At 40.2% G+C, this 243,793-nt stretch overlaps 1 protein-coding gene and 1 long non-coding RNA gene across 7 annotated transcripts; both read right to left on the bottom strand.

Annotated features, from left to right (window-relative positions):
• Positions 1–458: 458 nt before the first annotated feature.
• XPO1 (exportin 1) lies at positions 459–46,505 on the bottom strand. 4 transcript variants are annotated; one of them, XM_035001472.1, is made up of 26 exons: positions 45,760–46,504; positions 42,365–42,496; positions 36,838–36,939; positions 35,671–35,734; positions 33,324–33,396; positions 18,326–18,387; positions 18,096–18,140; positions 16,669–16,850; positions 15,355–15,403; positions 15,153–15,272; positions 13,909–14,037; positions 12,872–13,030; positions 11,503–11,700; positions 10,550–10,688; positions 10,174–10,355; positions 9,932–10,088; positions 9,671–9,834; positions 8,594–8,728; positions 8,124–8,307; positions 7,697–7,803; positions 5,827–6,021; positions 4,384–4,552; positions 3,598–3,732; positions 3,356–3,515; positions 3,180–3,276; positions 459–1,757 (listed from the first exon to the last, which is right to left on the bottom strand). In XM_035001472.1, the coding sequence occupies exons 7-26, from the start codon at positions 18,108–18,110 to the stop codon at positions 1,611–1,613; spliced, it is 2,823 nt and encodes a 940-aa protein (XP_034857363.1). In that variant the 5' UTR covers positions 18,111–18,140; positions 18,326–18,387; positions 33,324–33,396; positions 35,671–35,734; positions 36,838–36,939; positions 42,365–42,496; positions 45,760–46,504; the 3' UTR covers positions 459–1,610. The 4 variants fall into 4 exon arrangements, with proteins under 4 accessions (XP_034857363.1, XP_034857362.1, XP_034857360.1 ...); XM_035001469.1 differs by lacking the exon at positions 35,671–35,734 and having other exon boundaries at positions 1,611–1,757; positions 45,760–46,505; XM_035001470.1 differs by lacking the exons at positions 35,671–35,734; positions 45,760–46,504 and adding an exon at positions 44,932–45,433 and having other exon boundaries at positions 1,611–1,757.
• Positions 46,506–54,874: 8,369 nt separating this feature from the next.
• LOC118008080 lies at positions 54,875–226,363 on the bottom strand. 3 transcript variants are annotated; one of them, XR_004678564.1, is made up of 5 exons: positions 225,830–226,363; positions 186,810–186,881; positions 59,577–59,699; positions 56,506–56,533; positions 54,875–55,029 (listed from the first exon to the last, which is right to left on the bottom strand). It is a non-coding gene; the product is annotated as an uncharacterized LOC118008080 (long non-coding RNA). The 3 variants fall into 3 exon arrangements; XR_004678565.1 differs by lacking the exons at positions 54,875–55,029; positions 56,506–56,533; positions 59,577–59,699 and adding exons at positions 103,966–104,814; positions 135,244–135,425; XR_004678563.1 differs by lacking the exons at positions 54,875–55,029; positions 56,506–56,533; positions 59,577–59,699 and adding an exon at positions 103,966–104,814.
• Positions 226,364–243,793: the final 17,430 nt, after the last annotated feature.

Below are 243,793 nucleotides of genomic sequence, written 5' to 3'. Positions count from 1 at the left end.
TTTGAACTCTTACCATTTACTGTCCTAGAAAAAAGTTTCACACAGGATTATATTCTACTGAAATAATAGTTTTGTCAAAGCCTACGAAGTTAGAAGAGTACAGCAATTATACAAAACTGCTGACTCTGCACGAACATGAGGCACTTCAAATGCTTAGGTTTTAGTCTAGGTTTATAGGTTAGACTCAATCCTCTAGAGACAGGCTCACCCAAGCTAGTTTCCTTTTTCTATTCCCTTATTTCTACCCCCTTTCATGTTTTATAGGACATCTACACATTTTCCCCCTTCCTCCTACTTCTCCTAAAGGGATAAAGCAACTTTCTAAGGGTTATATTTGACAAAAATACAATTAATCAAGAATATCTGCAGTAGCTTCTTACACCTGGGTTCTCAGTCTCTTTCATCTGTTATACCGAACTCCTATCCAGGAACCAAGAGAAGATGCTTTTTAATTGCAAATAAAGATAAAAGCACATCAAGCTGTCACAAAAGGGATCTGTTTCATGGGAACAGAAGGTAACATCTGGAGCATGTTCGATTAATCCAACTGTGCCTTTACTCCCAATAACCCCAGAGGTTGTATTTGTAAATCAACAGTGTCCAACTTCACTTAAAAAATGTTACCTAATACTTAAAAGACATATATAATCACTTTCATTAATGTAGGAATAATTTTGAGCCAATAAAGGAAAATAAATGTAAACCAAGTTTATTTTGCTTTTTAAGTAGTGTTCTTAAAGCACTACAGCTTGGTAAACAATGTAAATTAGTATAAGTCATCTCAAAAGCCAGAGTTTTGTTTTGTTTGTTTTTTAATGAGTTGTTAAAAAGATGCAGCCTATTCTAACAGGATAAATATTTTTAACCATTTCACTTCGAGTTAATGAAGGCTCACAAATGAGCAACACTCCTCATTGAGGAAAACAAAAAGCTGTTGTCGACAAGCGACAGCACACACACACAAACAAAAAGAACTGTGTAAAAATAACTAACTGTGTTCCCATATTTTTTGAAGTCGCTTTACAATGGGATGATATGCACATGATCTTGCTGCAAACTTGCCATACAGACTCGTAATACATGTAGTCTAGACAAACGATTCAGTCCAAGAGGTGCTAACTTTAGACAATGCAGCACTAGAATCCTCTTAACGCAATTTGTTTTACTCATTACCTTTTCTTCTAGACTGAAATACAGGCTAGAAAGAAAATGCTCCCTAATTAAAAATTGGTATTGTTTACAGGAAAATTGTGTAATTTTGCATTAGAATTTACAAGTATATGTTCAAATTGAATTTGCCTCCTCCCCCCATCCCAGCCACAAAATGGGCATGAAGTAAAATTTTTAAAAATGCCTTAATTTTAAACTTCATGCAAACTAAATAAAGATGACCAAAACAAAAGCTTAAACAATGGAAGGATATTTCACAGAAAATTTCTTATACAAAAAACACATAAGAAAAAGGGCCACTAGGTGACATTTTAATTTACAAATTGGCATCATTTTGGTCGACAAATATCCAGATGCTGTTTTCTTCTGCTAACAAGAGTTGCGGGGGGTGGGGGGGAACCCAACAACAATAACAAAAAAACCCAGCATGACTTCCGATTTTAATCACACATTTCTTCTGGAATTTCATGTGGATTAAGGATGCCAGGGACAGACATTTGAAGTTTATGTTTCTCTTCCTGAGCCTGTCGAAGGGCTGTTTCTCTCTCTTCCAAAAACAGATCAGATGTATCTTCACCTGCAAACTCCTGTCAACACAAGATGGTTGAAGTGTTAACATAATGAATTCCAATTTTGGAAAATGACCTGTTTGGGGTGGGGGGAGACAACAAAAAACAACAAACAAAAAAACCCCATGTAAAAAAGGATAGACAAGCACCTCCATGTTTTGTTTACACGATAAAAATCTAGCTTTCAATTGGTTGGTTTTAAATTATATTGTGTGTGCGTGCACGCACACGCGCGTGTATGTATTTAAAGATTATAGGTATTAGAGAGAGCAAGTACGTGCTGGCACGCACACGGGAGGAGCAGAGGGAGAGGAACAAGCGGACTCTGTGCTGAGCGCAGAGCCTGACACCACATGGGGCTTGATCCCAGGACCTGGAGATCATGACCTGATCAAGGGGTCAGATAACTGACTGAGCCACCCAGGTATCCCTAACTTATAGTATAATACAATTCTGTATAGCTGAATTAAAACCAAAGGTCTTAGTTGAGGATAAAAAAGGTTATTAAAAGAGGCACAGTCTGATGTCATATATATATATGTTAATACGCTTCACAAGCCAGGAGATTTAAAAAGCTGTTTCTCCTATGATTAATGACAAAGTTTAGCTACATTGTGACTGACTTTATAGCTGTTTCAGGTAATTTTCATTCTCCACCTTACAACTTAGCTAATATATTTACAATTGAAAAAAACCTTATTTTTATCTTGGAGAAAAAATTTGATTATTGCATGTGACCAGTTCTTATTTAAGTCAGGTTAAGACAATCCATCAACCACTTATAGATGTTATGTTACTTTTCTTTTAAAACATTTTATTTGTCAGAGAAAGAGAGCGAGCGAACACAAGCAGGGGGAGGAGCAGGTTCCCTGCCGAGCAAGGAGCCAGATTCGGGACTTGATCCCAGGACTCTGGGATCATGACCTAAGCGGAAGGCAGATGCTTAACCAACTGAGCCACCCAGCCGTCCCTACTTTTAAATTTCTTTAAAAGAAAATAATACAAGATGAATCCCTCTTCCCATAAATTTAAATGAAGCATTGTGTAACAGTAGTAATGGGTTGATTATCTGCGAATTTGTCTTAATTCCCTAAAATGGATTCCTTACTAACAAAATGGGTATGAAACCCCCAAAGGGTCTACCAGTGTTTCCTTCCCCATATTTCACAATTTTTAAAAAAATCAGCTGTAGGATGTAATCACAATATTCCAAGACATTTATATCATCTAAAATGAATTGTATTAATAACAAGTTTCCAAAAACATTTCAAATCCAACCTGTTCTCAACTACAATTTAGTTTTTCACTCTGAATCAGTCTAGGACTAGTAAGCCTGAATATCATTCATTTTGCTTTACCAAAAAAGTGGTTAATTCTACAATGCAACAACTAAATCATATCTAGTTTTACTATTTCTCCAAATACAAACAAAACACATACCTTTATTTGTACTAGGAAATCCCTAAGATGCTCCTTGAAAGCAGGAATATCCTGATTTAAGCTGAAGAGCCCTGTCACAAAGAGCTTTACTTGAGCACTGTAAATCAAAACACAACAATTAAATAATCACTATTTTTTTAACTGAAAAATGTATGCGTATTAAAAAGCATATTTACTCTTGAAGATGAGGGAATGCAGATTTAAGGAGATTTGCCACATATTCCTGAATGAACATCTGGTTGTTAACTGGATTTCCAGGATTTAACGGTGTACTTATTTTTCCTTCTTCAACCAAATTAAACATATATGCAAGTATTGACGCATGCATTGTCAAACCTGTTGATGAAAAGAACATTATTACCTCCAACAGGTAATAACAACTGGAACACTTAACATTCTCATGGCTATAAGTTCTTACCAGCAGTATGTGAGGTGTCTGTCACAACAGAAAAGATATGCTGAAGAATATCACAAAAATAAGTTTGATAGAAACTCTGAGCTGCAGCTTCTTCTTGTGCAACATTTTGTAAGAGTGTAAAAAGTATCTGTAAGCCTAAAATGTACAGAACACCAACAAAGTTATTACAGACTGGTAACATTCATATAGAATTTCCACTATTCAACTATTCTGATTCAAAGGCCATTCTTACCCCCCTTTCCGCTAATGACTAACAATTATTTGACTAAGTTATCTTGAGTAATGGGAGTTCAAATACCATCAATGCCTGCTTAGTTACAGACTACAAGTAATAATTATTACCAACTTTCCACTATTTCTGAAGGTTCTGTCGATTCTCTCCAAATCAACTCTAAAAACAGCATTACAAGTACATACCTGCTACACAAACCGAATTCTATGTAAAAACAAACTAAATAAAAATCTGTCTTGCTAAAAATGTTGTGTTTTATCCTTATTTTGACCCTCACTGGCACTGAGGAAAAGCAGACGGGGAAAAGGACACAGTGGTGAGGATGTGGAGAAGTGATGTTTTATGCCCATCTCCAACTCAATCCTGCCCGTGGACTCAACTATGGAACAGAAGACTCAACTGCTTTTAGAATTTACTTAGGCCTACATATGCAAGTGATGTACTCCAATAAAACCCTGATAACAAGTATTATCTACCTGACTATACCTACAGATCTATCTCTAAGAGCCTGTGGACTGGTAGGGCAAATGAATAAAAGGACATGTGTATTTTACCTGTATCTGCAACGTTCCTCATAGTATGTTTGAAAGCCCAAATAATGGAATCCAAAACAAGTTTAAATTGTGCAGGTGGTATAGCCAGGAATGCTGGGAAACAATGAGAATTGACAGCCTGAAGTAGTAAGAAAAAGTTCGTTCTGTGTTCAGGATATTCTTCAAAGTCCTAAAAACAAATGGTGAGAACAAAGTAATATTTCAATGCCTTAATTATGTTAAATAAGAGAGAAAAAGTAAACCCTAATTTAGTATAAAGATTTGGAGTTGTTAGTGGGCCCCATAAGGTGTACGGCCTCATGACTGGAAACCTGAAGACAACATAATCTGCCTCCCATGGAAAATGAAATTACCATTTATTACACAAATGAATTACTAAAATGAAAGAACAGAAGATCACATTATAAAAAGAATTCATCAAAGCCCACATAAAGAACATCACATTTTGTAGTTACTCAGACTATTACTACCATGTTATGACGGTGACTTCAAGATCATTAATACAGACCTGAAAATTTTTTAGCTACTGAATAACTTGTACATGTTTATCTACGTTCCCATTTCTTTTAAGCACATTGTATATATATACTTTTTAAGATTTTAAGTTATTTCTACACCCTATGTGGGGCTCAAGCTTACAACCCTGAGATCAAGAGTCACATGCTCCACTGAGCCAGCCAGATGCCCTGTATAATACTTTTCTAACTTAAAACGCACCATTTAAAGAAATTAGTATCACAAAATTCTTTCTTTTTTTTTTTTTTTTAAGATTTTGTTTATCTATTTGGTAGGGGGAGAGAGCACAAGCAGTGGAGTGGCCACCCAGGGAATCCAGTATCACTAAATTCTTAATGTTTAAAATGCAGCAACTTTTCACTAAATGTTAGCTGCTATTTGAATGTTACAATCTATCAAATTTACTGTTTTGTTGTAGAGATCTTTTTATCTTTTTGAAAGATTTATTTGCTTGAGGAGGGGACAGTGCATGCGAGGGCGGGGCAGAAGGAGAGAATCTTTAAGCAGACTCCCCACTGAGCTCAAAGCCTGGACTTGGGGCTTTATCTCACAACCTGGAGATCAAAACTACCAAGAGTCAGAAGCTCAATTGACTGAGCTACCCAGGTGCCCCAAGATTTTATACATTTTTAAAAAAATAGGTTTAGTGTCTGGCTCAGTTTAGGTTCCTGGGATCGAGTCCAAGTTGGGCTCTCTGCTCAGCCAGGAGTCTGCTTCTCCCTCGCCCTCTGCTCCTCCCCCCCCTCGAGCTTGTGCACTCTCTCTAAAATAAAATCTTAAAAAAAAGGTAAGTATTTCTCTGATCTAGAAGTTCAAATATTTAAACTCCAGAGCTTAAAACTTCTGTTAATCTCATAGGTATATTTACGCTTTACTTAAAGCATATATACTGCAGAATTTTCCATAATTGAAATGTAAACCACATACCTTATTTATCATATTCAATGTGCATTCAAAAACAGCATCAAATATTTGAGGTATTTCAGCTGTTATATGTCCTCCTAACTTGTTGACAATAATAGCCATAGTACTAAGCACTTCTGGTTCTCTAGCAGCTGGGACATTTCTCTGATAATCAATGAGAACTGCATCCAATAGAGGAGGAACAAAATTTTCAGCTACCTATTTTAAAAAAAAAAGAACGCTTTTAAGTTTTATTCTATACACTTGCTAACCATTATCAACAGCTAGATCAGTGTTGTATTGAGATTTAGGTTGCATATCTATTAAAACTTTTTACCAACGGAAACCAAGAAATCGTAATAGGCTGGGAAGAGCCACAGAGATATTCAGAATTCAAATCTGTAATTACTAAGGTAACTGAAGCCCAAAATCAAGTGACCAGCTCCAAGTTACTACGGTAGGACCAGGATTCTAGGGTTACTGTATGTGGGATCACTTACCTAAAGGAATGAAAAGTCCTAACCAATACTGTATCAATTGTGTCAATGAATAGTATCTATAATAAAAACCAAGCAGCTCATATCTAATACAAAGTAGACACTCATTCAATTATTATTTTTTTAAATGCAGTGAATGCTACCTGGTAAGTACTTTTAACAAAAATAAAATGGAATTGGAATTGTACCAGAAAGACTGAGTTTCCATGAGTCTCAATAAACAGGGTCATATTAAGGTGTAACTTACATGCTTTTAATAGGTTCGTTATTAAGACATGGACAATAATTACAAATAATGTTTCTTATAACTGAAGTTAACAGTGTTAGTAGTGTCCTACTATACAAAATAGGCCTAGTAAAATTTTAAGGATAAGCACAACATTATTTTTCAGATAACTCACTTGTTCTGTTAGACCAGAACTGTTTCCCATTTTACTCTTAACAGTGCAGTAATTGTTTCCCCACAAACTGGATCCTAAGTGTATTTTTGAGGTATTTTTTAATTCACTGCCCCAACCCTTCATACAAATCTTGGTTGTAAAATGATACCCTCTCCTTGTTATTATTGTCACCGATACTCCTAAAATTTGCCCAAGCTCTTGTAAATTATGAACTTCACAATTCCTTTAATTCATCTTATCTTCTCCTTTTGAATTTTAAATATAGTTCTGATCTCATAATACATGTGTTCAAAACCTTTCAATATTTGGTATGTTGAAAATCCCACAATTGTTTTCTGAACAATTTCCCTGAAAAGTATCTCATCTGTAGGAACAATACTGAAATTTCAAAATTATCAAACAGCACACTTGTCAACCACTATTTGCATACAGCAAAGATTAACATGACAGGATTCTCTGTAATATTCCAAGGATCAAGAGAATGAAATGGTAGAATAAATTAAAAATACAAACTTTAAGAAAATACTAACACAAGTTTCCCAAGTTGAGGCACATATGGAGCCTGGTTTAGTTTCTGAAAATCATTTTCCTTTCTGGAAATGATTTCAAACTAAAAGAAGAGTAAAAGAGACTTTTAAAACTTCCACTGGGAAAGCCCTTACCTTCACTGCAGAGGCAAACTAATGACATCTTCGTAAATTACTCTGAAGACTCATGAAGAAACACAAAAAATTTCACTGAAATATATCTATTATCCATAGGGGGAAAAAAATGACTCAAGCTGCCTTGTTACATATCACTACTGTCCCCCACTAACAGTAATTTCTAAGGAAGATGGTGTATATGATAATATTTTAAAGTATTCAAGGACTCTAAAAAAAGGACACTGCAAAACAATGCCAAACATATCCATCCACTGAAATTACCTTTAAATGAGCTATATGCATATTATCAGAGAATACAGCATCAACTTAAAAAGTGTAACATTTCACATACCATCTGTGGATCATTGGACCGGCTCACCCAACCAGATATTAACTTTAAGGTTTCCCTTTTTACTGTTCGCATACTTCTAATCAATGGTTGCTTTGTAACCATCTCACCTAAAAAATACAATCCAGTGAAATCCAACTTGACAACTAAAATTCTACATTGGTAGTTACATATACTTCAGATCTAACAGTTCTCATTTACCACTCAAAAACAAAGACAAGGACACACAGATGAATGTACTGGGAAAATAAACTAAGACTAATTTTACAAGGGAAAAGTGTATGCAACTCATTAAAAATAATTGTCTAGGGTCATTTGGCACATAGGGAGGGTTAACTTAAATCTGTGAGAAATGAATGCTTTACACTAAGACTGTGAATGCAGAACTGACTTGCTATTCATCATTCCACAAAACTTCAGAATCGCTTACCATTAGCTTGGATAGCTGCTGAAATATTTTCACTGAGGCACTTGTATACATTAAGCATATCTAAATAAATTCTCCCAAGCTGAATTACAAAGGGATGTCCGACAGCTTTGCAGGCTCTAACATTTGTTTTCAATATACTACCGAGCTGCTTAACTGTTTCAGGATCTTTAAGTATATCCACATTCTGTGAAGGACAAATAACAAATTTCATTTATCACATGAAAATTACCTTTGTAATTACTAAAGCAAAAAACACTACCCACACCTTACTCCAAACCACCATCACATTTATAATCCAAAATAGAAAAAAAAGAAATCTTTATTACCTACAGGTACAACTAAGAGTAGAGTAACAGTCCCAATATACCAGCAAAACAGAATAAAATTACAGTATAATTTCTGCTACTTTTGTAAACAACATTGTTGTCTTGAATTCCATTAGAACTTTGAGAAAAAGTAGTAAAACTTACTTTGGTTGCCTGCTGGATTATGCTATCCCAAACCTGATTAGGGAGTAGCATATATTTTTCTATCAAATGTTCTTGAACTGTTTGGTCTGTTTGTGCACCAATCATGTACCCCACAGCTTCGTAAAATGTATGTACCTATGTAAAAAGGCAGACATTTTACTTTTATGCATTATAAGGAAAACTACACATAAGCAATTCACATATGTATTAGAACTTATTTTGTGAGTCTGAGGAGGAACTTACATTGGGTAAGAAAATAGCCTGACAAACTTCTGCGTAAATTTTTGCCCCACTATGAGAATTCAACCACTCCAGCAGAGGTGGGTGGGTGGGTGGGGTAAAATAGGTGATGGGGATTAAGAAGTGCACTGGGTGATGTATGGAACTATTGAATCACTGTATTATAAACCCAAAACTAATTTAACACTGTATGTTAACTATACTGGAATTAAAAAAAAAAAAAAAATTAGCCACAGAGACACATGTACTGAGTCCAATGGTGGCACTCTTTCTATTGCCATTCATGAATTCTGGGTAAAATAGTAGTCACGGGGCGCCTGGGTGGCTCAGTTAAGCATATGATTCTTGGTTTCGGCTTGGGTCCTGGTCTCACGGTGTTGAGATCGAGCCCTCCCACGCCCCATGTGCATTCTCTCAAATAAATAAACCTTAAAAAAAAAAGTAATCACGTTTTTTTTGGCAGGGGGGAAATCTTTTTTTTTTTTTTTAAAGATTTTATTTATTTATTTGACAGAGACACAGTGAGAGGGGGAACACAGCAGGGGGAGTGTGAGAAGGAGAAGCAGGCTTCCCGCGGAGTAGGGAGCCTGATTCGGGACTCATCCCAGCACCTGGGATCATGACCTGAGCCGAAGGCAGACGCTTAACGACTGAGCCACCCAGGTGCCCCGGGGGGGATCTTAAGCAGGCTCCACACCCAGTGTAGAGCTCAATTTCATGACCCAGAGAGCATGACCTGGGAAAAAATCAAAGAGTTGGACACTCAACTGACTGAGCCACTCAGGAGCCCCAGTACTATTTACTTTCTTAAACAAATATGCTCGGTGCTCTACATACCTGTTGAGGCTGAAGATCACAAATTATAGTGTTGATATTGTTCAAAATTTCATCAATAAATGGCATTACCTCTCCAACCTGAACCTGAACAAAATGCCTGCGGCATTTCTGAGCTATTTTAATGAAAGTATCACAAGCCATGTCTTGGACTCCATCATGGGTCTCTAACAAAACAAAAAGAATTTTCAAAAAAATTTTAAGAAAAATTTTGGTTTTTGTTCAATAAATATAAATAGCTAATATATATTAAAGAGGATTTACCATGCATGAATTCAAACAACTTGTTAACTACAGTCTTCAAAAACTTCCAGTGAGCTCTTAAAAACCTTGGATATTGACCTACTATGTACATGATATTTGATGCAATAATAGCTTTATTATCTTTGCCTCTTTTCTGTTCACATAATCCTAATAGATCCTGTAAAATGAGAGCAATTTCAGTCATTTATAACAATACAATATAGTTACCTAACAGTTCCAGTTCATATGTATCACTTGCATACCTTTATAACAGTAACAAGAAAGCGTTTTTCATCCTCTTCATGCATTGCTCCACTAATGGAGCCTATTGCCCAACACAATGTATTCAAATTTTTCCATGACCACTCTGTACCATTCACTTGATTGTGAAGCTTCTCAGTCATTATTCTTTCTGTATCTACATAATCCAGATGAGTAAGATAAACTACAAAGGAAGGGAAAAGGTTCCAAAAGTTCAAATACAAAACTCTACAATCGAAAATCTTTAGTAAGAAGTAACAGCACATTAATAAAGGTGGTTATTAACAAATTCAGAAAAGTATAATGTATTTCTTTAAAAAGTATTTCCATCCCAGAAGAGAATTACAAAGATAAAATTGACAGTATTTATTGACTCACCTAATGTTTCTCTCATATTCTTATACAAATTAATGGAATCTGTATCCTTCATGAATTCTCTTACGACTTCTCCCTGATCATTTTCTACAACCAATACTTCTTCTGGTTTAGCCATACGACTAACCATCAATAAACGGACCTACTCAACAATAAACAAGAAAAATCTATTACATTTTTGAAATCAGCCAGATCAAATGTAGGAAAAAAAATTAAGATCAAGCACTTCACACTTAAGACCAACATACCTCCATAATTCTTCCCACAATATAAAAGAATATAAACATTTTAAAAATGTAATTCAAGGGGTGCCTGGGTGGCTCAGTCTGTTAAGCATCTGCCTTCAGCTCAGGTCTTAATCCTAGGGTCCAGGGATCAGTGAGCCTGCATCAGGCTCCCTGATCAGCAGGGAGTCTCTCCCCCTCTTCCTCTGCCCCTCCCCACCACTTGTGCTCACTTTCTGTAGTAAATAAATAAGATCTTAAAAAAAAAAAGTAATCCTACAACAATTGTTTTCAAATGTTCTTTATCATGAATAAATGTAACTTTTCTGCGTCTCATGCAGAGACTGATTCAGTAGATTGGTAGGTGATCTCTTAATCTGCATTTCTTTTTTTTTAAGATTTTTTTTTTTTTTTTTAAATTTACTTATTTGACAGAGAGAGAGAGGCAGTGAGAGAGGGAACACAAGCAGGGCGAGTGGGAGAGGGAGAAGCAGGCTCCCCGCCGAGCAGGGAGTCCGATGCGGGGCTTGATCCCAGGACCCTGAGATCATGACCTGAGCCGAAGGCAGTCGCTTAACCAACTGAGCCACCCAGGCGCCCATATATTGATTTTTTAAACTAGTCATCTGTTTATTCTCTTATATACACGTCGTGTATATAACTACTTGCATTTAGTCTTCAAAATCACAGCAAGGAACAGACAGAGCACTCAACCACCCACTTTATTATTACCTTGGATAACACGGGCAAATACAGCTGTCTCCTGGGAGGAACATCAAAATGTTGACTTCCAGAGAGCAATGGAGAAGCAGATGTAGAGAATGGGCTCTCTCTATAGAGTTCGGCTGCCAAATGATTCCAGTACTCAAGACAAATCTTGAAGATTTCCGTTTCCTCCACTTCTGATACCAACAACATATAATGAAGGGCCTACAAAGAAGATCAACAGTATTAAAATAATCCTTAGACATTAGCACCCTACCACAAATTCCCTTCCACTTGTTACGTTAATAGCATAAAAATTCATATTTCATTTTACACAACTCTGAGGTTTGATTATTCATCTAATAGCCTAAAAATTCTCAAGGAGCAAATTGTGCTTTCTTCAGACATCTCCTAGAACATTTAAAAACTTTATGTAGTTGTTGGCCAGGATGTATGTTAGTTAAGTTCCCTAAAAAGGAATGGACATTAAAGGACATTTCATACCAATACTCAAAAGGTGTGAACAATCCAAATGTCCATCAACTCATGATTGGGCATACAAAATATGTAACCATACAATGGACCATTATTTAGCTGTAAGAAGAGATGAAATAATGGTACATGCTACAACATGAAAGAACCTTGAAAACATGCTAAGTGAAAGATGCTAATTACAAAAGACCATATACTAGGAGTCCATTTATATGAAAGGTTCAGAATAGATAAAATCCAGAGAGCAAATTAGTGGTTGGCTAGAGCCTGGGGGAGAGCAGAATGAGGGACTATTTTAATGGGTACGTTATTCTTTGTAGGTGAATAAAAATATTTTAGAATAGATGACAGTTGACAATACTGTGCATGTCACTGAAATTGTACACTTTAAAGATAGTTTTATGTTATATGCATTATACCTTAGTTTTAAAATAACATCTTTAGATTTTTCATCTCAGAAATGTCTGAATACCCTTGAATTTAATTCTGATTATTAATTATTGATCTGGCATTATGCAGAACACAGTCAAATTCAGCTTATAATTCAGAATGAACATATTTTTATGCACTGACAATAGGTAAGATGTCGTCAAAGGTACATTTTATTTTTTAAAAAAAGATTTTATTTATCTCAGAGACAGAGTGCGCATGTGCGTGAGCACAAGCATGAATGGAGGGGAGGAGCAGAGGGAGAAGCAGGTTCCCCGCTGAGTGGGGAACCCGATGGACACTAAGATCATGACATGAGCCTGCCAAAAAGGCAGACGCTTAACGGATTGAGCCAGCCAGGCGCCCCAAAGGTACAGACGTTTAAATAAAAGACATTTTGGAACAAAGGCATTTTTTAAAAAAAGCTTTCATTATATAAAAGAATTTCAGAAGCCAAAGGGTCCACAAAGCCTACCTCCATAAGTGTTTCCCTGAGATTTAACCTTTTCTCTATAAGTTGACCATGTTCCTTTAGAAAGGTGCAGAGAAACAAACTGAGGTTTTGAATAAAGTTCTGTTCATCATCTTTTCCATTTGAGTATGCAAGTCGAATATTGGTATTTAAAGGAAGCATCTACAAATTTAAATATGGACCATTAGTCTGCATTCTAAAACCAACAAAAGGTATTACCTTTATTTATTTTTTAAAAAGATTTTATTTATTTGCCAGAGAAGAGACACTGCGAGAGAGGGAACACAAGCAGGGAGAGTGGGAAAGGGAGAAGCATGCTTCCCGCTGAGCAGGGAGCCCGATGCAGGGCTCGATCCCAGGACCCCAGGATCATGACCCGAGCAGAAGGCAGACGCTTGACGATTGAGCCACCCAGGTGCCCCAAGGTATTACCTTTAAATACTAAGATTTCATCACTTTGTTACTATTATTATAAACCACAGACTTAAATATATTATTCTTCACTAGAAATCCTTCGTCTATTATAGTGTAGTATTTTTGTATTCTAGCTTTTGATTTTTTAAAATGTTACAAATAATAAGATTTCTACAAATTTTCTCAATTTTTCCCTGTATCAGACTTTTCCTTTCTTAGTATTAAAAACAAAAATACTCAAGTAATTCATTGGAACACAAACACATACTGTAATGCAGTATTATGGTTAACATTCTCAATAATTTCCTATGTACCTAAATCAAGATTATAAATGGATAATCTACATTTCAGAGGCAAAGTCAGAAGCAGAGCTAGTATCAAAACCCCAGGTTTCCAAGCTTCTAAATTCTATGTAAATAAATTACTACGATGTTCCCAGAAACTTTATTTCAAACAATTTTCAAAATGTTCACTAAAATTTCTACCTGATCTGATTTTATGTAATAAATATACAATCACATTTTAGCTGATCTAATTAGTTGTAACAAAACAGTTCAACTCTAACCCAACTTTTTTTTTCTAAGACACTAAAATTGTTTAGTCAGTTGTTAAGAGTGCTGTATTACCTGTTTTAGCTGCATCATTGTCAGTGTAAATAGCGTTACAAATTGTTCCTCATATTGGCTTACACTCACACCAGCAATCTCAGTGAGGCACTTCAGAGAGACATTTCGAAACATTGGAACATTCAGGAACTATTACAAAATTTTTTAAAAAAGGAAGCATAAAATTAAATGGCATGTAATACTTTACTTAACAATTAAGAAAAATAAAGGTTTTAACAATAGGGAACATAAGAGGGAAAACACCAGATAAATGGATGATATTTTGTTCTGCACATAGATTTTGAAGAAATTTCATCCTCCACCCAATAGACAGTAAATGCTTTAGGAGCAAACTGTGCTTCTTCTGATGTGTCTTCAGACATCTAAACAAAGTCGCTTGGTAACTTTCCCAGGAACCATTATATGACTTTTAAGAACATCATGTTTTATGTGTAGTCTAATAAAGACCCAAGATTTATAACTGCTTAAGATTTTAGGAGGTGGGCAATACGTTAACAAATGTATGGTAAAACTGGCTCTTTCAATTTTCTATTGTTGAGAAGGTATAAAAATGGCATACCATTTGTGGATGGCAATTTGGTTAAGCATCAAAAACCTTAAAAAAATGGTTATGCCCACTGGCCCGATACTTATTCTACGTATATAAAAGTTGTATTATTTAATAATGTTTCCTTTGCAGTACCACTGACAATAGCAAACAGTTTTATAAACTACCAATAAAGTATCTCCAATATTGTAAATTCACATATTAGAATAGAGTATTTATTACCTCATCAAGCCCTGAATTACAAAATCTCAAATGTTGTTATAATAAGGTCTCAATTAAGCATACAAATTTATTCCTTCCATTTACCAAGAAAGCATCGGGAAAGATAATACAACTAATTGGTACTGGTGAACTCTGGATGAACAATTATTAAGACTTTATATAAGTATTTTATGCTACTGCTTTAGGAAAAAAAAGGGGGGGGCGCAGGAAAAGAACTGAGACCTTCCACTTTACAAAACATTCCTAAAATCAAACCCCTTAACAGTTGTTCACATGGAATTCCTGAGATTTTTGACACCATTTCAAAGAATTATTAGCTGAAACTAAAGGAAAGTTCTTCTGAGTAGTTAATCGTCTTAGAAACAACACTGGTCATACCTACAAATGCATAATGCTTTTTCTATAGCTAAGAGCATTACAAATTAATAATATATGCAACTATCCAGTGATAAAAACTGAGATGTATTCACTATACCTTATAAATTAATGTGCTGATTAACTTGGTCTCAAAAATATATCCCAGTGGAATCCAATTAAGAAATCTGAGCAATGTTTCCAAAGTTGCATGTACAAGTGGAGCATTTTGGGAATTTTCCTGTTAACAAAAACACATCTGTAAATAATTCTCTTCCTATAATTGTTACTTAAAAAAAAAAAATGAAATCAAAAGCACTTACCATCACAAACTGACACAGCTGAAAAATTTGGGAGAATTCATTGCACATGCTAAAAAAAAAAAGTGATCAGTTTAGAACATACACAGAAATACTGTAATTATTTACATACTAACAAAATTACAAAAAATGTCACCAATTTTAGTCATTAAAAACTTGAGTCACTTCTATTCAAACACAAATATCCGTAACTTCATCAAAAGCTACAAAGTTGCTAAAGCTATCTGTAATATCACTCTTTCAAAGCTTACCCATAAAAAATGTTATAAAAAGCATATAATTTCACTTTCAGGTTTCTGTCATCCTTACTAATTTGAAATAATTTAATCCATCTTTTTAAAAAAGATGTTATTTTTTTTAAGTAATCTCCACCCACAAAGTGGGGCTTGAACTCATGACTCCAAGATTAAGAGTCACATGCTCTATCGACTGAGCCAACCAGGTGGCTTCCATCAATTTGATGGAATCAAATTCCATCAATCTTGATATAAAAGATAGTTGAAATAAAACTCTTCAAACTAAAGAGAGTAAGAGAAGCAGCATTTTATATATATGTCCCAAATCCTACAATGTGCTTATACCCGGAAACGGAGGCAAAACTGTAAATTCTGAAGTTAGTCTGAATATATAAAGGTGAAATACTGCTGTGCCCCAATGATTAGAACAAATTTTATTACTAAGGGAAAGAAAATAAAGTGGTATGTATGTTCCCAAGACACAGGCCTGGTAACAATTCAGTTGACATTTGGACCCAAGTCACTTCCTTCACTTATATTTAAGTAGTCACCATATAAAAACAGATCCCAGGGGCACCTGGGTGGCTCAGTTGGTTAAGCGACTGCCTTCGGCTCAGGTCATGATCCTGGAGTCCCGGGATCGAGTCCCACATCGGGCTCTCTGCTCGGCAGGGAGCCTGCTTCTCCCTCTGACCCTCCCCCCTCTCATGTGCTCTCTCTCTCTCATTCTCGCTGTCTCAAATAAATAAATAAAATCTTTAAAAAAAATAAATAAATAAAAACAGATCCCAAAGGTTTCTGGGAACTCCTGACCTATATTCCTTTTGCATGAGATGTATAAAGTTATTTTGCTGTGACAATGAATTATGACATCCTATCTTTATCACCACACATATTTTTCAAGCCTCCAGATTTAGAATATTAGGTCCACTCTAGGACTATTTAAATTTCTACTGAAAAACAAAAGTAATTTAACGTATTAGTGATCACAGTTTCACAATAAATTATAATCAACCTCCAAATTTCTTTAAATCTTCTCAGAAATAACTTAAAAATTCTAAAGCAAAATATAATTACTTGCCTGTCTTTTAAATGCTTAGCTTTCACTTGAGTTATCTGTCCACTAGAGAAATCAAATACTTCTTCACTCAAGAGTTTAAGAATCACCATATTATTCTGACAGAGACTTTCACTGGTCCTACTTGCTCCAACAATGTCACTGATAAAAGTTGGCCAGTGTTTTGGCCATTCTTGTTTTAGTATCTAAAATAAGATAAGAAATGTTAATTTCACTTCTCAATGGCAAAACAAACTTCAAAGAAGTTGTGTGACACTAAAAGCAGAAGCAAATATACCCACTTTTCATTTTCTCCCCCTTGATTAAGAGAGTAAATGTGCCATCCTCTATAGAATAAATTAGGCGAAGTATAACACAGATGAAGTATTTGGCCTCAAATGCCCAGGACTCCTCTCAGTTATCCCAGCTGATAGATCTAGTCTGGTTCTTTCTTCTGTTTTTTTATTAGAGATTTTAAGTAATCTCCACACCTAATGTGGGTCTTGAGCTCTCACCCTGGAGATCAAGTTGCATGATCCACCAACTGAGCCTTGGTCTAGGCTGTTCTAATGTGCATGCGTATCAACAATAGCCAGATACAGATGTTTAAATTATCCTAAGTAAACTCAAAGATAAAACTCTAAGCAATAAAAAGGTGATAGGCAGGGAGAGGCATTTTCTTTGGGTGGAATCTGAGCCCTGAAATATAGTAGCATTTGTTCATATAAATTTGGAAGAGACACAGCATTACAGTTGGGGATGGAATCATCTTTCAAGTCTGTACTATAATATTTGTATACATTTATATGTATTATATATTTGTAATATATATTTTGTATACTAGGTTTTCCTAATCAGATTATTCCCTAATTGTACCTGTTAATAAGAGGTAACTAATTTCTTTGTATTCCTCCCTCATCCCAAAGATAGGCTAACAACAAATGTCTTCAGTATAAAAGCCAGTGTAACTTAGTGAAAACCCAAATGTTCTCATAACTTATTAAATAGAAAAATCTATTTTTCTCACATACTAATTAATGTTCCCAAGACAATTTTTGTCATTAAAAATATGTAAATATAAAAATTTTGAAGCTGAGACTAAATTATTTAGCAAGTTTGAAAAACAGACTAAGTATAGAGATAAATGTAAGGAATGCTGAATTCAAAGGAATGATTTATGAATTAAAATGTAGATGACATGGAAAGGAAATATGCAGTCAACAGGCAACTGAGAAAATTGTAACATGTCTGATCCATATTGGAGCCATAGAAAATTTACAATTTCAAATGTTAAATAGTAGCTTAACTATTATAGTTATTGTAAAAATTATTACTGTAAGATGTTAGTCTAGTTATTTGATAAAGTAGGTCTGAATATTTTATTCTAGTAATCAGCCTAATTGAAGCATTTGATTCTTTTAAGGAAAAGAACTAATCAAGTAAAAGCTTACCTGAACAAGAATCATATTTAATTTCCCAATATACACCTTTTCCTTCTAAGAAAAGAAAAAAGTTTAGATTAAAACAAAGTCTAAAACAGGTTTAAGAATATAAGCAAAGAAATCCATCTGAGAATTATTACAGATCTACTATAAATGATTATGTCTGTGATGTAAGTAGATTTAAGTTGAAGATTCAGTATTTAAATGATTTTACATTCTCACACTTTAAATGGTCTTACCTCAACACAAGTTGGGTCAGATGACGTCTTGATAATGAGGCCAACAACGTATTTTTTAATTCCTATTAAAAAAAATTATTCAACACTTTCAGAGCATGCCAATAAATCTTCAGTAAGAAAAAAAACGGGGGAGGTGAAGGTGAAAGTAAAGTCTGGTAATAAACCCCAATCCCATCGGCGGCAACACTGGCATTTTTTGAACGATGCCAATCATTTTTGTGTACTACTCCTTTAAACTTTAATTTTTGTTAACTTTACAAAATACAGACTTAACAATTACAAATTATCTTCTAAGATATTTTCTAATGCTATACTAATTAAGTACACCAACATCTAATTTTTTAAATAAAAAATACAAGGGACTATGTTGTTCATTTAACTAAATACACATATAAACTTATTTTTATGGGTTAAAACTACAAAACCCCTGAAGATGGAATTTTGTAATAAGCATTATAAATAAGAAGTTTATGTAAAATATCTCTAAATCAAGATCAGATATTATCCTTTTCCAATTTAATTATAACATTAAATTAATCCTGGAAACAGGATTTTAACTTGCCCCCCACTACAATATAGAATAACAGTTAAGGAGAAAGTTTGGTTTCTTTTCTTTTCTTTTTTTTTTTAAGATTTATTTATTTGACAGAGAGAGACACAGCCAGAGAAGGAACACAAGCAGGGGGAGTGGGAGAGGGAGAAGCAGGCTTCCCGCTGAGCAGGGAGCCCGATGTGGGGCTCGATCCCAGGACCCTGGGATCATGACCTGAGCCGAAGGCAGACGCTTAACGACTGAGCCACCCAGGCACCCCGAAAGTTTGGTTTCTAATGTTATTTACTTAAAGGTATCTTAATAGTACAACCTATTCTTAACTTATTTAATGTGGGGATTGGGGGGCCTCAGGCACGCACCATAAGGAGAGGAAAAGAGACAATCTTTTTTTTTTTTTTTTTTTTTTAAAGATTTTATTTGGGGCACCTGGGTGGCTCAGTCGGTTAAGCGTCTGCCTTTGGCTCAGACCATGATCCCGGGTCCTGCCTCTCCCCCTGCTTGTACTCTCTCTGTCAAATAAATAAAATCTTAAAAAAAAAAGATTTTATTTGTTTGTCAGAGGGAGACTGAGCACAAGCAGAGGGAGTGGCAGGCAGAGGGAGAAGCAGGCTCCCCACAGAGCAAGGAGCAATGTGGGGACCCTGGGATCATGACCTGAGCCGAAGGCAGACGCTTAACCAACTGATCTGCCCAGGCATCCTGAAGAAAAGAGAATCTTAAGCAAGCTCCATGCCCCGAGTCAGGCTCCAGGCTCAGAGCAGAAGTCTGCTTAAGATTCTCTATCCCTCTCCCTGTCCCCCTCCACTCATGTGTGAGTGCACGGGTGCTCTTTCTCGCTCTCATAACTGAGTGAATCTTTTACAGTAAGAACTGGATGCTTAACCAACAGAGCCACCCAGGCACCCTGGTCCCCTTAAGTTTTAAAGTTATATGGTACACCTACATTAACATACCCAATGGGTTTGAGAAGTAGGATCCCTAAATAAACAAATTATTATTCCCTTCTATATAAAGACTACTCTCATATTTCTTTAATTTAGCTTTGCTACCAAATGATCTACGAAGATCTTCTTTCAGACCTCTGGAAATATAGTTAAGACTTCCTGGAACTATGTCCTCCAAGCCTTATCTAACCAATCTGGAACTCTGGACTCAAGCTTTCATGGGGAAGGGATTTACCCATAATAATAAGCAGAAAATATAGCCAACATGAAGGCAATAAAATACAGATTTGACTGTAAAACTACCTTAATAATCTTCATGAGCTGAAGTATTAAATTTATTCCCATTCATTTGCATGCCCATTTCCTTTCATATTCCAAATAACTAAACACTTAAAAACACTAATTATTAAAATTATTTCCTTAGTGTGGAAAAACTTTATTAGCACAATAAAGTCACATAATGAGGGTTATTCAACTGAAAATGTAATGTCAAGTGGTAACAATATTCACACTTAAAGCGACACTAAAAACTGCTAGGTGCCAAAAATTTAACTGACTGTTTGTTACATACCACCTAATGTAAACTAGGTCATTTACATTTTGAAAAGTTAGTTCTACTAGGCAAAGTCCACAATACTAAATATTGCAGACAAGATCCACCAATGAACACTAAAAACAATGGGAAAACTTTCAGAAGAAATTAGACACCAGTGTAGTCTCAAATTACCTTCCCAAGACATCTGAGGGAAAAAAAATCTATGTTAATAAAAAATACTTAAATGTACTGACATTATGTGCCCTATGTCTTGGTGGACTGAAGACACCACATCACTGTGGTATCTTGCCAAAACCCATCGAACCTCAACCTTATCATGAGAAAGCAGACAAACCTAAACTGAAATACACTCTACAAAATAACTGACCAGAACTCATCAAAAGTATCAAAGACCTATTAAGCAGGGATTAAGAACTGTCATAGATTAGGAGACTAAAAAGACACAACTAACTAAACTGTAAAACAGAAAAGGATATTAGAAAACTTTTGAAATCTGAATTAATAATGCCCATAGTTAACAGTACTAACCAATGTTCATTTTATGGTTTTGATAATTTTATTATGGTTGTTTAAGTTGTTAATATTAGAGAATAAGGTAAAAGATGTTAGGTACATTCTATATCTTTCAGGGAACATTTTTACAGTCTATAAAATTATTTCAAAATAATAAAAGAGCCTCTGGACACAAAATCAGGTCTAGTTTAAGGCAGTAAAAAAGGGGAAACAATTAGGAGAATCAAATTTATTTTTAAGAGTGCTTCTGTACACCTAAAATTAATGACAACTATGCATCAATTTTTAAAAACAAGCTAAATTATACCAATTATTTAGGGCAACCCACAAAATAATCCCTCATGTCCTCAATATCCAGAAGATTTAACCAAAACATAATTCTATGGCTAGCCCTTCCATTCTTTACACATAAATTACTATCACTAAGGCCTCTTTAAAAAACTGAGGAAACAGCAGTTCGAGAAACAAATACAAAGAGTAACAGGCATCCCTCTGAAACCTCTTAACACAGGAAACACAGAGCCTAAAAACAGAAACAAAAAATACTGCCTTCTCAGATTAAATGAATGACAATACCATACAATGAGAGATTTAATAGTTTTCTTCTTAATTTGTAATTAAGGAATGAGGACAATGTCTAAAACTACTATTGCTGCTTCTAGTTGGAATATATATATCTGGAGGCTTTTTTCAGCCTCAGAGAATAGGAAAATAGGATCAAACAGATCCTTCAACTCTTCTGTTACCAATTAAATCAATTAAGTATCTTCTCCCTCTTTTTCAGAGGCTTCTGAAGTTCACCTGTAGATGGAGCAAAGGGTAAAAGATGAAAACAAGAAAAAAACTGAAATAATAATTAAAAAAAAAAGGAAGTTTTCCACAGACAATACAATCTTAATTTAATGTCACTCTACAATGATCATACTTCAATCCCTTCAGAACACTGGAACAACACCTTTTCTTTATTTGACAGAAAGTACAAACAGGGCGAGTGGCAGGGAAAGGGAGAAGCAGGCTCCCTGCTCAGCAGGGAGGTCTGATGCGGGGCTGATCCCAGGATTCTGGGATCATGACCTGAACTGAAGGCAGATGCCTAACCAACTGAGCTGCCCATGCACCCCAAGGAACAACACTTTTCTGATCAAGTACTGCTGCACATAAAAGTGTCTGTCTAGAATCTCCTACTGCTAGGTACAAAGGTTATTTCATTAAGTACTGTTAACTTCTTTCCCAAATCCATTCCAAGTGAGCCACTCAGGCACCCCAATTATCTTTTATCTATAGCCCCTCATCCTATTCTTCTCAATTTGAACAAAAACTCATCGCAAAAGTTTAAATTAAACTTCAAATTACTGAAAGGTGCTATTTAAAAAAGAGACCAGCATGGGGCACATGGGTGGCTCAGTCGGTTGAGTGTCTCTTGATTTCAGCTCAGGTCATGAGGCCATGGGATGGAGCCCTGACTAGGGCTCCCCGCTCAGCAGGGAGTAGGCTTGTCCCTCCTCTCCATCTGCCCCAGCTCGTGTGCACGCGCCCGGGCACGCTCTCAAATAAATAAATAAAATAAATAAATAACAAAACAAAAAACAAAAAAATCCCAATAAAACCCCCAGCCACATACAATTTCATTAAAACAAGATATACTAGTATTAAAAAAAAAAAAGTCTAGTCAGGGGAAGGCAGATTATGACACGTAAATTTTCCAAATCACAGAGTTTATGCATTTACCTTTTATAGTCCAACTATTTTCTCAAGCTCAAGAAAAGTATCTTTGACCTTTGACAGTCCCACTTAAAAAGAACAATGTCAAATAGTCCCACCATACACTTAAGAAGTGGATAGTATCAACTACAGCTAGCTGAAAAGGTGAGTTTAAAATAAGCCCCCAAATAAATAAATAAAACCCTATCCTGTCTTAGAAGTTACACATCATCGGGGCGCCTGGGTGGCTCAGTTGGTTAAGCGATTGCCTTCGGCTCAGGTCATGATCCTGGAGTCCCGGGATCGAGTCCCGCATCGGGCTCCCTGCTCAGCGGGGAGTCTGCTTCTCCCTCTGACCCTCCCCTCTCTCATGCTCTATCTCATTCTCTTCTCTCAAATAAATAAATAAAATCTTAAAAAAAAAAAAAAAGGAAGTTACACATCATCTTGCAAGTTACAGATGGCAATATTAATAATCTTATCCCCTAGGAACATTTTTAAAAAAGTGGTCCTTGGGGCACCTGGGTGGCTCAGTCGTTAAGCGTCTGCTTTCGGCTCAGGTCATGATCCCAGGGCCCTGGGATCAAGCCCCACACTGGGCTCCCTGCTCGGCGGGAAGCCTGCTTCTCCCTCTCTCACTACCCCCTGCTTGTGTTCCCTTTGTCACTATCTCTCTCTCTGTCAAATAAATAAAATAAAATCTTTAAAAAAAAAGGTGGTTCTTAATGACAAGGGTAAAAGAAATGCATTACCAAACCTGACTTTCATAGAGGATTCACTGAAACCCTTTACAAATGGTACTCCCCCCTCCCTTTTTAAGTAGGCTCTATGCCGAGCATGGAACCCAATGCGGGGCTTGAACTCACCACTTTGAGATCAAGACTTTTTTTTTTTTTTTTTTTTAAAGATTTATTTATTTATTTGAGAGAGCGAGAGTACATGAGAGGGGGGAGGGTTAGAGGGAGAAGCAGGCTCCTCGCCGAGTAGGGAGCCTGATGCGGGACTCGATCCAGGGACTCCAGGATCATGACCTGAGCCGAAGGCAGTCGCTTAACCAACTGAGCCACCCAGGCGCCCTGAGATCAAGACTCTTAACCAACTGAGCCACCAGGCAACCCTCACTAAAACACATTAAAATATGACAACTTATACTGACTACAACTTACTGATGGTGCCATATTCCCATGAAAGCAAAAGCCCTACATTTTTTAAAAAACATTTTATTAGGGGCACCTGGATGGCTCAGTCGGTTAAGCGTCTGCCTTCAGCTCAGGTCATGATCCCAGGGTCCTGGGATTGAGCCCCACATCAGGCTCCCTGCTCCGTGGGGAGCCTGCTTCTCACTCACTCTCTGCCTGCCGGTCCCTCTGCTTGTGCTCTCCCCCTCTTTCTCTGGCAAATAAATAAAATCTTAAAAAATAAATTAATCAAAAAAATTTTAAATAGTAAGACTGAATTAAATAAAATTTTATTAATTTATTTGAGAGAGAGAACGGGAGGAAGAGCAGAGGGACAGGGACAAACAGACTCCATGCTGAGCACGGAGCCCAACACCGCACATGGGGCTCAATCCCATGACCCTGAGATCATCACTGGAGCTGAAATCAAGAGTTGGACACTTAACCACCTGAGTCACCCAGGTGCCCCAAAAGCCCTACTTTTCAAAATTTAAATCATAAAGTTGTACCTTACCATCCTATATAGTCCGTGATAGATTGCCATGAAGTAACTTCAATACGTGATTCTACCTACTAAAAAATAACTGCATTCCTAAAGAAATTACAAAATACGTTGAATTAAAGTTACACATCCTGATTTCCTTTCACAGTGGCTGATTTTCATGTATTAGAGAAAATGAATAGTCTTAACACACTATTATGAAAGTAAAACTACAAAGTTCACCCCAGTTCCCAGTATTGTGCAATACTTACAAGTATCCAATTCAACTTTTTTTGAAAGTTTATTTATTTTTTAGTAATCTCTACACCCAATATGGGGCTCCAACCCACAAACCGAGATCAAGAGTCACTTGCTCTTCCAACTGAGCCAGCCAGGTGTCCCTATTTGTTATTTTTTTATAGTAAACTCTACCCACAACATGGGCCTCAAACTCACAACCCTCAGATCAAGTGTCATATGCTCTACTGACTGAGCCATCCAGGGGTCCCTCCAATTCAACTTTAAATACTTGTTTACTCTCTAACATCTCATAATGCGAATCTGATACATTCCTCCATCAAAGCCATTTTAAGTAAGGTTCTGTTCCCCTGCCAAATGTTTATTACAAGTATCCGTCCATTTAAACCACCAACACAACACTGATCAAACAGAAAGACAGACACTAAAATATACCTATCTATCCTCTTTACACCTTCTGGTCCATATGACTCTAGAGTATGGTTCCTACTTACTCAATGAAATACTTGAGAGAGAACAGCAAAATGAGAGACAAACAGCTTAATTTAATTCAAAAGCACGAATTCTTAACCTAGGGCTCACAACAAAATAAGCTAGAACTGCACTGTAATTTATTATCTACGTGTTTAGTAATTTTAAGAGAAATGAGCTGTAAGATCATTCATTTTTTAAAGATTTTATTTAAGAGAGAGAGAAAGAGAGCACGCGTGCACAAGCAGGGAGGAGGGACATAGGGAAAAGCAGACTCCCCGCTGAGCAGGGAGCCTGACACAGAGCTTGATCCTAGGACCCTGGGATCATGACCTGAGAAGGCAGATGCTTAACTGACTGAGCCACCCAGTCGCCCCCATCGATTACTCTTGAAAGGGTTATGGCCTCAGATACAACACAAGTATAAAAAATATACACATAAGGTATAAAAGTATAAAAAATACATAGGAATTATTAAGTTTATAGCATCATTATCCACCTACAGATAAATCAGTCAACAAAATGTGGTATACAATGGAATATCCAGCCATTTACAAAAACGAAATTCAGATACTGTTGAAGAATGCAATATGGATGAACCTTGGAAACATAAGCTAAGTGTTATTAACCAGACAAAAAACAAATACTGCTAAGAATGCACCTGCATGGGGTGCCTGGGTGGCTCAGTGGGAGTCTGCTTCTCCCCACTCATGCTCTCTCAAATAAACAAAATCTTAAAAAAAAAAAAAGATTGCACCTACATGAGTTACTTAGAATAGGCAAATTCACAGAGACAGAAAGTGTGTAACAGTGGTTAACAGAGACTGGGGACTCAGTATAATGGGAGAGTTAATGTTTAATAGGTACAATTTCAATTTGGGATGATGAAAAAATCTTGGAGATAGTGATAATGGTTGTACAATATTGTGAATGGACTTATTTGACACTCAACCATATACTTAAAATGGTAAGTATCATTACGTATATTTCATCACAAAACAACCTTTACTTTATTAAAGATTCAATAATTACAGCTGATCCTTGAACAACACAGGTCCGCTTATTTGTGGGTTTTGGTCTTTTTTTTATAAACATAGTACTACAGTACTATAAATGTTATTTCCTTATGATTTTCTGAACATTTTCTCTTGTCTAGCTTACTTTAGTGTAAAAATAAGAATATAGTATAAAACACATATAACATACAAAAATATATGTTCATTGACTATTATTGGTGAAGCTTCCAGTCATCAGTAGGCTATTAATGATTAAATTTAGGGGGAGGCGAAAGTTTTACATGGATTTGTGATTGCCAGGGGGTCAGTTCAACCCCTCACACATTTTTCACAGGTCAACTGTACTGCTAGTGAGAAGGTGAAACGACACAACCATTTTACAAAGTAGTCTGGCAGTTAAACATACGCCTACCATATGATCCAGCCAAGACTGGGGAGGAGGAAGGGTAATAAAGAAGGCAATCACAAAGGTGAAGTTCTCGATTATAGTTTCATGGGTATATGCTTACTTATCCAAATTGTACACTTAAACAGCTTCTAGGCTCTGGCAACCATCTCTTTCCTTTTGTTCCCCCAGCCCCAAAGTTAGTAGCTGCCTCCTGTGTTTACTAACATCTAGGTTAAACCTGAATGGCCCTCTCTTGGCCTTACCAAACCTGTCAATTTCCTTGCATTAAATCACCTTGTCTGAAAAAAAGAAAAAATACCATGCGAAATCGTTTGTGGTAAATATAAGAGACACATAAAAGTAGGTATTAGGAACCCCAGTTAGGAAGCTACTGCAGATATTTCAAGGTGATCTGAGACTAATACACGGTTATTTGGTGAAATGAAGGTATTTTTGTGGAAAAAGACTGGCAACACGCATGTTGGGTTTATTCATACTTAGCACTTAGTAGTGCACAAGGCTTTATACACATTACCTCTTTCATATCCCAATAAGGTTGGAAGGCAGTCAAGATTCAGAGAGGTAAAGTATCTTATGCAAGATCATACCATGCACTGAGTAAAACCTTATGGGCAATTGATTGGTTTACCAACTTTCTGAATTAAAACAGAGACATGCGTAACTCAAACTTTAACTGCCCAAGTACCTTTAAGCAACCAAACTTCCAAAATGTCCAATTATGACTTTATCACTGTGGACTAATCATAAATTCACCATTCTTCTTTTCAGTATCAGCAAGTTCTCATTTATCTCATGAAATGCAATGACCTATAAGCCATATACCTTAACACATTAAATCATCTGGTTTAAAAAACAAAACAAAATGCTACCTTCATACAGATAAATTTTTTTCCAGGGACGGTCAAAGGGGGCTTCCCCCTTCTTTATCATAATCCAAATACAGAAATTTTCAAAAAGGGAGGGGGATTACCTGGATAATGAAGACGGATGTGCTGCCAAGACAGAATCAACATCACTGACAGTCCTGGTATACCTTTAATCACTTCAGTAACTAGCAACCAGTCCTTATTTGGAAATTATTCTATTCCACGTATTAAAATTTCCCCTTCTACACAGATCAATGGAACAAAACAGAGCCCGGAAATAAACCCATGCGTATTTGGTCAATTTATCTATGACAAGAAAGGCAAGAATATACAATGGGGAAACACACAATCTCTTCAATAAATGGTGCTGGGAAAACTGGACAGCTACATGCAGAAGAATGAAGTTGGACCACTTTCTTATACCACACAAAAATAAACTCAAAATAGACTGAAAACCTAAGTATGAGACTTGAATCTGTAAACTCCTAGAAGAAAACTCAGACCTTGGCATTAGCAATATTTTCCAGATATATCTCCTCAGGCAAAAGAAACAAAAGCAAAAATAAACTATTGGGACTACACCAAAACAAAAGGCTTTTGCATAGCAAAGGAAAACATCAACAAAACAAGGCAACCTACTGAATGGGAAAAGATTATTTGCAAATGATATATCCAATAAGGGATTAATATAAAAAATGTGCAAAAAACTTATACAACTCAACAAGTCCCCTCCCAAATCTGGTTAAAAATGGGCAGGACTTTAGAATAGACATTTTCTAAAGAAGACATACAGATGGCAGAGACACATGAAAAGATACCCAACATCATGAATCATCAGGGAAATGCAGACCAAAACCACAATGAGAGATCATCTTACATCTGTCAGAATGGCTAGAATAAAAAAGACAAGAAATAATGAGTGTTGGTGAGGATATGGAGAAAAAGGAACCCTAGTGCACTGCTGGTGAGAATGCAAACTGGTGCAGCCACTGTGGAAAACAGTATGGAGGTTCCTCAAAAAATTACAAATACAACTACGATATGATCCAGTTATTTCACCACTGGCTTTTATCCAAATAAAATGAAAACACGAATTCACAAAGGTATATGCACCCCTATACATTTATTGCAGCATTACTTACAATAGCCAAGATATGGAAGCAACCTAAGTGTCCATCGATGGATGAATGGATAAAGAAGATGTGGGACACACACACCGAATAGTACCCAACCACAAAAAAGAAAAGTGGTGTTGAAGGTATAATGCTAAGTGAATAAAGTCAGACAGAAAAAGACTACCATATCATTTTACTTGTATGTGGAATCTAAGAAACAAAAACAAAACAAAGCAGAAACAGACCCATAAATACAGAGAAAACTAGTGGTTACTAAAGGGGAGATGTTTAGGGGGATGGGCAAAAGGGGTGAAGGGGACTGGAATGTACAGGCTTCTAGTACAGAATGAATAAATCACAGGGATAAAAGGTACAGCCCAGAAAGTACAGCTAATGATATTATAATAGTATTGTATGGTGACAAATGGTAGCTACACTTGTGGTGACCAAGCATTATGTTGTATATCTGAAACTAATAAAACACTGTGTGTCAACTATACTTAAAAAAAAAAAAAAATTTTTTTTAGTTAAAATAAAAATTTTTTCCTCAGTGAAAAATTAAGTCTCTGACCTATAATAATTCACCATGCAAATATTCACTTCAAACTTCAAAGATTATATGTAAATAATTTACATATTATGTATAAGCAAAAATATTGGGGAACTCATTAGGCCCTTAAAGTAGAGGAATGAAGTAAACTTGGGAAACACTAACAACAGTAATTCCCTAATTGAGTAATTATATACCAAGAATAAGAATGCAGCAATCAACAAAACAATGAATTGTGGATCACTGCATCAAAAACTAATGATGTACTGTATGGTGGCTAACATATCATCATCATCATCATCACCATCATCAAAAAAAATGCAATCAACAGGGGTGTGTCTGCCTTTGGTTCAGGTCATGATCCCAGGTCCTGGGACTGAGCACAGCACTGGGCTCCCTGCTCAGCGGGAGCCTGTTTCTCCCTTTCCCTCTGCCCTTCCCACCTTCCCACCTTCCCCCATCATACTTATGTTTGGTCTCTTTCTCAAATAAACGAAGAAATGAATAAAATCTTAAAAAAAAAAAAAAGAATGCAATTAACATTCTTGGATCCTAACATCATTAAGCTTATATTTGGGGGATTGGGGGTGGGGGGAGAAAGACACCAAATGAAAATTTTTTTCTGGACTAAAGCAAAATGATAAAAACCAGAGGAATTTAGTAAATTTTGTATTACTTGTCTAAATCTGTTAAAATGTTCTATTATGAAACCATACCTCCCTTTTTAAAAATTAAAATCTTCTAATTTAATGTTTTTGAAACACTTTTACTTGGCTAATTATTATCTGTTGTGTATTTTCTTTTTGAAATTTTATTCATTTGTGAGCCACTGGAACAAGATACACTAAGGGACATCTAACCTAAGTCTAGTATTGTCAGGAATTTTCCTGGCAAAGTGCTTTAGACAAAAGGGCTAAACTGAAAATGCCTATTACCCTTAAAAAAGGGAAGAAAATTAACATATACTTATGGAGAAAAACCTGAAAGCAGATTAAAAAATTTATTTTGGCTTGCTGTCTGTGTGGTCAAACCTATTCTTCATTTAAAATACACCCAGCACTGCCATTTGTGTGAAGGAGCTTGTTTAATTAAAGGGCCCAACCTGACCATCATTCCCCTCTTTTAGCAAGAGAAGCACTCATTATATTTTCCTAATTTTTTTCTCTACATCCATGTGTATCTTCCCACCTGTAACACTGTGATATAGGAATATATTTGCATAGCCTTAATACCTACTACTGCTTTGTACAAAGTAGATACACATTATATGTACCAGATAAATATATATGTTAAGTTGGACAAGAAATACCCAACAAGTGGAGACAGTTTTAAAAGAAAAAGAGTTATAGACAAAAATATATACTATTATGTGGGTTATACAACTTTATTCCCAATACTTAAGTTACTTAAAGATGAGGAGCCTGGGTGGCTCAGTTGGTTAAGCGACTGCCTTCGGCTCAGGTCATGGTCCTGGAGTCCCTGGATCGACTCCCACATCGGGCTCCCTGCTCGGCAGGGAGTCTGCTTCTCCCTCTGACCCTAACCCCTCTCATGTGCTCTCTCTCATTCTCTCTCTCTCAATAAATAAAATCTTAAAAAAAAAAAAAAAACTTAAAAAGTTACTTAAAGATGAAGGAAAAGTAACATTCAGAAATGTTAGCGTTTTTTGTGAGATACAAAAATCTTAAGATTGGAGAAGCCTTCTCAGGACTGATAACATTTAAAATAATTATAAATTAATATAGTACTGAATTTATTTTCTAATGTTTTACCTTAAAAACAAATCACTAAATGCAGCTTGTCTATCTAAATCTAGAGTTCACAAACATTCTCTGGGATATATTTTATATGTTCTTTTTAAGAAAGATTTTATTTGAGAGAGAAGGGGAAAGCAAGGCATTCATGCAGTTGGTGGGGAGAAGAGGGAGAGGGACAAGCAGACTCCACACTCAGTGTGGAGCCCAATGCTGCTCTATCCCATGACCCCAACATCATGACCTGAGCTAAAATCAAGTCAGACACTTAACCGACTGAGCCACCCAGGAGCCCCTTACATGCTCTTCTATCAGGCGTGTGAAAGATTCTAGAAGTTGTATCACACTTTTTCCTACAAATAATGACCTCACTAAAAATGGCAACTATTATGTGAGCAGTAGAGTAACTTCAGGTACTTAATCTTATTACTAGCCTTGAGAAAAACCCAGAGAAAGGTGATTCTGATACATCTTTTTTATAAATAACAACTGATCCTTGACAACATGGGCTTGAACTGGACGGGTCCACTCATATGTGCATTAAAAATATATATACAGTACAGTACTGTAAATGTATATTCTCTTACATTTTCTTAATAATATTCTTTTCCCTAGAAATGTTACAGTACATAAGAATACAGCATGTAATAAATATTATATACAAAATAGGTGTTCATCAACTTTGTTACTGGTGAGGCTTCCAGTCAACAGTAGGCTATTAGCTATGTTTTGGAGTCAAAACTTATACATGGATTTTCAACTGCATGGGGGTGGTGGTGGTGGTGTTACCCCTAACCCCTATGCTGTTCAGGGGCCAACTGCACTGTTTGCAGAGAAACAAAGAAGTATCTCACCAACACAGAATAGAATACATAAAACAGAACTCTCTTTTAAGTCAGGCGGAACGGTCACCTCTCCAGTTTTTTCAAACATAATAGATTTTTAGAAGTGAACAGTCTTATGCACCCTGGAGTATGTGTACATTTGATATTTATACATAAATATGAGGGCTACTGTGACTTTAGGATAAAAACCAAAACATACTACTTCCATTCATGTAGAAAGCTAAAAATGCCAAATCCTCAGGGAGACAATTAATTCTAATTTTTTCAGTAACAAATAGAACCATGACTTTGATAAACCAGGATCATTTAAATCGTTTAATTTTAAAGCTGGAAAAAATGTTGAAGGATCATCCAGCACAATTCTTATGTGGTAAGAGGCAGAGGTCTAGGTATTTAGAAACAGAAGAGGGGCTTAACCAATCAATAGCAGCCAAGCAACAAGAAGCGCATCTGAGATCCCTAAAAAAGCAGTGACCAAGTATGGAGATCTATTTGGGCCACACAGCCAAACTGTACTGATTAACTTCCAAGGTCACACATTATCTAAAATGGTTTCAACCCCAAATAAAACATTTAAATAGGAACCTTTTTTGGAGGCACCATTTCCCCCTATACAGTCATTCTTACCCTATGGTTTATGGTACAGTAAGGATACTGCCATTAAAAACTGGCTTAGTCACCTCTGAACATGCTAAAAAGATACCAGCTTTCTAGAGAAAGACTAGCTCTGTAAATCCAGGTCACTCTCCCACCACAAAGATGACATGAGAAAGCAAGTGATAAGACATATTAAAGATCAACAGTCACAATGAATCATGGAACACTACATAAAAAAAATAAAAATAAAAAAAAAGATCAACAAAGAAAGAAGATAGATTTTAATAGGAAAAAAAAAATGCCACCAGTAGTAGCATACTCCCCATTGTAAAGTCCAGGCTTATATTTATGTATTTTTCAGAGATTAAACAAACAAGTGATACAGAGTAGGTGATAGAGGCAGTATGCGAAAACTGGAAGTAACTTGATCAATATACTCCAAGAGACTAAGCTTGCTCCAAGTGTCTTAAAGCAGGACTACCTTTACTGAGATTGTAGAAGAGCAAAAGCTAAGTATCAATAGCAGGCATCATCACATCTTCATTCTTTTCTTTCCCTACTGTAGAAGCTGATCTCTTCTAAAGCAGGCACAGAATTTCCAAAGGTAAAGCTCTGTGATTTTTTTTTAAATTTTAAGTAGGCTCCATGCCCTGCGCCAACATGAAGCTCAAACTCACAACCCGAAGATCAAGACCTGAGCGGAGATTAAGAGTTGGACACCTAACTGACTGAGCCACCCAGGCACCCCAATCTTTGATTTTTAAAACTTCATTTTTCCCTTGCTCTGTTAAGTTTACGTACTATTTAATGTGCTACAATACTTATTACTCATGAGTTACCGTTAGGCAAACTTTTTATAACCATGTATAAGAACACATATTCAAATTTCATTCACTTCAGTCATGGTCCTGATTAACTACAAGCTGATACATATTTTTATACCACAGCATTTACTGTGAAGAGTTTGACCACTTTGGTCTCCTCTTTCCCCCAAAAAGTGACCTTTTCCCTCCCCTGCCCCCAAATATAAATAGAACGTGCCTTCCCACTTGATGAAAGCAGTAATCTCCATCAGAGCTATTAAACTATTGAAGATTAACACCACCGCCCCCCTGCCCAATATTCAACTATAATAAAAATGCCAAAACTAATACAATTCTGAATTTACAATTCTTTAAAACATTTTCCTACCTTCACACTGGTTCCTTGGAAGAATCTTCCACCTTGTTTTTATCACATTTTCCAAAATTTGTAGTCCATAATACTGAAAATTGGAGAATAGAAACATGTGAATATATTGCTATAATACTGGCAACTTTCAGGATTCACAAATGGACAGACATTCACACATTTACATCTAAAGTTTCAAAAACATTATGCTACCAAGTTTAATTACATAGATTAAACAAGGATCTATTCACCCATATACTGAGTTTTCATGCATTTTCCTCATTTTATTGTTTACTACACTCTATTTAACGTCCTGCTGTTTATACATGCTCACACCAGGAGGAAGAACCAAATAAAAAGCCCTTTAGCAGCCAAATGGGCTTATCTGTAGAAGGAAAAGTAGCAGCCAGATATGAATTCACAGCATAAATGACTGCTCATCGGCTCACGTACTTTAACACGACCAGGCTCCTAAGAATTTAGCAGCTTGGATGCTCTCAAGCTTCCTACCATCCTCTAGGAGTTGTAAGCTCTTGGCCAAGTATTAAAGTATTGTCACAGATACTTTCTATAGAAAGTGTTTATAAACATCTCTGGTGTGTTACTTAAGGAGCAGCAAGACAGCCCACGGGTTTAATTTTAAATTTTAATCCCACCCTTACATTTGCTATTTCTACTAATTTAAAGATAAACTTTTGTGCACAGTCAAAAATAATACACAAACGCATGTTGCAATCTGTTTTTACCTTTCAGGTATTCCTTCCTAAATATAAAAGTCTTAACTAAAAATGTAAGAAAGTTAATACAGATACCACTTTCAAGCCATTTTGTCCCTCCTGCTGATTACTCACTCTAAATAGTCAACAACATTCACAACAATTTATAATGCTATAGGAGTTACTACCCAAAATTATTACCATGACCAATTAGTGTGGATAGACAGGAGGAAGAAAAGGGACAAAATTGTTGTGGTATGTTTCAATTGTCTTAAGTAGGGAAGAATGAGCTATAATACCTGAAAGGTAAACTCATTCATATATAGACATAGAACTTCAGATTGCAAGTTTTGGCTGAGAATAAGAGTTCATCTTTAAAATGGTTAGTCATCACACAATAAAATAGGAGCATTAGTATTTCAACCAAAGGGATCATGTGAATGCTCATTTTATCCAAAGCACAATATAGACTGTCCCAAACTACATTGTGCTCAAATAGTAAATGTTTTTGCTGTTCTCTTCCATTTTAACATTTCATACTTTAAGAAAATTTTGTCATTTCAACTAAAATCCTACATTTGCAGAACATTCCTTAAAAAGACTTCCAAAATAAAAACAAGGCCAAAGCAAAATTCTGAAATTACAAATTTGACACCATTAAAGGGTTTCATAACCAGCAGTAAATACTGAAACTTTCTAACCTGTTCATTTACAATCCCTTTATAGGTCTACGTCTCAGAAAAATATAAATAGGCAAAAAAGGTTTCTGATTGACTGAAATTTTCAATTAACTTTTGAGAACATACTACCCTAAAAACTTTGAATTTTATAGACATGACACTATCTAAGTTTTACTAAGTCAAAACAATGCACTTCTTACTACTTGAAATATATCCTCTTGCTAATTCTCAACCAATTAAAACGATCTTTAAAAAACTAAAAATCCACCATACATATACCAGTAAGAAGCAACAATCTCAATGATAACTTCACCCTATTTAGCCAGCGTTTTTCAGCTTATGCTATTACCCTGCTTCCTTTTTGATACTTTGTTACTTAAATTACCTATTTACTAACCTCTATTCCTTTCCCCACCTGTAAAATGATAGCCTTAGCTTGCTGAAGATACAATTCATATTTTTCTTTCTGCCAACCCTGCTGAGGCAGTAAGCCCAATAAAAGCTTTTCAAAAGTTAAGTCAAAGGAATACAGAGATCACCGCCATAATATCCTAAAACCCAATCTCACCTAAACATTAAGACTCCACATATGAAGAGAATTTACATTTTTTGAATTAGAGTATTTTGATTAAAAAAATCTTAACTGCTAGCCAAATCTAAGGGCCAATCATAAATGACTACTTTGGAAATATCCATAAATAATCCAAATATCACTCTAAAGAATTAATTACATTTCTGCTTTACATCTCAGGACTTGAGAAATCCACTGCTGAGTTATGAAGATGAGGGACAGATAACAGCAAAGACTAAATGAAAAAATAAATGCATGAAATGATCCCTATGGTAGAAATTTCTACTGAGCCCTTAGAAATACTTATTTTATGCATTGAATTCCCCTTTCCCCTCCCACCGCCCATGAAACAAAAACAATTGATGAACAGAATTCAGTTAAAGGGAATCAAAAGGGTAGACCTTGTGGAGGCCTGCCGTCAAAGCCTAGCTGTGTCAGTTGCACAGGAAGACACCCCTTTTCTTCCTATTACAAGCAATCAACATAATGGAACATTATGATTAATATCAGGTAGTGTTAACATCTTTAAAGAAAAAAAAAATGATTGCATAAAAGCCAAATGTCATAGTGCATAAATTTAGCACCAAATCATTTGTAATTTATGTAAATTGAAGAATTCTTTACCTGTTGCTTTCTTTCTGTTCCTCTAATCATCTCATTTTTCACAAGACAAATTTGAGTTTTTAAAAATACTGTTGATAAATCAACTTAAACATTAGTAATGTCTGTCAGTATAAAAAGCAAAATTTACCAGGCAAGCAAACAGGCAAACACTATTATGTTACTTAAGGTTAGCACTTTGAGGAAGTTCTGGACTGTATTTTTGCCCTAAAATTTACAAGATGTCAAAACTAATTAATATTTTAAAACTGTTAATTAATACAGTCTGATTTCAGAAACAGATGTGAAAATGGCTATTTTCTGTTTTAACACAATGTATACCAAGTGGAAATCTTGTGTGTATTAAACAGAATGCCATGCATGGTATTTTATTACTTTAAGGCAGTTTAAAGAGAAGTGTGAATCATCAAGCCTAAAACAGTCAAAACACATTTTGATCAACCCTTCTGTTCAAACTAGGAAAAAATGACCCAAATTATAACATTTTTCAATTGCAAATAAAAACTGAGTGCTGTCCCATTTAAAGCATTGGTACCATGGAGCAGGGTTTTATGCTGCCCACACAACTTGGTGTTGGAGGTGCCTAGCCTGTATTATTATATTGATTACTTGCCCAAAATAATTCCTCTGATGTTTCATCTCTGAATAACATTCAGAATTTATGCTACTTAGATCTGTATACATATTCTAAAAACAAAAACAAAAACAAAAACAAAAAAGCAACCAAAAAAGCCACCTTGCATACTAGTCCTAATTACAAAACTTCATTCATAATTCTTAGGACTATTTGCAAGAATTCATTCTATGTTTAAGACTCAATTTTGAAGTTAACAATATCAAATAATTTGAGATAACAAATGCTAATACTAAAAATGAGATACCTTCCTCAAAGTTTATGACTGGAAGAAAAGAAGAAATAATGGATTTTAAAACCACCACTTGCTTACTTTCGTGTTCATATTCTGTGAAAATTCCAAAATTGTGTCGACTCTTGTCCATGCATCAGGATGCTCCTTTAAATGTGTCAGTACTTCTTGAGCCATTCTTTGCTAAAATATTACATGAAAATAATTTTAAGCTCACTTGTTCTTTTTAATCATTCATTAAAATGGTATTGAGCAAAGCACAAATCCTAATAGGACAGTGATTCTATTCTATTAACTTCCTGAAACACTCAAGAAATAATTAGTCCATACAGAAATAAAAATGTATCCTCTATCACTCTTAAACTTCAATTTATTTATTTATTTATTTACAAGATTTTATTTATTTACGTGACAGAGAGAGACAGCGAGAGAGGGAACACAAACAGGGGGAGTGGGAGAGGGAGAAGCAGGCTTCTTGCCGAGCAGGGAGCCCAGTGTGGGGCTCGATCCCAGGACCCTGGGACCATGACCTGAGCTGAAGGCAGACGCCCAACGACTGAGCCATCCAGGTGCCCCTTAAACTTCAATTTAAAATGGGAATATACATCCCTTTGAAACAGTAGTTTTTTTTGGCAATCTACTACTTTATTTGGTATTCTCAAAATGGAACTTAAATTCAACCAATGCTAATAAAGATTTCTCTAGCGTAAAGGGAGTTCTCAGCACTTAACTGAAAGCAACATATAAAAATTCACATATACTTAAATTACGTAATGGTACTCCCTGTCTTACAAGTTACCAAGATATCTCCAACAAAGTTTACCTATAAAAATATATTTCATGGGGAAAAAAATTACACGTTTTTTTCCTTGGGAAAACTGATAAAAACTAGGTCTAAGTAAGGCTACAAACCTCAAATACCTGTAGATACATAAAAAACACAAAGACCCTGAATCCCTTTTTAAAAAAATCTCTTAAATTTATTTTAAATACACATTTTTTCTGTTCTCTGAAAATCTTCTAAATTTCATATCAAATCCTAGCTTATTTTGAAAACTCTGTTTTCATATCTTTAAGATCTTATTTGATAGAGGGCACAGAGTGAGAGTGAGGGGGAGATGAGCAGAGGGAGAGAATCTCAAGCAGACTCTGCACTGAGCACGGGAGTGAGTTCAATCCCAGGACCCTGAGATCATGACCTGAGCTGAAACCAGGAGTCAGACATTTAACCTACTGAGCCACCCAGGCACCCGTTTTCATCTTTAAAATGCAAACCCAGAAATAAGAAAAACCTATATATCCATCATCCACAATTAACAAATGTTAACACTGTTTTACTTGTATTTGTTTTTCTTTTAAACATAAAAGTTCTGGGGCGGCTGGGTGGCTCAGTCGTTAAGCATCTGCCTTCAGCTTGGGTCGTGATTCCAGGATCCTGGGATCAAGCCCCGCATCGCATCGGGCTCCCTGCTCAGCAGGGAGTCTGCTTCTCCCTCTCCCAACCCCCCCTGCTTGTGTTCCCTCTCTCACTGTATCTCTGTCAAATAAATCTTAAAAAAAAATTTTTTTTTAATTTAAAATAAAAAAATAAACGTAAAAGTTCTAAAACTTATGGAAATCACCTTTATACCTTTTCTCCAGTGCCATTTCCTTCCTTTTGTTCCTTCTTTAGAGATAATGAGTTTCATGAATTTGGTGTCTTTTCCTGTCCATATTTTCTCAGCATGTGCATAAATTTCATGAGTGATACAGTTGTGTGGTCACTAAATTTTATATAAATAGTATACTATAAAAAACACTACAATCTGCTCTTTTCATTTGACACTTTCCCTCAGCTTTATTATAAGGTATAACAGACAATGGAGTTTTAGAGACCTAGCCATACTGACACTATGTATCTAGTCTCTTCATTTCAACCATTATAGTTTCTTAATGATACGAACACATTTTACCCAAGGCTATTAATTCTATTGATTTTTTTTCAAGAAGTAATAGCTTAATCTTTTCACCTTTAAAGGCAGTTTTGTAGCTCAACTGGATCCTCCCTAATTACCTTTTACTTAGTTCTATCACATGTACGTAAGAAGTTTGGTAATTTTCAAGTTTGTCAATTATCTTTCTGTTAGACTGATTCAACTTGATCAAGGGTTTAATTTATGGGTTATAAAGCAAGCATCAAAGAGGGGGAAAGAAGCATTCCAATTTGAACCATCTCTGACAGACACCTCAAAATCTTCAACTTAGGTTTTATTCCAACTTACAAAAAAAAAAAAATCATGTTCCTTATTTTGGCTTTGATGTTAAGATTATTTTCCTTAGGTAGCAGATATAGTGGTTTCCCCCATCAACCAACTAGCAATACACACTGCTTATTGTTTAAAAGAAAACTTTAAAAATATACACCCACTAAGTAGTGGTTTTGTACCTTGACAACACCACCAGAACCACCATGGAACTTGGGAGAAAAACCAGTTGCCTGGGTTCCAACCTACAAGTACAGGGTTCAAGCTAGAATATAAGCTCTTAAAATATACATATTTTGATTAGATTTCGTTAAGGGACTAATAGCTTTAAGGAGTTCTAATTATGCTATATAATGACAAAAAGCAGAAAGAATAGTGATCTGAGTTATCTAGGGCCAAAGCACACTTTAGCAATGTTTTGACTGTCTCCCAGAGAGTATCTAACTAGATCTATTCATTTCTCACTAGTAATATTCTTGCACATAAAATAGTAACAAATAACAAGAGCATGAGGTATATCAAAGATCCACGCCTAGTAAAAGTTATTTGGTCAAGATACTCTATCAGAACTTTTGAAATGATGACCATTGTGCACATAAGTGAATACTCACCACACTATTATCATTAACACTGCATAAATCATGTCCTTTCCTTTTAGTCGTCCATAAAAGTCACTTCTAGTATTTGTGTCTTAGCGTCTTTACTTTGTCCTAACCCCACTATCCTTACATAATATTCTTTTATAAACTAAAACTCCAGAAGGGGTTAAAAAAGACACGGAAGGAAACTAAGGGAGAGAATTTGGTATCTCCCTGTGTTACTTACTGAATGGTGAAAGTATTTTAGTTGCTAAGCAATAGATTAAGAGTTCAAGTCACTTAACACAGTATTGGAGAAAACACCCAACTCTTCCATGTATTTTTCCCGCTGGCTGCCTAACTTGGCTAAAAATAGAAAAATCCTTAGAAGATAGCCCTAATGTTACAGTGTTAAACACCCTTCTATATTGCCCATTTGGACATAAGCTCTGGGTATAGATTAAAAGGCACCATTCTAACAATTTCTTCACCTCCAAAATTATGTAATCCTTAAAAAAAAAATTAGCTTCCTCTGAGTTTTAATGTTTAATTAGCATAATTTTTATAGCTGCCATTTTTAGCACATATGAGACTGGAAAAAAATTAAGAAACCATACAATATTTTAAAACAATGAGTTTGTGTAAATATGCTAAACCTTTATACTTCCAAAAGTACCCTTTAAACAGAATGCCTTCTAAGTATGAGGCACCATAACAGGTGCTTTTACAAACCCTACTATCTTCCAGTCTCCTGTGAGGTAGGTAACTTTGTAGGTGAAACTCTAGAGCAATGACTAGAAAACTTACTGGACTAAAACAAGACACCCCTCACTAAAAACATGTTTTCCAAGAAAGCTTTCTTCTTTTTATTCACAATAAGACCCCCAAAGAGGCAGCATATGAAAAATCCACTGAACTACAAGTGTAAAGATACACTTCGAGATAAAAGGTTTTTAGCTGATTTTAAGAACTCTAAGCCTCCATTTCCTTATCTATAACAATGACAAATAGCAGTTTGCAACTATATGTAACAGATTTGTCTTATGATATAACTAAACATAAAGTTCTTACTTTTGGGAAAGTTTATTTTACCTTGATAAATAGAAAACACTTTCCTAAGTCTACATTTTATTAAAAAATCAAATTTAAAACAAATCATTAAATCTTAATGTGAAACATTATTAAAAGCAGCAGCAGCACCAACATACATATAGTTAAAGTCTTTTTTTTTGTTTTAGTGATCTCTATACCCAACATGGGGCTTCAACTCACATCTGTGAGATCAAGAGTCACATGCTCTTCCAACTGAGCCAGCCAGGCACCCCACCACCAATATAGTCTTCATGATAAAAATTACTATTACTTCTTAGTTATAAGCCTAGAAGAATATTGGTCTCTTTGTTTATCCATCATACTTTTAGATGTTGTGAGCCATGTTAGAAAAGAACAAAGATTTAAACAGCAGTAGCAGCTAAGTGAGGTGACAAAATTAAATTGCCATTTTCCTAACGGCTTACAAGACTTGCGCTTCTAATATATTCAAAGTTGAGCCCAACCTTACTTCTCTACTTTCTTCCTAAAGTAGCTGCTTTCCATACATGCATGTTAGAATGAAATGAAGCTTAAAGCTCCATGTTGACCGTATAGCACAAAGAAACAACTACATGGTATGTGTAACACATATGGATGGAATAACTTTTCAGGAAGGCTTCTGGAGACAAGAACGTGGACCAAAAGCCCCCTAGGAGTTATAAAACCGGACCAACCTTACAAAATCTGCAGAGTAATTTTTACCACTCATACAACTTTCATGGCCCCCTTTCAAGTTTTCTCTTTGTTATATATATACTAAAATCAATAATGTATTTCAGAGGGAATGGAATATTTATGCACGTGCTAGTATTTATACATTATGCTTTTTGGATCATCTAGAAAGATACAATTTCTACCTTTCAGGTTTTTAAAAAGTGTGATAGCACTCGGGGTTAAACTATGCAAATATAAACTAGTATCTTCAAGACATGTACTAACTAGACATCATCTACTAGGAATATAATATTTTGGCAACAAAATTTTACTGGTTTTTGTCACATCATCTTAAAAGACTTTTAAATCCAACAACAGAAAATTTTACAATTTAAAACTCCTCATGTGATTAACTCCACAGAGTGAAGATTCAAGATTACCCAGTTTATAAGAAAAACCTAAAAAAATTATGAACATTCCTGTCTTGTCTATCATTCAATTGGGTGTTTTAAAAAAATAAAAACCCAAAAACTTTAAACTCATCAAAACATGGATTATGTGTGTAAGATAACTGCCTACATTAATAGACCACTTTTACAAGTCTTAAATTCAAATAATTTAAGATGCTTGGTATTGCTGGACTTTTAAAGCAAGTTTTATCAGTGAAGTACTTCTGTAATTCCAATATTTCAAAAATACAAGAATCTTTTAACTCCAAATATATTACATACATAAAAGATATACAACCTTTAGTATCTGTAAAACATTTGATACATTAGGCTCTATCTTTCATTAAATTGGCTAAAGGTTTCTTAAAGACAGAACAAGTAAGAATATTCCAAAACATCTCATTCTAACCAGGTCAAAATATAATGCACATAATGCAATTCTGCAGACCGCTTCTCACTGGTTAATATATAATTCCAATTTAATACAAACTATGGAACACTTTTTAAAAAGGCGGTAATTTAAAATCTTGTTCTAACCAAGTAACTTCATTGCACTCTAATAATGTTATAAAGTTTTGCTCAGCTTCTTTACCTGGGCTCCTTCTCCATGGTATAAGCAATTCACCACATTGTCTAGAAGGTTGATATCCAGTTTTTGGCTGAAATCGAGCAGCTGACGAGCTGCATGGTCTGCTAACATTGTCATAATTGCTGGCATAGATTACTGTAAATAAAGAAAAAAATTTAAGGTGCCTATGAAATTTTGGTATTATCAGTCAGAAACTTTCTACTCAAGTTATTTTACTTCAACCATGTTCTTACAAATATTATAATGAGTATTTTAGAGACTACCTAAATAAATAACAGTAAAAGCAACTAAATGCTGAAGATACTTAGCTACTCCGTAACTGCTTTAGTTAAGGTCCATTCAACTTTTCTAATGTCTATTTTAAATTCCCAGAAAAATCTTACTGTTCTACTAATATTTAAATAAAATTACTCCTAACCTCTTTTAATGAAACCTTTACTAGGAATTTATGGCTCTAAAAATTGATACAGTTCAGTCTTAATCTCAAATTTTTAGGTACAGATAAAGTTTAAGTGGATTTCCCCCCTTCCTAAATAGGGCCTTCTGTTTCAGTAAAAGCTCCCTTCCCTGTATGTTACCTTAATTTTTAAGATATGCTGAAAAAAAAACAGGAAGATGCTGAAAGTTAAATGTGGTATCCAAGTTTTCTTATTGTATATATCAATGACTAGCAGAACTTAAAATTTTTATATTCAAACCATCTATTTCTTTCAACCCTCAATAAATTTGGAGATTAAAATTCCTTGAACATATGTCTAGAAAAACACTTTACGGCAGCATGTCAAACTTTTTTTTACAATTTCCAGGTATTCATTGGCAAGGTAAAAAACTGTAAAAGCTTTCCAAATAAAAACAAATTCTGTAATAACAGAAAAACAAACTTCTTCATCTCACATAATGCACTGGCTAAAACCTACCAGTTTATAAGCAATGTTACCCTTTTAAGAGGATTCTAATCCAAGATGCTGGCACACATTCACATTTTTGTTGCCCAGCATTATAAAAATCTTTGCTTTTTCTTCAAAGCCAGTGCCACTCTAGTCTGACTGGCTAAGTCAGTACTCTTAACCTTTTTGGGTCAAGATGCCTTACAATCAGAAGAACATGATAGCACCCGTCAAATTTTAAAAACTCACAATTTTGTACACAATTACAGAAAATCCAGGACACCTTGAAAGCCATGCATGAAACCTCAGGTTAAGAACCCCTGGTTGACCGTAGTTAGACCCAATAAAGTCAGCTGGTTACCTCCACTTCTCCCCCTCTTAAAAAACCTTTCAGGATCAGGAAATGGGTGGGATTTGATTACATTATGTTTGATAGGATAGGGAAAAGACTGTTTCTTGGATTCTTGGGAGCAGTTTAAAAATGTTAACAATGGCAGCAATTTCAATTTTAACACAAATGCTTTATTTAATGATAATGCCAATTACAAAAAATGTTAAGTGTAAATGATGAGTCAATAAGTTAGAGATAATGTAAAAATTGAGAAATTAAGAGTTCAAGGATTTTTATTCCTCTGAAATCGTTCAGCCCATTACTGACAGCAAAAACTGATGAGATCTCAAAAATTCATAGCAGTTATTAATGTTTTTTAATACCAAAAGAATATCTGACATGCATTAACAAAAATCTAATTTACATACGAATATAAAATGGAAATACATATATATATTCCACCAAATGTGTAAATTTTCTCGCATCAAATACCATAAAATTTTAAAGATCAGAACAGTCTTAAAAATTGAGATTGAAAAACAATGCCACAAAGCACCAAGATATACATATCAAAGGTTTTCAATTTTTGGTTAAAAATTGAACGAACTTTTCTCCTATGTAGTCCTATCATAATTTAATAACCCAAACAAAAAGAACAATTTGACTATAAAAAGTTTCATTTTCAAGTACATTGTCCTTACAGAGTTCTTCGAGCTAAACTCTTGTGAAAAAATCAGGTTTAGAATAAAAGCTCGTGTTAAATACAATAGTTTGCCATCCTTAGAACTAGCGGCTATCTTCGAAATGACCTACCTATTCTTGAACTGTACAGAAATGGCGGCTTTCTGGTCAAAGCCAAGCACATTTAGTCCCCCAAATCAAACAGCTTCCAAAACATTCTTTCCACTAACAGCAGTGTCCCACACGCTTAAGATACACAATCAGGCAGATAGCAAACAGCCATCGCGGGAGAGCGTGAAACCACAATCGCTTTCTTTTCTCCTTGGGACACTCAATCCTAAAATCCACTCACTGGATAGCATATACAAGGGATTATCCAGCAATGTGACTCTACAAGTGACTACCAAAATACCTTCACTGCCACTTCTAACTGAATAAGCAGGCAGCTGCACACTGCCAACTCCCATCCAAGCCATAACCGTTGCTTTATGATTACTAAGTAGTAGGTCAAAAAACAAGTCGCTACAAGGAGAGACTGCTACTTAGATGTGTGGGCAATTGCCTGCTTCATTCAGTAGAAACACACCTCACTAAGGCCCGCCCTCCCCTCGCTTCCCACCCGAACCGATTCGCAGCAGTTCTAACTATAGCATACCGGAGCACGCACTCACCCCGCCCATACTCGGAGGAGGCATTTAGACCAGGCGCCTGAAGTTCACCGCCCCATTCTCAATGCAGCATGGCCTCTGCGTGATCAGAGGAGGTCCGGGCTGGGCAGATCCCTAAAGCTTCCTCTACTACACCACTTCCCACCCATCCCAAACTCGGAGACATCGGAATGAAGGAGAATCAGGGCATCATCCACTGTACAATGCCAGCAGTAAACGATTCGGTCACTTAACACACTCAACCCCTTCCCCCCCAACAAACTACAGAACGGAATCCCATTTACAGAACCCTGAACAATCAACTAACCCTTCCTACTTCTAATCCTACTCTGCAAAAAACCAGAAAGATTTCGAGTTTCCTTGCAGGAGGAGGAGGGACTCGGCAGCCCCTCCCTCCCCCGATCCCAAGCTCTCCACCGAGGGGCCACGTGATGCAGGCGGACGTTTCAATGCTGCTGCACTAAATATTTCTGGAAACTTCCACTCCTAATAATTTACAGAGATGTTCCTGAAATCACCCCAACTTCTCCCCAGCCCAGAGGGCTGGGGAAGCCCTTCCACACCCACACCGGCCTCGCTTCACTATCACGCTCCTCGCCTTCCTCCACCGCCACCCGCACACGCGAATAACCCAGCAAGCGCTACCCTCTCGCGGCCGCCTCCCCGCCTCCATCCCCCAGCGGCAGAAGCGGCTCCATTCAATCGCAGGCTCTGCTGTGGGCCGCCGCCGCCTCCCGGGCTCGCCTCCCGCGGCCGCCGCCGCGCCCCACGCCGGCCTCCTCCCGCCCGGCCGCCGCCCGACCCTCGGCCCCGAAGACACAGTCGACTTACCCAGAGACTGAACCAACTGCTGCTTCTTTCCTTGTCGGGGGATTAGGGCGAGGGAAGGTGGGGAGGGGGGAGAGGGGAGGAAATCAAGGTGGGTTTCACAGTTTTCCCACCTTAAAAAAGGAAATTAAAAAAACGAAGATAAGGGCAAAAAAAGCTCAGCAATATTTACTATTTCAGGGACACCCCCACGACACACACCCCCCCCCCCCCCCCCCAAAAAAGGAAGGGGAATTAATCCGTGGAATAAATGCTCCCGCCTGGCTGGGGAGTGAGGGAAGGGGGAGGGGAAAGGGGTCAAGTCCCAAAGATTCAGCCCCAGGGGGACCCTTCAGCCACAGGCGGCAGCAGAAGCGGCAGGAGTAGGGGATATAGAGTCCACAAGGTCGGGGGACGCTCTGCTGCCAGTTGCAGTCCGACTCCCCCCTACCAAAATACGGCTCCCTCTCTCACGCGGCTCCGGCGCTGGGCCCCCCCACCCAGGCTCGCCTAAACTTTCCCCCCTTCTCCTGCTCCTCAGCGACTGGTGGTTCCCCCCTCCCCCTCTGGGTGGTTGCACGGACTGCAGCAGCAAAGACTGGAACAGGCACCGCCGCCGGGGCTGTAGCTACTGTTGCTCTTGCTGATGCTGTAGCTCCCGCTGCTCCTGCCGCGGCCGCTGCAGCCGCTTCTCCCCCTCCTCCTAGTGCCTCAAACTCGGAACCGGTTGAAACCGGTTCAGACTGGGAGATTCCATCTCGGTTGAGTTTTCAGCCCATGGCGCCGCGGAGCGTTTGGAACCTGGGCCTCCGCCCCCAGCCCGCCTGCCCATTGGCCGGTTCCAGCCACAGCCGCGCCATCAGCCTACCTCTTATTGGCCAGATCGCCCGTCAATCCCACCTCAAGTCTCCACACGAGCCCGCCGCTTCGGCCCCCGCCTCTTTCCAGCAGCGATTTGCCTGCAGAGTGGGGGAGGGGAAGTGGGGCGGGTCGAAAAGGAGCAAGGAGGGGGGTGGAGGAGGAGGAGGTGGGACGAAGAGCTGAGCCCAGCTGAGAAGAGAGCGAAGACAAGCCGCGCGGAGGATTGGTGCGAGCGACCTGTCAATCAAGTTCAGCCCGCCCTCGACTTCCCGTCCCCCTCCCGCTGCTCCCCCTCCCAATGCTTAGCCCGCAGGCCCGGCCTTTCCGGCCCGCTCATTGGCTGGGCGCCTTTGGTGACGGAGAGGGTGGGGCGCAGCTCGTGAGCTGCTGGCGGCGCGAGTTTGAGCGCGGCGCGCGGTAGCGTTCGCTGGGTTCTTTCCGAATCCGCGCCGGCCCGCCCCCGCCTGCTCCCGCCAACCTGCGGGGTTTGAGCCCGCGGTGATCAGGACCCGCCCCCTCGGAAGGGAGCCCCGCTTTGAGGAGGGAGGGCACACCCAGTTGTTTTTTTTAATCCGGGAGGGGTGGAAAAAAGGAGCGAAAAGAACGCACCGGAGGCCAGTTGTAGGCCTCGGACCATCCATTTTAAAGGCCGGGCTTTGGGGACTGGAAGTTGAGGGTGAGAATAACGGTGAAAGAGGGTAGGGTGAGGTGTGGGGGCATGCACTCTTGGAGCCTTGTGATCTCGGAGTCGTGGAAAAGGTACCTGACTGGATCCTTAGAAAGGCTGCTTCAGATTTTAACTCGGTGTCTCCCCGGGCTGGGATTTGGCTGCTCCAACAACCAACCCTTCCTAGAAACGAAGACACTATAATCCCTGTAATTAGTGTATCTTGGGTATTTTTGCTGGATTACGGTGCATGCCAACAGCCTCCCACCAGATGCCCTTGATCTGCCCCTACCTTTGACTTCTCAGCGTAGCTGCCCTTCACATTCTTCATCATCCCAAATAGCATTTTCTATGAAAGTCACATGCACGTGGACTTCCACGTGGTTGCCTCGCTTGTTTTGCTCCAAGAGCCCTCCAAATCAGGTTTGCTGATTTTTCTCTGCTTAAACAGCAAGTAGCCCACCAAAATTTTCTAGGCCCGTTGTGCCACCAAGAGGTTAATCAATGATTTATTAAATTGCAATTTCAACAGCAGATCTTTTCTCAGAATGAACAATGGCTAACACCAAAACTACTTAAGAGTAACTCCCTCACAGAGCGCTCGGGTGGCTCAGCTGGTTTAGCTTTTGGCTCAGGTCATGATATTAGGGTTGTGAGATCCGACTCCCAGCAGCCCCTCCCGCTGCTTGCTTGTTTTCTCTCTATCGCTTTCTCTCTCTAAAAGATAAAAAAAAAAATAACTCCCTCACCCTCCAATAAAGAAAAACTCTATAACTCAACTCTTGGATTTATCAAAATAGTATTTATTGGATGACTTTCAGGCCTAAGATTTTTATTCATTGCCTAACTGAATAATATCAAACCATAATATATAAAATACCTGGTATACACTGGTCATTTGGAATACTTATAGTCTATTACCAGGAAAACTGGAGATTTCTTGTTTTTAAAAAAACTTTTTCCGGGGCACCTGGGTGGCTCAGTCGTTAAGCGTCTGTCATTGGCTCAGGTCATGATCCCAGGGTCCTGGGATCAGCCCGCGATTCTGCAAGGAGTCTGCTTCTCCCTCCCCCACTCCCTCTGCTTGTGTTCCCTCTCTCTCTGTCTCTCTCAATGTCAAATAAGTAAAATCTTTAAAAAAAAAAAAACCTTTTCCCTCCACATTTTCAGCTCTTGGACCAGGCCACCGATTTTTTTTTTTTTTAAATGGCAGAATACTAGGAGTAAAAACTGACTGGGAGTAAGACCTGGCTTTGTTCAGAGTGTGCCCTTGGGCAAGTCACTTCACCTCTTTGGGCCTCAGTTTCCTTCTCACCCATCTCACCCATTTAATGAGGCTGACATCATTAATGCCTGTCTCATCCATGAAGGATCAAATGGCTATGAAGGAGCAGTGTGACCCATAAAGCACTGTGTGGACTGTAAAGTTCAAATAGTCTCAGTTTGCTGTCCCTTTGTCTCTTTTCATCTGATCTTTAAATCATAACCCCCTAGGAAGTCATCTCTGTCTGACTATCGTGAATCAGATGTAAATATTTAGCCCATCATTTTTGCCCAGAATTAGCCAAAATGGAGTGTTCAATATCAGCTTGTTATTAACAAGTATAAAAAGAAGTGATAGGAGCAGATGTTTGATCACTGTATTTTCAAGATCAAATTCAGAACACAGGTCTGACGCATCTAATTTTTTTTTCATTACCTTCATTTACTGGAATCAAACAGATTTCAAACCTTGGAGTGGGATATGGATAAAGAAATGTAAGTACACTGCACTGTGTGCCTGCCAATTGTCTAGCAGGCTGAGACTTCTTTGTACAATATTTCACTGGACTCTCATAGTAACCCTGTCAGATAGTTAGTATTTTGCAATCTCATTCTCGATTCCCCCTCTTCAAACACACATACATATACACATAGGTACACACCACAGTAGTTGAGTCAACATTAGAACTTACGTGTTCTTTCTACTAGTTCACATTGTCTTACAAAACAATAACATTCATCGGAAATAAGAGAAACAAACTCATAAATTCCTTTTTAGCACTTACTACTTATTTCTATTTAAAAAAATATTTTTTTAAGATTCTATTTTTAAGTAATGTCTACACCCAACGTGGGGCTCAAACTCACAACCCCAAGATCAAGACTCACATGCTCCACCGAAAGAGTCAGCCAGGCACCACTATTTTTTTAAATTATTTTTAATTTAGAAATTAATACATGATCATGGCTAACAATTCAAACAATAGAGAAAGATTACCTACAGTAAAAAGTAAAATTCCCCTCTGTGTATCCCCCCGTTATTTTTCCTGCCCAGAAATAAACATCATTAGGGGTATGGTATGTATGCTTTGAGGTATTTTCTATGCATTTACAAATATTTTTGCTTTGTTTTTATTCAATATATATGACATCATACCATACATATTGTTCAGTGATTTGCTTTTTACTTAAAAGATTAGTATATATAAATCCACCTCATCCTTGTTAACAGTCCCATAGCCTTCCACATCTTCTTCCACAATAGGCTATTTCTGGTTTTCCTTCTTAGAAATAATGCTGCACTGGGGCCCCTGGGTGGCTCAGTCATTGGGCGTCTGCCTTCGGCTCGGGTCGTGATTCCAGGGTCCTGAGATCGAGCCCCACATCGGCTCCCTGCTCGGTGGGAAGCCTGCTTCTCCCTCTCCCACTCCCCCTGCTTGTGTTCCCTCTCTCGCTGTGTCTCTCTCTGTCAAATAAATAAATAAATAAAATCTTAAAAGAAAAAAAAAAAAGAGGGGCGCTTGGGAGGCTCATTCGGTTAAGTGTCTGCCTTCAGCTCAGGTAATGATCCTGGAGTCCCGGGATCGAGTACCACATCAGGCTCCCTGCTTCTCCCTCTGACCCTTCCCCCTCTCATGTACTCTCTCTCTCTCTCATTCTCGCTCTCTCAAATAAATAAATAAATAATATCTTTAAAAAAAAAAAAGAAAGAATGCTGCAGTGAATATCCCTGTACATTAATCTTTGGGCACAAATGTGAATTTATCTCTAGGTTAACATCCTAACAGTGGAACAACGGTGTGAAAGACATTATATTTGTTATTATAATATGTACTACCAAGGTAACCCCTAAAAAGGTTGTATCAGTTTACATACCCATCACAATAGGTGAATACTACCTGTTTATTCCCTATCAAAGCCATAAATATTTGCTACTACAATCACACCAGAGTCAAATACGCATTTTAATTTAATCTTTTGGCTCTGAAGACAATCTCCTCTGTGAGCTCTTCAAGGAATGCATAAATAATAAGATTAAATGTCCATATAATATAGCAAAAAAAAGTTAAAGTAAGCATATGCAGTGAATCTATTAATAATGGAATTGGTCATTTCACTTTTTTTGAGAAACTTAATACCACTTTGTACTCAGAGATACAGCAGTGACCTTCCAACATGTACTTCTTCCTACCAGTTGTAAAAATGGGCATTAGACTGAACATGAGTGTGACTCACTGGGAGTTTTCATGTATTGAGCACAAATTCACAATTCCATGGGCTTTTTCTTCCAATGAATCTCTTACGGCATGATTGTAACTTTGTAAGGCCTAAAAGGAAACACTGGGAGAAATATTTCTTTGTGGGTATCTTATAAGGTAAATGTTTTTCTATTTGCTCTTAAAAATACTTCATAAAACAATACATCACATCACAACCATAGATTAAAAACATTACCGATATAGTTTGGACAACAATATAATTGTGTATGATGCTCAGACATGGAGGTGAGATAGAAGAGATACCCTTTTCAAGAAAAATTAACCTGGAAAGGCATAGTCCTATTCCTATCAACCTCAATTTACAATGTCAAAAATGGTTATGGAAAATTATGAATATCCTGTTTGGGGAGCTAAATTCCCTTATGTGTCTAAGACCTCAGCAAATAATCTATATGCAGTCTATGAAACCTCAAATCAGTCAGGAGCAGAATCAGCAACTGTCTGCAAGTAAGTTGCTGCCTTTTTGAGAACATAGCAAAAAAAGCATCTGACAAGGCTGCCAAGTCTCAGAGTTAGACAGTCAGAAGTTTATACAGTTCTATGAGGTGACATTCAACAGTAGGTCCCAGACTCTCTTACTCATGGAGAAATGAGAAATGAAAGATCATTTAACTAGGATCATTCTCAAGCAGGACAGGGGAAACTACAGAGTTATATTTCTAAGTCAAAAATAAAAATATGTAAGAAGTAAAACAAAACATTAGGGAAGGTGGAATTAGTCCCTGTAGCCTAGACAGAAACATATGCTATTTCTTTCACACATAAACGTGTTGTTATCTATTAGGCAACAAGAATCAGAAAAGTAAGTTAAAAAAAGGAAATGAAGAGGTGACACTAACCCATTCATTCAACAAATACTAAGTATTTACCCGTCACTGTTCTAAATGCTGCAGATTTGGAAGGAAACAAATCCTACAAAAATCCCTGCATTCATTGAGTTTTAAGTCTAATGGAGGACATTAGAAGTAAATAACAAGTCAGAGAAATGGTGTGTTGTATGGTGATAAGTGCTAAGGTTAAAAATGAATCAAGGTATCGAAATAAAAAGTTGGCGGTGGAGCAGTTTTAGACAGGGTGGCTAGGGAAAGGTGTCACCTAAAAGGTAACATTCAAAAAAAGACATGAAGGAGATGAAAGAGGAAGGCCTTGCAAGTATTTAGGAGAAGAGCTTTCCATGCAGATGGAGAAATAAAGGCCCTGAGGCAACAGCATGTTTGGTGTGTTATTTATAGTGGTGAGCTAGAGTCAGCCCTGGGAACCAATTGTTAAGTTTTCAGGAATTTTGCAAGCTGGTTGTCAAACATAGCCGTTATAAACAATTAAATTATATATAAATTTATTATTGAATAAATAAATTATATTAAAAACCAAGGTAATAAATACTCAAAAGTCACCACTTCCTAACCATGTTATTGCACTTTACTATTCTCTATGCTCTTGAGATTGCTTACATCAATGGTGTTTGCATGATGGAAATACTACATAACGATGTGCTACAGTGCCCCTCTCCACCTTTTGTGACATCATATTCGTAGCCTGACATTGGTCATGGGAGGAGTACTATAGAAGTCAGCTAAAATTCAGGACTTTTTCTCCTCAGAGCTTGTTGTTAAATCTTTACCATCAAGGAGGCCAGAGTTGTGATCAGAGCTGACTGAGTAAGGGGAGATGAAGTCATAGCAATAAATGGGCCAGGTAAAGGGGGCAGATGATGTAGGGCCTTACTGTAGGCCACTGTAAATGCCTTGCCTTGTTTTCTCAGTGAGACTGGGAACCACCCAAGTGATTGAACTGAGACATGATGACTTGACCTGACTTCAAATCTTAACAGGATCAATCTATATGCTGTGATGAGAATAGCCTGGGAGCAAGGGTAGAACTAGGGAGACCACTTAGGAGACCCTGCATTCATCCACAGGTTGATTGTGGTTTGGACCAGAATGGTGTTCATGGAAGTACTCCAATTCCAAGTATATTTTGAAAGTAGAGTCAAAGGACTTCCTATAGAAATGGTTTGGGATGTGTGAGAAAGAGAGGATTCAGGGATGACTCCATGGATTCTGGCCTGAGGGACTGGAAGGATGGAGTACCGTTTTTCTGAGACTGGCTACAGGAGGAACAGTTTGGGGGGAGTGGGGCGGCATTAGGATCTCAATTTTCCATCGCCCATAAATTCCTTAAAGGCAGGGGCTTTGTGCCAACTTCTTAGTTGTACTTAATAAATATTTGTTGAATTCACAAATTAATCTTTTTTTGGCATTTGTAATCAAATGAAGCCCTGGAAATTAATGTTGATGAGAAGATGTTACCGGATGTGAAATTCTCTAACTCTGTAACTCTAAACAAAAAGAGAGAAGCTGCTAGATGCCACTCCAAGGAAGGCCATTTTACTTCCTTTAATTCTGACTCATTTGTCTCATCACAAGAAGTTCAGATACTATAGCCATTAGCAGAAAACTTGAAAAGGAGACAAGAATAGTAAGACCTCATGTGTACTTGGACACATAAAGGAATTTTGATAAGGTATTATCAAAATTGTTTCAAAGCCTTCTTCTCATATAATAAACTGAAAATAGGTTCTAACAACGATAGAAAATGTTCTATGATCTGCTCGGACTTTAGAAGAAATGAAGAACGTAGCAAAATAAGTGGATCTATTTCAGTGATTCTCTACAGGGGGCAATTTTGCTCCCAGGGAGACAATTAGCAATCACACATTGCCTCACAAAACAACATTGTTAGCCAATGTCAGAATCAAACACAGCACCTTATAAGCCTAGATAGATCAGAGGGTGAAGGTAACAATAAACACCAGTATAATAATGACTAATACAAAGACATTGTTGGTACTTACAAGTGGTCAGGGATTGGATGCTGCTGGCATCTAGTGGGTTGCTGCCAGGGATGCTGCTAAATATCCTGTATGCAGAGAACAGGTCCCCCCAAAACAAAGAATTATTCAGCCCAAAATATCAATAGTGCAGTGTGATATGGACAGATGGTAGCTACACTTGTGGTGAGCAGAGCATAATGTATAGACTTGTGGAATCACTATGTTGTGAAACACCTGAAACTAATGTAACATTGTGTGTCAACTATACTTCCAAAAAAAAAAAAAAAAATCAATGGTGCAGAGGTTGAGGAATCCTGATCTGTTTATAAAATATATGATGTTATCCTGGCTCGCTGGAGGAGAAAAAAAGCAGAACCTCAACAAGATCAGTGTTTCTCAAACTTTACTGTATATATGAATTGCCTGGGGAGCCTATTGAAGTGCAGATTACGTTTCAGTGGGTTTGGGGAAAGGCCTGAAACTCTGCATTTCTAACAAACTCCCAGGAAATGCTAATGCTAATGTTGATAGTCCATGGACCACACTTTGAGTAACAAGGGACTAGATTATGCCATTGTGGTATCTGTTGGGGTGGGATGGGGACAGGGATTCCTTAAGAATTTGTCCTGAGAAGGTCCCCCCAAATAATGTTTGGAGCATGGTATGTGCAGTTTGTAGTGGGCTCATTAAAAATACATTATTTGGGGGGCACCTGGCCGGCTCAGTTGGTGGAGCATGCAACTCTTGATCTGGGGATTGAGAGCTTGACGCCCACGTTGGGTGTAGAGATGACTTAAAAATAAAATCTTTGAAAAAAATACATTATTTTGAGTATTCTGTATTGTGCAATTCTTTCTTCTTGGGAGAAGTTTTAAAACATATTTCCAGAGGAGAAGGAATTCCTCTCTAAGAGATCAAATAAGCATCATAAATACATTAGTAGAAGAATCTCAGCACCTCACCCTGTCTTCGGGGGGTACTAGGCTTGAAAAATTTCAAGCTGATTTCAACGTACTCATTGAGAATGTCAGAATCAAACAGCAGCCAGACCATACGCCCAGAGAGATCAGAAGGTGAAGGTAGTATAAAAACAGCGAGTATGGGAACAGCTAACATTTGCTGAGCACTTATTACGTGCCAGGGACTTTGCTAAGCACTTTATCATATGTATTCACTTAATTTTCATGGTAACCCAACGAGGTAGGAACTATTACTATTGCCATTTTAAGATGGGGAAATAAACACAGAAAGTTAAGGCATTTGAAAATAAAGTGAAAAGTATGCCAGGATACCTTGATACAAGATAAATGAATGAATAAAGCATGAAGAAGTTTGCTAGAAGGAATAAACTCTTTCCATTCTTATTCCATTTGAATGTGAATTCCAAAACACTGAAAGAAAGAAAAGAAAGAAAAAGTGTATCATATGGAGGGACTGGAACATAGAGCGTAATGGGGTCTTTTTTTTAAAAAGAGCTTTATTCTAATAGCTAAATTAGAAACTTTTGAATTTTCATAAAATGTATTTCAGAACTATGGTTAAAATCCAGAAGAAAAAGAGTATAAACCCTAGAAGTTGTTTGTCTGTTTAATATTAATTTAAGCATTCAATTATCTTACCTTAAGAAATGTTTGGGTTTTTTTTTAAAGATTTTATTTATTTATTCATGAGAGACAGGGAGAGAGAGAGAGAGGCAGAGGCAGAGAGAGAAGTAGGCTCCCCATGGAGCAGGGAGCCCGACGCGGGGCTTGATCCCAGGACCCCGGGATCATGACCTGAGCTGAAAGCAGACGCCAACCATCTAAGCCACCCAGGCGCCCCAAGAAATGTTATAAAAACAAAAGATTTATTTCAATAACAGGTACCTTTCTTAGGCATTTTGAAAATTGCCACAAATAATGGAGTATTTTCTTAAGAATGGTCTGGCATGTTACTAAAATGAATAAGTAAACTTTAAAAAAAAAAAAGAGGGGGGTCGCCTGGCTGCCTCAGTCAGAGGAACGTGTGGCTCTTGATTTCAGGGTTGGAAGTTCGAGCCCCACGTTGCGTGTAGAGATTACTAAGAGAAATAAATAAGCTTTAAAAAAAAAAGAAAGGGGGCTCCTGGGTGGCTCAGTTGGTTAAGCGACTGCCTTCGTCTCAGGTCATGATCTTGGAGTCCCGGGATCGAGTCCCGCATCAGGCTCCCTGCTTGGCAGGGAGTCTGCTTCTCCCTCTGACCCTCCTCCCTCTCATCCTCTCTGTCTCTCATTCTCTCTGTCTCAAATAAATAAATAAAATCTTTAAAAAAAAAATAATAAAAATAAATAAATAAATAAATAAATAAATAAATAAATAAATAAATAAAAAGAAAGGAATGGTCTGACATGACTTGCCTGTACAACTCTTTATTTGTAATGTAATGAAGATTTTCAAATGAATAATATTTAAACCACTTTTCACATGAAAAGAGAAGTGAAAAAAACGTTACATAACTATATGGGCTATTATAGTTGTAATTTCAGTAATTCTAATCCTCTGTAGATGAGACTGGATGCCATTTACCTAAGAAATGCAGAAAACTATATATACGTGTAAGCATAAGATCATAATAGCCTCCTCTACAAATTTCTGTTATCACAGTTGTTCAATTGCACAGAAGTATTAAAAAAATCTGTGTACATGCATACATTCATTCTTCCTCTCCATCTTTCTTCACACTCTCAGAAAACTGGAAAGAAAAAGGTGGGGGGGTGTTCATGGAATTGAAGAAATCTGATGAAAAATTCTCTTCTCACTCAACATTTTCCAACAACAAAAAATCTCCATGATACATTTGGAGTTTGCAAAGTGGTTTCTTTACAATGCTCTGAATCTTGGACACTTACTGTTTTTCTAGTTGGATAAAGTCGCCTGCTGGAAATCAAATAATAATAATTATTTATAAGAAAATTGCCTGGTAAATTTACCATTTATTAGTATCTACTATTTGCCAGATGCTTTATATATGTAAACAGTCATAAATAAGTCAGAAATAAGGCCAGAGGTAATTCAAATTTCTAAATGTTTGAATGTTTGATAAAATAAAAAGCAAGATTAAAAATTCCGGGGCACCTGGGTGGCTCAGTCGTTTGAGCATCTGCCTTCAGCTCAGGTCATGATCCTGGGATCCTGGGATGGAGTCCTGCATCAGGCTCCCTGCTTGCGGGAAGCCTGCTTCTCCCTCTCCCTCTGTAGCTCCCACTGCTTGTGCTTTCTCACTCTCAAATAAATAAATGAAATCTTAAAAAAAAAAGATTAAAAAATCCTTATATACAGGGAAATTTGGGCTGTGCCATAATGCCATGAACACAGAAAATGTATGACAGTATAAATTCAAACTAAAATGATTTCTTCCTGATTTACCCAGATAATTATTTCATGACACTTTTCTTTGCCTGTAGAGGTCCAGCCTATTGAACACATTTTGTAAAAAAGAATTTTAATGTGTTTTCATGTTTGAAAATGTTTAAGCAATGCTGAGATCCATGAAAGCTGAAGTATTTGAAAATATTTCTTAAGTCTTTCCTACATAAGTCAAATTATACCAAAGGACACACATTGAAATAGTTTGCCTAGGGGCACCTGGGTGCCTCAGTCAGTTAAGCAACCGATTTTGGCTAAGGTCATGATCTCAGGGTCCTGGGCTGGAGCCCTTCCTCATAGTCCTTGGGGCTCTGCACTCAGTGGGGAGTCTGCTTGAGGATCTACTCTTCTTCTCCCTCTGCCCCTTCCCTACTCATTTCTCTCTCTCTCAAATACATAAATAAATCTTTAATTTTTTTTAAAGATTTTATTTATTTATTTGACAGAGAGAGACACAGCGAGAGAGGGAACACAAGCAGGGGGAGTGGGAGAGGGAGAAGCAAGCTTCCCGCCGAGCAGGGACCCGATGCGGGTCTCGATCCCAGGACTCTGGGATCATGATCTGAGCCAAGGGCAGAAGCTTAATGACTGAGCCACCCAGGCACCCCCATAAATAAATCTTTAAAAAAAGAAAGTATTTTGCCTGATAATTCGACTATATGTTTTTTGCAGAACATAATGTAGTCACTAATGTACTACACAGTCTTTTCTTTCGAGATTGTGTTTACACTATGACAAGTAGCACTTCTCTCTTTATTGGGTAACAACAAGGTTCCCCAATAAGGGTTTTGCTGTGAATTTGGGAAGAGAAGGAGAGAGAGCACAGGGTGAGCAATGGGCAAGGGTGGGTGAAACTGAGGTCAAAGTGGAGGGACCACTCAGCAACAACTGGACACGGCCATGGCTGGTGGGTGGTTGAGGGTATGCAGTCATAGACTGGGTGTGCACTTGGCAGGTACCATATGCTATCCAGGAGGCTGAGTCAAAACAAGCCCACAGACTCACCAGACTGAGGAAATAAGAAAACAGTGTTGGGTTGGCCTTCAGAGGCGATGAAATGGGAAACAACGAAGATCCCGAATTAATTACCCAGGGGCAATTTGCACTTTTCTAGGCAGAAGCAACATCTTTATGATAAACCGAGAGACTCAACCCAGGGAAGCCATGGAGAAGGAAGAAGGGGGTCTTATGAATGTCACGGGTGGAAACATTTCCAGCTTCTTCCTACCGCACCAGGATATATATCTCCTTAATTTGTGCAAAAGTTTCAGTTTTCTGACTGGAAAGAGAGTGGGCCAGGAGAACAAGAAATCCATGCTACACACAGATTAGTTAAGGGTTTTGGAGAGCCCCAAGGCCCTGCACCTATAATAGCATTTTCAACATCCAGGGTGGTCCAAAAGAGTCTCAGTTTCTGAGTTCACACTTTCACTGCGACAGCTAGAAAAGACTGGAGGTAAGTCGGTAGAGTTTGTCACTCAGTTGTGTCAAGAGAATTTGTCCAGTCTTGTTTTTTAGTAGCATCAGCTTTGATGCTAGAGAAAGATAAACTCAAAACCTGGTACTTGAAGTAAGACAAGCAAGGGGCAGCTGGAAGTTCACACAGCTCCTGTCATGTTTCCATCAGAGGTTCATCTTTCCCCAACACCTCATTGAGAAGATAGGCTGCAGCCTGTTTGGGCTTCCAGCCTCCTATTATTCCGGTTAAGAAGCTCGACAAGGCCATCTGGACCTTCTGGCTGAACCCCCAAGGCAGGAGATATAATTGCCCTTCCAAAGACTGGGACTAAGAAGAGAAAAGCAGGGCTTCCCTTCCCTCTCCACCAGAGAGGACCCAAAGGCAACCCTAATGCCCTCAGGGGCAGTCCTAGAATTATCTGCTAGGCTCTGCCTCCAGAGATGCAGAACTAGGGACCCGGCAACTGTTATTCCTCCCTTCTAGTTTTTCTCACCAATGGTGTGGGGTGGGGAGAATGATTTCAGGCATTTAAGCTTTAGTGGGTATGAGAGATCTGCCAGCATTTTTTTTTTTTTTTGAGAGAGAGATAGTGCCCACACATGTGTGGGGTGAGGGGCAGAGGGAGAGGAAGAGAGACTCCGAAGCAGACTCCATGTCCAGTGAGGAGCCTCATGTGGGGCTCGACCTCACGATGCAGAGATCACAACCTGAGTGGAAATCAAGAGTTGGTTGCTTAACCAACTGAGCCACCCAGGCGCCCCTGCCAGCATGTTTTTTTTTTTTTTTTATGAGGTCAGGGTGACTAAGGGAAGAAAAGAGAACCAGTGAGGGAGGACAGAGTAAATGGGGCTTCAAAGACAAACTCTGCCTGTCCTGAAATCCAGAAAGTAGAATCACGTGCAGATCTGAGAAGGCAACTGGCAGAATGTCATAATGAAGTTCTTGGTAGGAGGGCATGAGAGAATTTGCTTTTATTGGCCCCGGTGAACGTGAAATCCCCAAGGTCTTGTGTACAACATTAACTTCATTGGTTGTTGAAGACTTTAGCCAAACAACTTATACTTGTAGAAATAACTGGCATACAGAAAAATGTACAAGGTTTACTTGAGGAACAAAAGCACCTTCATTTATGAATTCCACATCTATATTCCAAATTCTTCTCCTACAGGAGATATAAAGCTCCGTAGTAACTCTGTAGTGGAGAGACACAGGTTTGAGCTATACAAAAAAAAAAAAAAAAAAAGTGAGTTTCACAGGATTAAACAATATTTTTATAAATATTTCTACTTTAAATAAATTAAGAGTTGCAAAATGGGACAGGGAAAAATGTCTAGAATCCAGAGATCTGGGTCCTTCTCAGTTCTGCCCTTAATACGCAGACAGAACTCTTGGCCATTAGTGACTTGATCAAACTGCTAAAAGATCCCTAGTGTCCCTCCTGGCTCAATGACACCCCTTAACTTCTGTGTGATCCTTTCTTCTTGAAGATTCCAGCAGATAAAGACAGGTGCAGATTTTTTTTTTTTTAAATTAGGGATTTAGTGAATGTGTGTGCCTTAAGGAGACATTTTCTATACTTATCCACCCATTCATTCATCTATTATATTTTGAGTCCCTCCATGTCTCATGTACTGTGCTGTGGCTGAGGATGTGATGATGAGAAAAATCTTTTTTTCTCTAAACAGAAAAAGACCACATGATAAAAATGTTTTGTTCAGATGTGATTTTTCCTATAACTGGATCTACAATAGTTTCTAAGTAATCCCACCTAGTTTCATAAATTTGGATAACATATCCTTAACACGTGGGGGTTAATGTAGTTGCATTGTTGCCTTTTTTTTTTTTTAATATCAGGGAGTTATTTTCATTGAACAATCTTGAAAGAAGTCAGTCTTTTCAGACATTTCAGAGTCTTGGTTAAAAGCATTTACTGATATATATGCTAAATTCTGTTGTGCGTGATAAGGATATGATAGGCAACAAGTCAGGCAAAAGTCCTGTTGTCAAAAACTCATACTCTTGGGTCTATTAAAATATGAGAAATTTAAACCATCATGTATTAATGCAATTTAAGCTTCTTTAGTATACTAGTCAATTGCTCCAGCTTCATAAGGTGTCCCTGAAATTTTTCAAGTAACTTTTTTTCAATTCAAGACTGTGTTTGCTTATTTAAGCAATTTGTGACAAATTGCCACTTTTTCTAGTAATGTTGCTAGAGTGTTGATTTTTTTTTTTAAGATTTTATTTATTTATTTGACAGAGACAGAGACAGCGAGAGCAGGAACACAAGCAGGGGGAGTGGGAGAGGGAGAAGCAGGCTTCCTGCTGAGCCGGGAGCCCGATGTGGGACTCGATCCCAGGACCCTGGGATCATGACCTGAGCCGAAGGCAGTTGCTTAACCAACTGAGCCACCCAGGCGCCCGCTAGAGTGTTGATTTTAAAAAAAAAACGAATGTGACTGTGCCCTACCACTTTTAGAAAATCCTTCTGTGGCTACCCAATACCCCACAAGGATAGAAACCCCAACTTCCTAACACATCAGGCAAGGCCCTTGGCAACTGGGCCCTGCCTCCTCCAGTCCTGTTCATTCTCTGATGGTTGCACACTGCCCACTCAGGCCACTCTGATTGCCATTTCCCAGAATAACAGTCTCTTAGCTCTGGGCCTTCACGTGTGCTACTTCCTCAATCCAGACTGTTCTTCACCCCCTTCCTCCGTTCAGAGCCTTCACTGATTGCCTGGACTTGGGTTCACCCATGACTCCCACAGTTCCTGTGCCTACATCCATCCTGGGTCTTGCCTACTGCTTACACATCCATCTCCTGACTACAGTGGGAAATTCCAGGATGGTGCACAGGGCTGGACATGTAGACACTCTTAATAAAAGATGTTCTGAGTCACCACCAAGACAGAAGAAAGAGAAATTAAGGAGTCAATCCCACTTACAATTGCACCCAAAACCATAAGATACCTAGGAATAAATCTAACCAAAGAGACAAAGGATCTGTACTCAGAAAACTATAAAATACTCATGAAAGAAATTGAGGAAGACACAAAGAAATGGAAAAACGTTCCATGCTCATGGATTGGAAGAACAAATATTGTGAAGATCTCAATGCTACCTAGAGCAATCTACACATTCAATGCAATCCCCATCAAAATACCATCCACTTTTTTCAAAGAAATGGAACAAATAATCCTAAAATTTGTATGGAACCAGAAAAGACCCCGCATAGCCAGAGGAATATTGAAAAAGAAAAGCAAAGCCAGCGGCATCACAATTCTGGACTTCCAGCTCTATTACAAAGCTGTCATCATCAAGACAGCATGGTACTGGCACAAAAACAGACACATAGATCAATGGAACAGAATAGAGAGCCCAGAAATGGACCCTCAACTCTATGGTCAACTCATCTTTGACAAAGCAGGAAAGAATGTCCAATGGAAAAAAGACAGTCTCTTCAACAAATGGTGTTGGGAAAATTGGACAGCCACATGCAGAAGAATGAAACTGGACCATTTCCTTACACCACACACAAAAATAGACTCCAAATGGTTGAAAGACCTCAATGTGAGACAGGAGTCCATCAAAATCCTAAAGGAGAACACAGGCAGCAACCTCTTTGACCTCAGCCGAAGCAACTTCTTCCTAGAAACATCGCCAAAGGCAAGGGAAGCAAGGGCAAAAATGAACTATTGGGACTTCATCAAGATAAAAAGCTTTTGCAAAGCAAAGGAAACAGTTAACAAAACCAAAAGACAACCGACAGAATGGGAGAAGATATTTGCAAATGACATATCAGATAAAGAGCTAGTATCCAAAATCTATAAAGAACTCATCAAACTCAACACCCAAAGAACAAAGAATCCAATCAAGAAATGGGCAGAAGACATGAACAGACATTTTTCCAAAGAAGACATCCAAATGGCCAACAGACACATGAAAAAGTGCTCAATATCATTCGGCATCAGGGAAATCCAAATCAAAACCTCAATGAGATACCACCTCACACCAGTCAGAATGGCTAAAATTAACAAGTCAGGAAACGACAGATGTTGGCGGGGATGCAGAGAAAGGGGAACCCTCCTACACTGTTGGTGGGAATGCAAGCTGGTGCAGCCACTCTGGAAAACAGTATGGAGGTTCCTCAAAAAGTTGAAAATAGAGCTACCATATGATCCAGCAATTGCACTACTGGGTATTTACCCCAAAGATACAAAAGTAGGGATCCGAAAGGGTACGTGCACCCCGATGTTTATAGCAGCAATGTCCACAATAGCTAAACTGTGGAAAGAGCCAAGATGTCCATCAACAGATGAATGGATAAAGAAGATGTGGTATATATATATACAATGGAATATTATGCAGCCATCAAAAGGAATGAGATCTTGCCATTTGCAACGACATGGATGGAACTGGAGGGTATTATGTTGAGTGAAATAAGTCAGAGAAAGACATGTATCATATGATCTCACTGATATGAGGAATTCTTAATTGCAGGAAACAAACTGAGGGTTGCTGGAGTGGGGAGTGGGGTGGGAGGGATGGGGTGACTGGGTGATAGACACTGGGGAGGGTATGCGCTATGGTGAGCGCTGTGAATTGTGTGAGACTGTTGAATCACAGATCTGTACCTCTGAAACAAATAATGCAATATATGTTAAGAAAAAAAGAAGAAGAAGAAGAAGGTAGCGGGAGGGGAAGAATGAAGCGGGGGAAATCGGAGGGGTAGACGAACCATGAGAGACGATGGACTCTGAAAAACAAACTGAGGGCTCTAGAGGGGAGGGGGGTGGGAGGATAGGTTAGCCTGGTGGTGGGTATTGAGGAGGGCACATTCTGCATGGAGCACTGGGTGTTATGCACAAACAATGAATCATGGAACACTTCATCTAAAACTAATGATGTAATGTATGGGGATTAACATAAGAATAAAAGAAAATTTTAAAAAACCAAACAAACAAATAACTCAGATTTAGAAAAGACTCAAAACAATGTTTATCAAGGTAATCACCTTAGGCATGAAGGAGGACAGAAAAGGCTAGCTTGTGGGATGTTCTTGTCAAAAAAGGCAAATATAATCTATGTATAAAATTCCCTATTACTCCTCGGAAAGAAGGAGACTCTTATTTTATTTAAAAAAAATTTTAAGTTTTTATTTAATTTTTTAAGTAATCTCTACCCCCAGTGTGGGACTCAGACTCACGAGGCTAAGATCAAGAGTTGCATGCTGTACCATCTGAGCCAGCCAGGCGCCCCTGGAGACTCTTATTTTAAACAAATGCTTAAAAGGATCTCATTTTACACGATTTGTACCAAAAGTCTGTGCAACCAGCCACATAGAATCCTATTAGATAGAGATCCCTTGTCCAAAGCAATATAAAAGTATATTGTATGCTATTACGTGCTGTATCTGTTTGGAGAAATCTTGTCACTCACATATGTCAGAAATGTCAGAAATGATGTTTTGTGCTTTCCACAGAGAAAATTCCTGTATACTTTTCAGATTCCCTCTGGAAATCTTCTTGTAACTCATAAAATATTAAACTATGATTCTTGAAGTTAGACGGCAAACCAAACCAAAAAGAGATGTATCAGAGGGGCACCTGGGTGGCTCAGTCGTTAAGCGTCTGCCTTCAGCTCAGGTCGTGATCCCAGGGTCCTGGGATCAAGCCCTGCATCAGGCTCCCTGCTCAGCGGGAAGCCTGCTTCTCCTTCTCCCACTCCCCCTGCTTGTGTTCCCTCTCTCGTTGTGTGTCTCTCTCTGTCAAATAAATAAATAAAATCTTAAAAAAAAAAAGAGAGATGTATCAGAGATGGTGGAGGTGGTCATTATAGTTAATAATCCACTATTGGAAATCAGCAATAATCTTAACCATTAGTGTAAACACGTTTAGCCTACATAATTAAAGCTTTGATTCATTCTTTAACCTTTACTTAATCATTTCCACAATCAAAGAAGTGATGACAAAAGTTTAAAAATTTGAAGTTCAAAATCCTGTCAAAAACATTTTCAAACAAGGTCATAATTAATCATACACACAAAGAAGAAACAAACTCACAAATGCTAATTCATCTTTTGTGATTAAACCATAAAATAATTTGCATCACATGCAAATTCAGCCATTTGCATAACTCTTGGTGATAAATTGAGAAAGGAGCATAGATTACTTTTTTAAAACATGGAAACAATCTACCACATAGTATCAAACAAAAAAGTACATTACAAAACCTAATTGTCACAGATCTGAACCTAACAGAATCAGTTTTCTAAAAAGGGAAATTATCTTATTTTACTTAAAAAATTAAACCTAGAAATGCATTATTCCAACTTTACTTGCTTGAAAATATTAAAAAGCACAAAAAGGACCAGAGATAGGAAGAGTTTGAACTATGATATTCAAATTTGTGTTTTAACTGAAAGATAAATGCTTCATATGGTGAAGCATTATTAATTTTGTGGTCTTAAGTTTTTGTCTACCTCTACTTCTAGGGTTTTTTGTTTTTTGCTTTTTTACTTTTAGTTGGTCAAGTTTTTAAATGATAGATAAAATTTAAATGATCTTTCTCAAATTTTTTACTATTTAATTATTTTGTAAAGAAAATTTAAGAGACTAGTCAATTCAATATTGTTGATTTGATAATTAAAAAAATAACATCAATCATACTTGAGGTTAGTGGACTTGCAAAGATTTTTTACTTCATCCTACAGTAAAAAAAAAAATACATTTTACATTGTGACGCAATCTACATGTCTCCACATAAATGTCTGGAACAGGACAGTAGTTCTATGAGACACTGCTTACATTTATTGCAATACAGTCTGGTATTTTCAGTTCTATTCAATTTAATTTTTAAAAGATGCACTAAAGTGATGGGCTATGGCCTGCTACTTGAAAACCTCAGTTTTAGTCATTCCACATTTAAGAACCAGCATAGTAATTAAAGACTCTAGGGACAGATGTCTGATTTTGTGTCCCAGCTCTACTACCTTCTAGCTCTGTGATTTTGTACAAGTTGACCCAGCCTCCCTATCTGCAAAATGAGGATAACAACAGGACCTACTTCATAAGGTCATTGTGAGAATTGGTAAATACATGTAATAGTGTTTTGTTTTGTTTTTTTAAGATTTTATTCATTTGTCAGAGAACATAAGCAGGGGAGAGGCAGGCAGAGGGAAAAGCAGGCTCCCAGCTGTACAAGGGATCTGGAATCATGACCTGAGCTGAAGGCAGACACTTAACCGACTGAGTCACCGAGGCACTCCACTGCTTATAAGGTTTATATCAAAGTGCCACAACATGTGGGCACCTGGCTGGCTCATTTGGAAGAACATGTGACTCTTAATCTTGGGGTTGTGGATTTGAGCCCCAAATTCGGTGAAGAGATTACTAAAAAAAAAAATGTTTTTTAAAGTACCTACCACTTGTTGAGCACTTAATACATTTTATTACTATTATTATTTACCAGTCACCAGGTGGGAATAAACATTTCAGAAAGTCTGGACACAGTCCATGGTACCAGGCACTCTCAGGCATTCCAAAGGCACACTGCTCTCATCACTCAACTTTTATTTGTTGATAAATTATAACCATGACAAATTGGCTTTTATATAGTAATAAGATGTAATGTTTGCCACTTCATCAAAATAGTTTCCCTTGTTTAAAAGCAAAAAAAAATTCAACCTCTAAATTACCAAATAGCTACCCCTCAGAGTAAAGAATAATTTTATCACAAAGAGTGCTTATCAACCTCATCAAGTCACTCTGAAAGAAATTCCAGTGTTTGAGATTCATGTTCAGATGGTGTTTACAGTCTCTCTCTCTGGTGAGGAAATGTGTTTTAATAAGACATTTAAAATCTTGATCTTTGTCTTCAGAATTTTTACTCATTCAGATTTACATAGCTTGAAGTATCACATTTGATACCTGCAGCTCTTATTATAAAACAATGCCTTTTTCCCCTTTTTTAGAAAGTCACAGGAAGAAAAAAAAGATTTTTCCTCTAAAGTCATAACCTTCTAAATAGACATTCTGAACGTTATTAACTTAGTACCTATATCAGCAATACTGTCAAATTCTTTATAGAATGAAGAACAGAATAAAAGTAATTCCAGGGTCTCACACTGTGCTTTAGTTTTTTTTTTTTAATTCTGTTAAGATAAATGGAATCTGTTGTTACATCATTTTAATTCTATTAACTTTAGCCAAGTATACTAGACAGCTATTGTTAGAATAGAAACTCCCTAATAACATTACAATTCCAAGAGTACCACTTTCTGAACTGTTACTCAAATTGATTTTAGATGCTTAAGGCAGCGAAAGTTACTGTAAAAATCACACTAATTAAGATAGAAACTGGCTTTACTGATATTCCTCAGGTTCCACATTTGCTTTTGCTCCTCTGCCAGAACCACACACTTATTTTTCTTGTAAAGTCCTTTGAAGCTTCTCCTGAGTAGAGTAACGATGCAGTGCTAGCTGGGAGGGGTTGCGGCACATGGCTTAGGGTGGAATGAAGGCATTGTGGGACCCACCAGTGCGTGGACAGATGGAAAGGTCTTCCAAGATTTCAAGATTTGATTAATCTCTGCAGTACAATCATATCAACGGGTAATAAGATCCATATGTAGAGGTAACCACCCTAAAAATGGTTAATAATCTGTAGCTTGAAGAGATCTGTGAATTCCTAGATTAAAGTAAAGAGGATATGGTCTCAGGGAAATATAAAAGAACATGCAAACAAGTAAATTTGTATGATATTCTATGTGAATTAATTGGTGATGAATTATTGCTTGGGGTTCATCAATTCATTCATTTAACACTTAGTCACCATCATTACCCTCAACAATTATAAAAGCCTCCTAGGGGCGCCTGGGTGGCATAGTAGGTTGAACGTCTGCCTCTTGGTTTCTGTTTAGGTCGTGATCTCAGGAGATGGACCTGCAACCATCCAGGCTTCGAGCTCAGCAGGGAGTCCGCCTGAGATACTCCCTCTCCCTCTCCCTCTGCCCCTCCTGCTTGTGCTCTCTCTCTAGAATAAATAAATAAATCTTAAAAAAAAAAAAAGTCTCCTGGGGCTCCTGGTTGGCTCAGTCACTTAAGCATTTGCCTTTGGCTCAGGTCATGATTTTATTTATTTATTTGAGTGAGACAGAGAGAGAGAGCATGCCAAGCAGGGGGAGGGGCAGAGGGACAAGTGGACTCCCCACTCAGAGCCTGACATGGGGCTCGATCCCAGGACCCTGAGATCACGACCTGAGCTGAAGGCAGATGCTTAACTGACAGCCACCCAGGCGTCCCTCAATAAATAAAATCTTAAAAAAAAAAAAAGCTTCCTAAACTTTCTAGAGCAGCCAGAAAGATTTTGAGACATGCAAATCTAATCAATTCTTTCTCCGGCCTAAAACCCTTCAGTGGAAACCGATTGTTTTTAGTATCAAGCACACCAGTGTTAACAAGTTTTATCAAGTCTACCTCCAGGACCCTGCAGATGTTTCTCTCCTCCTTATTCCCTAAGGGTCAGCTGGCCTTTTGTTTCCCCAAGGGCCTGAAACTCCTTTCTTGGGGAAGCAGTTCCATCTGCCTGCCAATACTTTCTTCAAAATCTTAGTTGAAATAATTCAATTTATCTTCAGTTCTCACTTTAAAAGCCAGTTCCTGGGGCGCCTGGGTGGCTCAGTCGTTAAGCGTCTGCCTTCAGCTCAGTTCATGATGCCAGGGTCCTGGGATCGAGGCCCACGTCGAGCTCTACTCCCTCTCCCACTCCCCCTGCTTGTGTTCCCGCTCGCTGTGTCTCTCTCTCTGTCAAATAAATAAAATTAAAAATTAAAAAAAAAAAAAAAAGCCAGTTTCTAAGGGAGACTCTCCCAGATTAGCCTCTCCCTGCAGGATCTCATTGTACTTGAGACATTACACTTCTCACTCATCCTACTGCAATCAAGTATCTGTTTAATGTCTGTTTCCGCTGCTAGACTGTTGACAGGATCGCGTCTCTTCAATGCTCAGCAGCAAGCGTGGTACCTGGCCAAACAGTAGTTACTCAGTAGATCTTTGTTGAATAAAAGGCACACACATTTAGGGCGCCTGGGTGGCTCAGTTGGTAAAGCGACTGCCTTCGGCTCAGGTCATGATCCTGGAGTCCCGGGATTGAGTCCCGCATCGGGCTCCCTGCTCGGCGGGGAGTCTGCTTCTCCCTCTGACCCTCCCCCTTCTCATGCTCTTTCTCTCTTAAATAAATAAAATCATGGGGCACCTGGGTGGCTCAGTTGGTTAAGCGACTGCCTTCGGCTCAGGTCATGATCCTGGAGTCCCTGGATCGAGTCCCGCATCGGGCTCCCTGCTCGGCAGGGAGTCTGCTCCTCCCTCTGACCCTCCCCCCTCTCATGTGCTCTCTCTCTCATTCTCTCTCAAATAAATAAATAAAATCTTTTTTTAAAAAAAGGGCACACACATTTATTATATGCACACTGCAGTCTACAACATAACAAGGCCATGCGTTGTTTACTTCAGGTTCAGAGTTGAGTAAGTCTGCCTTCAAGAGATCAGACTTGCAAACTGCTACCACAGAACGTAAGTGCTCTGAAGGGAAGCAAGTGCCAGGTACCTTGCAACTCTCGGGAAACATGAAATCACACACTTCCATTTAGCACATGCCAGGCTTTGCCCTAAAACCTACACATTATCTCCCTCATTCAATCCTCATGACAACCCCATGTGTTGGTAAGGAATTTGCCCAAGGCCACAGCCAATATTTGAACTCAGCATATCCAGTCTTCTGGCTGCAAAGCAGAAAGCTACATAGAGACACAACAGCTGAGACACTGAGTCCCTGTCAACATGTCCAGCTACTTCTCCGGGCCCTGCTAACAATTTAAAAGGGGCTCATAATAGCCAATTTAAAAATTGATTTAAATTTTTAAATGTTGAATATGTAATGCTTTCACTTGTTTTTCCCTGCATGTTTTTCTTGAATAGACAGTGCATTCTCATGGTGCAAGCATTTAAAAAAATAAGCAGGTTCAGTTGAAAGTTTCCTACTCCTGTCTCCCGTTGGCTCATACCCAGACTGCCAAAAGTAATGCCCCTTTTAAGTACTTTATGCATTAGTACATTTCTTTATGAATATACAAATAAAAATATATATATTCTTTTTAAAAAAGATTTTATTTATTTGACAGAGAGAGAGAGCACAAGTAGGCAGAGTGGTAGACAGAGGGAGAGCAGGCTTCCCACTGAACAGAGAGCCCGATACGGGGCTCAATCCCAGGACCCTGGGATCATGACCTGAGCCGAAGGCAGATGCTCAACTGACTGAGCCACCCAGGTGCCCCAAAAATATATATATTCTTATTTGGTCCCTTTTTTCCTCACAAAAGATAGACTACCATACATACTGTTCTGCACCTTGTTTTTTCAGTTAGTGATAGACATATATCTTGAAGATCTTTCTGTATCATTGGTACATCATTCTTTCTTGGTAGCATAATATTCCATTTCATGGATACACTTCAATTTATTTAATCAGTTCTTTATTGATAGGCCTTTAGATTGTTTCCAATTTTTTGCTGTTACAAACAATACTGTAATATATAACCTTGTACATAGGTCAGTTAGCTCGTGTATAAGTACATCCACAGGGCTAATTCCTAGGAGTAGTATTGCTGGGTCAAAGGGTAGATGCATTTGTAATTTAGATAGATATTGCCAAATTGTCCTCTATAGGGATTAAATCAATTTACATTCCTACCAGCAGTGGATGAGAACACCTGTTTTCCCACAGCCTCTCAACACAGAGTGTTAAGAAACTTCTGGTTATTTGCCAATTTAATGGGTGAAAAATGGCATCCCAGCATTTTTCTCATTATAAGTGAAGTTGAACATTTTTTTTATGTTTGAGAGTTTGTATTTCCTTTTCTCTGAACTGTCCACTCACATCTTTGTCTATTTTTCTCTTGTTTTTTTTTCTCTGGTTTTCATAGGAGCTTTTTCTATATAAAGGAGTTTAGCATCTGCTTATTGCATAAGTTGCAGTCACTTTTCTATAATATTGCGTTAGAAGTTCTAACCAATGCAACAAAACATGTACTGGATACGATGTAAAAATATTCAAAAGGAGAAGGCAAATATATCATTATTTAAACATGATTACAGGGGCTCCTGGGTGGCTCAGTTGGTTAAGCATCTGCCTTCAGCTCAGGTCATGATCCCAGGGTCCTGAGATGGAGACCCACATCAGGCTCCCTGCTCTGCCAGGAGTCTGCTTCTCTCTCCCCCTCTCCCTCTGTCCCTCCCCTTGCTCATGCTCTTTCTCTCTCAAATAAAAAAAAAATCTTTAAAATAATCTACAGCCAACATGGGGCTTGAATCTACACCCCCGGGATCAAGAGTCACATGCTCCAGCAACTGAGGCAGCCAGGAGCCCCAGTGATGCATATTTGAAAGTCTACTACAGACTGTGTGGCTCAGTCGGTTAACTGTCCTACTCTTGATTTCAGCTCAGGTCATGATCTCAGGGTCATAGGATCGAGCCCTGCATCAGGCTCTGTGCTCAGCACGGCATCTACTTATCCCTCTCTGAAAGAAGGAAAAGGAAGAAAAGAAAGGAAAGAAAAAGAAAGAAAGAAAATCTTAAAAAAAAAGTCTACTATAGAATATCATAAAGCCTCTCTCATGTAAGTCCTTTGCTTTGCTCTCTATATTTCCATATTGAAGTCTTCTACAATTACAAATCCTTTCATAATTTATTTATTCTTTTAAAGATTTTATTTATTTATTTGACAGAGAGAGACACAGCGAGAGAGGGAACACAAGCAGGGGGAGTGGGAGAGGGAGAAGAAGGCTTCCCGCAGAGCAGGGAGCCCGATACGGGGCTTGATCCCAGGGTCCTGGGATCATGACCTGAGCCGAAGGCAGATGCTTAACGACTGAGCCACCCAGGCGTCCCTCCTTTTATAATTTAAAGAACAAAATAGGATAATCTGGGGCAGTGTAGATACAGATTCTCAGGTGTATGGACATTATTAAAAATAGGGTGTTGCCAATAGAACTGAATAAAGTTTGTCAAGAAAAGATAAATGGAATGAGCTAGTAAACCTAAACTCTTATATAAACTCCATATTAAAAACTATTCTAGTAAACTTAGCCTATTTATCAGCAACTTTCCTTTATTTTAAATGTCTACACATATTCCTTTTTTAAAAAATGTCTACACATAGTCCTCACACACCCCTGCCACTCCTCCTTTCCCACAAGAATATGTAGCAAGCCATTTACAAAGCTGAAACAGTAACTCCAACCCATCACTAACAAACTCATTTAGTTTCATTAAGTGCCTCAGGTGTGAGTTTAGACATTAGTTAAAATCTGAAGTGAAAAAAAAATACTCAGTTCACTAACTCAGTAAAGTACATGATAAAAAACCCACTGAAAAAAGAATGTCTTAACCTCCATCGCATTAAAGAGACAGAAAACTCCAGCTGCTGAATTCATTAGGTTCTGATCCCAGTCAGTCCCTATGAATAAAGCCTCACAGTGACAGATTCATCTCTTTCATTTAAAAAAAAAATTATTTATTTATTTGACAGAAAGAGAGAGAGAGAATGAGCCAGGGGGAAAGGCAGAGAGAGAAGCAGGCTCCCAGCTGAGCGGGGAGCATGACGTGGGGCTTGATTCCAGGACCCTGGGATCATGACCTGAGCCAAAGGCAGACGCTTAACCGACTGAACCACCCAGGGGCCCCTCATCTCTTTCATTTTCACCAATATCAGAAAGCTTATGAGTTGATTTCACTCTTTATTTCCTAACTATGGAGTTTTTAAAAGCTAACTTTTGTGAGGAAAAAAACCCAAAAACCCCAGCATACTAAGTTGTTCATCAGGTTTATGCCTACTTTGAATGTTGTGATTCTATGCTAAGGGGAGGCCAGCAGAGGTAGCAGAAAGAGCAACTGGGGCTGGAATCAGAAAAAGTGATGTACCTGGCATTGGTCAGTGTGTGTGTCTTTTAAATGGTCATGTCCCTCACTCTGAGCCCCAGATTCTTCATCCATGAATAAGGCAGCCCTGCACAGGATCACTTAGAGGGACAACTGAGCCTGTGTATGTGAAAGTAATTTTAAAAAGATAAAGTGCTCCACATTTGCCTCATATTATGCTTAAGGCCTTCTAGTCCATAATGTTGTCAAGGTGGATGACTGAAAAAGTTGCTTTGTGACCATGCTGACACGGATTCTTCTTCTCTCCTGAGCCACTGCTCCCTGAACATTCTAGGCTTTCTCACTCCTTAAATTTTGGAACAGTAAATAACTTCTTTATCTTAAAACACTTACCCACGAGACTTCTAGAACAGCATTCATTCATCCTATTTTAATTTCCTTTTCTGGATCTTTCTCTTTTTTCAGGTCTCTAGATATTGGTATTTCCCAGCTTACTTAAAAACATCTAATGCAGGGCACTGGTGTGGCTCAGTAGTTAAGTGGCTGCCTTCGGCTCAGGTCATGATCCCAGGGTCCTGGGATCGAGCCCTGCATTGGGCTCCCTGCTCAGTGGGAAGCCTGCTTCTCCATCTCCTGCTCCCCCTGCTTGTGTTCCCTCTCTCGCTGTCTCTCTGTCAAATAAATAAATAAAATCTTTAAAATGAACAAACAAAACATCTAATGCTATACTAATTTCCTTGGTGATCTCATCAAAGTCCCATGCTGATGAATACTAGGCTCTACATGATCTCTCCCTGCATACCTCTCTGATTTAATCTCCTGCTGTATTGCTCTCCCACTCGCTGTCTCAGTTCTAGCCCAACTGCCCACCCCAGGGCCTTTGTACTTGCTGCTCCTCCTTCTACATTTCCTCCCTTACTTCATTCGTCTCTGCTCGAATGTCAAAATGTTAAATAAGGAGACAGGACAAACAGAAAACCTACTCTAGCCCTAAAAATACAGAATTAGCTCTAGTTACCTCTTTCCTGCTGCTGGGGAGACCTGGCATTGGGATTTCCCAAGTGCTAGCTCTTTTGGTGGGTCTTGATGCATTATTGAACTGAACCCAGAATCAACTACATTTCTGACTCCAGTTAGAATGCATTATAAATGTAATACATGCCTTCTGTGAAAATTTTGGAAAGTATAGAAATGTGTTCTTGAGGGGCGCCTGGGTGGCTCAGTCAGTTAAGCGTCTGTCTTCAGGTGGTGATCCTGGGATCCTGGGATTGAGCCCCATGTCAGGCTCCCTGCTAAGAGGGGAGCCTGCTCCCCCCCCCTTCCGCCTGCCACTCCCCCTTGCTTGTGCGCACGCACTCTGTCAAATAAATAAGATCTTAAAAAAAAAATGTGCTCTTGAGATGATAGCAGGACTTTGACAGTAAATATGTGACCCAGCCTCTTTTCAAGAACAAGACCAGAACTGTGTTCATTTGATATAGAATTTTTTTTCAGTCTCAGAATGTGAATAACAATGGTATCTAAACTGTGTTCTAAGGAGTCCTGGGGTACAATGGAAATGCCTCAGAGGTTGCTGTGGGGGGGGGGTGTAAAACGGGCAGAGGGTAGGTAGATGGGGCTTAGATCACCCACTCTAGATCCAACCAGGTAGGTCTCCATAAAATTTCATTTAAAAAAAGTTTGGTGAGGGGGTTGCCTGTGGCTCGGTCAGTTAAGCATCTGACTTCAGCTCAGGTCATGATCTCAGGGTCCTGGAATCGAGCCTGCCCACTCAGCGGGGAGTCTGCTTGTCCCTTTCCCTCTGCCCCTCCCCCTGCTCATGCTCTCTCTCAAATAAAAAAATAAAATCTTAAAAAAAAGAAGAGGTGGGGGGTGTCTGGCTAGTTCAGTCAGTAGGACATGTGACTCTTGATCTCAGGGTTGTGAGTTAAAGCCCTGTATTGGGAGTGGAGTCTACTTAAAAAAAAAGTTTGAAAACCACTATATACAAGTAAAACCAACTTTCAAATGCAGGATTACAAAATTGCAGTGTATTTAAATTTTTTTCAGGCTGTTACTATTTTTTCACTCTCTGACCCCCTCCCCCACTCTCTGACCAATCTTTCCCCCTCCACCCTGCCCTTTTCTTAGCTGCTCTTGACCTGGATTCTTTGACCTCTTGCCCCTCTCTCTTTCTTTGGGCAGAGTTCCTTCTGCCTTTATTTTTTCTTTCTCCAGTCTTTAGCTCTTGGCCCTTTACCTTGACCCCTCTGTTCCCTTGCCTTTCTGTGGTTCCACCTGCAAAGGGGCCCTCAGGGCTTCCAGGCTAAAGAAATGTTTCCCGTTACCCTCAACAGTCTTTTCAAACCTCCACAAATCTCTGACCCTCCCACCTCACCCTCCAAGAATGACCTCACCTCCTACTTTAGCTAAAACAGAATGCTAAAAGGAACTCCCCCAACTTCCTGCCACTGAAATAACACCCCTCCTTTCCACCTATTAAGGCTATTTTTTCCACCTATGCTGTGGATCACACACTGCACCCCCATTCTCTTGGGCTTTGCACTAATCACCCTCTCTCTCTCTGAATCTTTGCATCTCCCTGGTCCACGAGTCTTTATAACATGGTCACTTATAATTCAACAGTTTGATTGAGTCAGCATGAAGGCTCTTAATCTGTGATGCTCCTGTGCCTGCAGACCTAAGCATTTGTCTCATTATTCTGGCTCTTTTTGGTGAACAGATTAAGTTTACCAAAGAAGCAGTGACAGACAAATAGCTAGAAGAAATCTCTCTGTATATAGTTCTTTTCGAGCTTTTTTATCACCATGGAATTGATGTTTGGGTCATATTTGTGGAAGGGAATTAAGAGCAGGTTCTTTTGAGAGTTTTCAACTGATATTTTTGGTTACACAGAAAGGTGGGGAGGGAAAAGGTGGAAATACTTACCCAAGTTACTGAAAATAATATTGGAATAATTGTCAAGTATTATACCAGGATAACAATGAAGAGGATGGTCCAACTTCTGGATCTGCTGATGAGTCAGATGCATCTCTTGAGAAGCTAGTAGTTAGCGAGACAGTTTGGCAGGAATTAACAATTTTCAGAGACCCAAGGATCCAAATAACCTACCAAATGACTGGTCTCCGAAACTGAACTTGCTGTTATCCACATCACACACAGACAAAGAAGAGATGACACATAATTTACAATAAGAGACTTGATGTCCTTGATGTTTTCGAGAAGGCATTTGGACTAGAAATCATAAAATTAAATGGAGCACAGGTGCCTAGTAATTTTTTTCTCTATTCTCAACTCCTTTGTCTAAAATGTAAAAGATAAAATATTTGAGGCTTTTTTTTTTTTTTTGGTTTTTAAGTTCCCTAGGTTTCATTCCCTCGACTGTGACTATCAGCAAACCATTCATATTTATTTGCTCAGCCTCCTCCACTTAAGTGCACTTAAGATTTGTCTTTGTAACTGTTCCTTGCCACCCCTGTATTAAGTAATGTCAGAAAGCAAGATACCTTGTTGATATTGAAATAGTTTCCTGCCAAGAGCCTTTGCTAAATTAAGATTTAATCTTATGCCCTTAGCTTCTATAGAAAGGTGATTATAAGAAATGTCCTTTCAAAGAAATATTTCCTGTATCTTTTGCAAAGTCAAATCAAAGACATCCATTTAACAAATATTTATTGAATCCTGATTACATGACAGGCTGGAGATACAAACATGAATGAAATCCAGTCTCTGCCCTGAAGGAGAATACAACCTGGTGAAATGCAGGCACATAAATAAATCATAATATAGTGTAGTGTCTATAATTAGAGGCATGAATAAAGTGTTATGGGAGCAAAAGGAGGGGGAGAGAGTAATTTAGCCTCAGGGTGAAGGAGCGCTTCTCAGAGACAGGTCACAAGAAAGTTGGATATTGAAGGTTAAGAAGAGCCCTTTGCCCAACAGGGGAGAAGAGAAAGGCATTCAAGAGCCAAGAGCCTGAATAAGGATGGACAAGTATGAACTTCTAGCTTCATAAATTCATAGAACATTCATTAGGATAGAAAATGGACACTAGAAGTATCCAGAGATGTGGCCAGAAAAATAGGTTAGGGTCCAATTTTAAAGAGACTTGAGGGGCGCCTGGGTGACTCAGTTGTTAAGCTTCTGCCTTCGGCTCAGGTCATGATCTCAGGGTCCTCGGCGGGAAGCCTGCTTCTCACTCTCCCACTCCCCCTGCTTGTGTTCCCTCTCTCGCTGTGTCTCTCTCTGTCAAATAAATAAATAAAATTAAAAAAAAAAAGAGAGAGAGAGAGAGACTTAAGGTATAGTGGATAACATTCACAGGCCCTAGAGGCAAACTCCTTGTGTAACTAATTTACTACTACTGGTGATGAAATCTGGGGCACCTGAACATCCCAAGCCTTGTATCCCCATCTGTAAAAAAGGAGTTCACTCCTTTGATAGGATTTCTTGAGCATCCACTATGGGCCAAGCATATAATAACAATAATGCCTGCCTAATAGGGTTGTTGTAAGGACAAATTAGTAAACATAAAGCGTCTTGAATGGTGCCTGACTCATAGTAAGTGCTAACAAATGTTAGTTATTAGTATTAATTATTATAGTGTTAAAATGCCTTCTTCTATGATAGAGTGTGTGCTTCTTATCCTGAAAACAACAGGGAGCTCTTTAAGATTTCTAGGGGAGAAACAATATTGGATTTAATTTGAGAAACATTTTTGGCTACAGGAAAGGATAGAGGGAAAGATTGGAGTGAGAGATTAGACATGGTGAGAAAAATTGGAAGGTGATTCCAATAGTCCTAGATCGAGGACCTAACACATATTAGTGCTGATGGGGTCGGAAATGAAGGAAGAGATATGAGAAATGTTTAGATGAGAGAACTTGATAATTGATATGGTAGCAGATGTGGAGATGAGGAGTCAAAGGTGACCCTCACATTTCTGGTGTGGGTGACAGAATTAATGGTGTCTTTAACTGAGACAGATAATGCAACCAACAGATATGATGTGGGCAGAGGTTGGAGTAACAAAGGATGACAGTGTCCAGCTTGGGATAAGAGGAAAAGGATAGATTGGTAAATGAGCATAATAACTTAATGTTGTACACAGTTAATAAATATTGGCTTTGATGTAAAGACAGATAGGAAGAAGTGAAAAATACACAGACCCTTCCCCCCAAACAGATCCGGGTTCCAACAGAAAGGGACTATGAAGTCAGAGATTTGGGAGTCACTTTGGTGTACATAGGGGTTGAATCATGGACTGAATGAGATCTTGCAGAGATACTAACATGTCAATGGTGGGCTGAGAAGAGAGGCAAGGGAAGGGGACTTAAATGGAGCAATGAGAGGGGGCTACAGGGGCTAGGAGAAGGTGGTGTAGAAGCTAAAAGAGAAGAATTTCAAGAAGGAGGAACAATCAACAACTTAGTTCTATGGAGAGGTCAGGTTCAGTGGTTCTTTAGAATCTGGGCCACGGGAACAGCCAAACTGCCTGGGTTCAAATGCCATCTCTGCTTTTTACTAGCCACATGGCCCTGGGTGAGCTATTGATCCTCTCTGAGCTGCAGCTCCTCATCTGCAAAATGGAGATGATAATAATCCTACCCACCCCATGGGGTGGTTGTAGGGCTTACAGGAGCTGATTTACGTACAGTTTTATAACAGGGTCTGGCCTGTGAAGAATCTGGTGTAAGTGCTGGTTAGTATTAACTGACGGGGTAAATTTTCAAGTAAGAAAAGCAGTTATAAAACAGTCTATGCAGTATGATCCCATTATAGTAAAAGGGAAAAAGAAATGAGTACATATACAGTCACAATTGGAAGCTCAGAAACTGGGACACCTGGGTGGCTCAGTCGGTTGAGCATCTGCCTTCGGCTCGGATCATGATCTCAGGGTCCTAGGATTGAGTCCTGCATCATGCTCCCCCGTCTCTCTGCCTGCCTCTCTGCCTACTTGTATTTTTCTCTCTCTCTGTGTCAAATAAATAAATAAATAAATAAAAATCTTAAAAAAAAAAAAAGAGCTCAAAAACTTTACAGGGGTTTGATCTCACTTTTTTTAATGTTGTGAAATTTTTTGCTTGTTTATGACTTTTCTGTAATGAATATATATTGATTTTATAATTAAAATTATACACATATATATGTATAAAAGAATAAAGCTCACTACAGCCCAAAATAATAGTAACTTAGATGATGCTAATTAAGGGAGAAGCATATATTTTCATTAGCATAATCACTGAAGCTCTACAAATCCTTGAAAATAGTGGAGTTTCTAGAAGTACTTCACAGTTAATAAATGTAAATCATTTTGAGCGGTGCCTGACCTATAGTAAGTGCTGACTAAATGTTACTTATTGGTATTGATTATAATGTTAAAATGCCTTCTTCTATGAGAAAGGGTGTGCTCTTTCAAAGAAGATCTAGGCTCTTGAGGAAGATCTTGTCTCCACTTTGGACAGTCTCTGTGGCAGCATAATTCTAGGAATTAGGAGCAGGGTTTGGCTGGCCTGAGTTCCTGACATTTCTTTTTTTAACTTTTATTTTTTAATTTTAATTTTATTGTTTACAGAGAGAGAGAGTGCACACGAGCAGGGGTGGAGGAGCAGAGGAAGAGGGAGAGAGAGAATCTTAAGCAGGTTCCACACCCAGGGAGGAGCCCAATATGGGGCTCCACAACCCTGAGATCACAACCTGAGCCGAAATCAAGAGTCTGACGCTCAACTGACTAAGCCACCCAGGCACCCCTTTATTTCTTTTTTAAGTAGGCTCCACACCCTGTGTGGAGCCCAAGGTGGGGCTTAAACTCATGGCCCTGAGATCAAGACCTGAGTTGAGATAGAGCTGGACGCTTAACCAACTGAGCCAGCTGGGCGCCCGCTGACATTTCTATTACCTGTAGGAAGTGTGGGGGGGCAATTGAGAGAGGATGATAATTTTATTTTAGAAACCCTGAATTTGAAATGATGAGAGTACATCTGAATGTAGATATATTTTGGTCTTCAGAAATTATGTTAGGCACATGTCTAAAGAATCATACAAAAGTTCAAATCCTTTGACCTTACAATTTTTCTGTTAGAAAGTTATGATTTAGAAATTATCTAAAAGAGGAGGAAAACTGGAAACCAGAATAGTAATAATAGTCAAAAAGGAAACAATCTAATTGTCCAGTAATATGAAAACAGCTAATTGATCTGCTTGATGTGAGAGAATAGACTATCACGTAACTATTAAAATATGGTTATAAAGACCATAGAAATATGGATAATCTTAAGAGAAAAAGCAGTATTACTATAGTATACTTGGACTATGATTGTAATTATTTTTATTTTTAAAGATTTTATTTTATTTTATTTATTTTTTTTAAAGATTTATTTATTTATTTATTTGAGAGAGAGAGAATGAGAGACAGAGAACATGAGAGAGAGGAAGGTCAGAGGGAGAAGCAGACTCCCTGCCAAGCAGGGAGCCCGATGCGGGACTCGATCCCGGGACTCCAGGATCATGACCTGAGCCGAAGGCAGTCGCCCAACCAACTGAGCCACCCAGGCGCCCTATTTTATTTTTTTAAAAGATTTTATTTATTTATTTGACAGAGACATAGCGAGAGAGGGAACACAAGCAGGGGGAGTGGCAGAGGGAGAAGCAGGCTTTCTGCCAAGCAGGGAGCCTGATGCGGGCTCGATCCCAGGACCCTGGGATCATGACCTGAGCCGAAGGCAGACGCTTAACGACTGAGCCACCCAGGTGCCCCTAAAGATTTTATTTTTAAGTAATCTCTACACCCAATGTGGGGCTTGAACTCACAATCCTGAGATCAACAGTCACACGCTCTACTGACTGAACTAGTCAGGTGCCCCGATTATAATTATTATTATTATTTTAAATACACAAACAAGGGGCACCTGGCTGGCTTAGTCGGTAGAGCATGTGACTCTTGATCTGGGGATTGTGAGTTCAAGCCCCACGTTGGGTGTAGAGATTACTTTAAAATAAAATCTTTAAAAATAAAAAATACACACAAAAAGGGGATGGAAGGAAAAGCCTCAACATACACTTGAAAAAAGAATAAATGGGGTGCCTGGCTGGCTCCATTGATAGAACATGCAACTCTTGATCTCAGAGTTGTGAGTTTGAGCCCCCACATTGGGTGCAGAGATTACTTAATAAAAAAGAAAGAAAAACAAAAACAAAACAAAACAACAACAAAAAACACTTAAAAAAAGGAATAAATGAAAATATTCCAAAATAATACCAAAAGTTATGGTGGTCCAATTTTTACTCTTCTTTCATTCTTTCCATACTTTTAAAAAATATTTTATTTGACAGAGAGAGAGACAGCACAAGCAGGGGGAGCAGCAGGCAGGGGAGAAGCAGTCTCCCCGCTGAGCAGGGAGCCCGATGCAGGGCTCTATCCCAGGACGCTAGGATCATGACCTGAGCTGAAGGCAGACGCTTAACCGACTAAGCCACCCAGGCGCCCCTCCTTCCACATTTTTAATAATATGGCTATACATATATTTCTTAAAAGTTTTGTTATGGATTACACCATATATATGAGTACATATAAAATACGTGTATAGTTTAAAGAATTGCCAAAGAAAAATATATGTATCCAGCATTCAACATTTAAAAATCAATCATTGTCAATATATTTGAAATGCCTCATAGTGCCCAACTTCAGTCATGTCCCCTTCCTTAACCCAATAAAACCATTACTCTGATTTTTGTAGTTACATTGTTTTAGTTTCTTTTAGTTTTATGACACACATATGTCATCTTAAATAATTCCTGTTTCATTTCGTGTTTTTCATATTTCACGTATTTTTCTCTGCCTTTTCTTTCCCCCAACATTAAGCTTGTGAGATTCATCCATGATGATGTATACAACTGTAGCACCTTCATTTTTCACTGTTATGTAATGTCCAACACACGAATATAAAACTACTTATTCATTCTCCTATGAATGAGATTTGGGTTGTTTCCATTTTTTGCTTTTATAAACAGTGATATTATGAGTTTCCTTGTGCATGTCTACTGATGTATAGTGTAAGAATTTCTCTAGGATTTGTAACTATGATTGGAATTATTGGATAATTGGATACTCATTCTTCAACTTTCTCAAGTAACGCCGAATTGTTTTCCAAAGTAATTGCTCCAACTTAAATTCCACAAGCAGTATATAACATACTCACCAGCATGTGCTACAATATGGATATTTTCCTTTTGCCAAACTGAAGGTCATAAAGTGGTATCTCATTGTGGTTTGCATTTTCAGTTCTCTGATTACTGATGAGGTTATACATCTTTCATATATTTATTGACCATTCAGGATTTCCCCTCTATGAAATGTTCCTTTATATTTGCCTTACTTGGTTATATAGCTTTTGGTTAGGTATTTTTTTAAGTACTGGCATGAGGCTAAGATTTTTCACATAGGTTATTTCATTAATCCTCACAGCCTACTGCCTTGAATCTTTTTCTGGAGCAAGGGATTTATATATGTTTTTTTTTTTTTTCCCAAGATTTTATTTATTTATTTGACAGGGAGAGACACAGTGAGAGAGGGAACACAAGCAGGGGGAGTAGGAGAGGGAGAAGCAGGCTTCCCACTGAGCAGGGAGCCCGATGCAGGGCTCAATCCCAGGACCCTGGGATCATAACCTGAGCCGAAGGCAGATGCTTAATGACTGAGCCACCCAGGCGCCCCGGGATTTATATACGTTAATAAGTCTTTGCTACAGTATAAGTTATCTATAGAATGGAAGAAAAAGAAACACGCTTTTAAGTTTCCTATCCTTTTAGCAAAGTGTTGTGCCTCCAGACCCAACACATTTATTTTAGGAATGACCTTAATTCTGGCTTTATTTGACAAATACTGAGAGCAGCATTGGTTTTATCAGTTAAAGAATGTTATTTTTCATCAAGAATAGCTTGCATTTGGAAAATGGATTATAAAAAACAGAAAGGGGCTAGTGGGTTAGCCCCTTGCTACTTCAAGTGCAGAACAGACTAGCAGCATCTGGGAGCTTGTTAGAAATGCAGACTCCTGAGTCTCACCCCAGACTAGCGAATCAGTCTCTGCATTTTAAAAGGTCCTGAGGTGACTCTGAGGCACTTTAAAACTTGAGAAGGGCTGGTTAGCTAAATGGTGGTAAACACACTATATGTGAGACCTGGTCAGTAGTAGGGCTGAAATAACATGTTTGTTTTTCTAGCGCATATAGAGCAAACTGTGCCTGGCATTTGTAGGATTTACATGTTTGAAACCTGAGGGGCCCACCTAAGTGAAACAGAGCTGAGAAAAGCAAGTTGTATTGATCCATCAGGTAGGATTCTGGTCTCACAGCCTCAGAAAAATAAATCAGAATACACAATTTGGCCAGAAATATATCTAATCGAGGTCCAATTTATTTATTTGTTTATTAAAGATTTTATTTATTTTTTTGGACAGAGAGAGACACAGCGAGAGAGGGAACACAAACAGGGGGAGTGGGAGAGGGAGAAGCAGGCTTCCTGCGGAGCCCGATGGGGGCTCAATCCCAGGACCCTGGGATCATGACCTGAACCGAAGGTAGACTCTTAATGACTGGGCCACCCAGGCACCCCAGTCCAATTTATTTTTATTTTTTTTCCAGAATGATCCATACCATTGATCCAACTCTACACTTCATTTTCAGTGTATGATTCAGTCTGACAGACTTATATTAACTAGGTGGGTTCAACTAATAGATTTTCAAGCTGGAGGATGATAGAAATCGTTTGTACCAACAGTCTCATTTTACAGATGACACAAAGGAAGCATTGAGCAAGTAAGTGAGAGATCGCACTGTGGGTGGGGGGACAGGAGTTGAGTCCTGGTCTCAAGTTTTTCCTTTTGAATCAGAGACCCCAATTAAGAATTTCCCTGCTCTCAGGGGTGCCTGGGTGGCTCAGTCGTTAAGCGTCTGCCTTCGGCTCAGGTCATGATCCCTGGGTCCTGGGATCGAGTCCCACATCGGGCTCCCTGCTCCGCGGGAAGCCTGCTTCTCCCTCTCCCGCTCCCCCTGCTTGTGTTCCCTCTCTCGCTGTGTCTCTCTCTCTCAAATAAATAAAGTCTTAAAAAAAAAATAGTAAAAAAAAAAAAAAGCTTAACTGCTTACTCTGAGCCTATCAGCTAAAAACTCTTAAAAAAAAAAAAATTTCCCTGCTCTCTAGACGTATCTTCTGAACTTTTTTTTTTTATGATCAGGAGAATAAATTAATATTTTGGGGAAATTGCCAGATATTCCAAAAACGACACAGAAAGCCACTTTCTTTATGGCAGGATTCTAGTTCTCTCTATATATAATCATCTTATTCCCTGTAACAACTATAAAGCAGCAAAGTAATGGACATGGCACTCTATTCCGTGTCCCTCTTTAACCAGTGCAGAGTTTGGACCCTCAGCCTTTTCCACTCATCTAGCATATCCTATCTTAGAATTCAAAGTAATGACTTAAAATCCTAACTCTGGCTGCTTTCTAATCCCTAAATTACACTGGTAAGGCTAACTCCACACTTACTCTAGTGGCCCCACCTCCAGAAGAGCAGAGGTGGAGGGACCCTATTGTTCTGGGTTTCCTTTCTTTGTCTGCTCCCAGCTCCTGGCCAGTCACCTAAGCCATCCTTCTGCTCTCAGAGATCTAAAAAAGGCCTGGGGTTTTCCCTGCTGCTGGGCTAGTTTATGACAAATACTGTCTTTCCCCTATTTTAAAACTTCCCTTTCCCTGTAGGAGTATTTCTGTGGTCACTAGGGACTTTTACAACTAATAGTAAACACAGAGATTCAAGCAGCTCAAAGGGATTTACATATGCCTTTAAAATCATAAAAAGGGGGCTCCTGGGTGGCTCAGTCGTTAGGCGTCTGCCTTCGGCTCAGGTCATGGTCCCAGGGTCCTGGGATTGAGCCCCACATCAGGCTCCCTGCTCTTCGGGGAGCCTGTTTCTACCTCTCCCACTCCCCTTGCTTGTGTTCCCTCTCTAGCCGTGTCTCTCTCTGTCAAATAAATAAATAAATAAAATCTTAAAAAAATAAAATAAAATAAAATAAAATCATAAAAAGAAGGATACAAATAAACTGCCAGCAGAGGTTATCTGTTGGAAGGGGGGTGGAACTGGGTGGAGGGAGGTCAAGAGCACTTTTATACTACCTGAATTGCTAGAATATTCTGCAAAGAAAACGTATCATTTATTATTTAAATAACTAAAGTAAATAATCATGGAAAAGCCATAACTACATGTTCATATTAAAACTCCAAACTGATTGCCCAAGCCATTCCCCAGAAGAAACCCCTGTTAGCAAATTCTTTTATGTCCTTCCATGTTCTATGTTCTGAGCCTATTTAAGCCTACCCATTTCTCTCTCTATATATTTCTCCTACACAAAACAGGATCAAAAAGCATGGTCTGAACTTCATTTATTCACCCAACACTGTATCTTGAGTAGGATAACTCTTACCAGTGTGCCACACTCAAAAAAAAGTTTTTTTAATGGATAAGCTGTATTTTTTTAGAGCAGTTTTAGGTCCACAGCAAAACTGAGCAGAAAATAGAGTTCTCATACATTCCCTCTCCCCATATCCCACAGCCTCCCAGATGATCAACATCCCACAACACACTAATACATTTGTTACAAACAATGAACTTATATTGATATATTATTATCATCTAAAGTCCATTGTTTACATTAGGGTCCACCCTTGGTGGTTGTATATGAGTTTTGACAAATGTCTAATGACGTGTACCCACAATTACAGTATCATACAGAACAGTTTCACTGTCCTAAAAATCCTCTGTGCTCTGTCTACTCATCCTTCCTATCCACTCTCCCTCCCCCAACCCCTGCCAACCACGGATCTTTCTACTGTTTCCATAGTTTTGCATTTTCCAGAATCACTAGAATCACTCAGTGTTGGAATTTAAGGCTCCTCCATGTCTTTTCATTGTCTGATAGCTCTTTTTTCCTTTTTTTTAAGTACTGAATAATCTTCCATGGTCTGGATATACCACAATTTATTTTTCCCTTCCTCTGCTGAAGGGCATCTTGGTTGCTTCCCAGTTTGGGCAATTATGAATTAAGCTGCTATAAACATCCATGTGCAGGTTTTTTGTGTAGACATAAATTTTCATCTCATGTGAGTATATACCAAGCAGTGTGATTGCTGGATCATATGTTAAGAGTATGTTTGTTTTGTAAGAAACTGCCAAACTCTTCCAACATGGCTGTATCTTTTTGCATTTCCATCAGCAATGAATGAGAGTTCCTGTTGCTCCACATCCTCCTTAGCATTTGGTGTTGTCTGTGTTTTGGATTTTGGCCATTCCAATAGGTGTGTAGTGATGTTTTGTTGTTTTAATTTGTAGTTCCCTAATGACATATGACGTTGGAAATCTTTTCATATGTTTACTTGCTGTCCATATATCTTCTTTGGTGAGGGATCTGTTCTAGTCTTGGCTCATTTTTTGTTTGTTTGTTTTTTTAAGATTTTTATATTTAAGTAATCTCTACACCCATCATGGGGCTTGAACTCACAACGCTGAGATCAAGAGTTGCATGCTCCACCAGTGGAACCAGCCAGGGGTCCCCTTTGGCCCATTTTTTAATTGGGTTATTTTCTTATTGTTGACTTTTAAGAGTTATTTGGGTATTTTGGATAACAATCACTTATCAGATGTGTCTTTTGCAAATATCTTCTCCTAATCTGTGGCCTGTCTTCTCATTCTCTTTTTGCCCCACTCTTTTTAATGGGTACATAGCATTTCACTGAGTATCATAAATTGTTTAACCAGTTCTGTCTTTTTTTTTTTAAGTTTTTTTTTTTTTTTGACTTTATTTATTTGAGAGAGAGCACGAGTAGGGGGGTAGTGGCAAAGGTACAAGCAGACTGCCTGCTGAGTGGGGAGCTGATGCAGGGCTGGATCCCAGGACCCCGAGATTATGACCTGAGCTGAGGTCGGACGCTTAACTGACTGAGCCACCCAGGCACCCCCAGTTCCCTCTTGCTTGTCATGTAGATTGTTTCTCTAACAATGCTTGAGTATCTGTGTAAATATATATGTGGAACAAATTTTTAACAGAGGATTTCCAAAATCAGAGGGTATTTGTATTTAATATTGTCATAAATACAGCCAACTTGCTTTCCAAAAAAAAGTAGCACCTTCACATGTAATTGATAATTTATTCTTTGTTTCTGGAGCCTCTCTGAGAGGTAGATAAATAATACATCTCAGTTAATGTTCTTTTTTTTTTTTTAAGGTTTTAAGTAATTTCTACACCCAACATGGGGCTTAACTCACAACCCCAAGATCAAGAGTCACATGCTCTTCGGACTGAGCCAGCCAGGTGTGCCATCCCAATTAATTTTCAAGATTAACGATGGACTAAGGATCACTTGTGCATTATATATTTCACTGGAACAGTCATTTTCAAAGTCTAGTTTAGGAATTACCTGGGATTCATAGTACATCAGTCAACAAATATATATTAACTAGTCAATTATGGACCCAATCCCCAAATGGTTTATTATTTGTATTTGGTAAAAAGTGGGCGACAGACTCCATTATAAATATGATAATCATACATCTTATCATCCAAACACCTGGAAAACAGGCATGACAGAGACTATCCCAAGGAAAACAGGACTTATGATAACCTACATATTAGCTGCTACAACAATTTAATAAGGATATGTATTTTAAGTTAAAAAAAAAAAAAAGGAGGGGCGCCTGTATGGCTCAGTTGGTTAAGTGTCTGCCTTTGGCTCAGGTCATGATCCTGGAATCCCAGGATCGAGCCCTGCGTTGGACTCCCTGCTCAGTGGGGAGTCTGCTTTTCTCTCTGCCCCTCACCCCATTCTCATGCTCTCTCTCTCAAATAAATAAAATCTTAATTCTTTTTTTTTTTTAAGATTTTATTTATTTATTTGAGACAGAGAGAATGAGAGAGAGCATGAGAGGGAGGAGGGTCAGAGGGAGAAGCAGACTCCCTGCCGAGCAGGGAGCCCGATGCGGGACTCGATCCCGGGACTCCAGGATCATGACCTGAGCCGAAGGCAGTCGCTTAACCAACTGAGCCACCCAGGCGCCCTCAAATAAATAAAATCTTAAAAAAAAAAAAAAAGGAAAAAGCAAGGTATAGAACTGTTTATGGAATGGTATATTCTCTGTAAAAATGAGAGAAAATTTGCTTATATGTGTATAAAGAAACCCTAGAAGCATACTCCAGAGAAACTGATAAGATAGGGTGGGAAAGAGCTTTTTATCCATACATTTTATATTGCTTATGCATTTAGTATTGTTTGTGAGTGTATTATATCAACTGAAAAAATTAACATAAAACTCTGTAAAGGATTGGTGGGCAAGTGACTAATGGGTATAGGGTTTCCATTTGGGGTGATGAGAAAGTTCTGCAACTAGATAGTGATGATAGTTGCACAACATAAAACTTAATGCTACTGAATTGCATACTCTAAAATTGTTAAAGTGGTAACTTTTATGTTATGTATATGCTACCACAACTTATAAAACTAAAAATAAGGGCGCCTGGGTGGCTCAGATGGTTAAGCATCTGCCTTCGGCTCAGGTCATGATCCCAGGGTCCTGGGATCGAGTCCCGCATCAGGCTCCCTGCTAGGTGGGGAGCCTGCTTCTCCCTCTGCCTCTGCCTCTCTCTCTCTCTCTCTCTCTCTGTCTCTGACTCTCATGAATAAATAAATAAAACATTAAAAAAAAACTAAACTAAAAATAAAATAAATATGCAAAACACACATACATACACATACACAAATAAGAACTGGTTATGTTCAGATACAACAAACTATCCTAACTTTGCTTTATAAATACCTCACTAATAGATTAGAGAGTGTCCCCACATCCCTTATGGGAGCAACCAGGTTCAACTAGCTAATATAAAATAAAACACATTATTAGAAATGTTCACAGGAAAAGGACATATGTAAACAGAACTTCATAACTTATACAGATCCTAAAAAAAAAAGAAGACCATGACTATAAAATAAATAAGTCCTGGGTTGTGATGTACAGCATGGTGACCATAAGTTAATAATACTGTAGTGCATACTTGACAGTTGCCAAGAAAGTAAATCATAAAAGTTCTTATCACAAGAAAAAAATTTTTGTAGTTTTGTATGGTGATGGTTGGTAACTAGACTCACTGTGGTGATTATTTCACAGTATATACAAATATTGAATCATTATGTTCATACACCTGAAACTAATATGCTATATGTCAATTATACCTTGATTAAAAAAAAAAAAGACTCTGAGTCAGAATTTACCAGTGCCTCTGCAGAACTATTTATAAAGAAGATGAAGTGAAAGAAATTATCTAAAATGAAGCAGATTCTGGTAGAAGATGAAACAGTAGGCTATATTTATGAAACAGGATATTTTTTTGAGATGTTAATTTATTAATTGTAGCAATGTGTTTTGCTCACTATATTATTTCTCAGTGCCCACGCATCCTCACCCCACCCCACTCTACAGAGGTCCTTTGTTTCTAGGTCTTTTAGAATTCTTTTCCTGGAAATTTTTGCAAGAGAGAAAACCAAAAGCAGTTTAAAGCCAAGTGCTCTTCAGGTTTTTTGTTAAAGTGTAACCCCAGTGAAAAGGAGGGAAGAGAGAGGTACCTGCCTGGGGTAAAAAAAAGGAAGGGTTCTGGAATACTATGAACTTCATTACTACTTTGGGGGCCCAGGGAAGGGTCATACCTCAGTGGATTGGGGCATTTAGGATGATGGGACCCCAAGATGTCCTACTTGGGCAAAAATGCCCATACCCCACAGAACGAGTGCTATTGTACGTTGGGTGACCACATGGCTTGAGATCAAGATTTTCTGGCATTTCAAGTGCAATCAACAATGATTATTAATTGATTTCTCATCACCTTAGTCTAAGGGGAGTCAAAATTTGGGAATAAAAGTAATATTTTTTTGTATTTTACATGTGCTAAAATTCATATCTAATACATAAATTTCACATGAATATCTTTTGGAAATTTGACAGTGGTAGACAGAATAATTGCCTCCCAAAGATGTCCATGTCCTAAACTCCAGAATATGTAGATTTGTTCATTTACAGGGCAAAGAGACTTTACAGATGTGATTAAGAACCCTGAGATGGGGATGGGGCACCTGGGTGGATCAGTCAGTTAGGCAGTTAAGCGTCTGCCTTTGGCTTGAGTCATGATCTCGGGATCCTGGGATCGGGTCCTGAGTTGGGCTCCCTGATCAGTGGGGGGTCTGCTTCTCTCCCCACTCCTCTGCCTCCTGCTCATGCTCTCTCTCTCAAATAAATAAAATCTTTTTTTTTGGTTAAAATTTTATTTATTTATTTGACAGAGAGAAACAGCGAGAGAGGGAACACAAGCAGGGGGGTGGGAGAAGGAGAAGCAGACTCCCCACAGAGCAGGGAGCCCGATGCGGGACTCGATCCCAGGACCCTGGGATCACGACCTGAGCCGAAGGCAGGTGCTTAATGACTGAGCCACCCAGGTGCCCCCAAATAAATAATTCTTAAAACAAACAAACAAACAAACCTTGAGATGGGGGATTACTCTGGATTATTTGGGTGAGTCCAATTTAATCACAAATTTTTAAAAGTGGGAGGGGGGAGGTGTGAAGAAATCAGCAACATGACATTGCAGGCTTTGAAGATGGAGGAAGGGGGGCATTAACCAAGAGAATGTAGACACCTCTAAAAGCTGGAAAGTCAAAGAAACAGATTCTCCCCTATCATCTGCAAAAAGGGATAGAACCCAGGGGCACCTGGGTCACTCAGTCAGTTAAGCATCCAACTCTTGGTTTTGGTCCAGGTAATGATTTCAGGATCCTGGGATCAAGCCCTGGGTCAGGATCCTTGCTAAGCAGGGAGTCTGCTTGTCTCCCTCTCACTCTGCCCCTCCCCCCACTTACACTCTCTCTCTCTTTCTCTCTCAATCTCTCTAAAATAAATAAATAAATCCTTAATTTTAAAAGGGGGATACGGGCGCCTGGGTGGCTCAGTCGTTGAGCGTCTGCCTTCGGTTCAGGTCATGATCCCAGAGTCCTGGGATCGAGCCCCGCATTGGGCTCCCTGCTCCGCGGGAAGCCTGCTTCTCCCTCTCCCACTCCCCCTGCTTGTGTTCCCTCTTTGGCTGTGTATCTCTCTGTCAAATAAACAAACAAAATCTTTAAAAAAAAAATAAAAATAAAAATACAAAGGGGCTAGAACCCTGCCAACATCTTGATTTTAGTCCAATGAGACCTGTGTTAGACTTTGAACCTACAGAAACATAAAATAGTAAATTTGTGTTGTTGTTAGCCACTAAGTTGTGGTAATTTATTGCAGCAGTAATAGAAAACTAATACATGGTTATAGAGCCAATTTTGTCTCTGCTTACCAGGTACTTTCTCATCTATAATTGGGTTTTCATCGAAGGGAAAAAGCCTACTCAAATGGCCACTCCCACTGCAAAATAGGAAGCTGGCTTATCACAAATTTCTTGAGCTTTTGGTTAGCATGATTCAGTCTTGTAGACATTGAGCACAGCATTATTTTCAAAAACTGTAAGGTGCCACTTGGGTTATGGGAATGTACATAATTGAATTTCTCTACCTTTCCAGTGGACCACTGACCCACCTTGTGAAGATCATTTTGCTGGCTCATTCTGCCTTCAGTGATGACACTGTCTACTTTGGAAGACCAAATTGTTACGAAACCTGGACTGGATCGCCCAACGCAAGAGCCAAGTGGCACTCAGAGATCTTGGAGGATAGGAGGTTTATTTAATGCTGGCGGGCTCAGAGGAGTGTGATCTCCAAAGGTCTGAGCCCTAAGCACAAACAAAGGGGGCAATTTATACACTTCTACTTCCACATACTTGGCACTTTTGGTGAGAAGCAGGGCAGGGAGAACCCGGAAGAGCCCTGGGGCAAGGACTGGGACTCTCTTCCTGGCTCAGTCGGCCATCTTAGGACACAGATTTTCCTTATAATCCTCCCCTTTGATGTCCCTTTAAACACCTAGTTTAGAGGGCATCATTCTGTTTGAGGGTTGACTGCAAGTCTTGGGGCAAACATGGACTTAATCATAAACTTAACAGCACACCAGGTAGCAGAAGACCAGGACTGACTGGAGCCAGGAAAACCATGGTGAAATGCGCTTAGGAGTAGAGAGCAGAGGGCCAGTAAAAGTGGGATCTATGACCTTAGGTAGAAGCCCCTGGGCGAAAGTCCAGTCAGGAGGGGCAACAGTGTAGAGTCTGACTCCCAAGATGAGGGAAATCACACTGATGAGAGCCAGGGACCACGGTTAGCAGGTGCCCATCAGTCAGTGGGAGTCTCATCGAAGGTGAAGCTGGAAGGTTCGTGAAGTCTGGCTGGACTCTCCACTGGTACAGTTCCTCGTCCGAATGATGAGTTTTCTTCTTTCTTCCAATCTTTGACCCAAAGTGAGTCCCGTCTGGAAGGACTGTACCTGAGACCCTAAGGAGAATGGGGCCCTCTCAAAGGTGTACTTTTGTAATTTATTTAGGGTGGCCCCCAGGGCCTGAAACTGCTCCTTTATCCCTTTATCTCCAACCTGTTGTAAGTTCGAATGGGGAGAAACCTGATGTCCCGGGCGTGCAGCGAGCATGCAGGAGAGCTAGGAGTAGCAGATCCGTCCATGGAAGTTAGTCTCCTGACAAAACTTTGCTAAGGTTCCCTTGAGGGTGTGATTCATTCACTCTACTGTTCAGAGACCCTGTCTCCTCTTGCCTTGGGTTAATTGGAGGCTAGTGTGTCCAGTGGGCTCAAAGGTGATCTGAGCCCTAAGCTCAGAGAGTATGTCTTGGCCCAGGAGAGGGATGGGGCAATCAGGCAGAAAAAAGAATTCATGTTGGACCTTGTGACCCCCAAGTTCCCACTGGCAAGCCTGGCAAAAGGGCTGTTGTTATTGCCTGCGTCCCAGTGGCCCCAAGGATGGTCACAGTCCTTTTGCTGAAAGGGGCCACTGGGGAGGTGACAACAGAGTGCTCGGCCCCAGTATCAACCATAAAACTCACTGGTTGGCCCCCCACCTTCATTCTGACTGTGGGCTCATGGGGCCAAGGAGGAAAGAGTCCGGTCCCCCTCAGTCTGAGTCCATTCCCACAAGGCCTATGAGGTCCTCCTCTCGGGGTTCTTCCTTGTAGCGGCTGGGCATTCATTTTTCCAATGCCCTTTCTCTTTACAGTAGGCACATCGATCCCTTGCCAAGGGGGTTCTGGGCTTCCCCCATTTTGGTGGTTGGGGTCTCCCCATCTTTGTGTTGTCCTTTTCTTTCAGGGTGGCGGCAAGGAGGCTGACTTTCTTTTTCATCTTTTTGTCGGCTTCCCATTCAGCTGAGACCTCCCTGTTCATGTAGACCTTATTGGCAATCTATATTAGTTGGGTGATGTTCATTCTGGCAAAACCCTCTAGTTTCTGGTTTCTTTCTGATGTCTGGAGTGGCTTGAGCCATGAAGGAGGTGTTTACCATCTGTTGGCTTTCCTGTCCCTCGGGGTCAAATGGAGTATATATCCTGTAGGCTTCACAGTCTTTCGTAGTAGTCCCCAGGGGACTCCCCTGGTTGTTGAGTGACCGAGGATACCTTAGTCATGTTCAGGGGTTTCTTAGCTCCTGCCTGGATTCCCTGGAGGAGGGCCTCCTGGTACCAGCAGATGTGGGCCTATCCCTCGGTTGTGGTGAAGTCCCATGCTGGGTGCTCTTTGGGTGCGGCCGTATTAGCCCAGGCAGCAGGGTTGATGACTCCCGCGGGTGCGTGCTGTTCCAGGTACTGCTTGTGCACCTTTCATTATTCTCCTCCTTACCTCTGTGTTAAACAGGGTGCAGAGTAACCGTTGGCAGCCTTCCCAGGTTGGCTGATGAGTTTGGAAGAGGGATTCTATGAGGTCTACCATGGCCTGTGGTTTCTCAGAGTAGGATGGATGTCTGCAACCAGACAACCTTTGGCTCTGCTAGGGGTGGCTTTGCACATACCCCATACCCTTTTCTAGGATTATATGCCACCTCTTCCAGGAAGGTAAAGTCAAACAGCTCAGAGAACTGCCACAGTTATGTTTCCAGTTGAGGAGGTCGGTGGTGAAGGGCTGATAATACATCATGGAACGGCCGGGTTGGACCGTCCCATCTTCATCATGCCTCCGGGTTCCATGTCTCTCATACTGGCATTTGGAGGGCGCTTGCGCCTGGCCTGGGGTGCAGCCTGGCTGCTGGTCCTGGAGAGAGTGGATCCTTTGGGCCTGGGGGCACTGGTAAAACCGATGGTGATGGAGTGTCTGGAGCTGAAGGGCCAGGTGTAGACGGTCTTGGGGGTATGTACAGTAGGGGCAGGTTCCGTTTGTTCTAGGGATCTGTGACTAGGATTTGTGGAGACTGGGGCTTTTGCTGATTTTCTGTAGGTCACTTGGATGAGGCGATTAAGACCCTGGCCTGTCCCTGCCTATTGCAAGCGAATCGCACCCGGGGTGGGGGGGCAGGAAGGGTCTGGGCAATTCCTAGCCAGGAGTCAATGTACAAAAACTGGTCAGCATGTCCTGGTTCTCCTGTTATGACTCGCCATACTCGATGAATCCTTGGGACATCCAATATCCCTTCTGAAGGCCACCCGACATCAAAGGTGGGCCATTCCAATTCACATAGGGTTCTCAACTTGCCAGGGTTCATCCTGACTCCACAGTCTCCCAAAAACCCCTTTCCCTGAACTCTAGGGCCGGTAAGCGGTATGGAGTCTCCAGGTGATGTTGAGAGATTTGGTCAAGACCTGTACAATGTCTGCCACAAATGCCCGTCCATTGTCACTATGGATTGTTAAAGGCAGGCCGAACTGGGGCACGATCTCCCACAGGAGGACTTTAACTACTTTCTGGCTTTGCTCCGTCCTGGTCGGGAAGGCTTCGACCCACCCAGAGTATGTGCATGCTATTACTAGGAGATATTTAAAAACCCTGCTCGGCTGCACGTCTGTGAAGTCTACCTCTAGATCTTCGAAGGGGGTTGCTCCCATCCTCTGGACACCTGGTGGGGACCGTGGGCAGACCGAGCATTATTTTTAGCATATGTTATGCATTGGTTCACCCATTGCTCGGCATAGTGCTGGCAGCTGACTGATGCCTTGAGAAGGCCTCTAATGCAGTTTTTCCCAGATGAGTGAGTCAGTTGTCTTCCTTGACTAGATGCCCTCCAGTTGCTGTTGGAACAAAGATGCGCCTGTCTGGCATCATCCACCATCCCTTTTCAGTCAGGGTGGCCCCCTCAGCCATGGCCCATTCCTTTTCCTTTTTAGTGTAACTGGGGGGAGGGACTTCTTCCGGGGATGTTTCTTGCCCCAGGATAAGTTTGCCCGCCTCCTTGATGAGTAGGACTGTGGCTGCCAGTGCCCTGAGGCATGGGGGCCATCCCACTGCCACAGGGTCCAGCTTCTTTGACAGGTAAGCAACTGGCCATTGCCAGGGTCCAACAGTCTGGGTGAGTACCCCAAGTGCTATTTTTTCCTTTTCAGTCCAGGCAGGGGGTTCTCGATCTGGTCCCCCTAAGAGATCATAAAGGGGTCTTGCTATTGCCGAGAACCCAGCGATCCAGATGTGGCAGAATCCTGCAGCCCCCAGGAATTCTTGTAGGCCCCTTTTTGTCTGGGGCTGTTGCAGGGAGAGGATGATCCTTTTCTTCTCCAGCCCTAGTTCTCTTTTCCCTTGGGTGAGGAGAAAACCAAGGTATCAGACCTGTTGTTGGCAGATTTGTGCCTTCTTTCATAAGGCTCGATATCCCAAGTCTGAGAGGTTTTTTTCTGAGCCACTTAGGTGCCCCCAGGGGTTGCTTTTTAAACACACAGCTTCTGGAATTTTCCCCCCATCCCACCCATTTTGATTCAGTGGGTTTGCATAGGCCAGATAATATTACACCCAGTGCTCATCACAACACGTGCCCTCCGTAATACCCATCACCTGGCTACCCCATCCCCCAAATAGTTGTTTTAACAAGGTCCTCCCAGGTGACTCTTATAAAGCAGGTTTGGAAACAAAGTCTAAGCCTTGCTGTTCAGAGTGCGGCCGGTGGACCAGCAGGATCTGTATCGCCTGGGTTATCTTGTTTAAATCGCCAATGTCAGCCCTACCCCCAGACAGACAACCGGAAACTGCCTTTGAACAGTGTAGTAGCTTGGCTTTTGATCTGACTTCTTCTCTGTTTTCATTTCTCCTCTCCAGAAGAGCCAATGTCCCCTGCCTCTCTCTACCTGAGACCTGTCCCATACCTGGGGGATGCTCGCCCCAACCTTCCACCACCCAGAGACGACAGGGAATGGTGCTCTGTGAAGCTAAAGAACCTAAATAGCTGGAGATCTTGCCTTGTTAGAGAAGGCCGACTTGACTCCCAGGTCCTCCGACCTCCGCAAATTCCAGACCCCCAGGCTTGTCTCATGATCTCAATTTTGGTTGCTCCACTTTGTCTCCATCAAGTGTTCTGAAGCATTTCACACACGACTGGGCTTAGGCACTTTGGCCAGACCTTCTCGAAATTTTTGATCATGGTCTCTAGAACTGTAGGTTTACTCTGCCCTGACCCCATGGTGATGTCCCCATGTGTGGTGGTGCAGAGACAGACAAAGGGCTGAGATGAGGAGACCAATCAGATGCCCGTCTGGCCGTGTCCCGAAGGAGCTTAGGTGAGGCTTAGCCATAGCAGTCTCAGCTTTGTGACTTAACGATCGGAAACTATTCTGATGCTGCCACAGACCATATGCTGTTCACCACGGAATAGCAGACGGGCCCACTCAGACTCTAGGCTTCTGGGGACTTTAAGGGTGCCAACCTTGGAGTCACAGAATCAGTCCGCTTGAGCAAGCCAGGTCGGACGGCACATTCACTCACACATTCACACTCCAGAAGTTATCACATTCCCTCCCTGGGAATCCCTACCTGTGAGACCTCTAAGAGGTCTCTGGGAGGTGATCAGGCTCCCCTTCCACTCCAATGGGGGTGGGCCTGTCTGGGTCCTGGGGCCCCAGGCTTTACCGGAATCCGAAGTTGGGACCAGGTCCTCACCTGCCAAGTCTCCTCGAGTCCAGCAGGAACAGTGGAGCAGGGCCAGCCCGAGGCAACCAGGGCGGGAGACTGCCGAAAATTAGGCAGGGCGCACCTTCTCCATTAGGATCCCTCCAAACTGGTGGCAACAATGGGCCAGCGCGGTTGGGTTTCCTGGTCAGGGAACCAAATGTTACAGAACCTGAACTGAGAGCCAAGCGGCACTCAGAGATCTTGGAAGATAGGAGGTTTATTTAACGCCGGCGGGCTCACAAGAGAGTGGTCTCCAAAAGTCTGAGCCCCGATCGCAAACAAAGGGGGCAATTTATACACTTCTACTTCCGCATACTTGGCGTGTGCAAAGTGGGGCAGGGAGAAGAACCCGGAAGAGCCCTGGGGCAAGGACTGGGACTCCCTCACAGGCTTGGTCGGCCATCTTAGGACACAGATTTTCCTTATCAAAATGAACACACACAAAGGATATTAACAACACAAACCAGAAGAATGGTAAGGGCTGAAGGAAGATACAAAAGTAAATGCTATTCAGAGAAATTTGGAGGAGAGATCCAAAAGTCTCTTCTGATAGGGAAGGGCAGAGGAGTTTACAAAGAAAGTAGGGCTTGATTTAGGCACTTCTATGAGTAAAATACCAGAGGCAAATTTAGTTAGAGCAGAAAAGCTTAGTGAAAGATAGGATTGTCAGGGCAGATTGGAATCAGCTGCTGCAGGAGTCCGCTGGGTTGAGCAATTTGGATTGGGCAATCAGGAGTGAAGGCTTTGGGGAAGGATCATGATGAAAACATAGTCTTGAGAATGATTCACATGGATCTATGGGCCTATAGTTATTGAACTAAGCTAACTGCTTAAATATAGTCTAAATTCAAATATAAAATGAGGGATTATCTGGTAGAAGGAAAATACATGTTTTTGGTCTTTACTGGTCAAACCAACCAATTCATGGCTAGATATACCCTTTAATTTGTGTTGAATAGATACTGTTTCTATCACATTGATGTATGGACAGCATGAAAGCAAACAGTACCCTCTGAAAAGGAAAATCTTAGCTTGAGCCAATTTTAATAGGAGCTCAAATTCTGAGACCTGTGGATTTATTTATTCCAGTGCTTCAGAGGCTGAGGTCCCTCTTGATTCTCAGCTGTAAGAAAATATTTATTTTGAAATTGAGCAAATATATATAGAAAAATCCCCTACTGAGTACTAGTTTTGAAACTATTTACAACTCCAAGTTCTGCCAGTCTTGATTGTGGTCTGTATGTAGATTGTACTTTTAAATTTTTTTAATTTTTTAATTTTTAATTTTTTAAAAGATTTTATTTATTTGAGAGAGCACGAAAGCAAGAGACATCATAGAGGGACAAGAAGAAGCAAACCCCGGCTGAGCAGAGAGCCCAACTTGGGGCTTGATGACCTGAGCCCTGGGATCATGACCTGAGCCGAAGGCAGATGCTTAACTGACTGAGCCACCCAGATGCCCCTGTACGTAAATTTTAGCATAGTTATAATCACAGTACAAATGATTTTATGTTCTATTTTCTGAGTTTAGTTGGTTTCACCCTCACATTTCTATGTATTTAGTATATATATTTCTTATTTTAAGTATATATGTAGTATTTCACAAAGCTAAGGTGTCACAGTTTGCTTAGTTATTCCTTGTTGTAGTCTGTTTTATTTATTGGTTCATTTATTTATTCCTGGTAAAACTATCCAGGCTCATTCTCAGCATAGGAATATAAAAGTTATAGCTCCTGGGACGCCTAGGTTGCTCAGTTGGTTAGGCAATGGACTCTTGGTTTGGCTCATCTCATGATCTCAGGGTCGTGAGATCAAGCCCCAGGTCAGTCTCTGTGCTCAGCAGGAAGTCTACTTGGGATTCTTTCCCTCTCCCTCTGCCCCTCCCTGCACTCGCACACACTCCCACCATGCATGCTCTCTCTCAAATAAATAAGTAAATCTTAAAAAAAAAAAGTTATAGCTCCTGCTCTCAAGGAATGTATAGAACAGGAAAGATAGATGTGGAAACCAAGTATAATACTGTTTTCCCTAAGGTGTGGGATGAACCCTATTTTTCCAGGAATATCTACCATGCCCTAGTCCTTTCCTGTGTGGTTGTACCTTCCCTCACCTCACTGACAATGGTAGCAAGCCCAGGACAAAGTTCGTTTTTCCTGGGGCTATGAGCATCAGGGTGATGAAGGAGAGGTGCTGAGTCAGGCAGAGGCTGCATCTGACATAGTAAGCAAGGGTGATGGGTGTTGGGTCTCCCATGACCAGGGGTCTCCTAGTGTATTGAAACTGCCACAGTCTGAGGGTGTGGGAGGGACAACTAGAATTTGGCCAGAATAGTGGATGTGCTCAGAGGTAGAGGTTTTAGTGACCCCTTAGGCTAGTCTTCAATCAGCTGTGGAGGCCAGATTCTGACAAATTCAAACAGGACTGTCAAGGGCAACAGGAGATGGGGTTTTGTTGTCACAGTTTTCCTTGGGAGGAGAAATGGGTTTGTAAGCATGACAGGCATCTCTTGGCTCAGTGATTGGTTTTTGGAGGTGAATGAGGAATTAAGACTGTTTTGGTGTGTAAAGATAGCTGAAAATCTTCTTTTGGTAGGGTTGTCCAAAACACAGGACACTCAGTTACATTTGAATTTCAGATATAAATAATGAATAATTTATTAAGTGTACACATGTCCCAGATATTGCAATCATATCGGGTTGCTCCCTTTGAGAAAGAATAGATAAGTTAGGGAAGGATGCACAAAACTAAATGGATTCTCCTTTTCTCTGAAATCAGTTCAGCTGCTAAGAGTGAGAAGGCAAGTGGGAAGCAGAGGTTTTGAGGAGAGAGCTAGAGCTTGCCATAGCTTGTTGAGCATCATAGGTGAGGTGGCCAGGCTGCCTGGATGCAGAGATTGGGGTGAGGTGTCCAGCAATGGTGAGGACTCAGGCTTTGGAACACACTGCCTGGGTCTGTGCCTCTTCCTAATTTTGTGGTCTTGGGCGATTTATTTATCTTCCCTGCTCTTCAGTTTCCCCATCTCTAAAATGGGCTTTCTAACGAGACCTTCTCTGTGGGGTGGTTGTGCAGATTAGGTGAGGAGATGCAGGAGAGCGCCGACAAAGACGCCTAGCGCAGAGAAGGTGCTCACTGCCAGTACAAAATTGCGGTGGCACAAATCTTCATGGCTGTGTGCTCTTCTCAAGCCATTTTTGGAAGGAGGGAAAGTGGGTAGCTGAATTGCTTTGTGTTTCTAGTTGGAAATGAATTTGATTTTTAGAAATATTAGGCAGCCACATTTTAATTAACACAAAATTGAAATAATTTTTGTTTACAGAAGTGATACATGTCCATTACGGAAAGTGTTGAAAATATAGATCAGCACAGACAATTAAAACCACCTGTAATTTCATCATCTAAAGGTAAACACTTGGGTGCCTGGGTGGCTTAGTCGTTGAGCGTCTGCCTTCGGCTCGGGTCATGATCCCAGGGTCCTGGGAGCGAGCCCCGCATCGGGCTCCTCACTCTGCAGGAGGCCTGCTTCTCCCTCTCCCACTCCCCCTGCTTGTGTTCCTGCTCTCGCTATCTCTCTCTCTGTCAAATAAATAAATAAAATATTTTTTTTAAAAAAGGTAAAACTCAATATATATGTCATTTTCATACATACACTGTCCTTACACATAAAAATATGTATTTAATGGCATTGTATGGTAGTCGTTTTTTCACTTCATAATATATCCTGAACATTCTCTGGGTCAGTCACTAGTCTTCTACACATATTTTAATGGCTATATATTATAACAATGCACAAACTTAAAAAAAAAAATCAATCTCCTTTATAGAATAGGTTGTTTGGAATCTTAAGACAAATTAATTGCACAGGCTTCTTGATAATCCACATTTACTAAAACCCCATATGCATTTTTTTTTTAAAGATTTTATTTATTTGACAGAGAGACTGACAGCGAGAGAGGGAACCCAAGCAGGGGGGAGTGGGAGAGAGAGAAGCAGGCTTCCCGCTGAGCGGGGAGCCCGATGCGGGGCTCGATCCCAGGACCCTAGGATCATGACCTGAGCCGAAGGCAGACGCTTAACGACTGAGCCACCCAGGTACCCCCCCATATGCATCTTTTTATTGCAAAAGCAGTATTTTGAAAAATAGGATAAAATAATCTTACTGACCTAAAATAACTGATTTTAGTTCATGCTCTGTCAATATAGCTCTGTGTGTGTGTGTGTGTGTGTGTGTGTTTAGGTTGGTTCTAGTTGGTGATGTAGTTGCACTGTGTTACCTGGATACGTCTTGGAGAACCTGAGGTCATCTTGGCCTGATGCATTAATATTTAACAGACCCGAGATTGATGGATTGACGATAACAAAATTAATTCAATCCACCCAGGTTTCTATCTGCTGATAGAACAGCAGGGCTATTCTACAGGCCAGAAAGCAAGGGCTTCTGGAGGAAGCAATTGAAAATAGTTGTGCCCTCTAGAATCTGAAACTGGAGACAGGTTCTTCCATAGGTTTCCTTTTGCCTTTGTTCTCAGACAAATGTCTCATGATTGGCTGCTGAAGGGCCAGGTTGCCACTATCCTTCTTAACTAAAATCTTGAGCTCTCAGTAAATAGAAAGACTAGTAGAGAAAAACCCATTTTGGTTAGGTAATATTGTAGTCTGGAAACTCTGGTCTTAGATAAAGTGTTCAGGCCACATTGCAGAGAATTAATCTGTCAGATAGATTCATTGACTAAATGTTCTGCTGAATCAACTACATTGGTCTGTGTCATTCCCCAGAGACCTTAGGCCCCTGTTCCCCTCTTACTTCTTCACCATTCTCTCTGCCACAGTTGAGTGGGTTTGTAAGCTGCAGATATCTCTTAGATATAAAAAACATCAACTCTGGGATATGGGCCAACACCTTAATTGACACTAGCCACATGGTTTTTTGTTTCCATGAAAATGTTTCAGAACACAGACATCTCTCTCATCACAGGGAATAAACCATTAGGAAAAAAATGATCCGCCAACCCGAAAAACAGCTGCAAAGACCTGCAGACAATTAAGCTTATTTCCACCTGATCCAGTCAAATTCTGTGGCAGGCACTTTTCAAGTACATTACTTTATTTGGACCTCAGAGAATAAGAAGTTGTTACAGCTGCCAGGAATTAATTCACTCAGTCACAGGTTGCTGTCCAGCCCCTCACAGCCTCCTCTCTTTCTGAACTCCTCTGCTCTCCCGTTCACTTTAGTTCCTTGCTCTTCCTCAGCAAGCCCACTTGCAACCCCAGAGCCTTTGCATGCACTGCTCCCTCTATCCCCAGAAATCCACATAACTCACTCTCTCACATTCATTAGTGTCTTGACTCAATTATCACTTTCTCAGGTTGGCCTTGTCAAGAAAACTGTTATTGACTCTACTTAAAATTGCACCCCCTGCCCCTCCACACTCCCTATCCTCCTTTCCTTCTTTATTTTTCTTTATAGCACTTATCACCATCTATGGTGATGACATATATTTTACTTATTCACTTTGTTTACTGGTGGTCTCTCCCCACTGGAAGGTAAATTCCATGAGTAGGGACTTTTGTTTGATCACTGCTCTATCCTCAGTGCCCAAAGAGTACCTGGCACAGAGCAAGCTCAACAAATATGTTTGTTTTTTTTTAAAGATTTTATTTATTTATTTGAGAGAGAGAGAGAGATCATGAGCAGGGGGGAAGGGTAGAGGGAGAAGCAGACTCCCCACTGAGCAGAGAGCCCGATGTGGGACTTGATTCCAGGACCCTGGGATCATGACCTGAGCCAAAGGCAGATGCTTAACCGACTGAACCACCCAGGCACCCTCAACAAATATATGCTGAATAAATGATTGAAAGGCTACTCAGCCGGTAAATGGTGAAGGTGGAGATTCAGAAGTTAGGTCTCCTAATGTGAAACTTGGCTCTCTTTTCTCAACTCCATGCTGCCTCTGGAAAGAAAAAGATTTTCTTTCAAAAGCTAACACAGGAAAGTGTTAATGGAAGGGAATGTGAAAACCTTGTCAACAATCCTTCCACAATATTTGGTAGGTCTGAGCCTTACTAAAATATCATGAACCAATTGAAGATCTGCAAAGAAAGATGTGGAGAGCTCAGAAAAGCCAAAATAATTGAACAAGTATTTGAGAGAAGGTTAAAAGTTGGGGCTGTTGAAATGGTAAAAGTAAAGGCTAAGGGGATAAAGGGATCAAAATGACTTCAAGCATTTAGAAACTTAAAATGAGATTCTTAAATGACAATTTTTGGTCATTTCTACCAAGGATGGAAGAAGATGAAATGGGCCTTTGTTAAACATGAGAAAGATTTTATTGACTCTAAAAGTGTCTGAACTTGTAAGGTTGTAAAGCCTACTTCATGTTGAACTATAAAAACAAGTAGTTAACACCAGCTATCTGTTCACTCATTCATTCATTCACTTAACAAGCATTCTCTAAAGTGCTTTACTGTGTACCATTGAGGGTTCTAGAACTCTATCTTTGGGCATACAACAGTGAATAAGTAAGACACACAGAGTCTTGTCATGAACTTAGCAAATGTTTTAGATGCTGTATTGGGGCCCATCTAGTGCCAGATTTCTTGTGACCTCCACCAGTTATTAATTCTCTGAGTAGATTAAAAAAATAGAAGTTTTAATTTTTATTTAGTTTCCTGAATTCACAAATCTTTAAAATTCAGAAGGTATGACAGTCTTCATCCCCTGACCCCAGCCAGCAGTTCTCTATCTCAGAAGCAAACAATGATAAGTTTCTTGTGTTTTCAGGGGCACCTGGGGGGCTCAGTTGGAAGAGCATGTGACTCTTGATCTTGGGATTGTGTGTTCAAGCCCCATGTTGGGTGTAGAAATTATTTAAAAAAATTTTTTTTTAAATTTCTTGTGTTTTCAGAAACTATCAGTCTATAGTTTATGGTCTGTAAGTATACAAGTAAATATGCATATATTTTCTTCCCTTCCCTCTATCCCCTAACTTCCCACCACCTGTTTTTTGACACAGCTGCTAGCCCATTTCACTTTACAATATATCATGGCAATCTTTCCCTATCAGTATAAACATCTTCCTCTTCCTTTCTAGAGGCTACATAGTATTCCATTGTATAGTGGACCATAATTTATTTTACTAGTCTCCATCCGATGGACACTTGTGTCTAATCTTTTGTTAATATATATTGTTAATTAACATTCTTGAAGACACATCATTTTCCACATATGTGAATACCAATAGGATAAATTTCTAGTTACATTGTTGGGCTAAATGGTATGTACATAAGTCATTTTTTTTTTTTTTTACTTTTTTTTTATTGGGGTAAAATATACATTTAAAATTTACCATCTTAACTATTTTTAAGTGTACACCTCTGCAGCATTAAGTATATTTACACTGCTGTGAATAAACATATGTCATTTTGACAAATATTGCCAAACTGCCCTCTGTGATGATTGCATCTATTCATACTTTCACCAGCATTGTATGAGAAAGGGCTCTTCATGTAGATGGTACTGAAAAAACAGAGTGCCTGTGATTAACTGGGAGATGCTGTAGCTCAGAGAAGAAAGGGCACAGGTTCTGGAATTTAATCCTGGATCTGATGCTTGCCAGCTGTGTGCTCTTGAGCATTACTTAATTCCTTGGGGTTTTGTTTCCTCATATCTAACACTAATCTCATAGAGGGGTAAGGATTCAAAGGGCCCAGAATAAGGGCCAGGCATATAGCAGGCACTTAATAAATAATGGCCATTAGCTATTATTATGAGTTGGGCCCTTCACCAATCAGTCTGCACGTACAAGTTATTTAACAACTCTGAGAGCTAATTTTCGTATGTGTAAAATGATAGGAGACTGATTACCCTAATTGTTGTCTATTAACTCATAGGAATACTATTTAGTTATTAAATGGTCAAGGTATTTTGAAAGGCAGTGTAGGGTAGTTAAGCATATGGACTCCAAAGCCAGATTGCCTGGGTTGATTCTTGCTGTTGCTACTTACCAGCTGTGTAACCCTGGGCTAGATCCTTGACATCTGTCTTAGTCATTTTGGGCTGCTATAACAAAGTACTATGGACTGGTTGGCTTATAAACAACAGAAATTTATTTCTCACAGTTCTGGAGGCTGGAAGTCCAGGATCAGGGTGCCAGCACAGTCAGATTCTAGTGAGAGTCCTCTTCCAGGTTGCAGACTGCTAACTCCTTGTTGTAGCCTCACTTGGTGGGATGAGATCTAGCTAGCTCTCTGGTCTCTTCTTATGTGAAGACTAATGCCATTCATGAGTGCTCCATCTCAGATTGGCTGCAAAAGGGAGGGGAGAGAACCTGTTTTATGGTTTTAAAACATGAACTAGATTTTTTGACAATTCTCTCATCAAAAGGTAGATCCCCATCCCCTGAATTTTAACTATCAGAACATGGTGGAAGTGATGTGGACTCAGACCTCAAGAAACTGGTACCTTCTACTTTCTGTCTCACACACTCACTTTTTTTCTTTTTTTAAGATTTATTTATTTATGTGAGAGAGAGAGAGTGGGGGGAGGGGCAGAGGGCGAGAATCTTGAAGCAGACTCCACTCTGAGTGTGGAACCTGACGTGGGGCTCGATCCCATCACCCTGGAGATCATGACCTGAGCTGAAACCAAGAGCTGGATGCTTAACTGAGCAACCCAGGTGCCCCTCACACACTCATTGGTTTTTTTTTAAAGATTTATTTATTTGACAGAGAGAGTGTGCTCACAAGCGGGGGGAGGGGCAGAGGGAGAAGCAAACTCCCCAGTGAGCAGGGAGCCTGACAAAGAACTCGATCCCAGGACCCAGAGATCAGGACCTGAGCCAAAGGCAGATGCTTAACTGACTGAGCCACCCAGGCGTCCCCCACACACTCACTCTTGAATGAAGCCACAATGTTTGTCAGAAGTCTAAGTAGCCTGAGGAGAGGTCCATGTGGAGAATAATCAGGGCCTCACTCATAGCCCCAGCTGACAGCCAGTATTAATATGCCAACATGAAGTGGACCTTCTAGTCCCCCAGTTGAGCCAGCCTAACTGATAACACATGGTGCAGAGATGATTTTTCCCTGCTGATTTTTGTCCAAACTGTAGCACTGTGCACAAAATAATGATTGTTGTTAAGTATGGAATTTTGGGGTAGCTTGTTACACAGCAGTAAATAACTCACACAAGGGGGAAATGAATTGAAGGAGAGGATTTGCTTATATATTTGCTTGCTTGTCTTTATGATGGAAGAAACTTGAAAATGATTACATTGAAAAAAACCACCACACTTGGAGGACCTTGCCCTAAGGCCTCTATTTTCGAAGTGAGGTGGGAGGTCCTTCCCATGGGACGATAGGGTTGGGAGCTTGTACCAGTAGTGAAGGGTTAAAATAGTTGTCATGGGGACTAGAAGAAGTTGGGTGGAAAGAAGATGGCATGAAGGTGGGAACAGGAATGTATAGTAAACAAGTCATCAGGGGAAGGGTCCTGGAGAAGCTGGCCTTTGAGCTGGACGTTGGAGGATGAGTAGGATTTTGGCAGCAAAGGAGAAGTGGGGGAAGAAGAGTTTGAGTAAATAAATAAAGAGAATGGAAATGGATGAGCTTTTTGAGAATCTATGCATTTACTCTTTTAACAATTATTTTTGAACCCCTATTATGTACTAATGGCCAGGTGTTTGTTGCTGAGAGTACAAGTGGTGAGCAAGACACAAAAGACCCTGCCCATGCAAGGCTCACAGTCTAGGGAGATACAAGGAATAAATTGAAAGACTAACACATAAAATTAAGGTAATTAAGAATTGTGATACCTGTGATGAAGGAAACAAAGGGTTGCCATATAGTATTAAAAGAGGATAATCTGGGGCACCTGGGTGGCTGAGTCATTAAGCATCTGCCTTCAGCTCAGGTCATGATCCCAGGGTCCTGGGATCGAGCCCCGCATCAGGCTCCCTGCTCAGCGGGAAGCCTGCTTCTCCCTCTCCCACTTCCCCTGCTTGTGTTCCCTCTCTCGCTGTGTCTCTCTCTGTCAAATAAATAAATAAATCTTTAAATAAATAAATACATAAATAAATAAAAGAGGATAATCTCCTTAGATGTGGTCAGAGAAAACCTCCAGAGTAAGTGACATTTAAACTGAGCCATGAGGGGCACCTGGGTGGTTCAGTCAGTTAAGCATCCGACTCTTGGTTTCGGCTCAGGTCGTGATCTCAGGGTCCTGAGAACAAGCCCCTCGTCGAGCACTGCACTCAGCATGGAGTCTGTTTTAGATTCTCTCTCTCCCTCTGCCCCTCCCGCTCATGCTCACACACACACTCTGTCTCTCTAAAATAAATAAATTAATTAAAAAAATAAATAAACTGAGCCATGAATGAAAAGGAGTGTCTGGAAAAGAATGTTCCAGGCAGTGGGAAGGCATGTGCAAAAATCTGAGGCAAGAGCAAGGTAGATGAGATTGAAGAGAAGGTAGGAAGGGGCCAGATCTTCATGGGGCTTTCCAGGTCTGCTTAGGTATTGATTTTATTCCCAGTGCAATAAGAAGCCACTGAAGATTTTAAGCATGGAACTCAGATTATCCAGTTTACATTTGAAGAAGATCCCTGTTTCTAGGGATGCCTGGAGGTGTGGTAGTGAAAACTTATTTTTTAAAAAGGAAGTTTTCATTGATTTTACTTTTTTTTTTCTTTTTCACTAGAGAGGGTTTTGTTGTTAAACCTGAGTTTTAAAGCCAGGTCCTAACCATGTGGGGATTAAAAAAAATAAAATCAATGAAAACTTATTTACTTTATGTTTCATAATTTGAGGTACCCTGGAGTGCTTTGGCATTGATTGATGTCACGTTGCTTCAGAGATATAATATGACATATGAAATCAGAGAATATTGACCCAGATGTACAGATGTCTTAAATATTCAATATTTAAGGAGAAAAGACATTATTTATAATTGTACCACAGGAAAGAAAGAAAGACAAAATTCTTAGGAATAAACTGAACAAGAAATGTACAGGACTGGGGCGTGGGGCTCAGCTGGTTAAGCATCTACCTTCAGCTCAGGTCATGATCCCAGAGTCCTGGGATCGAGCTCCCGATGGGGCTCCCTGCTCAGAGGGGAGCCTGCTTCTCCCTCTCCTCCCCATGCTCTCTCTCACTATCTCTGTCTCTCTCTCTCAAATAAATAAATAAAATCTTAAACAAAAAATGCATAGGATCTATTTGGATAAAAGTTTAAAACAATTCTGAGAGAATCAAAAGGCTTTACAGAGGGTGCCTGGGTGTCTCAGTTGGTTATGCGTCTTCCTTTGGCTCCAGTCGTGATCCCGGGGTCCTGGAATCAAGTCCCACATCCAGCTCCCTGCTCCGCGGGGAGCCTGCTTCTCCCTCTGCTTCTGCCTCTCTCTCTCTATCTCTGTCTCTCATGAGTAAATAAAGTCTTAAAAAAAAAAGCTTTACAGATAGGACTGCCATGTTCTTGGAATGAAGACTCAACATCATAAAGATATCAATTCTCACTAAATTAATCTAAAAAATATTTACCACAATCCCAATAAAAATACCAAAAGGATTATTTTTCTGGGAACTTGACAAGCTGATTCTAAAGTTCATATGGAAAAATAAACAAGCAAGAATAGCCAGGAAAATTCTGAACAGGAAGGATATTGAGGGGAGACTGTCTTACCAGATGTTAAACCATATTATTAGGCTTCAGTAATTCAATCTGTGGTGCTAGTGCCCGTACAGACATACAGATCAAAGGATAAAAACAGCAAGTAGAGGAATAGGCTCAAATACATAGAGAAATTTAATATATGATAAAGTAACATTTGCAAATTGGGGAAAATATGGATTGTTCAATAATGATTTTAGGACCACTGGGTAGATATCTAGAAAAAAGTAAAATGGATCCCAATTTAACCTTTTAGAATCTGTTTTTTATTTTTATTTTTTATTTTTTTTTAATTTTTTTTTTAAAGATTTTATTTATTTATTTGAGAGAGAGAGAATGAGAGAGAGCACATGAGAGGGGGGAGGGTCAGAGGGAGAAGCAGACTCCCTGCCGAGCAGGGAGCCCGATGCAGGACTCGATACCGGGACTCCAGGATCATGACCTGAGCCGAAGGCAGTCGCTTAACCAACTGAGCCACCCAGGCTCCCAGTTTTTTATTTTTAGATTAAACTCTACGCCCAACATGAGGCTTGAACTCATGACCCAAGATCAAGAGTTGCTTGCTCTACTGACTGAAGCAGCCATGTGTCCCCCAATTTAACTTTTTTAATATCAGAGTAAGTTCCAGTTGGACTGAAGATTTAAATATAAAAAATAAAACCATGGAAGTACTGGAGCAAAGTATGTGAGATATTCTGGTATAACCTCCTGGGGGGAAAGGCCTTTCTTGTTTTTGTTTGTTTTTTGTTTTTTTTACAGATTTTATTTATTTATTTCACAGAGAGATAGCAATAGCAGGAACACAAGCAGGGGGAGTGGGAGAAGGAGAAGCAGGCTTCCCGCCGAGCAGGGAGCCTGATGTGGGGCTCGATCCCAGGACCCCAGGATCATGACCTGAGCCGAAGGCAGACGCTTAACGACTGAGCCACCCAGGCACCCCCGGAAAGGCCTTTCTAATGAAGACTTAAACCCAGAATCTCTGAAAAAGTTAATACATGTGATAATGTGAAAATAAAAATATGCTGCATGGTCGGTAGAGCATGCGACTCTTGATCACAGGGTCATGAGTTCAAGCCCCATGTTGGACATGGAGCCTACTTAAAAGTAAATATGCTACATGATAAAAAGTAAAAAACAGAGTCAATGACCAACAACAAACTGGGAAAAAGGTGTGTGATGCATTGCATGAAGGTTAATTTCTTTGATATGTAAAAACTCCCACAGGGGCGTCTGGGTGGCTCAGTTGTTAGAAGTCTGCCTTCGGCTCAGGTCATGATCCCAGGGTCCTGGGATCGAGCCCCGCATCGGGCTCCCTGCTCGGTGGGAAGCCTGCTTCTCCCTCTCCCACTCCCCCTGTTTGTGTTCCTGCTCTCGCTATCTCTCTGTGAAATAAATAAATAAAATCTAAAAAAAACCAACCAACCAACCAACAAACAAAAACAAGAAAGGCTTGTGTTCCCTCTCTTGCTGTGTCTCTGTCAAATAAATAAAATCTTTAAAAAAATAAAAAAATAGAAAAAAACTCCCACAAATCCATCATCAAAAGACCAAAAGACCTGGTGTTAGACAAAGGCTATAAAAGGGCAAAGGATATAAAAATGTAGCTCACAGAAAAGGCAATACAAATCATGCTTGCACAAATGAAAATATGCACTCATTCTTAAGAGAAATGGAAATTAAAATCAAAATTACAAATGCAAATGTCCATTGACCCATCAATTTGCCTTCTGGGAATTTAGCCTACAAATGCTAGCACATGTAGGAAATTGCACAAGTACAAGATTACTTAACTGACAGCATTACTTGTAAGAGCAAATCAATTATGGTACAATGTGCAATAGAATACTATTGAACTGTTGTTACAAAAGAAGGAAGGGTCTGTCCACAACCTGAAATGTAGAGTTCTGCAAAGATATATTGTTAAATGACAAAAGGAAAGTGCAGAAGAGTATGTATAGTATTCTGCTTTTTGTGTAAAAAGATGGGAAATAAAAGAAGTTCATTGGCTTATAAGCATAAATAAATTCTAGAAAGTTATATAAGAACAAATAATAAAGGTTAGTTCTTGGTGACTGGAGACATGGGCGAGAGAGAAACTTTTATTTTTAAATTAATTTTGGACCATGTAACTAATTTCTCATTAGAAAATTAAATTTAAAAAATAAGGAGGCCTATAAATTCTGACATGGGATCTCCAAGATTATAATCTCTAAATTAAGTGAAAAATCAAGGAGCAGAATAGTAGTCATAATATACTATATTGTATATCTCTACCCCCATATCTTCCTTCACACGTACACGTTCATAGATGCACAAACCATCTCTACGATTACATGCAAGAAAGTTCTATCATGGGTTGCTTCTGAGGTGGGGAATTGGATGGCTGGGGACCAGAAGTGGTGGGGACACATTTTCCTCTATACCTTTTTGTCCCTTTTGAAATTAATATGGGCTTTACCTATGTAATAACATAGAATAACATATGTAAAATGGCAGCAAACATATAAGCAGACCCTCTATGACTGGCAGGGGGCGGAGGTGGGTATGCATAGTGACTGACCACCCCAAGAGTATGGGACTTGAAAGTCTATTCGCTGATCTCGTTATCTCTAATGTCCTTCCCAGCACCAAAATTCTTCTTTCTTTAAATGTTTTATTGTAGGGGCGCCTGGGTGGCTCAGTTGGTTAAGCGACTGCCTTCGGCTCAGGTCATGATCCTGGAGTCCCTGGATCGAGTCCCGCATCGGGCTCCCTGCTCGGCGGGGAGTCTGCTTCTCCCTCTGGCCCTCCCCCCTCTCATGTGCTCTCTCTCATTCTCTCTCTCAAATAAATAAATAAAATCTTTTAAAAAATAAAATAAATAAAATAAAATAAAATAAATCTCTTAAAAAAATAAATGTTTTATTGTAATATAATTGACAGCAGCACCAAAATTCTTTTTTTTTTTTTTTAAAGATTTTTTATTTATTTATTTGAGAGAAAGAGAATGAGAGAGAGCACATGAGAAGGGAGAGGGTCAGAGGGAGAAGCAGACTCCCTGCCGAGCAGGGAGCCCGATGCGGGACTCGATCCCGGGACTCCAGGATCATGACCTGAGCCGAAGGCAGTCGCTTAACCAACTGAGCCACCCAGGCGCCCAACACCAAAATTCTTAATCCCTAGCTTGACTATAAACTCTTACAGCATCGGAACTACGTTTTTTAGTCTCTCGACTCCGGCATGCACGTCTCTCTGCCAAGTTTGGTGCCCTGTTAATGTATGCTGCCTGCCTAGGACACAAAATCTGAGGCAGACTTTGACAGAAAAGTCTAACTCCTCCTAGCTTCACATTCCAAAAGGCTAATGCCAACTTGATTGGCTCAGTCGATCGACAGTGCTTGGCCAGGGTAGACACTCAGTGAAAACTGACTGCTTAATATAATCAGTGGCTGAGACAGCTGGCGCGAAACTTACGGCAGCGATCTTAGAATTTCCTGTTGTGACCCATTTTGGGACTGTGTTTGATTCTGTGCTTAGCACTGCACCAGGCAATTGGAGCGATCAAAGAAATTCTCTAGAAATCTCCTTACCTGACATTTTAGTAGGTTCTTCATACAAATAGTTGTTAAATAACAATTATCTGGGGAGCGGGGAGAAATGCGAAAGCAGTTGAGGGAGAAAGCTCCTTAGGCAGGCTTTCACAGTAAGCACCTCAACTGTCAAATCAGCTTTGACGGATCCCATTTTCCAGGTTGGGATCCTTTTTATTTTGAATGAATTAGCAAAACTAACAGGGTTGACTAACATGCTGGCTCCATTGCCCACAAAGCTGATATCTCAATACTTTACAGTTTCCTTAAGGCAAAAAACAGGCAGTTCAGTTTTTTTTTTTTTTTTTTTAGCTAGATGCTATGTAGATCTTAGGATTTTTCCTTCTGTTTTAAAGTTCTTTTGTTTGGGAAAATTGAGGCTTGACATTTTTATGATTAAACATTTCCCTCTCCCAAGGCCTATACACCTGGTAAAAACACTGTCCAAAGAGTTAACAGGATTAATCACTATATTATTTACAATTTTAATATTTTATTTGTGGCTGTGGTTTAGACAACAGAAGGGAACCGATAATTACTCTCCAACTGCATGATGATTGCCATGTGGTTCCCTCTTGCACAGTTTCCATATAATTAGAGCTATGTGTGCCCTGCAAAACAAAGCATCATATCCATTTGGAAGCATGAAATTAAATTTCGCGGATTGAGGGTAACAATTTCAGTTTTAAGAAATTGATTTCTTCAAGCATTTCTTTGGGAAATCCGGAATATCTCTTCCAAGATGTAGAAATGCCTTAGGTTTCTGATTACAGTTCAGTATGAATGGAGATTTTTCTGTCAAACTTGGAATTTAAATTTATCTTTCTGAGTAGAGGTTTGTGCTAGGCTACAGTTCTGAGGATGTTGAGAATGGGCCCTGCCCCTCAGCGTCCTACCTCAGAGTACTCTGGGAAAAGACGACCTCTGGACAGGGTCTGGAATTGGAGGGGCTGGGGTGTCTCAGAGGCCCAGACAGAGAATGAATGGTCCAGAGAAGTTTGTTGACCCCAAATGAATTGTGTTGTTTCTTTCTGTCCTTTAGAACTCCCCATAAATTGGTACTACTTGAGGTCTAATTGTATTCAAATGAACCTTAAAAAAAAAAAGCCCAGATTTTTTCTTATGGATGATCTTTTGGTTAGGTATGTGAATAGTATCCTAGGTTTAGAGGAGAAGATCTGGCTGGCCAATTGAACTCAAGGTGTGTACTAAGAATGACCAGGAGTACTTTCATCATTGGTATCAATTTTAAAAGTTAAAGCCTGAGTTTCCTTTTCCCTAAATCAGGGAGCATCCTAGGATTCCTGTGCTCACTGTATTTCCTGATTCTCCCAATTCCTAAATTCTCAAAATTTCCCAAATTGTCCAAACCCTCCATCCTCTACATCTCTTTATTGACTTGGTCTTCTGGACTGAGGGTCTCAGCTTCCCAATCAGCCCTTCCTGTGCTTCCTAAGGAGCATCTCCAGCTCTGTTTAGGGAAAAAACACTACTTGGGAAAATTACACTCTAGAAAGCACCAATTTATGCTCTTTCTTGATATGTATAATAAGTATGTACATTCCTTTGTCCCACCTTTACTAACACTGGGTATTAAAATTTTTTAAAAAGCAATTTGCCAGGGGGTGCCTGGCTGGCTCAGTCAGTAGAGCATGTAACTCTTGATCTTGGGGTTGTGAGTTTGATCCCCATGTAGGCAAAGAGTTTACTTAGATAAAAGCAATTTGCCAATTTGATTAATAAAAATGGTATTTTGTCATTGCATAAATTTGTATTTCTTTTTATTATTAGGCAGGTTTAAAAAAAACGATCTTTTTTGGCATTTTGCATTTCTTCTTGTAAATTGCCTGTTTGTTTTTTTGTACATTTTTCCTTGGGTGCCCATCATTTTCTGAAAGATTGGTAAATAGTGGTTGATACAATTTTTGAGCCTTGCTTTCAGATATTATGTCTTGATTTTAGAGAAAACTTCTACATTAATGTTTTCAATTTATAGCAGACAAAGCTCTTTGCCTCTATATGAAGTTCACGTACACAGGGTACCAGTTTAATCCCAGACAATCTTTCAGGAAATTTAATTTACAATATGCTGATGGCCTCTTTGGAGTTTTAAGCTTCATCCCACATTTTTACACATTTACTAGATCATTTAAGGTTTATTTTTCCCCTCTACTTGCCAAGTGAATCATATTTCCTTCATCTTCTTACATTTACAAATGTCTTAGATTTCTCAAAATTATTCTCTCAGTCTGGTGTCTTTCATTTTGAGACTTGTCACTAGGGAAGGGAGCTAAGAGTATTGGAATGCTCTATAAATCCTGCCAGGCTGTTCCTTTCCATCTTCACCTTCCAGAGGTTTGTGGGTGGAGAGCTGAAGATGTCATCAGCTGCAGGAGTGTCCCTGGCCAACTGCTGCAAGTTGCAGACACTGCGTGCAGCTTGCTAGAGATCGAAAGACACCACGCTGGCCCTCTTCCAGATTTGGCCAAAAGTTTGTCTTTCTTCTCTTTTTTTTTTTTTTCAAGATTTATTTATTAGAGAGAGAGAGAGCACAAACAGGGAGAACAGCAAAGGGAGAGGGAGAAGCAGACTCCCCGCTGAGCAGGGAGCCCGATGAAGACTCCATCCCAGGACCCTGGGATCATGACCTGAGCAAAGGCAGATGCTTAACAGACTGAGTAACCCAGGCACCCCTCTTCTCTTATTTTCCTTAAATGATTTATTAATCAGTCCCTCCCAAGCCCTCTCCCAGTTCCATCACATGTAAGTTAAGCAAAAATGTTTTATTTATTTATTTATTTTTATTTTTTAAAAGATTTTATTTATTTATTTGACAGAGAGAGACACAGCGAGAGAGGGAACACAAGCAGGGGGAGCGGGAGAGAGAGAAGCAGGCTTCCCACTGAGCAGGGAGCCCGATGCGGGGCTCGATCCCAGGACCCTGGGATCATGACCTGAGCCGAAGGCAGATGCTTAACCGACTGAGCCACGCAGGCGCCCCAAAAATGTTTTATTTTTAACTTATATTTTAACATTGCAAGAATAGAACAAGAATTCCCTTTACCCAGATTCCCCAAACATAAATATTTTAGTATAAAAAAATATATATTTTTTAAAGATTTTATTTATTTATTTGACACAGAGAGAGAAAGCACAAGTAGACAGAGAGGCAGGCAGAGAGAGAGGGAGAAGCAGGCTCTCCACTGAACAGGGAGCCGGACACGGGGCTTGATCCCAGGACCCAGGGATCACGACCCGAGCCAAAGGCAGCCGCTCAACCGACTAAGCCACCCAGGCGCCCCTAAAAATATTTTTATAAAATAAAATATATTTACACTTAAATAAATGTTTAAACTAAAATGTATTTATACTTCATTTATATATACTTTTTGTTCCTGAACAGTTTGACACATGATACATATATGATGATGCCCCTTTACCCCTAAATAATGTGTACATTCTAATATATAAGATTTTTCTCTTATACAAGCATAGCACTATTATATAAATCAGGAAATAGAAATATTATATCCTAATAATAATTGTTATTAATATTATTATTCTAATCAAGCATCTATTTGAATTTTATCAAGTATCCTATCACTAAACCAAAAAAAAAGTTTAGGGTAAAAGTGTTTTGATTGATCATCTAGATTAGTGGTTTTCTTTTCTTTTTTTTTAAGATTTTATTTATTTGAGAGAGAGAGAGAAAGAATGAGCGGGGATGGGTGTGGGGGTGGTGGGGAGAGGCAGAAGGAGAAGCAGACTTCCCGCTGAGCAGGGAGCCTGACGTGGCACTTGATCCCAGGACCCATGAGACCATGACCTGAGTCAAAAGTAGCCGCTTAACCAACTGAGCCACCCAGGCATCCCTTAATATGTGTTCTTGCTAATTGTACAAAAAGTATAAATACTTTACATTTAAACCTATAAAATAAAATAATGCTTTTTATCTTTTTCTTTTTTGGTGTGTGTTGGTCATTTTCCACATTTGCTTTATCATTTTCAGTCTGTATATCTATCTATTTATTTATTATTATTTTTTTAGATCTAGTATTTATTTTGTTTCTTTTTAAAATTTTTAATTTAAATTCAATTAATTAACATATAATGTGTTATTAATTTCAGAGGTAGAGATCAATGATTCATCAGTCTTTTTTTTTTTTTTAAGATTTTATTTATTTATTTAATTGACAGAGAGTGAGAGAGGGAACACAAGTGGGAGAGGGAGAAGCAGGCTTCCCGCCGAGCAGGGAGCCCAATGCGGGGCTCGATCCCAGGACCCTGGGATCATGACCTGAGCTGAAAGTAGTTGCTTAACCGAATGAGTCACCCAGGCGCCCCTCATCAGTCTCATATAATACCCAGTGCTCATTACATCATGTGCGTTCCTTAATGTCCATCACCCAGTTACCCCATTCCCCCATCCCCTTCCCTTCCAGCAACCCTCAATTTGTTTCCTATGATTCAGAGTCTCTTATGGTTTGTCTCTCCCTCTCTGGTTTTGTCTTGTTTTATTTTTTCCTCTCTTCCCCTATGATCCTCTGTTTTGTTTCTTAAATTCCACATATGGGAAACAAGGGCAAAAATGAACTAGTGGGACTTCCTCAAGATAAAAAGCTTCTGCACAGCAAAGGACACTGTCGACAAAACCAAAAGACAACTCACAGGATGGGAGAAGATATTTGCAAATGTCTTAACAGATAAAGGGCTAGTATCCAAAATCTATAAACAACTTATCAACTTAAAATCCAAAGGACAAATAATCCAATCACGGAATGGGCAGAAGACATGAACAGACATTTCTCCAAAGAAGACATCCAAATGGCCAACAGACACATGAAAAAATGCTCAATATCACTCATCATCAGGGAAATACAAATCAAAACCACAATGAGATACCACCTCACACCTGTCAGAATGGCTAACATTGGGGCGCCTGGGTGGCTCAGTCGTTAAGCATCTGCCTTCGACTCAGGTCATGATCCCAGGGTCCTGGGATCGAGCCCTGCATCGGGCTCCCTGCTCGGCGGGAGGCCTGCTTCTCCCTTTCCCACTCCCCCTGCTTGTGTTCCCTCTCTCGCTGTCGTCTCCTCTCTGTCAAATAAATAAAATCTTAAAAAAAAAAAAAAAAGAATGGCTAACATTAACAACTCAGGAAACAACAGATGTTGGAGAGGATGTGGAGAAAGGGGAACCCTCCTACACTGTTGGTGGGAATGCAAGCTGGTGCAGCCACTCTGGAAAACAGTATAGAGGTTCCTCAAAAATTTGAAAACAGAGCTACCCCGTGACCCAGCAATTGCACTACTAGGGATTTACCTCAAAGATACAAAAATAGTGATTCAAAGGGGCACCTGCACCCCAATATTTATAGCAGCAATGTCCACAATAGCCAAACTATGGAAAGAGCCAAGATGTCCATCAACAGATGAATGGATAAATAAGCACACACAATGGAATACTACTCAGCCACCAAAAAAATGAAATCTTGCCATTTGCAATGATGTGGATGGAACTAGAGGGTATTATGCTAAGCAAAATAAGTCAATCAGAGAAAGACAATTATCATATGATCTCACTCATATGTAGAATTATATCTATATATTTATATACACATACAGATATATACATAAATACATGTATACATGTATTATTACAAATATTACTATGTACACATAATTTTTGCTCTTCGATCCATTCCTTGCCCTCTCCTGCTCTGATCTATTTCATAGGAAATATTTCCATTTCCCAAGGCTCCTTTGCTAGCTGGCTTTCTGGGAGATCTGGCCAATGGGATGCACTGGTAAAAGACTGGAGGGCAAGAGAAAGGAAGAAACCAAGGTATTTCTTCCTCTTTATCTCTGTGTAATTCAGGTTGCTTCTCTCTCATGGCTCAGGCCCAACAACCATCCTTCTGGGGTCTCCCCATGGATGGCTCCAAATTCTGGACTGTGGCCATACCACCTCCTCTCATTGTCCCTTTATCTCTAGGAATAATGTAGGCTTCCTGCTCTGGCTAATCTCTAGGTTGCCTCATTCCTCCCTGTTTTGCTTCTCAACTCTTCCATTGCCTATGCAACCAATTCCTAATATTAAATTCCCTCTGTTTGAAATACCAAAAGTATGGAACCACAAAAGATCCTGAATCGCCAAAGCAATCTTGAAAAAGCAAAGCAAAGCTGGAGGCATCACAATTTTGGACTTAAAGCTACATTACAAAGCCATAGTCATCAAGACAGTATGGTGCTGGCACAAAAACAGACACATAGATCAATTGTACAGAAAGAAAACCCAGAAATGGACCCATAACTATATGGTTAACTACTCTTCAACAAAGCAGGAGAGACTATCCAATGGAAAAAAGATATTCTCTTCAACAAATGGTGTTGGGAAAACTGGACAGCAACATGCAACGGAATGAAACTGGACCACTCTTACACCAAAAATAAATTAAAAATGGATGAAAGGTATGAAAGACCTAAATGTGAGACAGGAAGCCATCAAAATCCTAGAGGAGAAAATGGGAAGCAACCTCTCTGATCTCAGCTGTAGCAGCTTCTTACTAGACACATCTCTGGAGGCAGGGAAACAAAAGTTAAAATGAACTATTGAGACTTCATCAAGATAAAAAGCTTCTGCACAGTGAAGGAAACAGTCAACAAAACTAAAAGGCAATGGAATGGGAGAAGATGACAAATGACATGTTTGATAAAGGGTTAGTACCCAAAATCTATAAAGAGCTTATCAGGGCGCCTGGGTGGCTCAGTTGGTTAAGCAACTGCCTTCAGCTCAGGTCATGATCCTGGAGTCCCGGGATCGAGTCCCGCATCGGGCTCCCTACTCAGCGAGGAGCCTGCTTCTCCCTCTGACCCTCCCCCCTCTCATGTACTCTCTCTCATTCTCGCTCTCTCAAATGAATAAATAAATCTTAAAAAAAAAAAAGAACTTATCAAACTCAACACCCAAAAAACAAATAATCCAATCAAGAAATGGGCAGAAGACATGAACAGACATTTCTCCAAAGAAGACATAGAGATGGCTAACAGACACATGAAAAGATGCTCAACATCACTCATCATCAGGGAAATACAAATCAAAACCACAATGAGATACCACCTCACACCTGTCAGAATGGCTAAAATTAACAACTCAGGAAACAATAGATGTTGGCGAGGATGTGGAGAATGAGGAACCCTCTTACATTGTTGGTGGGAATGCAACCTGGTGCAGCCACTCTGGAAAACAGTATAGAGGTTCCTCAAAAAGTTAAAAATAGAACTACCCTATGATCCAGCAATTGCACTACTAGGTATTCATCCAAAGGGTACAAAAAATAGTGATTTGAAGGGGCACATGCACCCCGATGTTTATAGCAGCATTATCAACAACAGCCAAACTATGGAAAGAGCCCAAACGTCCACTGACTAATGAATGGATGAAGATGTGGTATAAATATACAATGGAGTATCACTCAGTCATCAAAAAGAATGAAATCTTGTCATTTGCAATGATGTGGATGGAGCTAGAGTATATTATGTTAAGCAAAATAAGTCAGTCAGAGAAAGACAATTACCATATGATCTCACTCATATGTGGAATTTAAGAAACAAAACAGATAAACATAGAAGAAGGGAGGAAAAAAAAGGAGAGGGAGGCAAACCATAACAGACTCTTAACTATACGGAACAAACTGAGGGTTGCTGGAGGGGAGGTTGGTGGGGGATGGGCTAAATGAGCGATGGATATTAAGGAGGGCACTTGTGATGTGTGGGTGTTATATGTAAGTGATGAATCACTAAATTCTACACCTGAAACCAATATTACACTATATGTTAACTAACTAGAATTTAAATAAAAACTTAAAAAAATGAAATACCCAAAGTAGTTTCTGTTTTCTTGATTCAACCCTGATTGATATATGGGGTCATATTTTTTTTTTGAAATGTCCTTTCTCAAATAACTTCAGAAACAACTGCCATGGATGATTGCCTCAACACTTCATTTTACTTTGTGTGTCCATTCATTTACTCATCCACTCACATGCTGTATACTGAGCTCCTACCAGGTAGCAGGTGTTAGGTGCTAAGGATACAAAGGAGAACATAGCAGCAACAACAATGACTAACATTTACTGAATATTTACAGTGTATGTTTAAACGCTTTATCATTATCATCTTGTATTAGTTCTCTAACACTGTATAAAAAATCACCTTAAAACACAATGGTTTACATTATTTTATTTTTTAAAAAGATTTATTTATTTATTTGACAGAGAGTGAGAGAGAGCACGGACAAGCAGGGGGAGTGCCAGAGGGAGAGGGAGAAGCAGGCTCCCTGAGGAGCAGGGAGCCTGATGTGGGGCTCAATCCCAGGACCCTGGGATCATGACCTGAGCCGAAGGCAGATGCTTAACTGACTGAACCACCCAGGGGCCCAAACACAATAGTTTAGACAACAAACACTTATTATCACATTTTCTGTGGGCAAGGAACTCTGGAGTGCTTTAGCAGGTTGGTTCTGGTTTAGTGTCTCTCAGGAGGTTTCTGTCAGGATATCAGCAGGGACTGTAGACATCTGAAGGCTTGACTGTGAATGGAAGATCCACTTCCAAGATGGCTCCCCCACAGGGCTGTTGGCAGGAGGTCTCAGCTCCTCACTATATGGCCTCTCCATCAGCTGATTGAGTGTCATCACAAGAAGGCAACTGACTTTCCCCAGAGCAAGTGATCCAAAGCATAATGTCTTTTATGTCCTAATCTCAAAGACACTATCACTTCTGTTATATTTAACTTGTTAGTTGCTTAGCCCACTCACAGTCAAGGGAAGAAAAAAAATTTTTTTTAAAGATTTATTTATTTATTTATTTATTTGAGAGAGAGAGAGAGCAGGAGAGGGGGCAGGTGTAGAGGGAGAAGCAGACTCCCCGCTGAGCAGGGAGCCTGATGCGGGACTCGATCCCGGGACTCCAGGATCATGACCTGAGCCGAAGGCAGTTGCTTAACCAACTGAGCCACCCAGGCACCCCAGGAAGAAAATTTCAACTCCATATTTTGAAGGGTGTTAAAGAATTTGCAGACATATTTTAAAACTACCACACATCTGATTCTTACAACCACCTGGATTTTGCTAAGAACAAAAGGGGGTGGCAGACCTCAGTTTCTAGCTTGCTGTCGTGTTGGGGAGGGGTCCCTCTTCAAAAGGAATTTTTCCACATGTTTTTTATTTAAGGTATTTTTTTTAATGTCATGACTCACGGAAGTTTTTATTTGACAAGGGAAGGACATGTGATATTGCATTGTGGAAAATATTTTGTTTGGAGAAATCACTTTTTATGAATGAGCTGGCTCTAAACTTCCTTGAAGCCAGAGGACCTCTCTTTTTTTAAAAAAGGTTTTTTATTTATTTTAGAGAGGGAGAGAGTGAGAGCACAAGTGGGGGGAGGGGCAGAGGGAGAGACTCTCAAGTAGACTCCCTACTGAGGGTGGAGCCCGATGTGGGGCTCGATCTCACAACCTTGAGATCATGACCTGAGCCGAAACCAAAAGCTGGGTGCTCAGTTGGCTGAACCACCCAGGCACCTCTAGAGGATTTCTCTTTTTCACTGGATTCTATCATTCCAGATATCAGGAAGTAAAAAGAAAATCACACCAGCACATCAGGTGCAGGGGCTCCACTCCAGGGAAAGCTGCATAGATGAAATGAAGTTGAGGATACAAATTGTCTTTTCGTTTCTGATGTAAGCTGAGTCTTTCTGATTCTTCTCTCCCCAGCCCATCTAGAGATCTATAGAATCATTCTGCTCCCAGGGCTCTGAGGGTTTATTCTACTCCCACAAGAAAAGCAAAGTCCCAGCTTGTTTTTGATTTACTTGTCTCTGGTAGGCTGCCTTCTTGTTCTCAGACTGTAGTTTCCTAGAGAGCTGTAACCAAGTGTCATTTATTTTTGAATATCCAAATCTTTTTTTTTAAAAGATTTTATTTGAGAGAGTGAGAGTGAGAGAAGAGAGCACGAGAGGGAGGGGCAGCAGGAGAGGAAGAAGCAGACTCCCCACTGAGCAGGGAGCCCGACATGGGGCTTGATCCCAAGCCGAAGGCAGCCGCTTAAGACTGAGCCACCCAGGCTCCCCTTGAATATCCAAATCTTAACACAGTGCCTCACACATACCAGGTGCTCAAAACATTTGTAGTGTTGAATCAATATGTTTATTGCATGTTCACAGGTTCAAGATGGTGATTTGTTCAGCTGGTGAGACACAGAACCAAAGGTGTTAAGAGAAGGGTACCGACTAGCTAACTAGTAGTAGCCAACAATGCATTTGAATTAATCAAAGCCAATCTGTGACCACTGTCTAAAAGACACTCAAAACATATATTTTGCTGATGGCACAAGAGAAGCACACTCTTCTTATGGATGGTTGCAGTCTTATGACTGGTTTCCACCTTCCTGATTAACACCAACCTACCTCCCATCCATTCCTCACATCAGCCAAATTAAGCTCTGATACTTTAAAAATATATATCTGATCATGTCACTCCCTTGGGAAAAATCACCTCAGTGGAGAAGCCCATAAGGTCCTGCTTGATCTGGCTTTTGCCTACCTCCCCAGCTCCATTCTGACTTCTTCCAAACTCTTTCCAAACCTTTGGGCTTCTGTATTTGCTGTTTCCTCTGCCTGCAGCTTTTGCTCCAGACTCTTTGCATGACTGGCTCCTTCGTAGGTTCTAGGTCTCAGAGAAGCATTCTCTGACCACTCCACCTAAAGTGACGTTAGTTGTTCATTACCCCTGCTTATTTTCTTCCTACCTTATTTGGGGCATCTGGCTGGCTCAATCGGTAGAGCATGCAACTCTTGATCTCGGAGCTGTGAGTTGGAGCCTCACATTGGGTGTAAAGATTACTTAAAAAAAAAAAATAATAATAAATAAAAATAAATTACCTCATCTATTTATTTACTTGTTTACTGTCTGTCTCCCTCAACCTAAATATAGGTGCCATTAAGGAAAAAACCTCATTTTGCTATCTTGATCACCCTTGAATCCCCAATATCTATCTGGCTTACAGTAGGCACTCAATCAATATTTGTTAAATGATTAAAACATAGAAAAATGAGTATGTTATTCAGTTAAGGAGGTGTGGGATACTACAGGCAGAATAGTGGTCACAGATTATAGAGTAGAATATTTTTTTAAAAGACTTTATAATTATGGGGCGCCTGGCTGGTTCGGTTGGAAGAGCACGTGGCTCTTGATCTCAGGGTTGTGAGTTCAAGCCCTATGTCGGGTATAGAGATTACTTAAAATAAATAAAACATTTTTTAAAAGTCTTTATAATTAGGGGTGCCTGGGTGGCTCAGTTGCTAAGCATCTGCCTTTGGCTCAGGTTATGATCCCAGGGTCCTGGGATCGAGCCCCACATCGGGCTCCCTGCTTGGCGGGAAGCCTGCTTCTCCCTCTCCCACTCCCCCTGCTTGTGTTCCCTCTCTTGCTGTCTCTCTCTGTGAAATAAATAAATAAAATCTTTAAAAAAATAAAAATAAAAAATAAACATCTTTATAATTAAAAGAAAAGCCTTCCTTCCAAACCCCAAAGACTACCTGTGCTTTATTCCCATGCCTCAAACTCATCAGCAAAAAGAAAACTGCATTAGCAGGGACAGGTTTAAGATCGTTCAGGCAAAGAAGAGGAAGTCCAAGGCTTCTCCTTGAGCCGTTCTTTTCCAGCTGTGGCTCCTCCTGGGTTGCCCCTGGCCTGGAAAGGCCTGACGTAGCTGTTACCACTCACTTCCTGGCCGCTTTCATGGCAGACTTGGTGACTTTGCCACCAGTTGCTACTGTTTTCTCCACAGCCTCGAGGACCCCAACAGCCACTGTCTGCCTCATGTCACATACAGTGAAGCAACCAAGGGGCAGGTACTCTGAGAAGCTTTCCACACACATGAGCTTTCGTGGAATCATCTGAATGATGGCTGAATCCCCAGACTTCGGGGCTTTGGGATTGTCTTCCAGCTTCTTGCCTGAACGCCAATCTTCTCCCTGATGTCTGCAAGCTTGCAGGCGATATGGGCTGTGTGGCAGTCCAGAACTGATGAGTAGCCAGCTGCAATGCTGCCAGGGTGGCTGAGAATGATCACCTGGAAGATGAAGCTCTCCACGCCTAAGGGCAGGTCATTCTTGCTGTCTCCCGCCACATAGCCCCACCTGATGCCCTTCACTGACACATTTTTCACATTGAAGCCCACGTTGTCACCTGACAGGGCCTCAGCCAGGGCCTCATGGTGCAAAGGTCACCACCATGCCTGGCTTGAGGAAGCCTGTTTCCCCCCGGCCCACGGGCATGGTGCCAATGCCCCCATCTTGTATACATCCTGTAGAGGTGGCTGCAGGGGCTCTTCCATAGGGCGGGCAGGGGGCATGACGGAGTCCAGCGCTTCTAGCAGTGTCGTGGCCACCACGTTTCCTTCCTTCCTGGTGATCTTCCAGCCTCTGAACCAGGACATCTTGGTGCTGGGTTCTAGCATGTTGTCCCCATGCCAGCCTGAGATGGGCACAAAGGCGACAACCTCAGAGTTGTAACTGATCTTCTTGATTTAGGCCTTCACCTCCTTGCATATCTCCTCAAGCATGCACTACTATAAGGCGGCTCCATGATGGCCATCTTACTGACTGCCACGATGAGCTGCTTCACACCCAGTGTGTCAGCCAGCAGTACATGCTCACAGGTCTGTCCATTTCTGGAGATATATATTTTTAAAATTTATTTATTTGAGAGAGAGAGAGAGCGAGCACATAGGGATCGGGGAGGGAGTCTTAAGCTGACTCGGCGCTCAGCATGGAGCCCCACATGGGGCTTGATCTCACGACACTGAGATCAGGACCTGAGCCTAAACCAAGGGTTAGATGCTTAACCAACTGCACCACCCAGATGCCCCCATTCTTGGAGATATTAATAACATTCCCCCAGAAGCCTGGAATATTATTTTTCCATGTTCATGTCTTCATAAAAAAAAAAACAGTTCTATGGGGTGGAGGTGGGAGGGCAAACACAATGATATTTATTTTGGAAACACATACATGACAATTACTTTTACTTTACATGCTGAGAGTAGAAATATGACCCCTATTCAATGCAAGATTTGCACTAAAGTTGAAAATGGACAAGACATTGGCATTCCCATCTATTATAACTGGGCCAGAGCTTCAATCACCAGCTGAAAAAATAAACATGGGGTCAGCAGGCATTTGCCCTGCACCCTGAGTGCATTCCACAGTGTAAACCATGTGCAAATGACCTAAAGATCTAATGCCTCCTGATTTACAATTCATGCAAAGCCATACAATCAATATAGGGTAGAGTGAGCCACAGCAGGGTGTCCTTGAAATTGATGCCCATTGTAGAATGGCCCAGGCAACAGGGGAATCATATCTGGGCCAAAAGAAATGACAGCATTTCTTGCCTTTTCTTCTCCAGTGTTTGGAGAACTAGGGCGACTAACAGGAAGATGGCTTTGCTGGAGGTGGGACGGAAGCACTGCCAGGGTGTGCAGCAGTTGCCTGGCGTTAGCAAGCTGCAGAACAGGGACACGTGGAGGGAAGCTGAGACATCTGTTGGGTTGTTGCTCAGAGTGGGGGGAGAGCCACCCTCAATAAGGAAGCCTGATGTAAAGCAAACCTGGGTGGAACCAGAGGCCTCTGTATTTATCTCTACAGTAAATGGGAGAGACTGAAAATGAATAACGTGTTCTGCTTGGTTTAGGGATTATACAGCGGCATAAGCCACATCGCCATAATCTTCCCAACCACACCTGCTTCAGATGATCTTGCCTTTCTCTTTATCTGATTTTGGACTTCTCATGGTAGAAAGCAGCAGAGATGGTTTTACTTCAGGTATCCAGTAAGAGCCCACGTTGGTCTGCCATACCACCTTCTTTCGGGTTCTTTGAATGTGTCATGCTTTATATTCTGGTTTCTACTGTTGTATCAAACTACCCCAAATTTAGTGGTATAAAACCATAACCATCTTATTATGCTCACAAACCTTATAGGTGAGGAATGTGGGTCCGGTGCAGCAGAGATGTCTTGTCTCTGCTCCATGGTGCCTAGGCCCTTAGCTGGGAACTCAAATACTGGGGGTGATTTGAATAGCTGGGAGCAGTGATAATCTGAAGTTTCCATCACTCATATCTGGTGCCTGGGCTGTTATGATGCAAAGGCTGGCCTCAGCTGGGACTACTGACTGGAACACCTACGATGTCTTCTCCAAGAGGCTTGGGCTTCTCACAGCATGGCTGCTGGCTTCCAAAAGGGATCATCCCAAGAGCAAGCATTCCAGGAGAAATAGGTGGAAACTGCGTGGCCCTTTTTGACCCAGAAGTCACTTCTGCCACATTCTATTGGTTACAAGAGAGATATTAAATTAAGGGCCCCCATAGTCCTCCTCGCTAGATAGCTATGATCTGCTCCCCACGTGCCTGCGCATGGCCCCGCACACTGTCCTTCTGGACCACAGCTAATTCATCAGGGAGGGCTGCCAATTTTCATGCTAACCAATGACCTTCACCCTGTTGTCCGATGCCACAGGTTCTCCCTCTCTGTGGGAGGCAGGTGGAACAATGCAGATGTGTATTCACAGCCTGTCAGTGGAGGAGCATCAGCAGGAAAGGGCACAGAGCCCTGCAGCTGAGGGCTTCTGAACAACTTTGAGCCCAGAACCTCCCTCCACCCTAGCCACAGGAAGCCTGATGATGATTCCTTTTGGATTAATGGTAGACTTCTGATCACTTCTTACAATAAATCCCTTTATTTTAGCTAACGTGAATGAATCTCAATTCCTTAACACCAAATGAGTCTAAACGAAAATGGCGTGACGTTCTAAAACACCAAATATAATAAATACCTCTTATATTCCAGCCCACAACCATCCTTCTATGAGAATTGCCCACACCCAAAGGTATGAGCACCAACAGGCTGGTGCCCTTAAAGTAAGCCCCCCAAGTTACTTTCAACCAGAAGATCTTTGCCTAAGACACCAATACAGGCATCTCTCTAGTTACCAAGCCCCAACTTGCAATGCCTTGTGATACCTGCGGTTATCAACAGCTGCCAGGTGTTAGGAACAGAGTAGTTGCCTCCCTGGGCAGGCAGAGTGAGACTGAGTCTCAGTCTATAAATTCCTCTTGCTAAGAAGCACTATCAATATTCATTTAACCAGCAAATACATACCAAGTGCCTACTATATACCAAAATTTGAATGGTTTCAACTTTATTATGTGTGAATCCAACTTTTGTGAGTTGGCCTTGGATTCCAATCATTATTTATAACACGGTTTTAAAGAAAACTTTGTTCTACATTCCTCCACCCCCAACTGCCTTCCGATTAATATTTGGCCTATGCGGGATGCAAGCTGACGATTGCTTGCAAAGGACACAGAGCAGCACCATGAATGTCTCACTTGAGAAAAAGCTGTAGACTTCCAGTATTGCTTTCTGGCTAATGTGGGGAAGGGGCCAAGACCTGAGAGGTGATACTTCAAAATGTAGCTGTGTGTAAGGTGTCCACAGAAAAGCAAACAGTACAGTAACAGTGGAGCATTTTCCTGAAACAGGTAGTGGAGACACCTGGAAAGTCTCTGAAATGAGTCACTGGTGATTTACATAATTGAATAGGTATCTGATTTAGACACTCTTTAGGTTAGGTGGGTTTTGTCAAGCTTGTATATATTGAGTAATATTTGCACTCAAAAATTAAATTCGGGGCACCTGGGTGGCTCAGTGTTAAGCGTCTGCCTTTGGCTCAGGTCATGATCCCAGGGTCCGGGGATCGAGCCCCGTGTCGAGCTCCCTGCTCAGCGGGAAGCCTGCTTCTCCCTCTTCCACTCCCCCTGCTTGTGTTCCCTCTCTCGCTGTGTCTCTCTCTGTCAAATAAATAAATAAAATCTTTAAAAAATAAATAAAATGTAAGCCCCTTGAGGGTAGAGACTTTGTCTATTAAAAAACAAATTTAAATTCATCCAAATAAAGACTGGAGGGTGCCCAGGTGGCTCAGTTGGTTAATTAAGGCCTGACTTTGGCTCAGGTCATGATCCCGGGGTGCTGGGATCGAGTCCCGCATTGGGTTCCCTGCTCAGTGGGAAGTCTACTTCTCCTTCTGCCCCTTCCCCTCGCTTGTGCGCTCTCTCTCTCTCTCGCAAAAATAAATAAATAAAATCTTAAAAAAAACCCAAAAACATTTATAAGACTAGGCTTTGTTAAGAAGTAACAATAAATGGGGTGCCTAGGTGGCTCAGTTGGTTAAGCATCTGCTTTTGGCTCAGGTCATGATCTCAGGGTCCTGGGATCGAGCCCTACATCGGGCTCCCTGTTCAGTGGGGATCCTGCGTCTCCCTCTCCCACTCCCCCTGCTTGTGTTCTTGCTCTCGCTCTCTCTCTCTCTGTCAAATAAATAAAATCTTAAAAAAATAAAAAATAAAAAATAAACTCACCTTCCAGAGAAAGCATTATTAATAGTTCGGTGCAGTTTTTTCTAAACTACACATATGTGGATTCTAACCTATGGTGATCAGCTTGTGGCCCCTGGCCTTCCAGTTGAGGGTCCCAGGTCAGGAAGAACTGCTCTAGAGGTCTTAGATGACATGCACAGGTCTGAGCCTCTGTGCTATGTGCTACTAAGAATCAAGAACCTGCAGGACTACCCTTGACAAAGTCTCCTCTTCCATTGTTAAGTCAAGGCCAATCCCACCACATGGTCAACTATCTCTCTGGCATGTGTCTCTCAGATGGGAACTATTTTCAGGGGAGCAGGTTCAAAAGTAAGCAGAGACAAAATTTCCTGTTGGTGAATGGGGGAAAATATCCTATTTCAGATCCAAGGCAGCCAACAGGTATCTGATAGGCTGGTGTCTTGGAACATTATTAGTACCCAGTAAAGACAATGTTGAGACCAACATTCTGGTTATATTTGAAAGGAGGAGAGGCTTAATGTTGTTCTTGCAGAGTAATTAACTGGGGCAGGTACACACCCACGTAGCTTTTAAAAACATTATTGTCTTGAGTCTTGAATGTCAGCACACTCTTCCTTCCAGAAAGAGTTCAAAGATGCTGAAGTGTGCTGGGTGGAGCATCCAGGTTAGATGCTCTCATTATATGTTGTCTTTTGTGTTTCAGTTTAATGATAGGCCCAGGCACACAAGTTTATGATTTAGCTTTGGGTTGATATCTATGAGATCTACCTCTCCTGCAATTTTAATTTTTGTATTTATAACTAAGTTAATCTTGTTAGTGATGCTTTAATTGGGAATTTTGGTCTAAATATTCATGACATTTTTTTTTCACGGCGGAAAGGTCAGGGAAGGTATCTTTTACCATATAGATCTCTGCAGTTTTGATTAAATAAATTATTTATGCCACCTGCTGGTCTTTTTAGGACTCACTTTTTCATTATTAAAATTTTTTACATTTAATTTGTTTTTATGCTATACACAAATGTGTCTAAAATAATCCTTCAATCAAATCCATAAATGTTTTATAAGGAATGTACTTATTTATAGAACTTGATTCTGACCCACATCTTCTATTTTTAAAATTTCTTCTTGCCAAGGCTAATTTAAAAAGATACTTATATATTATTTAGGGGAGAGTTATTCTCTAGTCTAGACTAACATTCTTAGACAGCATGTATTTTAGACTTCAAAGCCTATATGAATACCAAAAAAGCATATGGTCCTGGTGAATAGTGAAGTTTGTCATCTCTACAAATGTAAAATAGCTCATTTAGCTAGAAAATCATTAAGTTACTTTTTCTGGAAGGAAAACTTACAACAAAGGTAACAACACCATTTAATCTATTTTACCCATCCCTACCCCCTTACCATCTGCTACCCTCTACTCTTACCTCCTCCTTGTAGTACATAATCAAGTTGGGAGAATTCTCTACATAACCCAGGATTGATGTTTTCTCATTTAAAATTTGTATATAAAAAAAATAAAATAAAATAAAATAAAATTTTTATATATGCCTCAGAGTACTATGGGAGACTAGTGAGGAGCAAACTGAAGTGCTCAAAGAGCCCCCCCAAATTGACTTTGGGAGGGGTAACTTTTTTTTAACTACAAGAGAAAATGGGGGTACCTGGGTGGCTCAGTCATTAAGCGTCTGCCTTCGGCTCAGGTCATGATCCATGGGTCCTGGGATCGAGCCCCACATTGGGCTCCCTGCTCCATGGAAAACCTGCTTCTCCCTCTCCCACTCCCCCTGCTTGTGTCCCCTCTCTTGCTGTGTCTCTCTCTGTCAAATAAATAAAATCTTAAAAAAAAAAGAGAGAAAACAGATTAATTGTAATTTGAGAAAATTCAGGCAAGCACAAAGAAAAAAATAAAAGTGGGGCACCTGGGTGGCTCAGTCGTTAAGTGTCTGCCTTCGGCTCAGGTCATGATCCCAGGGTCCTGGGATCGAGCCCCGCATCGGGCTCCCTGCTCAACCAGGAGCCTGCTTCTCCCTCTTCCACTCCCCCTGCTTGTGTTTCCTCTCTAGCTGTCTCTCTCTCTGTGTCAAATAAATAAATCTTTAAAAAAAAAAAAAAAAGAAAAAGAAAAAAAGAAAAGTTATCTATAATAAGCCCAGCTCCCAAAGAAAAGCAGTATTAACATATTGGTGAATATCTTTTCTAGATATAGTTATATACTTTTCTTAAAAAACAAATTGGGGGGTGCCTGGCTGGCTCAGTCGGTAAGAGCATGCAACTCTTGATCTCAGGGCTGTGAGTTCAAACCCACGATGGGTGTAGAGCTTACTTAAAACAAAAAACAAAAGCAAACACCGCACTAGGATTGTCTAAGGATAATACCCTTACCTACTGCTTTGTAATTTGCTTTTATCATTTATCAATACAATGTAATCATTTTCCCATTTCATTATTCTTCTAATATCTGGAATTCCGTTACCTAGATGAACTGTACTAGATTTAACGAGTCCTATATCTATGGCTCTGTGGTTTGTTTTTGGACAACAGAAATAGAAATAAGCCACGGTGAGCATTGTGGTACGTACATCTTGGTGTGTATTGCCAATGCTTTTCTTAGGATATGTGGGAAATTCATAGTAGCAGAATTTGCAGGATCAAAAGTTAAGAACATTTTTCAGGTCCTCAGTCCATACTAAATAATTGATCATTGATGGCACCCAGGAGGAGGATAATTGTGGGGGTCACACCCTTAGGCAGGTTTTAGTGTTCTGCCTCCCTCAATCTCACCTTGGAGTTCTTTGGAGGAAAAAGCTGCCTGGTCATTTCAATGCTGAAGGAAGTTCCTGAAAAGAGTGGGAACTCTTTTTTTTTTTTTTTTTTTTAAGATTGGGAACTCTTAAATGATAGTAAAATTGATGGTTGGTAACAGAGATGTAAATAACAATCCAGACAGAGATCTATGAAATCCTAGGATATCTTAACTGAGACAGTTTCAGAAAATAGCTGTTCTGTTTAAACTATAGAACAAAGAGTAAGCATATTTTCTTGAACTTTTTTTTGAGTATGGAAAACATGCATAACAGGACTGATATGAACAGCTGCCCAGGCCACACACAGCACAATCCCAAAGGTGCCAGTTACACAAATCAGAATTTGAATAGTGCATCCTTGGGTTGTACAGTCTAGCAGCTCTTTGCACACAGTACACAATTCAAACAGGTATATGTAAGAAATTAGTTTTTCTGCCACCTTGTCCCCCAGCTGTCCTACCTAGAGCAGCAACTCAAATAGGGGGTGCCTGGCTGGCTTAGTCGGTGGAGCACGTAACTCTTGATCTTCGGGTTGTGAATTCAAGCCCCATTTTGGATGTAAAAACTACTTTAAAATTTTTTAAAAAAAATAAATAAGTAGAGCAGCAACTCAAGTCTTTGATTATCCTTCCAAGATACTCTATGCACATACAAATATTTATAGAGGTAGGTAGTCTTTTTTTTTTTTTTCTTAACACCAATAGTGGTATACTATAGACACTGTAGTGCTCTTTACTTTCTTCACTTAACAACAGATCTTGGGGATGGTTCTATTATCAGCATTATCTTGGGCTACCTCCTCTTTTTTTATTATTATTATTATTTATTTATTTGGCAGACAGAGAGAGACAGGGAGAGAGGGAACACAAGCAGGGGGAGTGGAAGAGGGAGAAGCAGGCTTCCCGCGGAGCAGGGAGCCCGATGTGGGGCCTGATCCCAGGATCCTGGGATCATGACCTGAGCCAAAGGCAGATGCCCAATGACTGAGCCACCCAGGTGCCCCACCTCCTCCTCCTTTTTAATGGCTGAATGGTATTCCACTGTGTGAATGTTTAGGGCTCTTTCTTTATAAGTAGGAAATTGTGGTATTATTAGAAATAAAGAACAAAGAAGGAACAAAGTTTAGGAAGCATTAGGATAAATTATGGTATGGACATGCTGAGTCTCAAAACTGGGGACAAGAAATAGGAGCTGTTTGTAAAAGGAGTCAGGATGAGAGGAATGAATTCTGGAGTCAATCAAAGTGCTAAGATAGAGGCTGAGCTGTCGTAACAAAGATACCTCAAATTCCATGGCTTAAACAGTACAGAAGTTGATTTATATCTCCTGTAACAGCCAGAGATAATCAGTCTAGGGTTGGTAGGGTGGCTCTGTCATCTTCTATCTATGGCTTCCATCTCTGGCTCTAGCTCCTGCCATTGCATCTGCATCATAGCCAGCAGAAAAGAGCAGAGACAAGTAGAGGACATGCCTATTACTTTAAAAGCATGACCAGGAAGTGGCCCATATCACTTCTCACACTCAATTGGCCAAACTTAGTCACGTGCCTCACATCCTAGTTACATGTCTCACATCCCATGGCCAAGGGCAAGACCACTTACAGTTTCAGGCTGAGTTCCATTACTAAAGAAGAAAGAAAGGATGAATATTGGTAGAAGCTAGCAATTTTTGCCATATTCACAGAGGTTGTTTGGTTAGATTCCTTAAGAAAGAAGACCCTGAGGGCGCCTGGGTGGCTCAGTTGGTTAAGCGACTGCCTTCGGCTCAGGTCATGATCCTGGAGTCCCTGGATCGAGTCCCACATCGGGCTCCCTGCTCGGCAGGGAGTCTGCTTCTCCCTCTGACCCTCCCCCCTCTCATGCTCTCTCTATCTCATTCTCTCTAATAAATAAATAAAATCTTTAAAAAAAAAAAAAAAAAAAGAAAGAAGACCCTGAGGGAGATTCATGTGCAGGAATTTTTTTATTGTGGTAAAACAGAATAACATAAATGTTACCATTTTAACCATTTTTAACTGTGCAGTTCAGTGAAATTAAATGCATTTACAGTATTGTGCAACCATCACCATCCACCTTCAGAACTTTTCATCTTCTCAAACTGAAACTACCCTTTAAACACTAACACCCCAAGCCCCCAGTGTGCAGGATTTTACAGGGGATGTGCCCTTGGGATGACACCTGAATAGCAGCACAGTTGCAGTAGAGGCTTCACATGACCCGGTGGGGGCTCTGAAGCATGGATGGGCCTTCAGGGGTGTCCCACCCTGGGGCAAGGGCCCTGGACTTGAGGCCAGGCAAGGGAAATGATCTTGTGGGGAGACAGTGCTCCTCTGCTGAAGGCAATCCTTGGAGAAAGACTTAGCTGGGCGTTTTTGGTAGCCAACACGCCCAGTATCTGGGAGAATAAGTGCCTTGGTCCAGAACAGAGGGCCTGGGCAATACAGCACAGCATCCACGAAAACCTACCTATTATGCCACTCAGACCCACTTGCTTTATACAGCAAGTTCAACACCTCCAGAATTCTGACTGGTCTCTTTTCCTGGGGGAAGCTTAAAAGAGAAAGGTTGTTGGGATAGACTCAGCCCTCACTAATGCAGCTGGCCTTCAGGTAGAACTAAAACTCAAGATGACCCTCCTCCACTACCCATTCTAGAGTTCCCTTACCCTCAGCCAGCACCTCTGCTGATCTAGGTGGCTTCCTTGGTGGTCTGGGTAAACTAGGCCCTCAACCTTATCTTTTAGTCTTTCTTCTTTCAGACCCCTGACCAACTTGCCCAGCTTTCCAAGGCTGCCCATATATATATTCCTACCTCATGTCATTTATTTTCCCACAGAAAGTAGATAACCACAGCCTGTGGGCTAGTCTCTGGTCACCAGAAACTTCTTAGACTGGCTGCCGTGTTTGTCCATTTACCTTCAAAATTGAGTAAGGGCTGGGGCGCCTGGGTGGCTCAGATGGTTGAGCATCTGCCTTCAGCTCAGGTCATGATCTCCATGTCCTGGGATCGAGCCCCATATTGGGCTCCCAGCTCAGTGGGGAGTCTGCTCCTCCCTCTCTCTCTGCCTCTCTCCCTGCTTGTGCTCTCTCAAATGAATAAGTAAAATCTTAAAAAAAAAATGAATAAGGGACTCCTAAGAAAGTCCCAGTGGAGCCCCTAAATATGCCAGTGGAGCTGTAGGTATGAGCTGAGGGAGAGACATCAGTGTACCAGTAGTGGATGACAGGGGGTTTTGGATCACCTGCTTATGCAGGATACTGTGCCCTCCTGACACTGTTCATGCCTGATCCCAGATTTACCACTTCCACTGTGTAATAGATGGGCCTGATAGAAACAATCTTGTAATAGGCAGCCTGGGCCACATGTTCACTTGATGTCCTATAATCAGTTCTTCTGTCTACCAGACAGTAGCACGTTTGGGGCTATTTTTCAAATGGTGGAAAATTCTTCACTGAAGTTGGCACAGCCTTACTCTAGTACCCTTGGGGTCTACATTGTGATTCTCTATTGGAAACTGCCTGAAGTACCACATGGCATCCTTGTCCATGACACTTCTAATACCATAATGTTTGCTGGGTTGTATTGTCCAAGTGGCAGGGCTGCTCTTGAAAAATCCTTCTTTGATATCTTATCTAGGTTGAGGGGACTCTGCATTATTTATAAACAAGTGGGGACACTCACCCTTAACAGGAGCAGTGGGCCATTTTGCTGGCCCAGAAAGTTTAGAGGGATCTGTAGTTTCCAAGTTTCTGTGTGCATCAATCCAGATATTCCCATCCCAAGTCTGGGGTTTCACCTCTTCTTACTTAGAGCCCTGACCTTGGCACAGCAGACTGGAGAATTCAAATTTCTTTGGATTTCTGCTGCTCTTATAATTAAGTCCAGGGTCTGTCCATCTAAGGCTTTTTTTGACCTCTGGCTGCAGGAGATGAGAGTCTCTATATGCTTCCAAGGAGGCCCTCTCGTTTTCACATTTGGCCTTCAATTGATGATTAATCACTCTTAGTCTTTTGGTGTCTTTTCTCCAATGCATCAGTGACACTCAGAAAAACCCATCTGATTTCACTGTGGTTAGTACTTATGGTTAGTGCTTTCCCCAAACTCTCAAAAGCTGGTACATCCCCTTCCATTAGGATTCCATCCAAGCCCACCACTAGTGAAAGTTTTAATAGTTATACTGCATACCAAAAGTTTGTCGTGTTCCTCTGGCCACCAGTGATGGGGTGGGTACTCACTGGAAGATGGATGGTCCAGTTCCAATATCCTATTTTAGAGTCAGCTTCCTTGAACCACTCCTGGCATCAACTGTCTTAAGTTGGGTTCTCCAAGAAATAGATAATGAGATGAAGATTTTTGTGTAGGTGGTTTGTGGACGAGTGCTCTCAGGATCCACACCCGTAGAACTGGAGGAGTTGACCTGCAATGCGTTACAACAGAAACTAGGAGAATTCTGGAGCAGGTATGGCTGGCTCTTCAAAATTATCCCATCCTGAAGCAAGGAGGGTGGCTCTTCTCATTCCCACACTGAACAAACATTGGATGTGGCTTTCCTCAGGAAGGGCATGTGACCTTGAGTAAGGTGGCTCTCTGCATGAGGGCATTCCCAGAAGGGGACTCAGCTGAGGGTTGTCATCCTCCAACCTTCCCAGCAGCTGAGGAAAGGAAAGTCGGTATAGAAGGAGGGGATCTGGAGGGCACCTCGCTGACTCAGGCGGTGGAGTGTGGGGCTCTTGATCTTGGGGTTGTGAGTTGGAGCCCCATGTTGGGTGTAGAGATTACTTAAAAATAAAATCTTAAAAAAGAAAGAGAAAAAGAAGGGGATCTGGGTAATACACCAGTATCCACCACAGAGAATATAATATTGCAGGAGAGGATTAGAAATAAAAGGGAGTCAATGACAGTTCACTAGAGAGACTTCTACGTTTATGTGACAATAGGAAGAAGAATTGTCAGAAAGGAGGAACCAGAAATATTAGGAGAACATAGGGTGCCTGGGTGGCTCAGTCGTTAAGCGTCTGCCTTCGGCTCAGGTCATGATCCCAGGGTTCTGGGATCAAGCCCCACATCGGGCTCCCTGCTCTGCGGGAAGCCTGCTTCTCCCTCTCCCACTCCCCCTGCTTGTATTCCTGCTCTCTCTCTCTCTGTCAAATAAATAAATAAAATCTTTAAAAAAAAAAAAAAGAAATATTAGGAGAACATAGAGAGCAGGGAGCCATGGAAACCAAAGAAGCAGAGGGGAGGAGTCCACAGGAATCTTGGAGTTTATTAATCCAATCCCCTGACTTTAAAGATGAGGAACTCCAGAGCAGAAAGACAAAGCAGCTTAATTCCATTTTACCCATCAAGTTAGTGACAAATCCAGGGTCAGCATTTAGGTTCTCTGATTCCCTATCTGATGTTTTCAATTCTGTGTTTTCTCCTGGCACCATGTGTAGGTGCTTTCTTTCTTGTTCACCCTCGGAGGGTGAACCCACCCTTGCAGGGGAAAAGTGAAATTAGTGAAACTCTGGAGTGTTCCATTTGTGGGGATTTGGTTTCTAACTTCATTACCTCTCACAGAAAGATTTCTTGAATTATACACATTTTTAAGTTCAGTTCTTCCTTTCACATTGAACAATGTAGACAAAGAGACATTATTGAATGTGAAGGGAGTTACAATTCTATAGATTATTTTTTAAAAAGCTGTGGAGGAACTTTAGGACAAATTTTTCTCTAGAACAGATTGGCTGCCTACCTTGTCATAGGCTTGTGGCAGAAGCAAGGGATGTTTCTTTCATGTCTTTGCTTTAAATATACGGTTGAACTGAGTAATACTTTCTTTTTCTCTTTTTCATAAAACTTACCATGGTGTGCCAACAATGTTTAATTGGTTGGAAAACACCAGATGAGAGGGGTTAGGTTATTATCATTGACACATTATAAATGGGAGCAGTTAATTTCATCTTGTGCATCCAGATTTGTGGTTATTTTAAAGTTTGTTTGTTTGTTTGTTTTTTTAACTAAGATTACACTCTACCTTCTGACATGGGGCTTGAACTCATGACCCCAAGATCAAGAGTGAGTCATTTGCTTGAACTCATGACCCCAAGATCAAGAGTCGCATGTTCTACTGACTGAGTCAGCCAGCACCCCAGACCTGTGGTTATTTTAGAACAAAAGTCTCCCCTCTCCCCAGATAGATGATTGGTTCCTTAGATCTGGTGCTATGCCACTTAGTTTTCTATACAGCTTTACACTTTGCAACTGAAAGGCTCAATGCCTCCTATGGGGCATGTGGGGCCTACATACATACATTAAGATAGTATTTAAAATTAGGGCTTAAAACAGCCAGATAGCCTCGTGAGAGAAAACAGTTTCAAGAGGGCCTGATGACTTAAGCTGATCTTACTGTCACTATGCCTTCTTTACCACAGTTAAGGATTAGCACCCCCAGTCATGAAAGGACAGAGTGCTGAGGCACACTAAGGAGACTAAATATTGGCTGTGAGGACAGCACAGGAAGGATACGGCTTTTCTTTCCCTGGCCACTCCCCTCTGCTTTGTGGGCGAAGCAGAGGGTCACTTTTTTCATTGGTTTTGTTTTGTCCTTGCTTTTTGACACTGACAACAACTTTAAAAAAAATTTTTAAACGTTTGTATGTATGTATGTAATCTCTGTACCCAGCGTGGGACTCCAACTCATGACCCTAACATCAAGAGTTGCATGCTCTTCCAGCTGAGCCAGCCAGGCACGCCAGCAACTTCTTTTAATAGGTCAGTAATTTTTATTCAGATATTGCAATTATGACCCCTAGTCGCACACTGAAAAATATCCTGAGTCAATGTACTTACACACCATCTAATGGCTCTGAAAATATTTAATTTCATTATGTTCATGAATAAAACTTTGGAACTGATTCTAAGGAGGCTCAAATTCTACATATTTACTGGCCACTTAAACTGCTAAATTAGTGATATTGAGCAATATGGACTTCCTCTCAAAATACATTCACGTATAAATATAGTAAATTAAATTTACTTAATTTTAAATTCTCAGATGAGAAACAAAGTAATCCAAGAAAGGACAATTTACTCAGAGGCCTAAAATCATCATTTATGTTCTAAAGGTAAACAAATATATGAGTAAAAATATATGGATATTTGAAAATACCTGGAAGATTGAAATGTTCAGTTTTCAATTAAGATCTTTGCCATTGTACGTAGTGAACTTTAAGCGGCAGCTTGTTCTCTCAGTAAGGAACTCATATTTACTGAGCTCATTAGACTGATGTGTAAAATCCAAACTCCAATATACTGATCTATGATAAGAAACACTGGGGCACCTGGCTGGCTCAGTCGGTACAGTGGGCAACTCTTGATCTCAGAGCTGAGTTTGAGCCCCATGTTGGGTGTGGAGATTGCTTAAAAATAAAATCTTAAAAAAAGAAAAGAAACATATTGTTGCTCAGACCTTAGTCCTTTTATTAGCATAATAATGACCACATTTTCTCCTATTAGGTGGATTTTTTTTTTTTTTTAAGTAGGCTTCATGCCCAGCATGGAGCCTAACCTGAGGCTTGAACTCACAACCCTGAGATCAAGACTTGAGCTGAGATCAAGAGTCAGATGCTTCACACTGAACTGCCCAGGTACTGCAAGTGGACTGTATTTCTAATCATCTTTGGGCCATAAAACCAGTCTCAATAAATTTAAAAGGAATCAACTCACACAAAGTGTTTTCTCTGACCAAAATAGAATTAAATAATGGAAAGATCTCTGGGAAGTCCTCCAAATACTTAGAAACTAAATATACTCTATATAACTTTTGGGTCAAAAAAAGAGAAAAAGGGAATTAGAAAATATTCTGAACTGAATGAAAATAACAACAACCTATCAACATTTGTGGGTATTAATGGGAAATTTATAGCACTAAACACCTGTATTAGAAAAGAAGAAAGGTCTTAAGTCTATGACTTTAACTTCCACCTTCAGAAACAAGAAATAGAAGAGCAAATTAAAGCCAAAGTATACAGAAGAAAGGAAAAAATAAAGATAAGAGCAGAGATCAATGAAATAGAAAACAAAAATAATAGAGAAAATCATGAAACCAAAGGCTGGTTCTTTGAGAGAAGAATGAAACTGATAAACCTCTAACCAGATTCATTGTGGGGAAAAAGAGAGAGAGCAATGGCACAAATTGCCAATGTCAGGAATGAGAGAGAAAAATATCATTATAGAACTTATAGACATTAAAAGCATCATAAGATAATATTATAAACAACTTTTTTGCCAATAATTTTGACAACATGGATAAAATGCACATGTTTCTTTAAAGACACAAAGTACCAACGTCATTCAAAAGAAGATATGTAACTTAGCTTTATACCTACTAAAGAAATTGATTTGTTGTTGAAAACCCTTCCACAAAGAAAATGCTAGGTCCAGATGGTTTTACTGAGAAACCTACCAGATATTTAAGGAGAAATAATACCAATTCTACACAAAGTTTTCCAGAAAATGAAGGAAGAGGGATGTTTTCCAACATATTCTGTGAAGTCAGCATCACCCTGATACCAAAACCATCAAGAATATCACAAGAAAACTACAGACCAATAACCCTCATGAACATGATGTAAAATTATTAACAAAATATTAGCAAATTGAATCCAATAATATATAAAATGGATAATGCATTATGACCAAGTGGGGTTTATACCAGGAACATAAGTTTTAACGTCAGAAAGTTTAATGCTGCATCATGCTTAATAGTGTAAGATTGAAAAAAAAAAATGGTGTAAGTTTGAATGGTTTCCCCCTGAGATCAAGAACAAGGCAAGAATGCCCACTCTAGTCCCACCTATTGAACACTGTGTTGGAGGTCCTAGACAGTTCTCTGTAAGGCAGTAAATAAATAAGTAAATAAATAAGTTGAGGCCAAACTCAACCTATTAGGTTGTTGACTGTCATTTCTCACTAATGTCAAAATGTTTGTCTCTAGTAGATACTGCTCCCCGACTTCTAGTTTTCTCCTATTTTGCTGTGAGCTTGGAAACCATGTGGTCAAGCTTATTTTATTGTGTAACACTGGAATATATAAAGTATAACTTGCCTAAGTTTAATACACAGCAATGGTGACATTTATGTTGGCTTGCTCAGAGGCCTTTTTTTGCTTTTATGACTATGGATAAATTACTTAACCTCTCTGGGGGAAATAATAGGACCTATTTCAAGGGTTGTTATAAGGATTAGAAGTGGTCAAGATTAATTTAAGGTAGATTTAGTATAATTCATTTATCTCTTTCTTAATCAATTTTTAAATTTAGAAAATCAAAGTAACAAATCAATATGCTATTCTTCATTACCTATTCTTCATTTGTTATATTGCAATGTCATGCATGGCCAAATTATAAGCTATTTATAAAGCAAGGAATATGATACAAATCCTGATATTTCTTTGATCAAATGTAACTATTTACCTGTTTCAGACTCTGAGGTTCCGCTTTTGACAATAAATAAATCTCAAGTATAAAAATCAGAAATAGCACCATTATTTCATTAGACATTATGATAAAACTTTTTCCATGATTTAATGAAATAGAAAGGTATAGATTGTAAAAATTAATTGTAATTGCACATAATATATAATTTTTTTTGCTAATGGGAAGTAGATAACATTAAATAAAATTAAATAAGATAAACTAAAAATATAAATCATTAATAGTAGAGTAAATATTTTATATGATTTGATAAAAATCATTAGTAACTATCTTATTGAATTATGTACCAAATTTGAAAGAGATCATGTAAAAACTTGGTTTTAGCTAGTGGGTCATGAAGAATCTGGTTATTCTAAAAAATATTTTAGCTACATCTGAAAAAATCAACTAAATTAATGAATTAATTAAAAATTTAATAAATAAAAATTTAAAAATCAAATAATCAACTGCTTTGTCCATTCCAACATATTTCTTTCCTGCTAATGATTTTGGAATGAGTATTGAGAATAGATGAAAAGAATTAGATTTAAGAATGTGAAAAAACTGTTTAGAATTTTTTAAAAAACGCCCTCTGTGCTTTACTTCCTCAAGGTAAATGCTTTCTTTGATAATTCCTAGGGGATGGAAGAAACCTTATCCCCACTACCCCACTGTACCATATATTTTCTTTTAGACCATAACAACATGAGCCAAAATACCCCATTTCTAAAGCCAAGTTTCACTCTTCACAGAAGTATGTAAAAGATAAGGAAAGACTGGTTCCTTGTTAATCAGTGAAGGAGACTTCCCCTTTGTTTGATTCCCTGATGGATATTATTCACCTGGTTGTGCCATAAAATATGATTTGGGATGAATAATGGCTACGTCTTTGTTTTTTAAAAGTTGGGAGTAGGGCTATTATGAACACAGGTACCTTCCCAAGCGGGTTAGTTTTAGGAAAGAAGACACATAGACGTTGCCGACTGGAAAACTGATTTCCTCAAAGCTATCCATGCTTGAGCACATCTGGGAAAGCATTCTGTATTCCTAGTGGTATGAGAACCCCCAGTTTGAAGGCCACTAGGGTAGACTCAAAAATGGCTTCATGTGCCTTCAGAAAACATTGCCATCTAGTGGCAACTACTTCAAGTCGTAGACACAAGGACCTAAAGGTTCCCTTGACCCTTTGAAAGACACCTCTGATTCAACCCTGAGTAGCAAAATACCTTGCATTTATATCATACATTATACTTTATATTGTGCTTTCTACGTATATTGCTATTTAACATTCCAAGGAAGCCCATCCTTTTTAGATGAGACAGTTGAGGATCAGAGAGGGGAACTTATCAAATCATACTTTCATTTATTCATTCAAGATCCATTTGTCAAGCACTATTACATGACTAGCATTATCCCAGGCGTGGAGTAGGGGGATGGGTTACGGGTGATTCAAAGCTAAGACACAACGTCCTTAAATCATTCACAATCCATGGGACGTAGAATTATGAATGTTGAAGTCAAGATTTGTGTCCAGGACTAATGTGTATCAGTGTTCTTACCACTACATCATGGCACAGTAAATGTACATGTCATGAGGGTGTTCAGATGAATCCTGGAGTCCTTCAGTACAGGATGAGGTCAGTCACGGGGAAAGGTGGTTTCCAAGCAAAATGACTCACTGAATTAAAATGTCAACTGAGCAGAGTGCCTGCCCTTCCCTACCCTTGTAATCTGCTGTGGGCTTGGAAATCAGATAAGGAAATTTATTAAAAGGGTATTTAACAGGAAAGTAAAGAACCTGAGTGCAAATCCCAGAAGCTCCCCAAGGAGTGTTGTGTATGAACTTTAGAGCATGGTTTTTATTACGTCTGTTTCTGGCCATTCTTGGGACTTTCTTAAGCTGTCCTCTCTCTGAGGTAAGGCCAGGCAGCCGTGTTGGCCAGTGAATTCTGAGTGGGCAGTGTTGCAGTAGAAGAGATAATTGTGCCATAATGAGCAGAGTGAGTTAAGAAAAACCCACGTTCCTTATCACGGCATGCCTGCCTCCCAGGTCTCGTGTTTAGGATCTCTCCCCTAGCTTAGTGCACTGTAGAAATTGGCCTTCTTTCTGTCTTTTGAGCACTCCAAGTTCTTGTCTCACTCAGGCCTTTGTAACATTTCTCTCTCCCTCTCGCTCACTCTTCACAAGGCTGGTTCCTCATCTTTCAGGTTTTAGCTTAAATATCACCTCCCGAAGCTCTTCAATGATCACTCTACATCTACTATAATAACTAATACTCACCTTATCCATGCTCTTTACCAACACCCATTTTGTGTCCTAAAAATGTCCTACATATACCTTTTTATGCTAACTGAAGCTTTAGCATTTACCACCTCCTAATATATACATATTTTGTCTGTTATCTTTATTGTCTATCTCCCCCCCACTAGAATGTAAGCTTTGTGAGGGCAAGTGTTTTGTCTGCTTGGCTCATTTCTGTAGGCTTACCAGCTAGAACAAGACTTGGCCATGATGGGCACTCAATAAATATCTGTGAATGAACTGAACAAAAACTTTTCCTCTTTGTCTCATATAGCTATTCTCAATAAACCCAGCCAGACTGGCCTGGTTTTCTTAAATACATGCTGACAATTTTACTTGGCAGCTCACGAAGCAGGACTGCTGTGTGCCTTTGTTCCAGGAAATGGACTTCAAGTCACCTTCCCAGGGCGCAAGCTTCTGTGGGACAGGAAATCAGGCATTAGTTAGGTGTATGAAATTGCGGTTCTTAGGTCTACACTGCTACTTCCTTTGTTAACTCTCTTGGGCAGGATACTGGGTAATGAGGTCAGGGTCTTGTTCAACTATCAGGTTAGCTTTTCTCCATTCCTAACCACAAACTGCACCCTGTGATAAGCTGGTTTTCTGGCCTATGTGCAGCGGATTTCACCACAGGAGGGCTGGCCTGGAGAGAGTAGAGGTTCTTACACTCATCCCATTCCTGGAAAAACAATGCCAAGTTCATCCCGTGCTGGTATGAATGAAGTCAAATGTGGGGATGTCTTGTGAAGAACTGAAAAATGCACTGCTAAGTCACCAACTTCCAGTGAGGGCTAGGAAGAAGCAAGGTCCCTCAGCCCAGCGATCTCAGGAGGCATTCACGAAGGTCTAGTTTGTCTACAGCGCTACCCTGAAGGTAGCAGTGAAGAATCCCTATGCTGCCCTCTTGGAGGGAAGCAGGTGGGGCTGAGCACTTCGGTAAGCACAGATCACTAGCACTCTATCCTGCTCCCTGAGCAGCCACTCTGCCTGTCTCCCTGGTCTCCACTGCCTCACTTTCTGTTCACTACTTCTGGACTTACTGACTTTCCAACTTCAACACATGCCCTGTCTTCTCTTACCACAGGCCACCTCAAGCAGGACTCTCAGTTCCTTGAATGTGACAAAGTATTTCCCACTGCCAGACCTTTGAACATGCTGTTCTATCTCTACTCCCGTAAAAAAGACACTCAGTTAAAAACACTCGGTTTAGGGAGAATGCTTCTGTTGTTTTCCAAGTAAGCACAAAGTTGGCTTTTGGTTGTCTGTAAATCTCTTGAATCTATCTACTTCTATTTTCATGGCTGTCACCTAAGTTCAAACCGCTACAATTTTTCACCGGCAATAACCCCCAATTTTCATTTTCTTTTTTAAGATTTTATTTATTTAGCTCAGGTCATGATCCCAGGGTCCTGAATCGAGCCCCGCATCGGGCTCCCTGCTCGACAGGGGGCCCGTTTCTCCTTCTCCCTCTGCTGCTCCCACTGCTTGTGCTCTCCTGCTCTCTCTCTGCCAAATAAATAAATAAAATCTTAAAAAAATACATTTCATTTATTTATTTGACAGACAGAGACACAGTGAGAGAAGGAATACAAGCAGGGGGAGTGGGAGAGGGAGAAGCAGGCTTCCCACTGAGCAGGAAGCCTGATGCGGGGCTCGATCCCATGATCCTGGGACCATGACCTGAGCCGAAGGCAGACGCTTAACGACTGAGCCACCCAGGTGCCCCACCCAATTTTCATTTTCATTCTTGCCCCTACCAGTTCATTTTCCACACAACAGGTACAGTGGCCTCATAAAAATGGAAATCTGACCATGTCGTTTCTCTCTTAAAACACTCCAGTGGCTTCCCATCCTTTTTAGGATGAAGTCTAAAATCCTTAACCTGATCCACGAGGCTCTGAATGATTTGACCTCCGCATGCATTTCCAGCTCCATCGTGTACCTTTTCGTCCTCACCACAGTCCAACTCATGCAAGCCTTTCAGTTTCCTGAATGTGGTATTTTCCACCTCCAGACTTTGCACATGCTATTCTGTCTCTACTCCTTTGCATCATCCTACTTACCCTTCGCATTTCAAGCTTCTCTCTGACTTTTTCAGGAAAGCCTTCCCCAACCCTTCTGACTAGGTGTCATATATTCTCAGTGCCCTCTCCTTTTCTTTTATAGTGCTTTTCAGTACTACATGCTTGCATATAACCAGTACATGTAATTATTTACATAATTTTTATTGTTTTTCCTGCTGGATTGAGAACTATACTAGTGCCTGATACATTGCCAATTCTCAATAACTATTTGTTTAAAAAATGAGTGAATATGAATCATTCATAATATATTGAAGATACAAGGACTGCATCTCTATGTTCTTTTTTTTTTTTTAAGTTTTTAATTTTTTTGAGAGAGAGCATGATTGGGGAGGAGGGGCAAGGGGGAGAAGGCGAGAGAGAATCTTAAGCAGGTTCCACACCAAGCAGAGCCTGATGTGGGGCTCAATCTCACAACCCTGAGATTGTGACCTGAGCCAAAATCAAGAGTCCAACGCTCAACTGACAGAGCCACCCAAGCACCCCTCTATGTTCTTATATAAAAAATATCTCGGTTCTGGGACTGCACAGTCATGAGTGACTGGTGTCTTCGCAGAGGAGTATCAAAACAAATAGATTAGAAAATGGGTACATATTGTTATATCAGACAGTAAAGAAATTATCAAAGACTGCTGAGGTCATTTCAAAAGGACTTTAGAGCCAATTTGAAGATGCTCCAAATGGCCAATGATGGAACAGTTTGTATAAGAAAAATAACTACAGTAGATTGAAACACATCAAATATGCTTACCTCTGATACGGATACTAAGAGAATAAAAAGTTAATCTTCGGGAGGATAGTAAAAAGTTGACTTATTCTTTTGAAAATCTGGTTGTTGAATGTCTAAATCTGGACAGTTTGAGGCTTGAAGGAGCACTCATGCCTCCCGTGCTGTGGGGAGCCAGGAGCAGAGCACACTTTGGAAGCCCAGGGCCGTTAGTCCTGGTTACATCCAGATGATCCAGATTGACAGGAGCAGGATAAAATTACAACAAATATTCCATTTTAATACTGCCTGTGCTACTTGTATTTCTTTTTTTTTTTTTTAAGATTTTATTTATTTATTTGTCAGAGAGAGAGAGAGAGAGAGCACAAGCAGGGGGGAGTGGCAGGCAAAGGGAGAAGCAAGCTCCCTGCTGAGAAAGGAGCCTGATGCGGGACACTTTCCCAGGACCCTGGGATCATGACCAGAGCTGAAGGCAGACGCTTAACTGACTGAGCCACCCAGGCGCCCCACTACTTGGATTTCTAAGAAAAAATGTGGATACAGGGCAATCCTTTTCAAACCCAAGCCCTTCAAAGTTTTGGCTCCAGTTTCAGCCATCTCACTATAATGAGCAGCAGAATTCATGAGAGTAAATTAGATTTTTATTGAATGGAAGTAAAGAACACAACTACTCAGTGTAGACCAGTACTGTTCACTAGAACTCTCTGTGATGATGGAAATATTCGGCACGTTGAATGTGATTGCTAGTAGCCACATATGGATACTGAGCACTTGGTATGTGAATAGTGTAATTGAGGAAATGAATTTTTTATTTTATTTCATTTAAATGAAATAGCCTCCTGTGGCTAGTGGCGACTGTATTGGACAGCACAGTGTGACTCTATGTAATATCTATAGTAATTGCCTCCTTAATGTTTTCTACTGTTAATCACAAAGAATGCTTTATGCTCTCTAGCCAAACAGGTCAGTCAACATTAATTTTAGTAAACGTTCTCCTCCTAGTTCTATTCCCACTCCTTTATTTAAAAAGAACAATAACAAAAACTGTGAGGATTTTGATTAATCACCTTCTCCACACATCCTCCGGGAGACAAATAGATGTATGCAATATTGCCAAGAGGGATTATCTAATCCACACCTTCCTTTAAAAAAAAAAAAAAAGGGCGCCTGGGTGGCTCAGTTGGTTAAGCGACTGCCTTCGGCTCAGGTCATGATCCTGGAGTCCCGGGATCGAGCACCGCATCGGGCTCCCTGCTCGGCAGGGAGTCTGCTTCTCCCTCTCCCACTCCCCATTTGTGTTCCCTCTCTCGCTGTGTCTTTCTCTGTCAAATAAATAAAATCTTTAAAAAAAAAAAAAAAAGATTTATTTATTTATTTGAGAGAGAGAGCGCGCGCATGGGGAGGGGGAGGGGCAGAGGGAGAGAATCTTCAAGCAGACTCCCCACCTAGCACGGAGCCTGACATGGGCCAATCCCACGACCCATAAGATCATGACCTGAGCTGTAACCGAGAGTTGGATATCCAACTGACTGAGCCACCAGGCACCTCTCCACACCTTCCTTTTCGCATAGTTTATTCATTTAACAAGTAATTAATAAGTACCTACCCTGTGCCAAGCACTGTACCTATTGGTGCTATGAATATACTGATTATAGTAGATGTCACAGTGTGCTGCCCAGATATCCTCTTTCAGGACCAAGGCACTCCCTCTTCCAGCAGCTGGGGGTATTGGCTGCCATCAGTTCTCAGCTGAATCCTTCTCCAGGGATTGCCTGAGACCCAGGAAACTGCTTCACCCAAGTTTAAGGTCCCTTCCTATGGACAGTGCACATCTAGTCTATAATGGGGATATAAAGTAGGTCAACTTGGTGAAATTTGTGACAATTCTGAAAGATCATCCTCAGTCTAGGGCTCCCCATGACTATCTGAAGCCTTTGTTGCAACCATATCACAGTTCGGCTTCTTCTATCCAACCCAAGCCCCAGAGGTTGTTACCAAGTGCAAATCTCCATTTTGGACAGACTTGGTTCCTGCCCTCATGGAGATGACACCATTTTGAGACAAACTGAAATCCAGAGAAGTTTAAGAACTAGTCCAAGGACACAGCTGAATCATGTTAGAACTAGGAGAATCCATTTTCCCGGCATTCAGTGTAGTGCTCTTTCTGCTGTTCTATGTGGCCTTATAGTAAAACACACTGCATCAGAAAATCACAAACTGCTATTGGGAGTAGTACTAAGAGAATAAGATATTTTTCTAAAAGATTAAATTGAACAATAGGCAAATTAATTTCCATTGAGAGCAGCACCTCTCTCCTTTTAGGGAAATGCTTCCCTCTTCTTCTAGACACAGGATCCTAACACAGAATTGACTGTCTTCTTCTTCCTCTTCTCCTTCTTCTTCCCCTCCTCCCCCTCCTCCACTTCCTCCTCCTCCTTCTTTTTTTTCTTTTTAGAGAGAGAGAAAACTTGAATGCGTTTGGGGGGAGGGGCAGAGGGTGACGGAGAGAGAGAGAATCTCAAGCAGATTCCGTGCTGAGCGTGGAGCCTGACATGGGGCTTGATCTCATAACTCTGATCATCATGACCTGAGCTGAAATCAAGAGTCAGATGCTCAATGGACTGAGCCATCCAGGTGCCCCAGAAGTGACTGTCTTCTTAAATGACCCAGATTCCTTGACCATATGGGTACACTGATAGGTGGGTACCAATCATGATAACCTGGCCATTATTGGCCCAGGGATGGGCACATGACTGAAGCCAGGCCAATCACAACCCATTCCCAGAATTGTTCTTAAACTCAAGTTCTTAAATTGCTCTTAAACTCATCCTAGTTGGAAGATACAAGAATATGAGTTTACAGTGATCTAAACATATTGTGGGAAGATGAGGATCTCATCTTGGGGAGAAGCTAGATTGAGAGAAAAAAGGCTTCCCTGCAGAGAGAAGTGGAAAGAGAGGGATATAAAGTCCTGATGACAATTTGTGTTCCTCTTTCAAGACATCCCTGAAGCCAGTGCCACCCCTGTTCTACCTAAGGCTTGGTTATTTGAGCCAATGAATTTTCTCCTGTCTGCATAGGCCAATTCATGATGGGCTTCTATCCTGTTGTACTACTACCCCAGCAAATTGACTCCACTTTTCCATTTTACCTTGCCATCTGTGTTTCACATACCCATTTTTATACAGTTTGCATTCCTTAGCATATAATTTTACCATTACTTCATTCATATTTTTCCACCATTTACATAAGGGCCACAAGTTAATATACCACAATCTAATAGCTTCCCAACTGCAGAATATTTAGATTGTTTGCTTTTTTCCTCCTTACTATTACACTTAACATTACAATGACAAACTTGGTGTATGTAGTTTTACTTTCTTTTTTTTTTTAAGATTTTATTTATTTGACAGAGAGAGACACAGCGAGAGAGGGAACACAAGCAGGGGGAGTGGGAGAGGGAGAAGCAGGCTTCCCACGGAGCAGGGAGCCTGATGCGGGGCTGGATCCTAGGACCCTGGGATCATGACCTGAGCTGAAGGCAGACGCTTAACGACTGAGCCACGCAGGCGCCCCTGTAGTTTTACTTTTCTGTTGAATTAATTCTCAAGTGAAATTCCCAGGAATGGAATTGCTGAATCAAAGGGTATGAGCACTTTCATGGTTTTTGACAAAAAAGTGAATATTTTTTACATTTCAGAAAAAGTTTGCTTAGATGTCAAGTTTAAAAGAAAATGTCAGTCTTTAATGGTGAGAGTCTTGAGTCACTCTTTCATGCTTAAATTTCTGTCACTTGGCTCTCCTTTCAGGGCCAATTGTTTGTTGCTCATCTAGAACATTTGCGGGTGGGAAGAAGAGCCTGAGGCCACAGTAGCTGGCTGTGCTGGGGTTTTGCTCTGCCCCAGTGGAGCTCCAGGGTGTGGTGTAGGGTTCTCACAGAAGGAAGGGAGGGCTGTGGAAGAGACCAGAAACATCAAGAGGGGTTTTCAAAATACCAAGTTCTCTTTACCCACAGCCAGATTCAGAATCTCATTGGGAGCAACCCTCCACAAGGTAGTAAGTCCCTAATAAATTCTCCTATTATATCTTCCAATACTACTTTGATTTTTCTTTCGTAGCACTTATTATTATTGCAAATTATTAATTATGCAATTCATTGTCCCATTTCTGGGAATTTAACTTAAGAATTAATTCAGCAGAAGTGCGCCTGAGTGTCCAACTCGATTTTAGGCTCAGGTCATGATCTCAGGGTCATGGGACTGAGCCCCACATTGGACTCAGTGATCAGTGGGGAGTCTGCTTGAGATTCTCTATGTCCCTCTCCTGCCCCTCCCCCCTCAAATATTTAAAAAAATAATAATTCAGCACACAAAAAAGCTACCTACCTCATATTGTCTATGAGCTTCATGAAAGCAGAGATTTGTGTCCTTTGCTTCTGTATCCTAAGCACCTAAAACAGTGCCTGACACACAGTAGGCACTGAAGAAATATTTCTGAATGAATAAATCAAATTAGCATAATAAAAGAAACTAAGTTAACTCTATTTCTTAAATTTACTTGATCATGGAACCATTTTTTAAAATCTAAATTAACACTCTAAGTGACATACTTGGGAAATGCCAAGTCCATGTCTTAGGGGAAGAGATACTAAGAGGAGGTGAGGATAAGTAGCCTTATGTGTTTCACAGGAATTCTGTACCCCTCAGAACTTGCCAGTGAAGTGTTGCATCCACAGAGAGGAACCTCAGTGATATGGCTGACTTGAAGGGAATTTTGATGAAGTTGATTAACACAGCATTTTGATAATCAGGTAGAAATGTAATAGTCCCAGTTCATGTTCTCTTGAAAGTTTATAATTTGTGGTTTATTGGACAGTTTTACTGGCCAGTCCCATCAAACTGTTTTATTTTTATTTATTTATTTTTTAAGATTTTATTTATTTATTTGACAGAGAGAGAGAGAAGAGCAGAGGGAGAGGGAGAAACAGGCTCTCCGCAGAGCAGAGAGCCCGATGCGGAACTCAATCCCAGGACCCTGGGATCATGACCCGAGCCGAAGGCAGACGCTTAACTGACTGAGCCACCCAGGCGCCCCCCCATCAAACCATTTTAGAAGGCATCTCTAAGATGCTTTTTTTTTTTTTTAAAGTTTTATTTTTTTTTTTGAGGGGGGGGAGGGAAGGAGGGAGCAGGGGGAGGGGGGGGGGGAAAAGGAGAGGGAGGGGCCGCCCCCCCGTGGGGGGGGGGGGGGGGGCTGCTCAGGGCTCCATCCTAGGACCCAGGGATCACGACCTGAGCTGAAGGCAAATGCTTAACCAACTGAGCCACCCAGGCGCCCCTCTAAGATGTTTCTTAAGGCAGTTTATCTGTGAGTATTTTCCCAGTGCTGACATATATTGAAATGAGTCTTCTGCATATTTTAAAACATTAACATATCCAAATAAAAAGATTAATTAATTCACAGAGACTTTCTCTGACTGTATAAGTGAGAAATTATTCTGGCGTTTACTCACTGTGAGTATAAAGAGCTCTAGATTAGGAATCTAGATTAGCTGAGACACCTGCTTCTAATTCCAGCTCTGCTCCTAAGCAAACTGCTTCATCTTTAGGAGCCGTTCTGAGCCCTAGAAACCCTTTCTATAAAGGAAGAGGATTGAATTAAAAGACTGTAATATTCCTTCCAGCTCAGATATCCAATGGTGCTTATCCAAAAGTACATTTAATTTCTTGAAATGACATAAGTAACTGTGAACATGAATTCCCAGTTAATACACTCATTGCTGTGGCTAGTACAGTCTCTGGGACCATTCTAGGGAAGTGGATGCTAAAACAAAGTTCAAATTTCTCAACTTAAATCATGATTGCTCTTCGACTGAGTAATTCAAAAGACTCAAAGAACAGGTTTGAGTAGGTCCACTTATATTTAATACCAGCTGAGAAGAAAAGTGAAATGTGATGAAAGATACACTGAAATTAACCTGAAGCAGACCCTTTGCTATTTGCAGGTCTATAGTGGGACCACTTTACTTACCAGCTTTGTTCTGTGACCTTATAAGTGTCTCTTGAGCTTCCAGCACTTGATTTTCCCCTCAGATACATTTCCCCTATACTGCTTATCTTGTAACATTAACTACTGTGTTACAAATGTATGAGCCAAAGCTAATTTTATAAGAAACTTGAGTGAGAGGAAATCAATCTTTCAAGGTCCCTAAAGTCCTGAGATCATAAAGAAAGGGCTAAAGAAGTAATTTCTGGCTTCTTGCTTTTGATTTCCTTCTTAGTTTGTTTTCTTTTTTTGAAACTCTCTCCCCAGAACTTCCACGGCATATATAGATGCTCATAAACAAAACAATGACGAATACTATGCTGTGAGAAAGGTCACAGCCTGCGCAGCCAACAGACACTGCCAGGCTGGCTTGTTAGTGGAAATTTACAAATGATAATGGGGCTGCCACTTTTGCTTTAAGAGCTACTCCCACTTGGGGACCTGAAACTGTGTAGTCACCAAAACAGCAAAAAGTAGTTAATTCTTTGGTTTATTGAAAGGAGCCTTATTGATCAAATTCATGTAAGGTAATTAGTTAATTTTACACTTTATCACAGTTTGGCAACCACAGACACTTCAGCACTTATAAGTGGCCACATTTAATTATTGTTGAGTTACAAAATTATGGGCTATGCCCATTACTATAAATCTAATCTTAACACAGTGCAAGCTTAAAATTCTAAGAATTGTTTTCAGTTTGTCTCTCTGAGATTGTGTGTGTGTGTATGTGTGTGTGTGTTTGTTATGTAAAACTCAAGTCTAATGACTGTTTTGAAAAGATCTAGGCAAAGGGTCATGACAACAATTCAGCTATTTAGCACAACTCTCTGTAAACAAATCACCAGAGAAAGGCTTAAAGTGAGGTAATAATTCCGGCTCATTGTCAGAGAGTAAACACCAGGCATCTACAGACATGTTTAATTAATTCCTGCACTCTCTTCAAATACTAGCATTTTGTGACTTGAAGGAAATTGCCCACATGGCTGAGCTATGCATCTCTAAAAACTGTGTAATTTAAGTGTGGATTTATGTATGGAACATACAGCAATCTGAGTTATATTTTGAAATTAACATTTATTTCACAGAAAAGGCAAATAAAATGGAGAATAAAAGATGGCAAGGGAGACATCAGACACAAGTAACAACAATGCAAGCCAAGCTGTGCTCTGTTAGAGGTGTAAACAAACTACCCTCTCAGCACCAAGGAGGAGCAATTTAAACCAGATGGGAGGACAAGCTTCACAGAGAAAGGGAAGTGACTCCTAAGTTGTTCTGGGAAGATGAGTACTGTTTTGATTAATAAAGGAGAAGAGGAAGGCATTCTAGTTAGAGGAATATCAGAGACACAGAAAAGTGAAAAGCACTACCTGGGACGGTCCTGGGTGAAAAATGGGAATGGTGGAGTGAACTAGGTTAGGGACTCATTTTAAACAGCCTTGAATGTTGACCTAATAAGTATGAATCCGTCAAAGAAAGGTAATTTTTTCCATTTTTGTGTCTTCATTTTTTCAAATTGAAAAATATAAATTGATATTATAAACACTTAAATACTAAATACTATAAGAAGTAGTGAGAAATACTGCGAGAAGTAGAAAGTTAGTCTTACATAATTCCACAACCCTGGAGATAACTATTGTTAAAATTTTGATAATACCAATTTGCCCTAACAAGTATTGCTAAACTGCCCTCTAAAAAGCTGGTATCTAGTAACGTTCACCAATAGTGGATAAGGCTGCTTGTTTTCCTACATATTTGCCAATACTGTGTATAGAGGAAAATGGTATGATCATATCTGTGTTTTAAGACCATAGTTCTTTTTCTTTTTTCTTTTTTTAAGATTTTATTTATTTATTTGACAGAGAGAGACATAGTGAGAGAGGGAACACAAGCAGGGGGAGTGGGAGAGGGAGAAGCAGGCTTCCCGTGGAGCAGGGAGCCCAATTATCCCAGGACCCTGGGATCATGACCTGAGCTGAAGGCAGACGCTTAATGACTGAGCCACCCAGTTGCCCCTAAGACCATAGTTCTGGTAGCAATATAAAGAAGGGACTGAGAGCTGAAAGCTACTGAATTCAGAGTATAGTCAGAAAATCATTAAAATATTGTTACAGGATTTTTTCCTCTGTCGGTGGTGCCCGTGGTTCTTGATCACACCGCTTCAAAGAATGAAGAGGTAGACCTGACAGAGTGGTGGGCAGCAAAGCAAGGTTTAGTGAGTGATAGTAAAGTTTAGAGTACAAAGCTCTCCAAGAGGAAGGGACCCGAGAAGGTTGCCACCAGAGTTTCTAAGTCTAGGGGGTTTTATGGGCTTGTTAGTGGGCTGTTTTCATCTGATTAACCCTCCCTGCGCCTGTCATCCAATCAGGTTTTTGACACCTATCTATCACGTGGGAAAGGGTGGGGGGCTCCCTTCAGGGTGGTGTAAAATCCTTTTAAGGGTGGTTTTCTCTTAGTGTGGGGGACCCTTGACCCTGCCTGCCTTCCAACTATCCTTCATCAATATTTCAGTCAAAAAAATGTTGAATGGCTTATCTAGGGTAGAGCCATGGGGATCGAAGATGGGAGTGGAAATGGAGCATTACAGAAGTGGAACTGAGATAACTTTCTTTTCCTTTAAACAGCAAGACGAAAGAGAAGGAGGTGTTAAAGAAAACCGGAGTTTTAGCTTCGGTGCTTGAGTGGATTTTCATACAGTTAATGGGAAGAGGGAACCCATAATGAGGAATAATTTTTTTTGCGAAGAGTTGCAAATGAGCCTATTTATACATTAAGTGGGATTTACCTCTTCCTATTCTACTATTTGTGACCTTTTCCTATTGCTTTAATGATAATGTTGCATCAGTTTTCCCTATTTTACATCTTTTTAAATTTTTTTAATTTTTAAAAATTTTTTTTAAGATTTTATTTATTTATTTGAGAGAGAGAGAATGAGAGAGAGAGAACACATGAGAGGGGATAGGGTCAGAGGACGAAGCAGACTCCCTGCCGAGCAGGGAGCCCCATGTGGGACTCGATCCCGGGACTCCAGGATCATGACCTGAGCCGAAGGCAGTCGCTTAACCAACTGAGCCACCCAGGCGCCCTACATCTTTTTTTAAAAAGTAATCTCTACCCCCACCCAACATGGGGCTCGAACACATGATCCTGAGGTCAAGAGCTGCATGCTCTACCGACTGAGCCATCCAGGCACCCCAACTCTTTTACCATCTTTTTTTTTTTTAACATCTTTGATTTTTCACTTTTCCACTGGAGTCCTCCCCCTAAAAGCATGTTCAACTTGTGCCTTTCTTCAACTACAGCATTATTCTAGTTTCTCCTTTATTACTCCCATTGCCTCTACTTTTTTTTAACCACCACTTACCAATGCATTAATTAATTCATTTATTTAACTAATATTTATGGAGAGCTTTCAATATACCAGGCATGGTCTACATGATGGGGAACAAAGTAAATAAAAAGGACAAAAATCCCTGCTTTCTTGGAGCTCATGTATTGTTCTACTTACTCATTATTTTCTTCTCATCTGCTTCCACGTTGTCCTGGAATTGTTCTTTTCAAAGCTGACACTGACTTCAAGATTGTTAAATTTAAGTGCCATTTCTTGGTCTCTTTGACCTCTCTGCAGCACTTGACATTGTTGACAGCTATCTATTCCAAAGCCAAGACCTTATCATACCTATTGTTCATGCATTCCCTAGAGAACATGAAGAATGTTTTAGTACCAGTAGATATCCAATACATTTTAATAGGTAGAGATTAAGTTGAGGGCATTCCAAGTGCGAAAATGAAAGGGCAGGAAACCCTGGGCCATTTTGAGGAGTATCCAGTTCAGTTTAGCCATAGGTGATAAGGAGGAATACTATGAAGAGGAATACTATGGCATACAATTGTATGCCAAAAAACAAGATAACTTAAATGAAATGAACAAATTCCTAGAAAAACACAGACTACCACAACTAACTCAAGAAGAAACAGACAATTTGAATAGATCTACAACAAGTCAATAGATCAAATTAGTAATAAAAAACTACCCACAAAGAAAAGCCCAGGCCCATATGGCTTCACTACTGAATTCCACCAAACATAGGTGTCATAGGTACAATCAACCCTGATGTTGGAGGAGTTTATACTTTACCTTATCATTAATGGACTGCTGAAGGTTAGGAAAGTTAAATAACATAAGGGCAGGGTCAAATTATTCCCCTCTCCAAATAGAGAAGCTGATAAACCATCTGGGTCAATATACTCCAAAACTGGGCTAGATCCTGGCTCTGGATCTTCCAGGCCCAGGTTCTATGACATTTATTGCTTGACTGGACATTGAATCCTAAGGCTGTGAAATATTCCAGTATTTCTGAGCCGGAACGTGGTAACAGAAGCAGTCATAGATATACTAAATCCAAGAATCACCCACAAGAATACCATCTACTTGCCTAGAAATTAGTCTAAAAGTAGGTTATGCTGGTATGAAGTAGGTGGCTTACTGCTGCCTTAGGAAGTTGGTGTCACTTTAGCTAAATCAGGCCAAACTTGCTTTCACAATCTTTAGTAAGGAATCAAAACTACTCAGAAAATGTGACCAAAGTTTATGTCAAGCCATAGTCATAACCATCATCCAAAATTGTCTTCCATATTATATAACCCCAAAATAAGCTTTCTCCTTATACCTCTTCATTTCTAATTCCGTAGAAAGATTTACTAAAAATATGAACACAGATTCTTCTATTGTCTCACAAAATTATATTACTTCTGCATATTGTCTTACTTTTGTTATAGATATTATCAGGCTATTACCTTGTCAACTCCTGAACTTGAGGGCAGGAACACGACCTTTATTACTCAGGCAGCAGTCTCTCACTTTGAGCGTATTCAATGCATATCGGTATGATTTTTCCTCCATGTTCTTCTCACTTTTATCTTTCTGCTTGGCAGCCTCTATGGAAAATCTAGTGTTCCATTTCCCCTGTTATCTTAATTCATTCATTTACCAAATATTTACTGAGCATCTTCTATGTTCCAAATACTGACATAGGCTCTTGGGATTTGGTAGTGAACAAAATCCTTGCCCTCATGGAACTTATGATGTAGAAAACAAGGCAGTTGGGCACCTGGGTGGCTCCGTTGGTTAAGCGACTGCCTTCGGTTCAGGTCATGATCCTGGAGTCCCTGGATCGAGTCCCGCATCGGGCTCCCTGCTCAGCAGGGAGTCTGCTTCTCCCTCTGACCCTCCCCCCTCTCATGTGCTCTCTCTCTCAAATAAATAAATAAAATCTTAAAAAAAAAAAGAAAACAAGGCAGTTGACAAGCAAACAGATATGTAATGGTGTTGGTAAGTGCTATGTAGAAAGAGTCAGGAGCTAGAGAGTGACTAGGTTGATAGGTAGTCATCACATTCTATCAGAGACCTGAAAGCAAGAAGAAACTTTGCAGATATCTAGAGGAAGGGTATTCTGGACAGAGGGAACAGAAAATACAAATACTCTAAGAGATGAATGTGCTTGGTGTGTAAAAAATAGGACGAAAGCCAGTATGCAACACAGTACACAGGGATGCCTGGTAGAAAATGAGGTTAGAAAAAAGGTGGGGGAGAAAGGAGGAGAAAGAACAACTGACAGCACAGAAATAAAAAGGATTATAAGAGAAGATTATGAAAAATTATATGCCAACAAATTGGACAACCTAGAAGAAATTGGATGAATTCCTAGAAACATATAATTTCCCAAAACTGAATCAGGAAGAAATAGAAAATCTGCATAGACTGATTACTAGTGATGAAATTGAATCAATAATAAAAAAAAAACCCAACAAACGAAAGTACAAAACAAATGGCTTCACAGGTGAATTCTACCAAGCATTTATTTTATTTTATTTATTTTTTTTAAAGATTTTATTTATTTATTTGAGAGAGAGAATGAGAGAGAGAGCAGGAGAGGGGGGAGGGTCAGAGGGAGAAGCAGGCTCCCTGCCAAGCAGGGAGCCCGATGCAGGACTTGATCCCGGGACCCCAGGATCATGACCTGAGCCGAAGGCAGTCGCTTAACCAACTGAGCCACCCAGGCGCCCTCTACCAAGCATTTAAAGAAAAGTTAATATCTATTCTTCTCAAACTATTCCAAAAATATAAAAGGAAGCAAAGCTTCCAAGTATATTCTATGAGGCCAGCATTACCCTAATGCCAAAATCAGATGAAGACATTACAAAAAAAGAGACCAATATCTCTGATTAACATAGGTGCAAAAATTTTCAACAAAAATTAGCAAACTAAAGTCAACAATACATTAAAAAAAATCATTTACCACCATCAAGTGGGATTTATTCCTGGGATGCAAGGGTGATTCAATATTCACAAATTAATGTGATACATTTTACATTAACAAGAGGAAAAACAGGGGTGCCTGGGTGGCTCAGTTGGTTAAGTGTCTGCCTTCGGCTCAGGTCATGATCTCAGGGTCCTGGGATCGAGCCCCATATCAGGCTCCTTGCTCAGTGGGGAGCCTGCTTCTTCCTCTCCCTCTGCCTGCTGCTCTCCCTGCTTGTGCTCTCTCTCTCTCCGTCAAATAGATAAATAAATAAAATTCTTTAAAGAAAATAAAAAATAAAATAAAATTCATATAGAATTGCAAGGGATCCAGAATAGCCTAATTAATCTTGAAAAAGTAGAGGAAAGTTGGAAGACTCAGACTTCCTGATTTCAAAACTTACTACAAAGCAACAATAATCAAGACAATGTGGTACTGGCACAAGGAGAGACATACAGATCAATAGAATAGAATAGATAGTCCAGAAATAAATCATACATCTACGGCCAATTGATTTTGACAAGAGCACCAAGACTATTCAATGGGGAAGAATGTTCTTTCCGACAAATGATGAGACAACTAGATAACCACAGGCAGAAGAATGAAGTTGGAATTTTATCTTACACCATATACAAAAATTAGCTCAAAATGGATCAAAGACCCAAATGTAGAAGCTAAAACTATAAAACTCTTATAAGAAAACATAGGGGGAAATCATGATTTGGGATTTGGCAAAGGATTATGAGATATGACACCAAAAGCATGAGCAATAAAAGAAAAAAAACCCAGATAATTTGACTTCATCAAGATTAAAATCTTTTGTGTTTCAAAGGAAACCATATGGATCTCATTTAAACCTTATGTTTTAGCTGGCTTTCTCTGACACTGCTCCAGCAGGAGAAGGATAGGAGATGGGGGAGTGGCTACCTCATTATTGCCGGTTGGGGTGTAGAAGTTCACTTGGGGGGGCACCTGGGTGGCTCAGTCAGTTGAGCTTCTGCCTTCGGCTCAGGTCATGATCCCAGGATCCTGGGATCGAGCCCCGCATTGGGCTCCCTGCTCAGTGGGGAGTCTGCTTCTCTCTCTCTCTCTCTCTGCTGCTCCCCCTGCTGTGCTCTCCCTGTCTTACAAATAAATTAATAAAATGTTAAAAAAAAAAAAAAAGAAGTTCATTTGGGTACTGGACTCTCAGCCTCTACTCAGCCTGTGTTGGCACCTGAGGTGGGCGTGCTTTTTATTACCTATAGGTGGAGATGTGAGTTCCAGCTCTTTACTAGGCCTCCGCTGATACATCCCTGGTAGGGAGGGGTAAGGGGCCTTAACACTCCTCATGTGGACTCCAGTGACAACACAGGAGTGGGAATGAGTGACCTCTGGTCTCATTACTACCAGTGGTTGTGAAAGTCCTGACTCTCCACTAGGTTTCCTCTGATACCACACTGGTGGTGATGGTGAGGGGGGAGGGTTAAGCCACTTCATTACAGCCTGGCAAAAGTGGAAGTCTGAGCTCTCCACTTGGCCTCTACTGACAAGGGTGGGGTTGGGGTCACAGTTTTTTTTTCTATCATGTTTGGCTGGAGTAGGGCTTTTGTTGCTTACGAGTCTGTCTTGCTAGGCTGTCCCTTTTGGCTAAAGAGAGTAGGCTTTTGTTGGGGGCTTTCCTTTTTTTTTTCTTGTTAAGTAATCTCTACACCCAATGTGGGGCTCAAACTGAGGACCCCTAAATCAAGAGTCACATGCTCTACCCACTGAGCCAGCCAGTTGCCCTTGAGGCTTTCCTTTAATTTGTGCTAGTTGCCAACTTCCAAGTCTAGGTTATAGGAGGCAGAAAGACAACCCAGAGGACTTACCCTGTGTTGTGCCTTGGGTCCCAAGGTCTCTAATCTACCTTCTCTCCATCTTTTAGTATCTTCCTATGTTTGTTTTCAAATTACAGACTGTTAAACATGAAGAAATCTTCGGAGATGATCCTGTTTAATCACCTTATTTTACAGTAGTAGAAAATGAATCCCAAGGTTACAAGCTAGTTAGCTCAATGTCAGGAGTAGATTCCAGTGTTCAAAGTGTTTTTCAGTGCATAATATTGCCTCAATCTTAATGGCTTTGTTTCATTTTGTTAGGTGTGTACTCAAATTGATCGAAACTTTTTTTTAATTTATTTTTTATTTATTTATTTTTTTAAAGATTTTATTTATTTATTTGAGACAGAGAGAATGAGAGACAGAGAGCAGGAGAGGGAGGAGGGTCAGAGGGAGAAGCAGACTCCCTGCCGAGCAGAGAGCCCGATGCGGGACTCGATCCCGGGACTCCAGGATCATGACCTGAGCCGAAGGCAGTAGCTTAACCAACTGAGCCACCCAGGTGCCCTCAAACTGATTGAAACTTTTTCATCCAGATGTTCAAGTTTATGTTTTGTTCAATGAACAATTAAACTTAATTTGTAAATTAAACTTAGGAATCATTTTCTATTGTATAAGTTTGAACCAAAATAAATTTTTATAAGATACTGAATATCTCTCCGTGCTAATATACTTTGTAAAATGGGCCTTGTTATCAACCCACTGGTAATGTTCCATCTCTAAAAGCTCTGACATGCAAAAATGTCCCAGGGGTTTTTATTTAAACACCAGTTATTAACTTGATGCCGTTCTTTTAGGAAACTTGTTGGTTTCCCCATGGTATTTTGTGTTTGCTTAATTTTCTATTGGAGTACCTGTCTTTTTTTTTTTTTTAAAGATTTTTATTTATTTGACAGAAAGAGACACAGCGAGAGAGGGAACACAAGCAGGGGGAGTGGGAGAGGGAGAAGCAGGCTTCCCACTGAGCAGGGAGCCCGATGCAGGGCTCGATCCCAGGACTCCAGGATCATGACCTGAGCCGAAGGCAGTCACTTAACCAACTGAGCTACCCAGGCGCCCCTGGAGTACCTGTCTTGTTTTAAATAATTCATCAACATATGACTCCACCGAAATAACTGCCAATGGAAGATATTGATTTAATCTTTTTAAATAGTTGTTGTACAACTGAGTTTTCCAAGAGGATTTCCTAAATTGCTTCATAGATAAATTAAAAGGAATTATTTCTCTTTCTTCCCAAGTACTGGGCAGATACCAAATATAAAGCCATATTATTTAGTCTGTCAAAACTCCATATTGTAATTGGTAATTTGTTTTCCTAATTGCGAGTTAGGAAGGTCTCAAAGAGACTAATTGTAACAGTTCTGGGTAGCATTTTTTTTTTTTTTTAACATAAGGCTATGTTTGCACATTACAAGGCAGTCTGAAAATACTGACAAAAATGTCTTGAAAACATTAATGATTCTACCAACCCAGGGACTTAATACCCCTTGACATCAAGGTGTAGCCTTCCAGACATTTTCCTAGGACATGTTTAAATTTAAATGTATATGAATATTTTAGTAGAAAAAACCCTCAGTTATGGCAATTCTGCTGTATTTAGCACAGGGCCTGGGACTCTTAGGCTATTAGAAAGAAGGAAACATGTCCTGATACATAACATTTGTTTGGGGACTTGTGTTATTAATCTTTTTTAAGTTAGCACTTTAGGCTTATGTAGGTATAAGCTTTTGGACTTAATTCATGTTATACTATTCTACTTTGGTAGTAATAGGCTTTCAACCATAGGAAACAATTTTTTTTTTTTTTGAGAGAAAGAGTGTGTGTGTGTGTGTTTGTGTGTGTGTGTCTGCGCACATACACTGGGAGTGCAGAGGGAGAGGGAGAGAGAGAGAGAATCCCAAGCAGGCCCAGTGCAAGCCAGACAGGGGCTGATGATATGACTCTGAGATCATGACCTGAGCTGAAATCAAGAGTCAAACATTAAACTGACTAAGCCACTCAGGCACCCCACTATAGGAAACATTTTTAACAACTAGATGAGGATAAGAATGAAAGGAGAAGGCAGAGTGAGACTGCTTGATTTCTAAAGTAGTCATTGTTTGGGGTTATTTCTGGGCTATTTACCATGCCTAAGTACTAATATCTCATTCTATTAGTTATGAATCAAGAAGTGTTTATTAAGCCCTGTAATCATTTTCTTTTTAAAAAGTAGCATTTATGGGGCGTGTGGCTGGCTCAGTCAATTAAGCATCTGCCTTTGGCTCAGGTCATAATCCCAGGGTCCTGGGATGGAGTCCTGCATCTGGTTCCCTATTCAGTGGGGAGCCTGCTTCTCCCTGTGCCTCTACCCCTCCCCCTGCTTATGGTCACTCTCTCTCTCTCTTTCCTTTTTTTTTTTTTAAAGATTTTATTTATTTGTTTGACAGACAGATACACAGCGAGAGAGGGAACACAAGCAGGGGGAGTGGGAGAGGGAGAAGCAGGCTTCCCACTGAGCAGGGAGCCTGACGCGGGGCTGGATCCCAGGACCCTGGGATCATGACCTGAGCCACCCAGGTGCCCCTCTCTCTCTCTTTCTAATAAACAAAGAACACTTCTAAAAAAAAACCTAGCATTTACTATTTTCTTGACTTTAAAAAATAATGTTCGGGGCGCCTGGGTGGCTCAGTCGTTAAGCGTCTGCCTTCGGCTCAGGTCATGATCCCAGGGTCCTGGGATCGAGCCCCGCATCGGGCTCCCCGCTCGGCGGGAAGCCTGCCTCTCCCTCTCCCACACCCCTGCTTGTGTTCCTGCTCTTGCTAACTCTCTCTCTCTGTCAAATAAATAAATAAAATCTTAAAAAATAAATAAAATAAAAAATAAAAAATAATGTTCATTATAAATATGAAAAAATTAAAAGATAAAGAAAATTTAAATGACCTGTAATCTTACTATTCAGCAATAACTACAGATAACATTCTTATCTAGTTGCTTCTCATCCTTTTTCTATGCATATACATGTATTTTTACAAACTTGGAATGATAGTCTATAAGAGCACATGAATTTGAAACACATTTTAAAATTTCTGTAAATTTTAAATGACCATATTTTAAGGTAAGCATAAATTGGTATATCAATTTATTTAAAGATTTTACTATTGTTTAGATTAGATTTTCCAATCTTTGACATTATAAATGCAGTGAACATGTTTTATATCTAAATCTTTGCTTTAATTTCTATCTTCTTTGGATAGATTTCTAGGAAGGTAGTTATTGGATCAAAGGTCATGAGCTTTCTAAAGATTCTTAATATACCTTGCCAAAAAGTATCTTAAGAATTCAAAGTATAGTTTTGAAATTGTATTTCAATTTTTATCATACAGATATAGGAATTCAAGGTGACATGCTGCTGGACAGGGGGAAAATGTGCATTTATAATGGATAACACATCCATGTATTAAAGTTGCTGCTACCTGTTCAGAACGGTTCTAGTAAATGGTACATTTCTGGAATGAATCATTATACATTCTATGAATAAATTAAGAAAACCATACTAGGAATTAGTTAGAGTAGAAACATTTTTAGTAGTTTATCAATCATAGGCTTATGCATGTCTGAGAAGATGCAGCTGCTTTCACTGCCAATTAAGTTGCCCTAATATTAAACAAATGTTAAGGAAGTAAAATAGTAAAGAGACTAACTACCATCAGGAAGGCTAGGTGCTCCACACAGAGGTCTCATCTCAGGCTCTGTGCTGTTCCCCAACTATCCATCCTGGTTATATCTAATTAACAAGAAAGGTGATTTTCTACTGTTAGGCTCAAACTTGCGAAGAACTCTCCTTATGGCAGCACTGGGTCAGTTTCCTCCTGCATTTCACAAAGGGTGCTAAATATGCATCCTAATCAAATTGCCCTGACTCATGCTTTCTCCATCATTTTCTTTTTCACCAAGATATGTCACCGTCTTCACGACAGCCACTGAAGAGACTATTCTCTTGGAAAACTTAAAGTGCAGAATTCCTAACCATGAAATCGCATTGGTCATATCCTATCCTGAGGCCTTGTGGAATTTGTCATTACTGGGGCTGTTAAATTGACCAATACATATGTATCTGTATTGGGTGGGGACGGCCACTATCAGTTTAAGCATCCTAAGAAAGCCAGTTTTATTACTTCTGGGAGGAACTGAGCTATTTTGTGCCCTGTTTCTACATGTGCGTAAGTGACCATAATTGTTCAGAATACCCAATTCACAAAATATTTGATTTGTAAATTGTAATTAAAGCCTTAAATTCAAAATGTTTCTGAAATTGGTGAAACTTCAAAATGGAGCATCATACAATGAAAAAGGAGTCAATATATTCTTTTTAAACAGCCAAACATAGCCTTTAAACACAAACGCAATTGTGTGCCTTGCTTGTTTCAAAAACTGTTCAAATAAGCTTTTTTAAAAGATTTATTTATTTTTAGGGAATCAAGTAAGTTTTAATTGAAAATAAAAATGTGTAAATACTGCTACACAGCTTACAATCACAGTGCTTAGTACAGTACATTATTATACACAGAAAATGTGACTTTAATGCATACTACCAGCAAAAGTATCTCACCTTTTTAAAAAAAAGATTTATTTATTTATTTTAGCGTTGCGGGGGAGGAGTAGAGGGAGAGGGAGAGAGAATCTCAAGCAGACTCCCCTCCAACCAGAGGCGGGGCTATATCCCAGGACCTGAGATCACAACCTGAACCCAAATCGAGTCGGATGCCCAAACAACTGAGCCATCCAAATGCCCCTAAACATTATTTCTAATACAGTATTTAAATCACTTTGGGGTTGCCTGGGTGGCTCAGTCAGTTAAGCGTCTTACTTCAGCTCAGATCATGATCTCTGGGTCCTGGGATTCTGTTTCTCCGTCTCCCTTTGCCCCTCCCCCACTCATTCTCGCTCTCTCTCTCAAATAAATAAATAAAATCTTAAAAAAATATTTAAATCACTTCGTATCTCATTGAAATAAAAGTATGGTTAGTTAAACGTTTCTTCAGGAATATTCTGTCCTCTGACACTGTCATTTGAATAGACTAGTTTCCAAAGAGCTTTTTCCATACACAATATCCAATCCTTCCTACAACCACCCAAATAGGTACCAGTCCCATTTTTAAAGAAAAGAAAATGGGGGTGCCTGGGTGGCTCAGTTGTTAAGCGACTGCCTTCAGCTCAGGTCATGATCCCAGCGTCCTGGGATAGAGCCCCGCATTGGGCTCCCTACTCAGCGGGAAACCTGCTTCTCCCTCTCCCACTCCCCATGCTTGTGTTCCCTATCTAACTCTGTCAAATAAATAAATAAAATCTTAAAAAGAAAAGAAAAGAAAACGACCTGAGCCAAAACCAAGAGCTGGATGCTTAACTGACTGCACAGTCCAGCTGCCCCCCAAAGTATCTAACTTTTTAATGTCCTGTCCTTGGAACATACTTTTGTTATACAGATTTGACACCACATACTTCAGATGTCTTTTCCAGTTTTGTTGCAAGTTTGCTTGGTTGATTTCCACAACAGACTTGCATGCCCCTTAGCCATGGTAGCATCCTGGTTGTTATTTCTATACATCTGTATCTTAAGTTTAGGAAGATCAACTAAATGAACAATCCTTAACTGTGGTGTCACCAGTCTTTCAGTATGTTAATTCTATCTCTCTCTCTCTCTCTCTCTCCTCTCTCTCTCTCTCTATATATATATCTCACCTCCATCTCTTTTTCCTCTCCCCCTCCCCGCCACCCCTCACATGATTTTTTTTTTTTTTTTTAAAGATTTTATTTATTTGAGAGAGAGAGAATGAGAGACAGAGAGCATGAGAGGGAGGAGGGTCAGAGGGAGAAGCAGACTCCCCGCCGAGCAGGGAGCCCAATGCGGGACTCGATCCCGGGACTCCAGGATCATGACCTGAGCTGAAGGCAGTCGCTTAACCAACTGAGCCACCCAGGCGCCCCCCTCACATGATTTTTTAAAATTAACTTTACTGGGGTATAATTTACATAAAATGTATCCATTTAAATTGTACATTGTGATGCAGTTAGATAAATGATACACCCACATTCTGGGTGTTTTTAAGATTTTTTATTTATTCATTTGAGAGAGAGAGTGTGTGAGAGCAAAGCAGCGGGGAGGGTCAGAGGGAGAGGGAGAAGCAGACTCTGCACTGAGCAGGGAGCCTGACATGGGGCTCCATCCCAGGACCCTGTGATTATGACCTGAGCAGAAGGCAGACACTCAACTGACTGAGCCACCCAGGAGCCCCTCTGCATGGTTTCTAATTTGGAGAAATGGGTGACCTGAGTTCAATCCTAAACTGGTCACTTACTAACCGTGTGACCTTGGGAAAGTTACCTTAACTTCTCAAAGCCTTGATTCTTCTCCCTGTAAAATGAGGATGATGATCTCACAGAATTGTAAAGGTGCAGTAAAATAATGAACAGTAGGGGCGCCTGGGTGGCTCAGTCGTGAAGTGTCTGCCTTCAGCTCAGGTATGATCCCAGGGTTGGGCTCCCTGCTCCGCGGGGGGGCCTGCTGCTCCCTCTCCCACTCCCCCTGCTTGTGTTCCCTCTCTCGCTGTGTCTCTCTCTGTCAAATAAATGAATAAAATCTTAAAAAAAAAAAAAAAGAACAGTAAATGTCCAGAATATAGCCTATTCTCACTTCACCTTTTATTACTAGGTGAGATAAAAAATAAACTTTGTATTTCTAAATTTCTACCTGGAGTCTTTCAAATAGAAATCTATGAACTCATCATTTCTTCCTCACTTCTGGCTGTTCACCATATTCATTTGTTTTATTATTTTTCTTGACAGATCCTGCCTCATGTTTACTTGTACATATAGCACAGGAGGACACCAGCCCCATGCAACTAGAAGCCCGGGGAGGGGGTGTGTCACACCAGAACTTGTATCCTCACACTGACAGACAGAAGCCTCTACACTATGGCCTTTATGGGGGCTTGGGAGCACCTTTGGGAGCCTGGGCCTTGGTTTGAGCCTTGGCCTTTGGCCCATAGAGCCTGAGACCCTTGGCAATATGGCACTGGCACGTTTCCTGAGCCTGGGGTGAGCAATGTAGGCAAGTTGACTGAGCTTGCAGCTGCCACCATTTGGGATCTTGGGTTTGATTCCTTGGGCTTGACTAGGGCCTTGATAGCCTCAGCACGTGCACTCATGGCCTTGGTGGTCCTGCATCTTCTTCAGGCCCTTCTTGTTATGCTTCCTGGCAAACTACATGCTCCTCAGGATCTTGGGGTCTATCCCCTTAAGAGATTCTGATCTTTGTGCCCGGGTTTTTTTTTTTTTTTTAATGCTGTTTCTATGCCATTTTCATGACTGGTTGTGTGTGGTGTAGTTCTTGGACTTGGCCATGTCTGCATGAAGGCTGCACCTCCTGAATTGTCTGGGACTGCCATATTCATTTATTCTTTATGTCAGAGGCAGAAGCAACATTGGAGAAACAGCATGATCTTATAACTCATTTGCCCACAATGCTCAGAATTTTCAGTGTATCCTTGTTAGCACTGACAGGCATATATCGTTGTGTGTACCTTTCACTCTGTCACCAACCACTGCTGAAGAATTTCTAAAGGACAAAGTTTCACAACGAATAGGTAGTTATGAAGTCTCACAACTACACATTTCCTTATGCAAAAATTCACAGAAGCTAAACGATAGCTTCTCTAATTGTTCAAGTACAATTCTAAGCACTTGAAGCAGGTGTGTTTTTTTTTCCTTTAAACTCCCTACATAGGCAAACAACTGTATGTGCTAAATCATCTGGCTTCATTTTGATCACAAGGGCTTACTCCAGCCAATGAATAACTTGTGAATACAATCTGATGTCAGACACAGAGAAACACAGATGACAGTGGCTTTATGTTGTTCGTGATTATGCCTGGGATATATATTCGTTGGAGGTTTCCCCCCCACTATCTTTCAGATACCCGAAAGGAACTCTGAAAACATCAATACCCTATTTTCCTGCTTCCTACCTGCATTTCTCTATATAATCCGATCTGAACTTGGTCTGCAAGTATTAGGATTGGTGTCAACTGTAATTAACAGACATCCTGTTAGCTGTAATTAATTAGTTTGAAATTACCAATACTTTAATGGTGATTCCAGCCATTTGTATTTTTTAACTGAACTCGCCTCAAAAAATTTTAGTACTGTCATGTCCTTGCTCCCTGACTTTCCTTCGGCTAGGCACTTCGCAATTCAGGGGCATTTTCCTTTCAACAATCTATTTACCTACCCCTTCTTATCACTTCCACTTGGGTGGGGCTGGCGCATCCGGAGGAAGAAGTGCCCAAACGGTTCTCAATGCAGAGATGCGCCCGGGAGAAAGAGACTCAACCCGCCACCTCCGGATGACCAGGCCTAGACGGGGCCCTAATGAGAAAATACCCTGGGTTCTCCTGGTCCCAGTCTCTGCCAGGCCTTCGGGATTCCAATATTACCCGCAGCGCAGAGGAGGAGATGGAACAGGCGAGGAGGAAGAAAAGGAAGCGCCCCCGTTGAAGCTCCGCCCCCCGCTGGCTTGGGTTCCCAGGAGGCGTGGCCTCAAGGGCGGAAGCAGAGCGCGGGCGGAAACACGTTGGGGTGGATACGCACTGGGCCGGGAATCAGCGAGGGGGGTGGGGGTGGGGGCGGGGAGCGGGGGTTATCATACTTCCCCAAAATGGGTGGTCAGGAGGCACGAGTCCGCGCAGGAAGAAAGGAGCCCCCCCCCCCCCCCCGCCGACAGACGCGCGCACACCTCTACCCGGAGGAGAAGGCACACGTGGCGCTTCCCAACCTCTCACACAGCCTAAGTGACCAGTGCGGGTAGTCAGCCAGATAGGAGGCAATCAGGGTAGCTTCTGTTTTCATTTTCACTTTCCCGATCGGGCCGCAGACTTGGAGTGGAGAAAGTGGCGGGGGCCAGCCCTGGTGTCCCCGTCTCCGCCCCCAGGCCGGCCTCCTAACTGCGGCACGCAAGGGCGCAGGGGCAGTGGTGTGGGGGTTAGATGGTCTGCAGGGCTGTACCATACAAAACACTACTCTACTCCCAAGATTTCCACCTCTGAAACAGTAGGGGATAAAAATGCAAATGTACTGGGGCCACGATAAGTAACTGAAGTATTCCCGGCCCCCAACTATCTAAAAATATTGTTCCTGGTTAAGTGGTTAACTTTTCTTCTTTTAAGTAGAAAACCGGACCCTTAGAAATACATACCAGATGTGGTGGCTAGACTAGTTTGAAAGCAGCTGGACAGGGAGCACCTCAAGGAAAGCAAAGACAAGATTTTCCCTCCCAAGTTGTTAAAATGTGACATGGCTCCACTCTCCTTGCAAATGATCGGTGTTTTCAGAGAATTCGTTTTTTCTGGCTTTGGAACAGCTTCTTAATTGAATTCCTCCACGTTTAGTCTAACTTAGTCTTGATTGTGTTATCTACCCCAATGCTAGACCAAAGAGTTAAAGGACCAAAGGAGACTGATAAGCCTTTTAAGGGCGGGGAGAGTATATAATTGTCTATGCAAAGCATACTTCAACTCAAAAACTCTTAAGAGCAAAATTAAAGCACCCTGACATTTGAGATTCCTAAAGACAAGCACCCAAAACAATGCACAATACTGGACTAAGCCACACCCAGGATGGCAGCCCCTTTCTGTTGGTTTCCCCTTTCTCCATACCTGTTAGGGTGTTGACAATTGCTCAAAGGACAGTGAATGGCTTTATCAATTCTTTGAGGATGTTCCACTCAGTAGCCAGTGGAAACCCACTGTTAAGCATCTCTTCCTATGCCTCATAAACCACAACCACATTGCCTTTATCACTGGCTCTGAACATACTCTAAAATAACCCTTATGAAAATACAATATATATAATATATATCATTCAGAGACTAATAAAGTGAAAGAATCTTCCTAGAGAATAAGAAAAAATATAAACAAAAACAAAAAACAAAATACCTCTGCTTACTTAACTGAACCATTCTTCAGCTTCTGTAATTGCAAAATACGTTTGGCTTAGCAGCTCTTTCTGCCCATGGATCCTGTCCTCATGCTTTAATAAAACCACTTTTGCACCAAAAAAAAAAAAAAAAAAGTTTGGTTTAACCAACCAAATTCTGTGCTAGATCCAGGGAAAAGAAATATATATCACAGGGCGCCTGGGTGGCTCAGCTGGTTAAGCGACTGCCTTCGGCTCAGGTCATGATCCTGGAGTCCCGGGATCGAGTCCCACATCAGGCTCCCTGCTCTGCGGGGAGTCTGCTTCTCCCTCTGACCCTCCGCCCCCCTCATGTGCTCTCTCTCTCTCAAATAAATAAATAAAATCTTGAAAATAAAAAAAATAAAAAATAAAAAGAAATATATATCACAGACACTAATAGGGAAGATGGGCCTATAAATGGAAAAACAACTAATTCAGTGTTATATGTTTAATAAAAGCATATGCTAGGTACAAAAGTAGCCTAACTGAAGGAGTGACTAATTCTGCGAGGTTTATGCGGATGAGGGTATAAGAAAAGGTTTGACTGAGGAATGGTGTCCATTTGAGGGGGTATTTGAAACAATGAAACATAAGCAGAAATGTTAAAAAAAAAGCTCATGAAGTAGATATTAATAAATGATTAAAAATGCTGATTGACAACACAGAAGAAATTAAAATATAAAGAGGTACAGAATCCTATTAGTTTTAAATTGGCAGCAAAAGATTAGTTGAAAAATGGGGTGAAAGGGTAGAGAACTCCTTTTACTCAAATCTTAAGTAATATAGAAATTAAAATAAGAGCCCTTTAGAATTACACTCCAGGCAAAACCAGTGTTGTTATATCGGTATATATTTCTCCAGGTTATGTATTTGGAACTGACATTGTTTTCTATAAAAACAGACTCCCCATACATTGAAGCAGTACAGGAAAATGGTTGAGTGTGCTGGCTTTGGCGGTCTGGTGTTGCCTGGGCCAGAATGCAGGATCCACCACTTCCCACTTGGGAAGTTACTTCTCTTTATCTCAGTTTTCCCCTCTGTAGAATAGGTCTTTAACTTTACCAACTGTCACTGGAGATTTTATTTTATTTTATTTTTTTAGAATTCATGGCTTTTTTCCCCCATGATTTTTTTTTTTTTTTGAGAAAGAGAATGAGATAGAGAGAGCATGAGAGGGGGGAGGGTCAGAGGGAGAAGCAGACTCCCTGCTGAGCAGGGAGCCCAATGCGGGACTCAATCCCAGGACTCCAGGATCATGACCTGAGCCGAAGGCAGTAGCTTAACCAACTGAGCCACCCAGGCGCCCTGTCCCTGGAGATTTTAAATGTCAGAAGGGACTTTTTATGCATGGGAAAGAACCCAAAAAAGCTGCTTGTTTTTTAATTGATATTTAAATTTATTAGTGTTCTAAATTCTAAGCCTAGCCGTTATTAAGCATGTAAACACAAATCTCAAATTCATTTATAAATCTATCAATTTTATGTTAAAAATGAAACACTTTCACTTGTTCTTTGCTTAATGTTCAGTGAACTTATTAATTTGACACATTAAACTTTCTATTTAAACACTGCTATAAATGTGATAGAATTTTCTTAAGCATTACATATTAAAGTAACAAAAGCATCCAAATCCAACAAACCAAATTGTCTTACACATTTGCACTGTTTATAAACTTAATTTATTAAATTCCCTTAAAATATGTCAAATTCACACATTGCTCTCTGATTGTCTCAGGTACTTTACGCCCCTAACAAGGCAGATTTACACTCTAAATCATCTTGGCCCATTTTCTGCCCACTCCAGAGCACTTACAGAGTATTCCTATGAGTCCTCCTGAGCACTGAAAGGACACTGGTTAGAAGAGTGGGCTGCCAGCCAGACTGCTCTCCTACTGACTGGCTGTGTGACCTTGGTTAAGTCATGTAACTCTTTGTGCCTCTGCTTTATCACCTGAAAGTAGGGGTAGCAACAGTATACAACTCCCAGAGTTGTTGTGAGCCTTACCTGAGTTAGTGCATGCAAAGCACTTAAAACAGTGTCTGGTGGGTACTGAGTGCTCAACAAACGTTACGGTGTTAGTGTAAATCTACTAGATCAAATTCTCTTAGGCATCTGTGCAGCATAAAAATCAAACCTTATACATTAGGTCAAATTCACTTAAGCACTGAAATACTCACTACATCCCTAATTGGTCAAATCCTAAATATTTCAATTAAAAATCAATCTAATGTCAGAGTTTTTCCCCAACCTATGAGGCTCTCTAAAATATTCCAAGTAACTTAAATACAGAGAATACGTACACAAGCAACATAGTGAGTTAAAAGTTTGTTACTACATCTTGTAAATAGAAGGTGGCATTAGAATGATGTTAATTTCATCAGCATGTGTATGTTAATAGGGCTGCAGTCATTATCCAATGACATTATCCAAGGAAGAGGGCAGATTTATTTTGGCACCGTTAATCTGATATGTTCAGGGTTTAAACACGTGAGATTGGGGTTATGGTTTGGGGGGTTTTGGTCAAAGATTCCAGACGGGGGAAGGTTAGGTGGGAGAGGAAGGGGTGCACCTTCTGAGGGTTCTACCAGGTCTGCCAATTAACAAGCTGGCAGACCCAGTTTGTAATCGCTGGGAACCTGTAATAGCTTGTAATAGCTGGGAACTGCCTGCCATGTGGTAGGAACTCAAAGCATTTCAGAGGGGATTTATTTTTACAACCTAGGGCATCATCTATCCCTTGCAAGTTTTACCTTTGCCTGATTTTTATGGTAACTACCTTCAACTTTTCCCTGCTTGATTTGAGAGGATGAAATTTTGTACTTTCCCACTGGAGACTTCAGCTAATCTCTTTGCTTTTTGAAGTTAATTAAATTCTTCACCTCTTTTATATTTACTTTCTTATCTGTCAAATAAACAGATTAGTGCCATTATAACATAGTAAGCCTTAAATGAAATTTTGTGAATCACAATGTCGGGTATATAGTAAGTGGTCAGTAAATGTTAACTATTATTATGTGGTTATTTTTTTCAACTTTTTTTCTTTAAACATTTTCACATTCTTTAAATATTTTATTAAAATGCAAAAGAACAGCGTCTTTCAATCAAAACTCAAATTTGTACTACCTTATGGTAAAACACTCTGTTAATTTCCTATTGCTGTTACAACAAATTACCATAAACTCAGGGACTTAAAAAAAATCCACAAATTTATTATCTTACGGTTCTGGAGGTCAGAAATCGAAAAAGTTCTCACTGAACTAAGATCAAGGTGTTGGCAGTGGGCCGCATTCCCTTCTGGAAGCTCTCAGGGAGAATCCATTTCCCTGCCTTTTCCAGCTTCTAAAGGCCACCTGCATTCCTTGGCTCATGGTCTTTTCCTCCAGCAATAGTATCACTCTGACCTCTGCTTTTGTCGGCATATTTCCTTTTCTGACTCTGACTCCCTCTTTAAGGACCCTTGTAATTTCTCTGGGCTCACCTGGATGATCCAGGATAATCTCCCCACCTCAAGATCCTCAATTTAATCCTATCTGCAAAGTCCCTTTGCCATATAAGGTAACCTATTCACAGATTTCAGGAATTAGGACCTGGTTGTCAGGAATTAGGACCAGCCGTTATTCTGCCTGACACAGATACCATTCCTGAAATTACTGATGATGAAACCAAAGTTGCATTATGTATCAGCAAAAGGATGAAAAAAGATTATTTCACTGTCCTTTAAATAGACCTTGGCCAAATGCTAAGAGCATTTGAAGACAAACCCTTTGGCTATTTGTTTCCTTAGAACTGGGCAAATTTTTTAATATAAAGGGTTCTGAGTATCTTCCAGGTATTCCAGGCCACATAAATATTTATATACAATACCATCTCATCTCTCCAGAACATGGCAACATGTTCCTAAGCTGCTAAAACTTAGGAAGTGCATATGCATGTACATGTACACACACACACAAGCTGTCCTGAGTAGCTAAAATAGCGGACAAAAAGTTGTACCAAGTCTCCCGTGTTTCACTCACAAGAAAAGCTTAGACTTACACTCAGATCCCACCACTTGACATATAATTCTATTAAGCCTATCTTATTTCTAATCCTTGGCTGACTTGAAGTAGGAAATTCGAAGGACAAGAAAAAAAGCTCTATGTAGGTACATTGACAGAACCAAGAAGACCTTAAGAAACATATCTCAGTCAATAATGTGCCTTGTTTATATGACATAGTTAAATGAAATAAAATTATACTAAATCTGTGCATTCAAGTCAAGAAAGGATGGTGGGGAATAAGAGGTGTTTTAAGTAGAATCTATTAGTTCTCAAACCTTTGGCCAATCACTACCTCTCTGAGTTTTTGCTTCTTCATATATATATTTTAAAAAAGACTATTTAGGGGTGCCTGGGTGGCTCAGTCATTAAGCGTCTGTCTTCAGTTCAGGTCAGGATCCCAGGGTCCTGGGATTGAGTTCCACATCGGGCTCCCTGCTCAGCGGGAAGCCTGCTTCTCCCTCTGCCTGCCACTCTCCCTGCTTGTGTTCCATCTCTCGCTGTGTCTCTCTCTGTCAAATAAATAACCTTAAAAATAAATAAATAAAAAATAAAAAAAGACTATTTGATGTCTAGACTCCTGTTTATGATAGAATTCTATGATTTCAGGTGACAACAATAGCTTGTCACCAAGGAGACAATCAGAAGTGCTATGTATTCTGGAATGCACTTGTTTATTATATTTATTATGATGACAACTACTACTATGAATCTAGCATTTTACCAGCACTTAAACACCTCCATTGTCTATGACAGTTAAGAGTACGCAGGCAGGGCAATGTGCTTCAGTAGAGCAAAGGCATCACTTTTTCACACCCAGAACATGTGCCAGGCACTGTGTTAGGTGCTAAGTCTTCATGAGAAATTAGCTTATTTTCATGTTTCGCAGGACAGGTGGAACGCAATAACTAAAGCAAAATTTAAAAAATGTATAAAGGTTTTGATCCAGAAATTCTTCCCACAAGCTGTCCAACAGAAAGTTTCATGCAAGTGCTCAAAGATGCTTCCTTATGCATATTGTTTGTAACAGTAAAACACTGGAAATGACCTACACGACCATCGATAGAATGAGAGAGACCTATACATACCAACATGTAAAGATGGCAAGACATAGTCCTGGATGACAAAAGAACGTTGTAAGACAGTACGTTTTTCTTTTGTTGATATATAGATATAAGTATGTGCAAAGAAAATCTCAAGGATATATAACAAAGTATTTTTTTTTTACAACAAAGTATTAATAAGGAGAAGGATTATGGAGATTTTTTCCCTTTCTACATTTTTTTACAATGTTCACTTAAAAATAATGAACATCACACAGGAAAAACCTCAAAGGTAACACAAATAGAATAATACAAAATAAAAGGCAAGAAATTAAATAATAAGTTTTAACATTGTTTTTATGAGAAAGTGTTGAAATGTTATTTCAAACAACATGTTTTCCAAGAGTTTGGACTAGATAAGGTGTTTGACATCTGTGGTTTTCTAACCCAGCAGCTAGAAACTGAACTTTCACTAAGTTTCCCCTTTGTTCATTCTGGTTGGTAATGGCTTTCACTAAAGCTTTTCACCTGAGCTTGCTCTTTAAGAGCCCTGGATTCAGAACACAGGATAATAGTGAGTGCACACATGCCAATTTGTTTACCGCGAGTCTCTCAGAGGAAATCATGTGCATCTGTCTGTTTACTTTTCCTTGGAACCTAGAAGGTCACCTCTAAAAATAATCTTGCTCAGTGTCAGAGCTTCCGTGACACAGAGGTACATGCCTCACATGCTCTCCGCAGTTAGTGCCCTATGCCAGGCGTATCCAGTTCCCAAAGGACTGAGACCAGAGAAGGAGGGGAAAGCAGCTGCCAGCTGAGCTGTCCAGTTACTAATTTAATTTAATAATGGGCACAAAGGAAGCCCTTCAAAAAATAATACACACCTTTTCTCATGGATGTCACTCTACACTAGTGATGTTGAACATTTAAATGTTGGTTGGCTATTTGTATTTCTTCTTTTTGATATTCTGAGGGAAGCATGAAGAGATTTTCTCAATCAGAGCCCCTGCTATGGTTATTTGATTTTGCAACGGGCACATTTGGGCTGCCTAACCAGCCTTTATCTCTTCTGGTAAGGTCCTGAAGCTCTGGGCAATCCTAAGAAACTATGCTTGTACCTGGGGGACATGCTCCATTTGCCCTGGCCTCCACCCCATTCCACCCAGCTTGTACCTTTTCAATAACCCCTGCTGGGCTGGGACCCATTGTGTGAGTGGGGAAAGTAATCAGTTAGAAGTCTGCTGTCCAAGTGAGAAATATTGAAAGGCCAAACTAAAGACATTGGCAGAAGAGAAATGAATAGAAAGATGGTAACTGAAGAGTTGGAATCTATGGAATTTTATAGCTGATTGGATCTAGGGTGCAAAGGAGTTCCACACATTCCAGAAATTTCCTAGACTTGTGCCATTATGGAGGAGATGTCCCATACTGGACTCTGAACTCATTCTCTTCTGTCTCTCCAGGGACCTCAGGGCAACAACTGTTTTGCCATCTATCTTCAGTTGTTCACTTTCACTGATTCCTTCCCATTTAACCCTGTTCAAGAATCTCTCACAAATGGGATGCCTGGGTGGCTCAGTCGGTCAAGTGTCTGCCTTCGGCTCAGGTCATGATCTCAGGGTTCTAGGATCAAGTCCCGCATCGGGCTTCTTGCTCAGTGGGGAGCCTGCTTCTCCCTCTGCCTGCTGCTTCCCCTGTTTGTGCTCTCTCTCTCTCTGACAAATAAATAAATAAAATCTTAAAAAAAAAAAAAAAGAATCTCTCACATTTAAAAAACAAAACAAAACAAACCTCTCCCCTTGAGAGGTGGTGAGAAGACTAGGCTACTAACATCCTCATCTTAAATGTAGGGAGTCAAGAAATGCTGTGATTAATGGAATGAAAAATAGAGTTTATGTAGGTTTTGTGGCCAGTGGATGGTGACACCACCACTTTCGATGATAAAGAAGAGCGAAGTAGGGTGCCTGGGTGGCTCAGTTGGTTAAGCGACTGCCTTCAGCTCAGGTCATGATCCTGGACTCCCAGGATTGAGTCCCGCATCGGGCTCCCTGCTCGGCAGGGAGTCTGCTTCTCCCTCTGACCCTCCCCTCTCATGCTCTCTCTCGCTCTCATTCTCTCTCTCAAATAAATAAATAAATAAAATCTTTAAAAAAAAAAAAGAAGAGAGAAGTATAAGTGAACTAAATTCTCATTTAGCATAGCAGGAAGTTAATAGATAATGTCTAAGGCTGATAAATCAAGAAACAGTCATTATGAGGTTAATTAGTGATAAGGAGGTTACCATAACACAGAAGCAGCTCTAAGTGGTTGCCTCTGGACTGGCAAAGAGTGGCTCAGAGGATTGTTGCTTTTTTTTAACCATTTGCATGTATTTCTTTAATGAGGTTTTAAAAACTTTTTTTTCCTTTTTTTTCAATATGGTAAAGAGAGAGGCCTTAAAAAAAATCCTCCCTAAACTTACATCTCATGGCTTACCACTGTCTTCTCCTCTTCCTTGAGATATATTCCTTTTTTTCCCTTTTAACTAGGCTCCACACATTAGGCTCAAATTCACCACTAGGAGATCAAGACCTGAGCTGAGATCAGGAGTTGAACACTTAACTGACTGAGCCAACCAACCACCCCAAGATATATTCATTAATATATAATAATAGTAGTAGTAGCTAACATTTACTGAATTATTGTTATGTGCCATGCACTGTGCTAATTGCTTTACTTTCACCATCTCGTTTAATCTTTACAGTGAACTTAGTGCAAATAGATACTTTGAAGGAGTTTTTTTCTTTTCTTTTTAAAAGTTTTATTCATTTAAGTAATCTTTACACCCAACGTGGAGCTCGAACTTGAAGGAGTTTTCTGTGTTCACCATCTACATTTGCTTACCATCCAGTCTTCCCTCAACCCCCTGCAGACTGGCTTAGATTGCTCTCAAAAAGTGCACCCATAACCTCCCTACTATTGGAACTAGTTATACTGTCAGCATCTTTACCTCTACTCCTATCCTCCCTTTGCTTCCACAAGACTACACTTTTTTTGTTTTTCCTCCTGCTTCACTGGCTTCTTCTCCATTTCCTTTAAGGTCTTTCTTCTCCTACTTAACTCCTAAATGTTTGTTTGTCTCAGTTCCTTCTTCAACCTGCTTTTCCTCTCATTTTATATCTCTTTGGAGTATTCATATACTCTTTTTTTTTTATTCTTATGTTAATCCCCATACATTACATCATTAGTTTTAGATGTATTTTTGGAGTATTCATATACTCTTATTGCTTAAGTTACCACTGATGAAACTCAAACCTCTGTCTCTACCCCTGCAGTTCCTTCTCCTGAGCTACAAACCCATAGACCACTGTCTATCAGACATCCGGATTTGGGTGTCTCACGGCACCTCACCTCCACATGTCTCAAGTGAAATGCATCAACATTCCTTCATACTTGTCCTTTCTTGTGTATCTCTCACTCTTAATGACTGTACCATCCACATAGTTGCCCACTTCCAAATATGAATATTATCCTTGATTCCTTAGCTGCCTTCCACATCTAATAACATCTAATCAAACACAAAGTCCCATGCAGTCTCCATCCTGGATTTTTTTTCTACCCCTCCTTATCTAGGGGGCCATTACCTTAATTTGTACTGTCATCATCTCCTACCTGGACTGTGGCCGTGGCCTGTTAATTGTTCTCCCTGCCCTCTCCTTTTTGGTTCCCTCTAGAGTCCATTGGTTACCTTCCAGCCAGAGTGATTCTTTCTCATATGCAGATCTGAACCTGCTTCTCCTCTGCTAAAAGGATTTAATGGCTTCCTGTACCCTCAACCTAGATTCCAGCTGGCCTTGATCACCTCTGTCTCACGCTGCCTCTGGTCTGGCTCCTGCCTCACTGAACTGCTTGCAGCCTCCCAACTCTCTCTCCCCGGATTTCAGGCATTTGCTCTCATTACTCCCTCTGCCTGAGATCATGCTTCCTACCCCAGTCTCTTCCTTTGTGATTCTTACTAGTCTTTCTTGATTCAGCAGAGATATTTTCTCTTTGGTAGCAGCTTTTTCTGACCCCAAAGCCTGAGGTAGGTTCCCCTCTGCACATTCCCATTGGATCCGATCATAGCACTGCCACACCATTGAATTTACCTGTATCTTTTCTGTCTCTCTCACTAAACTGCAAACTGTTTGGGGGTAGATGGTATATTACCCATCCTGGCAGAAAGCATCAATTCATTGAATGAATTATGGGAGGTGGCCCTATGGATTGGAAAGAAAATGGAGTATGGATTCAGACAGACCTAATTTTGGTTTCTTCTTCTTCTGAGTCTTTTTTCCCCCATATGTAAAATGTAGATCACAGTTCCTTCCTCACAGAGTTGTTGTGAAGATGAAAGGAAGTACGCAGCACAGGATGTGGCCACAGGAGCTTGGAGTCAGTGTGTGTTCTCTTCCCCCACTGACAGCAACCAGGGAACCTGGTTTGAGGAGAACAAGGCTGAGTTCAGAGGTGGGTCATGAGGGAGGAGGGGCCAGCAGGGAGTAGTAGGTTGGGCCTGAAGCTGAAGTGGAAGCTGGCAGTACAGGTTTGGGAGCCATCAGTTTAGGAGAACTGAGCTTAGGAGTAAATGAGATCGTGCCGGGAAGGCTCAGGCCTAGAGAGCAGTAAAGAGATTTGCCTTTGAAAAGGAGGAGGAGGAGAAGGAGGAATGTCTGTAGGATGTTAGAGGAGAACCAGGATGAGGAGGGAGAAGCAACAGTGTCACATCCTGCAGAGGTCGAGGAGAAAGTGCCCCTTAGCTTGGACTTAATGAGGTCATTGATGTCCTTGGAAAGAGTGTTGATGACTGCTTTGTGTGGTTAATCATTTGTTCCAGTTCAGAGTAGAAAGTGGAGGGGGGGGCATGTAGGACTTGGAGTTCCAGAGCAAAAGCCATCTGAACAGATAAGGGGGAGGGAAGAGCTGAAGATAACAGTAGCAGCAACCAGTGTTCAGAAATCAACCACTGGGCTGAGCTGGGGTGCATGCCAGTACCCAGATGCTCAGGTCCTTCCCTACTTCTCACTGCCATCTTCACTAACTCCTGCCCTGCTTAAGAATACCAAGGAATAACCAGGCATGGATGGCAGAGAGTGGTGGAGACATATACAAAGCGTATACAGAGAATTAGTTTTTTAATAACTACCATTTATTCTTTTTTCTGTGTGGCAGGCAGTGTGCTAAATGTCTTGTGCACATTACCTCTCTTACTACTCACAACAATCCTTTAAAATACTGTCACCAATTTATTAATGAGAAAACTAAGGCTCAGAGAAGTTAATTAACCTGTGGGAAGTCAACCAGTAAGTGATGAGCTGAGATTAAAATTGGGATCTTTGACTCCAGAGTCCTTGCTCTTTACTGGCTTGAAGGAGGGGGGATGGTGTGAGAGAAGGGACCTAGAGAAGTCAGTTTGAGAGTCAAGGGAGAGGCATCTCAAGGCTTCTGGGAAGTTAAGGAATCTGTTTTGTGTACTAACCTACTTCCCTGACTCTGTGCGGCTAAGTAGTGAATTAAGTTTACACTAAAGGCTAGAACCACCTAGACCTGCATAGTCCCATAACACTTTCTGCACTGGTGGAATGTTCTCTATCTGTGCTAATATGGTTGTCACTAGCCACACATGGCTAATGAGCACTTGAAATGTGGCTACTGTGATTGAAAAACCAAATTTTAAATTTTATTTAATTTTAAATTTAAAAACTGATACTTGATTCAGTTATTGGAAAATTTTAAGTATGTTTTGAACAGCTTAGTCTATGAAACTACTCTTTCCATTTAAAATTTTGTGAAATCTAAGTACAGTGAGCATCTGAATTGTTATTTGCTAAACATGTAATATACACTAGATTTCAAAGACATATAAAATAAATTTATGTAAAATAGCTTATTAATTTTTAATTGGCTACATATTGAAATGATAATATTTTTGATATGATGGTTCAAATAATTATATTTTTAAAAGTAATTTCACCTGTTTTTAGAAAACAAATTTTAATGTGGCTACTAGAAAAATGTTAATTAAATGTGTGGCAAGCATTATATTTCTGTTGGACAGCCTTGTTCTAGAGGCAGGGTCCTGGCACTAACAGAAGTTTCCATTAAGTGGTGGGTTTGGAAGGCATTTCCCTGCCTTTTACTACTCTAGGTCTCTCCATTCTTTCTTCCCCTCCATTCTTCTCACCCTTGAAGTAGGGAAGGTATTAAGTACCCAGTTATACCCCTCCAGAGTGTTCAATTTTAAAAGACAGGAGAGGTCATGTGGATGTTTCATATGAAGAAGTGACTCACTGTCATTGTATTTCAAGCCTTGGTGATGAAGGTATTTGGCCTTCTAGGAGTCTCTGTTGATAGGTACCAGTGGCATTCTTCCAGGATTGTCTCCACTTACATGTTCTGACCATATTAGTACTCATAGTTGTCAAACCTTGAATCCCGGTTTTATGGTTCCAAAATGTGTACATATAGGAAATTATCAGTTCTGCTTATTTATATAGTTGACCCCATATTGGGGAGGGATATGTTCCAAGACCCTCAGTGGATGCCTGAAACCACAGATAGTATAGAACCCTATATACTATGTGTCTCCCTATGTATACATACCTATGATCAAGTTTAATTTATAAATTTGGCACAGTAAGAGATACTACAATAAAATAATTATAACAATATACTATAATAAGTTATATAAGTGTGCATATGTGTCTTACTCTCAAAATGCCTTATTGTACTGTATTCACCTTTTTGTGATAACTGAGATGATAAAATGCCTATGTGATAAGATGAAGTGAGGTGAATAACACAGGCTTGTGACCCAGCATTAGGCGACTATTAACCTTCTGATGATTGTCAGAAGGAGGATCATCTGCTTGCATGGGTAACTGAGACTGTGGAAAGCAAAACAGCAGATAACGGGGGACTACTGTAAAGCTACTCTCCCTATTCCTTTTTTTTTTTTTTAAGATTTTATTTATTTATTTGACAGAGAGATAGACAGAAGAGCACAAGCAGAGGGAATGGCAGAGGGAGAGGGAGAAGCAGGCTCTGCACTTAGCAGGGAGCCCGATGCAGGACTCGATCCCAGGTCTATGGGATGATGACCTGAGCCGAAGGCAGACGCTTAACCATCTGAGCCACCCAGATGCCCCTACTCTCCCTATTCTTAAAAACACGCCTTTCTGTTGAGGAGGGCACATTCTGCATGGAGCACTGGGTGTTATGCACAAACAATGAATCATGGAACACTACATCTAAAACTAATGATGTAATGTATGGGGATTAACATAAGAATAATAAAAAAAAAGCCCACGCCTTTCTAAGAAGTTGAAGGGATCTGCAGCTGCAAACCTGTCTTGCTCAGGCCATAAATCAGAGCTGTCATCACTAGGTGAGAGACTAAAATGCTAAAGATTGTACATCTCTAAAGTTGGCTCTCTGGAGCCCTTATTAAAAGGACATGTGGTGGAATCCCTTATTTATTTTTTATTTTAAAATAAAGTAGCCTCGATTTCTTTATATGTAAATTGGGGAAAACAATAGAGGACATTAGGTTAGACTCATTGTTGCTGAGAATATTAAATGAATTCAGATATGTAAAGTGCTTAGACCATTCTTCGGAACATAATAAACCCTCAACTCTGTCAATGTTACCTTTTAATATAAAATAGGTATAGGATACTCCTAAATGCCAGAACCTCTTAGGCGATCACATATCATGGATGTCTGATTCCGATCAGATTATTTATTGGAAACATACTAGACTATCTTACCCAATAGAAGGAAAAGGTTAAAACAATCAAACCTAGAAGAGCCGGATACAGGTGGACCTCAAGCAATTGAATGCTGCAAGCACTCTCTGTCTCTTGTCTTTGAACTTCTCTGTGTGTTGACTTCATTCTCACTGTAGATGGACTTCTTCACATGGCCAGAAACCAATAACTCCGGAGTCTACCTCTTACACCTTCCCCACTAGAGACACTCTTTTCTCAGTTACAGTTAAAAAAAAAAAAAAAAGAAAGAAAAAAAATCCAAGGGAAGGACTATGAGTGACCGCCTATCTTCAATTAGGCACCCATGCTTAGACCAATCAACTTTGGTGGTGGGAGCCAGGACATAGAAGGGCATGGTTTCTCCTTTTGGAACCCTACAGTTGGGGTTCGGGTAGAGAAGTTCCCAAATGTAAGAGAGAGTGCTGGGCACATGCTCAATCATTGGCTGGGGCTGGCTGAGGAAAAGCCTGGCCTCAGCTCAAAAACTACAGAGCCCAAAGATGCTGTAACCTGAGGCTGTCAGTAAACTGCTCCTCTCGCAATTGCTCACTAAGTTCTTTCTTGAAGGGACATTTGAACAGCACACCCATCCGTGGTTGCCACAGCCCACCCTTGTGCCGCACAGATTTACTTCTCTCCACAGATCCAGGGAGCAGCTGCTCCACTTGGAGGGGTCTGAGTTTTGTTAACCATATTCTTCTTAGGCCGGGATTGCTGCACTCATCCACCCAAGTTTGCAATTCAACAATAAAGTGCCAAGAGGCACCCACGTGGGTCACCTGAATTCTACACATATTTTTCCCTGTCCTCATCGTGTAACAGGAGCCCTGACTCTACTTGCTGATCAGGGACAATGACCTCTGCCAAGATGGTGACTCTTCTGGCCTGCTGGAATCCAAGGTGCCCAAGTGGCAGCCACAGCTTGTAGTTCACTGTGCCCAGTGGCAAGAGTGCATCCCCTTATCAGGCCCTCTAATCCTGAGAGCCCAGAGTTGCAGGGATAGACAACATAAAATCTTCCGGTGGGTCACTGGAGTGATGGTAAGTGGAACCCCTCCTGCTTCCACTTCTTGATTCCTAGGCAACAGTTTTCTTCTTCCCGGGAACACAGTACCATTTAGAAGCCTCTGATTCAGTGCATAGACTGCATTCCGGAGGAGTGCCCAGTCATTAAGAGTCTTGTCTCCAAGGTAACATTTCAGTTATGCTTTCAGCAGGTCATCCCATCACTCTACCAGGTCAGCAGCTTCTGGATGCTGCAGTGAATCCCAAGGTCATGGCCCCATATCCACACCTCCTGTGTTCAGAACAGGGTCCCCTGGTCAGACGCTGTCATGTGGGATTCCATGACTGTGGATCACTCTGTAAGCCCTTGGAAAGTGGTAATGGCTGCAGCTCTTGAAGACAGGAAAAGCAAATCCATATTTGAGTAAGTGTCTATTTATGTGAGAATGAATCACTGTGTCATCTGGGGTCCACGGGGCCCAGTTAGTCTACTTATTACCAGTGGGTCTCCTCAAGGAATAGAGCCATATTATGGGCTGAGTGTTGGTCTCTGTTGCTGGCAGTTTAGATATTCAGAGGCGGTGATAGTGAGGCCAGCTTTGATAAGTGGGAGTCCATGCTTTTAGGCCCATATGTAGCTTCTGTCTCTGCTACTGTGGCCACTCCGCTCATGTGCCCATTGTGCCAGTTCCAATGACAAAGCTTGCACTCACAATTGAGCTGACCCATCTGTAAACCAAGGTTGGACTTCTTCCTTCTCCTTCAGCTGATTATACTGGATGGCCCCTACAGCCACAGGTATGAGCTGAGGGAGGAACACTAGTGCCCTCATCAGGTCCGCTGTGTCCCCGTAAGTTATGTGGGGATTTAAGGGTAATTATCAACCTGGCAGCCAGAAGAGGAGGTGGGCACAGTTCCTGGTGTGTGTGTGTGGTGGTGGTGGCGGGGGGCGGGGGGAGGCATCTATTGCCTTGAAGAGAGGCCTCTGCAGTGTCTTCCTGCACAGGGAGGGGTTGGCAACATCTGTAGATTCTGAAGGTCCAGGAAAGACTGCAGAGCCAGTATCTTTGAGGGTATCCACCTAGATGTTCCCATCCCGTTTCAGGGTCCCATGTTTTCTCAACCAGGGTATAACAGACCTGCTATGGCAGAGCATTCCACTGTTTGGGGGGCTCTTAACTGTCAAATCCTGAATTTAGTCCTGGGTTGTACTAGCTTTTCTACTTTATAAGCTACCAAAGAGGCCTGCTGGCTCTCATATTTAGCCATAACTGTCTGTTAACTGCCCTCCATTTCCAATTTTTCTTCTGCAGGCTGTCAACGCAACTGTTTAATACCCAGCGAATTCCATTATCCTTATGTGTAGTCTCTCCCTTCCCTGACTGCCTGCATTTAAAAGGGTTTGAACCAGGGCGCCTAGGTGGCTCAGTCGATTAATTGTCGGTCTTCAGCTCAGGTTATGATCCCAGGGTCCTGGTGGAGCCCCACGTTGGGCTCTCTGCTTAGCAGGGAGCCTGCTTCTCCCTCTCCCTCTGCCGCTCCCCCTGGCTGTGCTCTTTCATGCTCTCTCTCAAATAAATAAATAAGATCTTAAAAAAAAAAAAAAAAAAAAAGAAAGGGTTTGAATCATCTCACCAGGGCATTCTCCCCTGGGATGTCACTCCCAAGTCAAGACTGGTGATATTTTTAGCAATTGGACAACCACTTTTATCTGAGACTATCTGTGCCCACATACTACTTGAATGGGGTCCTCCTAGCCAGCAGGGAGGTGTGTGGTCCAGTCCCCAAACTGAGCTTGTCATTGCAGACCACCTCCAGTACCATCTGTGTTGATGGGTTCTCTGGGCAGCAGACATCAAGGCAGAGTTAGAATTGCAAGAGATTTATTGCTGGTAACATCCATTAAAGGAGTAAAGGAGTAGACAGGGTAAATCTTTAGACCATGATGCAGGTTTGACACCTGGGAAAGGAGAGGGGAGAGAAAAGAGGACTGAGTAGGAAGAGCCTCAAACAGAGTAGGAAGAAGCTCCATGAAAATCTCGGCCAGCTCATAGAGGGGGCCCACGTTGGGCAGAAATGTCCAGGCACTAGCATCTATACCACGCTCAGGCATTGACAGAGAGCTTCCTGGGAAGAAAGTGGCCATGGTGTGTAGTAACTAGAAGAAGGCAGAAGAGGGCTTCTGGGATTTTGGTAATTATCTGTTTCTTAGCCTAGGTTTCATGTACATGTGTTCATTTTATAAAATTTTATCAAGCTTACTTTTATGTATACATGCTATTGTTTTATTTTTAAAAAGTCATAGGTCTCTGCCTTTGGCCTCTAAATAGTCTTTTTTTTTTTTTTTAAAGATTTTATTTATTTATTTGACACACAGAAAGAGAGAGAGGAAGAGAGAGAGAGCGTGCACACGAGCAGGGGGAGAGGCAGGCAGAGGGAGAGGGACAAGCAGGCTCCCTGCTGAGACCTTAACTGACTGAGCCACCCAGACAGCTCCTAAAGTGGTCCATGTTTTTAAAGTTTTTTTTTCTTTATTAGAGAGAAAGAAAGTACAAGCAGGGGGAGCGGCAGGCAGAGGGAAAGGGAGAAGCAGGCTCCCTGCTCAGCAGGGAGCCCGATGTGGAGCTTGATCCCAGAACCCCGGGATCACAACCTGAGCCAAAGGCAGACATTTAACCGTCTGAGCCACCCAGGCGCCCCAAGTGGTCCATGTTTTTAAATAAATAATCTATCACTCAAGGTTCACGTTAAGCATCTACAAAGAGCAGAACTTGTGCTAGGTCTTTATGGGGATTTTTTTTAAGGAGCTTAAGGGAGTATCTTACTTTGAGAGTTTATCTTCTTCTTAGAGAATAAGTTGCACAAAGAATTAGAGAATTAGTCTATAATCAACAGCCAGGTTACCTTTAGGGTAGGGAATTAAAGCTTATTTATCTGTGTACACCCAGAATCTTTAATGTCACCAGGAGTATGATATTGGAGTTCCTTCTATATTAGTCAACCAAGTAAAAGAATGAATTAATGAATAATAAATAAATTAAAAAATGAATGCTGGATGAGTACAAGACATTTGAGACTAGGGAGTAGTATGGGATGGCTACAGAACTGGCAATATCATTCGTAATTATGTTTCAGTTACAATCTATAAGGTGACGAGTCCTGAATCCTTACCTCTTTCATGAGTTTCAGAAAAACATTTACAACAGCAAACTTGATGTTGACACATGGATGTTTCAAAGGCACCTGCAACAAAACACATTCCAAAAAAAATTTTTTTAAAGATTTATTTATTTGAGAGAGAGAGAAAGAGCATGAGCAGGGGGAGGGGCAGAGGGAGAGGGAGAAAAATCTCAAGCAGACTCCCTGTTCAGTGCAGAGTCCAAAGCGGGGCTCGATCTCATGACCCTGAGATCATGACCTGAGCCAAAATCAAGAGTCAGACGCTTAACTGATTGAGCCATGCAGGCACCCCAAAATACATTCAAAATTGAACTCATTTTTCTACTAACCCTGTTCTCTTTCTCCTGCTGCTAATGTCACTTAGACCAGAATCTTAGAAGTCTTTCTAGACTTCATCCTCTCCCTCAGTCTTCACATTCAATTTGTTATTAAAATCTTGTTATTTCTATTTCTTCAATTGCTTTGGAATTTGATTTCTCCTCCCTCTGATTTCCTTCCTTCTGGCCACTCTTCCTTGTCATTGTTAAACTGATTTTTCTAAAATGGAAATTTAACCATGCTTCTGTTTTCCTTTATACTGTCTCTTAGCTCCTCACTGTTATAGGATAAAACCCATATTCCTTGATTAGCCTGACTTGAAACATCTTCCACAATCTGGTCCTGTCTACGTTGCTTACCTCCCTACAAAGCTGGAAGCTCCTGGTGATTTGGAGACTTATTCTCCTCATCTTTTTCATTCCAGTGCCTCACAGTTTAGGTAACCTAATAAAGTTTTCCTAAATGAATAAATGAGGAGATAAGACCTGAACTGGGCTTTGCAGATTGGGCTGCCTGGATAAAATATAGATAGAAAGATCTGGATCCTTCAAACAAATATTGGGCTACTAAGTTGAGCTATTAGTAGAGATTCCTTGTCATTTTTTAAAAAGATTTTTATTTATTTATTTATCTGAGAGAGAGAGAAACAGCGAGAGAGGGAACACAAGCAGAGGGAGTGTGAGGGGGAGAAGCAGGCTCCCCCCCTGAGCAGGGAGCCCGATGCGGAGCCCGATTCCAAGACCCTGAGATCATGACCTGAGCCGAAGGCAGGCACTCAACGACTGAGCCACCCAGGCGCCCCTAGATTCCTTGTCATTAATTTTTGTATCTCCATGACCTGCCAAGTACTTGACACATACGAGGTATTCAATATATATTGGATTAATTAATAAATTAGTGAATGGTATTATGTGTTCAGCCATAAAACAATATTTCTTTCAGGAAATGTAATGCTCAATTAATTACAGAGCACATTATGTGAGGAAGAGATGAAAACTCCATTAAGTCTTTGTGAAGAGGCTACAATGTTGGCCCAATATCGGCCCAATATCGGAGCAAACAGACCAGGCCTCAAGCCAATTTAATCAATCAAGTAAATTCCTTATTGACCAGAATATGGACCTATTGTTAGAGAGGACACCTGTCCTCCTAAGGTCAACAGCTCCAGTATTAGTTTATTAACTGTAACCAGATCTGGCTACAGATGCTGCCAAAACAGGGATATCCCAAGGTGTTGTTACTGGATGCTAATTACCTCCTAGAGGCTTTAAGTCTTTCAAAATGAAGACTGTATGCTCAAATAAGTCATAAATATTATTGAAGTTTCTATTTCCAGCGAACAGTTAAACTCATATTTTTTGTAGCTGGGATATGTAATGGACATGCTGGCATTTTAATACTTATATTGAGGTTCAGAAGTCAAATATTTTACAAGGTCCTAGGAACTTATTTGCAAAGTAGTATGTTATGAAAAATGACCCTGGTGCAACACAGTCACTCCCTTTGGAGAACTCACAAGTAAATTTAGTTAGTTAAAGCTTCTGCCAGCATGACTGTAGCCCAGACAGTAACAAGGATATCTCCAGTTGCCAGTTGCTCTTATCTGCTGCTTCTGATGCCTAATTTGGAGAAACTCCATTTTACTGCAGGTTCAAGTCTCTGGGTTATCTTACTCCTGGACATTTCTGCAAGTGTTGGATTCTCTGGAGCTTTCAAGGAAACTCAGTGGTTCATGATATAGAGCCTCTCACTCAAAATACAAAAGGGTAAGCTGGTTAAAGTATCAACGGTCAAGACTTCATAAAGCTTTTTTCTTTTTTCTTGACAGGAAGAGTATTAATTGACCTTATCAATTAGATGAAGAGATTAAACCTAATAATAACCTTGACTAGTCTTCCCTCATTATGCTGGACTGTGGCAAAATGCTTTCTACTCTCATGCCACATGAAATGGATTTTCCTGCTTCTAGTTTAACTGGCTAGAAACTTCAACAAATGAAGCTTACATTTTAAAATGAGATGGTTTTCTTTGACCCTCTGGAACAGAGAATGGATACATGACAAGGATGGAGGCCAACTTATTCATCCTAGTCAACAAGAGGCTTGGAGCTTTAGGGAAAGATTTCTCCAGAGACGAAAGGTTGTCATTACAGTTCTCTAAAAAATTAATAAGGCAATTTGATTTTTAATACTTCTGCAATCTCAGTGTAGTGACTTTTCATAGCCCTGAGCTATGTGTTTAAATGCACTTCAAAACGTCAAAGTGGGGCTCTACACATCACCACTTCCTGCTGTTTCCAAAAACGGTTTCTTTCTTAATTATCTTCAGACTTACAACTTCATTTGAAAACAACTTGAAATGCTTCTGATCGGTTGTAAGCAAAGCTGATCACTTGCTGCCTTCTGAAAGTTAGGAGCAAATGCAGCCTGGCTGGAGTTTGTAACCTATGAATATTCATGAAAGGCAGGATTGCCTAGTGGTTAAGAGCACCAGCTCTGGAATCTGGTAACCTGTGTTTGAGTCCTGGGTCTGTTACTCACTAACTACAAGACTTGTGCAAGTTCCTTCAACTCTCATCAGTGAAAATAGCACCTACTGAGCATAACATAGTGCCTGGGACAGTAGTAGGTGCTCGGTAAATCTTATTAGCAAAAAGAAAATAAGCATCAGCATCAGCAAAACATTGTATCAACAAGACTTTGTACTAGGTCCTGAGGATACAACAATGTGTAAGATATGGGTTGCATCCTTCCCAGGCTGACTGGAGAGAAGAGATATATACAAACATACGTTTATTAGATGAGTGAGTGAAAGGAAGATCTGTCGAGGAAGAAAGACAGGTGCTTGGCCTTGGTGGAAGGGGGAGAATCCAGATACGCTGATGACAAGGCTGGGGGCATTCTCAAATCTGTCACATTGCATAAATTACTCTTCTTGTCAACCTCAGTGAACATCTCGGGTACCTCAATGACTAAGAATTCATGGGGCAGGAGGGTAGGGGAACTTAAAAGGTTATTGGCTTTTTTTGAATGTTTTCAGTTTGGTCATTTGAAAACTAAGATTTGTTGCTAGTTTAAAAATACTTCTTTTCCTTAAGTAAATGAAATATTTTGTCAAATGTTGAACAGAAATAATTCTCTGCCACAACAAAATAAAAAATTATGTATATGCCATATTTAGGTTTCTTTGGAGATAACATAAACAGATATGATCCTTGGCTCTGAGGTACAGTCAAAACTCTGAATCAACCAAGTTTATATATAGTTTAATAAATCATACTTTAGGAAAGGTGTATGGTCCAAATTCAGTTCAGGGGAAATATGTGAGCTTGACTAGGGTGGTGGCAACAAAGAGGGGAAGAAGTGTATAGATTCAAGATTTTTATAGACGACCTATTTTAGACATGACATATTGTAAGGAGAACAAGGTAGCAGATAATATTTTCCAGAAGACTCTTCTCTAGAGACAACAAAGGTATTTGGTACTCTATTATAACCAGAAACTTTATGAAAAGATAGTAAAATAATATCCAAATACTGACATGTTAGGGAAAGAACTATTGGAATGTCTCTCTCTTTCATTTTGTAATTCGTTAAAAAATGTATTGTGTTTCCTACTATGTGCCATGCAGTATGTGTTAGGTAATGCATATGTGGTTGTGAACAAAATAGGTATGTTTCCTTCTCTCACGGAGCTGGAATAAGATAGGTGATAAACAGGTAGGCAAATAAATCCCCATATAATTATACATTCATCCATCTATGCATTCAGGAACTAATTATTGAGCACATATTATGTGTTGGGGAACATTTTGCATTCTCAGGATAAAATGATGAGCAAAAGTAGACCATCCCTGTCTTCATGGAGTCTACATTCTGAGGTAGGCAGCTTACTCAGTCACACTAAAAAAGGTAAAGTTGTAACTATGTAAGAGCTATGAAGGAATATACAACAGGGAAATATGACCTCACAAGGAAGTCAGAGGAAGCTTCCCTGAGGAAATGAAGAATGGATGGAGAACTGAGGGATAAGGAAGACTAAGCCGGCAAAAGGAAGGAGAGGAGAACATTCATAACATAGGGAAGAGCATGTGACTAAGGCTATGATCTGTCTTAGAGGCCGAGAGACTGTGAGTGTGGCTAGAAGAGGAAGAATAATCCACAAAGGAAACAGAGAGGGAGCAGCTGGAGGTGAAGGAACAAACTCAGAGAGTACTAGTCATGGAAGCCACGGGAAGACAGTGTTTCAAAGAGGAGGCCGTGGACAAGAGTCAAATGCCGCTGAGAGGTTAAGAAATATGAGAACTGAAAATATCCCCTGGATTTCACAACATGCAGGTCATTGGTGAGCCCAGTGGAATGATGGGCCAGAAGCCAGAATGGAATGCTTTGAGAGTGAGTAGAAGGTGAGGAAATGTAGGGAGCAAGAGTATAGATTAAGAATTGCATTTGGTCACATGTAATGGATCCTGATGACAGTAGGTTGCTTAACTAAATAGGGTTATTTTCCTCATATAACAAGAATGACGGAGGGAGACAGTTAAGACTGGTGCCGTGACTCCATGATGTCACCAATGTCCTAGAGTCCTTCTTTATGCTCTGTCATCCCCAGTATGTGGCTTTTTTCCCATTGTGCATGCAAGATGGCTGCTAACTCTCAACCCAATGTTTCAGATAGGCAGAAGAAAGAAACATCAAGGGGAAAAGTCTGGTACCTATACCAGGAAAGCAAACATTTTCTGTAAATCTTCAGCTGACTTCAGCTTACTTATCATTGGCCAGAACTGTGTCATATGGCTACTCCTAGCTATAAGGGCAGCTGGGAAATGGAGCTCTTTAGTTTGAATCATTATTGTTCCTAACAGAATCAGTTTCTGTAGCAAACAGGGGAGATGGATATTGAGGAGGCACCCATAGCAGCTACATAACATGTACAAATCATATGTTGAAAAAGTGTGTCCACAAGGGAAGATTATAAGATGATAGTTGGAGGTGGATGTGGGATTGAGTGACCTTTTAAAAAAACTGGGGATGACTTGAATGTATTTAAAACTTGATAAGAAGGGTCTAATCAGGAGAGAGAAAGTTTGAACATACAAGAACAGAAAAGGATAACTGACAGTGTAATGTTCTTTAGAGAGAGGGAATGGAATCTAAACAAAGAGGGATTAACTTTATGTATTTATTTTAAGATTTTATTTATTTATTTGACAGAGAGAGACACAGCGAGAGAAGGAACACAAGCAGGGGTAGTGGGAGAGGGAGAAGCAGGCTTCCCGTTGAGCAGGGAGCCTGACTCGGGGCTCGATCCCAGGACCCTGGGATCACGACCTGAGCCGAAGGCAGACACTTAACCATGGAGCCACCCAGGTGCTAAGGGATTACCCTTAAAGAGCAATAAGGATGGGCTCTCTCTTGTAACAATAGGAAGGAGGGAAGTAGGCTTATATTTTTTATTGGGAAAATGGGGCTTCTATTTCTTCTATTGTATAGGAGGTAGGTTTGCTATTTCCAAAGAGGGTAGAAGGGAGTGAACAGAGCTTTGAGAAGTTTGAGATGTTGAAGGCTGAAATCACCGTTGTGGGGCAAAACTGACTCAAATATAAAGGGCACAGTTTTTTTTTTGCAGTGGGTTTGCCGACAGAACACAGGTGTTGTGAAAACCACCACTCAGCCTAAACCAAAATGGAAAGGAAAAGTCTCACATCAACATTGTCATCATTGGACAACTAGATTCAGGCAAGTCTACCACTACGGGTCATCTGATCTACAAATGTGGTGGGATCGGCAAAAGAACTATCGAAAAATTTGAGGAGGCGGCTCCTGAGATGGGAAAGGGCTCCTTCAAGTATGCCTGGGTCTTGGATAAACTGAAAGCTGAACATGAACATGGTATCACCATTGATATCTCCCTGTGGAAGTTCGAGACCAGCAAGTATTATGTGACCATCACTGATGCCCCAGGACACAGACTTTATCAAAAACATGATTACAGGCACATCTCATCTCAGGGTGACTGTGCTGTCCTGATTGTTGCTACTGGTGTTGGTGAATTTGAGCATGCCCTTCTGGCTTACACACTGGGTGTAAAACAACTAATTGCTGGTGTTAACTAAATGGATTCCACTGAGCCACCCTATAGCCAAAAGAGATACGAGGAAATCATTAAGGAAGTCAGCACCTACATTAATAAAATCGTTTACAATCCTGACATAGTAGCATTTGTGCCAACTTCTGGTTGGAATGGTGACAACATGCTGGAGCCAAGTGCTAACATGCCTTGGTTCAAGGGATGGAAAGTTACCCATAAAGATGGGAATGCTAGTGGAACCACGCTGCTTGAAGCTCGGATTGCATTCTGCCACCAGCTCGTCCAACTGACAAGCCCTTGCCTCTGCCTCTCCAGGACGTCTACAAAATTGGTGGTATTGGTACTGTCCCTGTGGGCCAAGTGGAGACTGGTGTTCTTAAACCTGGCATGGTGGTCACCTTTGCTCCAGTCAATGTTACAACTGAAGTAAAGTCTGTTGAAATGCACCATGAAGCTGTGAGTGAGGCTCTTCCTGGGGACAATGTGGGCTTCAATGTCAAGAATGTATCTGTCAGAATGGGAGAAGATATTTGCAAATGACATACCAGATAAAGGGGTAGTATCCAAAAACTATAAAGAACTTATCAAACTCAACACCCAAAGAACAAATAATCCAATCAAGAAATGGGCAGAAGATATGCACTGACATTTCTGCAAAGAAGACATCCAAATGGCCAACAGACACATGAAAAAGTATTCAACATCACTCAGCATCAGGGAAATCCAAATCAAAACTTCAATGACCTGCATCTCACACCAGTCAGAATGGCTAAATTTTTTAAAAAATATTTTATTTATTTATTTGACAGAGAGAGATAAAGCGAGAGAGGGAACACAAGCAGGGGGAGTGGGAGAGAGAGAAGCAGACTTCCTGCGGAGCAGGGAGCCCAATGCGGGGCTCAATCCCAGGACTCTGGGATCATGACCCGAGCCGAAGGCAGACACTTAACGACTGAGCCACCTAGGCACCCCCAGAATGGCTAAAATTAACAAGTCAGGAAACGACAGATGTTGGCGAGGATGGGGAGAAAGGGGAACCCTCCTACACTGTTGGTGGGAATGCAAGCTGGTGCAGCCACTCTGGAAAACAGTATGGAGGTTCCTCAAAAAGTTGAAAATTGAGCTACCCTACGACCCAGCAATTGCACTACTGGGTATTTACCTCAAAGATACAAATGTAGTGATCCGAAGGGGTGCATGCACCCCAATGTTTATAGTGGCAATGTCCACAATAGCCAAACTATGGAAAGAGCCAAGATGTCCGTCAACAGATGAATGGATAAAGAAGATGTGGTATATATATACAATGGAATATTATGCAGCCATCAAAAAACCCCAAAATCTTGCCATTTGCAATGACATGGATGGAACTAGAGGGTAGTATGTTAAGTGAAATAAGTCAATCAGAGAAAGACAAGTATCGTATGATCTCACTGATATGAGGAATTTGAGAAACAAGACAGAGGACCATAGGGGAAGGGAGGGAAAAATGAAACAAGATGAAACCAGAGAGGGAGACAAACCATAAGAGACTCTTAATCTCAGGAAACTGAGGGTTGCTGGAGTGGTGGGGGTGGGAGGGATGGGGTGGCTGGGTGATGGACATTGGGGAGGATATGTGCTATGGTGAGTGTTGTGAATTGTGTAAGACTGATGAATCACAGACCTGCACCTCTGAAACAAATAATACATTATATGTTAAAAAAAAAAAAAAAAAAAGACAGTAGGAAGGGAAAAATGAAGGGGGGGAATCGGAGGGGGAGATGACCTTGAGAGACTATGGACTCTGAGAAACAAACTGAGGGTTTTAGAGGGTAGGGGGGGTGGGGGAATGGGTTAGCCCAGTGATGGGTATTAAGGAGGGCACATATTGCATGGAGCACTGGGTGTTATACGCAAACAATGAGTCATGGAACACTACATCAAAAACTAATGATGTGGGCGCCTGGGTGGCTCAGATGGTTAAGCATCTGCCTTCGGCTCAGGTCATGACTCCAGGGTCCTGGGATCGAGTCCCGCATCAGGCTCCCTGCTCGGAAGGGGGCCTGCTTCTTCCTCTCCCTCTGCTGCTCCCCCTGCTTGTGCTCTTTCGCTCTGTCAAATAAATAAATAAAATCTTAAAAAAAAAAAAAAAACACCAAAAAACGAATGATGTAATATATGGTGACTAACATAACATAATAAAATTAAAAAAAAAAAAAAAGTCTAGCCTACTCCTATGACTGAGGTACCTGTATAGGAAGGTCTGGTAGCACCCATTTTGTCACATTGGAGAAAGTTTACTTGGGTTCTCAGGGAAAACATCCTTGACTTTGGGGCCTTAAAATTGAGTACAGGAAAGACTTAAGGCTGTATGTTAAGATTCTTGAGAAAGGATTTATTTCAGCTTTATAGTATGATAATCGGTAGATAGGGTTTCTATATAAAGAAATCCTGAAGCTACTTAGTCCTTTATTCTAACTTCAGGTCACAGAAGAAAGTTTTATATGTAACCACTGCATTGTTATTGATTTATGAGTGAATGTTAATAATGTTATTGGTTTGGAATTAAAATATATTTAGAAAAAAAAAGACTGTTTCTGTCAAAGATGTTCATTGTAGCAATGTGGCTGGTGACAGCAAAATGACCCACCCATTGGGGTGCCTGGGTGGCTCAGTTGGTTAAGTGACTGCCTTCGGCGCAGGTTATGATCCTGGAGTCCCAGGATTGAGTCCCGCATCGGGCTCCCTGCTCGGCAGGGAGCCTGCTTCTCCCTCTGACCCTTCCCCCTCTCATGTGCTCTCTGTCTCTCTCATTCTCTCTGTCTCAAATAAATAAATAAAATCTTAAAAAAAAAAAAATAATGCTGTTCATGTCAAGAGCTAGGTTGTCCTGCATACATGCTCTATCTTAGAATGCCTAGTGCAATAGAAAAATATTTCTATTTGTATATTCTACTTACCACTATAGATATTTCTACATTCTACTTACCACTATGGAGAGAATATATCATATTCAATGGGGCAGATAATAATAATAACCATCACCATTTATTGCACATACCATATGCCAGACACTGTTCTAGTTACTTAATGAGCTGTATCTCATTTTATCCTTACCACAACCCTCTGAGTTAGCTATTATTGTTTAGAGAAGAGGAAACTGAGCCTGGTCTAGTAAGTTTAAATTAATTTGCCTAAGATCACACAGCTGTAAGTGGCCAAGCTAGGATTCTAGCCCAAGTGTGACTCCAAAACTATCATTACGCCATACCCATTTTATCACACCGTTCCAGTACCGTGTTGAACCCTTATTGTCATTTAAATAATGATTAGATTGGTCTGTTTCTTTAGTAAGCAAAACTGGGATCACAGCCCATCTCTTAGGATGTCTTGCTAAAATGACAAGACCATGCTGCCCTCTATCAGCTTCAGTGATGTTGGCCACTGGTAATTTTCAAAATAAATAAGAATATCTGACATTTATATTGTGATAAACACTTTATAAAAACACCTTACTCAAACTTGCCACATATATTATGAGCACTGAAGCCCACACATATACACACAAAAATCAATGCAAAAATTTTAATGAATATGAATTCGATTTGTGGTAAAGATCAGTTATACTTATGTAGTATTCACTTTTTCTAGAACCAGTTACCTAAAACTTTATTTTTACTTTCACAGAAGTAAAAAAGTGATTTAGGTTTTTTCAGACTTTTATTTATCACTTCTTTAATGGAAAATTCTGAAGATACACAAAAGTAGAGAGAATTAAACCTCTGAGCATCATTCAGCTTCAACAATGATCATTTCCCCAATAAGTTTAATGACATGATTTCTGATAGAGTTATCTCTTAAATCCTTTATAATTACTACTTTATTCAGATATTATCTTGGTGTTTCCTTATCATTGGCACAATTACTGCCTTATACTAATTAACCATGGCTGTTGCAGGGGACATTTGATATACTATTAAATGCTATTGTTTAAGTTAGCTCACTAGAGCCCACAAGGTATTTCTGTTTTACCTGGAAATATGATTGTTATGAGTTTTAGGTTTTGCCTTAGCTTGGGTTTGAAAATGAATCTGTTTGATATCTGTTGCCCCCACTGGGCTGGTCCATGTTTAACCACACTGACCATCCAATTTTAATCCTCTTTCTGTTAACACTGAAACAGAGAAGAAATTTATCCTCTGCAAAGATAATCAGAACAGAAAATGTAGCTGCTGCAATTATGGCAGTGTGCATAATAATATATTTCATAGCTATTTGTAGTGGGTCCATTTAGAGAGTTATCTGATGCTTGTTTTTTTTTTCTTTTTTTTTAAGATTTATTTATTTATTTGAGAGAAAGAGATAGAGAGAGCAGCACACAGAGGAGAGGGAGAAGCAGACTCCCCAATGAGCAGGGAGCCAAATGCAGGGCTCAATCCCAGGACCCTGGGACCATGACCTAAGCCAAAGGCAGATGCTTAACTGACTGAGCCACCCAGGCGCCCCGAGTTATCTGATGCGTATAATCCCACAAGTTCAATGCCAGTGTGGGCCAGGTGACTTTCCTGGTTCTGATCCTTAGCCAGCCTTCTTCACAACATGACAAAGTGGATCAGGTAAAAGAGCATGAATATTTCAACCCAAATCTATCCTGCTACTGGATAAAGCAAGTAAAAACAGTAACAAAAAAACTGCACTCAACTCTTTGCATTCTTGAGAGTGGAATCATAAAACTGTATTTTTATATAAATATAATAGCCACACTTTTTATATTTTTAATATCTTTTTATTTACTTTCTTCTCAGTTATATTGGTAGATGTCAAATCCCTAATAATCTGAAATTGGTTTAATACGACCTGATAATACTATTTGCTCCCACCCTTCTTTCTTTTGTGGTCACTTACTCTATAGTAATTATAATTTCATATTCAGATTTCCAAGTTGTATTTGAAACTAGTGGGTGAATTATTTGTTTTAACCCATCCAGTTTTATAATTAAGATTTTATCTAATTGGGGCGCCTGGGTGGCTCAGTCCTTAAGCATCTGCCTGCGGCTCAGGTCGTGATACCGGGGTCCTGGGATCGAGCCCCGTGACCGGCTCCCTGCTCAGCGGGAAGCCTGCTTCTCCCTCTCCCACTGCCCCTCCCTGCGTTCCCTCTTTCGCAGTCTCTCTCTGTCAAATAAATAAATAAAATCTTTGAAAAAAAGATTTTATCTATTTACTTATTTTAAAGATTTTATTTTTAAGTAATCTCTACACCCGGGATGCCTGGGTGGCTCAGTCGGTTAAGCGTCTGCCTTTGGCTCAGGTCATGATCCCAGGGCCCTGGGATCCAGTCCCACATCTTTATTTTAAAGATTTAAGAAGTTATCACTATTACTTGTTTTTTCTTCTTCATCCAGAATCGTTAAATGCTCTCAAATAATATATAAATAATCTTTAAAAAAAAAAAAAGGACATTGGTTTAAAAAAAAAAAGAAAGAAAAAAATTTATTTGTCAGAGAGCACAAGCAGGGGGGAGCGGCAGGCAGAGGGAGAAGCAGGCTCCCCGCTGAGCAAGGAGCTGGATATGGGACTGGATCCCAGGGCCCTGGGATCATGACCTGAGCCAAAGGCAGACGTTTAATGACTGAGCCACCCAGGCAACTTGCTGATGTCACATTCTTATTCTGTTCTAGACACTTGGGTCACTACCCTTAGTTTTTTGGGGTTTTTTGTTTTTTTCAATTTTGACCATGACCCACAGTAAACAAAACAAAACAAACAAAATTATATTGTGACCAGTTGCATACAAAAGTTTTCCCTAAACATTACTTAGTCTCTTACCATGTGGCAATACAATCTGATATTTTCTTTTTTATTCTAGTGAAAAATTTCAGCCACTAAATTGATTTCACTAACCACTAATAGATCAAGACCCTCAGTTGAAAACCCTTGATCTAAAGGGCACCCCATTCTTTAAAAATAAAATAAAATAAAAGGGGCACCTGGGTGGCTCAGCCGGTTAAGTGTCTGCCTTTGGCTTAGGTCATGATCCCGGGGTCCTGGGATTGAGTCCTGCGTCAGGCTCCCCACTTGGCAGGGAGCCCGCTTCTCCCTCTCCCTCTGCCTACCACTCCCCCTGCTTGTGCTCTCTCTCAAATAAATAAAATCTTTAAAATAAAATAAAATGAGATAAAACAAAATAAAATGGCCTCCCAAGACTCTTTTGGCATCTTGTTTATCAGAACCAGGTCAGATAACATGAAGGCATATTTAAAATAATCACTACCTATTTTCTTGGATTTTCTAAGGAAGAATTATTTTCCATAGAAGGACAACAATCTCTCTAGGATATAAAAGAGGTACTTTTAGTTGTTGGAATTGGTAGAGATTTTTTTAAAGCCTTCTAGAAAATTTTCACAATCTGAAATCTTATTAAAGAACATAAGATTGAGGGGCGCCTGGGTGGCTCAGATGGTTAAGCGTCTGCCTTCAGCTCAGGTTATGATCTCTAGGTCCTGGGATCAGGTTGTATGGGCAGGGAGCCCACTTCTCCCTCTCCCTCTGCCTCTCCCCTCCACCTCCCTTCCACTTGTGCTCTCTCTCTCTCTCTCAAATGAGTAAATAAAACCTAAAAAAAAAAAAAAGAACATAGGATTGAAAGTCAGGAAACCTGAGTCCTTGTCTCACCCTGCCACTGAATGTTAAGAAGTAAATCACTCAGCCTCTCTGAACCAATGGGTCTTGATCATGTAAATCCCATGATATGTAAACCCTATAAATTTAATGATTCATTCACTCATTCATTTGCTTATTCGTTTGACAAATGCTTCATTAAGTATGTGCCAGGCAGGTTTCTCACTGCTTATCTGACAGTTTAAACTGGGAGGGCTAATGTTACAAATTCATCACACCTCACATATGATCATATGCCAGGGTTCTTTCTCACCAAATTTATGCTTCATCAGGTACCACAGGGGAATGAAGCTTCTTATAAGCACATTACTCAGAAAAATGATGCTCATTTATATAAATCACTTAATAAAAACCTCTCTAAAATGTATTAGAGATTATACTGTACCTGATTTCATTAATGGTTTAATGAGTTAACGCTAATAGTAAGAAGCTTAATTTTAAGATTTATGAATTCTTATACTAGTTTAAGATGTCAAAAATGTAATTTTCGGGGCGCCTGGGTGGCTCAGTTGGTTAAGCAACTGCCTTCGGCTCAGGTCATGATCCTGGAGTCCCGGGATCGAGTCCCGCATCGGGCTCCCTGCTCGGCAGGGAGTCTGCTTCTCCCTCTGACCCTCCTCCCTCTCATGCTCTCTGTCTCTCATTCTCTCTCTCTCAAATAAATAAATAAAATCTTAAAAAAAAAATGTAATTTTCATTCTAATTCTATTTTCTTTGATTCCCCCCACTGCTTGTTAACTCTTTTCATTTAAATGTCACAACACCAGGTGAGTTGGCACCATCAGTGATTAGAGGATTACTAAAAGCCATTCCTATACCAACATAAATAGCAATTGCTTGACTGTACACAAGTGATTGTGAACTACATAAAATATCACACAAAACCCAAACTAAATGTATCCCCAAATCCCCAATTCAGTATAAAAATGTCCACAGCCATTCCAGTGCCCCATGATGTAAAGGAAAGTGTGACAGCGGAGGAGTTGAACAGAAGGAAAAGCATCTTAACTGATAGCTCATTTTACAAAGGCACATGGGCATGTGGACACATCATTAGGGACCCCCATGCCCAAGGCTTTGGAAGGGGTTTGTACAGATCAAGGGCCTGAAACTTAAGTTTCACTAGTTCACGGTAAATCTGCTTCTACAAATATCAATTATTGAGGGAAGGGGTGAATATGGTAAGCTTATTATGAGCATGACTCTGGTTAAATGGGTCTGTGTTTGATTTTTAACTTCATTCACTAGTTTGTGACTGCGAGGAAATTACTTTCTCCATACTTCTGCTTTTTAATCTGTGAAAAGGGATAATAATATCTAACACATAGGGCTGTTCTGAGTTACTGAAAGATAAATGTATAAAGCATGTAGTTTGGTGACTGGCAGACGGCTAATGCTAATAAACAAGACCAATACTTATGTGATAATGATGATGACGATGATGACAGTGCTATAATGAATATGACAAGGTAGTCAGAGGATGTTGAGGGGTATAATGCTTTTTGATCCTCTAGTAAATGTTCTGCAAACAACTGGGATTTTAAAAATTCCTTTGGTTGACTTGGTTTTAGTTTCCAAAGTCTTTCATCATTCTGCAATAAACGTTCCTTTCTACGCCCCTGTGTAAAACCTTTGTTTTTGCATAACTAAAGGTTATAGCAGCAAGGACAAGTTTAGGATGGAAAGAACATTCTGCCACCCACCGCTTGGCCCCATTTAGGGTCACTCCCTTACTCCTCTATCAGTTTTACCAGTGTTTTGAAATAGCTAGACGTTAGGCTCACACATTTAGGAGCATTAGGAACCTCCAAAATACTTGTTCATTGATCCAGAGACTTTCCAATACCTCCTCAACCAGAAGTTGAAGGGAAAGTTGCAAATACATATATTTATCTATATGGAACATTCGCAACTCATACACATATATATATGAAGTAATATATACATGTGTGTACATACACACATACATATACATATGTATGTACAATATGTACATATTGAACATATGTGTATGTGCATTTCAGTATCCAGTGGATAAGAAAGTTTAGTGTTTTGAGAAACTGAAGAAGTGGTATTTATTACAAATGTTCTGTCTCTAGAAGTAGAGATGAAAATGGAACCTGCAGGGGTGCCTGGGCGGCTCAGTCGTTAAGCGTCTGCCTTCGGCTCAGGTCATGATCTCAGGGTTCTGGGATCGAGCCCTGAATTAGGCTCCCTGCTCAGCAGGAAGCCTGCTTCTCCCTCTCCCACTCCCCCTGCTTGTGTTCCCTCTCTCACTGTGTGTCTCTCTCTGTCAAATAAATAAGTAAAATATTTAAAAAAAAAAAGAAAAAGAAAAAGAAAATGGAACCTGCAAAATGTAAACAAGCAGGAATCCATCAACTGTTCTTGGAGACAACTGTGAAGACAAGTGCAGCCTGTTGTAAAGCATTTGAAAACTTAAAATGTTAAGCCTTTCATTTAGGGATACAAATTGGTAGTATTATTAGCAGGACTATATGCTTTCAGAGTAAGAGAGCTGTTTTTGTCTTTTGTTTTTCTAATTGCCTATGTAGACTGGAATGTTCCTGAAAGTGATGGTTCTTGCAAGAGGTATTTGTATTTTTGTTAAAGTATTTACTCATGGGAGATTTTAAGACTAGACAGTAGGCAGGATAACATGCAGGTCTGAACTTCTCTTTCCCCTAGGCTAGAAGAAAAGCTGTGAAAAGGACGTGGAGTATGTGAAATAATAGCTAATGTATATATTGGCCTCTGTCTCTGGTTCCTAGCACAGAACTCCTAAAACCCTTATAATTTCCTAAGTGATAGGAGTATCTTTTGTACTCATGAGGCAGTGGTTGGTGGGCTCCAGATGGGGGCTGGTCACCAGAAAGACCAAGCCATGATTAGAAACTTAGAACTTTCAGCCCCACTCCCCTACCCTCCAAGAAGAGGAGGCTGGAAATTGAGGTATTGATCAATGATGCATACATGATGATGCCTCCATTAAGCCAAAAGTATGAGGTCCAGAGAGCTTCTGGCTTGCTGACCACACTGCAGATGGAGGATGGAGGTACTGGGAAGGTGGCACACCTGGCAAGGACATGAAAGCTCTGTACCCTTCCCCCATAGCTTGCCTTAGGCATCTCTTCCATCTGGATGTCAATTTGTATCCTTTATCATATCCTTTTATAATAAACTGGTAAAGGTAATTTAGCTATTTCCCTGAGTTCTGTGAGTCACTGTAGCAAATTATCAAACCCAAGGAATGTGACGTGAGATTTATAGATGATCAGTCAGAAGTACAGATGACGGCCTGGGACTTGAGGTCAGCTTCTGAAGGGGCGGGGTAGGCAGTCTTACGGGACTGAGACCTTAACCTGTGGGATCTGATATTAATTCCAAATAGATAGTGTCAGAATTGAGTTAAATTGTGGGACACCCAGCTGGTGTCAGAGAATTGCCTGATGTGTAGGAAATCCACACTTCTGGTGTCAGAAGTGAAGTGAGTGCAGTAGTATTGTGAGAGTAGAGGAAAAACACAGGGAGTATTTTTCCCATATACGGTATTTTGGCCCAGTGCTGCATGGACTACATTGCCAGTTGCGGTAGGGGGTGTCCTACAGTGGCATTATTCAAGACACAGTAATCAGCTTTGGAAATACTCTGTCATCCACAGTGACTGCTTCATTCTGGACAATTGGAGCCAGATTACATCTGGGAATATCCAGAATATATAAAGAACTCTCAAAACTCAATAATGAGGAAATAAACAACACTAAAATTTTTTAAATGGGAAAACACCTGAAAAGACACTTCTCTGAGAAGATATAACAATGGCAAATAAGCACATCGAAAATATATTCTAACATCATTAGCTATTAGGGAAATGTCAATTAAAATCACAGTTAGATTCTGCTACCCTTATTAGAATGGCTAAAATATAAGACTAACCATACTAAGAATTAGCAAGAATATAGATCAACTAGAACTTTCATACATTGCTAGTGGGAATGCAAAATGATACAATCACTTTGGAAGACTTGGCGATTTCTTAAAAATTAACTATAAACCGGGGCGCCTGGGTGGCTCAGTCGTTAAGCGTCTGCCTTCGGCTCAGGTCATGATCCCAGGGTCCTGGGATCGAGCCCCACATCGGGCTCCCTGCTCTGTGGGAAGCCTGCTTCTCCCTCCTCCACTCCCCCTGCTTGTGTTCCCTCTCTCGCTGTGTCTCTCTCTGTCAAATAAATAAATAAAATCTTTAAAAAAAAAAAATTAACTATAAACCTACCATCTGACCCAGTCATTCTACTTCCATGTATTTAACCAAGAGAGATGAAAGTACATGATCGTACAAAGAATTATATACAAATCTTCACAGCAGATTTGTAATAACCCTTAAACTAGAAACAATCCAAATGTCTCAATGGTAGAAAGGATAAGGAAATTGCAGCATATTCATAAAATGGAATATAATAGTAATAAAAAGGAACAAACTATTGATACACACAACATGGATGAATCCTAAAATAACTATGTTGAGCAAACAAAGCCAAACAAAAAGGAGTATTCTATATGATACCACTTATAAAAAGTTACAGAAAATGCAAACTAAACTGATAGAAATCAGTGCTTAAGGATGGGAGTGAGAACAAGGGGGAGAAATTACAAAAAGGCATGAGGAAACCTTTTAAGGGTGATGGGTCTGTTCATTAGTTTGATTTGGTGATGATTTCTCAGGCTATACATTAGTCAAAACATATCAAATTGTACACTTTAAATATGAGCCCTTTAGGAGTGCCTGGGTGGCTCAGTCGTTAAGCATCTGCCTTTGGCTCAGGTCATGATCCCAGGGTGCTGGGATCGAGCCCCGCATCGGTCTCCCTGCTCGGCGGGAAGCCTGCTTCGCCCTCTCCCACTCCCCCTGCTTGTGTTCCTTCTCTTGCTGTCTCTCTCTCTGTCAAATAAATAAATAAAATCTTTAAAAATAAATAAATAAGTAAATAAATATGAGCCCTTTATTGTATGTCAGTATCTGACATTAAAGGTGTTAAAAACAGCATGTTTCCAAGTTAACTTGCTCTTTAAAAAAAAAAAAAAATGAGGCACAACATATATAGTATTTACTTTCCTCTTAGCCAGATCCTATAAAAAGGCCCACAGCCACTCCAGTATCACCCCAGACAGGGAGAGTATGAAAGAGCAAAAGTGGTAGTAGAAACAGACAGAAGTCTGAAATGATTGCAATTAAAATACAACTTTTACAAAAACCTACACCCATTTGAATGTACTGCGAGGGCTTCTCCCAGGGCCTTGGAAGAGGCCACTTTGGAAGCGAGGGACTGATGGAGATGACAAGTACTCCTAAGCACTCCTTGGATTTGGGGGAGGTGAGGAGGAGCATGTGGATTCAGCAAAGGAACAGAATCCTTGGCTCCTAGGGCTCAGAGCTATGGTTTGGATATTAAGGCACATGGCCTTGTTTTGAGGTCATAAGCTAGTAAGGTGTGAAGACATATCAATTACTCAGGGAATGGGGCAAGTTTTGAAAGGTCAATGACACCATCCTCTGGAGTTTATGCATGATCAGCCAGCACAGACCTGCACAGTCTCTCGAGATATATTCGTGCGCTTAGGCACAGGGCTGTAAGACAAGACTCACAGATTCTGTTACTGTGCGGCTTCTACTGCTACTATTTGCTGATCTGTGACTTGAGGCAGATCATATCATCTCTGGGTGTTGGTTTCAACACTAGTAAAATAGAATAAAAAGTTACCTATTTGTGGGGTATACTGAGGTCTTCACACTGAAATAATTTTTATCCTTGTTCTGAAATCTTGCTGATCCTTCTATTATCTAAAGTTCGTTCTGGGCACCTGGGTGGCTCAGCTGTCTGCCTTCAGCTCAGGTGATGATCCTAGAGTCCTGGGATCGAGCCCCACATCAGGCTCCCTGCAAAGTGGGGAACCTGCTTCTCCCTCTGCCACTCCCCCTGCTTGTGCTCCCTCACTCTCTCTGTCAAATAAATAAATAAAATCTTAAAAAAAAGAAAAGTTCCTTCTGCAGTTGAAAGAAACCGAAACGGGAAGTGAAAGAGAATTAGATCGCATAGGCAGGTGGCTCTGGGTAGGGCAGCTCTCCACAGGCCTGGGGAGGCTGACTACTCTCTTCACTACAGAAAGACCTCACTGAGCCTTAGAAGGAGCCTGTGCTGGTTAAGGGTCATGAAACATAAGCCTCATTTGTTTCAAATTAAATCCACCTCTAAAAGTTTTCTATTACATTTTCCCCAATTTTTTTAAGTTGCCATTTATTGGGTGCTTACTTTGTGCCAGCCATATATATATTTGTCAGTTTTTCTCAACCTTGTCAATACATTAGAATCACTTGGTAAGCTTTTAAAATTTAGCAACCAAAAAATAAATTCAAAATGGATTAAAAACCTAAATGTGAGACCTGAAATCATGAAACTCCTCAAAGAAAACATAGGCAGTAGTCTCTTGGACATAGGCCTTAGCAACATATTTATGGATATGTCTCCTTAGGCAAGAGAAATAAAAGTAAAATTAAACTACTGGGATTATATCAAAATAAGAAGTTTCTGCACAGCAAAGGACACCATCAACAAAACAACAAGGCAACCTACTGAATGGGAGAAGATATTTGCAAATGATGTATCTGTAAAGGGTTAATATCCAAAATATATAAAGAACTTATACAACTCAGGGCGCCTGGGTGGCTCAGTTGGTTAAGCAACTGCTTTCGGCTCAGGTCATGATCCTGGAGTCCCTGGATCGAGTCCCGCATCGGGCTCCCTGCTCGGCGGGGAGCCTGCTTCTCCCTCTGACCCTCCCCCCTCTCATGTGCTCTCTCTCTCTCATTCTCTCTGTCTCAAATAAATAAATAAAATCTTAAAAAAAAAAAAAGAACTTATACAACTCAAAACCAAAAAAAATTCAATTAATAAAATGGGCAGAGGACCTCAATAAACATTTTTCTAAAGAAGACATACAAATGGTTGACAGACACATGAAAAGATGTTCAGTATCAGTAATCATTAAGGAAATGCAAATCAAAACCACAATGAGATAACAGCTCACACCTGTCAGAATAGCTAAAATAAAAAAGACAAGAAATAACAAGTGTTGACGAGGATGTGGAAAAAAAGGACCTTCATGCACTGTTGGTGGGAATGAAATTGGTGCAGCCATTATGGAAAACAGCATGGAGGTTGCTCAAAAAATTAAAAATAGAATTACCATATGATCCAGTAATTTCACTACTGGGTATTTACCCAAGGAAAATTAAAACACCAATTCAAAAAGATATATGTATTCCTATGTTTACTGCAGCATTATTTACAATAGGCATGATATGGAAGGAATCCAAGTGTCCACCCACAGATGAATAAAGAAAATGTGATATATATATATATAATGGAATATTGCCCAGCCATAAAAAAGAGTAAGGTCTTGCCATTTGCAACAACATGACCTAAAGGATATTATGCTAAGTGAAATAAGTCAGACAAAAAAAGACAAATACCATATAATTTCACTCATATGTGGAATTTAAGAAAACAAAGAAAAAAGAGACCAAAAAACAGACTCTTAAATACAGAGAACAAACTGGTGGTTGCCAAAGGGGAGGTGGGTGGGGGAATGAGTGAAATAGATAAAGAGGATTAAAAGTACACTTATTATGATAAGCACTGAGTATGTATAGCATGTATAGAATTGTTGAATCATTATATTATATACCTGAGACTAATATAACACTGCATGTTAATTATACTTCAATTTTTTAAAATGTAAAATATACCAGCCTGGAACCCACTGAAACTAAATCTCTAGGGGTGGGGCTTGAGTATCTATAGTTTCTAAAAGCCCCACAGATGATTCTAATGTGCAATGAGGGTTGAAACTCTTGGCACACTATACTACTTTACATATGTTAACTTCTTAAATCCTTACACAAACCTGAGAGGGAGGTCTTATGACTGTTATATGTGAATAAACCAAGGTTCAGAGAGGTTAAGTATTTTACTCAAGATGAAATCACAGAGTCATAATTCAAACCCAGATGAGTCTGACTTCACAGAACACTTTACTATACCAGTTCCCAACTTTATATGCCTCTATAAGAAAGAACCTTTTTTTAAAAAAGATTTTATTTGTCAGAGAGAGAGAGAGCACAAGCAGGGGGAGTGGCAGGCAGAGGGAGAAGCAGACTCTCCACTGAGCAGGGAGTCCCGTGAGGGACTCGATCCCAGGATCATGACCTGAGCCAAAGGCAGACATTTAACCGACTGAGCCACCCAGGCGTCCCAAGAACAACCTTTTAATGCAAACTTTTGTAATTGGCAAAATGCAGTGATGAGTAGAATATCATGTAATTATTTTCACAGCAAATGTGACCTTAACTCTAATCCTGTAAGAAACAATAGAGTAAAGCCATATTCCAGAGGTTAGTTCTAAGTTGGAAGAGTCCCTTACATCCAACAAAATTTCTAATTATCTTTATAAAAGAGAAGCTTTTTGGTGATGAAAATCCTAAGTGCCATCTAGGATTGGAATGGGTCCTATCTGGTGTGGCCTTGGAGGTCCTGAAGACAGGATAATTAGCAGTAACTCAGAATACACTATACTTAAAGCCTACCCACTCTCCCTTTCACAATCCTACATCTTCCTTTTTCTTGGATTCATTGTTCACTTTGCTAGAGTACATTCCCAACTAGTTATTTCAACAAAGATCTGTAGGAGGTAAAATTTCTGGATCTTTGGGTATACAAAAGAAATTATATTTTGTACTCCTACTTAAAACCTAGTTTTTCTCAGTATCATTCTTTTTTTTTCTTTTTTTTTTTTAAAGATTTATTTATTTATTCATGAGAGAGAGAGAGAGGCAGAGGCAGAGGGAGAAGCAGGCTCCCCGTGGAGCAGGGAGCCCAATGCAGGACTCGATCCCAGGACCCTGGGATCATGACCTGAGCTGAAGGCAGACGCTTAACCGACTGAGCCACCCAGGCGTCCCTCTCAGTATCATTCTTTCACACATCTTTGAAGATACTGTTCCATCATCTTCCAGCAGTGTTGTCGATGAGAAACCTGATGCCATGATTTGCATTCCTTTAAGCTTAACCTGTTTACGTTTCTGGAAGCTTTTAGGATTTGATCTTTATTCCTAGTTTTCTAAAATTTCACTATGAAAAGTCTAGGTGGTGGTTCTATTTCATTCATCTTGTTTAACATTTTCAATTTGAAGATTTGTACCTTTTATTTTCATTGAAATACAGTTTGACATACAATGTTACATTAGTTTCAAGTGTACAACATAGTGATTTGACAAGTCTACATACCATGCTCACCACAAGTGTAGCTACCATCTGTCACCATTCGAAATCATTACAATACCATTGACTATATTCCCTATGCTGTACCTTTTATCACCATGACTTATTCATTCCATAACTGGAGGCCTGTATCTCCCATTCCCCTTCACCCATTTTGCCCTTCCCTCTAGCCCCTGACTTGTATCTTTCTTAAACTCTGAGAAATCTACTTTTTTTTTAAAAGATTTTATTTATTTATTTGACAGATAGCAAGAGAGGGAACATAAGCAGGGGGAGAGGGAGAGAGAAGCAGGGGGAGAGGGAGAGGGAGAAGCAGGCTTCCCGCCGAGCAGGGAGCCCGATGTGGGGCTTGATCCCAGGACCCTGGGACCATGACTTGAGCCAAAGGCAGAGGCTTAAGGGCTGAGCCACCCAGGCGCCCCTGAGAAATCTACTTTTATCATTACTTTATTTTCTCCTCTACATTCTCTCCTTTCTCTTTCTAGTGCCTCTATATACGAATATTTAAACTTTCAGATCTATTTTGAAATGCGCTGAAGGAGAATTCTTTGGTCTCTACCTTCCACTCACTAATTTATTCTTCAGCCACCTCTCTCCTATTAATAAATTTTCTATTGATTTATTTCAAAACCAAAAATTTAATTTCCAAGATCTCAAACTGACTCTTTGATGTGGTTGCAGTATCCTTTCACAACATACTAAAAATACTAATTTTGTTTATTCACCCAGAGTCCTTCTGTTTGCTATATCAACTCTCTTGAGTGTTCAGTTCCATTTGTTGAATTCAGTACTTTTTTTTTTTTTTTTAAGATTTTATTTGACAGAGAGAGAGAAAGAGAGAGAGAGCACAAGCAGGGAAAGCAGCAGGCAGAGGGAGAGGGAGAGGGAGAAGCAGGCTCCCCACTTAGCAGAGAGCCTGATGCAGGGCTCAATCCCAGGACCCTGGGATCAGGACCTGGGCCGAAGGCAGACGCTTAACCGACTGAGCCACACAGGTGCCCCAAATTCAGTGATTTTCTTACATGGGGTTAGTTTTCCATAAAATTTTGATGATTCTTTTATCTGCTTATCTTCATATGTGTTAGTTAATTAATTAATACCTGATCAGTGGAGTGAAAGTAAGATTGTTTGAATATCCTATTTGGCAGTCTTTCATCCAGTTGCCTTGGTATCCACTGGTGAATATAGCCTGAATCAGTTATCGCTAAGATGGCTGTAAAGTGGTGATTTTCAGGTCACCGGGGTGGCTCAGTTGGTTAAGTGTCCCACTCTTGATTTCATCTCAGGTCTTGATCTCAGGGTCATGAATGTAAGCCCTGTGTTGGGCTCCACACTGGGCATAGAGCCTACTTTTTTCTTTTTTACTTTTTTTAAAATTTAAATTCAATAACATATAATGTATTATTTGTTTCAGGGGGACAGGTCTGTGATTCATTAGTCTTATATAATACTCAGTGCTTATTACAATACATACACTCCCCAATGTCCATCAGCCAGTAGAGCCTACTTTAAAAAAAAAAAAATACAATAGAAGGGGCGCCTGGCTTGCTTAGTTGGTGGACCATGTGACTCTTGATCTCGGGGTTGTAAATTTGAGCCCCACATTGGATGTAGAGATAACCTTAAAATAAAATCTTAAAAAAAAAAAGTACCATAGAAAATAAATTTACGGGGCGCCTGGGTGGCTCAGTCAGTTAAGCGTCTGCCTTTGGCTCAGGTCAAGATCTCAGGGTCCTGGGATCGAGCCCTGAATCAGGCTCCCTGCTCAGCAGGAGGCCTGTTTCTCCCTCAGCCCCTCCTCCTACTCATTCTCTCAATCTTTCTCTCTCAAATGATAAATAAATAAAATCTTAAAAAAAAAAAAGAAAAATTTATGGGTTTATTAAAGGGAATTATTGCACTTGCTGGCTCCTTGGCCAAGACTTTGAACTTTAAATGAGATAGAATCAGGTGAGGTGAAAAAAAAAAATTACTGGTTGGTATTCAAGTTATTATAAATGTTGCATATGGGACATATGGCAATAAATTCAAATTTATTCATTCATTTATATATTCAAATACTATCTTGGTGGGCATTTATTATGAGTTAGGACTTTGCTATAGATTAACTATTCATTTCTTTAACTACTCATATTCTATGTTGAATCTGCACTAAATATAATTTATAATATAATTTACATCTTCTTTAGCTTTAGTTCTTAACAGATGACATTGTAAAGTGTCTTCAAATGCTGATGATTCTTCATTCAGTATCTATTGAAACCTATCATATCCCAGGCATGGGGGATACAGTAGCAAATGTATGATAAGGGCCCAGCCATCACGGAGCTTGTATCTCAGTTGAGGGAGGAGACAGACAAGCAAAGAAGTAAAATAGCTGCAAACTGCAATGAGTACTAAAAAGGGACACAAACAAGGATGGAAGGTGGACAATAACAGGGAAGGGGCAAGGAAGCTCTTCATTTGGGTAATTAGGGGAGGTCTCTGAGGGCAGGGATCTTCGCTTTACTGCTCTCTCCCAAGCATCTAGAACATGCCTGGAATGTAGTAGACACTCAGTAAATGAATAAGGAGATAATATACAAATTGAATCAAAAGGATGCTAACCATTCAAGGAGAAGGGCATTCCAGTCAGAAGAAACAGCATGAACAAAGGATCTGAAGCAACCTAAGTGTCCATCAATAGATAAATGGATAAAGAAGATATAATATATATACATATTTTACTATATGTATAGTATATATATTACCGTTTTTTGTATCTGCATTTATATTGCTCAGTGGGAAGCCTGTTTCTCCCTCTCCCTCTGCCTGCCTCTTCCCCTGCTTATGCTGTGTCAAATAAGTAAATCTTTAAAAAAAAAAAAAAAAAAAGGAATCATCCCGTTTTGAAAACAACCCCTTTAGATTTTTATAGCATTTATCACAAAGTGTTTTCATTGGATTTTTACTACATCCTTTGAGGTAGGGAGCAGATACGATAGAAAAGGAAATGGAGGCACAGCACATGGTCTCTATGTTACAGCCTCTCTCTGTTGTTCTGTGAGTTGTGTGCTTCCATGTCTGGGCCCCACACTTGAATTAAAGCCCTTTGAGGGATGGGGTTCTGCCTGTATTCTCTTTGTGGGCCAGTGCCAGCAACCCTATGGGCACTCCGTCAATATCTTAAACAGCTTTACTGAGCTATAAATGACTTATAGTAAGTTGCACATATTTAAAGTGTTAAGTTCTGACATAGGTACACATCTGTGAAACTACCACCACAATCAAGGTATTAAATATATCGAGCATATCTATCACTCCCAAAAGTTTCCATGAGCATTTATGAATGAACAAAACCCGAATCTTTAGACGCCTAGGGTGATGCTGCTTCTCTTATATTTGATGAAAGTCTATGCTTTTGTATGTTATTCGTGCCTGTTGTATGCTGTTGTACATTTATGGAGAAGAACATAATTGAAGATAAAACATTTTATGTGTAGAAGCCCAAAACATGTATCGCCTGAAGCACATATGGAGTCTGCCGTTTGGGAATTAGAACATCCTGCCTGCTTCCTGATGAGTCACCAACTCAGTCCTTCCAGAGACTTTGCCCTGGTCCTGCTCTTGGATCCTGGGAGGCACCCAAGTTTGCTGTCTTTATAATTACTTCGCTTTTTGCTTTCTGCTTAGGCAATTTTAAGTATACTCCTTCCATTTGTTGTCTCAATTTCTGTTTATCTGCTGAGAGTGATGGTGAAACTCCTAGGTTCCTGACCCAGAGTGCCTGGGTTCAAATCCTAATTCTACTACTTATAACTGTAGGGCTTTGGGCAGGTTACCTCCCTGCACAAAGCTTTGTAATTTGACAGTACATTTTTGGTAAATGTTACATGTAACTATTTTCTCTGAAAACTGGCTTATATACTATTCAGCCCACATGGCAGAAATGTCCAAAAACTCCTGCCTCACAGGAGGAGGATCCTCCCTTCCTCCCACAGTATCCCCCCTTCCCTTCCTCCCACCTCTAGTTTTTATATCTGTACCTTTTCAATTTTTTTTAAAGATTTTATTTATTTATTTGAGAGAGAACACATGAGAGGGGGGAGGGTCAGAGGGAGAAGCAGACTCCCTGCCGAGCAGGGAGCCCGATGTGGGACTCGATCCAGGGACTCCAGGATCATGACCTGAGCCGAAGGCAGTCGCTCAACCAACTGAGCCACCCAGGCGCCCCTATATCTGTACCTTTTTTTTTTTTTTAAAGATTTTATTTATTTATTCATGAGAGACAGAGACAGAGAGAGAGAGAGGCAGAGGGAGAAGCAGGCTCCCAAGGAGCAGGGAGCCCGATGCGGGACTTGATCCCAGGACCCTGGGATCATGACCTGAGCCGAAGGCAGACGCTTAACCATCTGAGCCACCCAGGCTCCTCTATATCTGTACCTTTTAAGAGACTAGTCCATTAAAAGTAGAATTCTAACCAGTAAGATAATGATCTAATTTAGAAAACAATTACTGGGGCACCTGGGTGGCTTAGTTGCTTAAGCATCTGACTCTTGATTTCGGCTCAGGTCAGTCATGATCTCAGGGTTGTGAGATCAAGCCCTGCGTTGGACGTGGAGCCTGCTTAAGATTATCTCTCTCATGGGACACCTGGATGGCTTAGTTGGTTAAGTGGTTAAGCGTCTACCTTTGGCTCAGGTCATAATCCCGTCTGGGACTGAGTCCCACATCGGGCTCCCTGCAGGGAGCCTGCTTCACCCTCCACCTGCAGCTCCCCCTGCTTGTGCTCTCTGTCAAGTAAATGAAAAAAAAAAAATTAAAAAAAAAAAAAAAGATTCTCTCTCTCCTCCCTCTGCCTCTCCTCCCCCACCACCTCTCTCTCTCCCTTTCTAAGAAAAAAAAAATTACTAAAATTGGTTCCACTTCTCTATTTCTCTCTGGAACCAAAGAGTATTTTAAGGCTAATCTACATTAAAGGGTTTTTAAAATATTTTTTTGGCAAATATATGTATGTATATTTGTATATATGTATATACATACACTATATATATATATACGTATACGTATATAGTACATATATTGAGTGTGTATAAACATATATGTATAAATATATATGCATATGAACACAGAGATATAGAACAAATCTTACTACTTAAAGCAGACAGTCAAAATCTGATATCCAATAATCTTTAGTGAGTTATTCACTTTTGATGACATTGTTTCATTGTACATAAAGATGTTAGCTAGCATAATCTCTCCTCACATATAATAGCTAATAAATACACATTAATGAAGCAGTCATATCAAGTATTTTGTTTGTTTAGTACTTTTTAAGTTTAATTTTTTAGTAACCTCTACACCCAACGTGGGGCTCAAACTCACAACCCCCAAGATCAGGTATCGCATGCTCTTCCTACTGAGTCAGCCAGGCTCCCAGTCATATCAAGAATTTAAACTGTCCTTGAAAGGGTGCACACCAAGAGTTCTTCATTGACTCCCCCATTGTTCTTAGGATAAAACTACTACTTCTTCTTTTTGCACCTCCTTTCCTGTGATCAAAGTTCTTCCAAAGAATTGCCTATACTTAATCTCTAGTGACTCTCCTTTCTCTCTTGAGCCCACTCCAACCAGGTCTTCCTCCTACTGTCATCAAAACTGCACTTATCAAAATCACCAATGGCCTCCATGCAGTCAAATCTAAAGGACAAATCTCAGTTATTATTTCATACCTATAGGTAGCAATTGACTTATTTGGTTGTTCTTTTCTTCCTGAAACACTTTCTTCACTTAGTCTCCAAGATACCCTCCTCCTTTGGTTCTTCTCCTACGTCAATGGCCTTTTCTTCTCTGCATTCTCTGTTGAGTTCTCCTTTATCTTCCCAACCTCTAAAAATTAGAGTGTACAGGTCTCATTCCATAGACCTCTTCTCTTTCCAATCTATATACACTCACTCATCCAGACCATAACTTTAAGTATCTATATGCTATTGCCTCCCCAATTAATATATCTATCCCAATTCCTATCCAAACTCCAGACATGTTTACATATCCAACAGGCTATATAATATCTCCACTGGGATGTCTGCAGACAACTCAACAATCCCAAAACTAAACCGCTAACTTTCTGCCATATAATGCTCTTCTTTCATATTCTCCATTTCATAAAAGTAGTAACACCATTCTTCCACTTGCTCAGGCCCAAATCTTGGATCATTCTTGACTCCTCTCTTCTCACATCCCACATCCAATCCATCAGAACATTCAATTAGCTGTACTCACAAAATTTATTCATAATCACACTATTTTTCATTACCTCCTCTTCTGCCACCTTAATCTAAACCCCCATAATCTCATGCTCCGCTCACTCAATTTTTTACCCAGTGAAGTGATACTTTTAAAATGTAAATTCAAGAGGTGCCTGGGTGGCTCAGTTGGTGCCTTTGGCTCAGGTCATGATCCCAGGGTCCTGGGATCGAGCCCCACATCGGGCTCCCTGCTCAGCAGGGATTCTGCTTCTCCCTCTCACTCTCCCTCTGTGCTCTCCACCCCCCTCAAAAAATTTTTTTAAAAATGTAAATTCGATTGTTACTTTTCTGCTTAAAATCTTCTATAGTTTTCCAATTTTACTCAGAATGAAGTCCTTAATTGTGACCTATAAGCCCCTATATGATCTGTCTCTACAACCACCACCTGTATCAATTCTCTGATTTCACTTCCCATTGCTCTCCTTCTTGCTCACCCCACTCTATTCACAATGGTGTCCTTGCTATTCCTTACCCACACCAAACATATTCTCAGGGCCTTTATGCTTCTAATATTTTCCAGATATTCATATGTAATTCTCTAACTTCATCAGCTAGGCTTTTCCTAAGTATCTCAAATAAAATAAATCCTCTCATCTCTTTCAATCCCTTATCTCAATTTATATTTATAGCATTAAAAAAAACACTTTATTGGGGCACCTGGGTGGCTCAGTCGGTTAAGCGTCTGCCTTTGGCTCAGGTCATGATCCCAGGGTCCTGGGATTGAGCCCCATGTCAGGCTCTCTGTTCAGCAGGGAGCCTGCTTCTCCCTCTCCCCCTGCCTGACTCTCCCCGGATTGTGCTCTCTCTGTCAAATAAATAAATAAATAAAATCTTTTTTAAAAAACCCACAACTTTATTTTGAAACAACTGTAGATTCATAGTCAGTTGTAAGAAATAATACAGATAGATTCTGCATACCTTTCCTCAGTTTCCTCCAATAGTCACATTTTATAAAACTATAGTACAATATCACAAATAGGATATTGACACTGATACAGTTAAGATACAGAACATTTCCACAATTCCATCACAGCAGGGCTTCCTGATGCTCTTTTATAGCCACACCCACTTCCCTCCAACCTCCACCCCCTCTGTAACCCCTGACAACCACTAATCTGTTCTCCATTTCTATAGTTTTGTTATTTCAAGAATGTTATATAAATGGAATTATACAGTATTAACCTTTTGGGACTGCCTTTTTCTAGTCAGTGTAATTCTCTGGAGATTCATCCAAGTTGTGTCATAGCATTTTTTTTACCACCTGACATATACATTTATTTGCTTATCTGGCTAAGTTCCCTGAGAGCAGGGAAACCATTCTGTACATTATACTCATAGTGTAGACATACTATAAATATTTGTTGAATAAATGAAGTTCAAACTCTTTAAAATGGCCTATAAGTCCCCAAATGAAGCACGCTTACCTTTCCAACCTCATCTGTCACTTCCATGACACCCCCTACTCTGCCACCCCATTCCCATTCAGACCCCATTTATGGCAAGATTGACTACACACTCTTGGTCTTATCACATTTGCTGTTTAGAACAGTGGGTTCTCAAACTTTGGTGTGCATGAGACTCACTTGGATGGTCAGGCTTTTTTATTTTTTTTAAGATTTTACTTAATTAGGGGCACCTGGGTGGCCCAGTCGTTGAGCATCTGCCTTAGGCTCAGCTCATGATCCCAGGGTCCTGAGACTGAGCCACGCATTGAGCCCCGCATTGGGCTCCCTGCTGGGTGGGAAGCCTGCTTCTCCCTCTCCCACTCCCCCTGCTTGTGTTCCCTCTCTCACTGTGTCTCTCTCTGTCAAATAAATAAATAAAACCTTTAAAAAAAAAGATTTTACTTATTTATTTACTTATTTGAGAGAGAGAGAATGAGTGTGTGTCTGTGTGTCTGTGTGTGCAGGGGGAGGGACAGAGGGAAAGGGAGATAATCTCAAGCAGACTCCACATTGAGGGCAGAGCCTGATGTGGCGCTTGATCTTAGGACCCTGAGATCACGACCTGAGCTGAAACCAAGAGTCTGAGGCTTAACCAACTGAGCCACCCAGGTGCCCTGGATGGTCAAGCTTTTTTTTTTTTTTTAAAGATTTTATTTATTTATTTATTTGAGATAGAGAGCAGGAGAGGGGGGAGGGTCTTGAGGGAGAAGCAGACTCCCTGCCGAGCAGGGAGCCCGATGCGGGACTCGATCCCGGGACTCCAGGATCATGACCTGAGCCGAAGGCAGTCGCTTAACCAACTGAGCCACCCAGGCGCCCCGGTCAAGCTTATTAAAACACAGATTGTTAGGCTTCACCCCCAGAGTTTTTAAGTAGACCAATGATAGGGCCCGAGAATCTGTATTTCTGACGAGTTCCCAGGTGATTTTGATGTTGCTGGTCCGTGAACCAACCACACTTTGAAAATCCCTGTTAGAACATTTTTTATTTCCCTCCCCCATTCACCTGCCTAATTTTTTACTTAACCTTCAGTCCTTCCCTCATCCCAGAACATGGTGTTCCATGGCATACTGTACTTACCCTATCACATCACGTATCTCACCATATTATAATATCCTATTTGTGTGTGCTTCTCTACTACCAGACTGTATCCTCAGCACCTAGCACAGTTTGACACAGAGTAGGCACTCAATGTATATGATGACTGAATAGGTTCCTTAACTGGGGTACTTTAAAAGAGTCAACTAAAACAGTATCTTCACAGTCAGAGGATATTTAGAAGGAAGGGAGTCTATGTGCTAGAAATAAAAACATCAAGGATTCCTTCATTGATAGGTTGAAGGAAAAATACAGCAACTTTTTAAGATTTTCTAGGAACTGTTAGTGCTTATTGTAATTTTTTTCAACCAAAACACCACACATTGAAATAATGACTGATGACAAAGCTCAAGAATACAAGTTAATGGGGCACCTGGGTGGCTCAGTCGGTTGAGCATTTAGCGTCTGACTCTTGGTTTTGGCTCAGGTTATGATCTCAGGGTCCTGGGATCAAGTCCAGCTCCAGGCTCCAAGCTCTGGGCTCAGCACAAAGTCTGCTTGAGATTCTCTCTCTTCCTCTGCCCCCTCCCCTGGGCTCACTCTCTCTCTCTCAAATAAATAAGCAAAATCTTAAAAAAAAAAAAAAAAAAGAAATGAAAAGAACGCAAGTTAAGATACTTTACCCATTACTTTTTCAATAATTACTTCAAAGTCTGTATTTTATTCTTCTAAAAATGTACTCCTTTGCCTTCAGACTAAACATCCCAAACCACAGGACTATCTAACAGAGCCAGGACTTCAAAGAACTCTTTCACTGACCCCAGAGCTGGCCAGATGTTGAAGTCTGAACATATTTGCTTGCATAGGTCTATAAACCATTATCTAAAATTCCAAAATCCAGAAAAGTTTTAGAAACCTAAAGTTTTGCATAAGGTTATGGCAAATCTGACCTGAACATATATACAGATATTATATATGTTATATAGCCTTTATTTTATCCTATTTAGGGTTAATACTAATGCATTCATTAGTATGTTTGATTATAAGATGCTGCTCCACACCCCACTGAGGTGTTACAGAAAATATGGTATATGCATTATATTCCTGGCTAAAATCCCAACAATTCTGAGTTTTGAAACACATCCGGCCCAAAGGTTTTAGATAAAGGAGAATGCCTATATTAAGTATGAGATTTTAATTTCTCTTAATCTCTATTTTTTTATCTACTGTATTCAAAATATTTACCCAATTAATGCCCTCTATTGTTTTATTATTTTGTATCTGAAAAAGTGGTCTTATTGAAAACAGCTTTCCTCATTTTATCTGTTTTAGTATCAGCTAACCATTTTTGAAAACTCCATGTATCTATTCATATATGAGACTTTCTTTTTAAATCAGGTTACAGGAAATTCTATACTTCTTGGGATCCTTGTGGGCTCATTTCCATCAGATGAATCATCATCATCCTCACATGAATCATCAGCAGAACAACTGAGAGTATAGAACTAAAAAATATATCTAGTAGGAAACATTATATCAAAACGCATTTGAAAGACTATTCACATTTATAAACCACTGACATTTAGCAGTCTCAATTGATGAAAGTAGAATTTTTATAGATTAAGATATAAAGGGAACAACAATAAACATATTATCATTATAAAGAGCAAAAAACAACTAAAATATATTTAAGAATGAATTGAACAAGAAATGTGCAGGATTTATGTAAAGAAAATCCTACTGGGAAACCAAAAGAAAATGGGTAAATCAAGGGGGCATGTTTTTAGATGGCATAATTTGTTTCAAAAGGAAGAGAAGTCATTCAGGTGAATTTAAAGTGAAAGAAGTTTATTTGAAGGAAGAGAGGTACCTTGTCTAGATTCCCAAGAGCAGAAGGGGCAGTAGGGTCTTAGTAGGGGCAAACCAGGCCATGGAAAGCCCCAGAACGCTACTCTGCCACCCTCTTCTGGGCTTCTTAGCTCTGCTTCTCCTCTTCTTTTTTTTTTTTTTTTAATATATATATATAAGATTTTATTTATTTATTTGACAGAGAGAGACACAGTGAGAGAGGGAACACAAGCAGGGGGAGTGGGAGAGGGAGAAGCAGGCTTCCCGCAGAGCAGAGAGCTCGATGCCAGGATTCCCAGGACCCTGGGATCATGACCTTAGCTGAAGGCAGACGCTTAATGACTGAGCCACCCAGGCGCCCCTCTGCTTCTCTTCTGACTGCCTCTCTGCAGGCCTGCTTTCTCTGCGCTACCTTTGTGTGGGTCAAACCTCTCTCCCTGCTTTACTCTTGTGTCATCACTTTCTAGGTCAAGAGACCAGGTAAGACTAATTGCAAATTTCTGGGAGAAACAATCTGATTGGACCAGCTTTTCTACCTACCTGCTAGTCTAATCAGCTATAGCAGAGGAGGGGAGGGTCAAGAAGGTATCTACTCATTAATAGAAGATAAAAATGCAGACTGGGACATGGGAGAGTAGTGCAGACAGGTTGAATGGCATGTCCATTATAGATGAGCAGATTCCATACTGTGGAGAGGCAATATGACATAGACATTAAGAGCACAGGCTCTGTTTCCTGACCTTCAACAAGTAATCTCTTTATGCATGAGGTTCCTCATCTGTAAAATGAGGGTGGTAATAATCAAGTTGTGTAGATTAAATAACACAAAAAGAGCACTAAGTAAAAACTACAGAATTATTTTTATAAATATGCCCATTTTCCCTAAATTAATCCAAAAAATTAATGCAATTCCAATCAAAATCAAAACTCTTTTAATTTGACAAAGTTTAAAGTTACTATGAAAGAAACAATGAAACAATATATCTATGGCAAGGATGACACAGAGTAGAATGGGGAGACAACATAGACTGATGCAAGTTTTTGGTAACATTGTAGTTCTTAGGTTGGCAGTTTGCTTCATGTTATATTTTTTAAGTTTTATATATATCAAATAGATTTTAAAAAGACAATTCTTAAAGAATACTCTGAAAAAGCAGGGATTTACCCTACCAGAAATTTAAAAACAATTTTAAAATATATTAAAATAATAATATTGCTGTCCAGTAACAAATAAATCAATGTTACAGAAAATAAAGTACATATGGAAACTTGGTGCTGTACAGATTTTAAATCTATAGGGAAGATTGAGTATTCAATAAATGGTGTGTGGGCAACCAGCAAGTCTTTGAGGAAAAAAAAAATCAACCTAGATTCTTCCCTTTCTCCTCATAAATAAATTTTAGATGGATTAAAAATGGAAAAATTTCTTTTTTTTCCTAAGATTTTATTTATTTATTTGACAGAGAGAGACACAGCGAGAGAGGGAACACAAGCAGGGGGAGTGGGAGAGGGAGAAGCAGGCTTCCCGCCCAGCAGGGAGCCCAATGCGGGGCTCAATCCCAGGACCCTGGGATCATGACCTGAGCTGAAGGCAGACGCTTAACGACTGAGCCACCCAGGTGCCCTCAAAATGGAAAAATTTCTTAAAAGATAACAAAAATGCTAGAAGAATACACAGATAAATATGACATCAAAGCTAGAAACAAAGGAAAAGACTAACAGATAATGCCTACATAAAAATGAGAAACTTTCCAACAAAAATCCCATCTCCTTGGGGTGCCTGGGTGGCTCAGTCGGTTAAGCGTCTGCCTTCAGCTCAGGTCATGATCTCAGGGTCCTGGGATTGAGCCCTGAGTCGGGCTCCCTGCTCTCTCTCTCTGTTAAATAAATAAATAAAATCTTTAAAAAAAAAAAAAAATCCGGGCGCCTGGGTGGCTCAGTTGGTTAAGCGACTGCCTTCGGCTCAGGTCATGATCCTGGAGTCCCTGGATCGAGTCCCGCATCGGGCTCCCTGCTCGGCAGGGAGCCTGCTTCTGCCTCTGACCCTCCCCCCTCTCATGTGCTCTCTCTCAAATAAATAAGTAAAATCTTTAAAAAAAAAAAAAAATCCCATCACCTTAAACTTCTACTTATTTTACTTCCTTATGGGTTCTGATTCTGATTAATTCTCCATAAACTGAGTTTTTACATAGTACAAAATTGTGCATAATTTTATGGTATACACTTTATATAACCTTACCACATATTTTTTCTTGTACTCCTAGTTAACTTTATATTTAGCCTACAAATCATGTCAGGAGAGTCCATTCTCCTCCACTCCACTTCCCTCTCCCTCTTTTAAATAACTTTCTTTGAAAGTTATGACCAGGGATGCCTGGGTGGCTCATCTAGTTAAGCGTCTGCCTTTGGCTCAGGTCATGATCCCAGGGTCCCAGGATTGGGTCCTGCATCAGGCTCCTTGCTCAGCGGGGAGCTTGTTTCTCCCTCTGCCTGCCACTCCCTCAGCTTGTGCTCTCTCTCTCTCTCCTCTCTCTCTGACAAATAAATAAATAAAAGCTTTAAAAAAAAAAAGAAAGTTATGACCATTTACAGTTGTCCCCTAACAATATAGGAGTTAGGGGCACCAACCCTTCCCAGGTAGAAAATCCACATGTAACTCTTGACTTCCCAAAAACTTTATTATTATTATTTTTAAAAGATTTTATTTATTTATTTGACAGAGAGAGATAGCAAGAGCAGGAACACAAGCAGGGGGAGTGGGAGAGGGAGAAGCAGGCTTCCCCCCAAGCAGGAGCCCAATGCTGGGCTTGATCTAGGACCCTGGGATCATGACCTGAGCCAAAGGCAGACGCTTAATGACTGAGCCACCCAGGCGCCCCTATTATTATTTTTTAAGTAGGCTCCATGCCCAATGTGGAGCCCAACACAGGGCCTGAATTCACGACCCTGAGATCAAGACCTGAGCTGAGGTCAAGAGTTGGATGCCTAACCAACTGAGCCACCCAGGCACCCCAAAAAACTTTATTAATAATAAACTAACTGCCCTTACTGACAACATAAACTGTTAACACATATTTTGCATGTTATATGTATTATATACTGTATTCTTACAATAAAGCCAGAGAAAAATATTAAGAAAATCATAAGGAAGAGAAAATACATTTACAGTACTGTATTGTATCCTCCAAAAATCCACATATAAGTGGATGGAAGCAGTTCAAATCTGTGTTGTTCAAGGGTCAACTGTACTTTCTCAAGTGAATTTTAGTATCATTTTCTTGAGATCTATATATTTTTTGCATTTAAATTTTTCGGGGTGCCTGGGTGGCTCAGTTGGTTAAGCATCTGCCTTCGGCTCAGGTCATGATCCCAGGGTCCTGGGAGCGAGCCCCACATCCGGCTCTCTGCTCAGCGGGGAGTCTGCTTCTCCCTCTCCCCCTGCTTGTGCTCTCTGTCAAATAAATAATAAATAAAATCTTTAAAAATAAATAAACTTTGAATATACAAATAACTTAGAGATGAATTGTATTCTTTGCTATGTTAGTCCATCTGGCATCATGTTCTTTCTTTTTGTAAGACTTTTTTTTTCCTTCAGCAAATGACCACCACAGGCCATATTAAAAAATGAATTAGGGGTGCCTGGGTGGCTCAGTAGTTAAGCGTCTGCCTTCGGCTCAGGTCATGATCCCAGGGTCCTGGGATCGAGTCCCGCGTCGGGCTCCCTGCTCTGCAGGAGGCCTGCTTCTCCCTCTTCCACTCCCCCGCTTGTGTTCCTGCTCTCGCTATGTCTCTCTCTGTCAAAAAAATAAATAAAATCTTAAAAAAATAAAATAAAAAAATAAATAAATAATGAATTAAAAAATGGTAATAATGGGGTGCCTGGGTGGCTCAGTGGGTTAAATGTCTGCCTTCGGCTCAGGTCATGATCCCAGGGTCCTGGGATTGTGCCCCACATTGGGCTCCTAGTTCAGTGGGGAGCCTGATTCTCCCACTACCCCTCCCCCCCACTGCTTGTGCTCTCTCAAGCTGTGTGAAATAAATAAAATCTTTAAAAATATGGTAATAATATTTGTAATTATATTTCAGACAAAGGTTAATATTCCTGATATATAAAAACACTTGTAATATTTAAATGTAAATACTTCAATTTTAAAACAGGAGTAATTTACTGGCAATGCACAAAATAGAGCCAATAAATATATGAATGATGTTTTATACTTAGTCAACAAAATGCAAATTAAAACAAGATGACAAAGATGATAAAAATGTTCAAAAGGTGATAAAGATCTCAAAGCCTGACAGTACTCAAGATTAGCAACAAGATAAGACACAGGTGGAAAAGTAATAAATACATTCTAAGGGGAGAGTCTGGTAACATCATCTAGCATCTTATAGGAGTGCATTCCTTTGATCCAGTAATTATATTTCCATGAAATTATTATAAGGAAATAATCAGGGGCACCTGGGTGGCTCAGTCGTTAAGCACCTGCCTTCCGCTCAGGTCAGGATCCCAGGGTTCTGGGATCGAGCCCCGCATCCGGCTCCTTGCCCAGCAGGAAGCCTGCTTCTCCCTCTCCCACTCCCCCTGCTTGTGTTCCCCCTCTGTCACTCTCTGTCAAAAAAAAAAAAGGGGGGGGGCGCCTGGGTGGCTCAGTTGGTTGGGCGACTGCCTTCGGCTCAGGTCATGATCCTGGAGTCCCGGGATCGAGTCCCGCATCGGGCTCCCTGCTCGGCAGGGGGTCTGCTTCTCCCTCTGACCCTCCTCCCTCTCATGCTCTCTGTCTCTCATTCTCTCTCTCTCAAATAAATAAATAAAATCTTCAAGAAAAAAAAATTTAAAAAAAATTAAAAAAAGGAAATAATCAGGAATATGTACAAGTTTATGTACAAGAATAATCACATAGTGTTTTTTTAATGAGTATTATTATTTTTTAAGTTTTTATTTAAATTCTAGTTAGTTAACATGTAGGGTAATACTGGCTTCAGAAGTAGAATTTAGTGATTCATCACTTACATATAACACCCAGTACAGGGACACCTGGGTGGCTCAGTCAGTGAAGCAGCAGACTCTTGATTTCCCCTCAGGTCATGATCCCAGGGTAGTGAGATCAAGCCCCGCATGGTATTCCGTGCTCAGTGAGCACAGAGCCTGCTTGGGATTTTCTCTCTCCCCCTCCCTCTGCTCCTATCCTGCTTGCATACACACACACTCTCTCTCTCTCAAAATAAATAGTCTTGAACACCCAGTGCTCATCACAGGTGCCCTCCTTAATACCCATCACCCATTTTGCCCATCCTCCACCCACTTCCCTCCCGCAGCCCTCAGTTTGTTCTCTATAGGTAAGAGATAAAATCAGTTTACAGTTTTGTAACTGTAATATTTGTATAATTTGTATAATTACAAATATTACAAGTGTTTTTGTATATCAGGAATATTAACCTTTGTCTGAAATATAATTACAAATATTATTACCATATTTTTAAAGATTTTACCGTGTTCTCTTATGGTTTGCCTCCCTCTCCTTTCCCTCCCTTCTATGTTCATGTTTTGTTTAATTCCACATGAGTGAAATCATATGGTATTTATCTTTCTCTGATTGACTTACTTAGCATAATACACTCTAACTCCATCCACATCATTGCAAATGGCAAGATTTCATTCTTTTTGATGACATCTAGTATTGTTTGTACACGTGAAAAACTGTAAATACCCTAAAAGTCCAACAATTTAGGGACTGGTTGAACAAATTATATCCACACAACCATTAAATGGCCTTATATCCATACAGTCATTAAAAATGATTATTTAAATTTGCCTGGAAAGCTATGAGACACTATTGCCTTAAAACAAAAACAAAAAACACTTTATGTGTACATGTGAAGTTTCCCAAGTTTATATTGAAGGGTGTTAATACTGTTATTTCTGGGTGGTGAGGTTGTGGTGAGTGGTGAGTTCAACTTTCTTTTATAAACATTTACGTACTTACTATCAGTTTTGCTGGGAGCAGGCACTTTTTGAAAGCAGTTTTCTTCTTACAGTCATAAAATACAAAAATACATAAAATACTTTGTGGGGGAAAGCGGGCACTGGGCGAGGACCCACAGCAGCGGGGCACGGTGAAAAGGCTCGCGAACGCTGGAGCCTCGCCTTGCGGCTCCCGGGCAGCACGCAGACCGGAAACACGCCACGCGGGACCTCGGGAATTCTGGGTAGCGCACGGAGGCGCATTACTTCACGAGAACTTATTTGAAAGAAAAACTAATACCGCTTTCCTTTAACACAACATTTGCTATTGACTTAAGCCGGTGTACGGACGTTTCTAACCCGAGAGGCGAGCGGGGGGTGAAAGGGGTTTTCTTGAAAGCGAAAAAGCCTTCCTCACTTCCTACCTTTCCCCCACCACGCGCTTTCCCTCCCTCGGGAGGGGCTTCGAGGGCGTTTCTATGGGCGACGACTGAAGAGGATACAGGAAAGGGAATGCAGGCTAGCAGGCTATTGTATTCGAAAGCCGCCCTTAAAGGAAGACGGACGCGCGCGGAGCTGGGGGCGTAGAGGCGAGGCACGCTCTGATTGGCCCGGCTCCTCAGGCCCGGCGCGCGCCGGCTGGGCGGGCGGGAGCGCGCGCGTGCGCAAAGCCGTAGGCGCGCGCCGACCCGTTTCCCTCACGCCCTTGGGGGGTCTCCTGTCTGGGAACTGGGCGGAGGGAGGGGAGTGGTTCACGCTTGTCCTTGAGTTGGAAGAGCCTTAGTCTTTCTCGCCCCCGTGGTGAGTGGGCTGCAGGAGTCAAGCGAGGTTCCCCTCGAGGCCACTGCAGGCGTGGGACTGCTGAGGAGGAGGAAGGCAAGGCGAGGCCCAGGCTGAAGGGTCGGGTCAGCTACCGGCCGCTGCCTGGGAAGCCAAGGGCAGGGAAGGAGGGAGGGGAGGGACGACAGCACCGAATAATCCTTCGAGGAGCTCTCTTGGACAGCGAAACGGCTGAGAGAGACGGTTAGGTGGAGAGGCCCGGCAGATGAACAGGCCCACGCCCCAGTACTCGGGTAGGAACCAGATAGAACTGACTAAGCTTATGTTTGGGTTGAAAGTTGATAACCAATTTTTGAATGATTATCATTCAAAATAAATTATCTTTGGGTTTGAGGTATCAATAGGACATTTAGGTGGAAAGGTTGACATGAACCCTTTTAAGGCAATCTTTGTGAATTACCGTGTAGAAAATAGGTCCCTGATTTGTTACCCTGAGTGGCTCAGTTAGTTAAGTGTCTGTCTACGGCTCAGGTCATGATCTCGGGGTCCTGGGATCCAACCCCTCACGGGGCTCCCTGCTCAGGAGGGAGCCTGCTTCTCCCTTTCCTCCCTGCTCCGTTTGCTCTGGACAGGAACCACACAAAGTTTTGGGGAAATAACACCTCAGCTGGAGGCCTGAAAACCGGGCAAGGTTTGCAGATCAAAGATTTCTAGAATGATGTTAAAAGGGAAAATTAAGAGTTTGCTCATCTATGAAACTCTTAAGGCTTAAGTACCTGTCTTAAACACAAGTTATATAATTACGGTGATGGAAACTGTATGCTAGATTCTATTGATTCTTTGACTATTACAATTTTAAAATTCTTTTAATCTGTAGCTATCAGAGAGCCTTTTACTATTCTTGGAATTTTTTTTTTATTCTTGGATTATTAAATGAAATGAAAATTTTATTTCAAAAATGGCAAAAGTTTGAATATAATTACTTTTTTAAATTTATTCATTTGAGAGAGAGGGAGATAGAGCGAAAGCATGAGCGGGGGGAGGGGAAGAGGGAGAAAAATGAAAAAGGCCATCAAAATTCTGAAAAGGCTGAGCCGAGGGAGCCTGATGTGGGGCACAATCCCAGGACCCCAGGATCGTGACCTGAGCCCAAGGCAGACGCTTAACCCACTGAGCCACCCAGGCGCCCCAATGAGCAAACATTTCTAATAAGAAAAAAACCAAAGATTCAGTACTGCCCCTTTATCTGCAGGGCACACGTTCAAGACCCCCACTAAATGCCTGAAACTGGCAATGGTACCAAGCCCTATATATACTGTTTTTTTCCTATGCATACATAGCTATGATAAAGTTTAATTTATAAATTAGGCACAGCAAGAGATTAATAAGTAATAAGATAGAACAATTATAAGAATATACTGTAATAAAAGTTACATGAATGTTGGTCTCTCTCAAAATACCTTATTCTGGTACTCACCCTTTTCCTGAGGATGTGAGATGGTAAAATGCCTATGGGATGACATGAAGTGAAGTGAATGATGTTTGTATTGTGATGTGGCATTAGGCTAAATTAGACTACTGACCTGACTATACATCAGGAGAAGGATCATCTGCCTTAGGATTGATCTAAGGATTGCCTTGGTAACTGAAATCTCAGAAAGTGAAACTGTGGGTAAGGGAGAACTACTGTATTGAAAAGAAAAGATATCACTTAAGTATTTTATAACCACATAACTGATTTTAAAAGAATTCATAATTTTTAAAACATATTCTACAGAGTGACTTTTAACATGAGAGATCAAACATATTTGTCTTGTTTCCCTATGAAACCCCACTGAAATTGAGAAAATATAAAAACCCACAAGGACTAAGAAAGTGGGAAAGGGAATGAGAGAGTTGGAGTATTCTTAGTGGAAGAAAGAAAGAGGATAAAGAAATTGTTAGAAAAAAACAAACAAAAAGAACTAAGAAAGCTGAATGCAGAGGGGAATGGCAATTAGAAGTGCAGTAATTCATAATTCAGAATTCCAGGAAGTCTCCGTAAAGGAAAATTCTGTTTTCCTCACTCTACTCTCAATACTTTTGACACCAGATGTGGGGGGATTATCCCACATCAATTCTCCAATTTCCAGTGGACACTGACTGGGTGTCCTACAAATTTGACTGAATTATGACACTACCTACCTGGAGACAGCATCAGATCCCAGAGGTTAAAGACTGTGCATCAGACCACAATTGGCAATAAAACCCCCAGGCCCCAAGCAAAGACAAGACTCATGCTTTTACCTTTCTGAGTCTCCAGGATACTCTTGTCTGTATCTCTCTGTCTCTACATACATATCTTCAATAAACTCTGTTTTCATTTCTGCTGGCTCATTTGATTTCCATCCTGCAAGAAGCCAAGGACCCTCTTGGCTAGGCCTGTGGGACCCCCTCTCTAGGTCCTCGGACCAGGCCTGTCTGCATCATTCAGACTCAAATGGAATTTTATCACCAGCTTTCCTATTTCTAAAGCTTGCAGACAGCAGGCGTAGGACTTCTTGCCCTCCATAACCATCTGAGCCAATTCCTACAGTAAATCTCATCTATCTATCATCTACCTATCTATCAACTGTCTTTCCTATTGATTCTGTTTCTCTGGAGAACCCTGACTCAGCCCTCAAGACTACCTCTGCCTCAGATGCCAATTGCAAGTCCAGATTGTTACTTGTACTTCTGACCAAATAGCCATAAATTGGAGTTCCCATGACTCCCTTCTCTAGTTCAGTAATTTGCTAGAACAGCTCACAGAACTTAGGGAAATATTTACTTACGTTTATTGATTTGTTATAAAGGATAACACAACAGCCACATGGAAAGATGAATAGGGCAAAGAAAGGGGGAAGGGGCACAGGATTTCCATGCCCTCTATGCACCACCCTCCCAGCACCTCCATGATGTTCACCAACCCAGAAACTCACCAAATTTCCTTAAGAGTTTTTTTAAAGTTTTTTTATTGTTATGTTAATCACCAAACATTAGTTTTTGATGTAGTCCTTAAGAGTTTTTATAGAGCTTAATCTCTAATCCCCCTCTCCCTTTCCTGGAGGTCTGTGGGTGGGGCTGAAAGTCCTAACCCTCTAGTCACTTGGTCTTTCTGGTGACCAGCACCATTCTGAGGCTATCGAGGGGCCCTCCCCCAAATTATTTATTAGCATAAACTCAAGTGTACTCAAAAAAGGAGCCTCTTGGGGGCACCTGGGTGGCTAAGTTGGTTAAGTGTCTGACTCTTGATTTCGGCTCAGGTCATGATCTCAGGGTCATGAGATTGAGCCCCCAAGGTGGGCTGGGCATGGAGCTTGCTTAAGATTCTCTCTCTCTCGTCCCGCATCGGGCTCCCTGCTTGGCAGGGAGCCTGCTTCTGCCTCTGACCCTCCCCCCTCTCATGTGCTCTCTCTCTCTCATTCTCTCTGTCTCAAATAAATAAATAAATAAAAATCTTAAAAAAAAAAAAAAAGATTCTCTCTCTCCCAGGGGCACCTGGGTGGCTCAGTTGTTAAGTGTCTGCCTTCAGCTCAGGTCATGATCCTGGGAACCTGGGATCGAATGCTACACCAGGCTCCCTCCTCAGTGGAGAGTCTGCTGCTCCCCCTGCTTGTCCTCTCTCTCTCTCTCTCTGTCAAATAAATAAAATCTTTAAAAAAATAAAAAAAAAAAAAAGATTCTCTCCCTCTGCACCCCCCCAAAAAAAGGGGGGCCTCCTGAATAACAAAAGATACTCCTATCACTCAGGAAATTCCAAAGGTTTTAGGAGCTCTTTGCTAGGAACAGGAGACAAAGACCCAAAAACATGCCTTATTATACTACAGACTCCTAAATTGCAGATGTCACATCAATGGGAGGGTGTGGAAGGAAAGACCAGAGGATTGATTGAAAATCTGTACAGAGTAGTTAGACTTCTAGATCTAGGTCACCATCCTTAGGACAAATAACCAAGCGAGTAGCTTACCCCTAGAACTGGTAGAGTTTGAACCAGAGGAGATTTAGGCACACCAGGTCAAGCAAAAAAAAGATTAAATGAGAAAGTCTATATACTGAGTAGTGAGACCCACCCCAGCCCCTTTCCACTGCTTGCTCTCTGAATCCGCATTTACCTTTTTATCTCATTTGATGCTGGTCCCCCCCTTTTTTCTTCATCTTCATGATATAACTTTCTATCCTGATTTTTCTTTATTTTCTTCACTCTTATTCTGTTTAACTGTGATTGCTTAAGCTGATGTCCTAGGCTTGCTTCTTTCTACCTTTCTATGAGTTCATCCAACAGGCTGTCTGTAACACGGGTTAGGACTCACTTAAATCTGCATCTCTACTGCTAAACTCTAACCAACCTTCAAGTCTCATATTTTCAGACTTTTACTGAATCTATTCCTTTTGGATGCCACATGGGTAAAAAAGTACTCCAAATCAGCTTTGCAGTATCCTGTAGAGGTGGCTTTTGGGCAACAAGCTGGAGTAATGGAAACCTGAGTAAGGTAAAAGGGCTCACAGTGACCACCAAGCTGAATGCAAACAGGCTCATTAAGCGACCCACCTCAAAATAACCATAGGCCCTGACCAAATACAAACAGGCACAGTTCCTAAGATTACCTAAAAAGGGAAAATTCTTTATGTTCCCATACTCTCTCACTCTGCCTTATAACTGCGGCCCCTCACCACCACCTTGTTGCAGACAGTCTCTGCTCTGCTGTCCTGCCCATTGCTCCCTTCTGGTGTATTCAATAAACTTCTATCTCCTTTGTTCTGCCTTGGGTGAATTCTTTCACTGCCCCTGCATCTCTGGCTTCCACCCAATCAGGGCACCCCACATTTGGTGTCCCCCCCCATCCCATCAGAGCATCCCACATATCCCACTTGAATAGGCTGTAGAGTAGATGCTCTTCTATCCAGTGCCATTAGGACCAGTTAATTGGTCAATTAATTTCAAGTCACTAAAACAAAGAATCATTACAAAATTATCTACACTGGCAGGGTCTGTTAGTTGCCCAAATAATTTTCATTCTTTACACCTGAAACTAATGTAACACTGTATGTTACTTATACTTGAATTTTAAAAAAGAAGTTCATTCTCCCCTTCATCCTTACCAATAAAACTGAGATTTCATTCTGCATAGGCTGTGTATAAACAAAAGACACTTCTCAGCCACCTTTGCAGTTAGAGCTGGTCAATGAGATATAAATGGACTCTGTTGAGTTTGATTTCTGGGAGAGACCTTTCTTGTTCTCCCTTTTCTCTTGCTTCCTGTCTGGAATTCATTTATGATGGCTAGAGCTCTAAGTGCCAGCTTATATGCCACCAGGGATGGTATAGAAGGAGTATGATTGTTGATCACTTCGCTGCCTATCTCTGGCCTTCTTTTCAGTGAGAAAATAAGCCCTTGTGTGACTTACTTATTACAAAATAAATGTGGATTGTGGATACTAACAGTCAAATGTAATTCCTAATTGATACATGTATACTTAAACATTTTATTTTAACTTAAAGTATATGAATATTTATCAGTGCTTTGATGTAGGGCCAAGACTTTTTGAATTTGGGTTCTGATTGGAGTTCATCAGTATACTTCCATGAACAATACCCATAATGCACTGTCTGTTGTTGCAAGTTTGAATTTCTTCCATGTGGGTTAAGAACTTATAGAGCAATCTGAGTGCAGAATTCTAGATTTCTACATTTTTTTCTCTCATCTTTTAATATTCTCTTGCCCTATACCAAGTTGACAGTTACTACATTAGTCTGCCACTGGGCCCCCCAAATTCATGTCCTTCTTGCATGCATAATACATTCAGTCTATTCCAGTAACCCCAAAAGTCTTAACTTGTTCCAGCATCAACTCTAAAATCTAAAGTCCAAAGTCTCATTTAATTATCATCTAAATCAGATATTGGTAAGACTCAAGAGGTATGATTCATCCTGAGGCAGAATTCCTCTCCAGCTATGAATCTGTGAAACCAGTTATGTGCTTCCAAAGTACAATAATGGGCCAGATAGACATTCCCATTCCAAAAAGGAGAAAGAGGAAAGAAGGGGGGGCAGGGTGTGAGTCCCAAGCAAGTCTAAACCTAGCAAGGTAAATCCCATTAGATCTTATTTTTAATTAAAAGATATTTTTTCTTTTTTTTCCCTTTTTTCTTCTTTTCTTCTTTAAAGATTTTATTTATTTATTCATAAGAGACAGAGAGAGAGTCAGAGGGAGGAACAGGCTCCCCGCTGAGCAGGGAGCCCGATGTGGGACTCGATACCAGGACCCTGGGACCATGACCTGAGCCGAAGGCAGACGCTCAACCATCTGAGCCACCCAGGCACCCAAAAGAGATTTTTTTCAATTGAGATATAATTGACATATAAATTGTATTAGTTTTAGGTGTACGACATGATTTGATACATGTATATGTTGCAAAATAATTACCACAATAAGTTTAGTTAACATCCATCACCACACATAATTATAATTTTGTTTCCTTGTGATGAGAACTTTTAAGATCTACTCACTTAGTATCTATCCAATATAAAATATGGTATTAATTATAGTCACCATGCTGTATATTACATTCGCAGGACTTATTTAATTCCATTAGACCTTAAGGCTTGAGAATAATCCTTTTTGGTCCAATGCTCTGCTACTCTACAAGGACCCCAACCTCTGAAACCAAGTAGAAAACAAACTTGCACTCTGGGCCTGTGGTGGCTATGGAAGTCCCAATGATCTCTGAACTACCTTCAAGGTCATTCTTCCTTTTTCTTAAAGAATAAACCATGTTCCAGCAGAAGAGCTCTATCATCAAGTTTTGTACAATACAAAAAGTCCAGCAGCCTTCCTTCATTTCCTCTTTTTTTCTGTCCCTATTAGTGCCAACTGGCAGTGTCCCTGCTGGTATAATCCCATCTTTATTCCTGCCTGTCTGTTTTGCTGATGATTAAATTCAGGGTTCACACCCATACTAATATCTTTACCAAATGGTTGTTCAGCCACACCTTTAGTGTTGTCCTCAGAACAAGCTTTCTCCTATTTTGCATCATGGATATGCTTAGAATTTTCCAAAGCTTTAAGTTCTGGGGTTTTTTTGGTTTTAACAATTTCTTCAATTCATCTCTCCCTTCTCACACTTCACTAGTGGTAGTCAGGAGGACCCAGGCTACGCCTTTAACATTTTGCTTGGAAACCTCCTCAGCCTGGGCACCTGGGTAGCTCAGTTGGTTAAGTGTCTGCCTTCGGCTCTGTCAGGGTCCTGGGATTGAGGCCCATGTTAGGCTCCCTGCTTGGCAGGGAGTCTGCTTCTCTCTCTCCCTCTGCCCCTCCCCACCTTGTGCTCCCTCTCTCTCTCTCTCTCTCTAAAATAAATAAAATCTTAAAAAAATAAAAATAAAAAAAAAATCTCCTCAGCCAAATATTCAATTTCATTGTTCACAAGTTGTTTCTTCCACAAAACAGTAGAACCAATTCAGCCAAGTTCTTCGCTGCTTTACAACAGAAATCACCTTTTCTTCATTTCCCAATAACTGTTCCTCATTTCTATCTGAGACCTCACCAGAATGGCCTTTAGCATTCATATTTCTACTACATTCTGTTTATGACTATTCATATATTCTCTAAGAAGACTGAGGCCTTCTCTCTAGCTTTTTTTTTCTGTTTTAAAAGATTTTATTATTTATTTATTTATTTATTTATTTATTTATTTATTTATTTATTTATTTATTTGAAAGAGAGACAGAGTGAGAGTGAGAGAGAGCATGAGAGGGGTGGGGGGCTGAGGCAGAGGGAGAAGCAGTCTCCCCGCTGAGCAGGGAGCCCGATATGGGGCTGGATCTCAGGACTCTGGGATCACAACCTGAGCTGATGGTAGATGTTTAACTGACTGAGCCACCCAGGCGCCCCTCTAGCTCTTTTTTTCTAAGCTCTCACCATAATCACCTTTAATACACATATTTCTACCAAAAGTCCCTTCATGACAATCTAGGCTTTTTATAAAATGCACCTCAAAACTCTTCTGTCCTCTACCCATAACCCAGTTTCAAAGCCACTTCCACACTTTTAGGTTTTTGTTACAATAGCAACATCCCACTTCTTGGTACCAAATCTGTTTTAGTTTGCTCAGGTTGCCATAATACAATACTACCAACTGGATGGCTTGACAAAAATTTATTTTCCCACAGGCTGGAAGCTGGAATTCCTAGATCAGGGAGCCAGCATGGTAAGATTCTGGTGAGAATTTTTTTCCTGGTGTACAGATGGCCACCTTTTTGCTGTGTCCTCACATGGTATGGGAAGAAAGAGAATGAGTTCTCTGATGTCTCTTGTTCTTCTTATAAGGACACTAATCCTATTGGATCATGGCCCCACCCTTATGACATTATTTAACCTTAATTACCTCCATAAAAGCCCTATCTTTTGACAGAGTGCTGTTGGTGGTTGGGGTTCAACATATTCATTTGGGGGACACAAACATTCAGTCCATACCCGTTATTTTTGGTTATTCATGTTCATTTTTGTTTTCAGAAGAACAATTATTTCTTTCCTTATATTTAGTTACCTTTTCTAATATGAATGGTCTTACATAATTATAATAACAAGTAATATACAAGTATATTATAATACTTGTATTAGGTACTAAGGGATATGATAAGTCCTATGCTGAACCCTAAGAATTCAAAGGTGAGTAAGACATGGTTTCTGTCCTTGAAAATATCAGTATAGCAGTATAATACACAAAGCTGCATTTAAAGTCACAACTACTAGATAATACACAAATGAATAGCAGGGCCTCTAACTACTGTAAAAATCATAAAATCAAAAATCATAAAAATCACCTGAGTCCCTGTTAAAAATGCCTTGTGAACTTCCTCCCCAAAACTCATAACCTTAGTCTAATCATGAGAAAATTTAAGACAAATTCCAGTAGAACAGAATGACACAATATACCTGATGAGTACTTCTCAACATTGTCAAGGTCATCAAAAACAAGGAAAGTCTGAGAAAGTGTCACAATTAAGAGGAGCTTAAGATGACATACCATCTAAATGTGGGGTGCCTGGGTGGCTCAGTTAAGCATCTGCCTTCAGCTCAGATCATGATCTCAGGGTCCTGGGATCGGGCCCTGCATCAGGCTCCCTGCTCAGCGGGGAGTCTGCTCTTCCCCCCTGCTTGCGCACACTCTCTCTCTCAAATCAATCAATCAATCAATCAATCAATCTTAAAAAAAAAAAGCTGACATACCATCTAAATGTAACATGGCATCCAGGATGGGATTCTGGAACATAAAAAGGACATTAGGTAAAAACTAAGCAAATCTGAATAAACCATGGACTTTAGTTATTAGTAATGTATCAGTATTGGCTCATTAATTGCACTAATTAATATATTACATACTAATGTAAAGAGCTAATAGTGGGGAAGATTGTATAGATCTAAGGATAAAATATGGGATCTGTACTATCTGCTCAATTTTTCTGTAATCCTAAAACTGTTCTAAAAAATTAAGTCTATTAATTAAAAAAAAATTATTCCTGTGCTCTACCCATGAATTTAATAATTTTAAGGGGGCGACTAGGAATAATGGTTCTGCTCCCAATTTCAACTTGTGGGGGGTTTTCCATGCCACCAACAACTCTTCCACACCAGCTGGGTGTCCTACAATTTAACTCAATTCTGACACTATCTGATGAGGGAGCAGAAGGCTAGCTGAGGACAAAGCACATGCTGACACCCTGCAACCTTCCCCCCCACCCCCACCCCCACCCCAACTCCTGGGTGAGATGTGTGTGACATTCCTCCAAGAAACTTCCATCTATGCTTTGCTAGAGGGAAGAACAACCTTAGCTTGATAATAGCAAGGCCTCCAGTATCTTGAGGGTCTTCTTTAGCATATGAAAGTCCTTTTGGACACCTCCCTTTTTCCTTACCTTCCCCACCCCCATACTATATAATCAGTCACTCCTTACAACCTCAGTGCCCTTCTTTCTGCCCACTAGTCCTGTCCCGGTGCTTTAACAAAAGACAGCTCAGGAATTCTTTCTTGACCATGGGCTCCAGACCTCACCCCAGCAAACCTCACCTACATTCCAAACTACATCACTACCCACTCACTAGTAGCACAGATTCCACAGGTTAAGGGCTCTGTCTTACAAGACTGCCCTCCATTTCAGATGCCAAGCACAACCCAGGTTGTCACCTGTACTTTGACGGACTGGCTAGAAATCGGAGATTCCTACTACTCTCTCCTTTGGTTTGATTAATTTGCTAAAGCAGCTCACAGAACTCAGGAAACCATTTACTCATTAGATTACTCATTTATTGCAAAGTATAGTAAGGAATACAAATCAACAAGGAGATGAAGAGGCAGACGGTATTTCCCAAACAAAGGAGCTTTTGTCCTTGTGGAGTTTGGAGCCCAGCACAGTGGCACATGAAGTTCCCCAACGTAGAAGCTCTCCAAACCCCATCCTTTGGGGTTTTTATGGAGGTTTCATTACATAGGCATGATTGATTAATCATTGACCACTGATGATTGAATCAACCTCCAGCCCCTCTCACCTCCCAGAAGGTCAGGGGACTGGGACTGAAAGTTCCAATCACAGTGTTGGTTCTCCTGGCTACCAGCCCCCATTCTTTGGTGAGGTTCAATAGTCACCATATTTAATGTAACGAAAGACACTGCTCAGCCCGGGAGTCTGCTTCTCCCTCTCCCTCTGCCCTTGCTCCTGTGCTCTCTCTCTCTCACTCACTCACTTTCTCTCGCAAATAAATAAATAAAATCTTAAAAAAACAAAAACAAAAAAAAAAAAACCCTACCTGGACTTTGTAGGACAAGAGGAAAATTAAAAGCCTTCAAGGCTCCAGTCTAATTAACTGTTTCTCTGCTTTTTGTTGATTCAAATTCTCAAGGACAGTTAAAAAGATAAATAAATAAAATAAAAACAAATTCTCAGGGATAGGATAATGGAAAAATATAAAGGTATAAAAAGGGAGAAACTAAGCACAAAGAAATGGAAGCAGGAGAGAGATGAGACTTAGAAAGGCAAGTTTGGAGGCAGTAAAGAATATGTAAAAAATATCAGTCAAGATAGGCTAATTATTATTAGTTATTAGTAACAAATGCCTCCAAGATCTCAGGGACTTACAAATTTGTTTCTTACTCATACTGCTTTGGAACACTGATGGTCATGATGGCAGAGGAAAAAGAGAACATAGTGAGCCACTGGCTCTTAAAACTTCCTCTTATAAGTTGATGCATATCCTCTTCGCTCGTATTTCACTGGTCAAAGCAAATCACATGACTGCCTGATTTCCGCAGGATGGGGCTATGATCCCTCCTATGGGAGGGGCACCACAAAAAGAGCACCAAGGATGAGTCAATACTATTCAATCTACACATAAAGACTGAAGTTATCGATGAGATTACTTAAAATTACATTTAACCTTACTTCAGCACTAATGCAGTATACAACTGCTATTGTGTGAATACAAGAGTTAGTTTTGTGCCAGCCTATCTTGAGCTATGATCTCTGCAGAAATATCTGTTAAAACACTTTTCTATGAGAGAACCATTTTCCCTCTCTAGAACTTTTGTTTTTCTTTTGGGATCCAAGGTCAGTTGGTATCATTTAAGGGTTCAGCTTTATAAATACTAAATGTTTCTAGCGTTATGTTAGTTGAAGCTTGTCCTGGACATTGTGAGCGGATCTGCCCAGCTGTGTAGCAGTCATGTAATTGTGGGATAAGGGAGACTCAATTCTACTTACTGATTTATTCTCTAATTTGCTACCCAATCAGGTGATTTTATCCCTCTTGTCACAATAATCGCCAGGCTTAAGCAAATCAGTGCCCAGTTATTTTCCTTGGCTAAAGTGAAATTTGAGCCAATGAGATATGACAGATTTGTCAAAATGGACAAAAACCAAAAAACAACAAAACCAAAATCATTTCAAATATGATCTATAGATTAAATGCTAATGAATGAAAAAAGATATGCTTTGAAAACTCTAATTGAAAGAAAACTGGAACAGCTAGATTGATATCAGACAAAGTAGAGTTCACAGCAAAGACAATGAGCAGGGATACTTTACCAAGGTCATTTTGGGGCACCTGGGTGGCTCAGTCGGTTGGGCATCTGCCTTCAGCTCAGGTCATGGTCTCAGGGTCCTGAGATTGAGCCCCTCATCAGGCTCCCTGCTGCGCAGGAAGCCTGCTTCTCCCTCTCCCACTCCCCCTGCTTGTCTTCCCTCTCTTGCTGTGTCTCTGTCAAATAAATAAATAAAATCTAAAAAAAAAAAAAAGAAGTTCATTTCATAGCCATAGAGGAGTCAGTTCATTGAGAGGGTGTAAGAATTCTAATTGTTTATGCATCTAACCATAGCATTTCAAAATACGGAAGCAAAATCTGCCAGAAGTGAAAAAGAAATATACAAGTTCATACCATAGTTGGGGACTCAGTACTCCTCTCTGGTAATAGAGTAGCAAACAGAAAATCAACAAGAACATAGAAGATGCAGGTATTATTACCATGGTACTAAAACCAAAAACATTACAGGAAAAGAAAACTATGTTCATGTCCCTCACGAACCCTGAAAAATCTTCAACAAAATATTTGAAAATTGAATCCAGTAATATAAAAATAGAATAACACATCAAGACCAAGTGGGGTTTATTCTGAGAATGCAAAGTTTGTTCAATATTAGAAAATTAAAATAATCAGTCTGACAGTCTATAGAAGAAAAATCACGTGACTATATTAATTGATGCAGAAAAAGAATTTGAAACATTAAGCATCAATTCATGATTAAAAAAAAAACTCTCAGCAAACTAGGGATAGAAGGGACTTTCCTCAACATGGTAAAAGCATCTTCAAAAAACCTACAGCTAAGGGCACCTGGGTAGCTCAGTGGGTTAAGCATCTGACTTCGGTTCAGGTCCTAATCTCAGGGTCCTGGGATTGAGCCCCTCAGGGGGCTCCCTGCTCAGCAGGGTGTCTGCTTTTCCCTCTCCCTCTGCTTCTCCCCCCACTCATGCTCTGTCTCTCAAATTAATAAAATCTTAAAAAAAAACCCACAAAAAACCCCTACAGGTAACATCATACTTAATGATGAAAGGCTGTGTGCTTCTTCCTACGACAGAGAACAAGTCAAAGCTGTCCATCTCACTACTCCTGTTCAACAACATACTGGAAGTCCTAGCCAGGGGAAGTAAGAAAAAGAAATAACAGGCATACAGATTGGAAAGAAAGAAATAAAATCTTCCCTATTTGCAGATGACGGGATTGTCTACAAAGAAAACTCCAAGGAATCTACCCCCAAAAAGAAAATCTATAACTAATGAGTAAGTTTAGCAGTTTGCAAGATACAAGGTCAACACACAAAAGTCAACTGTTGTTTCTATATACTAACAGATTTGGGCGCCTGGGTGGCTCATTCGTTAAGTGTCTGCCTTCAGCTCAGGTCATGATCCCAGGGTCCTGGGATCGAGTCCCACATCGGGCTCCCTGCTTGGCAGGAAGCCTGCTTCTCCCTCTCCCACTCCCCCTGCTTGTGTTCCTGCTCTCGCTTTCTCTCTCTCTGTCAAATAAATAAAATATTTTTAAAAAATAAAATAAAGTCTATTTAAAAATATATATATATAGGGCACCTGGGTGGCTCAGTTGGTTGGGCGGCTGCCTTTGGCTCGGGTCATGATCCCGGAGTCCTGGGATCGAGTCCTACGTCGGGCTCCCGGCTCGGCGGGGAGCCTGCTTCTCCCTCTGACCCTCTCCCCTCTCATGCTGTTTCTCTCTCGCTCGCTCTCTAATAAATAAATAAATAAAATCTTAAAAAAAATAAAAATAAAAAATATATATATATACTAACAGATGTAAACCAAAATTTTTAAAATAATATTTATAACTGTTTAGAAAAAAAAAAAGAAACACGTAGGTATAAATTTATCAAAACAAGAGGCACCTCGGTTGAGCGAATGACTTTGTTTGGGCTCAAGTCATGATCTCAGGATCATGAGATCAAGCCCGCATCAGGCTCTGCGGTCAGCAGGGAGTCTGCTTGAGATTCTCTCCCTCCCCACATGCATTCTTGTTCTTTGTCTCTCTCTCTCTCTCTCAAATAAATAAATAAATCTTTCAAAAATTATCAGAACATAATCTCATTGAACTACTTTAATTTCTCCAAGTTCCCTTTTGTAAATGATTTTAAGGTCATTGAATTTTTATCTTTTTATATTATATTGCATTTCCATTTTTCATACACATTTTCTTCTATATCGATAGTCATCATATTAATTATTTTAAGGGCAGGCCAATATTCTATCATATTGATGTAATAGCATAATATAGGGAGAAGTATAGAGAGAAGAATGAGCTTTTAAACAAGGCTGAATTCAAATTCCAGTTTCCCAAATACTAGCAGTGTGACTAAAGGCAGTTAACTTTTCTCAGGCTTGGTCATTAGTAAAATACCAAAATTTCAGGGTTGTTAAGAGTTAAATAAAGGATATATGTAAAATACCTGGCACATAGTAGGTGTCCAACAAAATAGCTGTTATTAATACCATAATTTTAAACTTTCTCCTATTTTTGGACATTTAAGATTGTTTCTTGGCAGAGTCTTTATGTTGGAATCCAAGAATTATTACTCCCTTTTCAGGATCTTGATCCTTAGGCTTTTAAGTTCCTTATTTTGAAGTTTATGTAGGGTGATTAAGCCTTAGGGAATTGACTTATAAGGGCTGACTTGTAAATCAAAATGCCAATTCGTTAATAAACTAATCAATATGTGTATTGGTTGCTTAGAACGTGTTATCCTTAGTATTTTGCTGAAAGCACGCTTACTGATTCTTGCTTTGTGTGTCTCTATTTTTAACATTGTATTGTCCATTCCCCTTCAGTTTGTATTGATCATGAGTGATGTAACCATGGCCATGAACTATTTCAGAATCCCACTGCCAGTAGCGCATGTTAAGAGGCATGAGACCTGGGGGATGAATACACCCAACAGGCATGGCCTCTAAGGAGGGTCCAGCAGTCCAAAAAGGAAATTCCAGGACAATCAGTGAATATGATTCCTATCTAAGGAACAGGTATAGTGTAATAGAAGGGATTTTGAGACAGACAATTTTTAGGTTCAGGAGCAGGCCAAAGACAGAGTGATAATAAGAAGGTCCATCTTAGTGACATAGGAAGCAGCCAGCTGCTGAAAGACAATGGGGAAAAACATTAAATGTCTGGGGAAAGTATAGGCCAGATTTACAAGGCTGGGGTTCAAGGTCAGACTCCAGTCCCAGCAGGGAGCCTAATTTGAAAACCAATAACCAGCACTGAAGATTAGTCAGGACAGACTGGCCGCAACTTGAGGGAAAGCTACAGTCTCATTGTTCATGAATATGCCTAGGGTCTCAGTTCATTCCCAGGAAGGAAGGAAGAACTGTTCTAAATCCCTCTCACTTGTGCAGAGAGAAGGCAGTGTATATCAAGGGTCAGCTTGGAGGCGTGGGAAGGTTTTGGTCATAAAATAGGCCGTGAACAAGGCAATGCCTCCATAATATGAATGGTATTGTACAGTCAAACTGCAATGTAGAATCATGTTTCTGAGATTTCTTGTTGAAAATCAATACCATCTGTATCAGTCAGGATCCAGGAAGCAGATGGCACCATCAAACGGAGTCATTAAGGAGAGTTTAATAAAGGGGTTTTTATAAAGGCAAGATTTAGGGGGAAAAAGAAGGGATGATGTAGTGCTCCAAGGCTAGTGACAGCGCGGAACAATTTCCAGACTAATGCTTGAAAGGACAAGGGGAAGGAATGGTTGCTGAACCCTTGAGGGTGAATTTCGTTGTGAGGGCAACCTAACAGGAGCAGTAATTTTCGCAAAGGGAAACACTCAACAAATGGCAATGTGGAAGGAGGGAGCCGGGGAAATAAACATCCCTTCCTCACCCTCTCACCAACCTCCCACCAGTACCAGCACCCCTCTCCCATTCGCTGAACCCAAATGGAAATCGGAAGGCAGGGAGCCCAGTGCTGCAGTCAGCCTCTCGGGGCACAGGGTAGGCTGCAGAATGAATCTGAAAGGAAAAACAGATTATCTACGGTGCGTCGATTCTCATTAAAATTAATCAAAGTGTCACTTGCCAGGCCTGAGTATTTTGGCTTTTTCATCTTTTTTTTTTTTTTTTTTGCCTCCGTCACATTTGGATTTTAGGCTTACCTTCTTTCGGGCGTACGGCCCTCTGTCCACTGAAGTGGACCGCACACCCCGCGGAAGAGTCGAAGTATAATCGCCTCTGAGCTGCTGTTGATGCCAATCAAAGCTACGGCTGCCCCGGAGAAGGAAAGCGAGATCTTGTAAGAAGGACAAAGCCTCACGCTAGAGCTTCTTTCAACATGGTTGCCAGTAATTTAGGTTAAGTCCTGCAGGCCTGTGAAGAAACAATCAGACCCCAGAAGCCAGCCCTCCAACTGGACAAAGTTCGCTTACCCCAAACCTATCCATCCGATGTTATTATCACTCGGACAACCAGGTAGAGATTGGTTCAAATTTCCACCGGAACAAAAGTATCAGAAAATAATTAAAACTGGCTAAATGGAAGGGATACTCCATGGACCACTTTCTGCTGCTTTTTTGACTTCGCTTGCTTTGTCACAGTTTTTGTCCCTGGCAAAGTAAGAGACCTGGTCTTTTCTGTAAGATAAATGTTGGTGTAGAGAGTTGATCGATAAAGAACAAGCTCAGTGTGTTACTTGTGGTGCCTAAATGGGGTGGGGGCCCGTGGGGCAGGAGGTGAAGAATTCACCCGAGACAGAACACAGGAGACAGAAGGTCAGTGAATACACCGAAAGGGGGGCGCGTGCAGGATGGCAGAGACGAGGCGTCCTCGCCGGGGCAGTGGGACCGGGGCGGGGCAGTTATTAAAGGGGAAAGAAGGAGGTATCGCGAGGTATGGAATTTTCCCTTTTTTGGTAACTGTGCCCGGGCTATAAGTAACCCACTGGTTACTTAGGACCTACAGATATTTTGAGGTGGGTCACCTGATGGGCTGGTCTGTGTTCAGCCAGGGGGACACTGTGGGCCTTTCGACATTCCATTGCTCAAGCCTGTTTGCCTAAAAGTGGCCTCTACATTACTGACACACTAAAATTGCCTTCTTGCCAATACATTCTTTCATTAACATTAAAAACCAACAATTGAAAT

The sequence above is a fragment of the Mirounga leonina genome, unplaced genomic scaffold (assembly GCF_011800145.1).
Source record: "Mirounga leonina isolate KUSES-001 unplaced genomic scaffold, KU_Mleo_1.0 Mir_125, whole genome shotgun sequence".
Classification (NCBI taxonomy): domain Eukaryota; kingdom Metazoa; phylum Chordata; class Mammalia; order Carnivora; family Phocidae; genus Mirounga; species Mirounga leonina.
The sequence above is the reverse complement of the archived record's forward strand: the minus strand, read 5'-3'. Positions and strand labels throughout refer to the sequence as shown.

What these genes read in the sequence shown, in the direction of transcription:
- XPO1 (XM_035001469.1), bottom strand. Translation starts at nt 42,490, where the DNA reads ATGCCAGCAATTATGACAATGTTAGCAGACCATGCAGCTCGTCAGCTG. An exon ending in TAAATATGATTCTTGTTCAG is followed by an intron (nt 16,851 to 18,095) that starts GTAAGCTTTTAC and finishes ATCTTATTTTAG; the next exon opens with ATACTAAAACAAGAATGGCC. An exon ending in GAATATGAGAGAAACATTAG is followed by an intron (nt 10,356 to 10,549) that starts GTGAGTCAATAA and finishes CTTCCTTTGTAG; the next exon opens with TTTATCTTACTCATCTGGAT.